General features: G+C 43.7%; 1 protein-coding gene and 1 non-coding gene across 8 annotated transcripts; both read right to left on the reverse strand.

Moving 5' to 3' along the window:
- Nucleotides 1–94365: 94365 nt before the first annotated feature.
- CDK5RAP2 (CDK5 regulatory subunit associated protein 2) lies at nt 94366–233665 on the reverse strand. Of its 7 annotated transcripts, none has more exons than XM_029062453.2 (39): nt 233285–233665; nt 209085–209149; nt 204917–204984; nt 197204–197314; nt 190846–190922; nt 188185–188308; nt 186981–187135; nt 181709–181871; nt 179853–179906; nt 179266–179385; nt 176719–176811; nt 172870–173088; nt 159371–159541; nt 157995–158159; nt 149815–149912; nt 147815–147945; nt 146447–146556; nt 145281–145403; nt 140810–140908; nt 136706–136899; nt 135314–135764; nt 132888–133128; nt 131410–131526; nt 128144–128729; nt 126400–126632; nt 122901–122949; nt 120840–120991; nt 119799–119924; nt 118840–118959; nt 115848–115964; nt 113499–113688; nt 113068–113189; nt 111995–112246; nt 109088–109168; nt 108685–108953; nt 106997–107140; nt 99320–99446; nt 95553–95599; nt 94366–94949 (listed from the first exon to the last, which is right to left on the reverse strand). In XM_029062453.2, exons 3-39 carry the CDS (start codon nt 204932–204934, stop codon nt 94893–94895), a joined length of 5706 nt encoding a protein of 1901 aa, XP_028918286.1. In that variant the 5' UTR covers nt 204935–204984; nt 209085–209149; nt 233285–233665; the 3' UTR covers nt 94366–94892. The 7 variants fall into 7 exon arrangements, with proteins under 7 accessions (XP_028918286.1, XP_028918282.1, XP_028918285.1 ...); XM_029062449.2 differs by lacking the exon at nt 233285–233665 and adding an exon at nt 218780–218927; XM_029062452.2 differs by lacking the exons at nt 119799–119924; nt 233285–233665 and adding an exon at nt 218780–218927.
- On the reverse strand, nt 175409–175546 carry LOC114811759. Its single transcript, XR_003759455.1, has one exon. It is a non-coding gene; the product is annotated as a small nucleolar RNA SNORA7 (small nucleolar RNA).
- Nucleotides 233666–243786: the final 10121 nt, after the last annotated feature.

The following is a 243786-nucleotide window of genomic DNA, read 5'->3' on the forward strand; positions in this document are numbered from 1 at the left end:
CCTTGGTCGGGTCTCCCCTTTCCCGGCTCAGCTCGGAGGCTGGCAATCCTCAGAGCGCAGGTTGCATCTGGCCTAGATGCCGGCTGTGCTTTCCTTGGGCAAAAAGATTCTGTGACCCAGAGTGTCACTGGGGCTGCCTCACATCTGTGCTCACAGACCTGGTTCTAACAGCTCCTTGGGGGCTATTAACATGTGGGGTCAGAAATATGTGAACTAACAAGAATTTACATAATAGTCTGTAATGTTGCTGCATCCCAAATCCCTTGTTTAACAGACTTCGGCCTCAGCACCTGCAGTACACAATGGAGGGGGTGAACTATGACAGAGGAAAAGGGTGACATTGACTTGTTCCAGTGCTAGTGAATTTATCATTGTAGTTTACATGGACATAGCTTCCAGAATTGTGTATTAAAAAAAAAAAAATGAATCCTTCTGAAAATATAGCCACCTCTGGGGTGAAATTTGGCCTTTCACTATTCATCTCAATCCTACCTAATAGTTTAGATCCCCAAATAGTCAATAGGGAATTCAATTGCCAAGGTAGAGAGGTGTAAATGTAGGCCCAATTGCTGACTATTCAAATGATGCTTCCAGGAAGCACAGGAAAGTAAAGGAACCTTTTTATTATGGTATTTGTGAAGTGCTTACTATGTGTGGAGCACTGTTGTAAGTGCTCGTGTTGGAACAAGTTAATTAATGTGGACACAGTTCATGTCCCGCCTGGGCCTCAATCCCCATTTTACAGTTGAGGAAACTGAGGCACCGAGAAGTGAAATGACTTGCCTAAAGACACACAGCAAGCAACTGGCAGAGCAATTGGCAGATCTGGGATTAGAAGCCAGGTCCTCTGACTCCCAGTCTCGTGCTCTTTCCACTAGGCAATGCTGCTTCTCAACTTACTCAAGGATGCACAGTGGGTCAGAGAGATTTAAACTTGGGTCCTAGAAGTTCTGGTTGATCCAGGCTCTAGGGTCTCCCTGAAAAAGCCTTCATTTCCCCTATCAGGCTAACCTTCTGGGTTGCCTGTGTGGTTGAATCTGTACACCTTAAGCACTTGATATTCACCCCAGCCTCAGAATTTATGTACAAATCTTTATTTTCTGCCATTTCCTCTATCTGTAATTTATTTCAATGTCTGCCTCTCCCTCTAGACTATAAGCTCTTGGTGGGCAAGGATCGTGTCTACCAATTATATCATATTGTATTCTCCCAAGAGCTTAGTTCGGTGTTTCTGCATCCAGTAACTGCTGATATAAATATCACTGATTGCTCAATTCCAGAGCCTCAGAGCACTGTAGCAGAGGTTCTGACTTAAAAATAAGGAAGCTTCATAGCAGCTTCTTATTAGCCCAATTCCTTGCCCTTCTCCCCTAGTGTCCAGAAGATGATCTGGAGACAAGGTCTGGGTGGAAATGGCACCTGACAAAAACTGTGGCATCTCAACCATCCCAGGGACAACTATCTATGTGTGCAGATGTCTCCTCTGCTCAGATAATGTCTAAGCTCACTGGAGTATAGGCTGCGTAAAAAGGGAAAAGTCAAGTTGATTTTTCTGCATCCTGTTCATGGAACCTAAGTACATGGTTTGAATCCTAATTTAACCAAGAAATTCTTGGATAAGTCTAATACTTTTCTCCTCCTGGGCCAAACGTAGACCCATATGCCATAACTTCAAAATAGGACACATCGAGCCGCAAGATGCTCAAAGTCAAAATTAGGCGCTGAAAGTTGCAAAGTCGAACTCTCGGCCCAGGTCCAGCTCACATTTCTACCTTGAAGGAGGGGGAGAAAGGCCTCTAGAGGCAGTGTGGTTTCGTGAAACGAGTCGGAAGAACAAAATTCTGATCCCAGCCTTGCCCCTGGCAGACTGGGGGATCTTGGCCAAGTCACTTAAATGCTCTGTGCCTTGGTTTTCTCCTCTTTGAAATAAGGATTGAGATAGTTTGTGAGGAACAGGGACTGGATCCAATCTGATTACCTTGTACCTTCCCCAGTGCTTAATACATAGTAAGCAATGAATAAATTTCATAATTAAGATTACTATTATTATTACTCCAGGGGACAGTCATATTGCTCAGTGGGTGTCAATGGAGTAGTGAAAGGAGCTCCCCTCCCTCCTTTCTTTCTACCTTCCCCCTCCAGGCCAGGAGAGTACTCAATCTTGGTCTTCAGGCAGACAAAAGACTATTATGTCAGCAGCGCATATTTGATCCCCCTGTGACTGAAAATCAATCAATGGTATTTATTAAGAACTTACTCTGTGCAGACCACTACACTCTTGGGAATGCAGTGTAACAGAGTTGGTAGACAAGTTCCCTGCTCAGAACGAGCTTACAGTTGAGAAGAAAATAGGTTTCAATTGCAGTGGGAAAAATTTAGGACAGAAGGAATTTTTAGGGAGGCACTAGTCCAGGCCCCCAAAAGGATTTGAAATTTTAAAAAATAAGCAGTAGTCATAGAATAGAATTGCCTAGAGGCAGACAAATGGGCTGCCTTGCTTCTTGAAATCCCTTTCCCAACCCCAAGGATAATAATAATAATAATGATGGTATTTGTTAAGCACTTACTATGAGCCAGGCACTGTACTAAACACTAGGGTGGATACAAGCAAATTGGGTTGGAGACAGTCCTTGTCCCACATGGGACTCACAGTCTCAATCCCCATTTTACAGATGAGGTAACTGAGGCATAAAGAAGTTAAATGATTTGCCCAAGGTCACACAGACTTATTTCCCACCCCCCCACCCCCCCGGTTGGAATGAAGAACCCTCACTCTTCTTCCCACTAGACCAGCGATTTAAAGATAATGCATCTGCCTTAAATCTTATTCTCCTGAGGGAGAGCAGATGGATTCTAAACCTTAGTGTTTTGTGTTTTTTTAACCGCACAGCAGTTTCCTGACTGAAAATTTAGGCCGCTAATGACTTTTGAAATCCATATTTTATCTGTGACAAACAAAATACCTAGTTTGTTTTTTACCTCATAGAGAAGCAAAGAGACAGTTCATGGGATGGGATTGAGATGAATTTAGAGGGTGCATCCTTTCAGGATACAATCATTTCTTCCAAATACCCTGAAATAATCAGAGTGATGGAAAAACTCTAAAGGAAGACTGACTTGGGGCTTGGACAAGTTTCCATGCTCAGGAACGATGGAACTTCCAAGGTGGGAAAAATAACAAACACCCCATTTCAATCTCTAAATGGATATAGGAGTTTAATTATAAGAATTTAATTTTCAGAACTAAGAGCTCCTTTTCTACAATTACAGTGCAGAAACTTTTAATTAACTTTGGAAAGTTTCTTTTGCTTTAAAATCTAATTAAAAATACTTGGGAAACTATTAACATAAAACAAAGTGCAGACAGGGAAAAATATGAAAAAGTGTTAATGTATGTGAGAGAGAAAGAGAGAGAGAGAGAGAAAGGACATCTATTGGGATTCAAAATCCTCTCTGCTTTACAACTGGGGAATAAACCACTTTTTCACCTCTTTTGAGGGCTGATAACTTGTACAAAGGACAGGTTTTTTTTCTCCAGCAGTAACAAAGCTCATGTCGTAGTGGTGTTCTCTGAGCACTGACTGTGCAAAGACTTTTGGGGTGTCTCTCCTTTCTCCAGAGATGAGCCTTCCTCTCACACTGCTAACCTCTCCTTAGGTCAGCTGCCCCAGAGAAAACCCAAAGATTTCCTCAGTAGCCTGTTGGGTATTAGTATTTTATCATGTGGAGAGGTCCAAGGAAGCAGTGGATTCATACAAACAAGCCCCACGCCCAGAAGAGAAGCAGTGTGGCTCAGTGGAGAGAGCACGGGCTTTGGAGTCAGAGGTCATGAGTTCGAATCCCAGCTCGGCCACTTGCCAGCTGTGTGACTGTGGGCGAGTCACTTCACTTCTCGGTGCCTCAGTTACCTCATCTGTAAAATGGGGATGAAGACTGTGAGCCCCACGTGGGACAACCTAATTCCCCTGTGTCTACCCCAGCGCTTAGAACAGTGCTCGGCACATAGTAAGCGCTTAACAAATACCGACATTATTAAGTCCTTAACCCCAACTCACTGTGAAATCCTGAAACAAGGAGGCCCCAGGAACAACAGCAATAATAATGATGCTCCAAGAGTGGGCACTGCTTTTATTTTCCAAGAGTTTTCAGAGCTAGAATAACATTTTACCCATTGAACAAACCCCTGTGAAATGATGAGGGGCTGGTATGAGCCCCATTTCACTGATGGGGAAACAGACTCAAAAGGCTGACAACTTGCCTTAGGTCCTACAAACAGTTCAACAGTGAAAGCAGACCTAGAACCCAGGTCTGCTGACTCCAGTGCCAGGCCTTTTCCCCTAGTTAACCCTGAGTCATTATAACTTGACTGTTTCCTCAGTGGAGACAAGCACAAGTTTCTAATCACATTTTAATTTTTACAAAGCTCTTTCACATCAGTTATCTCATTTTATCCTCAAAACAGCCCTATGAGGTAGGGAGAGGCAGGAATTAGTATCCCATTTTACTGAGGATCAGAGAGGTTATATTGCCCAAGTTCACACAGCAGGCCAGAAGCAGAGCTGGGGCCAGAAACCAGATCTCCTGACTCCTCTTGCTGTGCTCTTTCCACCATATCAGGCTGTGACAATCAATTACTTAAATGTACTCACTTCACCTGTCCTCAAGGATGGCCAAAGAGAGTGCTAAAGTTTCAGGTGTGTATAGCTCAGCAGGAGATGACCCTGACTTTGGCATATAAAACAGCCCTTTCCTGGCTCCAGAGAGTCCAACAGCAGTAGTAGTCATAATGACATTTAGAAAATGCTTACTGTTTGCAGAATACTCTACTGAACACTGGAAAATAAATGCAGCATACTCTACTGAACACTGGAAAAGAATAAACAGATGGGAGTTAGACATAGCTCCCTGGCCCTCAAGGGGCTCACAGCCTAAGAATATAAGTGTGGGGAGAAGGGAGTTGAGGCAGGCACCTAAGGAGGAATGAAATAATAAAACACAAAAAACTTAAAAGACAAGGACAAATGCAGAAAAAAAAATCAAGAGTGCCTCTTGCATCCTGGGAAATACAGTAATCCTGCCCCAGGAAATGAAGAGTTCCCTCAAATCTGTCACCTCATGTTTTTTTCTGTTCTAATGATTCTATAATTTCCTTTAGAAGGGTATTCCTTGTCTCAGATTTGTTAAGCACTTACTATGTGCCATGCACTACACTTAACATTGGTAAAGATACAATGTAATCACATCAGGCACAGTACCTGTCTCACATAGAGATCACTGTTTAAAGGAAAGGGAGAACAAGTATTAAATCCCCATTTTAGAGATGAGGAAATTGGAGCCCAAAGAAGTTGTTACTTGCCCAGATTTCATTGTTAACTGCTTTGGGACTGTTACGTTGTAAGCTCCTGGAAGGTAGAGAACAGGTCTGATTACTGTTGTTTTCTATCTAGTGTTTACTACAGTGCTTGGCACTTAGTAGGGGTTACATAAATGCCCCTGATAGATTGATTAGTCAATCCAGGGATAAAATAGCCAAGAAGCTCCAAGAAATCCCAAGGATGCTAGGGCAGTGACCTCAATGGATGGCAGGATGGGCAGCGGGAAAAAGAAAAGGATTCCAAGCCACAGAAGGGACCTCAAAAAGGCAAGGGACAGAAAGATCAATGGCTCAGAGAAAAGAAATGGTTGCATAGGAACAGAGAAAGTTTGTCATCCATCTCCACTGAGAACAGGACAAGAGGAACTGAGATAAAACTGAGGCATGAGGGATTTAGGTTAGCTCTACAGGGAAGATTAGGGAATCCTAAAATGGGTTACCACAGAAGGATGTGGAAAATCTTTTGGAGGGCTTTCAACCAAGGTTGTCTCATCTCACTGATTTAAAACCATCATCCTGCTGAGAGACAGGGGACTGGATTATATCTACTCTTAAGGACCTTTTCAGTCAGACAGGTCTAAGATTCTCTGATACTTTCCTCCTCATGACTACCACCTGAGGGGTCCCTGGGAAGAGGAGAGAACAGCTGGATTCCAGAATGGAGAAAGATGATTATAGCTGTGGGAAAGAGGCAGAGTAAGAGAGACCCTCAGGAGAGAGGAAAGACCCCCGGGATCCAAGTCGGCAAGTTTCAAGGCTTCCGTTGTCCTGTACAGGTGAGGGTTTGAGAGACAGTTCCGCCCCCCTCCATTACAAAAACATATTTCTGCATCTTTGGAGTTCAGGACAGTTTCCTTTGAAAAGAAATCAAGTTATTTAAATCGTAAAATACACCACCCCAACCCTTCCAAGGAAACATCAAACCCCAAATACATATGGATCCTTACTTGCCTGCTAGGGTGTTCTACATATAACCACAAAGCACAGTTCTTAAGCCCATATTTATTACTACAGAAAGCTAGTCTAAAAACAACACTGCAGGGCTGAACCCTGAGTTGCTGCATCTGACCAGGGAGGAAGAGAGGACACAGCCTTCTGCACAACTGCAATGTTACACTGACCTCCAGTGGAATTGGTAGAAAATAGTCCTCTCTCCCACCCTGGGGGCTCCATGGCTCTTTTTTTCCCCTTCCTCTTCAAAATCTGCAGTTTTTGTGGCTTTTCAAACGCTGCCAACCCTTCCCTGTCTCCCGGGGTGTCAGCCGTTACACCCAGGACCAGGGTTTTTTCTTTTCCAGACAGTCCATTTGTGGTCAGTCCTTGGAATGCTAATTCCCAAGGTCACATAGAGGTGAATGGGGCAGAAGCCCAGAGAATTAATCTCCACCTTCCAGAGGACTGGCTCCCTTCCAATCCCAGCCTCCTCTGTGTAGAAGTCAAGATCTCGGCAACCTGGACTCGAGATGGTCCTGAGATGAGCGATGCTAAGGATGAGAAGGGAGAAGCCATGTTTGCTATACTCCCTTTCTTTCTCAGAGGCAAGCAGAGAAGAGGGGAATCCTTGGCCCCTGGCATCTGGGAAAATGGGTTTGACTTAGTTTCAAGAAATCACTTGCCAGAATCCAATCTCTATTTCCTCCTCTTCCTTGAGACCTGCTTCAGGGTTCCCCAGAGAGTAATCCTGTGTCCTCCTGAGATAGGAGGGAAATATATCCAACCCGGCTAAGCACTGGAGATTGTAGAGGCTTGAAGATGGTAGAATTAGGAGAAAATTTACAAGAGAGAAACAGTATGGCCTAGTGGATAGAACATGAGCCAGGGAGTCAGAAGGGCCTGAGTTCTAATTCTGATACTGTCATTTGTCTGCTGTGTGTCCTTGGGCTAGTCATTTAACTTCTCTGTGCCTCAATTCCCTCATCTGTAAAATGGAAATTAAGACTGAGAGCCCAATGTGGGACAAGGACTCTGTCCAACCTGATCATCTTGTGTGTAGCCCAGTGCTTAGTACAGAGCTTAGTATAGTAAGCATACAATTAATAGCATAAAAAAGGAGAGCCCTAGTGGGAGAGGAAGAGAGAGGAAAAAGCCTTTAAAGCAGAGAGACTCCTCTGGCAGAACCAGAGGAATGAGGTGAGAAGGAAAACCAACTGGATACCACCCCAGTTCCATGGACAGGGAGACCCTCTATTTTTTGTTTTTTTACAGTATTAAGTGCTTTCTAGGTGCCAGGCACTGCACTAAATGCTGGGGTAGAAACAAATTAGGTTGGACACAGTCCATGTCCCACCTGGGGCTCTAATAGCTCTAATAAAATGGGTAATCCCCATTTTACAGATGAAGTAACTGAGGCAGAGAGGTGAAGTGACTTTCAAAGGTCACACTGCAGATAAGTGACGGAACCGGGACTAAAACCCAGGTCCTTCTGATCCCAGGCCTGAGTTCTATCCACAAGGCCATACTGCTTCTCATATTTTGAGCAGGGCTGGCTTTAATGTGAAAGCATCAATTTCTTCCCAATATCCACTTTACCAACACCATCAGTTTCTCTCCCCTGGACTCCAGTCCTCTGCAAGCACCTCCCTGCCCACCCAACTCCCCCCCAGGTATATCTGGGTCCCATCAGGAGCTCCATCCCAATCCCTGCCCCACCCTAGAATTTGCCCCATAGTCAAGGCCATGGAGAAAGAAATAAACCACTACAGGAAAGAGTTTTCAACTACCAAACATTTATGCAATGACACCTTGCATTTCTTCCAGTGATCTGGATATAGATCCTTAGCACTGGGAAGGTCTCTGATAAGTCTTCTTGTCCAACCTTCTGACTCCAGGCACACAAACTGTCTAGACCACCCAAAGTGCAAGACAGGTAAAACCAGCCTTAATTGTAAAGCTTTCTAGGGATGGAGAATCAATCATTCCAACTATCAATTATATTTATTGAGCACTTACTGTGTGCAGAGTACTGTACTAGGAGCTTGGGAGACTATAACACACAGAGTTGGTAGCAGCATGGTGTAGTGGATAGAGCATAAACCTGGGAGTCAGAAGGGCATGGGTTCTAATCCCAGCTCTGCCACTTGTCTTCTGTGTGACCTTGGGCAAGTTATTTAAGTTCTCTGTGCCTCAGTTCCCTCATCTGTAAATGGGCATTAAGATTGTGAGCCCTGTGTGGGACAGGGACTGTGTCCAATCTTGTTTCTACCCCAGCACTTAGAACACTATTTGTTGCATAGTAAGTGCTTAACAAATACCATAATTGTATTTAGACAGAGTCCTAGAGATTTATCAGGTCCTCTTGGCAAAGTACAATACCAGTGTCAACAAGATTTATTGATTTTATTACCCTCATCATCAGAAAGTGCTTCCTTTTGTCTTATAGAACTTTCTTTTGATGTCATTTAATCACCATCTCCTCCCCCTTGTCCTCTGTGAATAGGATCAGAAGCCTCAAAAAGCCCTTTATATGCTTGAAAGCAATTAAGTATCCCATTAGCTGTCTACTCTCCAGGACCTAAATCCTTAAACCTTTCCTTGTAGGCTCTGGTGTCTAGTCCTTAAAGCATTAATGGACCTTCTCCACACCCTTCTTAGCGGGCAAAAATGGATTAGAACCCAAGTCAGTGGGCCCAGCTCCCCACACTCCACCAGCTTCATGGTCTGGGCCTCAGTGAAAATGCCAGTGTATACCCCATCCACCTCCATTCTCTGGATGGGGAGGATGTATTTCCTGCCTTTTACTTTGACCAATTGGACATTAGCTCTCATGAACATATTGCTAGCTTCCAGCCCCTGCTATTTTATTCCTGGAATTAAAAAGGCAATAAGAATTTCATGTGAAATTTGCTAATATTAAAAATGTCAATAAGAGGAAGGAGAAAAACATGGTGACAGGGCAAGAATACACTGTGTGTGTGTGTGTGTGTCTGTGCGGGAAGGAGAGTGACAGGTCTGACAGGACTAGGGTCTGGGCAGAGCAGACAACTTTGGTTATTGCACTGCAGCCACTCCAGCTGCTATTCTCTAAGCCTTCTGACCCTGAGGCACTAACTATTTAAAATCCTACCAACCGTCAGCAGGATCCCTTTCCAACAAAAGACGCAGCCGGTGTCCTGCATGTCTTGGAAAAATGGCTAGCACTTGCCTATTGCTCACTAGAGCCACAAAAATAATAATCCTTTCTTGAATGTGTTCAGGGATTTCATTTTACAAAAAGGCATTCACATCCTCTGTCTCATTTTGGCAGCTGCCCCTCCAACCCACATGCTGAGGAGAGGTTAGTCAGGGAAGGCTTCCTGGAAGAAATCAAAAATACTGATTTTAGGTAGGGCTTTGAAGATGGAGAGTTTAGTGATCTATTTGATATGAAGGGGAAGGGAGTTCCAGGCAGAAGGAAGGTTGTGAGACTAGATTGTAAGCTTGTCCCTCTAGACTGTAAGCTCATTGTGGACAGGGAATACATCTGTTTATTGTTATATTGCACTCTGAACTGCAAGATCCTCTAGACTGTAAGCTCATCGTGGGCAGGGAATGTGTTTACTGTTGTAATGTATTCTCCCAAATGCTTAGTACAGTGCTCTGCACACAGTAAGCTCAATAAATACAATTGATTGAATGAATGAAGGAATGTGAGCAGAGGATCCACGGTGAAGCAGATGAAATTGAGGTACAGTGAGTAGCTTGGTGTCAAAGGAGTGAAGTGAACATTCTGGACTGTAGTGGGAGAAGAAGGAGGTTAGATGGGAAGGGGAGAGCTGATTGACTGCCTTAATGTTGATGTTAAGATGAAGACACCATCTCTGTTGTATTTTACCAACTCTGTTTCATTGTATTCTCTTAGTACTAGTACTTAGACTAGTGCTCCACACACAGTAAGCTCTCAATAAATACCATTGATTGTTGAGAATTTTTTTATGGTATTTATTAGGCAATTACTATGTGCCAGGCACCTTACTAAGTGCTGGGGTAGAAACACGATAATCAGGTTGGACACAGTCCCTGTCCCACATAGGGCTCAAAGTCTTATTCTGCATTTTACAGATGAAGTAACAGAGGGATAGAAAAGTGAAATGACTTGCCCAAGGTCAGGCACAACAGGCAAGTAGCAGAGCCAGGATTAAAACTCAGGTCCTCCGACTCCCAGGTCTGTGCTCTTTCCACTAGGCCAGGCTGTTTCCTTCCCTTCCCCAGAAGGCCTTTCTCTGTTCCCATTGCCACTGCCCTCCCCTCTTCAGATAGACCATTAGGGCTTGAAAGGAACCCCTGATGATTTAATCTACCCTCATGTCTTGGGGCAGTGCTAAAGAAAGGGAACTGATGTCCTGCTCTGAAAAGTAGTTCTGAGAAGCCTGACCCAGCCCCTGGCCCAGGTTAGCAATTGTTTCAAGGAGGGAGAAGACAAAATAAGAGTCATCAGCTGAACAGGAGCAGAATATTTGAGATTGAGCAGGTGGGAAAGTTTCCAAATAAGATCAATAGGTGCAGTTGTCAACTAGAGCCAGATAAACTTAAAGTGAACAAAGGGCTAGGGAAGGCTCTAGAAGAAGACTGACTTTGACAAGTTAATGCTTCCCACCCACCACCACCCCCAGCTTCCAAGATCCTAGTTCCGAACAACGAGTCTTGTGTATCTAGTTCAATAAATCAGAAATGGCATATCAAGAACTGTCAGGCATGTGGGTTCTTTGTTTTCACAGATGATATTGCTGACCCAGAAAACCTCACCATGTGGCCAAATATGGTTAAGTGGTTGATGGTCTTGAGTTCACATTTGCTCTTGACCTGATTTTGTTTAGAAATTGTGTATGTCAGGCAGTGTGTACTGATGATGATGGTGATATTGGTAATATTTAAGCACTTACTGGGTGCCAAGCACTGAACTAAGCACTAGAGTAGATAAAAGAAAATCAGGTCAGACATAGCCCCTGTCCCAAATGGGGCTCAAAGTCTAAGGGAAAAGGAGAACAGGTAGTGTATCCCCATTGTAGAGATGAGGAAACTGAAGCACTGAGAAGTTAAGCGACTTACCCAAGGTCACACAGCAGGCCAGTGGCAGAGCCAAGATTAGAACCTAGGTCCTCTGACTCTCAAACCCACACTCTTTCCATTAATCCAAGCTGCTGAGAACTGGGTATCAAATGCTTTAGATCAGGAACTCTAGCATTCTGTGTATTTAGGGTCATATCATAAACACTATTATAACAGTCAATAGAATACAAGGGACTGTACATTGAGTTTGGTAGAGTTCTGTGGAATCTAAACCAGATCTCAGGTGCTGCATTGGGTACTTAAAGTAGGTAATGTATATAGGTACTTTGGGTTTAGTTTAGTATATCTAGAACTGCTTAATATTGTTCACTGAGTGTGTTAGCCTGCTGAGTGCTGGCTATAGAACACTAAATTATTTAGAATTGTACTGTATATTGATAACTCTCTAATTTTGTATATTTGAATAGGAATAGTGATGCAAAGATTATGAATGGCTTTGCAGTATCAGCAGTGCAAGGATGGCAGTGTGGTCTAGTGGAAAGAACAAAGGACTGAGAGTCAGGAGACTTGGATTCTAGTAGTGAATTCTCCACATGCCTTCTGAGTGACCGGATGCTGACTGAGTGATAAAATCTATCTGGGCCTCATAGTCTTTGGCACATAGTACTTAATAAATATCATCATTATTATTATTCTCACAGTGTGTAATGGAGAGACCACAATGCATCCTTCTCTTCATTCACACCCTCCCACATGACTAACCTCCCACACAATTTATTCATTCAATTGTATTTATTGAGGGCTTACTGTGTGCACAGCACCATACTGAGAACTTCAAGAGTATGATACAACAGACACATTCCCTGACCACAATGAGCTCACAGTCTAGAGAAGTGCTTAAGTGCTTAATACAGTGCTGTGCACACAGTAAGTGGTCAGTAAATAGGATTGTTTGATTGACCTCCAGTAGCAAGTTTTATATGTAGATAGATAAGTAGACAGAGAGAGAGATGCTGACTCCTGCCTTTGAGGTTTGGAGGAAAGATTTCTCTAAAGATAGAAAGGTCTAGGGCAGGCCCTAAATCCTTAGAAAGGGCTACTTCCAGGAAAGGTGGAATTCAGGTAGGTGACAGAGGATCAGAAGCTTGGATAGAGGACTACAAAATTCAGACCAAAAGAAACTGAGAGTACAGCCAGCCGAGGGAAGATATCAGGAAGAAATTTCTTACTGCAGGGGTTAGGGTTGTCCCAGAACGACCACCTGAAGTTGTTTCTCGATCACCTTCCATGGGTGTCTCTGAAAATTAGATCATTTCCTGTTGGGATGGAGTCGATTCAACAGACTGCCTCCTTCATACACTCAATCAGCTCGCCCCATTCTACCTCACCTAAATGACCCCAGCCCGCACACTCTACCACACTCAACTCTTCTAGTGCCAGTTTACTCACTGTGCCCTGATCTCATCTATCTCACTGCCACCCACTTTCTCACATTCTCCCCCTAGCCTGGAACTCTCTTCCCCTCCTTATCCACCAGACCACCACTCTCTCCACCTTTAAAGGATTATTAAGCTCATATCTCCTTCAGGAGACGTCCCCTGATTAAGACCTCTTTTCCCCGGCTCGTTCTTTCTTCTTTGTCATCTATGCACTTGGATCTGTGACCTCTGGACATTTGATATTTGTCCCACCCCCAACTCCACAGCACCTGGATACATATCTTTGAATTATTTGATAAATCACCTATTCGTATTAATGTCTGTCTCCCTCTCTAGACTGTAAGCTTGTTATGGGCAGGGAGCGATTCTGCTAATTCTCTCTCTCTCACAAGCACTTAGTACAGTGCTCTGCACACAGTAAATGCTCAATAAATACCACTGATTAATTGATTGATTCAGGCCTACACAGACACAGGAAATTAGACTTGTTATTCCAGATGTGCCATTCACTCTATGGGTCACTCATATAGCCATTCTGTGCCTCAGTTTCTTTTTCTGGAAAGCAGGGACCTCTTTCATCAATACTTAATAATAATAATAATGGTACTTGTTAATCATTTACTATGTGCCAAGCACTGTTCTAAGCACAATTTTTGGGAGCTGTAAATTTGCTGGGCGCTGTACAGAATCCTGATGTGATGGTAAGTCACATTAATAATAATCATGGGAAAGTACTTTGAGAATATAAAATGCCAAAGAAATGGGACCTGCTACTAATCCAAAGGGATGCACGTTTTGTTTTAAAATATCAGCAATATCATGATAAATGTGTGCTGTTCTAGCCTCAGGATCGGTCTCACTGAATATATAATGATGCAAGGAGCTCTCCAGCATATGGTCTATCACAGCATAGTTCCTCACATTGCATTGCTAATGCTGGGATGAGTCATGGCAGCAGATGGTATCTCGCAGCGTCACTCCTCTCTCTAAACACACCATGGTGAGGTTGGGGCACTGAAGAGATGTGTGGGAAAAGTGAAACTTCTTGAAACAGCCAGGCTGTGAAATACCTGGATCAGAAGAACTCTTTCACATTTGAGTTCCTAGGGTCCTTCGTCCCTACACCTAGGTGGGTGTGTCCACAATGGAGCATGGAGATTTAGATCCTAAACTTCTGGAGGACAAGAGCTGAGTCTATGCTCTTTGACTGGATGGGGTTATGTGATGGTGAGAGCTCAGGAATATCTGCCAGATGGTAGTTTTGGCACTGGCTAAAGGAGGGGCCAGGAGACTCCATCATCATGTATCTCTTTGGGGCTGGTGGAAACCGGAGTAGACTATAGCTCACTGAGGGCTATGACCATATTCTCTTCCTCTGAATTTCCCCAAGGATCAAGTCTAGGTCCCCTGCACAAAGCGGCTACTCAGTCAGTACTATTGACTTTCTGGGGGGATAAGGCAGATCTATTACCAATCCCTGGAACATAGGGCCTGCTGGTCTCATTGGCTGTGGAGTCTCCAAGTATAGAGAGCTGTCTTACCAGCCAAAATATTTGCAGCAATCCCTAGTTGGGCAGGAAGGGTGGGAAGCACACTACTTGCAACTCCAAAAGAATTAAAAGGAGACCAGGGTCCAAGATTATACCGAGTCAGTGCCAAAGATGGAAGTCTCCATTAGACATCATTAGCAGTAGGAGGAAGAGGAGGAGTAGCTTCTATTGAGTGCTCAGTGGGAGAAATGCATTTTGTTAGTTGCTTAGGAAGAACAGAACAAGCTAGTGAAGCATTTTCTGCACACTAGGAGCTTAGAGTGCAATGGAGGAGGCAGGCAGAAGAGTATTTACAACCAAAGCAATCAGAGTAGAGAAGCAGCATGGTCTAATTGAAAGAGCACGGGCCTGAAAGTTAGAAGAGCTGGGTTCCAATCCCAGTTCTGCCATTTGTCTTCTGGGTGACCTTGGGCAAGTCATTTAATTTCTCTATCCATCAGTTTCCTCATCTGTAAAATGGGAATTCAATACCTGTTCTCCCTCTCTTGTAAACAGTGAAGCCTTTGAGGTACAGGGACTGTGACCAGTCAGACAAACTTGTATCTCACCCAGGGCTTACCACAGTACTTGGCACATAGTAAGAGCTTAAAAACATAATAATAATAAAAATAGTTGAATGTGCAACTGAATAAACATAGAGACACAAGTTTAGAAGATGAAGTGCATGAAGGCTAGAGGTGGCTAATGGGTTTATATGATTTGAAATGCTGGGAATTAATTGAGGAAGATGTGTTGAATGGGACAAACTTCCAGGAGGACGTTGGCTATGGGGAGGATGGTGATCTCTCAGATCTGGGGAGCAAGTTCCCAACTGCAGTAATAGGGTAAGCAAGGGTATGGAGGTGGGAGAGGGATGGGCTAGGGATAGTTAAAAGGTTCACTTAGTAAGAAATAAGATAGTGGATTGGGGAATAACAGGGTAAAGAGAGTGGGCATGTAAGATCAGGCTAGTTGGTGGAGAGCCCTGCAGCCAATAATGAGCAGTTTTTGCTTAATGTGGAAGAACACCGGGAGCCAGTGGAAGGTTTTGAGGATTTGGGGGATATGTGTTGAGTAATGCTTCAAGAATGTGAGCTGTGTAGCAGTATGTAGTATGTACTGGAGAGGGAAGAGGCTGGAAGCAGGGAGAGAAGATAGTAGACTGACACAATAAGTAGTTTAGCACCAATATGACCAGAACTTGTACCAGAATGGTAGATGAGTGGTGAAGAAGAGACTGGGATATGTTATGTAGAAAAAAGAGGCAAAATTTGTCAGTAGATTGAATGTGAGAGTTGAAAGTCTTCAGAGGCCTTTAGAACAATTGCAGGGTGGGAGGGAGGGGGGCAGGTGGGATAAAGCAGGGTGCAGGGGGCACTAGGAACATAACTAAGAAATACAGCCCAGCCAAAGGTTTAAGAGTATCCAGGGACATCACAGACCAGAACAATTGCCAGAATGGGAGTATCTGCTAAGATGTGAAAAGAAACTTGGGAATTTAGAGGATTGTCAAGTTTAATCATAAATACAAATGGTTTTTATTGAAAATAGTGAGCAAAAAGAATTAATTGAGTGCCTTTGGGAGCCAAAGCTCTGAATCTGGAGGGCTTGATCATAGTTGGAAATAGGTACAGAGAAAGGCAACTAATATGACCTGAGGGTGGAACAGCTTCCCTATGAAGCTAGCCAGAAAAGATTAGTAGTCTTCAGTCTAGAAAAACAAAGGCTGAAAGCAGATGGGATTAAAATTTGCAAAATCACCAAGGCAGACTGAGCAAGAAATTGTTGTCCATTAAGAGGAGAGGAAGGGCAGCTATTGACGGGGGTGGGACAAAAAACAAGAGGAAACATTTCTTCCCATTCGGGAGCTGTACAGAGATAATTCCTTAACACAAGATGCAGACCAAAAACGATCACAAGAATTTGGAGGAATACCTGGTCATGGTCTCCATAATAAGTTACTAAAGGGAAAGTTAGGGATAATAGTTGGTCCACCCTGAAACATTAGGATGGATGTAACTGGACTCCGAGGCCTTTGCCTCAGGAGATTGAAATTGGGACTGCTCATATCCAGCACTTGGAACAGTGTTTGGCACATAATAAGTGCTTAACAAGTATGATTATTATTATTATTAGCTGTGAACTACCAAACTAAAACCAAATTCAGCTATCTGCTACATAGGATGATCCAAGGAATATAAGGGATTAACATCTCCAGCCAGGACCTAAGGGAGAGATCTGTAAGGGCCCCAGTGACCATGTCCCAACCAACTTTCCAAACGAGACAGTGACCCAAGATAGGATTTAATCAATACCATAAATTGGACAGGATATCAACAGAAAATCCCCAAGTTTAGGTTTACAAAATATTGCATAAAACCACACAGGTTCAAAATTCCCAAGGCCAAATTGATGATCTGATTAAGAAAAAGAAGACCCTTAAGTGTTACAGCCATGTGGCTGCCTAGGAGCTTGCTTAGGGAAATGGCTGGGAACAAGGTTAAGTAGACTGTAAACTTACTGTAGGCAAGGAAGGTGCCCATTTTATTGTTATACTGTACTCTCCCAATGGCTTAGTACAGTGCTCTGCACACAGTAAGTTCTCAATAAATGTGATCAACTTACTAAAATAATGCCCAAATTACCTCAGCCTAGCTTTCCCTTTCCCCCAGGTATGGCTGAAAATCAGAGAAGTATGTTACCATGTCGAAATCTCTTCCTGCTGTATTTCAGAGGAGCTGCTAGTCTGGCACAGCACACCACAGAAAGCTCCAAACTACTGCCTGAATCTTCCTGTCTTCTACCTCAGGAGACCTTGGCAGTGGAGCTTTCCTACTATTGGCAGAGGAGCTAATCTTTGCCCAGAATGTTCCAATAAACTTCTGGGAAGAGTAGGGAATATCAACTTCTTTGCTTCTTGGATACTGTAGTTCCGTGCCTTTACTTTTTTTTTAAAAAAAAATTGTATTTGTTTAGGGTTTACTGTGTTTCAAGCATTGTCCTAAGCTCTGGGGTAGATATAAGGTAATCAGTTTGGGCACAGTCCATGTCTCACATGAAGCTCACAATCTTAATCCCCATTTTACAGATGAGGTAACTGAGATACAGAGAAGTTAAGTGACTTGCCCAAGGTCACACAGCAGACAAGTGGCAGAGGCAGGATTGTAACCCAGCTCCTTCTGACTCCCATGCGTGTGGTCCTTTCCCACAAGCATTCTGCCATTTTTAAAGCACACCATTCTGACCTTGCAATCTAACAAATGTCCAGGAGGACCACCATCACCTTATTCAAGTGGCTACTGTCAGATCTAAAGCACTGTATTAGATGGAACCATTGTCCTCACCCACTAATGCCCTTACTTATAGTCTTATGCTAAAGGATGGACACTACCCTCAAGGAACTTGCTCTTTTTTTAAAAAAAAGATGGTATTTGTTAAAGATTTACTTTGTGTCAAACACTCTTCTAAGTGTTGGGGTAGATACAAGTTTGTCAGGTTCGACATAGTCAATGCCCCACGTCACACTGTAGACAAGTGGAGGAGTAAGGATCAGACCCCAGGTCCTTCTGACTCCCAGTCCCATTCTGTATCCACTAGGCCATTCTGCTTCTCTGCCCTTAAGCAATACACTGATACTAAGTTGCTCCTTTTTGAATAGAGTTAACTCCCCCCTCTTTCCAGGGTTCTCAGAGAAAAATTTTTCAGTCACTTCAAATTCATCTGGATCTGCTACAGTTCAGCCTATCCTGCTCATCAACACTAGTCTTCCTCCCTCATTGACTCCCTTGCCCACAGCCCCGTTTGCTCACTCCTAAAGGTCCCAGTGCTCCACCATTAAAGCCTCTTGTCTTCCCCACCTACTTTACTGGCAAGAGATATTATCAGATGTGAACTTTCCCAAATCCATTTCAATACCTTCCACCTCCTCCCCAGCTGTTTCTAAAAGGGTTCCCCTCTGCTCTCAGATTCTACTCCCTCTGCCTGGTCCTCAGATCCACACCCTCTGACCACTTATCACTTCTTACTCACCATTTGTTCATTCCCCTCTGCCTTCAAACATGCTTATCCCTACTCATCCCTATCCCCATTCTTGTCAAGCCCCTCAGATGGATTGAATATTTTCATTCATTCACTCAGTAGTATTTATTGAGTGCTTACTATGTGTAGAACACTGTACTAAGCAATTGGAAGAGTACAATATAACAGTTGACAGACCTGTTTCCTGCCCATAATGAGCTTACATCTGCTGCCTTTACCTCTCCAGTAACCCTTCTTCACACACTCTAATCATCAGTTTGCCTCCTTCATTCCATTAAAACCACATTCTCCAGTTCACCAATGACCTTCTCATACCCTCCTCCTCATTCCATCCCATTCCTATCTCTATTGACACCATCCCCATTCTGTCGGAGAAGTCTACAACCTAGGGGTCATCATCTTTGACTTTATCTCGTAAAAAATCACATTTTCTTTCCCCTACTAGTGTAAATAACCTTGTATCCAGTCTTCCCCATTATACTGTGAATTCTTTTAGGGCAGGTATTGTGTCTTATCTCTGTTGCCCTCCACCAATTATTTAGTTTGATCAATAAATGGGATTTATTGAAAGAATTTGGTTATTGGTGATTAACTTCCCTTAATTCTGTTCAGATAGACCTCAAATGCTGAGCGGCTACCCTTTTTTGGCACATGTGATTGTCAATAAAATGAAAGAAAGCTATGAGTTGCTTGAACATTTCTGGCCAAAGCAAAAAGAGGACTCATTTCTGTTTAAATATAAGTAGGATCACCTTTGCTCTGAAAAATGATACAAATAAGCTCTGGGGAAAAATGAAAACAAATATTTTCCTCTGAGCTGATAAATTAGAGATCTAAATCAGCACTTATTTTTTGAAGGATATAAACCAGGAAGAATTATTTTACATGATTGATTTATGCCTTAGCCAAGGTCTTTATTTTCCTTCTTCTGATTTATGCTTTAGCCAAGGCCTTTACTTTCCTTTTTCTTCACCTCTTCCTTCTCCTCCTTCTCCTCCTCCTTCCAGTAGCCATTTGGCAGTTTCACTGCTTATCAGTATCTCAACAAGAGCATGAATGGGGAAAAGCAGAGAGTTCCAAACCAGCCACTAGGGCAGCTTGTTGGTGGCTCTGGTACATGATTAGTGAAAAAAGCCAAAGCTCTTGACTTAAAATGGATATTTTGAAATATCTGTGTGGTCCTAAACCATTATCCTCATCAATTCAGGGCCTATGTTTCCTTTATGGCTCTCTCTGCACTCTAGCATAGACAGGATCCTCTCATCAATTCTTGTGGGAGGAAAAGATGAGAAAATATTCGAGGATTTGGGCAGGCATTGGGCGGAGCTAGGATGCCAATTTGAGAGTCTTAGCACCAGGAGTTGGGTTTGGGGAGTTTTATCGGCCTCTGCAGAATTAAAGACCAGGGTTTTGACTGCCCCTGAGACTCTGCGAGTTGGCATTGGCACTGGACAGATTATTTTGTCTGCTTTGTGGAGCTGCTGTGTCCAGTTGATTGTGTTCCTAACAAAGTCTGCTATCAGCAAGTTTGAAGTTCATTGCTATCTCCGGGTGTCTTAGACTAATCACAATAATGAAGGCATTGAACGGGCCCTTCTCAGGTGGCATTTACCATTGTTTGCTGCAGATAACATAAAGCTTTCTGATTACAGTCAGCTTTTATCACTTCAGAGCAAATCTACTCTACTGAAATGTGCTAATAAAACCCAGGGAAGCAACAAAGTGGAAAAAAGTGTTCCTGCAATAAAGGAACATGAGGGAAATGCTCAGCGTTTGCTGCTGTTATCATTTTCAATTTATTAGGATCTAACCGTTTCTGTAATATGGAGCTATTGCTGGGGGTTAATTTAATTTTCGCTAATACAGGGTTCGGGTCAGTTTGCAGTGTCAATTTCAACTCGGTGCCTATTTCTAAGTTAAAATCAGAGGAATCGCCCCATGGCCCCATAACCATATGTTTTCCACAATCTGAGTTTGAATGCCCTGTGCTCCGCCAGTTCCTTCTCCAGGATTAGCTCCAGCCTCTTGGCTCCGGGGCTTCAATAAACACGCCCGGAACTGCAAAATCAAACCAGCTGCTCGAGGCAACCAAGAAGACACTTCATTCTATATAACACCCAGGGTGTTGGTCTCCCTCTTCCTGTGGCTCTGAGGAGTCACTGGCTCACCCAGTGGCCATGGGATGTGCTCTGCTCCTCCCAGAATCTCTAGCTGCCATAAAGACCCAGACTGTGTTATCTCTCGTTTATGAACTTGGAGGTTGTTAGGGAGGAAGTTTACAAATTAGGAAATGCAGTAAGCCAACATAAGATGGTAATAGGTCTTGAATACTGCAAGACTTCATAGGATCCCTCAAATCCACATGGGGAACTGAGAGGAACCTCAGACCCTCAGGTGGTAAGTGAAAGAGTTCAGCTAAAGTAATTGGGCCATAAGGAGTATGGGTGGAAGGACAAAAGATCATGGGCAATGCCATTACTGGGCTAGGCCGTAGTCCTTTCAGCCTGATAGTGACAATAAAAAGATTGATCAATTAATCATATTCATTGAGTGCATACTGTGTGCAGAGTACTACACCAAGTATTTAGGAGAGTACAGTATAACAATATAACAGAGTTGGGAGATGTGTTCTCTGTCACAATGAGCTTACAGTCTAGAGTGGGAGACAGACATTACTATAAATAAGTTACAGATATGTACATAAGTCCTATGGGGCTGAGGGGAGGGGTGAGTGAAATAAGCAAATTGAAGTACAGTGGTGATGAAGAAGGAGGTGGGAGAAGCGGAAATGAGGGCTCAGTCATGGTAGGCCTCTTGAAGTTCTTGAATAAATGAACTATCACTGTCTTCAATAAGGCTTTGAAGGTGGGAAGAGTAGTTGTTGTAGTTGTCTGTCAGATATGAACAAGAAGGGCATTCCAAGCAAGAGGCGTGATGTGGGTGAGAGATCAAGGTACAGTGTGTAGGTTGGCATTAGACGAGCAAAGTGCGGGGCTTGGTTGTAGTAGGAGAGCTGGTAAGGTAATAATAATATTTATTGTGTACTATGTGCCAAATACTCTATTAAGAGCTAGGGCAGATACAAGATAATCAAGGTGGATTCAACCCCTCATGAGATTCACAATCTCTGTCTGAGGGAGAACATGTATTGAATCTCCATTTTACAGATGAGGAGAGTGAGGCACAGAGAAGTGAAGTGACTTGCCTAGAGTCACACAAGAAGCAAGTGGCAGAGCCAGGGTTAGAAGCCTGGACCTCTGATTCCAAGGCCCATGCTAGGTCACACTGCTTCTCTGTTGCTTGGAGGAACTGAAAAACAGTTGACCTCCCCATCATCCATTTGATCGGTTACCAATGTGTCATCAAGCAGCCCTCAATTTCCCTCATCAACATCCCCAACTTTCCGTCCTATATCCCATTCTGGACAATAACCTCATTATGGGTAGGGAACATGTTTCCTAATTCTGTTGTATTGTACTCTCCCAAGTGCTAAGTACAGTTTTCTGTACATAGTAAATGCTAAATAAATACCATTAATTTTACTGATGGATTGGACTGCTTATCCATAAATCTATGCATAGGTCTCTTGGTTCAGCCTGCATAACTTCCTCTAGAGAATGTCTTCCTGGACCTTCTTCAGGGTCTTGGATTAGCTGTCCAGAGGAAAAGGAGCTGAGGCATCATGGCCAAGTAGAAAGAACACTGACCTGAAAGTCAGAGGAACCAGAATCCTTCCTGTACCATATGTCTGCTTTGTGACCTTAGGCAAGTTATTTCACTTTTCTGTGCCTCAGTTACCTCATCTGTAAGAGGGGAATTAAGACTGTGAGCCTCACATGGACATGGACTGTGTCCAGCCTGATTAGCTCATACGTACCCCAGCACTTAGTACGGTTCCTGGCATGTAGTAAGTAATGAACAAATATTAAGAAGAAGAAGAAATAGTGTTTCCCCTCCTATTTATACTGTGAGCCCCAGGAGGGACAAGGACCGTGCCTGACCTGATTAACCCATATTAACCCCAAGGCTTAAAGCAGGGCTTGATGCAAAGTAATCACTTAAATATAATAATAATAGTAACAGTAGTAATGATAATAATGGGAAGAAGCTGTTAGCAAGGCAGGCATTCTAGATAGCAGGAGAGGTGGGGTAAGAAGGAAATGGGAGCTTGAGCAGGGACGATGAGAGATGATTTGGGAATGAGGTGTGGGTAAGACTCCAATCTGGAAGTTTAGGAAAAGTAGATGGTGGTACACTTCTCAGGGTCACACCTGGAGAGTTTCCAGTACTCTACCAGTCTCAACTATGGGAGGGAGTGTCAAGCAAAGGCATATCTGTTGCATTCCTAGCTTGGGCAGTGGCTAGCAAGTGGAAGGCAATCTGCTACAAGTCAAAACTTACCTGTGCTGGGGAGCAGTGGCATGGGGGAGAGTCAAGGGCAGAGACTCATGTTTACTGCATGGAAGGAGGCAGTGGTAAGCCACTTCCATATTTTTAGCAGGAAAACCATATGGACACATTACTAGAACGATTACAGATGGAGGTGGGACGTTCTGGGAGAGATGAGTCCATGGAGTCGCTATGGGTCAGAGACAACTCGGCAGCATAAAACAACACAAGCTGGTGGTGCCCTACCTGGAGGTCTGTAAAGGATGAACCAAAGCTCTCTCAGCTCCTCTCCTTCCCCCGATGCCCTATCATACGCTCCCTTTCCCATGAGTCCTATGGCTAGCCTTGTAGTTCTCACTTTCCCGTTCCATGTTTGCCCAAAGCCACCATCACCCTTCCTTGAGGAGGGAGCTCCATTTGATCTTGGTGAGGGGAGCCTTTATTTAAAAAAAACCTAGACAGTTAGAAGCAGATTAAACCTCCAGGTAACCAAGTAGATCTCCCAGGTTCAGGTCTGCTCCCTCCCATCCTTACTGGAATATTTGCATGCGCCTGTCTCTGGGCACCCTCACTGACCAGTTCTCCCAGTGCTGTTGGAACCATTGAATTTTCAGTAGTGTAGATCCACTTGTCATCCTCACTAGACTGCAAGATCCTTGAAGGCAAGGATCACATCTACTTCTATGTGGCTTCCAAAGGCCTGCACAGTGCTGTGCCCCCAATTGGCACTGCTGAAGAGCAGTGTCTGTCATCAAAGTAAGAGAAGTTTGGAAGGTGTTGCACTCTCAGGCTCTTAGATTAAACATTTTGGCAGGATGGTGCATAGTTCAAAGCTTATTTAGGACCGACTAGAAGTTATTCTCATCATCATCAATGTTACACCTGGGGTTGTTTTAAGCCCTGAGGAGAAGTCACGTGACATAGTAGATAGAGCACAGGCCGGGGAATCAGAAGATCATGGGTTCTTATCCCTGCTCCCCCCCTTGTCTGCTGTATGACCTTGGGCAAGTCACCTCACTTCCCTGTGTCAGTTATCTCGTCTGTTAAATGAGGATTGAGACACTGAGCCCATATGGGACAGGGACTGTGTCCAACCCGACTTGCTTGAATCCATCCCATTTTTATATTATTATTCGGAGCACTGCTAAGAAAAGGAATAGCCGGACAAGATGCCATCATGGTGGAATGAGCCATCCCAGAATGCCTCCATCTTTGGACAACCCAGAAGGGATTACCCTCAATCTCCCCATTTCACATTCCTCTTTTGCAAAATAAAAAGCGGGCCTCACTGTTCAATATTGGTGAGAACAGTTATGCCTGCAGCCCCTCCCAGCTTTATTCACACATTCTTCCTTCTACCCCCAAAGCCCACTGATGGCTAATTTGGCAAGTGAAGTGTAAGGGGTTCCTTTTAACCATTGGGCATTAGTAAAGGATTTATATCTGAGCACAAGGTGCCTAGTTTTTATGCTTTCTTAAATACCAAAACATAATTACCAATGTCAATACATAATGTTTATTTCTTTCACAACCGACATTTTAATTTTACCATGGGGAAAAATGATATGCATAAAAATAATGACAAATATTAAAGTCACCAAAATAATGGAACAAAATCACTCTCCTAATCCTAAATTTAAATGCATTAGCGCTCCCTGCAACATTAAAGGTCTGATAAGCCAAATTAGGTTTCTTGTAAGCATAATTAATCTTCTTTTTCAATGAAGATATTACAAGGGAGTTAATTTGAATCCCAAAGGCATTTCTAAAATTGAATTATATAGATAAAGCAAATATTTGACCTTTTACAGATAATTACTATTAAAAAAATCAAAATGCAAATGGAGATCATGTACACCAGTCCCTGGGAATGGCACTGGGATAATGAAATTCTTTATAAATATTCAGCGAGTTAGGAGACAGGTATCCCCACACACGGGTGGCTCCAGGCTCTCATTTATAAGTTTGAAGCACTAAACTCCAGCAGTGGGTCCTGTGTTTATTAACAAATAATTGAATGGAATCAGGCAGAGTTGATTATCTCAAATTTGCAAATTATCTGGTATCATTCATAGGTCATTAAATTTAAAAGACTGCAAGCAATAGTTCAGTTTTTCTCTTTAAATGTTTTTTTTTTTTTTGCTATCATTAAATGATGTTAACATTTACTGATTTAAATTACCCACTGACATAGAGGTGCTTTTTCGTGCTTCTGGGTCATTCCATTCAAAGCTAGTTGGACTGGTATCCCAAGCTCTCACATGGCAGAGTATTAAGAAAATATGTAAGTTTCCAGCATGATGTAGTATTTAGTCAGTCAATCATATTTATTGAGCACTTAATGTGTGCAAAGCACTATCCCAAGCACTTGGGAGAGTACAATACAACAATATAAGAGACACATTCCCTGCCCACAGAGAGCTTACAATAGAGGGGGAGACAGGCATTAATATAAATAAATTATAGATATGTGTCTCAGTGCTGAGGGGCTGGAAGTGGGGAAGAATAAAGTCAGCAAGTCAGGGTTACGCAGAAGGGAATGGGAGAAGAGGAAAGAAGCACTTAGTTCTCTAGGAGGAGATGTTTTTTGAATAAGGCTTTGAAGGTGGGGAGTGTAATTGTCCATCAGATATGAGGAGGGAGGGCGTTCCAGGCCAGATGCAGGATGTGGGCCAGAGCATTATCTAACTTGGTCTTACAGATAGCCACTCACCCCAAATGAGCAACAGTTTTTCAAACAAGAGAAAAAAAGACCATGTTGATCTGTGACCAACATCATCTGGCAGATGAACACTCTCCCTACTATCAAAGCCTTATTGAAGACACATCTCCTCCAAGAGGCCTTCCCTACTAAGCCCTCCTTTCCTCTTCTCCCACTCCCTTCTGTTTCGTCCTTGCACTTGTATTGGCACCTTCTATTCACTTCTCTCCCAACGCCACAGCACTTATGTACCTATCCATAATTTATTTATATTAGTGTCTGTCTCCCCCTCAATACTGTAAGCTCCTTATGGACAGGGAATTCTGTTACTACCAACTCTGTTATATTGCATTCTCCCAAGTGCTTTAATACAGTGCTCTGCACACAGGTATTCAATAAACACCACTGATTGATTAATTAATATTTACTATCTGGGAGAAGTGTGGGCTAGTAAGTCTTTTTTTGGGTGTGAGTGGTTGGTCTTTACAGATATTTGAAGGCTGATAGAGAATTCAAGGAGAAGTCTCCTCAAGTGTTGAAGTGAAGCAGGGAATTAAGGGGGTCATCCAGAGAATCCAGGAAGTTTCTGCTTGAATATCTGGATTTAACTGCCCAGTGCTTGACACTCAGCAAGTGGGAATGTGTCTGTTGTTATATTCTCCCAAGTGCTTAGTTCAGTGCTCTGCACATGGGAAACACTCAATAAATATGATTGCCTGATTTGTAAATACCATAATTTTTGTAAGCATCTGCTTCACTTTTTGGCTTTGGAGACCTAGGGTCAAGAGGGATGGGGAGAGAGGCTTATATACTGAGAAGAATGAGTGATAGTCCCGCTTCCATGTCCTAGCCTGGTGGAGGACTTAGAATTCCTGTTCCCAGCTTTCAAGAAGTCACTAAAGGGACTTTTTATTGGAGGGTTGAAAGGCTGTGACAAAGTAGTCACTCCAGCCATAATAATGTTGGTATTTGTTAAGCGCTTACTATGTGCAGAGCACTGTTCTAAGCGCTGGAGTAGTCACAGGGGAATCAGGTTGTCCCACATGGGGCTCGCAGTCTTAATCCCCATTTTAAAGATGAGGTAACTGAGGCACAGAGAAATTAAGTGACTTGCCCACAGTCACACAGCTGACAAGTGGCAGAGCAGGGATTCGAACCCATGACCTCTCCTACTACTGCCTTGCAGTTGAAGAAGGGAAGAAGCAGCATGACCTAGTTGATAGAGCTTGGGCCTGGGAATAAGGAGGACTTGTGTTCTAATCCTGGCTCCACTACTTGTCCACTGTGTGACCTTGGGCAAGTCACTTCACTTCTCTGGGCATCAGTTACTTCATCTGAAAAATGGAGATCAAGACTGTGAGCCCCATGTGGGACAGGAACTGCATCCAACTCGATTAGCTTGTATCTTCCCCAGGGTCTGGCACAAAGTAAGTGTTTAACAAATACCATAAAAAACCCAATTCCACACAGAATGTTGGGTATGGTCCACAGTGGCCTAGAAAGGGACCCAGGTGGTGAGGAATTCTGTTCTCACCTCCGAAGCCACTTTTCCAGCTGGTTCTTTAGAGGTCACTGAGGCTCTCTCATTCATTCTTGTATTTTTCCCTGCTGAGCTGTGTGACCATGGGCATGTCACCCAACTCCTCTAGGCCTCAGTTTCCCCACCCACACATTGGGAAGAATAACATCTACTCCTCCCTACTCCATGGGCTGTGGTGAGGCCCACTAGGAGAACCGATGGGAAATCTGAATTCAATCACTTATTCAGTAACAGGCATTCTAAGATGACTAGGGTGTGATTCTTCATCTAATGAGTCTGGGTATGGATCTTTTGATGTTTTTTTTCCCCTACACTGTTTGTTGTGAGTTCTGACTAAGAACCATTAATATTGGATGTGCCACAGGGCTGGCTCCTGAAAGACTAGGAGCATTGCAATCAACCAATTCATCACTGGTATTTACTGAGCACTCACTGTGTGTGGAGCATGGTAGTAAGCACTTGGTAGAGTATAACACAATAGAGTTGGTAGGCTCCTGTGCACAAGGAATGTAAAGTCTAGAGGCAGAGACAGGCACTCAAATAAATGGCATATAGGGAAAATAGATAAATGCAGAAGTACCAGGGGGCTGGGTAGGGTGACTATTAAGTGCTTAAGGAGTATAGATTCAAGTGCATATGTTAACAGGGGAAATGAGGGCAAAGTCAAGGAAGGTCTTATGGAGGCGTTATGATTTTAGTAGGGCTTTGAAGGTGGGGAGAGAGGGAGGTCTGTCATCTATGAAGTGGGAGGGAGTTCCTGACCAGAGGAAGGATGTGAGCCAAGGGTCAGTGGCGAGACAGATAAGGTCAGAGTACAGGGTGTTGGTTGGTGTTAGAGAAATGAAGTGTGCAGATGGGGTTACAATAGGAGATCAGCAAGGTAAGATAGGTGGGGGGGGAAGTTAATTGAGTGCCTTAAAGTATCTTGCAAGCTTTGATTGGTTATGATATTTATAGAATGCAGGACTGGGAGTCAGAGGACCAGAGATCTAAAGATCTAATCCCGACTCTGCCACTTGCCTCCTCTATGACCTTGAGCAAAATTACCTAACTTCTCTGGACTGCAGCTCCCTTATCTGTACAATGAGGATTAAATACATGCTTCCCTTCTGCAAATTAATTATTCAGTAATATTTATTGAGTGCTTACTGTATTCAGAACACTGTACTAAGCACTTGGGAGAGTACAATATAACAGAACTAGAAGATATGTTCCCTGCTCACAATAAGCTTACATTCATTCATTCAATTATATTTACTGACCGCTTACTGTGTGCAGAGCACTGTACTAAGCACTTGGAAAGAACAATTCAGCAATAAAGAGAGACGATCACTCCCCCCACAGGGCTTAAAGTCTACTCTCATTGAAACAAGTAAATAGGCATCAATATCAATAAATATAATTATAGATACATACGTATTTACCTAAGTCCTCTGGGACAGGGAGGGGGGAGAGCAAAAGGGAGCAAGTCAAGGTGACATGGGAGAGGGAGCTGAAGAAAAGGGGGACTTAGTCTGGGAAGCCCTCTTGGAGGAGGTGAACCTTCAGTAGGGCTTTGAAGGTAGAGAAGACTGATTGTTTGGCAGATTTGAGGAGGGAGGGCATTCCAGGCCAGAGGTAGTATGTGAGCCAGGGGTCGATGGCAGGACAGGTGAGATCGAGGCACATTGAGAAGGTTCGCAACCAGAACCAGAGTGTTTAGGCTGGGTAGGAGAGAGAAGGTAGGTAAGATACGGGGCAAGGTGATGGAGAGCTTTGAAGCCAAAAGTGAGGCGTTTTTGTTTGATACAGAGGTTTACAGGCAACGACTGGAGATTTTTGAGGAGGGCCGTGACATGTCCTGAACGTATCTGTAGAAAGATAATCCTGGCAACAGAGGGTAGTATGGGCTTAAGTGGGGAGAAGCAGGAGGTTGGGAGAGCAGAAAGGAAGCTGATGCAGTAATCCAGTCAGGACAGGTTGAGTGACTGTACTAACATGGTAGCAGTTTGGATGGAGAGGAAAGGGCAGACCTTGGCGATGTTATGAAGTTAAGACCGGAAGGTTTCGGTGATGGATTGGCTATGTGGGATGAATGAGAGAGTGGAGTCAAGGATGACGCCAAGGTTGTGGGCTTGTGAGATGGTCTAGAGTTGGGGACAGACACTGATATAAATAAATTACTGATAAGTACAAAACTGGTAGACTGGGAGCTCCCAGTGGAACAGGGACTATGCAGGATCTAATTATCTTGTACCTACCCCTGCACTTATTACAGCGCTTGGCACATAGTACATGCTTAAAAATACGATCATTATTAATACTATTAGTGTTCTGGTCCATGGACAACTCAGTCAATTGTATTTATTGAGCACTTAATATGTGCAGAGCACTGTACTAAGCTTTTGGGAGAGTACAATATAACATAGACATGTTCCCTGCCCACAACGAGCTTAGAAACTAGAGGGGGAGTCTATAGTCCCCATCCATGTGCTGCCCAGCAGGGAAAGGGGCTTCCAGCACTCATCGTTCTGGGGGATGGTTTGTGCGGGCAGTGGGATCGGGGGTGGGGTGCGCAAAGGGGCTAGTCTGGGCACCTTTCTACTTCTCTATCTGCAGCTTGCCGCTATCTGCTCCTGCCCAGTCGCTGCTGTACCCTCCCATTATTCTCCCAAACACCCACACACAATCCTGAGATGTGGAGGTTTGTGGCAATGGTCTGGTTTATTAATTATAATCCCAAAAGGGCTGCAGCAGCACACAATGGCCAGGCTGATTAAAGGGTTTAAACAACGTCAGTAATGGAGCTTGGGGGATGCTCAAATGTTACTCAAGGTCAACGGAGCAGTGAGCAAATTTGGTTTATGGGGCTGAGGGAATTGCTGCAAACTATCAGGTTGGAAACTCCTGGAGTCTGAGACAAGCAGGTATTCAAACAGAAACACTTATTAACTTAATTAGATTGGGAAGGTTGGTGTTTTAACATAGAAAATGTTCTTCCCCACCCAAGATGTAAGAGCCAAGCACAATTCCCTCTAATAACACCTTGGGTTTCTGTATTCCTTCCTCCCAGAGAGCTCAGAACACTTCACACACATTATCTCATCCATCATCATCAACATCAATTAATATTTATTGAGCACCCACTGAGTGCAGAGCACGGAAGTGTTTGTCTAAGGAATGCTTTGCAGGCACGAGGAATGCCATGAGAGCATCTATTGGAAAAAGACCCAACACAGGTGCTGACGCACACAGAGAAGGATCAGTCCCCACTAACTTAGGAGGACAGGACCAACAAAGAGAAATAAGGAAGTTGAGGCCCAGAGAGGGGAGAGATATACCTTTTGGAGTCAGGGAACTGGACTAGATGATCTTTTAAAATCCTTCCAAATGAGTTTTTGTTGAGGTAAGCTGCCCTTCGTATTTGGGAAGTAGCAGGGTCTAGTGGAAAAAGAACAAACATGGGAATCTAGAGGACTCGGATTCTAATGCTGGTTCTGCCCCTTGCCTTCTGTTGTGTGACCCTGGGTGAGTCACATAACTTCTCTGGGCCTCAGTTTCCTCATCTGGAAAATGAGGATTCAATACCTGTTCTTTCTCCTACTTAGACTGTGAACTCCATGTGTGACAGGGACTGCATCTGATCTGCTTGTATTGTATCTACCAAATGCTTAGCACAGTGTTTGGCCCAGAGTAAGTGCTTAATGAATACCACAGTTGCTTATGTATTCTTCCTACCCATAAATTCTTCCTGTGGCTTGTCTCTTGTCCTCCTGCCGGTACCCCCATTGGAGAAGGGGAGGGGCTGAGAAAGCAGGTCAAACTCAATCAACCTGACCCCCCACCATTATTATTATGGTATTTCTGAAGCACTTAATATGTGCTAAGCACTATGGTGGATACAAGATGATCAGATCAGAATGTTGTGCCACATGGGGCTCATAGTCTAAGAGTTTAGGAGAGTGGGTATCTTCTCTCCATTTTACCACTGGGGAAACTGAGGCACAGATCATTTCAATGACTTGACCAGAGCTACAAGCAGGCCAGTGGCAGAGCTCAGACTAGCTGCCCAATCTCCTGACCCTCTTTCTTATTGTCCATGTTGCTGTGCTGTGTTTGTGATAAGCATCTCTGGAGCAATGCCTGGTACTGGAAACAGGTGGCACAAATGGTTAAAATGAGGCTGTGGGTTTCTCTGTGGATTTCCACTTTCAGGGTCCCTGATACCCCAGGTAACTATCCCTTGCTATAGGTGCCTGAGAGCTCTAGGTGACTGAAGGGAAGCAGCATGACCTAGTGAAAAAAGCATAGGCCTGGGAGTCAGAAGAACTTGAGTTCTAATAGCTATACCACTTGTCTGCTGAGTGACCTTGGGCCTGTGACTTAACTTTTCTGAGCCTCAGTTACTTCATCTGGAAAATGGGATTTAAGACTGCGAGCCCCATATGGGACAGGGACTATGTCCAATTTGATTAGATTGCATCTATTCCAGCACTTTGTACTGTGCGTGGCACATGGTGAGCCGATAAAAAAAAAAGCATAAAAAAGTTAGCATATTTTGTTTTTGTGGGAAGGGATCACAACTGCAAACTCTGTTTTATTTTTCCAGGTACCTAGTACAGAGCTCTGCTCACAGTAAGTGCTCAGTGAATATCACTGATTAATTGATTGCCCTTGGGAACAATCTTCCTGGTGGCAAGGGAGGAAAACACAGATGGGATAAAGTCTGGAATGTATTTGAAGCTTCTTGGGGAGAGACTTGCTAGAAACCCCCTGGATTTGGCAAATACCCCTTGCTGATTGTCAGTGCCCTGGTTTCAGTTCTTGCACTGAAGATGCCCTTCTGTGTAACTGCCATGTTTTCTAGCTTTTCTCTTGCTTGGACCCCTGTAGACCGGCCCCTGAGAGCATTAGGGCTGTGCCATGCTCCTGAAGGTGTTAGGGCCTGATTCATACATCCTACAAAGACTAGAAGTGCAATAAGGAACCCTGGTCTCCTGTCTGTCCATCCTTATCAGGGAAGGAGAGATAGTCCAGGCTGTTTAACCTCATTGGAATTTATACCTTCGAAAGGCAGCAGACTCAGCAACTATATGAGGGTGTCTGGGATCAGAAGAGCTGTGGAATCTTTGGACAGTGATCCTGAAACCAGGGGCTTGCACTAGTTGCCTTCCAGTTGTCTTTTAGGCTTTAAGAGGAGGTTTCTGTCTGAGATTTTTATTACTGCAAATGTGTGGCTAATAAGACCAATGCACCAGTGATAATCCTTTCCCCATAAAGTGGCATGTTTGTTCCTTGCCCACAGTGTCTGATGCTGTTTTCATTTTCCCTCTTGATGTCACCAGCTTCCTGAAGTCTCTGCCCCAAAATAAGTGCCCCCATTTCCCATCGCTTCTCCCTGGACTATTCTGTTCTCGGCTCTTACCTCCTAACTGTCCTCTCTAGACCACATCCTTTGAGGTTTTGCTTCATTGCATCTTTAATGGTTTTCTTCTGTCCATCCTGCAAATAGTTACTCTATTCAGGTCACCATGAGGCAATTGTCTGAGTACCGTGCTGCCATCCAGCAAGAATTCTCTATCTGTTACTGAATTGTACATTCCAAGTGCTTAGTACAGTACTCTGCACATAGCGCTCAATAAATACTACTGAATGAATGAATCCATTCTCCACCTCTACATCAAACAGAACCTCCTCTCCATTGACTTTAAAGCACTCAATTGCCTTGCTCTCTCCTACCTCACCTCACTACTCTCCTAGTACAACCCAGCCAGCATTGCTCCTCTAATGCTCCCTTCTCACTGTATCTCATTTTCCTCTATCTTGCTGCCAATCTTTTGCCCACATTCTGCCTCTGGCCTGGAACACCTTCCCTTCTTATATCTTACCATTAGTTTCCCCCACTTCAAAACCTTATTGAAAGCACATCTCCTCCAAGAGGTCTTCCTTGACTAGGCCTTCAATTGTTATTCAACTCCCTTCTTCATTGCCCTGACTTGTTCCTTTATTCATTCTCCCCAACAGCCCCACAGCACTTATTTACTTATGCAATTTATTTATATTAATGTCTCTCTCCCCCTCTAGATTGTAAGTTCATTGTGGGCAGGGACTGTGTCTTCTATATTGTTATATTGTACTCTCTTAAATGTTTAGTACAGTGATCTGCATACAGTTAGCACTCGATAAACACAACTGACTCCCTTGTCCCATCGTGAGAAGATGTGCTGGGAAGTGCAGGTGTCTAACAGTGTTCCAGGCACTCAATGTTTGAGATCCTGTCTTGCCAAATTATGTGAAGTATTGTGAATAGGTAGCTTTGGTGGAAATCTTCTAGAAGTCCAGTCAATCAAACAGTAGTGTTTATTATGTGCCTATTCATGGAGTTGCTTGGGCGAGTACTAGTAAACATAAAGCAGCAGGGCTTAGTGCAAAGAGCTGGACTTGGGAGTCAGAGGTCGTGGATTCTAATCCTGACTCTGCCACTTGTCAGCTATGTGACTTTGGGCAAGACACTTAACTTCTATGTCCCTCAGTTACCTCATCTGTTAAATGGGGATTAAGACTGTGAGCTCCACGTGGGACAATCTGATTGCCTTTATCTACCCCAAGGCTTAGAAGAGTGCATGGCACATAGTAGGCACTTAACAAATACCATCATTATTAGTAGAAATAATAATATGATTTTCTTCCTCAAGAAACATGGGACCTAGTCAGGCAGACAGGCTTTAAGTACATTCCAGATAGCAGTAAATAATAGAATATAGAAGGCACATATATCCATTGTGCACAATTAAGTGTACACAAGATGTGAAAGTGCTGGTGTAGTACAAGGTGAGATTATTAGAAATGAATCAGGAAAGGCCTCCTGAAGGAGATGTGATTTCAGGAAGACTTTAGAGTTGGGGAGAGTTAAGGACTGTTGCATATGAAGAGGAAGGAGTTCCAGGCAGGGGGAAGGATACGAGCAAGCCATGGAAGGTGTGAGAAATGTGAAAGAGGCTCAGTGAGGAAGTTAACTGGAAGGAACTGAAAAGCGTGAACTGAGGTATAGTGGGAGAAGGGGGTAGATAGAAGGGAAAGAGCTTGATGCAGAGAGAAATGGGAAACTTTTAGAGGAGAGACGAGACTTATGAATGGCTTTGTTTCAGAAAAATCACTTCAGTAACAGAAAGAAATAAGGACTGGAGAGGGGGAGAGACCTCTGTATTCTTCCAAGCACTTTGTACAGCAATTTGCATACAATAAGTACTCAGTGAATGCTGTCATGCAAACTCTTCCTCATACTCACCCTGCTATCTACTGTGCACCACCTGGACTTGTAGGCAGGGAACATGTCTACCAAATCCTTTATATTGTATTCTCCTGAGCACTTACCTCAGTGCTCTGCACATAGGAAGGACTCAGTAAATACTGATTGATTGACATCCTTCCTGGACTCTTGAGTTGCAGACACTTCAGAAATTGGGACATTTTCAAAGAGCGGCAGAGGGTGCAGTGAGAGAATGAGGCAGGTGGGCCAAGTGCCATTTTCCTGAGGAGTGCTAATCCTAAGGATTGAGAACTGGCATGCATTCCTCTGCAAAGCAACTAAGCATACATGTGTACATGTACACACACACAAATGTATGCACACCCATATCCTACCCCCATCATTTGGAAGTGCATCATCCTACTGCCAGATGCTAGTCCTCAAACCTCCCTCAGGGACCTGCTCCTTAAACAACTTTAGCAGCTGCATTTCACGTTCAGCTCCATGCCCTGAAATGTGATTCTATTATTTGACAGGCTCCCACGTTGGCTTTGCCTAGAAATTTTTCTTGAAAAGGAGAATGGTAATTTTCTAATATTAGATAGCAAACCCCTACCTCCCCACTCCCAAATATTCCCCATTCGTTGTAGAATTCAAACTGCACCGTCTGGTTCTCTGACTCCAAACAGGTACTGCCCCAGCTTCAAGTGCTTGCAGGGAGAGACATTGAAATGGCTAGAAACAGAGTCATTTTCTTTGTCATTATTACACTGGAGCTTTCTATCTCTCTGATTAGATTAGAATTGAATCTGGTGGAGAGAAATTGAATTTGTACATTTCCCTAATCATACAATCTTCCAACACTGAACCTTCTAGTACCAATTAGTCTGTCCTGATCTGTATGAACCTTCTGAGATGTCCCTATTGACAGGAACAAGAAATGAAAAGTTGTGACTGAAAGTAATCATCGATTGATAAACTGCAACCAGAATAAACATTCAGGGCTCTTTTGCTGTTGACTCCAAGTGTGGTACCTAGGGTCTTTGGAAGAGCTTTCTATCAAGGAGACGTGTTTAGCCTTATGAAAAGACCTCCAAGAGGTCTTCCCTGATTAAGCCCTCATTTTCTCTTCTCCAACTCCCTTTGGTGTCAGTCACTCTTGCACTTGGATTTGTACCTTTTATTCATGCCTCCCTCAATCCCACAGCACTTACGTATATATCTGTAATTTTTTTATATTAATGTCTGTAACTCTTTCTGGTCTATAAGCTCACTGTGGGCAGGGAATGTGTCTTCCAACTCCATTATATTGTCCTCTTCCAAGAGCTTAGTACAGTACTCTGCATACATTATGTGCTCAATAAACAGGACTGATTCATTATTGCCTCCCTGTGCATATTTCCCACCTTTCCATTGTCCTCTCTTCCTTCCACATACACACACACACACACATGACCATTCTGATCCCCCTCCCTCAGTAGTAGCAGCAGTGGCCAGTGAGAATAGTAATAATTATTATTATGATGATATTAAGTGCTTACGGTTTGCCAGGCACTGAACTAAGTGCTGGGGTGGATGCAAGCAAATCAGGTTAGACACCATCGCTGCCCCACGTGGGGCTCACAGTCTCAATCCCCATTTTACAGATGAAGTAAAAGGCACAGAGAAGTGAAGTCACTTACCAAAGGTCACACAGCAGACAAGTGGTGGATCTGGGATTAGAACCCACGTGTCAAAGGAGCAGGCGAGGGGAAAGGGGTCCACAGATTGAGGGAAATAAATCCAGGTCAATTATCTCCTGTTTATATCTCCCATCCACCTGTAGCATTACTAGACTTGTGGACCTACCTTACTATTAAACCACTCTTTATCTATTTTTCCGTTCTCTTGTTCTTGCTGTATGTTATTTTGTATCTGCCTCCCCCACTAAACTGTAAGTTCCTTGAGAGACAGTACAAAGACGTATAACACTATTGTACTCTGTCTAGTGCTTTGTGAAGAACTCTGCCCACAGAAGGTGCTCCGTAAATGCTACTGATTAATGGTTCAAGAGAGAACCTCTCTTTTGAGAGAGGACCTCTCTTGGCATAGCTAAAAGGGAAAATATCTGAGAGTTATGTTATTTAGCTATATAGGCTAGATGCCATTAGAAGGTAGAAACAGAAAATAGTAAGTTGGGTAATAATAATAATTGATATGCTTGTTAAGTAATTATTATGTGATGAGAACTGTACTTACCACTGGGGAAGATACAAGATAATCCGATCAGGCACAGTTCCTGTCCCACATGGGACTCACAGTCTGTTGAGGGAGAACAGGTATTTAGTCCCCATTTTACAGATGAGGAAACTGAGGCACAGAGAAGTTAAGGGACTTGCTTGGAAATCACATAACCAGCAGATTTGGTAGAGCTAGGACTAGAACCCACATCTCCTAACTAAGATCCTTGTGGGAAGGAATCATTTCTTCCAACTATATTCCATTGTACTCTCCCAAGGACTTAGTACAATCCTCTGCACACAGTTAGCACTCAATAAATACCACTGATTGATTGACTAGTTAATTGGTAGCTGAATTTCATAATTGTGGTACCAACCTGTTTGGATTATCTAATTACACAAACTGCCAAAAGCTATTTTCAGTTCCTGCTGGGGGAGCTTTGCCATTTTTTTTATGGTATTTGATATTTCATTCAATTGTATTGAGCACTTACTGTGTGCAGAGCACTGTACTAAGCACTTGGAAAGTACAATTCAGCAACAAATAGAGAGAATCCCTGCCCATAACGAGCTCACAGTCTAGATGGGGGGAGACAGGCATCAAATAAAGTAAACAGGCCTACTATGTGCCAGGCACTGTACAGAGTCTGTACTGTAGATACAAGGTAATCAGGCTGCAATGTTGGTATTTGTTAAGTGCTTACTATGTGCTAAACACTGTTCTAAGCACTGGGGTAGATACAAGGGAACTAGGTTGTCCCACATGGGGCTCACAGTCTTAATCCTCCTTTTTACAGATGAAGCAACCAGGCACAGAAAAGTGAAACGACAAGGCCAAGGTCACACAGCAGAGAAGTTGTGGTTAGAACCCAGATCATTCTGACTCCCAGACCTGTGCCATACTGCTTCAGGATTCTAGGCTCCTGGCTACCATTGCTACATTGCTACAGTGATACAAGCAATAAGAGAGATTTTCATCATACAAGTTCCTGGCACTTCATCTCCCCTGAGAACAAGGTAAGGGAGAAATGGGTTTAACCTGCAGCAGTAGTCCTCAAGAAAGAATGTGTGGGCAGTGAGAGTTATTAAATACAAAAATGAGAAATTTAGAAGGCCTATCAGAATAGTATAAACAGTGATAGAGAAGCTTGGCTGTGAGCTAGATGACCACTCAATATTTTGTCTGCCTACTCTAATAACTGGAAGGATCAATGTTGGTGAGCATCCAGCAAATAGAACGGAAACCAAGAATGATGAAGAGTGGTCATAGTGTCATCTTGCTAGGACAGGATATTGGGAATCTGGGCTTGGAACCCTAAGTCATTTCTTCTGTTGTACTCTCCCAAGCACTCAGTACAATCCTAGCACTTCGTGGCTCAGTGGAAAGAGCACAGGCTAAGGAGTCAGAGGTTATGGGTTTTAATTTTGACTCCACCATTTGTCAGCTGTGTGACTTTGGGCAACCACTTAACTTCTCTGTGCCTCAGTTACCTCATCTGTAAAATGGGGATGAAGATTGTGAGCCCCACGTGGGACAACCTAGTTCCCTTGTATCTACCCCAGCTTAGCACAGCTTAGAATAGTGCTTAGCACATAGTAAGCGCTTAACAAATACCAACATTATTAAGTATTAGATTCATTCATTCAATCGTATTTACTGAGTGCTTACTGCATGCAAATCATTATAGTAAGTGCTTGAGAGAGTACAGTCTCTACAGTCTAGACATAAGCACTGTTTGATGAACTGATTTACTTCCTTTTTCTGATCCCTTAGACACCACTTTCATGTGAAATAAGATCTTTTCCAGAAAATCTAATACCAACTCTTCAAAGTTTTGTTTTCACAAATCTTGTCTTGAGCTTCTGAAGAGGGGCAAAAATCAAGGTCCTTAAGCTGCCTCTGGATTTAATTTCAGGAAATTATTTTCTAGAATATCATTATAGTTTAACAAATACTGTAACTCAGCTTGAAGCTTGACTTTCAAGCCTGGACTTCAAATGGAATACAATGGGATTCCCCAGTAGGTATGGAGTTAGAAACAGGCAGTGATTGTTCCACATTTGAGGGCTAACAATGGAGCATTAATGGCAAGTGTGTATGGTGAAGGAAGAGTGTTTCTCCTCCACAAACAGAGTCGAATGCCTGCCATAGTGACATTGAATTAAGCCATTTTGACACGGGTGCTTTTACCTCCTTGTAGAGGAGAAACACCTTGTTCCTTTCGTGAGTGAAAAGTGGAGGCATTCAGACAGGTTTAGTGCCTCTCTGACGGCTTGGATGTGATGTGTTTATGTTGAGGCTGGTTGTTTCAGGGAAGCATCTATCAGGAGGCCCTGGCAAAAGGCAGAGATGCTGTCAGTCGCAATGCCTGAGAGATAAAGCACAGCCTGGTGAGGGAAAGAAGGAGAAAAAAAGAAGAGTGCTGGGATCAGGCCAACGTTATTCCTCTTCATTACCATGATCAACTCTAAATGAGATGGGTTATCTTCCAAGAATCTTGGTTTTCTTTTTTTCCCCCTTCTAAGAGATATCAAGGAGCAAGGACTTGGAGAACTAAAGCTTACTGAAACTGAAGAAGTTTCCAGGCTTTCTGTCTCCCCCTCTAGACTCAGCTCCTCGTGGGCAGGGAACATGACTAATAATAAGAATAATTATGGTATTTGTTAAACACTTACTACATGCCAAGCACTGTTCTAAGTGCTGGGGTAGATACAAGGTATTCAGGTTGTCCCATGAGGGGCTCACAGTCTTAATGCCCATTTTAAAGATGAGGTAACTGAAGCACAGAGAAGTTAAGTGGCTTGCCCAATGTCACACAGCAGATACATGGCAGAGCTGGGATTAGAAATCAAGACCTTCTGACTCCCAACTCTTTTACAGTGTACTCTCCCAAGAACTTAGGATACTCTCCCAAGAGTTTAGTACAGGACTCTGCACATGGTAAGTGCTAATAAATACCATTGATTGATTCTGCAACATCAATGGGATCGCCAAAGGTTGTGTGAGCACTTCTGAATAGTCTTCCTAAGAAAAATCCAGAGCTGAGAGACTTGCGGCAGTTCTGCGTCAGACCAGAGACCTGCTTAGGTAGGATTTAGCCCTTTCTAGGCAGGGGTAACCAAGCAGAGCTGCCCGCGAACCACCAGCTTCCTCCATCCACAGTTGCACTGATGCTTCACCTGACTGTAAGATAATGATTTTTTGTGTGTGCCTAGGGAAGGACAAAAGAAAGTATCTGCCTTCTCCTTTCCTCTCCTTCAGCATTGCCATACTTCCCATCTCTAAAGCCCATAGCTTGGGGCATTTTGCCCATTACCTGGGGCATTATTTTTGACTCCCCCCTCTCTTACAACAAGGACCAGGAACTTCTGGCTCATGAGCCACATGCAACTCTTCTTGGAATGTAATGCAGGAGCTGTGGATGGGAGGAGGGGCAGGAGCTGAGGGTTGGCTAGAAAGCTAACGAGCCCATGGCAGTGCTTTCTTCATTTGAATTTTGAAAATGCTTTCAGCTTGATGTTAATGGTGGCAGCCCCTCTCCTGGAGCAAAAGATCTAGATAGGGAAGAGGTGCAGAGGGCCAGAGGAGATTAGTGGTGCATTCAAGGAAGAGCCACGATCACAGGTGAGATTTCGGAAAGAAAGTGAACACCTAATAGTACCCAAGAGGTAAAGGAGAAGCAAAACCTGAAAGGATGATGATTGAATAGGCAGTAGTGACACTCTATAATGTGAGCTTGTGTGGGCAGGAAATGTGTCTGTTGTATCATACTCTCCCAAGCATTTAGTACAGTGCTTTGCACACAGTGAGCACTCAGTAAATACGATTGAATGAACGAATGCGGTTCTCCCTAGTTGCATCCACCTTATCTTTTTATTCAGATCTTCCTCCTTTCCCTATATATGACTTTATTCTGGTTTGAGGGAAATTCAAGGGTGCTTGATTGCTTTGGGGGGATTTGAAGCATTCCTCTGGCAAGACTGACATTCTAGGAGTTGAGGCACTCCCCATAACAGCCGGGATGAAAGGGAAATATGGGCAACAGCCGCCTTCATTGTTACTAGCCTAATTTTTTTTAAATGGCCTTTCTAAGGCGCTTACAATCTGTCAGGCTAGATTCAAACTAACCAGGTTGGACACAGTCCGTGTCCCACAAAGGTCTCACAGTCTTAATGCCCATTTACAGATGAAGTAACTGAGGCCCGGGAAAGTTAAGTGACTTGTCAAAGGTCACACAGCAGACAAGTGGCAGAGAAGGGATAAGAACCCAGGTCCTCTAACTCCAAACCTGTGCTCTTTCCACTAGGCCATGCTGCTTCTCTAGTTATCATCATCATCATCATCATCAACAACAGTGGAATATATCGATAATGAAGAAGACTACTGCTACTGCTCGCATCCTATTTCTAGTCCCATTACTCTTACTGTTAGCTCCTTCCTCCCTACCTCTCCCCACCCCCGGCAGCTCCACTGCAATTTGAAGCTCAAGAGGGCCTGGCTCCACCTGCCCCCATGGCCACCTACCCCACATCCTGATCTTCATCCTTATTAGGGTCCACACTAAGCTAATTTAGCATCATAAGACTTGAGCTGTATTTCTAAGTCAAGGCTTGGACTCACCCAGAGTAGAGAAGCAGCATGGCCTAGTGAATAGAGCATGGGCCTGGGAGTGAGAAGAACCTGGGTTCTAATCCCAGCTCCTCCCCTTGTCTGCTGTGTGACCTTAGGCAACTCAGTTTCTCTATGCCTCAGTTACCTCATCTGTAAAATGGGGATTAAGATTGTGAGGCTTTTGTGGGAGATGGATAGTGTCTCAACTGATTAGCTTGTATCTACCCCAGCACTTAATACAGTACCTGGCACATAATAGAGGGGAAACATACGATTTAAAAACAAATCAAATAGGGCTTGGGGCATTAGAAGAATCATGCTGAGTTTGCCCAGCATGACCTGTGATTAGAGGACATAAGTGTGCTGCTTCAGCCCACAGTACAAAAGGATCCGGAGATGGTGAATCCCACTATGTTATTGCCCTGAGTTAGAACCTTGGTTAACCATGCACACCAGGATTGGCGTGACCTCTCCACATCACTCTGGAAAAGACCTTGCTTAACTTGAGTGGAGCTTCTAAATTGAGCCACTTGACAGGAAGAAAGTGCTAAATTGGCTCCTGGCAGCCTGCCTGCTGTCTAGGATGAAAATCATTCCCAATCCACAGTTCCCTTGTTAGATTCCTTGATACACAAGAAACAGCATACACTAATGGAAAGAGCCAGGGCCTGAGATTCAAAAAACCTGGGTTCCAACCCTGGCTCTGCCACTTCCCTGTTGTGTGACTTTAAGCTAGTCACCTAACTGCTCTTTGCCTCAGTTTCCTCATCTGGGAAATGGGGATTCAATACCATTTTTTTCCCCTCTTCCTCAGACTGGGGCCTCATGTAGGACAGGGACTGTGTTGAATCTGATTACGTGGTACCTGCCCTAGTGCTCAGACATGCTCGGCACATAGTAAGCACTTAACAGATACCAACATTATTATTATTATTTTTAAAAAATACAACCATTATTATTACTGTTATTGTTATTATTATCATTATAACAGGTTCCTTTTCCAAACCTCTTCCCCAAACAGTCTTGTTAATACTGGGCTGTTGGGTCCACTGCTAAGTCAGAAATCATATCTTGTGTTTATTTGGCTACCCTATTTTATTTTATGGAACAAGTTAATTAAACGGTGACTTGTCTTTTTCTCTGAACATTAAATATTGACTGCAGATTCTCCAGCTATTGTCCCAGTGCTCAGATAGGGCATAACTTCACACCCTCATATTTTCTGTAAGACAGTAAATGAGGCTAAATAATGACTTCTGCATTGCTCCCTTAGCTGAGATGTACTCTACTCCATATCCATCACAGTCTAAGGCCAAAAGACGCCCACTTCCAGTTTGGGGCCCAGCATCTATGACAAACACCTATCTGCTCCTGGCCACCTTCAGTCTGCAACACACCTGACCAATCACAGCCCTCCATTAAAAGATCACTCTTGTTAATGAATAGACTTCCGGGAAGGCAATAATAGAAGCAAGTTGCCGTTCCTATAACTTAGCCAGAATTAATTGGTAATACATTAGGAATTTATTCTAAGAATTAATCTGTGAACAGCGGGAGTGCATGATATACTTGGCCGTCATGAGAGGGGTGTGCCAGTAAATTGTTTCAGAGGTAAATAATCTTGGGAAGGGGACAAGGATAGTGGGATCAGAGGTGAAACATGATCTTGTGGGGGAGGGGAAGCAAGAATAGTCTCTTCATTCTCTTTTTGGAAGGGGACATTTTCTCTTCTATTGAGAAGCAGCATGAAAAAATCAGGAATCAACTGTAAAGCCCTTTGTGAGCAGGGAATGTGTCTGTTATATTGTTATAGTGTACTCTCCAAAGTGTTTAGCACAGTACTCTACTCATAGTAAGGGCTCAATAAATACAACTGACTGACTCACTGAATCATCCAGTAAATTGGGGTATCACATTCAAGACTTTTATCTGGAAGTGATGTTTATCTGGAAAAGTAGAGCTTTCAATAGGCTCTAAGACCATTGACCTCCTAAACATTTCCATTGTAATGCTGGTATAATATGCATAATGGCCTGACCTGATCAGTCCATGTACCTGGCATACTGCTAAGTCAGAAGATCTGGGTTCTAACCCTGGTCTGGCACTAGTCTGTTTTGTGACCTTGGGCAAGTCACTTAACTTCTCTCTACCTCAATTCCCCCATCTGCAAAATGGGGATTCAATACCTGGGTTCCCTCTTACTTTGACTATGAGCTCCAAGAAGGACTTGATTATCTTGTATCTACTCCAAACCTTACTACACTGCTGGAAACATTACCATTTATCATAATCATTATTATTATTATCTTGAGCTATCTACCTAGTGATAGCTTCAGTGTCTGTTCCCATGATCAGAGATAAGGAACTCTAGTTCATTCATTCATTCATTCATTCATTCAATAGTATTTATTGAGCGCTTACTATGTGCAGAGCACTGTACTAAGCGCTTGGGATGAACAAGTCGGCAACAGATAGAGACAGTCCCTGCCGTTTGACGGGCTTACAGTCTAATCGGGGGAGACGGACAGACAAGAACAATGGCAATAAATAGAGTCAAGGGGAAGAACATCTCGTAAAAACAATGGCAACTAAATAGAATCAAGGCAATGTACAATTCATTAACAAAATAAATAGGGTAATGAAAATATATACAGTTGAGCGGACGAGTACAGTGCTGTGGGGATGGGAAGGGAGAGGTAGAGGAGCAGAGGGAAAAGGGGAAAAAGAGGGTTTAGCTGCGGAGAGGTAAAGGGGGGGTGGCAGAGGGAGTAGAGGGAGAAGAGCAGCTCAGTCTGGGAAGGCCTCTTGGAGGAGGTGATTTTTAAGTAGGGTTTTGAAGAGGGAAAGAGAATCAGTTTGGCGGAGGTGAGGAGGGAGGGCGTTCCAGGACCGTAGGAGGACGTGGCCCAGGGGTCGACGGCGGGATAGGCGAGACCGAGGGACGGTGAGGAGGTGGGCGGCAGAGGAGCGGAGCGTGCGGGGTGGGTGGTAGAAAGAGAGAAGGGAGGAGAGGTAGGAAGGGGCAAGGTGATGGAGAGCCTCGAAGCCTAGAGTGAGGAGTTTGTGTTTGGAGCGGAGGTCGATAGGCAACCACTGGAGTTGTTTAAGAAGGGGAGTGACATGCCCAGATCATTTCTGCAGGAAGATGAGCCGGGCAGCGGAGTGAAGAATAGACTGGAGCGGGGCGAGAGAGGAGGAAGGGAGGTCAGAGAGAAGGCCGACACAGTAGTCTAGCCGGGATATAACGAGAGCCTGTAACAGTAAGGTAGCCGTTTGGGTGGAGAGGAAAGGGCGGATCTTGGCGATATTGTAGAGGTGAAACCGGCAGGTCTTGGTAACGGATAGGATGTGTGGGGTGAACGAGAGAGACGAGTCAAGGATGACACCGAGATTGCGGGCCTGAGAGACGGGAAGGATGGTCGTGCCATCCACGGTGATAGAGAAGTCTGGGAGAGGACCGGGTTTGGGAGGGAAGATGAGGAGCTCAGTCTTGCTCATGTTGAGTTTTAGGTGGCGGGCCGACATCCAGGTGGAGACGTCCTGGAGGCACGAGGAGATGCGAGCCTGAAGGGAGGGGGAGAGGACAGGGGCGGAGATCTGCGTGTCATCTGTGTAGAGATGGTAGTCAAAGCCGTGAGAGCGAATGAGTTCACCGAGGTAGTGAGTGTAAATGGAGAACAGAAGAGGGCCAAGAACTGACCCTTGAGGAACTCCAACAGTTAGAGGATGGGAGGGGGAGGAGGCTCCAGCGAAGGAGACCGAGAATGACCGGCCAGAGAGGTAAGAGGAGAACCAGGAGAGGACAGAGTCTGTGAAGCCAAGGTGAGATAAGGTATGGAGGAGGAGGGGATGGTCGACAGTGTCAAAGGCAGCAGAGAGGTCAAGGAGGATTAGAATGGAGTAGGAGCCATTGGATTTGGCAAGAAGGAGGTCATGGGTGACCTTAGAGAGAGCAGTATCGGTAGAGTGGAGGGGACGGAAGCCAGATTGGAGGGGGTCTAGGAGAGAATGGGAGTTAAGGAATTCTAAGCATCGATTGTAGACGACTCGTTCTAGTATTTTGGAAAGGAAGGGTAGTAGGGAGATAGGGCGATAACTGGAGGGGGAAGTGGGGTCAAGAGCGGGGTTTTTTAGGATGGGGGAGACGTGGGCATGTTTGAAGGCAGAGGGGAAGGAGCCATTGGAGATTGAGTGGTTAAAAATAGAAGTTAAGGAAGGTAGGAGGGCAGGGGCGATGGTTTTAATAAGGTGAGAGGGAATGGGGTCCGAGGCGCAGGTGGAGGGGGTGGCACTTGCGAGGAGGGAGGAGATCTCCTCTGAGGATACTGCAGGGAAGGATGGGAAAGTAGGGGAAGGGGTTGGTGGGGGGGAGGGGAGAGGGGAAGGGGTGACTTTGGGGAGCTCAGACCTGATTTTGTTGATTTTCGTGAGGAAATAGGTGGCCAGATCATTGGGGGTGAGAGATGGGGGAGGGGGAGGAACAGGGGGCCTAAGGAGAGAGTTAAAGGTCCGGAACAATCGGCGGGGGTGACGGGCATGGGTGTCGATGAGGGAGGAGAAGAAGTTTTGCCTGGCGGAGGAGAGGGCAGAGTTAAGGCAGGAAAGGATAAATTTGAAGTGTGTGAGGTCGGCTTGGTGCTTGGACTTTCACCAGCAGCGCTCAGCAGCTCGAGCATAGGAGCATAGGAGGCGGACGGAGGAGGTGATCCAGGGCTGTGGGTTAGTGGAGCGAGAGTGGTGGAGGGAAAGGGGGGCGAGAGAGTCGAGATGAGTAGAGAGGGTGGAGTTGAGAGCGGAGACCTGATCATCGAGAGTAGGAAGAGAGGACAGGGCGGCAAGGTGAGGAGAGATGCTATCGGAAAGACGGATGGGATCGAGAGAGCGGAGGTCTCTGTGGGGCAGTAGCGAAGATTTGCAGGGGGAGGGAGTGTGAGAGATGAGGCAGGTGAGAAGGTTATGGTCAGAGAGAGGGATTTCAGAGTTGGTGAGGGAGGAGATAGTGCAGCAGTAGGAGATGATGGGATCGAGGGTGTGACCGAGTCGGTGAGTGGGCGCGGTATGGTGGAGGAGGAGGTCAGCAGAGTCGAGGAGGGATAGCAGGCGGGCAGCAGAGGAGTCATCGGGTACATCCATATGGATGTTGAAGTCTCCAAGGATCAGAGTGGGCAGAGAGAAGGAAGGTGAGAAAAGGGTCAAGGTGGTTGAAGAAGTCGGAGGTGGGACCGGGAGGGCGGTAGATGACAGCGACAAGTAACTGGAGGGGGTGGTAGAACCAGGAGTCCAGGATAGGCATATGCATTTTTCTTACACTTCTAATCAACACAAGAATGAATAATGACATATTTCTCACAGCAAGTACCACTCTATCAGGTAACGGGAGATACTGCTGGCTGGTTTTCCTTGGCCTGAGCTCTTAAAGTGCCTCCTCCTGATTGGTTCTTCAAAGCAGGAAGCCTAAAGTTCATTCTTTTTTTTTTGAATGGCATTTTTTTTCCTCTGAAACACTTGTGCAAAACAATCTACCATGTTAGTTACCAAAGGCTGGGAGAACTCTACAATTATCATCAAACTCATTTACAAAATTCAGAAGAAGGAAGCCCTGAGCACTTCTCACTCCTGACTCAGAAGAGACCAGGTGCATCATAAAACAAGGAGTATTTATGGGAAGCTCCCCTGCTCTCTTCCCCAAAATTCAGAGGCTGAACAAGGTGTTTGTCTCTGAACTCTGCATCTTAAACAAGAGACAAGATCAGAAATGAGAAAGACCTAGGCAATATAATACTTATCCAGAGGCTGCTACCTTCCTGGTTAATACAGAAATGTCCTTGATTGGGTGAGCCATTGATGGACCTGGCTTCTAATTCCAGCTCTGCTGCGCATGGCCTAGTGGCAAGAACATAGACTTGAAAGTCACAGGTCATGGGTTCGTTCTAATCCTGGCTCTGCCAGTTGTCAGCTGTGTGATCTTGGGCAAGTCACTTAACTTATTTGTGCCTCAGTTACCTCATCTGTAAAATGAGGATTGAGACTATGAGCCCCACAAGGGGCAGGGACTGTGTCCATTCTGATCAACTTTTTATCTACTGCAACACTTGGTATTCATTCATTCATTCAATAGTATTTATTTATTCATTCATTCATTCAATAGTATTTATTGAGCGCTTACTATGTGCAGAGCACTGTACTAAGCGCTTGGGATGAACAAGTCGGCAACAGATAGAGACAGTCCCTGCCGTTTGATGGGCTTACAGTCTAATCGGGGGAGATGGACAGACAAGAACAATGGCAATAAATAGAGTCAAGGGGAAGAACATCTTGTAAAAACAATGGCAACTAAATAGAATCAAGGCGATGTACAATTCATTAACAAAATAAATAGGGTAATGAAAATATATACAGTTGAGCGGACGAGTACAGTGCTGTGGGATGGGAAGGGAGAGGTGGAGCAGCAGAGGAAAAAGGGGAAAAAGAGGATTTAGCTGCGGAGAGGTAAAGGGGGGGTGGCAGAGGGAGTAGAGGGAGAAGAGCAGCTCAGTCTGGGAAGGCCTCTTGGAGGAGGTGAGTTTTAAGTAGGGTTTTGAAGAGGGAAAGAGAATCAGTTTGGCGGAGGTGAGGAGGGAGGGCGTTCCAGGACCGTGGGAGGACGTGGCCCGGGGGTCGACGGCGGGATGGGCGAGACCGAGGGACGGTGAGGAGGTGGGCGGCAGAGGAGTGGAGCGTGCGGGGTGGGTGGTAGAAAGAGAGAAGGGAGGAGAGGTAGGAAGGGGCAAGGTGATGGAGAGCCTTGAAGCCTAGAGTGAGGAGTTTTTGTTTGGAGCGGAGGTTGATAGGCAACCAATGGAGTTGTTTAAGAAGGGGAGTGACATGCCCAGATCGTTTCTGCAGGAAGATGAGCCGGGCAGCGGAGTGAAGAATAGACTGGAGCGGGGCGAGAGAGGAGGAAGGGAGGTCAGAGAGAAGGCCGACACAGTAGTCTAGCCGGGATATAACGAGAGCCCGTAACAGTAAGGTAGCCGTTTGGGTGGAGAGGAAAGGGCGGATCTTGGCGATATTGTAGAGGTGTAACCTGCAGGTCTTGGTAACAGATAGGATGTGTGGGGTGAATGAGAGAGACGAGTCAAGGATGACACCGAGATTGCGGGCCTGAGAGACGGGAAGGATGGAGCGCTTACTATGTGCAGAGCACTGTACTAAGCACTTGGAATGTACAAATTCGGCAATAGATAGAGACAATCCCAGCCCAATGACGGGCTTACAGTCTAATCGAGGGAGAGAAAAGGATAAAAACAAGACAAAATAATCACAAGACCTGCCAGTCTCACCTTTATAATATCGCCAAGATCCGCCCTTTCCTCTCCACCTAAACAACTTACTGGTACAGGCTTTCATAATATCCTGGCTGGATTATTGTGTCAGCCTTCTCTCTGATCTCCCTTCCTCCCGTCTCTCCCCGCTCCAGTCTATTCTTCATTCCGCTGCCCGGCTCATCTTCCTGCAGAAAAGCTCTGGGCATGTCACTCCCCTTCTTAAAAACCTCCAGTAGTTGCCTATCAACCTCCACATGAAACAAAAACTTCTCACTCTAGGCTTCAAGGCTCTCCATCACCTTGCCCCCTCCTACCTCTCCTTCCTCCTCTCTTTCTACTGCCCAGCCTGTACACTCCGCTCCTCTGCCGCCCACCTCCTCACCGTCCCCCGTTCTCGCCTATCCCGCTGTCGACCCCTGGGCCACATCCTCCCGCGGTCCTGGAATGCTCTCCCTCCTCACCTCCGCCAAACTAACTCTCTTCCCCTCTTCAAAACCCTACTGAGAGCTCACCTCCTCCAAGAGGCCATCCCAGGCTGAGCTTCCCCTTTTCCCTCTGCTCCCTCTGCTGTCTCTGCCCCCCCCTTCACCTCCCCTCAGCTAAGCCCCTTTGCCCCCCTTTTCCTCTGCTCCTCCCCCTCTCCCTTCCCCTCCCTCAGCACTGTGCTCGTCTGCTCATTTGTATATATTTTTATTACCCTATTTATTTTGTTAATGAGATGTACATCCCCTTGATTCTATTTATTGCTTTTGTTTTTGTCTATCTCCCCCGATTAGACTGTAAGCCCGTCAATGGGCAGGGATTGTCTCTATCTGTTGCTGAATTGTATATTCCAAATGCTTAGTACAGTGCTCTGCACATAGTAAGCGCTCAATAAGTACTATTGAATGAATGAATGAACGATAAATAGAATCAAGGGAATGTATACCTCATTAACAAAATAAATAAGGTAATCATATATACAAATGAGCACAGTGCTGAGGTGGGGGGGAAGGGAGAGGGGGAGGAGCAGAGGGAGAAAAGGGGCTTAGCTGAGAGAAGGTGAAGGGGGGAAAAGGGAGGTTCAGAGGGTGGAGGGGGAGCAGAGGGAAAAGAGGAAGCTCAGTCTGGGAAGGCCTCTTGGAGGAGGTGAGCTCTAAGTAGGGCTTTGAAGAGGAGAAGAGAGTTTGGCGGAGGTGAGGAGGGAGGGCATTCCAGGACAGTGGTAGGACGTGGACCAGAGGTCGATGGAGGGATAGGCGAGAATGGGGGATGGTGAGGTGAGTGGTAGAGGAGTGGAGCGTGCGGGTTGGGCAGTAGAAAGAGAGAAGGGAGGTGAGGTAGGAGGGAGCGAGGTGATGGAGAGCCTTGAAGCCCAGAGTGAGAAGTTTTTGTTTCGTGCAGAGGTTAATAGGCAACCACTGGAGGTTTTTAAGGAGGGCAGTGACATGCCCACAGCATTTCTGCAGGAAGATGATCTGGGCAGTGGAATGAAGAATAGACTGGAGTGGGGAGGGACAAGAGGAAGGGAGATCAGAAAGAAGGCCAACATGATAATCCAGCCAGGATATTATAAGAGCTCGTACCAGTATGATAGCCGTTTGGATGGAGAGGAAAGGGTGGATCTTGGGGATATTGTAAGGGTGAGACCGGCAGGTGTTGATGACGGATTGGATGAGTGGGGTGAACGAGAGGGATGAATCAAGGATGACACCAAGGTTGCAGGCTTGAGAGACGGGAAAGATGGTTGTACCGTACACAGTGACAGGGAAGTCAGGAAGAGGACAGAGTTTGGGAGGGAAGATAAGGAGTTCAGTTTTGGACATGTTGAGTTTTAGGTGGCGGGCAGACATCCAGGTGAAGACATCCTGGAGGCAGGAGGAGATATGAGCCTGAAGGGAGGAAGAGAGAACAGGGGAGGAGATGTAGATTTGGGTGTCATCTGCATAGAGATGATAGTTGAAGCCATGGGAGTGAATCATTTCACCAAGGAAGTGAGTGTAGATGTAGATGGAGTGTAGTACAGTTCCCGGCGCATAGATAGTGCTTAACAAATACCATTAAAAAGAAAAATACTACCTGCGTAAAATGAAGGTTTGTCTTACGGTCACATATTCAGTGTGGTATGCAACGATGCATGTAACATCTCCTTTAATCCATCTTCCAGGTGACATCGATCAGTGCTTTCTATTGAGCACTTATCAGCAGAGCACTGTACTCAGTGCTAAGGAAAATACAATAAAATAGAATTGGTATATTCAAGTCCTGCCCTCTAGAAGCTGACAGACATCTTTTCTCCTCCTTTCTTACCTATCTGGGGACACACCCCCTCTGGCAAGCTTCATCTAATCAGGAGTCCTGGGGATGACAGCAAGATAACAACCATCTATTAAATGCTCACAAGCATGTGCTGCCCTGCTAAATGTTGCCTTAAAATCAGTGTTCAAATGCAGCCCTTCCTTCCTGCCTTTAATCAGTCAGTGGTATTTACTAATCACTTACTGTGTGCAGAGCACTGTACTAAGCACTTGGGAGAGTGCAATATAACAGAGTTGGTAAACAGTTCCTTACCCACCAGGAGCTCACAGTCTACAGGGGGAGACAGACAAGAAAACAATTATGGGTATGGATATTGGTGCTGTGGGGCTGAGGGGGAGTGAATATCTTGTGCTTAAAGGATTCAGATCCAAGTGCATAAATGACACAGAAGGGAGAGGGAGTTGGGGAAATGAGGGCTTAGTCAGGGAAGATCTCTTGGAGGAGGTATGATTTTAATAAGCCTCTGAAGGTGTGAAGACTAGAGATCTGTCATATATGAACAGGGAGGAAGATCCAGACCGGAGAGAGGATGTTGGCAAGGGATCAGTGGTGAGATACCAGATTGAGATACGGTGAGTAGGTTGGCATTGGAGGAGTGAAACGTGCAGACAAGGTTGTGGTATGAAATCAGTGCGGTTAGATAGACGGGGACAAGCTGACTGAGTGATTTAAACCCAATGATAAGGAGTTTTTCTTTGTTGCGGAGGAGGTTGGGCAAGCACTGGAGGTTTTTGAAGAGTAGGGAAACCTGAACTGATTTTTTTTAGAAAAATGATCTGGGCAGTAGAGTGAAGTAAGGACCGGATTGGAGATAGACTGGAGGCAGGGAGGTCAGAGGGGAAGCTAATGCAATAATGCCCTCTAAACTGTATGCTTTCTGTGAGTAGGGAACATGTTTACTAATTCTGTTGTACTGCATTCTGCCAAGTACTTAGTACTGTACTCTGCACACAATATAATAATAATCACGGTGTTTGTTAAATACTTATGATGTGCCAGGCACTATACTAAGCGCTGCCGCTTTGGTTCCGAGATTCCGCTCAGCAGCCTCAAGATAATCAGGGCGAACACAGTTTCCATACTACATGGAGCTCATAGTCTAAATAGTAGGGTGCACAGGATTTGAACCCCCTTTTTATATATAAGGAAACTCATTCACAGGAAAGCTAAGTGACTTTCCCAAGAAACCACAAAATAGACAAGTGTCAGAGCCAGGATTAGAACCCAGGTCTCTTGATTCCCAGGCCCATGCATTTTCCACTAAGCATTTCATCTTGCTTTTAATAATAATAATTCTGGTATTTATTAAGTGCTTATTATGTATCAGACACCATACCAATTGCTGGAGTGGATATAAGCAAATCAGGTTGGACACAGTTCCTGTTCCACATGGGGCTCACAGTCTTAATCCTTATTTTACAGATGAGGGAATAGAGGCACTTAGAAGTGAAGTGATTTGCCCAAGATCACACAGGAGACAAGTGGTAGAGTAGGATTAGGACCCAGATCCTTCTGACTCCCAGATCCTTGCTCTACCCATTAGACCACACTGCTTTGGTCAGAATGGTCTTCATTAGCTTCATAGCCCCTTCAACCAAGGCCTGGATTTCCATGCAGACATTAGAGCAGGCAAGAACAAGCTTTGTCCAAACCATCAAACAATCGTATTTATTGACCGCTTACTGTGTGCAGAGCACTGTACTAAGTGCTTGAGAGAGTACAATACAACAGAGTTGGTAGACATATTCCCCACCCTCATCGAGCTCACAGTCCATCCCAGCTCCTTGGGCAGGGAACATGTCTGCCTACTCTGTTATACTGTATTCTCCCAAGTGCTTAGTACATCTTCTGTGCACAGTAAATGCTCAATAAATACGATATGATAAACAAAGTTCATGCAGAATGTAGCAGAACTATCCAGAAAGGTCACTGTTTAACTTTTTCCTTGAAAATTGGAGAGAAATCTCACAGCATCTCCCTTCTTCCCATCGAGAGGTTCTTCCTTGTCTTGAACAGAAGTCCCTTGAGCTTCTACAATCTCAAAATACTGAATCCCCCCTAGACTCTCCTATAAAGTGTAAGCTTGGATCAATAGGAGGCTGAACGGCCTGATATCACACTCAGCGTGGTAATTAAAATCCCTACCCACAGCTGTTTCATCTCCTCAATATTTGCCCATTATCAGCAGGGCAAGAACATCCCCCGTAACATTTTCAACTTGAATAATAAAACAGAGCAAAGCTGAGGCTTCAGTTCCGAGATCCCGCTCAGACAGCGGCCGCAAAAATCGCACCGCCTCTGAGTCGGCTGAGGCGAGGTTCCGGGGATCTGTGGGGAATTCATATGCATGCTATTCATTTTAACATACCGCTCGGAGTTTCCCATCTTTGACTCTAACAAGCAATTGTCATCTTAAAAAAACTGATGAGCTCTGTTGAAAATGCTCTGCAGCTCTCTGGGATTTGGGGTTTGGTTTGGGCCAATTAAAGTGAAAATATGTTGGAGCTACTCAGAGGAAAATCAACACTTGAATTAGTGAGAGTATGAAAAACATCACCTGGCAGGGAGGGAGAGAATGGCAGGCTTTTAACTTGCTGAAGCCGTGACCCCTCGAAGGTTTACCTTGTGGGTTAGAGAAGCAGTATGGTATAGTGGATAGAGCATGGGCCTGGGAGTCAGGAAGTCTTGGGTTCTAATCCCACTCCACCACTTTTCTGCCATGTGACCTTGGGCAAGTCACTTCACTTCTCTGTGTCTCCGTTCCCTCATCTGTAAAATGGAGATTGAGACGTTGAGCCCCACATGGAACAGGGAATGTGTTCAATTCGATTTGCTTGCATCTACCCCAGTGCTTAGTACAGTGTCTGGCACATAGTAAGTGCTTAACAAATACCATCATTATTATTATTGTTTGGGAGGGGAAGGCAGAGTAGACATCAGAAATCTCAAGCCTGACAAAGCAGATCTGGGATAAGGCTCATTCTGGGCAGGGGACTTGTCTACTAACTTTATTGTACTCTCCCAAGTTCATAAATTATGAATATGTTCACAAGTGCTGTGGGGCTGGGAGCAGGGATGAACAAAAGGAGCAAGTCAGGGAGATGCTGAAGGGCATGGAAGAAAAGGAAAAGAGGACTTAGGGAAGTCCTCTTGGAGGAGATGTGCCTACAGTGATACTTTGAAGAGGGGGAGAGTAATTGTCTGTTGGTTATGAAGAGGGAGGGCGTTCAGGTCCAGATGCAGGACTTGGGTGAGAGGTTGGTGGTGAGATAGACGAGATCAAGGTATAGTGAGTAGGTTAGCATTAGAGGAGCAAAGTGTGTGGGCTGGGTTGAAGTAGGGGAGTAGTGTGGTGAGGCAGGAGGGGACAACGTGATTAAAGCAATTTGGATTCAGCAGAAAACAGCTATGGCAGACACAGGCACTAGCCAAATGTCCAGCATTCACCACAGGCACCTCCTGCCAACTGGCCCTGCCAGATTCCCTGGCAGCTGCCTGTTTTCTCATATCCTTAGTTCAGAGGGTGTGCTAACAGGCAGGGAGTGTGGATGTTGTAACACAGCCCATCCCTACTAACAACATTGCTCCATTCCCAGCTCCATCTTTCATATTTCCAGGCCCAGCCACCCATGTGCTCTCCTCACTTCCTGGTTTGGTTCAGAATGCTTCTCTCAGTGGTCTCTATTTCCTGCCTCACCTCGCTTTGGGGCCTTTTGGTTCCATCTGTGGGAGAGTTTGAAACATAAATAAAACATAAGTCACTTCGGAGGAGGGGATTGGAGGGGCGTTGAAGGTCTCGGTGGCCTAAGAAAGGAACCCGGCATACAGTCTGTCTAATTTTTACACTAATTTACACCGGGGGAATAGGAAGTGTCGTAAAGCAGATGCTAATTTTGTTTATTTAACTTTTCTAGTCAGCGCAATGACCTTTCATCCTTGAGCTCAGCAAATTTTTGTCTAAGCTCTTTGCGGGAAATAGGACCATCAGCCTTATTCATGACAGCGGAAACCCGATTATGCCTGTGTTTAAACTCTCCCTCCCCCTTCCTGGAAGAATGAAGGCATTTCCGATTAGAGGGCTGAGGTGCATGCCTCTTATTTTCCCTTTTTAAAGTCTGTTTGTATTTCCACTGCCACAAAATCAAAACATTAAGGGTGAGTCATTATCAGCCTACCCATCCTGTGTCACTTCTTGGACTGGCAAAGCTCTTGGTTCCTGGAAGTGGATGAGAGAAGTATCTTAGTATTGGTCCACGACTAAAAGTTTCACCTCACTTCGCCGTTAGACAAAAGAAGTAATTCCCATGTTATCGAGGCAAGAGGGGAGGCAGGAATGGGTTGCTCTTAATCGCATCAGACAGACACTCCTTACCATCGGCTTTAAAACACTCGATCACCTTGCCCCATCCTACCTCATCTCTCTAATCTCTTACTACAACCCAGCCTGCATACTTTGCTCCTTTAATGTCAACCTACTCACTCTACCTCAATCTCATCTATCTCGCTGCCGAACCCTCGTCCATATCCTGCCTCTGACCTGGAATGCCCTCCCTTTTCTTCGTGGACAGGCAATTACTTTCCACAACATCAAAGTCTTATTGAAGGCACATCTGCTGCAAAAGGAAGAGACTGTAAACCTGTAAGCCCCTCTAGACTGTAAGCTTGTTGTGGGAAGGGAATGTGCCTGTTATATTGTCATGTTGAACTCTCCCAAGCTCTTAGTACAGTGCTCCGCACACTGTAAATAAATACAATTGATTGATTTCTGAGCTTGCTGTGGGCAGGGACTGAGTGCACCAATCCTGTTATATTGTATTTTCCCAAGCGCTTAGTATAATGCACTGCACATAGTAAGAACTCAATAAATATGATTGAAGGAGCAGTGGAGTCTTTCTGGTATGAGGATGAACTTTCCTTATGCTTGATTATAGAACAGGTAGCTCATGGGTTTGGAGAAGTGAATTCTTAAGGGAAGAGACTGTTTAGAAGCAGTAGCTAAATGAGAGGTTGCCTTTTGAATGTCGATATTTTATTCTGTTCATGTTCTAGTTGTCTTCTCTAATACAAAAGAAAGAAAGCAGCAACATACTGTGGCAAAATGGGAAGCAGCAAAGCCTAGTAGTTAGAGCACAGGCCTTCAGAGAACATGGATTCTAATTTGGACTTCACCACTTTTCTGCTGTGGGACCTCAGGCAAGTCACTTCACTTCTTTGTGCCTCAATCCCTTCATCCGCAAAATGGGGATTCGGTACCTGTTCTCCCTCCTACTTATAATGTGAGCCCCATGTCGAACCTGATTATCTTGTATCTAGTACAGTGCTTAGCACATCGTAAGTGCTTAACAGATACAAAAATTATTATTATTGTTATTATTAGAAAAAAAGAAACACCACAAAACCAAGGAGTTTGATCAGGGAACAAGTGACGGAGGTTGGGGTGAGGAAAAAGAGGATTTTTGAATTTCTTGATATTATCCTCATTGAAACCTTCAGAAGGAGAAGGTGCAGGTATATGGATGTTTTTCCTCCCAGCAAGGGTGGGCTGATTGGAGTTGGGTGGATGGAGAGGAGAGGGTTGGGGTGAAGAGATGATAATAATAATAATAATTGTATTTGTTAAGCACTTACTATGTGCCAAGCACTGTTCTAAGTGCTGGGGTAGATATAAGGTAATCAGATAGTCCCATGTGGGGCTCACAGTCTTAATCCCCATTTTCCAGATGAAGTAACTGAGACACCAAGAAGTTAAGTGACTTCCCAAGATCACACAGCAAACAAGTGGTGGAGCCAGGATTAGAATTCATGATCTCTGACTCCTAAGCCCATGCTCTTTTCACTAAGCCACATTGAGGGAGATAATAATGTTGGTATTTGTTAAGCGCTTACTATGTGCAGAGCACCATTCTAAGCGCTGGGGTAGATACAGGGTAATCGGGTTGTCCCACGTGAGGCTCACAGTCTTCATCCCCATTTTACAGATGAGGTAACTGAGGCACGGAGAAGTGAAGTGACTTGCCCACAGTCACACAGCTGCCAAGTGGCAGAGCCAGGATTCGAATCCATGACCTCTGGCTCCCATGCCCAAGCTCTTTCCACTGAGCCAGGCTGCTTCTCAGACATGACACTTCAAGATATTACACTTCAGGAATATGAGCCCCATGTGGGACAACCTGATTACCTTGTATCTACCCCAGCACTTAGAACAGTGCTTGGCACGTAGTAAGCACTTAACAAATACCAACATTATTATCTCTACTTGCCAAAAAATTAGGGATTTAACCTAAGGCCTCAACAAAAAGATTAGAGGCTTCTTGATGGAGATTGAGTCAAGAGGGAGAAAGAGAATGCCCCCTTGGCTTCTATTAGAGGTCAATCTGTCTTTTTTCCTAATCTGAGTTTTGGGGTGACTGGAAAGGGAGAATAGAGCCACCAGAAGTACTTTCAGGATGAGTGACAACCACACCTTTGAACCAGAAAGAGCCTGGATCTGGGTGGGAAGAGGCAGCTGTGATCTCACCACATTCTTAAGAGCCAGCAAGGTTATGAACCAAGTCAGCCAGTAGTTCTCAGCTCTGGTCCCAACCTCCCTCCTGTACATCTGCTACAGCAGGGATCATAACTGCTTATCAAAGGTGCTACTAATAACTATAGTCATATTAAATTCTCACCATTATTATTGTATTTGTTGAGCACTTACTAAGAGCTGGGGTGGATGCAATATGAGCAGATCAAAGTCCCTGTCCCACATGGGGCTCACATTCTAAGGTGTTAAGAAAACAATTAATCCCCATTTTACAGATGAGGAAACTGAGGTACAGAGAAGTGCCCAAGGACACACAGCAGGCAAGTGATATAGCCAGGATTACAATCCAGTTTCCCTAACTCCCAGGCTTGGGCTCTTCCCACTAGATCATGATGCTGACTTCCGGGGTGATTGCCTGGTGATCTAACCAGGCAATCACAATCAGATCACGTCAGATCTTTCTCCAACCTGCCCTGCTTACTGTTATTTTGCACTCTCCCAAGCTCTTAATACAGGGCTGTGCACAAAGTGAGTGCTCAAAAAAAAGATTGAGTGAAGTGAATGAACAAATGAAGGGAGGATGGTCTGGGCCTTAGTCCTCATCCTGAGTCCTCATAAACATCACTTCAGAATGTGCACCATTCATTCTTTCATTCATTCAATAGTATTTATTGAGCACTTACTATGTGCAGAGCACTGTACTAAGTGCTTGGAGTGTACAATTCAGCAACAGATAGAGACAATCCTTGACCAATAACGGGCTCACAGTCTAAACAGGAGAGACAGACAGCAAAGCAAAACGGAAAAAACCGAAACAGGTAGTCTAGCGCAGACATCATCAAGATAAATTGCACAGTGCTGAGGGGAGGGAAGGGGGAAGAGCAGAGGGCGGAAGAGGTAAGAATGGGGAGGGGAGGAGGAGCAGAGGGAAAGGGGGGCTCAGTTGGGAAGGCCTCCTGGAGGAGGTGAGCTCTCAGTAGGGCTTTGAAGAGGGGAAGAGAGTTAGTTTGGCAGATGTGTGGAGGGAGGGCATTCCAGGACAGCGGTAGGATGTGGGACCGGGATCGACTGTGGGACAGGTGTGAATGGGGGCCCATGAGGAGGCGAGCAACAGAGGAGCGGAGTGTACGGAGTGGGCAGTAGAAAGAGAGAAGGGAGGTGAGGTAGGAGGGGGCAAGGTGATAGAGAGCTTTGAAGCCAAGAGTGAGGAATTTTTGTTTCATGTAAAGGTGGATAGGCAACCACTGGAGGTTTTTGAGGAGGGGAGTGACATGTCCAGAGTGTTTCTGTAGGAAGATGATCCAGGCAGCGGAATGAAGAATAGACTGGAGTGGGGAGAGACAGGAGGAATGGAGTTCCGAGAGGAGGCTGACACAATAATCCAGTCGGGATATTATGAGAGCTTGTACCAGCACGGTAGCAGTTTGGATGGAGAGGAAAGGGCAGACCTTGGCGATAGTGTGCAGGTGAGACCGGCAGGTGTTGGTGATGGATTGGATTTGTGGGGTGAATGAGAGAGCGGAGTCAAGGATGACACCAAGGTTGCGGGCCTGTGAGACCTCCCAAATCCCAGCCTCCTGGCCTCCCAAATCTGGGTTGGGGCTGACCTTCATTCTCACAGGAGTTTCGGAGCTGGGATTCAAACCCAAGCCAAGCCATACTGACCCAGGGGAATCCAGCTTTAGCAGAGGAGTGATTTGTTCATACGGCATGTTAATGAAATCCTGGAGTAAAGAATTAATTACAGTCTGTCTAAATTAGAGCGGCCCCATCCTCTGAGATGCATCTTTTTATTCTAATTAATTTTAAAAATTACTTTTAGAGACATCAGTGAGGTTTCTAATTTATTTTGCTTTAATATTATTTCTCTGATAAGCAATTTAATTTTATATTGGGATCTGCTTAATCTCAAATTTGTCATCTGCGCTCTGTCCTCAGAGATGTGTTTACCACAGTTGGAAGCAGCCGATCATGACACTGGATGTTTGTCTTTTCTTCTTTCGTTTTAAGTACCTGAGGCTTCTCTTTCCAAGGCTGATTTCACAGAAATCTATAGGCGGGAAGCAGTTTTGATGTTTCCAAACTGTAGCTTAATTGTAAACAAATATTTTCAAAAGTGTTTTGATTGCTCTTTTAAAGGAAAGAGGGAAAAAAACCTGCATTTATAATTTAATCTTTTTACTAGTTTTTCCTTTTATGATTGTGTTTGCTTTCATTTTACATCTATTTATTTAGTTGGTTGTCAATTAGTATCTAGACTCCCTGTGACAAGCACATTAGCATTTGGGAAGATTTCAATTAAAATTCCCAGATCAATTGAGGACATATTAAAGCTACCACACTACTGATCATGCTGTCAATAGTATATTTTGGTTCTTTGATTCAAAGACTAACCTTCCTTTCTCCTTCCTTTCTTCTTTCTTTCATTTTTTTTTTTTTTACTTCTGGCTCTTACATTTTCTCCAAGAAGATGAAACTCCTTTAAAGTCTGGATTTTAGGAGATATACAAGAAAACACCATGTCAGAGTAACATTTCCTTTGGCTGGAACTTTGTGTGAACATTATTAAATGTAAAATAATCCATTATGACATCTCCCTCAGTGAAACTCAAAGCTCTTTCTAGCAGGGATCTCATTCCCCTTGACTGGTTTCTCACTGAATTGCAAATTGGTGGAACCTGGGAAAAGTTAAAAGGACCATATCTTAATCTCTCACAATTCTCTTGATTCACATAGAATTTTTCAGCTTCCCATTTTGGTTCTCATCCTCACCTGCTATAACTATTCCCCCTCCTCCTCCCAGCAATGTTACTTCTCCATCGTTGTTGCCTCCCATGCCCATTGCCCACACAAGCTGTTTCGGACTTTCAACTCCCTCTGCAAACCATGTGCCTCCCTCTCCCTTATCCTTAATGACCTTGCCATAATGACCATACTTCATCAGTAGAATTGAAACCATCAGGTGTCATCTTCCTAAAATCTCCCCACTCCTCTCTAGTCACTTCCCCCTTCTTCCCCCTCTTCGAATATCCCATCATTCCCAGTAGTATTTATCTCTTGAGAAGTTATCCGGCCTCCTCTTAAAATCTACTCTCTTCACTTCCACCTCTTACTCTTCCCTGTTGCATCTTCTTAAAATATTTGTCCCCGCCCTTCTTCCCTTCCTGACTATCATCATCAAGCTCTCATTTTCCATTGACTTCCCCCATGCTTTCAAACATGCTCATGTATCTCCTAGCTCCAAAAACCCTCCCTTGACCCCACAGCTCCCTCACATTACTGCCCCATCTCTCTCCTGCCATTTCTCTCCAAATTCCTCAATCGAGTTGTTTACACCCACTTCCTCCACTTCCTTTCCTTAACCCCCTCCAATATTGCTTCCAATCCACATCCTCCATGGAAACAGCCCATCTAAGATCACCAATGACCTCCGTCTTAGCAAATCCCACTGCCTCTCCTCCAACCTAATCCTCCTCGACCTTCTCCTTGAAACATTATTTAACTTTGGCTTCACTGACACGCCATCTTCTAGCTCTCCTTTTTTTTATGTTTGTTAATCACTTACTATGTGTCAAGCACTGTTCTAAGTGCTGGGCTAGATACAAGTTAATTGGGATAAATACACCCACATGGGGCTCACAGTCTAAGTAGAAGGAAGAACAGGTAATGATTCCCCATTTTGCAGTTAAGGGAATTGAGGTGTAGGGGAAGTTAAGTGACTTGCCCAAGGTCACATAGCACACAAGTGGTGGAGCCAAGAATAGAAGTCAGGTCCTCTGGCTCCACTAAGTCGTGCTGCTTCCTATCTCTTCCTATCTCTCTGACCTCTCCTTTAGTCTCTTTTGTCAGTTCCTCCTCTGCCTCGCACCCATAAGCCTGGGAATTTCTCAAGGCTCAGTTATGGGCCCCCTTCTTTTCTCCATCTACACCCACTCCCTTGGACAACTCATTCCCTCCCATGGCTTCAACTACCACCTCTACCAGATGATTTCCAAATCCTCCTCTCCAGCTCCAACCTCTCTTCTTCTCTGCAGTCTCCTATTTCCCCCTGCAATCAGAAAATTTCAATCATTTTTTGTCATATTTATTGAGCGCTTATTCTGTGTAGAGCACTGTACAAAGTGTATGGAAAGTACAGTTCAGCAATAGAGCCAATCCCTGCCCACACTGGGTACTTGGTTGTCTTCCTGATACCTCAAGCTTAACATGTCTATAATAGAACTGATCTTCCCATTCAAACCTTGTCCGCCCCAAGACTTTCCCATCACTGTAGACAACCCCCCATCCTCTCTGTCTCACTAGCCCATAACTTTAAGATTACCCTCCACTCATTTCTCACATTCAGGCTGTCAACAAGCGAATTGGTTCTACCTTCACAACTCTAGAATCCACCCCTTCCTCTCCATCTAGTCTTCTTCTAGACTGTAAGCCCAGTGTGGGCAGGGATTGTCTCTCTTTATTGCTGAATTGTACTCTCCAAGCACTTAGTAAAGTGCTCTGCACACTTTAAACTCTCCAAGTGCTTAATATAGTGCTCAAGCGCTTAGTACAGTGCTCTTCACATAGTAAGCACTCAACAAATACGATTGAATGAATGAATAAATATGATTGAGTGAATGAAAATTGTTATCACACTGATCCAAGCACTTGTCATTCCCTGTCTTGACTACTTCATCAGCTTCTTTGCTGACCTCCCTACCTCTTGTCTCTCCCCCTCCAGCCCATATTTCACAGTGCTGCTCAGATCTTTTTTCTAAAAAAATGCAGTCCACATCTCCCTCCTCAAAAACCTCCAGTGGTTGCCCATCCACCTCTGCAACAAACAGAAACTCCTTACTATCGGCTTTAAGGCACTCAATCAGCATTCCCCCTCCTATCTTACCTCTCTGATGTATTACAACCCAAGGTGTATGCTTTATTCTGCTAACACCAACCTACTTACTGTACTTTTATCTCATCTTTCTCACTTCCAATCCCTTGCTCATGTCCTCCCTCTGGCCTCAAATTTAATATCCAACAGACCTCTACTCTTTCTTTTTTCAAAGCATTACTTAAGTCACATCTCTTCCCAGAAGCCTTCCCTGATATGCCCTCATTCCCCTATTCACCATTCTTTTTCTGTCACCTATACATTTGGGTCAGTCCTCTCTGGGCATCTATCCTTATAATCTACCAGATCCCTTATCTGTATTTATTTTAATATTTGCCTCCTTCCTTAAACTATAAGCTCCTTGTAGGCAGAGATCATGTCTACCATCTCTTTTACACTGTATTCTATCAAGCACTTAGCACTGTGTTCTGCATCAAGTAAGCACCCAAAAACTACCACTGATTGATTGATTGACCAGTCACCATTTACACATCCTATCCCTTGTCTTACCCAAACCAAGGGCCCTTTCAACATGGAACACAAAGCAGGGGAGTGATTTGTCTAAGTCCAAGCTCACTGTGGAGCTGGTAACAAGCTTACCAACTCTGTTGTATTAGACTCTCCCAGGTGCTTAATACAGTGCTCTGCATAATAAGAGGCTCAATAAATATCATTGATTGATTGACAGATGATCACCTAAAGATTCAGTGAACCCAGTGTTTACTAGCAGTTTTGGCAGGTGGACAAAGGTAGGGTCAAAGGGTCTGTTTCCCAAGGTACAGTGACCTCTCAACGGATCTGGACTTTAGGTTTGTTGTATCCTTATTCTTATCATGGCAATTAAGAGCTCACTGTCTGCTAAGCACTGGAGTTGATACAAGAAATTTAGATCAGACATCAGCCTTGTCCCACAGGGAGAGCAGGAATCTCATCTCCATTTTACAGATGAGGAAACTGAGGCCAGAGACTGAGAGGGTTAAAATCACACAGCAGGCCACTGGCAGAGCGGGGGCCAGGATCCAGGTCTCCCTCCCAACGTCCAGTCCCATGTTCTTTCTACAAGGGCATGCTCTCTATCTGTAAAGGAAGGATGGGTGGGAGGGGGCATGATACCACCTACTTGAGCAGAATAAAATAATGATGCATTTATATGTGTCCATTCTTGGCAGAGTTGATAATATTTGCTCATCACATATCCTCCTCAAGGCTATGAGGAAATTTGGGTGAAGGTTATCTCTATTTTAGAAAAGGAGAAACTGAAGCACAGAGAGGTTGAGGCTTGTCCCAGGACCCCCAGCAAATGTAAGGGAGAAGCCAGGATGATAACCCAGATGGTCCCAGTCCATTGGTTTCCCATCAGGCTAGAATGCCCAATTTCTCCTTGTATAGCACCTTCCCACCAAGTAGTTCAATTAGTGTTGGCGAAGCATTTTAAAGTTATAAACAGTTACAAGAGTGTGAAGTAATATTAATAGGTTTATTGTACACAATTAATCACTGCTTCCTCAATCAGGCTGTGTGTTCCCAAACAGAGAAAATATACATAAAGGATGTTGAAGCCATTGACTTTTACAGACTCTTTAGAGATTAGCTTTCCAGGATGGGAACAGAGTGAAGTCATTTCAGTGTTCTAAATCTTTCCACGTGACGACGGTCGGGGTTGCCTTTTTTAAAGTATATTTAGTGTTTTTCCAATTCCCACCTTTATATGGTATGGATTTTGGGGATCTGAGGATCCCAGATGCTTAGCAGATGGTTAGCTTGAACAAATAATCAAAGAGGCAGCAGAATTCTGTGTTCATAAGCTCCTATTTATTTCAATCTGCTGTTTTGCCTCACAACAAGACTAATAAGCAATTACTCTAGCATCTCAAATGCTTATGCAGTGTAAGTGCATCTGTCAACCAGATTCAACATCATCAATAAAGACACCAGAGTTGTTCATAATTCAATGATATATGCTTTGAACATCTCTTTTGAATATCATTTAAAGACTGTGGTCTTATAATTCTGAGTTTATTTTGAATGTGTTTAGAAGACCCCGACTGGAGAGAGGGGAAATCTTCCCTGAAGCGTGGCCATGGGCTCCCCCAGAACTGAGCTGCCTACTTTGCCCCACCATTGCCAGCTTTGTATGGAAAAGGTCTGTTTGGATCTTCCCTATATATCAATCAGTCAATCCATCCATCATTTGTATAAATTGAGCACTTACTGTGTACAGAGTACTGTACTAAGTGCATGGGAGAGTACAATATATCACTATAATGGACACATTCTCTGCCCACAATGAGCTTATGGTCTAGAGGGGAAGATGGACATTAATATAAATATAAATGAATTATGGCTATGTACATAAGTGCTGTGGGGCTGAGGGAGGGGTGAATAAAAGGAGTAAATCCAAGTGCAAGGGTGATGCAAAAGGGAATGGGAGAAGGGGAAATGGAGGCTTAGTCAGGGAAGGCCTCTTGGAGGAGACTTGCCTTTAATAAGGCTTTGAAGGTGGGGAGAGTGATCATCTGTTGGATATGAAGAGGGAGAATGTTCCAAGCCAGAGGCAGGACATGGATGAGAGATCAGATATCTTGGAAAAGTTCTAAATTCCTCTAAGCTCAATACAATTTGGCACTGTTTCCTGAGGGCCTACTGAGTGCAGTGTGGCCTAGAGGAAAGAGCACAGGCCTGGGAGTCTGAAGACTTGGGTTCTAATTCCGGCTCTGCCACCTGTCTGCTGCGTGACCTTGGACAAATCACTTCCCTTCTCTGTGCTTCCATTTCCTTACCTGTAAAATGGGGATTCCCTGTTCTCCTTGCTACTTATACAGTGAGCCCCATGTGGGAAAAGGGTTGTGTTTGATTTGGTTATCTTGTATCTACCCCAGTGTTTAGAACAGTGCTTGATATACAGTAATCCCTTAATAAATCCCTTAATAAATATTATTTTCTTATTATTAATAATAGTGACTTTGGGCAAGTCACTGTGACTTTGGGCAAGTCACTTAACTTCTCTGTGCCTCAGTTACCACATCTGTAAAATGGGGTTGATGACTGTGAGCCCCACTTTGGACAACCTGATTACCTTGTATCTTCCCCAGTGCTTAGAACAGTGCTTTGCATATAGTAAGCACTTAACAAATGCCATTATTATTATTATTATTAGCATCATCATTATCACCATCATTATTCAAGAGTAAAAGACACTGATCCTGTCCTGGAAGATCTTAAAATTAATGGTCCATCTTTTTTCAGCTTTTCTGGTAAAAATCAGAAATTGCACTGTATGTACTAAGTAATGTCAGTTCAGGGACATTTGAAAGCCAACATGGACAAGGAAGGAAGTGAACAGCTTTTCCATTTACAGAGAGGTGGGGGCAAGAAGGCTGTTTTAAAATTCTGGGACACTGGAGGGTACCCCACCACCCTCAATCAATCAGCAGTACTTATTGAGCTCTTCCCATGTGAGGAGCACTCTACTAAGCACTACGTCCCTGGACCAGGGACAGTTTATCAGCAGATCAGGAACATAGGACACCAGCATGATGCAAGGTCAGTGGGGTGAAACGGTGGTAGTGAATCGGAGCAAATCCTCCCTCTTCAGAATGCTCCAGCCTTAGCAAGTGAGGGAAAGAGACCTGTCTTTGTACATGTGAAGAAACTGAGGCCCACAAGGCAGGCATTCATCCAACAAGCCCATAGCAAAGCCAGATGTAGAGCCATGATCTTCTGGGTTCATCACTCTCTCCCTGTACGGAGCTTGATTAACTCCTGTCAAAGGAGATACCTGGTGGGGGTATAAAGTCTAAGGAGGGAGGGAGAGGAGATTTCCAAAGAGGCTAGAGATGGTGAGTCCAGGAGGGAGCAGAGGGAATGATGGGAAAGAATCATCTGCAGCTTTGATTTAAGTTTCCGCCACTTCCCTTGGGGAAGCTATTTCACAGTCTGGTAGTTCTCACAGACTTTCCGTCTGCCACAGATCCTAAATATCTCTCTCGCCTTCAGCTTAACATCCACGGTAGATTGGGGAAAATGACAGGCCCCAGAGTTCCCTGGTCCAAAGTGGACTGTACAAAGTCAGGGTTTGGGAGGGTAATTCCTCTGGCAGCTTTTCCACACCCTCACTGAGCAACCCTTGCCATAGCCAGCTCTAAAGATTTCTGTAGGCAACTGCATCTTGCCTGTCAGTCAACCAGCTCTGTCAGCGCGCACACATGAAAAAAGAAGCTGTAGGCAGACCTACAAACAGGCCAACATTTAATAACCCTGCGAAATGCTTTCCAACTTCACTGAAATCTGGTCCACCAACTCATTTTGTTGAATTACCCCATTGTCCTTCTTCCCTTCCTTTTTTTTCCCCCAGTTCTTCCTCCTTGTGCTTACACTTTCTGCTTTCCTTTAATGTCAAGGCAACGCTCACACTGTGAACCTGGTTTCCTTCCGTGACTGTGCCATGAGCTTCCTCGTCATCATTATCATCATGATCATCATCACCAATAGTATTTATTGAGCACTTACTGTGTGCAGGACACTGTATTAAGTGCTTGAGAGAGTATGATATAACAGAGTTGGTAGACATGTTCCCTGCCTGCAACAAGTTTACATTCTAGAAAGGAAGACAGATAGCAATATAACCAATCAATTAATAAATGCCCTTTCCTGAGCACTTAGTGTGTGCAGAGCACTGTACTAAGCATTTGGGAGAGTACAATACAATGGAATTAGTAGACACATTCCATGCCCATGGCAAGCTTACAGTCTTCCAATTTTTTAGGAATATACTGAAGTGCTGGGAGACTGAGTGTGAGTCGAATATCAAATGCTCGAAGGGCTTAATTGAGGAGGCCTTTTGGACTAGTTGTGATATAAATATGGCTTTGAAGCTGAGGAGATTGATGATTTAGTATATATGGAGGGGGATGGAGTTCCAGGATAGGGTGAGGATATGGGAAAATGGCCTCCCCATTTCAGTCCATACTTCACTCTGCTGCCCAGATTATCTTTCTACAGTAATGTTCAGGGCATGTCACCCCTCCTTCAAAAATCTCCAATGGTTGCCTATCAACCTCCGTATCAAGCAAAAACTCCTCACTATTGGCTTCAAAGCTCTCCCATCACCTTCCTCCCTATTACCTCACCTCCCTTCTTTCCTTCTACATCCCAGACCGCACACTCCGCTCCTTTGGTGCTAACCTTCTCACTCTGCCTCAATCTTGCCTATCCCACTATTGACCCCTGGCCTGGAATGTCCTCCCTCCTCAAATCCACCAAACAATCACACTTCCCTCCTTCAAAGCCCTACTGAAGGCTCACCTCCTCCAAGAGGCCTTCCCAGACTAAGCCCCCCTTTTCCTCAGCTCCCCCTTCCCTCCCGGTTGCCCCGACTCACTCTCTTTGCTCTACCCCCCTTCCCCGCCCCACAGCATTTGTGTATATATGTACCTATCTACAATTCTATTTATATTGTTGCTTGTTTACTTGTTTTGATGTCTGTCTCCCCCCTTCAAGACAGTAAGCCTGATGTGGGCAGGGAGTGTCACTCTTATTGCTGTATTGTACTTTCCCAAGTGCTTAGTGCAGTGCTCTGCACACAGCAAGTACTTAATAAATACAATTGAATGAGTGAATCTCACCACCTACACCTAGCCCATATTCTGCCTCTGGCCTGGAATGCCCTACCTCCTCAAATCTGACAAACAATTACCCTCCCCCCAATTACAACCTTATTGAAGGCATATCTCCTCCATGAGGCCTTCCTAGACTAAACACCTCCTTTCCTCTTCTCCTACTCCCTTCTAACAATAATAATAATTATGGTATTTGTTAAGCACTCAACTATGTGCCAAGCACTTTACTAAGCACTGGGGTGGATACAAGCAGATCAGGTTGGACCCAGTCCCCATCCAAAATGGGGCTCGCAGTCTCAAGCCCCATTTTACAGATGAGATCACTGAAGCCCAGAGAAGTGATGTGACTTGTCCATTGTCACCTAGCAGAGAAGTGGCAGAGTTGGGATTAGAACCCATGACCTTCTGACTCCAAGGCCCATGCCCTATCCACTATGTCACGCTGACTGTCCTACATCATCCTAACTTGTTCCCTTGGTTCTTCCCCCCTCCCATGCCCACAGCACTTTTATACGTACCTGTAACATATTTATTTGTACTGATGTCTATCTCTCTCTGACTAGCATGTAAGCTCATTGTGGGAAGGGAACGAGTCTGTTTATTGTTGTATTGTAATCTCCCAAGCACTTGGTACAGTGCTCTGCACACAGTGAGCACTCAATAAATACGAATTAATGAATGAAGCCTGAGCTTCAGTCTTGGAGCTGCTGCTGCTGCTCAGAGAGAAGGAAAAGGGAGGAAGGGGAGGTTCTAAGTTGAAGGATCCTGTATTGGCTGTCCCCAGGGCTCTGACCTGGGGGTTGTGGGTTGGGATCTCAAGGCTCGGAAAGACCCAGTTTTCCCTTCCTCCCCAAAATTCAAACACCAGTCAACTTAATTTAGGCAGTAAGCAGAGGTACCATTTTAATCAAGTACTACTGAGTGCTAACTGTATGCAGAATACTGTACTACTTACTTGGACGAGTACAATAGAGTAGGTAGACATGATTCCTGCCCTTGAGGAGTTTACAGTTTAGTGGAATTTGCAGTCTAGAAGTTTAAGAAACAGATCTGGAAACAGATTAGGGAAGCAGTGTGGACTAGTGGCAAGAGCACAGGCCTGGGAGTCAGAAGACCTGGATTCTAATCCTGGCTCTGCCACTCAACTGCTGTGTGATCTCGGGTAGGTCATTTTACTTCTTTGTAACTACCTGATCTCTAACATGGGGATTAAGATTGTGAGCCCCATGTGGGACAGGGACTGTGTCCTACCTGATTATCTTGTTTCTATTTCGGGACTTAGTACAGTGCCTGGAACTTAGTAAGCACTTAATAAATACTGTGGGAAAAAAAAGATCTGGGATTTTAGAAACCAAAATTCTGAGCTCAAGGGAAAGGCTTACAAACATCTGTCCCAACCAAAATCTAATCTGACTTGGTGTTTACTCAGTCAGCCACTCTCTGGTGGCACAATCACACAGCACTTGGGAAGTGGTAGGAGAGAAGAAAGAAACAGTATAGCCTAGTGGATGGAGCACTGGCCTGGAAGTCAGAAAGTCCTGAGTTTTAATTCTAATTCTTCCACTTGTCAGCTGTGGAACCTTGGGTGGGTCACTTAACTTCCCTGTACCTCAGTTTCCTCATCTGTAAAAGAGGGATTAAGATTGTGAGCCCCACGTGGGACATGGACTGTGTCCAACCTGATTAACTTTTATCTACCCCAGTGCTTAGTACAGTGCCTGGCATATGTCAGTCTAGTGATGCTACATTGGGCAACCAACAAGGGGCATTGACTATAATCCTGACAGTGTATTTATTCAATGTATTCATTCATTCATATTTATTGAGTGCTTACTGGGTGCAGAGCACTGTACTAAGCACTTGGTAGAGGACATATAGCATAAAACAGATACATTCCCTACCCACAACTCATTCATTCATTCAATAGTATTTATTGAGCGCTTACTATGTGCAGAGCACTGTACTAAGCGCTTGGAATGAACAAGTCGGCAACAGATAGAGACAGTCCCTGCCGCTTGACGGGCTTACATTCTAATTGGGGGAGACGGACAGACAAGAACAATGGCAATAAGTAAAGTCAAGGAGAAGAACATCTCGTAAAAACAATGGCAACTAAATAGAATCAAGGCGATGAACATTTCATTAACAAAATAAATAGGGTAATGGAAATATATACAGTTGAGCGGACGAGTACAGTGCTGAGGGGATGGGAAGGGAGAGGGGGAGGAGCAGAGGGAAAGGGGGAAAAGAGGGTTTAGCTGCGGAGAGGTGAAGGGGGGGGGTGGTAGAGGGAGTAGAGGGAGAAGAGGAGCTCAGTCTGGGAAGGCCTCTTGGAGGAGGTGAGTTTTAAGTAGGGTTTTGAAGAGGGGAAGAAAATCAGTTTGGCGGAGGTGAGGAGGGAGGGCGTTCCAGGACCGCGGGAGGACGTGGCCCAGGGGTCAACGGCGGGATGGGCGAGACCGAGGGACGGTGAGGAGGTGGGCAGCAGAGGAGCGGAGCGTGCGGGGTGGGCGGTAGAAAGAGAGAAAGAAGGAGAGGTAGGAAGGGGCGAGGTGATATAGAGCCTTGAAGCCTAGAGTGAGGAGTTTTTGTTTGGAGCGGAGGTTGATAGGCAACCACTGGAGTTGCTTAAGAAGGGGAGTGACATGCCCAGATCGTTTCTGCAGGAAGATGAGCCGGGCAGCGGAGTGAAGAATAGACTGGAGCGGGGCGAGAGAGGAGGAAGAGAGGTCAGAGAGAAGGCTGACACAGTAGTCTAGCCGGGGTATAACGAGAGCCCATAGCAGTAAAGTAGCCGTTTGGGTGGAGAGGAAAGGGCGGATCTTGGCGATATTGTAAAGGTGAAACCGGCAGGTCTCGGTAACGGATAGGATGTGTGGGGTGAACGAGAGAGACGAGTCAAGGATGACACCGAGATTGCGGGCCCGAGAGACGGGAAGGATGGTCGTGTCATCCACGGTGATAGAGAAGTCTGGGAGAGGACCGGGTTTGGGAGGGAAGATGAGGAGCTCAGTCTTGCTCATGTTGAGTTTTAGGTGGCCGGCCGACATCCAGGTGGAGACGTCCTGGAGGCAGGAGGAGATGCGAGCCTGAAGGGAGGGGGAGAGGACAGGAGCGGAGATGTAGATCTGCGTGTCATCTGCGTAGAGATGGTAGTCAAAGCTGTGAAAGCGAATGAGTTCACCGAGGGAGTGAGTGTAAATGGAGAACAGAAGAGGGCCAAGAACTGACCCTTGAGGAACTCCAACAGTTAAAGGATGGGAGGGGGAGAAGGCGCCAGCGAAGGAGACCGAGAATGACCGGCCAGAGAGGTAAGAGGAGAACCGGGAGAGGACGGAGTCCATGAAGCCAAGGTGAGATAAGGTATGGAGGAGGAGGGGATGGTCGACAGTGTCAAAGGCAGCAGAGAGGTCAAGGAGGATTAGAATGGAGTAGGAGCCACTGGATTTGGCAAGAAGGAGGTCATAGGTGACCTTAGAGAGAGCAGTCTCGGTAGAGTGGAGGGGACGGAAGCCAGATTGGAGGGGGTCCAGGAGAGAATGGGAGTTAAGGAATTCTAAGCATCGATTGTAGACAACTCGTTCTAGGATTTTGGAAAGGAAGGGTAGTAGGGAGATAGGGCGATAACTGGAGGGGGAAGTGGGGTCAAGAGCGGGTTTTACAGTTTTACAGTTTTTACAGTTTTGGCTCACCAAGATTTTGGGAAGCCAGGAGTGAAGGAGGTGAGGAGGGTATATGTCTTTGACATCTTTTAATTTTTGCCCCTAAATTCTGCCCATGCCATAGAAGAGGAACTTCCTCCAGGTCTGTGCATCATCCAGGGGATTCACAGGAGGGATGAGTTTCTCTTCAGACTGAACCATTCCATCCCCCGGCCTTCAGAAAATCCACCCCCAAAACCTTCCCCAGTCAAAGCCCAAAAGCCTGCCTCCAGCTACGTCCTCTGACCTGCCTATCTCCTGCACCTACCTTCCCTCCCACACTTTGACAAAAAGCAAGCCCTCGAAACAACCCTGGAAACGTGTTGAAAGAGAAAATAATCATCCATGACAAAATATATTAAAATGCTTTGTCTTTATCAGGCCTAGCCACCTGGGTCTTCTGACCTGCTGAGTTCAATAACAATAGAAGATTGAAGTGGAGCTGGGTATATAACTGGAAAAAAATTTCAGTACTCACTCTTCTGTTTATGTGCTGTCTCCTTTTTCTCTCTCTCCCTCTTTACCCCCTTTCTCCCCTTCTCTTCCTTCATCTTTCCCCCTCCCTCCTCCACTTTTTATTTCCCTCTCTCTCATTGCTTCTTTCCTTCTCTCTTTTCCTCTTTCCCTCTCTCTACCTCTTTCCTTTTTCCTTCCCCCTCACCCATATCTGTTTTTCCCCTCTCTCCCTTTCTTGTATTCTCCCTTTCTCCCTTCTACTTTTTGGTTTTTCCTCTCTCCAGTGCAATATATACGAACATCAGGAGGGTAAATTTCCCCATTGAGAAATAACTGCCACTTGGGCGTCACTTATCTGTTTCATCTTCCATGTGGGTGATCACTGGAAAGAATTGGAACTGCAATCCATTAGTCCAAAATCTATTGATTTTGACAAGCTTAAACGTCCAACCCACATCTCATTGCATTGGGGGCAGGTATAGGTAGGCCAGTGCCTGTTGACATTCTGCCATGGGTGCAGAAGCACCTAGGTGTAATGCAGGGTGGACAGGCTCGGCAGGAATCTTGCGTAATTGTTGGCTAACATGGGCAATGAAAATCGTAGCGGCTCCCTGAACACCAATGTCCATACCAGTCTACTATTGGCACTGTGCTGCACTCTGTAAGTAAGATTTTAAGGAAAATTCTTGTGTGCCCTTCATAGTGTGCTGAATGCTTTCCCCCCAACTTGCTCATTGCACTCACCATCCCCACGGGAGTGCGACTGGCAGGAACGAGAGGGTGGGAGTGGTGACTGGGCAGATCGTCAGCCCTCCAATCAATTCCTTTGCTCCCTTTCTAGGTCCTAGAGTCTTTGTGGCTGCGCCAAGGCTTGTCCAACATTTCACAGCAAGAGGGAGATTCCAACATTTTGCTCCTTCAGAGCCAGGGCTGAAGTCCAGGTGGGGCTGTAGGAGCAAGGGTCAGGGACTTGAGACTCATATGGATCCGATCTGTGTATCATCTTGCCATTAGGGAGAACTTCAAGTAGTAGGGATCAAGAGAGGTGTAAATGGCAACCCCCTCCTCCTCCAAGATGGGTTATAGTATCTCCCCTGGAGACCCGTGAGGAAGGTTTGAGAGCTGACTTGTTCGAAGCAGGGGGAAGGATGAGATGACTCCCTCTTTATTCTAAACCTTGAATTCTAAGTAGAAATAAGAATGATAATAATTGTGGTATTTGCTGCGGGCGTTCTATGTGCCATATCCCAAACGAGAGTAGATTCAAGATAATTAGGCTAGACACGGTCCCTGTCTGTCATATGTGGGGTTTACAGGTATTCATGTCCCATTTATTGAAAAAGAAACTGAGGCACAGGGAAGCTGAATGATTACTTAACTTTACACAGCAGATAAGTGGCAGAACCAGGATTAGAACCCAGGTCCTCTGACTCCTCGAGCAGTGCTTTTTCCATTAGGTCATCCTGTGTGAGTGCGGTGCCAAGTGAGTGATTGTGAGTAAGTCCCCCAGATTCTGGGGGAGGCTATAGACTCTTGGGCCTTTCCCAGGTGTGAGGGGAGCTGGGAGCCAGCTAAACTGTCCCCTTTTCTGAACAATAATGTCATGATTACACTGCCTAAATAGCAGCCAAGCGCCGACCCTGCTGCCGCTTGTCTTAGGTGCAGATTTATGATGACATTAAATCAAGCTTGAGCTGAAGAATAAGAAATAATTTGCCTTCCACTCCTGCATGCATTTCATCATCTAAATGCTGTCCTTTTCATCCTTTCCATCGGGTGGTTTTCTCATGTAGCCTTCTCTTACTTGTCCTCTCTTTCCCCTTTTGTCCTTCAGACGCCTACTCGTCTGTTTTCTTCCCCTGCTGCTGCTCTAAAGCTGCTGCTCCACCCACTTTTTCAATCTGCCACCGTTCAGTTAGGTTTTGGCTCTGAGAAGCAGCATGACTTAGTGGAAATGCCATGGGCCTGGGAGTCAGGGGACCTGGTTCTCTTCCACTTGCTTGCCATGTGACCTTGGAAAAGTCACTTCACTTTTTCTGGTTCTCAGTTTCCTCATCTGTAAAATGGGGATTCAATTCCTCTTCTCCCTCCTACTTAGACTGAGAGCTCCATGTAGGACAGAGACTGTGTATGATCTGATTTACTAGATCTACTCCAGTACTTAGCACAGCACTTGTTGCAAAGACGGTGCTTAACAAATACCACATTTGTGATTATTGGAGACCAGCCACAGTGGTGCTGAGTGTCAGGGATCAGGCCTGACCTGGCCCAACACATGCATCTTGGCTGCCTGCCCCATTTGCCCACCATTCCAAGAGCAGCTTCCAACTCGTGGGCAACCTCCAGCTCAAGTATAACCTACAGCTTGTGGGCAGACTCTAGCTCAAGGGCAAATCCTGGCTCTTGAGCAGCCTCCAGCTCATGGGTAGACTCTGGCTTGTGGGTAGACTCTGGTTCGTGGGCAGACTCTGGTTCGTGGGCAGAACCCGCACATGGGCAGACTCCAACTCATGGGCAGACTGGCTTGTGAGCAGATTCGAGTTCATAGGTAGACTCTGGCTCATGAGCAGAAGTTACTCGTTAAGTGTGGGGCCTTGATGTAACCAGACCCAACAGCAGCCTGTGATGCTGAGCAGAGAATCTATGGCTCTGAAGAGCTCCATCCTCCTGGCTCAGATGCCAAGGTTGCTCCCATCTGCCCTTAGGCCCAGGACTCTGGAGACGATAGGGGACAGAGATTATTTCCAACCTGATTAGCTTGTATATACTCCAGTGCTTAGTACAGTGTCTGGCACCTAGTAAGCACTTAACACATACCATAATAACAAACAGGATGAAGCTGGAGGGATGGGACAGCATTGTGGCCAGGGTCCACACTGGGACCTGCCCAGGGACCTGTTCTGGGGCCATGTGGGAATCTCCTGACAGAGAGTAGACTGGGAGGTGAGTTGCCATCAGCATGTTGTGGCATGATGCCTCTCCCATTCTGGAAGGATCTTTGGTTCAGGCAGTACCAGAGCTCCTGTGGAGGAGAGAGGGGTGTTTCCAGCCTGATCTGGAAGACTTCCTTGGCCTCCCAAGAAGAGGTCTCAGCCTCCCTTCCCCTACTCCAGCAATCAGCCAGGCTCATCCGGGAGCCAGAGTGGTGACAGCAGACTTTCCCACAACCCGGAGGAGTGAATCCCACCTCAGCTCCAGCCCAGCGGTACTGTGGATTTGGGAGACCCTGCCTGGCAGCGCCACATATGGAAACAGTCACAGTCAGCAGAACTGAGGAAAAGATGAGAGGAGAGGCAACATAGCCTAGAGGATAGAGCATGGGCCTGGGAGGCAGGAGGTCATGGGTTCTAATCCCACTCCACTACTTGTCTGCTGTGTGACCTTGGGTAAGTCACTTCACTTCTCTGTGCCTCCGTTACCTCATATGTACAATGGGAATTAAGACTGTGAGCTCCACATGGGACAAGGACTGTGTCCAGCCTGATTAGCTTGTATCCACCCCAGAACCTATTACAGTGCCTGACACATAGTAAGCACTTAACGAATAGCATAAGAAAAGAAAACTGATCTCCGGTAGATATTCCAGACACTTCCCTCGTGGTGGGAGGATGTTCGCTTGGGTGATCTGTCAATCAATCACATTTACTGATTGCTACTCTGTGCACAGTACTTTACTAAGTCCTTGAGAGAATGCAATAATGTTAGCAGATATGAGCCCCCCACTCAAGGACCTTTTTAACTAGCTAGGGTTGAAGGGGGAGTGGAGAAGGTTGGAGAGACACCAACATTGAAGTGAATTATGGAGTAGAGGAAGCAACATTCATTCATTCAATCATATTTATTGAGCACTTACTGTGTGCAAAGCACTATACTAAGCACTTGGAAGAGTACAGTATAACAACAAACAGACACATTTCTGCCCAAAATGAGCTCACAGTCTAAGGGGGTAGACAATATAAATAAATTAATTACAGATATATACATATGTACTGTGGGGTGGGAGGGAGGATAAATGAAGGAGCAAGTAAGCGGTGCATAGGGAGTGGGAGAAGAGCTGAGGAGGGCTCAGTCAGGGAAGACTTCTTGGAGGAGATGTGCCTTTAATAAGGATAGAATGAAAAATGAAAAATGAAAAAAAACCAATAGAATGTAAATATAAGTTGGGGTGGGGGGTTGGTATTTATGCTCAGGTGATGCAGAATGTCAGGGGGAGGGGCATAAAATGGGGAGCAGAGAGATTAATGCAGGAAGGTCTCCAAGAGGAGATGGGATTTCAATGGGGCCTTGAAGAATTTCTACCTGATATGGAGGAGGAGGAAGTTCCAGGCAAGAGTGAGGGTGAGAGAGATCAGAATGAAGCACAATAGATAGGAAGACCTTGCAGGAGTGAAGGGGAGGTAATGCTGGAATGTAGTGGGAGAAAAGTGAGGATAAGTATATACACAGCTATATATCCTTATATATATTTCTTTGTCCTTCATATTTGAAGAAAATCTGTCTATGAGGGTGTGTATAGCTGAAAAGGCCAGTGTGAGTCCCACAGTCCCTGCTACATTGGCATGCAGAGGTTTGCCCCTTATGTTGGTTAGCATTTACAGTGCCTGGTGTTATTTTCACTTTTTTCATAGTATATGTTAAGCACTTACTATATGTCAAGCACTGTTCTAAGTCCTGGGGTAGATACAAGTTAATCAGGATGGATATAATTCCCCCCCCCCATGAGGCTCACAGTTTAAGTAGGAGTGAGAACACATATTGAATACCCATTTTGCAGATGAAGAAAATGAGGAACAGGGAAGTTAAGTGACTTGACCAAGGTCACACAAAAAGCATTTGGCAGAGTCAGGATTAGAGCATAGGTCCTCTGACTCCCAGGTTTGTGGTCATTCCTTCAGACCACACCATTTCTGCCTCTCTGTCTCTTGTTTCTTATAAAATTTTTGCTTACATAGAGCCAAGCCCTTCTTGATATCTGTTGTGCCATGCAGATCTGTCCTCAGAAATTGACTTCCAGTTTTCAGCTCAGATTCGGTATTGCCTGAAGCTTTCCTTTATCATGTCCTTAAAACATTTCCTCTGTCCTTCTTTCTGTAAATTTCCCAATTTGACCTCTCCAGTCAGCAGTTCTTTAGGTACCCTGCTGTTGCACATTCTCTTCACATATCCTGCCCACTGTTGTTGTGTTATGGTGAGCACAACTTTGATGCTAGGAGATTGAACAATGTTCTAGAAACTCATTGTCTGTGATCTTATCCTGTCAACTGATATTGAGTCTGGCCCATTACTGACACTGATGGACTTGTTCAAGGGGCCACATGTGGCCCCTGAGTGGGGTCCAGGACATAGAGTAGTAGAGAAGCAGTGTGGTCTACTGCATAGCGCATGGGACTGGAAGTCAGAAGGACCTGGGTTCTAATCCCAGCTCCACTACTTATCTGCTGTGTGACCTTGGGCAAATTACTTCACTTCTCTGTGCCTCAGTTACTTCATCTGTCAAATGGGAATTAAGACTGTGAGTCCACGTGAGACAGGAACTATGTCCAACCCAATTTGATTGTATCCACCCCGGTGCTTAATACAAAATTCCACAATCATCATTATTATCATCATCATTTGATCTATCTATCATATTTATTGAGCACTTACTGTGTGCCGAGCACTGAACTAAGCACTTGGGAGAGTACAATATAACAATATAACGGATACATTCACTGACCACAGTGAGCTTACAGTAGAGGGGGAGGCAGACATTACTGTAAATAAATAAATCATGACTATGAACATAAGTGTGTGGAGCTGGGAGGTGGGGTGGTGAAAAAAGGGAGCAAGTCAGGGTGATACGGAAGGGAGTGGGAAAAAAGGAAATGAGGGCTAAATCCCAAAAGGCCTCTTGGAGGAGATATGCCTTCAATAAGGCTTTGAAGTGGGGGGGGGGGGTTAGTTGTTGGATATCAAGAAGGAGGGCATTCCAGGCCTGAGGCAGGATTAGACAAGAGGTCTGTGCAAAATAGAAGAGATCAAGGTTCAGCGAGTAGGTTGGCATTAGAGGAATGAAGTGTGCAAGTTGGGTTGTAGAAGGAGAGCATCTAGGTGAGGTAGGAGGGGCAAGGTGATTGAGCACTTTAAAGTCAATGATAGGGAGTTTCTTTTTGATATGGAGGTGGATGTACAACCACTGGAGTTTCTTGTGGCATGGGGAAACCTGGCCTGTTTTCGTAGAAAAATGATCTGGACAGTAGGGTTGAAGTATGGACTGGAGTGGGGAGAAACAGGAAGCAGGGAGGTCATTAAGGAGGCTGATACAGTTAGGGGGTGGGAGGCAGAGGAGGAGCCCATGAAAGAGACAGAATGAGTGGCCAGAGAGATGAGGAGAACCAAGAGAACACAATGTCAGTAAAGCCAAGGTAGGATAATGTTTCCAGGAGAAGGGAGTGGTCAACAATGTCCAAGCCAGCTGAGAGGTTGAAGAGGACCTCCTCTGCCTCCTACCCCATAACTTGGGCATCTCTCAAGATTAGGTTCTGAGTCCCCTTCTAGTCTCCATCTATACCCACTCCCTTGGAGAACTCATTCACTCACATGGCTTCAACTACCACCCTTATGCAGATGATTCCCAAATCTACATCTCCAACCCAGATCTCTCTCTCTCTCTCTGTCTCTGTGCAGTCTCTCATTTCTTCCTGCCTTCAAGACAGCTCGACTTGGATGTGCTGCCATCACCTCAAACTTAACCTGTCCAAAACAGAACTCTCTATATTTTCATCCAAATCCTGTCCTCCCTCTGACTTCCCCATCACTGTTGACAGCACCAACATCCTTCCTGTCTCACAAAACTGTAACCTTGGCATTATCCTTGACTCATCTCTGTCATTCAATACCCATATTCAATCTTTTACTAAGTCCCATCAGTTCAACCTTCACAACATCTCTAAAATCGGTCCTTTCCTCTCCATCCAAACTGCTAACATGTTAAATCCAAGCACTTATTCTAGCCTCCCTTTGATTACTATATCAGCTTCGTTGCTGACCTTTCTGCCTCCTGTCTCTCCTCTCTCCAGTCCATACTTCAGTCTGAGTCCAGGATCATTTTTCTACAAAACATTCAGTCTCCAAATCCTCACTCCTCAAGAACTTCTAGTTTGTTACCCATCCACCAAAACATCAAAAAGAAACTTCTGAAAGCACTCCATCACCTTGCCTCCTCTTACCTCACCTCACTGCTCTCCTACTACCACCCAGCCTGCATACTTCACTCCTCTAATGCTAACCTTCTCACTGTACCTCGATTTCATCTATCTTGCCAACCTTTCGTCCACCTTCTGCCTCTGGCCTCTTACGCCCTCCCTCTTTATATTTGACAGACAATTATTCTCCCCTTCTTCAAAGGCTTATTGAAGGCACATCTCCTCCAAGAGGCCTTCTCTGACTAAGCCTTCCTTATCTCTTTTCACACTCACTTCTTTCCCCCTAATTTAATCCCTTTATTCCTCACCCCCACCCCCAGCCCCACAGCACCTATGTACATATCCGTAATTTATTTATTTATATTAATGTCTATCTCCTCACCTAGACTATAAGCTTATTGTGGGCAGGGAATGTGTCTGTTAAATTATTGTGTTGTACTCTCCCAAGTGCTTAGTACAGTGCTCTGCATACAGTAAACGTTCAATAAATACAATTGATTGATTGCATGACTTCCCAGTTGTAGTCTGATCCATTACCTCAATTTTCTTCAGACTTATTGTCAACCTGCCACGCCTAGCCATTTCACTGAAGTGGTTTATGACTGCAACTCATTGAAATAGTTTGCAATCATTTACTTGTGTGCCTCTAGGGCACAATCATATGCATACAGTAATTGTTGAAGGTCTGTTTCTAAGATGCTCAAATACTATTGAGTTGAAAGAATTTTTCAGAGGTTTAGAAGCACATTTTAGTACCGCATCCAGGTCTCCTGATGTATGATCAGCTGTGTGACTTTGGGAAAGTCACTTGACTTCTCTGTGCCTCAGTTACCTCATCTGTAAAATGGGGATTAAGACTGTGAGCCCCACGTGGGACAACCTGATTATCTTGTATCTACCCCTGCACTTAGAACACATAGTTCTAAGCACATAGTAAGAACTTAACAATTGCCATCATCATTATTATTATTATCCTCCAGCCTGGCTGCTTAGAAAAAGTTGAACGGGTCCCAGCCCACCCCACATTCCCTGCTTTCCCTGCTTTCCTCCAGTGACAGTGGGGAATGGCTCAGGCCCAGCCAGCCTCAGTGATGCCATGAAGCAGCCTCAGAATCCTGATGAACTTTTCAGGGCAGCCAGATTTGCCTAGGAATTTCTAGAACCCAGACCTAATGATAGTTACAAACGTGATGGGAAAGTTTCTGAAAGCTGGGCAGAGATCCTGGGGATGCTCCCTGTGCTTCTTCTACATGTGACAAGCAGCAAAGATCGTGTCTGCCATGCCGTGCTTATGTCTGAAGCCACATTGTGATTCTGGTAGCATTCAGAAGATGATATGCTTCAGTAGCTGATTCAGGAGCATTTTGGCTAGTATCTTGCCCTCAGTAGAGACATTTCTGTAATTACTGAATCAGTCAACCGTATTTTTTATGGCATTTGTTAAGCGCTTGCTATGTGCCAGGCACTGTACTTTCCTAATACAAGTTACAAATAGACACAAGTTAAACCATTTGGACACAGTCCATATCCCATATGGGGCTCAGAGTCTTAATCCCTATTTTACAGATGAGGTAACTGAAGCACAGAGAAGTGAAATGACTTGCCCAAGGTCACAAAGCAGGCAAATGGCAGAGCTTAGATTCTAATCCAGGTCCTTCTGATTTCCAGGCCCATGCTCTATCCACTAGGCCATGCTGCTTTTCTAAATATTATCAAGTTATTGAGTATTACTATGTGCAGAGCACTGTACTAAGTGCTTGGTGCACTCTAATCTTTTGCCTTTCTTCTTGAAGATGATGATGATGGTGGTATCTTTAAGAGCCTGCGTATTTCCTCAGTATTCTTTGTGGGCAGGGAATGTGTCTGTTATATTGTTGTGTTGCACTCTTCTAAGCACTTATGAACATGCTCTGCCATAGTAAGTGCTCAATAAATATGATTGACTCATGCTGAAGAGTACATGCAAGTGCTTAAGCAGAGTGTCTCCTCCAAGTTTGGAGATCTCGGTAGATAGGCCTTCCAGTCCAGGTGCTTTTCCATTTTACATGTCTTCTATGGTGACATCTCCAATATTTTGTGGGTTTGGGTTTTTTTGCAAAGGGTACTTATAAAGCGCTTACTATGTACCAAGCACTGTTCTAAGCTAAAGAGGTTGGACACAGTCTTTGTCCCATATAGGGCTCACACTCTCAGTAGGAGGGAATATAATTTAATCCTCAGTTTACAGATGGGGTAACCGGGGCACAGAGAAGTTAAATGACTTACCCATGGTCACAACAGATACCTGGCAGAGTCGGGATTAGAACCCAGGTCCTCTGACAAATATGTCTTTCCAATAGCCCCATGTCTTTGCACACTGGAGGTTTTGTTTGTTTTGTAGAACCTTAAATTCAGTAGAGGAAGGTGTGTTGAGGAGGATGTTGAAATATACTTGCTATCTCTTTAATATTCCCTCCTTGTTATGATGAAACTGGAGCCATCTTCACTTTTTGGAAAGACTGTGATGGCATACACAGGGCCATAAAGTGTCTTTAGGGTTCTGTACAAGCATGGGGTTTGGTAAGATTATGTGAGATGAGCAGAGGGAGCGGGGAGCTGATTGCTTTGGAGCTTTTTCTTGTTGTGGAATTGAGTGGGCAACCATTGGAAGACTTTTAGGAGTGGGGATTGGAGTGCAGAACAATGTTTATGTTTATGGCTAATGATTTGGGCAGCACAGTGAAATATGGCCAGAAGAAAGGAGAGGTGGGAAACAGGGAGGTCTGTGAGGAGGTCTGATGTCGTAGTTGAGTCTAGAAATGGCAATTGTTGGGTCCAGCATAGCGGTCATTTGGATGAAGAAGAAAAGGTGGTTTCTGGAGATATTTCTGAAGTAAAAGTATTTCTTAAGTGCTCTCTCTCTCTCTCTCTCTCTCTTCCTCTCCCCATATACCTCCCTCCCACTCTCATTCCAGCCCAGCACAGCTTCTGATTTAAAGCGTTATCATGGGCAAGTCACTTAGCCTCTCTGGACTACCTTCCTGCCTGTAAGATGGGGAACTGAATTCTCACTGCTCCTACCTGTTAGGGATGCAACTGAGATGTGGTGAATAGTGCTGAGCTTCCAGGAGGAAAAGCCTTCTCTCAAATTCATTGATAATAATGACATTTGTTCATCTGTACTGCTTGTAATCAAATTGGTCACTGTTCCTGTTCTACTCAGGGCTCACAGTCTAAAAGGGAGAGAGAACAGGTATTTTATCCCCACCTTCTGACGAGGAAACAGAGGCCCAGAGAGAGGAAGTGATGTGCTCAAGGTCACACAGCAGGCCAATGGCAGAGCTGGGATCAGAATTCCAGTCCCATGTAAGCACATTGTGGGCAGGGATTGTCTCTTTTTATTGCTCCAAGCACATAGTACAGTGCTCCAAACACAGTAAGTGCTCAAAAAGTACAATTGAATGAATGAATGAATGAATGCCTCACAAGTTCAAAGTGAAAGTCTTCTGGAATTGAAGAAGGGGAATGGATGTGGGATATGGTAAGCAGTATGGTCTAGTGAATAAATTATGGGCCTGGGTTCTTACCCCAGGTCGATTGCTTGTCTGCTTTGTGACCGTGGGAGAGTCATTTCACTGTGCCTCAGTTACCTCATCTGTAAAATGGGGATTGAGACCGCGACCCCCAGGTGAGACATGGACTGTGTCCAACCTATTTAGCTTATATCAACCCCAGCACTTAGAACACTGCTAGGCCCAAAATAAGTGCTTAATAAATAGTATGAGAAAAAAAGAGGAGCAAGGGCAAGGATGCCCGGGCTGGTAGAGCCCTATTCCCCCCGTTGGGCAATTTCAGCCCAGGAAAGGAATGGGGAATTGATGTGAGGCTCTGAACAGATACCTGCTCCTCTGAGCTTCTTCCGGATTGGAGTCAGTCAGGGTAACTTAGCCTGGTGTTTTGTTCAATCAACCAATCAGTCCCTCAGTGATATTTATTGAACACTGACTGGGAGCAGAAGCACTTAAGTTCTTGGGAGAATACAATACAGTAGAGTTGGTAGACATAATTCTTGCCCTCAAGTAGCCTACAATCTATCCCAACCCAAACTAGTTTCCCATTGGCTTTGTTGGGGAAACTTGACCCTGGCTGTGGTCCGACGAAAGGGTTGGCTAGGAAACAGCACAATCACCCCTTCCCCCCAGCCTGAGCCGAGCCCACGGGACCAGAGCCTGGGTTCAGCCTAAACCTAACATTATCTAACCTTGACTTCCCTGACCCCATCTTCTCCGAGTTCTACTCCTACCTCTCTTTCCGGTCATTTTCAACTCTTTCACAGGCTCCTCCTCTGCCTCTAACCCCCTAAACTGTGGAAGTCCCTCAGGGCTCAGTTCTGGGTCCCCTCCTATTCTCCATCTAAAATCAGTCCCTTGGAGAACTCATTCGCTCCCATGACTTCAACTACCATCTCTATGCACATGATTCCCAAATATACATCTCCAGCCCTGATCTCTCTCCTTCTCTGCAGTCTCAGGACATCTTTACCTGGATGCTTTGCCTGCCTTTCAAACTTAACATGTCCAGAACAGAACTCCTCATATTCCCTGCCAAATTCTGTCCCCTCCATGACTTTCCCATTACAGTAGACAGCATTGCCATCCTTCCTGTCTCACAAGCCAATAACCTAGGCATTAACCTCAACTCATCTCTCTCATTCAACCCACATATTCAGTCTATTACCAAATCCTGTTGATTCTGCCTTCACAGCGTTGCTAAAATCTGCTCTTTCCTCTCCATCTAAATTGTTACTGTGCTGATCCAGCTCTGCCACTTGTCTGCTGGGTGACCTTGGGCAAGTCAATTGAGAAGCAGTGTGGATTAGTGGCAAGAGCATGGGCTTGGGCGTTAAAGGTCTTGGGTTCTAATTCCAGCTCTGCCACTTATCAGCTGTGTGACTTTGGGCCAGTCACTTAACTTTTCTGTGTCTCAGTGAGCCCCACGTGGGACAACCTGATTACCTCGTATCTACCCCAGTGCTTAGAAGAGTAAGCACTTAACAAATACCATTATTATTATTATTATTATTATTAATCCTATACTGTCTTGATTATTGCATCAGCCATCTTCCTGGCCTCCTGTCTCTCCCCAGTCCAGTCCATACTTTGCTAACTGGATCACTTGTCTAAAAAAACATTCAGTCCATGTTTCCCCACTCCTCAAGAACTTCTAGAGGTTGCCCATCCACCTCCACATCAGTCAGAAACTTCTTACCATTGTTTTTAAAGCACTCACCTTGGCCCCTCCTATTTTACCTTGCTGATTTCCTACTGCAGCAGCTTACTTTGCTCCTCTAACCCCAACTACTCACTGAATCTTGATCTCAACTATCTAACCGTCTACCCCTTGCCCATGTCCTACCTTTGCCTGCAACTCCTTCCCCCTTCGAAATCCAATAGACCTTCATTCTCTACATCTTCAAAGTCTTATTACCCTACTCCTTATCTCTTCTGCAATGCCCATGCACTTGGATTTGTACCCTTCATTCATTCGTTCGTATTTATTAAGCGCTTACTGTGTGCAGAGCACTGTACTAAACACTTGGGAAAGTAAAATGCAACAATAGACAGTGACAATCCCTGCCCACAGTGAGCTCACAGTCTAGAGCAGGAGAGGCAGACCTCAATACAAATAAATAAATTACAGATATATACATAAGTGCTTCGGGGCTCGTGGGCTAGGAAGGGGGAAGGGTGAAAGGAGCAAAGCAGGGTGATGCAGAAGGGCATGGGAAATGAGAAAAAATGGGGCTTAGTCTGGTAAGGCCTCTCAGCCCAACAGCACTTACGTTATTATTATTAAGTACTGTCGAGTCATTTCTGAGTCATAGCAACTCCATGGATATACTTTCTCCTGTCGTCTGCCAAAATCTGCAACCTTTCTAATGGTTCTTCTGTTATCGCTGTTATGGTCTTTATCCATCTAGCTGCTGGTCTGCCTCTTCCATATTTTCCCTGGACTTTTCCTAGCATTAATGTCTACTCAGGATTAGTCCTTCTGAATATGTGTCCAAAATATGCTAATCTGTCAAATCATTTGGCCTTCCAAGGACCACTTTGCTTTAATTTGTTCCAAAATCCATTTGTTTGCTTTTCAAGCAGTCCGTGGTATTTACAAAAGCTTTCTCCAACACCACATTTCAAAAGAATCGATGTTTTTTCTATCCTGTTTTTTCACTGTTCAGCTTTCAGATCCATACATTGTCACTGGAAATACCATAGAGTTGACAATTTATGTTTTCGTGGCAATTGTTTTATCAGCACATTTCATGACTTTTTCCAGGCTCTTCACAGCAAATCTTCCTAACAATAATCTTCAGCATATTTCTTGGCTACTAGTTCCTTTATTATTGATTATCGATTCCAGGAGAGAAAAATTGTCAACTATTTCAGTCTTCTCTCCGTCAGGAGCGAGCACTTATGTACATATCCGTAATTTATTTTATTGCCTTTTTCCCCTTCTAGCTCTTTGTGGGCAAGGAACATGTCTACCAACCCTGTCTTTTTTACTCTTCCAAGCGCTTAGTATAGTGCTGTGTTCACAATTAACACTCAATAAGTACTATTGATTGAACTTGGGCAGAACCAACTGGGACCACCATTCTTTTGGGGGCACGGGGTGAGCAAAAACAAAGGTAGAGCTCTCCTGAAGCTCAGGGGCACATATACAAGGCTGCCCCTGGAGGACTCTGGGACTTACTATCCTGGCAAACGACACAAGTTCATGCCTGCAAGTTTCTCTGTGTGTCACAGGGACCAGACATTTCCCCCTATACAAGGAGAAGGGAGGCCAGGCCAGGCAGTGGGGGGCTTTGTCAGCCCTGGTTGTCTGGGGGAAAAGTCTCAGGAGCTCAGAATAAGCTCCCTGACTCCAGGGGAACATGTGGTATGGAAAACTATCCGGCCTCCTAGCTTTTGTCTTGTTTGGTGGTACTAGAGACTCCTTGTGGCCCCGTCTCCCACCCTTCTGTGGGATCCCCATCTCTGCCCCACACTTGTTGCCATTTCTGAAGCCTGGAGAGAAGGAGAAAAGGAAAAATTAATTCCAATCTTTGGGCAACAGAACACTAAATGAGGTGAGATAGTGTGGGCTTCGTCAGCTTTGCAAAGATAGGTGGTTTCTCACCAGCTTTGTGGCGGCTGTGAAAATCCCCAGGGACTGGTAGGATAGATTGTGCCCCTTCATCGTGTCCATCATTCCTATTCCTGGGGTGTTATGGGCACCTTCACTTCAGAATGAGGCCTCTGAGGGTTCTGGACCCTGGGGTAACTCTCCAACCCACTCCATACTTCAGTTTCTCCATGCCTCAGATTCATAGTCAAGTGTTCACGGGCCTTGGCCTAGAGTTGGTGATTCTTGAAGTGAGGTCTTCAGCTGAGGGGACTGGAACTGTGAAGTGGTCTTGGATGGGCTATTGAGGGTGCTTAGATTTTGGTATCTCCACTGAGCACTCCCTCTGTAAATAGTGCTTTTCACTGGCTGGAGCTGCCTTGCCATTTTCATTAACTGTGCAGAGCTTTCTGCCAGTTGGGCTGAGCTGAGGCATTTCTGTCCCAAATATTGGATTCTTAATGCCCGTGTTGAGATGCCTCAGATCATCCCCGTGGGACTGGTATTATCTGCTTCCTTAAATCCCCCTGCCAGGGGCTTTTGGTGAATTAATTATCCTGTGTTTTGGGAAGAAAAACAGCCATTTGACTGCTAAGCTAAAACAAACACAAGCACCTTAACAACTTGAAATTATTTCAATGTCAAGCTAAGTGTGAGGAGGAATGTGCATGATTGTTTCTAAAATGTCTTCTCTCTGTAAGGAGAATTAAGCTCTCTCCTTAGGAAAGGAAGGGAACGAGATGGGAGTTGGAAATCCAGCCTCATCTGCGTCTTTGTAAGTCACTTTAACCAAAGGGTGGGGGAGTTGGGGGGGGGGGGTAGGGGGAAAGGAACCGTTTTTCCAGAATTCGCTAACTGGTGGCTCGTTTTATTAGTGGGCTTGTTGGTGCCTATGTTTTGAAGGTGCGGTGTTACAATTGAGTCACATGAAATGGCATTAATAAGAAAATCGGATTTTTCAACCAAAAATGTGTAATTAAGCACAAGTTTTAGTGCCTTTTAATGATTATATGATTAAAGCGTTTCAAATAGGAATTTGTATGTTGAGTGAATTAGTAACGGCCTTGTAGTTTTATTAACACTGTAGTTGAAAAGTCAATGGAAAGTGTCGACAAAAGCAGCATTGTGTTGCCATCTAGAGGTAATTCTGGGGCAAGGCTTCGTGTTTGGGGGCTTGGGGCAGCAGACCCTGAACGTGAGGGGGTGGCTCGGTGTATCTCCTTTACTTAGAGCTTTCTTGTTACCAGCGCTAATGGGAAACTATTGCTGCCCATCTCCCTCTACCCCCAACAGCCGGGGGTGAAATTCCCTAGAGTCTAGGCCGGGTGGCTCCTAAAGTCAGGAGTGATGAGCTCTGGAGGTGTTCTGCTTCATCCCCTGGTTTTCGGACCATCACAGCTCCCCCCACTTCAGGCAGAGGGGCATCCTCCCAACCTGGCCAAGTGTCTGATGGACAATCAATCATATTTATTTAATGAACGTTTACTGTGGGTAGAGCACTGTACTAAGCGCTAGGGAGAGTACAGTATGGGAAGCAGCGTGGCTCAGTGGAAGGAGCCTGGGCTTCGGAGTCAGAGGTCATTAGAACAGTGCTCTGCACATAGTAAGCGCTTAACAAATACCAACATTATTATTACAGTGTAACAATAAAACAGACTCAACCCTGCCCACCATCAATCGCCTTTATTGAGCGCTTACTTTGAGCAGAGCACTGTATATTTGGCAGGCACATTCCCTGCCCACAACAAGTTTACAATCTAGAGGGGGAGACAGGCATCAATATCAATAAGTAACTTAAATAAATTTGAAGAGCTGTAGCTGACGGAGGAGGGGTGTTCTGGAAGAGATGTGTCCACGGTGTCGCTATGGGTCAGAGACGACTCGACAGCATAAGACAAGAGTCTAGGCTTTCTGAATCTCCCTCTTGGAACCCACTGCTGGGTTTTCCAAAGCATAGGGGCACTGGACCTCAGGCTCACTCCCAATTCCAAGGTTGGAGTTAGGCGGAGACGGGGAAATCCAGCCTGTAGTTTGGCAGTATAGAAGGCCAGGTGCCTCTGAGAAGACACACCGAGCTTGCTACCCCAGGGAAAGGGAAGAAAAGAGGTTGCTGATCTGTCCTCATAGGCTGCAGACACCTAAGAGAAAGTGTTTTTCAGCTCCAACAGTCAGAGGTGGGAGGAGGTGATGGTAGATGTGAGGGAGCCAGCTTAATTCTCCGACAGGCAGACAGACCCATTCCCTCAAGTCAGCTCGTCCTCTAGACTATAAGCTTGTTGTGGGCAGGGAATGTGTCCGTTCATTGTTCTGGTGTGCTCTCCCAAGTGCTTAGTACAGTGCTCTGCACACAGCAAGTGTTCAACAAATACGATTGACTGTCATTTGCTTTCTGCCTCACAGATGTGCGTGCGGCTGCAACTGCAGCTCGGATGCAAATAAAATGACCTCCCTCTGGAGGGTGACGGCAGAGGCATGGGGTCCTGCCGCCCACCCCGAACCCCCACTGCTTTGGCCGGCTCTCTACTGGTGGTCCCCGAGAGCCGGCAGCCGGGGGTACCGGCTGATTCTTGATCCCCACAACAGCAGCACCAGGCGCTCACCCAAGAGATGAGAGGCTGGCCCTGCCGCTGTGGAAAAGCAAACATCTTAGCCATCAGAGAAGGGAAGGGATCTGCCCATCACAGGAGGCCTTAAAAGGGGAAGCCACCTACAGAGATGTAATTTTGTTTGGTTACTTATAGTCTGGTCTTGTGCTGCTTAGGCGAAGGGATGAATAATTTTGATAATTGAATTTTTTAGTTTGATTTAAAATATGGCCAAGATTGAAGAAGCAATTTAGCAGTCAAGGATTCCCCGGGGCATATTTCACTACCGCCACAATGCTTAGAACTTATTAACCAGATTACTCTTCCTCAAATCCATAAACCCATTCAGAGTGCTTTTTCTGTCCTAGTCCCCGTACACTGGCGCACACGCCTGTATCGATCATTGCGACGTTAGCTCCGTAGCCGCCGGGCTTTCCTTTCTATGGCCGAGAGAGGCATCTTGGTGGGAAAGGTCAGGATAAGCCATCCCTTTGACATTTAAAGCGGAAATGGGGAGAAATGTCTCTAAAAGACAGACCTGTGCCCATAGGGAAGGAATATACTGTATAGCAAGCCCTTTGCAAAACCAAACTGGAAGAAGTCTTCTATTTTTGCTGGAGGGCGAGACTGTCTCTTTGCTTGTTGGATTTTTCATCTTACTGAGGTTCTATGGCTTTGATCCATTAGGTCAGAATGATATTCTTGCATACAAAGTTAGAGGGCTTCTTTCTGCAGAGCCTGCACCATTTAGTGTGTAACAATAATAATAATAATGATAATAATTGTGGTATTTGTTAAAGCAGTTACTATGTGCCAGGCACTGTACTAAGAGCTGGGGTAGATCCAAGCTAATCAGGTTGGACACAGTTCACATGGGGCTCACAGTCTTAATCCCTATTTTACAGTTAAGGCAATTGAGGCACAGAGATGTTAAGTGCTTTGCCCAAGGTCACACAGCAGATGTGGTGGAGTAAGGATTAGAACCCAGGTCCTTCTGACTCCCAGTCCCATGCTCTATCCACTAGGTCATGCTGCTTAATGAAACCTTGTGTGCTGCTTGTTGGTTTGCAGTGTACTATGAAAGAGGCAACATTGGCCTAATTTGACTGGAATAGCCAGAGACAAGGTGGGGGATGCACATAAGCCATATATTATAAATGATTATTATGATAGTTTGTCAATTAATTTATTGAGTGCTTACCATGGGCAGAGCACTGTAAGATGTAAGCTCGTTGTGAGCAGGGAATGGATCTACCAACTAGGTTATATTGTCCTTTCCCAAGTGCTAAGTATACTCAGTCAGTCAATCACATTTATTGAGCGCTTACTGTGTGTAGAGCACTGTACTTGGGAGAGTAAAATATAACAGACACATTCCTTGCCCCAAAGAGCTTACAGTCTAAAGTAAGCATAGCGTATGTGTTCAATAAATACTGTTAATGATGATGACCTCCACTCAAAGCTGGTGGGAAGTCAGAGGCCTGGGAGAATGCTGCCTGCTCTGCTTGATGTGAATGGGCAAGAACAATAGGATATGTATTCTCACCAACAGGGCACGTGGTGTGTAGAATTGTGAGCTTTAGGACATTTACCCATTGACACACTTCCTCCCGGCAGAGGAGTCAGTGGGGCCAACTTATCATATTTATTGAGAGCTTACTGTGTGCAGAGCACTGTACTAAGAGCTTGGCACTGTACTGTTTCCCTTGGTTAGAGGGGCAAGTCAGAGGGTAAAAGGAGAGGGTGGTAAGAGGGCCCATGGGCTACATCTCTTATTTCTAGAGTGCTCTCTTCACAGTAGGCCCTCACTGAAATCATTTACCCGCCCTGCTGGCTCACCCTCTGCCTCTGAGCATGCCCAGGAGGTCAATCAATCGGTAGTATTTATTGATCATTTACTGTGTGTCGAGCACTGAATTAAGTGCTTGGGAGACTGCAATATAATAGCTATGGTAGACAAATTCCCTGCCCACAGCGGGAGTACCATTAGAAGGGGAGACAGACATTAAAATGAATTAGATGGATATGTGGCTAAGTGCTGTGGGTTTAGGGAGGGGTGAATATCAAAGTACTTAAAGGGTTCAGATCCAAGCAAAAAGACAATGCAGAAGGGAGGTCTTAGTTGGAGAAGACCACTTGAGAAATCTGTGATTTTAGTAGAGCTTTGTAGATATGGAGAGTGGCAATCTGTTGCACATGAATTCGGGGGAGGGGGTTCCAAGCTAGAAGGAGAACAAGAGCAGAGTTAGCGGTGAGAAAGGGTCATGGTATAATGAGGTTGGTGTTAATAATAATAATGGAATTTGTCAAGCGCTTACTATGTACCAGGCACTGTACTAAGCGATGGGGTGGATACAAGCAAATCGAGTTGGACATAGTCCCTGTCTCATGTGGGGCTCATAGTCTCTGTCCCCATTTTATAGATGAGGGAACCGAGGCTCAGAGAAGTGAAGTGACTTTCCCAAGGTCACACAGCAGACAAGTGGTGGAGCTGGGATTAGAACGCATGACTTTGTGACTCCCAGGCCCATGCTTTATCCACTATGTCATGCCGCTTCTGGTGTTTAGAAGAGCAAAGCATGTGGGTTGGGGTAGTAGGAGATCAGTGAGGTAGGTTAAGAGCAGGAAAGCTGACTGAGGTAACAATCATAATAATACTCATAATAGTGGTATTTGTTATGCACTTACTCTGTGTGGAGCACTATTCTAAGCACTGGGGTAGATACAAGGTAATTAGGTCAGACATGGTCCCCACCCCACATTGGGCTCACAATCTAAATGGAAAAGAGAACAGGTATCGAATCCCCATTTAACAGATGAGGAAACTGAGTGACGCCTAAATTCACAGAACAAGTGACGGAGCCAGAATTAGAACCCAGGCTCTTTCCACTAGGCCACAGTGCATCTCATTCTCGCTGGACTGGGGGAGTGGGTCACCCAGAATTGGCCTGGGTCCCCCCACCAACTCTTGGGTCAGTTATGCACATGTTGCCACAGTCATTGGCCCAGTCCCACAGCCCAGTGAGGACAGAGGGAACCCCAGAGATCCCAGGGCTGGGACAGAGATCATGTCCTACAAGCACGCTGTTAGACACGGGGCCACCATCTTAGTTCTCTCTTCTGATCCACTTCCTCCTCTGAGGGGCAGGGAGAGCTAGCTCAGTGGTCTATTCTGCCCAAAACTGCTTTGGGGAAGAAAGCTAATGGCATTGTCTCCATGACCCTCACCCAGTGACAAACACTTCATTCAGACCCAAGAGGTTGGCACTTTTTTCCCCATATTTGTCAGACACTTACTGTGTGCCGGGCACTGCACTAAGCGCTATGGTAGATACAATCTAATCAGGTTGGACATAGTCCCTGTCCCATATGGGGCTCACAGACTTAATCCCCATTTTACAGATGAGGTAACTAAGACACAGAGAAGTTAAGTGACTTGGTCGAGGTCAAACTTCTGTCACACGTGGCAGAAGGAGTGTGGCCTAGCGATAGAGTACGGGCCTAGAAGTCAGAAGGTCCTGGGTTCTCATCCCAGATCTGCCACTTGTCTGCTGTGTGACCTTGGACAGGTCACTTCACTTCTCTGTGCCTCAGTTACCTCATCTGTAAAATGGGGATCAAGACTGTGAGCCCCATGTGGGACAGGGACTGTCTCCAACCTGATTAGCTTTCTTCTAGGCCACTGCTGCTCCCACTTTATAGATAGCAGCTTTATAGCACAAGCTCTGAGCAACGTGCTTGCTGACACAGCTTATGGTTCAAAACCAAAGGCAGGGAGTCTGGCTAATGATTACTGAAACATAAATTGGCAGAACATCTCCAGAAAGTAAAGGCAATTGAAAAAATTGCAGATGGTGCACTTAAACGTTGTAGAAAGACCATGAGGCACAGGCATTCTATATATAGGCATACAGCTGTTGGTTTCAGGTGTTCCAACTCAAAAACACACCATGATTAATTGTGAAAGTTGAAATTTATAACATTTTTGATTATATCTTTTGAGTGTCTATAATTCAGCTGCTTAGTAAAATTAACTTGACATTTATAAGATTCTGCGAGGACAATATAGCTTTTTTTCAAGTTCCCAACTTCTTATTTGCAAGTTTTGAGATTTCAGTCTTAAATCAAAACTCTCAGGCTGCTCTACTCCTCTACTTCCTACCAAATAGGAACCAAGGTTTTGGTTAAGGTTGGATTTACATTAAGACCAATGAGTAATGTTAATATAAATTACTTAGAAATGTGTTTAAACTCTCTGTAGATAGCGTATCATCCTGTGGTTTTTTGCACTTGTTATCAGAGCAAGTGGTTAGTATTTCTGTATCTCCGAATTCTTTACTTTGCTACAAGTTCCTTGAGAGCCACCATCATGTCTATTAACTCTTTTGTCCTCTCACAAGCGCTTAGTTCAGTGCTCTGCACAGAGTAAGTGCTGGGAACTATTTATTCAACCAATCAACCAATGGTATTTATTGAGGGCTTACTGTATGCAGAGCACTTGCTAAATGCTTTGGAGAGTGCATTAGTGTAAAGGGATGTGAATTTAAATTAACAATGGGTTGTTTTGAGCAAATAATACTTATTTGAGTGACCACCCAGGCCTCATGTGGGAGTTTGTTTAAATCCTGTCCAGTTGTACTCCCCCAACCACTTAGTACAGTGCTCTACACACAGTAAACCCTCAATAAATACCAGTGATTCATTCCAGTTTACATTAGGAAATGACCCTGCAGGCCTGATTTTCACCAAAATCCAAACTAGTTCAATCCTACTCAGGGGTGGAACACTCACAAGTGCTGTATTCCCCTGACAAGAACTTTAAAAATGGCATTCCTGGGTCAGCCCAACAGTCTATCCAGCCTGGAATCCTGACTGGCCAAGGAATAGTTGGGGCAACCCTGTGACAGGCCACCTAACTTTTCCATCTTGAACCACTCACCCAATGCATTTATCCAAGTCTTTCTTGATTCTGATTGAGCAACTTCCAAGAGCTGTTCAGGTTTCCCTCTGAATTTTGGCGGGTGCTTTGACTTGAACAGTTGAGTGGTATTAGAAGTTCTGTTGGGAATCTTCTGCTGAGATCCAGTGACCGCAGAGGAGGGTTGGCTGAGTTTCCTCTTAGAAACATCTCCCTTTCTGCAGAATTGCTGAGGCAAGAGCTGATAGTTGAAGCAGCGGCTGGTATTAGACCCACTGCATCAACCCATCATTGCTTGGCCCTTTCTGCCCTATGACTTTCCGGAAATTCAAAGGTCCAAGCAGGATTTTTCTGTCCTCTGGTTCAAAGCCCTAGGCTTTCACTCTAGCGAAGGAGCCCAAGCCAGATACATTGTTCTCCTGTCCTTTTCCTTTCAGACTCTAAACCGTAAGCTCCTGGGACAGGGAATGTGTCTACCAACTCCACTGTACTCTACGCTCCCAGGGGCTTAGGACAGTGCTCTCTGCACAGTAAGTGCTCAATAAATGCCATTGATTGGACAGACTTTCTTGAAAGTGCTATGGGGTTTCCCAGCAGAGAAAAGGTGGAAATGGGCTTGTCCAAGTGTTGCAAATCCCTCTTGGCCTGAACAACCCCAATACTTTTTTTTCCCTAGGCTTTGAAGTTAAAATCAAATACTCAAATGCACAGGTTTAAATAAAGGTAAAATTTAATTAGCGTCTTCAGTCCAGGTAGTAGAAAGTTTGCTCAGCAAATCCAAAAGCTTATCTCAAATTCTCTTCAGGGCCACTTAATTCTAAATCTCCTTCCATCCTAAAAGCCAACATTGCTATATTGACACTTAATATATTTCAGAAAAAAAAAGCCACTTACGAGTTTGAGCTTTTGTGCTGTGGTTCTCTGGAATTCCAAATAATGAAATGGGATATGCACAAAGAGCTCCTCAAGTGAAGTCTTTCTAAACCACTTTGCTCAACTAGTACCATAGGGTGAGTTTCTAATCCTGTTTACAAAACACATCCACACTTATCTGTACAGCAAGAAGTGTTAAAAATTATTTTTTCACTGATTTAAATGAGATGGCTTCACCTGGGCATGAATTAGGGAAAGCCTTTCAATCAATAAATAGGAAACACAAGTAGAGCAAAAAACACAAGTAGTGCAGAAAAGATGCCAGCAGGGAGGCCATGCCCTTTATTAGCTGAAGTTTTTTCTCAGAATCCAGGTTGGCTGGTAACAAGCGGTCCGGAGTGAGTCATCCCTGGCTTCAGCTAAAAAGAAAAAAGAGGTTTTTTAAGCCCAAAGTGACTGAGAAAAACAAATAGATCACTTGCCTCTGAAAAACCCAAATTGGAAAATGGCCTCTCCCACATACTGCCATTGAGCAGTCTTACTGCAGCTCAAGGGGTTCCTATCTCTTCTAAACTGAAAATGGTCTCTACAGGCCCCTTCTCCTGTACTCACTGCCAGCTTCCCTACTGGAATGAGACTGGTGGGGAGGGTCCAATTCTGAAACCAAGCACCAACTGGGAGCAATGAATGCTGGATAAAGGAACAGTTCCCAGCCCGGGACTAGAGGAGAAGAAGCTTCAGCTGTGTTTGGCTGCTTCTGATGGATAAGCCAGGGAGACGCTTCCTGAATCTTACTCACATGCTGCTCTGGGGTGGGAAAAGATGGTGGCAACTGAATGGGGTTGCCATGAATAGCTGCAGGGGAATGGGGGAAAGAAGGAGAGGAGACTTCCATCTTGGAAAGAGGGAGAGTACCTGCCCCAAATTCTCTAGGAGCAGCATTTTAAAGACAAGATCCCAGTTCAGCTTTCCTACACATTGGATTCTAAGACTCTTTTGAATGCAAGTATGTGCTCTCTTACCTCAAGGTTTCCTCTGGCCTTCCTTAAGACTTCATGAGTTAAAACCACTGGAAAAAGAAAGAGCAGGTTAGGTTAGCAGGTTAGATGCGTGTCTGGTACTATCTATGAGAAGCATAGCTCTTGTAAATCTGAAAATACTGTAAGGTAGCTGGTGCGATTGGCCCTTTCAATGAACATTTTGCAGGATGAGGAAAGCACCTTAATGATGTCCAGCAGACTGCCCAGTGTGTTTGACCTGGGATTGGGAAGAAGACCACTCACCACTCACTCACCGACACAGAGCAAAGCCACCGTGGACGGGTCAGGTAAGAAGAGGAGCTACTTCTCCATTTGTTACTCACTAATGGGAAGCAGCATGTCCTGGTGGAAAGAGCATGGATCTGGGAGTCAGATGACCTATGTTCTAATCCTGGCTCTGTCACAGATCTGCTGAGTGACTTTGGGGAAGTCATTTCACTTCTCTGTGCCTTAGTTACCTCACTTGTAAATTGGGGATTAAAACTGTGAGCCCCATATGGGACTTGAACTGTGTCCAACCTGATTAACTTCTCTCTACCCCAGCACTTAGTACAGTGCCTGGCACATATTAAGCACTTAAATACCATAAAACCAAACAAAAAACAACAAAAAAACCCAGCTTCCAGATGAGTCGGTACATGCAGCAGAAGCTGTAGTCTTTAGTCCTCCCTACTTCTGCTGAAGGCGTCGTTGTCCACCAGGTGGAGGGAGGGGGAAGGTAGAATGGGAACTGCAGGCCTGCTCTCCCTCTTCTTGGATTACCACAGCCATTTGTCTCTTCCCATTGGAATGGGCTCACTTGGATGGCAACCCCCGTCTGTTGCTATTTGCTGACATTGTTTAGTTCATCCTAACCTTCATTCCTTACATAAGGAATAAACCCCATGATGGAAACCCTGAGTCACCAAATGCTAGAGGGAACAGAAAGAAAAAAGGAAGTTGGTTATTGTTTTTTGTTAATTCCAATTTCCCCAGTGTGTTTGCACTTGCTATGTGAGGGGACGTAAATGCAGTCAAAATGGCCTTGAGAAGTCCAAGCCCTTCGGTCACATGCACAGGCAGGGCATACAGATGTGAGTTTCATAGTTCACCCTCTGCACACCTGTGCTTTTTGAAGGCATCATGGTAAACCCCACTCAGGTACCCTCAGGCATCCTGAGCTACACAGGACAGAGAGTAGGATACTGGTGAAGAAAAGCTCCAGGGTGGGGGCTGCAGTTCCTTAGCAGGGTGGAGATAGGGAAGGAAGTTTCTGTCTTCCCCGGGGGCTTTACTGGTGGGTGAGAAGTGACTGCTGCTTCCAGTCACCACAGTTGGGAAATGTAAGGCCCAGAGAGCGATAGGGGGAGTATAAAGGCTTCCTGGTTCTCCTCCTCGGGATTTTGGACTGGTGAGACGTCCCAATAGCCCTTTGGTACCCACGGCGCTAGGAGCCAGGAAGAGCCAGAGATAACCCAAAAGGGGTATTTTGGCCCTAGATTTTCACCTCCTCTCTATCATCAAACCTCCCCAAGAACTGTTAATGAGTAGCAAAATTGACCACTCCAAGTTTCATTTCCTCTCTGTGTGGAGGTGAAAGGGGACAGTGAAACAGGGGGTGGCAAAAAAGAGGGAAAGCTTAAAAGCTGGAGAGTCCACCAATTAGAAAATCTGTCCTGAAACCTCATCAAAGGTGGCCTGGGCTCTTACTTTGCTCCAGCCGAAGAAAATGCCTCCGTGGCAGTGAAAGAAGAGAGGGAGATCATTAACGGCCTTTCTCTTGGCCCAAAATTTCACAGGCACCCTGGGCTTCATAGTGGAAAGAAGAATCGTGCAGGGGGATGATCAATGACTTAATATGGTAGTTTTTCCTTCTTTCCACTCAGATTTAATGATCAGCACAAATGATACAATTTAGCAGCTTCCTGTGCTTCAGTGATCTTGCTACAAGCCCGGTCAGGAAGTTTAAAACTGGTTCTAAAACTGCTTGGTAAGATCTGGGAAAATGAATCCCCCAATCACTGAAAATGGCCACAAATCTCCACCCTCCTTGCTGTATTAACAAAGACCAAAGTTAGTTTGAACCTCAAAATGAAATCCACCTCAAATGGCTTAATGAGTACATGAGATGGCTAAAGTTTTGGAAGCGGACATTTCTACGAAACACCAGAAGCCTGTGAGGGTTGAGAGGCATGGGCATTTTACCCCTAGGCAAGGTAAAATTCAAATGCAATAATTTCACATTTACAAAGCACTCTGACCATCATGCCCAGAGTTTAATAATGAGGTAAGCCATTGGGACATGTTCTAACAAGGGCAAACCAATAATGATGGAAACTTTCCATATGCCAACTCACCTCCTTGATATAAAATAGGATAAGGGACAGGTAAAGATCTGAGCCACCCAGATTCTATAAGGGAGGAAAATCTGACTTACATTTTTAATGGAAGAGTAATATATTGTTCTTTGTATTTACATATACTCCAGTATCTCCTGAAACTCAGCTCTCTTAAGGGCACTCTATGGCCTTAGGCAGTGGATCAAACATTTGCCCATTTGGATGGGCCACCTTCTGACTACGACTTCTAGCCTAAGGGAGAGGAATGGAGATGAGACAATGGGACAGGTGAGCAAGCGTGATTTTTTATTATTACCAGATGCCTTTTGAGTCGTTTCCGATTCAGGCAACTCTATGGATATATTTTCTCCAGTACATCCTATCTTCGCCCGTAATCCACAACCTTGCTAAGGGATTTTCTGTTATCATTGTTATGGTTTCTATCCATCTAGCTCCTGGTCTGATTTTTTTACTGGTAAGTAAAACTCAACATGTTACCTCAAATTGGGCAGTATAAGTGACTTGCTCTGAAATCCCTAGAAGGTGGTATTAGGATTCATTCTTAATCTTCCCTGGGTGCAAAGGGACCAAGCAATCTCCCCATTTTACAGATTGGGAAAACTAAGAGAGATAAGACTAGGTTCAAACAAATCATTCTGTAAATTCAGGTTCCAGACCCCTGATTGGGGCTTGGATTACCAAACGGCTCTGAAACCAAGACAGATTTAATTTAAACCCTTGAAAATCAAATGCTACAGAAATGAAAAAAAGAATCCACCCCTCTGAGACCTGTTTCCTGGTTCTGAATGTCATCCCCACTGGTGGCAGAACCAGAAGATGCACTGAAGCTTAAATTACCTTTGTCTCACTGCTCCAAAACACAGGAAATAAACCTAAATTCCCATTGAAGCAGGTGACCAGTGGGGACATATTCTCACTTCTTCTTGCCCAGACTGAGTTTCTTTCTCATGGGCCACCAAAGGCTAAGGAAACTGTTTAGATACCTTCCTTGGCGGGAGCAGTGTGAGTAAGCTCTGTGCTGCATGAAAATGCTCGGGGAGTAATCAGGGAAGGATGAGGCTTCTGAATGGGAAACTGCAGCAACACCATTTTCACGGGAGGGGATGTACAGCGTCAAAAATCCCCTCAGGACAGAGGCAATGACGTAGGTAAACGGAGTAACTCAGGAGTCTATTCTGCTGACAACAGGAATTAACTTAAACCCTGCTGGAGGAGAGCCTAATCTTTACAAATGCTGTGAACTAAAAGGAATGTTCAAAATGAATGATTAAGAGCCTCTAAAGCAACTTCGGCTGGAGTAAAAGGATTAGGTCCAGAAAAACTAAAAGCAGCAAACTCCAATTGAGGAGCCTGACACAGGTTTGGGAACAGAGAATCCTGGGGGCATTCAGAAAGGTAATGTTTACTAACACTGATCGAAGATGACTTTCTCCTGATGTTTCCTCAGCTGCAGATTTTTGACGGTGCAGTGAAGCTTCTTCTCTTGCTCAGACATTTTCTTACGCAGCCTGATGACTTCAGCTTTCATTTCTTCACCCTAAAATGGAAATGTGTTGGTATGTAAATGGTTTAAAATGTATTATCTTTTTATTAGTGTTAACTTATACATTCCCTACTCCTAACACTACACATTCACATCCCTCTGATCTACATTTACCTATGGTTAAAAGTCCCTTTTTATACTATTTTAATGTTTCCTGTTGGTCTACTAATTAATAATTATTATTATTATATTTGCTAAGCACTTACCATGTGCAGAGCACTGTACTAACTACTTGGGAGATTACAAGAGAGTTGGTAAGCACATTCCCAGCCCTTAAGAAGCTTAAGGTCTAGAAGGGCAGTCAGACATTAATATAAACTATGGATACAGAAATAAGTCCCATGGGTGGGTTGAATACCAAGTACCCAAAGGGTTCAGATGCAAGTGCATAGATAATGCCCGAGACAGGGAGTCGGGGAAAGAGGGCTTAACTGGAGAAGATGTGACCTTATAGTATTTATTGATCACATACTGTATGTACAGCACTGTACTAAGTACTTGGGACAATACATAGAGTTAGTAGAAGTGATCCTTGTCCTCAAGGATCTGACAATCTAAGAGAGAAGACAGACCCTGAACAACTTAGAGGAAAAAGGAGAATTGATTATGTGTATCAACCAGTGCTTAAGTTTATATGTGCACAAATGCTAAAGCAGTAGGTGAAGGGATATGCCTTGGGGAGAAGAGAAATTAAATGGGGAAGGTTTCTGAAAGAGATGTGATTTCACAACGTCTTTGAAGACTGGGGTGAGGGGAGAGAGTTTCATGATGGGATCGTGAGACGGCATAGTGAGGTTACCTTGAGCGGAATGAAGATTATGGGCTGTGGTGTAGTGGGAAAAGAGAGTAGATAAATAGGGGCAAGAAAGCTGATTAAGGGCCTTAAAGGCAATGGTCAGGATTTTTTTCTTGGTGTGGAGAAGGGGTAATGATTGAAAGGTTTTGTCGAGAGGGGAGATGTGGGCAGAATGTCATTTTAGAAAGATGATCCAGGCAGCAGAGTAAATTATGGAATGGAGAGGGAAGAGATTGAAGCTGGGGCTGCCAGTGAGGCCAAGACATGACAAGTCCCTGGACCAGCATGGGGGCAGTTTGAACTGAGGGGAAGTGACCAATCCTGGAAATTCTGTGAAGGAAAAATTACCAGGATTTCATTGTGGGCAGTCAATCAAGTGTATTTATTGAGTGCTTACTGTGTGCAGAGCACTATACTAAGCATTTGGGAGAGTACAATATAATAGACACATTCACTGCTCACAACAAGCTCACAGTCTAGAGCTATGAGTCTACCAATTCTGTTATATTGTATTCTCCCAAGGATTTAGTACAATGCTTTGCACACAGTAAATACAGCTGATTGATTTAGTGACTGAATATGCGGGTTGAAAGAGAAGTAGTCAAGGATAGTGTCAGTCAAATCAATTGTATTTGAGTGCTTACTCTGTGCATAGCACTGTATTAAGCTCTTAGCATTGTACTATGTGCCAAAGTAGTGGACGTCAGAGATGGGGTGGATGGCGGTATTGCCAATTATGATGGGAAACTAGATGTGGGAGGAAGATGCCATTAGTTTTAGAAATAGTGAACTTAGATTTCTGGTATGACAGTTGAGATATTGTGGAAATACAAGATTGCAGAGGCAGTGAGCAGTCGGGACTAGCAAGGTGGATTTGGAGTCATCCAGGCAGCAGATAACCTGGGCAATTTTTTTTCTAGTGGTATCTGTTATGCATTTACTATGTGCCAGGCCCATACTATGTGCCAGGTACTAAGCACTGGGATAGATACAAAATAATTGGGTTAGACATAGTACTTGTCCTTCACAGTCTTAATCCCCATTTTAGAACTGAGGAACAGAGAAATGAAGTAAATTGCCCAACATCACACAGCAGGCAAGTGGAGGAGACAGGATTAGAGAACCCAGGTCCTTCTGACTCCCAGGCCTATGCTCTATCCACTACACCACACTGCTGCCCAATGAAAGCTAATTAAGTGGAGTGAGTCTAAGGGAGTTTTAAAGCCACTGTTTTCCTAATCAGAAGGCAGCCCAAGATGGTTAAAGATGGTTAAATGCAACAATCTCTGTGAGCCCAAGGTTACATTAACAATAATAATAATAATAATAATGTTGGTATTTGTTAAGTGCTTACTATGTGCAAAGCACCATTCTAAGCACTGGGGAGGATACAAGGTGATCAGGTTGTCCCACGTTGGGTACACAGTCTTAATCCCCATTTTACAGATGAGGTAACTGAGGCCCAGAGAAGTTGTGACTTGCCCAAAGTCACACAGCTAACAAGCGGCGGAGCCGGGATTTGAACCCATGATCTCTGACTCCCCAACCCGTGCTCTTTCCACTGAGCCACGCTGCTTCTCTTGTATTCTCTTGTTTTCTTATCTTAAAACAGCACGCTGTTTCAATACATTTGAAACAATGGTTACAATTCTGGAGGTGGGCAAGGCTGTGTGGTAGAATGGGCTAAAGTAAAAGAAATCAAAATTATCAATGCCTGATATTTGCCAGGGCACATAACTCTTCCCTGTAATCATAGATTTGCATTTTGTATCAAGCAGATAAAGGCTTAGGAGGGAAAGGGGCTCGGTGTATTACCTGAGTCTCCCAAATGCTTAGTACAATGCTCTGCATACAGTAAGTGTTCAATAAATACCACTTACTGAATAACTGTTAGTGGTAAGCACAGGCCAGGGCTTTGTCAGACTATTGAGCCTTTGATTATTTGAAATTATTACCTGATTTTCTTGTATCTAGCCCAGTGCTTAGTACAAGTCTCAGCAAGTGCTTAACAAATACCATAAATATTATTACTATCGAGAGGTGAGAAACAGAGGTGGAGAGGATGAAAGTAATTAAAGTGTTGAAAAGGAAACTGTAGAGAGAGGTTTAAGAATAGAGATTGACAGAGAGAGATAGCGATAGCTTTAACCCAGCATCACAAGATGCCATCAGAAACATGAAACAGCCTTTAAAAAGTTGCAGCAAGAGAAATTCAGATTCCATAAAACTGGCCAGAAATTCATTCCCTTTCAGACTTTGGAAATGGGGGAGACTTGTGCGGTTGCAGTTGCACCTCTGCCAGAGAACTTCAGGAAGAGGAGAGACACTCCTCTGGGAATCAAAGTAATGTAGTTCTCTTTGAAAAAGTCATGTTTGTGGAACTTAAGTCTGCATACCTTCAACTTGAAATCTGTTATCGTTATTAGCCTAATTTTACAAACGTGCAGCCAGTCCCAGCAAGGCATTTTTCAAAAACCACCGGATTGGATTCAGTTCTTGGCAGAAGCAGGCCGGGTGGGCAATCTCTGGGCTTATTTCCATCCTCGTGGTTCTGGGACTCTTTTAGAAACGGCCTGCATGGTTTCTATTTAAAGTCACACTTCCTGAGTTTTTGAAAACACTATAAAGCCTTAAAAAAAAATGGGTTGGATTTTTGCTTCTTCAGAGTCCAAAATCTCCAAGTTGATCGCCTTAGGCACTGGACAGTCAGAAAAAACCAGAAGGGATCTCATGATGTTCTACAGCTTACATTGGTGGCTGCCTTACTTTTACACCAAGTGTCCTGAGGAACTGACAAGCCCTTCGGATAGAAATGGAGGTGAAATTGCTTAAATTTTGAGGTGAACCTGGGGCTCACATGCTCCTATTCACTTTCTGGTAGTTGTCTGGCTGGCCCTTGGGGTCTAGGGGCATTATCTGACCGTTAGAGGAAAAAAGATTTACATGTAATCTTAAGGATTTTTCATGGTACTTATGAAGCATTTACTATTTGCTGGGCACAGGATTAAGTACTGGAGTAGATACAAGGTAATCAATGTTGGTATTTGTTAAGCGCTTACTATGTGCCGAGCACTGTTCTAAGCGCTGGGGTAGACACAGGGGAATCAGGTTGTCCCACGTGGGGCTCACAGTCTTAATCCCCATTTTACAGATGAGGTAACTGAGGCACCGAGAAGTTAAGTGACTTGCCCAAAGTCACACAGTTGACAAGTGGCAGAGCCGGGGTTCGAACCCATGAACTCTGACTCCAAAGCCCGTGCTCTTTCCAGTGAGCCACGCTGCTGGACACAGTCCATATAACAATAATAATAATAATAATGTTGGTATTTGTTAAGTGCTTACTATGTGCCGAGCACTGTTCTAAGCGCTGGGGTAGATACAGGGTAATCAGATTGTCCCACATGAGGCTCACAGTTAATCCCCATTTTACAGATGGGGTAACTGAGGCACAGAGAAGTGAAGTGACTTGCCCATAGTCACACAGCAGACAAGGGGCAGAGCTGGCATTAGAACCTAGGTCCTCTGACCTCCCAGTCCCATCTCTATTCACTAGGCCACGCTGCTTCTCAGTTCTGAGAAGTATATTCCTCATCTTGGAGAATCTGAAACCAACAGAGAAACAGGACTAAAGCACAATATCATTCTTGACTTGGAATGTACTGACTCACTCGAAGTTTCCTTTGCTAGATTTTATAAGAGCTGAAGGAGAGATTTAAATGGTTGTTGGCTAGCTCTAATGTCATTAAAATGTCATGTAAAATTTCTCGCTGTCTATACTGGTTTGGGAGAAGACCTTGTAACTACATTCATTCACTCAGTAGTCTTTAGTGAATACAAGGAGGAATTATCATTACCATTTCAGGCGTGAGTTCTCCAATGTCACCTCCAAACTCCCTCATCTTTCCCACCCATCTCTCATGATCTCCCATCTGCTTTCAAAATTTACTCTTTCTACCTATGTTCCTGACCCTCTCCCTTCCCCTAACCACCATATTTATCTGCTCTCTAACAAGCTTAACTCTCCCCTTCACTTAAAATGTCTCCTTTGGATCCTCCAGCTCCCATGCCCTGCCCAAACTCCTCGAACAAGTTGTCTATACCTGGTGCCTATACTTTCTCTCCCCAACCTGCTACAATCTAATTAGGGTTAGCCTTCCCTGGATCCTCCAGCTATCCCACCATTTCTGTGCTCCCATGCCTGCCCAAACTTCCTGAACAGTCTGCATACAGTTGGTGCCTTTACTTCTTCTACTCAACCCACTACAATCTGGTTTCTGCCCCTCTTACTTCACTATGTCCATGATTTCACTGATGACCTCCTCCTTGCCAAATCCAACTGGTACAACTCTATCCTAATCATCCTTCACCTCTTGGCCGCCTTTGACACTGGACCACCCCTCTCTCCTGGAAAAGCTATCTAAACTTGGTTTCAGCAACACAATTTCTTCCGCTAGCTCCACTTCTGCCTCTCATCCCCTATGTTCTGCATCCCTAGAGCACTTCTGTACAGATATTACATACTCTACTACTTCCTTCTCTTTGCATTTTAAGTGCCTGTCTTCCTTCTAGATTGCCAGCTCCTTGAGGGCAGGGATCTGCCTATCCTTCTCACTTTAAACTCACTCACTCTTATGGTTTCAGGCACTACGTCTATGCAGATGATTCCCAACCATCTCTCACTAGCCTTGACCTCCTGTTTCCAGGCATCTTTGCATGGCACAGCAGAGCATGGGCCTGGGAGTCAGATGGTCATGGGTTCTAATCCCAGCTCTGCCACTTGTCTGTTCTGTGACCTTGGGCAAGTCGCTTTACTTCTCTATGTCTCTGTTACTTCATCTGTAAAATGGGGATTGAGATTTTGAGCCCCACATGGGACAGATCTCTGCCCAACCCAATTTGCTTGTATCTACCCCAGTGCGTAGTACAGTGCCTGGCCCATAGTAAGCACTAACATATACCATAATAATAATTAAAACTGAACTCCTAATCTTCCCTCCATATCCATTCCTGAATCACTCACATTCAGTAGATCACTATATCCTGCGCTTAGAGCAGTGCTCTGCACAGAGTAGGGTTCAATATATACCACTGGCTGACTGGGAAACAAACTATATAATATATATATGTTCAGAGGGAGCAGCAAGGAAAATAGAGTTGGTGGTAATAGAGTATGGAAAAATGGAATAAATGGGTACATGCAAAAATACTGCAGCATGTTAACTGTGTTCTTGAAAAACCTTGTTTTAGAGGAAAATTGTACTACAGTAACGGTTGACTTGAATGAAATTAACAGGTAGGTGGTTGTAAGATTTCACTATGACTGATATTTTTCTATTCCAATTCCTATGTCATGTCTAGCTCTAGCAGAAGGCTACACATCCTTGCCACTCTTTGGTATTTTTATGTATTAAGTACTGTAAAACTTTCAAAACACAGTCCTGTAGGGTACACTGCCACAAGGCAGAGGCTGGCAAGCATCAAAACATCACTGCTTTGACTTGCACCTTGCACACAACCATTTCTTCCTATACTGCATTTGCTTGTGCCAATTTATAGATTGCATTATACCCAATTGTGTTTTGGGAACAATGTTCCCTAATTCTTCCTTTGTGTTCTATCCAAATTGTGCAAGGAAAACACAAATTATAGCAGAAATGAATTCTAAGTAAGTATCTCAGACAAGGGAGAATACAACTTCCTTCTCCCAAGACCACTTTAAATAATCCCTTCCAAGAAACCTGCCCTGATTAACAGAGCTGAAAATCCAAACCTCCTCCTAGTTAAGATTTTTTTTGTTCTGATTGGGTGAGTAGAACATTCTCAGACACTTTCCAAACAGCTTCTTAAGATGACTGGGCCTATGTCTTCTAACAGTGCCTAGCTGTCTCTGGTCAACATTAACTAATAATGGAGAGGGAAAGTGTTCCAACAGTAATGTTCACATGGCAGCTGAGTTACTCAGATGAATTCATCTACATGATGCCTGAGTTGACACTGAACTTCTGCTTAAGTCTATTCTCCCAAACAGTGCTCTGCACACAGTGACTGCTCAAAAAAACACCATTGATTGATTAATTCTTACCATGGAGACTTCAGAATTTATGACATGAGACAAGGCTGGAACAGAGTTGCTTGCCCTTTGATTCTTGCAGACACAGGAATCCCAAAAATATGAATTCTAAAATGTGTGGATGTTTTATTTGTTTTGTGACCCAGGGTAAAAGAGGCTATGGCATTCATCATGTGAATGCGTGGGCCACTTTTGGCCATTGGAAATGGCAAGCTCATGGAGAGCAAAGAGTTGGTCTGTGGCTTCCTGTAGCACCTAGCACAGTGAAAATGAAGGCTTATAATATAAATACTGTTTGGAAAAATCAGCTTTTAGGGCCCATCCTCAGGTCTTGGCATTATTTGGTTTGTCCCTAAAGGCAGACAGAACTGACCAATGGGGGTTTGGGTGGCTGTACATGTTTAATTTGTAAACTCTATTTTATTTCTAATTCAGGCCAGTGCATGCACATTTTCCTGGCCCTGCCTGTGGGATAGCATCTCCCTCTGCCAGCAGCAGTGGGAATTTTGCCTTATCTGCTTTGCACACACAATCAATGGAGAAATGCTGACTGAAGACTCTGGAACTTGTACAGAGGATTCGATCCCCCTAGTGTGTTTCACAGGTGACCAACTTGTGTCTGGAAAGATGCTTTCCTTTTAAAAATTAATGTCTTTGTCGCTGCATGAAATAGTATACCTGATTAGAGGGAAGAGTACAGTGGCCGTTTATGGGAAGTGAAACCCTCCAGAGAAGCTTCAATAAACGAGCTGCCTCTTCTAATATCTGCTGTGCTGTGTTAACGCTGGCAGAAAAGCTATTCAGCGATGCCTGGTCTGGAACCTACATAGGAGGATTAGAAACATGTTATATTTCGTCCGCAAAAGATTATGAAAATGTAAGCTTTAATTAGTGGTATAAATCCTCATGCTATGATATTCAGGCTTAATATGATGAACAAGGGTATGGCGCCAGGAGAAGCTAACCTAATTTACTGGTATCTAAGACTGTTAAATTATACATTATAAAATAATTTGGAGGGATTTAAATCTAATCAATAACGGTGATTGATAATCGGTTGCATTTACTGTATTTTCTAGGACACGTGGAAAATGCTTGGCAAGTTTTTGCCTTCCTTATTTGCATTTCATGCCTTGGTCATTTGAAAGTCAAATGACTCCAGACATCAATTTAAGCAATATAGATGTTTCTTCCTTTAGCAGACCCTTTTAAACTGTTCTATTTAATGCTAAAATGACTATCAGGGCACCCTATAAAACATTTTCCCAGGCTGACAGATGAAAAAACAAACTGGAGAAACTGTATAAATGTGAAAATGAGGGAGGAGGCACAAAATCCCCGGGGGGGGGGAATGAAATGCAGAAATGATGGAGTAAGGACACCACCTCTGTTCACCCCACAACACTCACACACCCCCCCCCTTCCCCTCCCACCTGGTTTGAATGTTTGTTTAGCATTATCATCTAAAAGAAGCCTCCTGTCATTCAAAAATATCCAATTTGCTAAGTAGTTTGAAACTTTGGAGATGTAAGGCTTGACGGTAGTCAGCAAATTGGGCACCTTGTTGCTTTTATCTTTACACCAACAAAACAAGGCATACCTTGCCAGATGATTAATTCTAAAGATGCTATCGGGATCTTAAATGGGTTATGGGAAAATTCAAGCTACTTCGGAGAGCTTCTTTAGCTGGCAGCCAAGTCAGATTTGGGAGTGAAAGCATATGAATCGGGCTGGGACGCTGGTTTTCATAATGTATTATCTATCCCATGTTCAAAATCTGCCACAGTGTCTTCTACCAGCCAGCTTCAGCCTGAGTGGGATTGAAACCTGAGGATGAAGAGTTCTCATCTCCCCCGTTGCCCAACCTCCTCTTGCTAAACAGACTGGCTAAAATTTGTCTTTCTCTATCAGAACCTCCTCTGCTCCCCTAGAAGAGCATGAAGGTTTGGAATGGGTTCTAACTGACCCAGGGCCATGCCACTAACTAGAGGACACGTCATTGTAAACAAAGGGCAGCTGTCTCCAATGCAAGCTGTAGGCCTGAGTGTGTGCAGAGCAAACCGAACCTACTTCTTTGAAAAACAGGTAAAGTTAAAGCTGCCCAACTGTAATGACGATGTCTGGAACAGTCTAGAAGGAGAGGGCTTCCTAACTTCACTAATCCAGGATTAAAATAACAGCGCTGGCAGGAAAAAAAACAAACATTAGAAGTATCTATTTCTTAGAAACATACATCCACGAAGAATGAGAACTTACCTCCAATACCAGCTGCTACCGTGTCTGATGCAGCGGTACCCAATTTGTAAATATTTAATCCTAACCCAATGACCAGGTGACTAATTTTCCTCTGGTGTCAGCCTGTTTACCTTGAATCCAGTTTCTTGGTTTTTCAGGCCAGTGATGCCCAGAAGATGAGTTTCCATTTCAGATAACTGCTTCTGCCCTTCGGAGATCTGCTTGCGCAAAGCATTATAATCCTCAATCAATCCAAGTATATGGCGTCCGTTCTTGTTTGCCCACATGCGGTGGCCAGGGACCAGGCGTGGCGGGGTGCACAGGGAGCTGGAAGCGGATCCACTGCTACAGCACGAAGAGCTGTCTAAATCCTCCACTGAGGCCAGAGGCGTCTCTGAAGCTGGAAAACAGGAAGTAGGAGTCTTACTTCTTAAAGGTCACACTTTCCCTCTATTTACCCGACAGTTTCATCTCAGAGAGCAGATATGGGTTAGAGAATACACTTATTGAATGGATTCTTGTCTGCGCGGGTACCTGATTTTGGTGGGGTTGGCAGGCCAGGATTCAGCATCTCACACTTACTATTGCCTTCTTCAAGGGAGAGCTCATTTCCAGCTGGTGGGAAGGGAGAGAGAGAGACCACATTTGAGGCATACGTGTTCAAAAACTTGAAAAAGAGGTCTGGTGGAGGGGAGAAACTAACTTGACTAAAATTAAGTTACCTCTCCCAGCTAAGACTTCAACATTTCAGGCGGCTAAACCATTAAGAAAGGTGCTTGCTTTGGAAGGAACACAAAAAGCAGCTGCAGAGAAAGCACAGGCAGCCAGTGGCCTTTAAATTTGAACTTTTAAAAATGAGACACTTTAACATCTATTTTGTAGTTTTATATTTAAGGGGAAATCATTGCTGGCTGACAACGCTATTTTTCTAGGCGGCAGCTGCCCCAATTTTGCATTGTTGATTTGGAGGCAGTTGGTGAAGAAATCACTACAACTAACCACTCTCCTGGCCGGGTTTCTTTCTAGTCCTTATTCCCCCTGAGGAGCCGTGAGGCTGACTGGTCATTTTTGGTTCTCCTGCTAATTCTTCCCCACTGTCCCCCTCTTCCCCACTCCTTGCTCCAACCCACTAAAAGTCTCTGCACCACAGACCCCCTCCCTAGGTACCATTCGAGGGCCACCGTGTCCACAGAGAGCCTCTGTTCGACCAATTGCTGAAAAGTGGGACCCCTGGAGTTGGACACCCTTGACCACCGACTGTAAGATGGCTATTTGATGGTAATTTTAAACCTAAAGATTTTTTTTCAAGTTCAATTTTAACTCTTGGCCAGCTCACACACAATATGCAACTGTATTTGAGGGGGTGGTTTGTTTTTCCAGCAAGAACTGTCACTAAATCCTAGACTACTGTACCGGTGGAAGCTTGAAAGAGAGAGAAAAGTTTCAGTTCTGCAGCAGTGCTGGAGTTGGTAGCACCACACACCCTGCTTAATCCGGCTCGGAGAGGAGGGAAGCACAACATGGGGTAAGAATTACAATCTTCAGGGGAAGACACACACTAGGTGAGAGCCGACTGGTTCTCTACTAAGGCACCTGTGGCTAATGAAGTAGCTAAACAAATAGGTGGGCTTTTAAAGCACAAAAGTGTACACAGCAGGAAGATAAAAGTAGAGAAGGCCAGGCACCTGCGATCAACCGCAAGGGGAATTAGAGCGTGAGGAGCCCTGCTTTTATCCATTTTGGATCTACATGTCAAACAAAATGATAAAGTGACACATAAATCTAAAGTTTGCGATGGTTATTGAGAAATCCAAAAAGCTGTGTGCATTTCATACCCAGGGAATGAACAGTTTACTAAACTTCCCTCAAACTCGATTGGGTACAACATTACTGTCTGACAGTGATGCAAATAAAGATGAAATATGCCTCAAGGATATATGTATAGAGAGAAATGGATTACCCAGTGCATTTGCTGATTGTTCTAGAGAAATGCAAATGCTACTGTAGCAAATGTTGCCCTTGATGTACCAATGTTGGAATAAATAGCCCCTGGTTAACCAAATGAATGTAGGAAAGCTAATCTAAATTGAATCAGGAGCCCCACATTTTTGTCCCTTGAGAGAAGTTGGAGACTATACTTAAGTCCATATCTGTAATTTATTTTAATGTCTGTCTCTCCCTCCATGCTGTAAGTTTGTGGGCAGGGAACCTGCCTTCCAACTCTTGATGTATTGTACATTCCTGAGCACTTACTACAGTACTCTGCACAAAGAGAGCACTCAATAAATCCCACTGACTATGAAGCCCCATAGTGTAAGTTTGACTTGGAAACCAGGTAGCTAGGAAGAGCTGGCTCAAGATCATTAGTAGGAGAAGTTGAGTCTCCCTCAAGCAGCTCCACCTTCCTGAACTTCAGGGAAAGGAGAGAAGCCTTTCTAGACAGTAATCTTTGTGTTGGACTCACACTTTGATAAGAAGTAACTCTTCATTCCATCAAATCTTATACTTAATTGAATGCAATTTCACCATTCAATCCATCAATGGTATTTATTGAGTGCTTACTATGTGCAGAGCACTGAACTAAGCACTTGGCAGAGTACAATACAACAAATTAGCACATAAATCCCCTGCCCATAACGAGCTTCATTCAGCCTTCCGCTAATCCAGGTTGTATAGGAGTTGGAAAGACCATTGGGTTTACCAAGCAAATTGAGAGAGAAAGAGCCATTTAACTTTACCCCAAATGAAGATCCAGAGCTAGGCCCCAGGGCCCTGTCAATCAATCACTTGTATTTATTGAGCACTTACTATGTGCAGACCACTGGATTGAGCACTTGGGAGAGTACAATATAACAGAGTTGGTACCTGTTCCCTGCCCATGACAGCTTTCCAGACCAGAGTCTGGAACGATAATTATTGCAATATTATTGATAATAATAAAAATAATAGTGGTACTTTAAGTGCTTACTATGTGCCAAGCACTGTTCTAAGTGCTAGGGATGATACTAGTTAATCAAGTTGGACACAATCCTTGTCCCACATGAGGCTCACACATCTTCATTTTACAGCCGAGGTAACTGAGGCACAGAGAAGTTACATGACTTGCCCAAGGTCACAGCAGACATGTGGCAGAGCCAAGATTAGAACTCAGGTCCTTCTGACTCCCAGGGCCGTGCTCTATCTACTAAGATACATTGCTACCTCTACCCAGTTACCCAGGCTTGGCCTGCTGACATCTAGGGTTAGGACCTGAAAAGGGTCAAGGTTGCACAGGCCTAGCAGCACCACCCCATTCTCCAACCCCATAATAGGGCTTTCTACTCCCCCTATCTTGGGTTATTTCTGTATCCGGCAGAGCTTTCCTGCACCTGCTCACACTCGCAAGCACATACTTCAAAGCTAGAATTAGGGAGAGGGATTATTAGGAAGTAAATGCAGTACCATTATTTCCTCTACAATGCTGCCATTCTTGTTTCGAAAGGTGGTTGATGTTCAAAGTCTGCACCGATCCCTCTAATTCTCTCTCTCCTTTGGAAAGCTGCTCCTCTAATTTTCTTCGTAAGGCATTGTTGGTTTCTATGCTTCTTTCAAGTTGCACCCGCAAGCTTTGTATCTCTGTCAGAAGTTCGGCTAAGTCAAGCAGATTATTTTGATCTTTTCTGCATTCTTCAGCTGCAGCTGCTTGCCTAGGATCTGTGGCATTTTAAAAAGAACCCCCTTTTAACAGCTCTGACAATTAAAACGTTACCCATCAAAAACACCACTGAATGTTTATTAAACAAATAACTTTTATATTTCCCTCCATTAAGACTAGGCTACAAAGAATTTAAAATAAGGGTTTAACTAAAAAACAAAAACACTGGCAGATTTAATTGTGGCTTCTTCTCAAGTTGAATTAGAGCTGGAAATTAATTTTCACTTCCAACCATAAAAGCTAGCAAATTGCATAGAAAAATCAAAAATTATATCTAGTAGTAATAAAGTCTCTCTGGTATAGAATTTAAAAAGGGGTTGTTTTTAGGGATGTGCACTCCATTTCAAGGCATAAATAGAGGGGAGGTCAAGGAACTGTTAACTTTGGGAATTGTGCAATCACCCATCTCTAGAAAAAACTACCAGTAAGAAAGCAGGTCTGGGGACAATTATTCAACAAACTCCAGACTGAATTTTAGGGATTTGGGACTTTGTGGCACTGGAAAATGTGCCCTTAGCTCATGCACATGAAGCCTCTGCCCAGAAGGGGCAAGTGGGGAGGAGAAAAATTTGAAAAGGGAATAATTTTAAAAACTAAAAAAGTGTCTTTGTGCCATATTAAGAGAAAGAAAGAAATCCTTAGGGTTTGGCTACTGTGCGGCTCATGTCAAAGGGTGCTGATGCTGTTCTCCTGCTCTAAGGTCTCTCATCTTTCTACTGATTAGTTGAGGCCGAGTTTAATTTAAGATCTGATGAGATCGCAGCTCAAGATGCTGTGGCTGGATGAATCAAAAGAACAGACATGATTGCATATTTTCTACCTATCGGTCTTCTGCTCGCTTCATCCAACTTTTCATACACCTTGAGTTCAACTCTTAGCGACTGCAGTAATTTGTCATTCGCGGATAGTTGCTGTTGCTTTACATTCATTTCCGTCTGCAACCTGCAAAATCCCATCGTGGTGGAAGTTAAAGGTTAAATTTGGTTTATTCAAACAATTGGAGTGTAAAATACACACAAATCTATTTAAATTTCACAGGACAGACTCTGCCCTTAGACACAGGTCTGAAACTCCCCCACTGGCTTGGGCGGGGGCTACATTCATGTATAACCAAGGGCAGGGTCTGGCCTCTTCGGAATTAAACAGCTTTCCTGAATGTTAACAAGGCTGGCAAAAAACATGCATACAAAGCTGACTTATTTACCCCTCAGATATCGGAAATGAAAGTTTAAACAGAGCCACAATCAATACCTGTTTAATTCGTTACGATTGCTGTAAATCTCATGAGTCAGAAGCCTGTTGTCTTTCTCCTTCTCGCTGACTTGTTTCTGCAACCTTTCATTTTCTTTCTTCACACATTCGTAATCCCTGTGAAGGTGCTCAATGATCACATCCTTCTTGGACAGAGATTCTCGTAATTTTTCATTTTCCTTTTGTTTATCTGCAAACAGAAGCAATGCTGTTTGTAATGGGAACCATTTGTTCTAAAACTGTCTTACCCAAATACAGCTCTTCAAATTAAGTACTGGGAGAGTAAAAATAGAAAAAAGATTTAATCTGGCTTTTATGATTTTAGTATTCCAATTATCTTGTGCATTTTGGGCAGATAGATCTGTCAGAATCCAGAATACAGATTAAACTTCACCGGAATGAATTGGTCTTTTTAATTCTCTATTAAATAATGAGCCGTGCAAATCTAGTTTCTTTGCCTTCTCAAAGCAAATGATGGGGAGAAACAAAGAAGGCACGAAATCTGTGATAAAGCTGAGTTAATGGGAACGGGTCTGGTATGTGGGGTTTTGAAAGGCTGTCTCCTCCCCTCATCCATGTTTATACTGGGGAATGTCACACATGCCTTTTGCTGAGGCTTCTAGTCTCAGCTCTGTGGGACCCTCATCTCTGAGCAGGCACTGGCTAAAAAAAAATGGAAATGTACAGTAAAAGCTAAATATTTACAGTAGGATTAGTGTGGCCTAGTGGAAAGAGCATGAGCCTGAGAGTCAGAGGACCTGGGTTCTAATCCTATTTCTGCCACCTAACTGCTGTGTGACTTTGGGCAAGTCAACTTCTCTGGGCCTCAGTTACCTCATCTGTAAAATAGGGATTCTTTTTTTTTAATAGTATTTGTTAAGTTCTTACTATGTGTCGAGCACTGTACTAAATGCTGGGGTAGATACAAGCTAATCAGTATGGACACAGTCCATACCCCACATGGGGCTCACAGTTTTAACTTCCTTTTACAGATGAAGTCATTGAGGCAACAGAGAAGTTACATGACAGGCCCAAGGTCATACACAGCAGACGAATGGCGGAGCTGGAATTAGAACCCAGGTCCTGCCAACTCCCTGACTGTGCTCTATCCATTAGGCACACTGACTCACAATTCAATACCTGCTTCCCCCTCCCACTTAGATTGTGAGCCCTGTGTGGAAAAGGGGCTGTATCTGACCTGATTATCTTGTCTCTACCCCACGCTTGGAGTAGTGTTTGACACGAAGTAAGCACTTAACAAATGCCACAGTTATTATGAAAGCTCCCTACCTGGACTTCCTCGATTCCCATTTTGAGAGGGCCTTTACCCTTCCTGGGGCCAATCCTTCCAACAAGAAAAATAAACTGCTACTGGTTGGATGGGCAGGAGCTCTTTCAGACCTGGAGAGAATTCCTCGGCCTCTAGCAAATTCCCATCTCTAGTTAATTGGCCCTCTGAAATCTACACTGACTAGGTTCACTGCTATTATTATTATAGACTTTCAGCATAACAATCCACCCACTCCAAAGGTAGGGCAATATAACACTATTTCCTCAAGTTTAGCTCACTGAATAATAATAATAATAATTGTGGTACTTACTGGTTCACAGTTCAAGATACTCCTTGTCCCACATGGGGCTCACAATCTAAGAGAGAGAATAGGTATTTCATCCCCATTTTTAAAGATGAGAAAACTGAATCCCAGAGAAGTAAAGTGACTTGCCCGAGATCACAGGCTGGGAAGCAGCATGGCCTAGTGGAAATATCTCAGACCTGGGAGTAAGAAGGATCTGGGTTCTAATCCAGGCCCACGTGGGACACAGACTGTGTCCTACTTGATAAGCTTGGATCTATCTCCATGCTTAGTACAGTTGCCTGACACACAGTAAGCATTTAATAAATGCCATTAAAAAAAAATTCTGGGTTTGTACTGGATCTTTGCCAGCACCTTGGGCTGATTTAATGATTGCCCCAATAGGGGTGAGACTAGACAGACATGAAACGTAATGTCAAGGTGAGGCAACAAACTCTAACCTATTAATGTTAACAAGACTAAAATCTTCCAGCTTTGGGAAAACCCCAGTGGTCTGGGGTACCACTGTTTCAAAGACATATCCTCCCCTGTGGAATATATCTATCTAGGGGCTCAGCCTTAATTTAGCTAAGAGTGGGTGGCTCAAAGGATCAGGAAGCAAATGCAGTTTAGGAAGATATATAGAGGCAAGTTTTCTAACAAAATACTTGCTAGCACACTTGCACTTTCTGACTTCAAATAAACAACCTAGAGAGTTTGAGACTTTCTGATCTGAGATTTCAAACTGCTCCTTTAAAACGAAACTTCATTTTACCTCGAGATCCTTTTGCAAGCATTACATTGAGAGCTTGGTTCTGCTTCCTCAGGAAATGAATTTCAGAAGTCAGGGAATTATGTTGCTCAGAGCCATGGATAAAAATGTTTGCAGATCCTATAAATATATACATAACTGTGATTTATGAATCATCTCTAGGTCAGTAAAGATTAAACTTTCTAGACAAGAACAATTTGAACAATGCAGGAAAACATGTTATGAAAGATATTTATCCTCTATGTTCTTTGAAGGTTATCATCACTGCAGAGTGAAGAGCAAGTCAGGTAAACCTCAACCAAACTAATGATACAAGCTCTACCATTTTTTTGTGCTGACACTGCTGAGTTGTCTATGGTAGCTAGGAAGGTTTAAGTGGCTATATATCCATCCACGCAGCTACAATCTTGCTGGACAAACTCCAGCCAATTATTGGGGCACTTGGACTACTACTGATTGGATATACTGCTCCCTAGATTATCACTTACTAAACTCCAGTCAAGCTTGCTTGCGATGGTCTGCACATAGACCACGTGAACCTCGGTACTGGCTGAATCACATACATTAAGTTAGGTTTGGCCAGCTTCCTATTTGAGTGAATACATTGCTAAACAGCATCTTCTACCTGGGCCTGATGCAATGTCAGTCTGACCTGGATGTTTGTTTCAGTTTCCAAAGTGCCCTAAGTTTCCTATGGGTTAGAGCACAAGACAGTGGTGTGGCTGTCAATGTCAGGAGCTTCACTGGATCTCTAATTAGTATGAAAATAGTTTACCGTAAAATCACCTGTCAGGGACAAGAACCACTGTGTTTTCAGAACAATGCTTCTTCATAGCTAAGTGTTCAGTTAGATACCTCCTCTCTAAATTCCCATCCTTCCCATCCTACATGAAGCAGCCCTTTTCAATCCCACACTGGACACCATCTGGGCTAATCTGCCAAGTATTTTCAGCCTGGCCCAAATAATCAATAGTATTTTTTGAGCATTTACTATGTGCAGATAAATGTACTAAGCGCTTGGGAGAATACAACAGAATTAGCAGACAGGTTCCCTGACCGAAATGAGTTTAACACCTACATATTAAGAGCCTAGAGCAATATATGTGAATTAACTGAAATTTCAGAATCTAAGATGATGCCAAGGTGCTAGGCTTGGAGTTTTCTTCCTTTCCCCCCACCCCACCCATGAAATATACTGCCTGCCCTCCAGGTAAAGAGGCAGTGGCTGAGGGCTTTTGACTATAGAATTACTTGACTAATTCAGTCAGTATGCCTTTCAGAGGCAGAACCTAGTCTCAAATATAAAAGGATGAATTTCTAGCGACATCTAATCCTGAAGGCAAGTATCAAAGATGAGTCATTAATTTAAATTAAAAATGCACTGACACATTTCTAGTGCATTATACTCTTGATGGATGTGTTATTTTTAAACCCACATTAGTGGTTTCTTTGGTGTGAAAGGTGTATGTGGACAAAGGACTGTCTTTAGATGTGCGCACTATGGAGAGGACTGTCAATTGGGCCTCAGTCTTCTCAGGCTCACTCACACTCTGATAAAATCTCCCCATCAGTCGAGTCTTTCTTGAATACAAAAGATAGTCTGCATCAAGTAAGCTAGACAAACTCACATTCATAAACTCTGTCACCACCATTTTAGGTCTAGCTGGGGAGGAGTATCCTACAGCCATATTTTAAGCTCACTGGTAAGCATGCAAATGCTCTCACTAAAAGAGGAATCACTGGGTAACACAAAGAAAACAAAAAATTCCAGTGAGAATCCAAGGAAGCTGAAACACTCATCTCCAGGGAACCTCTGCCTACTATACCAAAAAGCTTCATACAATTCAATCTGACCCATAGTTACTCCTGTATAACTGACAGTCAGGGAATTTTCATAAACATCAAATGCCTCTTTGGTTCAACCCTTCTCCCAAACTTAATCACTAATAGTGATAAATCAACTGAAGGAAAAGGAACATAAGTAATGAAAGACTATACCAACAAGTATTTACTACTCCACCTTTACAAAGCTAGAACTGATCTTCAACAATGCCCTCTGTAGAACCTGCAACCCATTGAACATTGATTCCCGATGTGGAAATATCACATTTACTTCTTACTCTTTCCTGCACAGCCAAACTCTACAAAGAGAACAGAATGTGTTTGCACCAGTGTAAATACTTCATGAATGCCTTCTGCAAACCTTCCCGGCAAGGTACATTATTCTCAAAAGGAACTATCTATTCAGTTGAAGCTTGGGGCCATTTAATAGAAAGGACAAAAAAAACATAATTGGTGCGTAAGAGATGATGTAAAGCATAATGAATCTAATTTTGGTAAGACTGAAAATGAAGGAGGGGATCATACATGTACTTATTTTTTAGGATCGATATGACTAATGACACAAATTAATCACCCAAAGGGGAAAATGTAGAAAGGAAAAACAGAACTTTGCACAAAGAGGGAGAGTATATGCTGGAAATGTACGGTTCTTTAAACAGCTCTTGTTAAAGGCAGCTTGGGTGAAGATCTTTATCTTCACTGAAAATTTTGAAAAGAAGTTTATTGAGATCACTCTTCCCACCCTAAATGTATATTCCCAATTTGTACTGGGAGCCAGAATCAGCCGTAAAATATGCATCTGATCAAGTAGCAATCAATGGTACTTATTGAGCACTGGGTGTAGAGCACCTTGATAGCTTGAGAGAGTATAAAACAATAGAATTAGCAACATGTGGGCAGGGAACATATCTGCTAATATATTGCAAACCTCCATCTACTAAGGTGAAGATGACTAGAGAATGGCTTAGTTTGTTTGTTTTTTTTTCAACAGAATCCATCTGGTTCAGTGGAGCTTCGCACACCAAAACTGAGGGCCAGCTACCTCTAAACTTCCTGATTTCAAGCAACTTTGTCCAATGACTGAAACAAACAGGGAAGAGAAATTCCAAATACTACATATGGTGGGACATCTTCATTGACCATCCTCTCTTACCTGTCTCCAGCTCAGTCCCTTGCCGTTCAAGCTGCTTCCGTAGTCTATCATTTGTTTTAATGGATTCTTCTAAACGTTTTCGCAAAGTTCGAATTTCTTGCAGATGCTCCATTAATAAGTCTAAAAGCAGGAGAGACATTTTTTATTTAAAGACTGAGTCCCCAAACAAATTGAATAATTTACGGATTGGCATCAAGTGCTAAAAGAACTTGAAAATCCAAACAATATCCCTATAATTTTAGACAACCACTGGCATTCAGACTGTTTTTGTCCGACATGTCGAGTGCTTAGTTTGACGTATTTACATTGACTCACTTCTCTAATGGTAGTCTTTATTCTGGTGCATTCTACTTCCAAGGTACTTAACAGCATATGGAAAATTATATCGACACATTTTTAATGCAAATTTTAACAGTTTTTTCCTTCTCCCCACATATCAAATATTAATTCTAATTCTTCCTTATAGCAAGAGAAGAGTATATATTTAAAGCTGCAAGTGCTAGATATCACTTGATTATAGAGGGTTCCTATTGATCTAGTAATTTTCAAAGGCAGGAAGCAAATGTTTTTGCTCTACAAGTGTCATTTTAGAGTGACTTTTCAAAGCATGGGGATCCAGAAGCACAGCTAATGTATTTAATATATCAATTAGGATACATTTAGAATGTCCTCCTAATGTTTGTTTTAAAGCATTGTACTAATATTACGACCCAGTTTTAATTCCTCCAAAATTACTTTCATTTAAGAGCAGCACAATGCTACACATTTTTCCTAATTAAATAGTGATTTTGCTACACTTCTGAATGTTCATGCAATGACTTAATTCCCAGACCTTCAACCCATCTTCCTCTTAAGAATTCTATCATTAAGGAGTAGTTTGGCTATAAATAGAAAGGTGAGGTTTGCACGACGTATAAGAACCTCTGCCTGCAATCAAAGGACAGCTCTTAGTACCGTACCTTTGTTTTCTTGCTTTGCTGCTCTACAATTTTCTTTCCATTTGCTCTGCAGTTCAGCCTGAGTCGGGAACTTATCGGCATTCATCACTGTTACCCTATTTGCCAATTTATCCTTGTCATACATCACTGGTTTTGGGGGTGATAGATTTTTAGTAGATGTTATGTGCAATTTCAGATGTTAACCTGACTCTTCCCCTAGGAGTTGTCATCATCACTTGCTTTAGCTTAGGGGAAAGATCCTAGTTGAATTAGACACCACTTATTAATTATGCATCCTTAAAAAGACTCAAAGAAATCCTACACCAGCCATTATAAGGTGAGGAAAAAACTACCTTGCTTTAATAATCTTCTGACAAATGTGAACCTTCCCTTCATAACTTGCTTCTGTAATCATCTATAAACAGAAATGCTGATGGTGTAATTTAAAACGAAGATGCAACATTGATGCCATTTACATATAATCATCAGCTTGGAAATACGGTTTGGAAAACTGTCAATAGTAAACATACATTTTATTTGGACACATCAGTGGCAAAAGCATTTTAATCATTCTGACTGAAATAAATGTTTTAGGGGCTGCTAAGCCAGCAGGAAATGGTTTCCCCCGGATAGTGAACATAGAATAAATTTTGACATCCACTTGGCAGGTGAGGACAAGGCAAACTAAAGGATTTATTTGTAGTTAAAAGATGTTCCAGAACAAAGGAGTGGGAAGAGGCCTCCATGTTCCCACAGTGAGCACCTAACAGACGAGAAAGCAAGTTACAATGTGGGTAATTTCCACCAGTGCTTCAAGAGAGAAAAACAAATCTGGCATGACCTAGGTATTTGGGAAAATAAGTGGATTGGGTTCTCCATAGGCCTCAACTGAACCTCCAGCAGGTTAGCAGAATGGTTTCTGGTCCTCCAGAAATTGGGGAGAGCACCTCCTGCCTGGTTAAACATGGTTTCCAGAATCTTGCTCTTTCATCTTAACTAGGGGCACTGATTTTTAAGAATTCATTTCGGCCATTAGCATGACTTTCACCAGAACAAAGTTACCTTGAGAAAAATTGCTGGCCAGAACTGAAATCTTTTCCAACTCCACACCACCTGGCTTGCGTTCTGGTGATCCAACAGACGACTTTTCTGATACCTCACAATCTGAGGGCATTGGTGACTGATCTGGGCACAGTGAGTCAGTTTTCTTGGTTCTTGTTGGTTAAAAATGTACCCCCCCCCAAAAAAAGCATTAGAAAATCAAGAATTCTTCTTATAAATATACAGATTGGTAGAGAAAAATTAGGAAAATTACAATACAGTTATTTCCCCAAAGTCACAATCAAAAAAATTATAGGCAGCATTCTACATTGGAATGATAGGTAATTCATTTTTAAAATGCCATACAATATTGTTAGTTTCCCCCCCGCCAAAAAAAAGAATATATCACACTTTACATTTGCGTTGGAATCTGGACAGCATTCAATATCTGAAACATAGCCAAGCTGTAAGGTTGTTCTGAAAACTGTATCGTTACTATCAATTCATCTTTCAGTATTGATGAACATTTCAGGAAAAAAAGCCTCAAGAGAACTGAGTCACACTCATGGATATGACGCTTACAAGTTCTTTAGAGAAAATGTGCTTTCCAAACCATAATCCTCCACAGGCAGCATGATCAAATAGGAATAAAGGAGTCTTTTTTTAAGGAATTTGTTATTGCTATTATTATTACTACTAATAATAATGCTATTTGTTAAATTCTTACTATATGCCAGGCACTGTACAAAGCACTGGGGTAGATATAAGCTGATCACAATCCCTGTCCCACATGGGGCTCACAGTCTTAATCCCCATTTTGCAGAAGAGGGAAATGAAGCACAGAGAAGTGAAGTGACAACAGATATGTAGCAGAGCCAGGATTAGAACCCAAGTCCTTCTGACTCCATGCCCGTGCTCTATACACTAGGCCACGGTACCTCTATTTAAAATGCTAGAGGACCTAATCAAGGTTAGTTCACATTTAAACAGAGAGAAAAAGGCTGGAAGGCTCAAAGTATAAAATATCTAATTTTGCTAGTTCCAAAAGGGCAGGGCAGAAGAAATTTCAAAACACAGAAATGAAACTGGAATAGATGTGATAAATTATGTAGTAATCAAAGACACAACCTCCTCACAAAAACACCAAGGAAATAATATGGGAATACAGAATTTTTAAAAAAAGTCATTACTTTAAATCTGCCAAATGGGCAATCTGAATAAATGCATAATTGGTCATCAATTACCCATCATATTCTTGCTGGGCGATGCCAGCAGTGATGGGAGGCCCCAGATTCCATTACTGAAGATTCTGTTTTACCCTTAACCTCTCTGTTAGAAAAGCAGCATGGCCTAAGGGAAAAAGCATGGGCCTGGGAGTCAGAGGACCTGGGTTCTACTCACAGTTCTGCCAATTGCCTGCAGGGTGATCTTAGGCAAATCACTTAACTTCTCTGTTCTTCAGTTTCCTCAACTGTAAAATGGGGACTAAATCCCTGTTCTCCCTCCTTCATAGACTGTGAGTCCCATGCAGGACAGGGACTGTGTCCAACCTGATTAACTTGCATCTATTCTAATGTTTAAAACAATTTTTAATCAGTCAATGGTATTTACTCAGCACTTGTTCAGTGCAGAGCCCTGCTTGGAAAGCAGACACATTCCATATAGTAAACACTTAACAAATATTATTAAAAATAGAGTTCTCAAACTTCTACTTATAAGTTTCTGCTTTGTCTAATGTGAAGAAAGGATTTTATCAACCAATAGTATTTATTATTTATAATAATAATTGTGGTATTTGTGAAGCACTAACAGTGTGCCAAGCACTTTACTAAGCACTGGAGGAGATACAAGCAAATCAGGTTGGACACAGTCCCTGTCCCACGTGGGGCTCACAGTCTCAATCCCCACTTTACAGATGCGGTAACTGAGGCATAGAGAAGTAAAGTGACACTATGTGTAGAGTACTGTACTAAGTGCTTACACAATAATTGATAGTGGTGGCCCTCAGAGAGGTGGAGGACCTTGAAAAACTGGGAGTCAATCTTTTTCTAGCAATGAAATTCCTAAGGAAACATTCCTTACCCCTGTGTTAATTCACTTTGTTTGTTGACTCGAGCGCCAGATGATTCTCCTGAAAAATAAACATGTCATTTAGGAAAGAAAAATGCTTTACCCTCAAAAGCATACTGGTTCCCTAATTGACTCCTATGCATATATTTTAGGGTGAGCTAAACTGTTAAAAGATCTAGGACTTTATTCAGAGTGCCCTTGTTTAAGAGGAGTTGCTGGAAAGAGTTACCAAGAATACAAAATAAATACTAAGGGAGACCTGAGTCTCCCAAATTCATGCTTTCCTTATAGGGGCTGATGACATTACTAAACCTATAAAGCAGAAAGAAATATAGCTGTAGGATCGGTTTGAGAGTTTATGATACCACTGGCTTCAACCTGAGAGGCAGAAAATCTAAATTCAGAATATGGTTGATAAATGATTTGGGTTCCTTTAACATTTCCTGCATTTGTTTGTCATTTTTAATTCAACACATCTGACTTGATCTCAATGACTTACCAGCTTTTCATTTTAAATACTGCTGAACTCCTGCAAAAACTGCAGACTGCCAAATTCATTCAAAACATAGGTGAGTAAGACTAATTCTATCATAGCCACATTCACACAGTTTTTATACAGTGAATCCTAACAAAACATCATTGTCCAGGAAAATTTGCCATCTCAGGTCTTCTTCCTATGCTAGAGCGTGTTTTGCATCACATATAATAGACTGTGTCTGATCCGATTATCACGTACCTAAACCAGTATACAGTTCTTGGCACAGAGTAAGCACCTAAACACCATTATTAATAGGGACTGCCAAACTAGAACCTATGATGCTGGTCAAAACGATTGGGCCTGGCCCTTGTGTCTTAACTGGGTTCCTCTCCTTTACCCTCCACAGGCCCCAAATCACCTCATTCTGCCCTTGGAAGAAAACAGCAGAATGCTTCTCTCCAACATCCTAATCTGAGAGGAGAGAGGTTATGAAGGAGCATCAAAAAGGGGAAGTTTGGAGAAGAAACTAAGAACATCAGTAGTGCCATTACTAGGCCAAATCTATAGTCCACCTAGTGCAATACCGGGTCTCCCCCATCGGTGACAGGATGCTCAGAGGATTGCATGATTGTATACCCTCCTTGATATCTAGCCACAGTTGGAGACAGACCCTGCAACTTCCCTGACCATTCCCTTTTTTGTCCCTTTCTGTTCTCATGGTATCTGTTAAGTACAATCAGGTAGGACACAGTCCATGTTCCATATGGGGCTCACAGTCATAATCCCCATTTTACAGATGAGGCAACTGAGGCACAGAGAAGTTCAGTGATTTGCTCAAGGTTGCACAGCAGACAAGTGACAAAGCTGGGATTAGAACCCAGGTCCTTCTGACTCTCAGGCCTGTGTTCTGTCTGCTAGGCCATGCTGCTTCTCATTATGGACTACTCGTCCATTAATACGTCGAAACTTCCTTGAAAAAGACATGAGTTGAAAGAGGTGCCCTTCCTCCTAAATGGTGACTAAAAGACTCTCCCTGTACACAGTAAATACAACTCTTTGAGAAACAACAATTCGACTCCTCACTCCATCCTGAGAAGAAGATGGGGGGAGAGGATGTTTTCTGAGGAAGGAGTGAGAAGAGGAAAACTGAGCAGAGCCAATTGGCACCCACTAAGTGCTCAGTAAGTGTCATAATTATTACTATTTTTATAGATACTAATTTGCTCTCATTGGTTCTGCCTCTCTATTCCTCTGCCCTGATGGTAAACCACGGCAAAGTCAAAAGGAGATAAAGAAAAATAATTCTATCAACACCAAGGCACATACAGGAAGGTGGCATGAGGAGAAAAATCTCATCATTTGATTGGCTTATTGTTTAAAATGGCATTCAGTTTAAACCTGGAATCCTCGTGAATAGAACTAGAGACACAAAGCCCCTCAGAAGCATGCAATTGGTTTAATTTGGTTATTATTCACTCTTGGCTAGTTCAGAAGTCACAACCAGAATTTCTCCCAGAAGCAAATGTATTTGCCCCAGAACAGGTTCACCTCCCACAGTTTCTGATATAAGACTATTTGAAGAGCCTATAGTAAGTTGGCGGGAAGTCTTTCCTATTCAGCTTTCCTAAGATCACCCGTCTTCCTGAAAACAAAATGACAAACTGCTCCTTGGTGTTTACAAAAGTAAATTCCACAACCCTTACATTGAAATCCTGGTGGAAACTGCTTGTAACAGGAGGCTGGGACCCATCAGTCGGACTGCCTGGAAGGATCACAATGCAGACCCATCAAGGATTTGCTCGAGCGCTCAGGCTTTTGCTGTTCGGCCATTCGGCCTCCGATATCTGTTTCTAAAAGCTCCTCTTGAATGATGAATATCTATTCCCCTAGCTTCCTTTGGAGTGAATTGCATTTTCCGCTTTTGTAAAATAAAACAAAATTCCACATTTACCCTTTGTGCTATACCAACAGGGCTTGCATCTCTAAAAGCCTCTGTCAGCTAAGGAACAGGACCTCCACAGACTCGGCTTGGGGAAGATGCAGGTCCAGGACACTGAGTGCACAAAGGAAGTGAAGCAGAAATGCAAAGAGGTGGGAGGAGGGGAAGATAGTGTGGTAGGCCCAGAAGCCAGACAACTGGCTGGGCCACAGGCACTTTCTCCTCAGACTCACACGGCTCCAATGAGAGACAGAAGAGAATCCCCCGAGGCATCTTCAAAACAGAACTTAGAACAACCACCCCTGAGGGCAGAGTTACTTTACTTCTAAAACAAAAACAGCTTCACTTTTAAACCCCTCTCTGACCAAACGGGTATTTGGAGCCAAGCCTTGGTGAGGACTGCTGCTCTGTGAAAGAATGTAATGCCCTCCACTAGAGGCAGACATCTTTCAAAACATGAGATGGATTCATGGTTTGGTTGTGCTGCACTTGAAAGTCCCAGTTGGCAAGAACCTTCACCAAGAGCCAGGAAATATTATTTTTTCCTCACTTTTCTGTGGAGAAAATGGAATCCAAAGGATTTGGTGTCCTTGTGGCAGCTAGGAAATGAACGTTGACCTGATCACCTGAATATCTATCACCTCAACAGGAGTTACCATGGAAAGGTCCAGGAAAAGTCCCTCGCACACCCTCCACACTGTCCTGGCTCCAGACTAAGCAGCCCTGCCTTAAAGGAACACTCAAACCTGTGAGCCCTGCCGGAACTGAAGTAGCAATTGGGGCTGCTTGTCTTGAGGTTCTGTGGAACAACAGAACGGCCCAACAGACAAAGCCATAGCGAGTGGCTGCTGGGGGACGAATGTACTTCGAACAGTCAAATGCAGTCTGCCATAAAACAGATGTGGCCTGCCCTGCTGGTTGAAAAACTACATTCTGAGTCCCGTTGTGAGCTACAGCCGGGCAGAAAAGAGGGAAGAAGCAATCGTCAATACATCCTTCCCATTTCCCAAAGAATGAGTCCCTGCTCCTCAGAAAATCCTGAATGAAATTTTCATTCATTTTATATGGAAAACAATGTAAATATTGCCACTTACCATTAAGAAACATCTTTTCCAATTTCTCGAACAGTTGAACACTTCGATTCAGCTGCTCCCGGATGCCGTCGGCAACACGGTAATCGACATCGCTGGCCTGCAGCAGCTCCTCTAAAGCTTTAATCAGGGCGGTCATATGTTGGCGGCAACTGACACAGATGCTGAGGCTGTCTTTAATCTGCTGGCGCTGAGAAGAGAGCTCCCTGGCTTGTGACTGAACTAATGAATCGTATCTGATAAAGGGAAGCGAGGAGAAAGAAAAAACCTTGTTTCATCTGAAAAAGGAATTTGGGGGCCTAAACACCAATTGGAACCAGGACAAAGTCCACGTCTTAAGGTCCTGAAAAGCTGGGTCCAGATGTTTACATACATAAACACGCCAAACCCATGTTGGGCTTAGACAAAGTGGCTTTTCGCCATCCCAAAATACAGGCACCACCCCTCCTATTCTGTAGTCTAATTCACTCTGGAAAGCAAGAATAGCAGCTCCTAAAGGGAATGGCTCTCCTGAACAAGAGTCCCAAGGCCTGCCACCCTGAAGGTCAGGGTGTATGCCAAGATATTAGAGTGAGATGGATGGAAACTAGCAAATTTAAAACAGCAGCACCCTAACCCCCTATGAAGGTGGTGATACATAGTAGACTGCCATGTTGAAATATACCATCGGTTTGAGCCACTGTGGCATATTCATTCAATAGTATTTACTGAGCGCTTACTGTGAGTACTGTATAACAATAAACAAACACATTCCCTGCCCTGGATGAATTTACAGTCTAGAGGATGAGTTAACAACAGACTCCTTCATTGCACAAACTGTTACAAATGCCCAGGAATGCTCTATATACCATCCTTCATGTCAAGTCATCAATGGCAGAGAAATTCACCTGTAGGTGGAAGTGTGACTGAAAAAGCCAATGTGGGATCTCCCAGGCCCAAAAAATTACAAATAGCGTTGCCATAGGCATCTACACAACCTGAATCACTTTCCCATTTGAACAGCACCATGGCCTCAGAAACAATGTAAATGTATCTGAAGACAAGAAAGATGGAGAGACTTAAAATTTATCTGATATCACAACCACAAAGTTCTGCATGATGGTACATGATGCTCTTATTGATATCTTGCTTTTGTTTGGGTCGTCAGATAAACTTCACTTGCACCTCTGACAACAGCTGAGTGAAATGGATGCCTCATAAGAGTGACAAAAAAAGGTTATGATCTCAAATTCATTCAATTGTATTTACTGAGCACTTACTGTGTGCAAAGCACTGTTTTAAGTGCTTTGGAAAGTACACTATAACAAAAAAGAGTCACATTCCCTGCCCACAATGAGCTTACAGTTTAGAGGGATGAATCCCCTTTTTCTTCATTTACTACATACAGCAAGATCAATAGATCCGTACCCACGAAACATATGCTCATGCCCTGAAAAATCTCATCTCTAGGCAAAATGATACTTTTCTATGATGACCCTGAAGGCTAAAGATACAGAAACCTTCGACACTCTGCCCTTGCCTGCCACTTGAGATTCACTGAAATGCTCAAGCAGATAACTGAGACTGGAGTAAACAAACTGCTTTCCAAAGGAGATGCAATTCTCTGTGAGTCAGGCATATACCCTTTGTCACCAAAATGGGACTTTCAAGAGCTGCAAAACTTCAACAGCCCCCAATAAAAGTGGAAGGAATACTAGTCATTGCTTATTCTGACTCCAAGAGGCTAAACAGAGGAAGCAGTTCTCACCTTGAAGGGGACATCTCTCGAAGTTTGGTCTGCAGGGAACACAGTTCACCCAGCAAGGTCATCTTTGCCGCTTGCTCTTTTTCCAGCTCGGTTTCTCGGTCCTCTAGTTGTTGCTTCAGGTTTTCTACTATTCTTTCACCAGACACCTCTGAAGCAGGTGGATTCGGGATTTCTGCCCACTTTTCATAAGGAAGCTGATGGAACCTAGGAGACATCTTCATTTCTTTGTCCTCAGTGCGGTCCCTTGGTGTGTCTTGCCCTTCTGGGGCCTCTTCGGTCCCTCCCAAAACGGTGTCAATGGCCTCCCGGCACTGAGACTGCTTAGCAACTTGCAACTGAAACACAACCTTCTGGTACTTTTCAAGTTCACTCTTCAACCCCTTAATTCTCTCCTGCAAATAGTCCAGGTCATCCAAGTTTTCAACATCCTCAGGGATGGCTGTACCATTTAAACTTCCTTTGGGGGAAAAGAAACTCTTGGAACTTGTGTAAGACACAGATGAAGCTTCGTCTGGAAAGTCCTCTGGGCGGCAGTCTTTGCTTGGTGGCATGATGTCCGACTCATTATCCTGATGAGGTTCGGATTCTGAAAAGCAAAAGCTTCCAGGTGAGTAGTGCTTGCACTAACCCTTAGGGTAGGGCTAAATCTACACATCCCAAATTGATGAGGATCCAATTCTTCAAAACTTCCACAGAGAAGCAGCATGGTCTAGAGGAAAGATCGCAGGTCTAGAAGGCAGGAGACCTGGGTTTTAATCCCAGCTCTGTCACTTGCCTGTTGTGCGACCTTGGGCAGGTCATTTAACTTCTCTGGGCCTCAGTTTCCTCATCTGCAAAATAGGGATTCAATGCCTGTTCTCCCTCCTAGACTTTGAGCCTCATGTGGGACCTGATCATCTTGTATCTATCCCAAAAGTAACAACAGTGGTTGGCATACTAAGCTTTTAACAAATACCACAATTATTATTAAGGAGCTTCCGTTTTAGCATCCCATTCTGATGTCAAACAACCCTTGCTCTGGAAATTCTTCCTTTTATCCTAAATCTCTCAGGTTACACCTAAGCCCATTTCCCATCTTTCTGTTCTCACTCATGAAAGTTTCAGCTGGGTTATAGTACATAATAAGTGCTTTCTATGTGCCAAGCACAATGCTAAGCACTGAGGTAAACAAGCAATAATCAAATTAGATTGGGTCTGTTTCAGGACTTCCTGAATCCCCAATGATAGAGTTCTACTGATTGTCGTCACACATTTCCAAGTCTTTAGCTCTTCATCAAACATCTCCTATAATCTTAACCCTCAACCTTCCGCAAAGCTAATAAATTTAAATTAAAGCAGCATGGTCAACTGGATAGAGCACAGGCCTGGTAGTCAGAGGACTGGCATTCTAATCCTGGCTCTGTCACTTGTCTGCTGTGTGACCTTGGGCAAGTTGCTGAACTTCTCTGTGCCTGCCTCAGTTACTTCATCTGTGAAATGGGGATTAAGACTGTGAGCCCCATGGGATACTGGGGCCAACCCAATTACCTCATATCTACCCCAGAGTTTAGTACAGTGCCTGGCACATAGTAAGTGCTTAAATACAATTTAAAAAAAGTTCCTAGGCCAGTAGGAAACATAGATATTGTGCTCAAATGGTCTATGGCACAGGCCCTTATCTACTTAACCTTTCCTGAAATACTACGTAATTGCAGTCTCCAAGTGTTACTGGACAAAAATAGAACATTCTCACCAGCTTTATGGGATGACTATTTAGGGCTAAGCAACAATGAAAACAGCCATAGTGATCCTAAACCCACACTATGAAATGGGACTAGTAGTAAAGAAGATCTTTACTGACTGCCCACTGGATGCAATGCATTGTACTAAGGACTTGGGAAAGCCCAACAGAACTTGGGCAGTGATGAGAAGCAGCATGGCCTAGTGGCTAGAGCATGGGTCTGGGAGTCGGAAGGACATGGCTTCTAATCCCAGCTCCATCTCTTGTCTGCTGGGTGACCTCAAGCAAATCATGTCACTGCTCTGAGTCTCAGTTCCCTCATCTGCAAAATGGGTATTAAGTCTGTGAGCCCCACGTAGTAGTAATAATAATAATAATTATGGTATTTGTTAAGCACTTACTATGTACCAAGCACTATTCTAAGCATTGGGGTAGATACACAGTAATCAGGTTGTCCCTCATGGGACTATAAGTCTTAATCTCATTTTACAGATGAAGTAACTGAGGCACAGAGAAGTTAAGTGACTTGCCCAAAGTCACACAGCTGACAAGTGGCGGAGCCGGGATTAGAACCCATGACCTCTGACTCCCAAGCCTGTGCTCTTTCCGCTAAGCCATGCTGCTTCCCTACATAGGGACTGGGTCCAACCTGATGATCTTGCATTTCCCCCAGTGCTTAGTATAGTGCCTGGCACATAGTAAATGTTTAAGAAATACCATTTAAAAAAAGTATGAGATACATTTCCAGCCTACAAGGAGCTTACAATGTAATAGGGGACAGACAGCAAAATATTTACAAATGGGATCATACTAAATAAACTGACTGTACAATCCAGCATTCCTTTATAAATACGTGACAAGGGAGGATATGAATAAATGTCAGTGAAATGAATAAACCCAAACACATTGTAAAGATTTGAGTGTCTGGTCTCTACTGTACATGCCACCGTCTATATAGAAAACACCAACCCACCCAATACATTAAGCACAAACTTAGTATTCTATATGCGAGTAAGTAAAAACCATTAAACCATCTTGAAAATGTCAATAAAGGGACTAGGGCCACATACTATATGCTATCAATATCGTTTATATTCTTAGGAATGCTTCCCTCCTATTTCAACCAAGTCAGTGCCTTCCAATAATGCAGATAAGAGGTCTGTTTTCATTCTTTGGCTTCCTTCTCGCAGTCCATAACTCTACAGAAGCACATAATAATGAACATATTTAATTTACCGAATTGATCGGAGGCACTAAGTAAGTTTTCAGCATAGGAAAGAAGGCACACAACTCATTATATTTATAGGGAGCCAGGTTCACAAATCTTGATGTCCCACCTGAAAATGCACTTGTTTTATAGACTAACTTGGGATTCTTGGGGGCAATTACTTCTTACTAATTGAAGTAAAGCCTAGTTATGAGCTGTAAATAATGGCTGAAAAGGAGAATTATCCTCAAAAGTCTCAGCTTTGTTTATAGTGTTGTTTTGTTGCTAGGTGATTGGAGGCACCTGCTGCCTCATTAACATTCCCTGCCAGGCGACTACCTTGTCTATTTTTCGGATCCTTATCCAGTTCGCTTTCGTCCTTGCCACAGGTATCACCTCCAGGCCCCTTCAACTCCAGCTGGCCCTCCTGGCAGTCTGGCTTCAACCATGGCCCAGCTAGAGGGAGCCACAAAAATGAAAAAAAAAATTACATATTTACATATATAAGTAAATAAAGCCACAAACCTGACACTTACCCAAGCACCGGGAAAGAACACAAGATACCATGGGGAAAATGTAAACACTGGGGATGATGTGAGATGCAATTTATGAGACAAAATTAATCTACACAACTACCATGTCAAAACAGAAGAAGCATAAGTATATAGTGGCTTGTCTGAAATGGCTGAAGTGTCCATTTTAAAATAACCAGATAAGAGTGAGCGAAAAGCTTTGGCTAGATTTGAGAGTGGCAGCTGCTTTATCCTAGGAGAGAAATCTTCCTTGTGGATTCCCAGAAGCATGAAGCCTCACAACCCAAGTTTGCTTTGAGATATTACAAGACGTGGAAGAGTATCCCTGGAGTCACAGAGGGTCACGTCGGGGCAACCTAGTGCTAGGTAACTCCAACCCCAGGGCATCCCCACTTTACCATCCTGATCACTCTAGGATTCCAGTCTGTGCTGGCCAGCCTGGCGGCCCTGACTGAGTTCAGGCACGGCCTGTGTCACCTGTGGCCTAGTGGCTACACCACGGGCCTGGGAGTCAGAAGGACCAGGATTCTAATCTCATTTCCATTACTTGTCTGCTGTGTGACCTTGGGTGACTCACTTCAATTCCCTGTGCCTCAGTTAACTCCTCTGTAAAATGGGGATTAAGACTGTAAGCCCATGTGGGACAAGAGACTGTGTCCAAACTGATTAAACTGTATCTACTCAACCACACAGAGAAGCAGCGTGGCTCAGTGGAAAGAGCACGGGCTTTGGAGTCAGAGGTCATGAATTCAAATCCCAGCTCTGCCACTTGTCAGCTGTGTGACTGTGGGCAAGTCACTTAACTTCTCTGTGCCTCAGTTACCTCATCTGTAAAATGGGGATTAAGACTGCGAGCCCCACGTGGGACATCCTGATTCCCCTGTGTCTACCCCAGCGCTTAGAACAGTGCTCGGCACATAGTAAGCGCTTAACAAATACCAACATTAACCACACAGTACAGTACCTGGTACATGGTAAGTGCTTAACGAATACAATTATTATTATTACCTCAAACCTACCCAAAGCTGGCAAGCCCCGGACCAGAGAGCCCCAGATCAGAAGGGTCTTCTGGCTCAGGCCCACAGGAGGGTACTTGCCCAGGTGACATATCACCTTACAAATGCCCGCAAATGAACAGTAGCTTAATCCCTTGAACAGTGTGCCCCATTTAGAAGTGAACTTTCTCCAATTCTCAGAAACAAGACTGATATTTCTAATGGTACGAACAATTTATTTGCCTAGTTTGCCAAGTAGGTTCTGAATTGTTTTTTGATTTTCTTTTACCATTTAAAAGAAGTCTGTCCTGCACTGGATGCTCTTGTAGTTTTTCAATCATAGCTTCAGTGGCAGATAACTCTGGGCGAAGTTGTTTGTTTCGGGTTTTATATTCCTTCAGATCTCCATGCGGCTCACCTATCTGGTTCGGCAGATAAGGCGCTGTCTCCTGGGTAGCGGAGGTTAAGTTTACACTTCCTAATGATCTAGATGGTTTTAATGGAATGGGTAAACGGGATTTCTTATCGCTCTGAAAAATACACATAATAATTTTTATATTGGCTTCCTTCGATAGCTTGGAAAATAGAATCAAAAGATCTGAGGCACTAGGAGAAAAAAAAAATCAGCCCCCTCCCCGCCTCTCAGTTTTCATAATTATCCACCAGTAAATGTTTTCCTAGACTCAGGTTATAAAGCAACAAAAAGTAGCTTTACAGGTGTAATGCCAAAGGCTATTTAATTTTGGAAAACTGTCATTGGCTGCCTATTTGCCTTAAAACAGTACATAGATCAACCTCAACAAATATTATGGAGCCAAAAATGAACGGTAAACAATGGCTATTGAAACAACTTTGTCTACCCATTAACTGCTTTGCCGAAGGTGCTATAAATAATAATTACAGCTAAGGGAGTACCCTTTCTGACAGCTTCCCATTTCAATCCCTCGGGCTATGACCTTTTCACTCCGGAAGAGATGGAGCAGAGCTCATACACCCATAAACCCGGTCAAGACAGTGCAGAGTAGGTGCTGTTGTTCCCATAAACCCAGTCAATCAACCAATAGTACTTCCTGAGCATTGACTGTGTGCAGAGCATGGTACTAAGTGCTTAGGACAGTACCATATAATAGAGTTGATAGAAACAATCATGGCACTCTAGGAGCTTACAGTCTAGTGGGAGAGAGAGATGTTATAAATTATAGATAGGGGAAGCTATAGAGTATAAAGATATGGATCTAAGCGCTGTGGATATGAGGGTGGGGTGAGTATCAAAGTGCTTAGGGGCTACGGATCACCCCTCGGTCTTGCTCCTTTTCTGAGTACAGAGGAACGTGACACTTCTCCCTCCCCAGTGGATCAGAAGCAGCATGGCTTGGTGGAAAGAGCATGGGGCTGGGAGTCAGAAGGTCAAGGGTTCTAATCCCAGCTCTGCCACTTGTCTGCTGTGTGACTTTGGACAAGTCACCTTACTTCTCTATGCCTCAGTTACCTCATCTGTAAAGTGGAGATTAACACTGTGAGGCCCACATGGGACAATCTCATTACCTTGTATGTCCCCCAATGCTTAGAACAGTACTTGGCACATAGTAAGCACTTAAATACCATCATTATTATTATTATCAGAGGAAATTTACATTCCTAATCAGGGCTCCTGACCCAGACTTCAAAGAGTTTTGTCGCTAAGACCAGGCCGTTTTCACTCATGAAAGTAATGATTTGGAGGTCAGAAAATAAACTTAATTCTCCATTCTGATGTACAGGGACATTGATAAATTTGAATTTTCAAGCACAAAAAAACCCAAAAACTAGAAAGCAGACATCCTTATGGCACCCACTCGAGGGTAGAGATTTCTCTGAGGGATTTCCTGCTTTTTAGTCTTTTATAGACCATTGAAAACCATGCACATGATAACGATGGTAACTGTTAAGCACTTAACTATGTGTCAAGCACTGTTCCAAGGTGCTGGGGTGGACAAGCTGGACACAGTCCCTGTCCCACATTGGACTGACAGACTAAGGAGGTAATGATTCAAGCATTCCTGAGGTTGCCACATTTTTAAGGACTAAAACATCAGGAGTTTATTCATTCATTCATTCAATAGTATTTACTGAGCACTTACTACGTACAGAGCACTGTACTAAGGGAGTGGCAGTGTTCCAATAAAGGTGTTGGGAAAAACAGAGTGGCCAAGTGGAAAAAGCACAAGCCTGAAAGTTAGAGGACATGGGTTCTAACCCTGACTCCGCCACTTGCCTGCAGTGTGATCCTGGGCAAGTCACTTAACTTCTCTGCACATCAAATGGGAATTAAGACTGTGAGCCCTACCTGGGTCATGGACTGTGTCCAACCTGATTTGTTGTATCTACCCCAGCACTTAGTAAGGTGCCTGGCAGATATGTGCTTAACAAATGCCATTTGAAAAAACAAAGAAAAAAAAGAAAAGGTGCCTTGTTGACTAAAATCAACCCAGAGAATTGAACACAGTGCTCCAAATTTCAGGGTGCGGTTCACTACTTGGGGTTAACACTACATTCAGTTTTAAATGCAGCTTGGTAGCAGTCTTCAAAAGAAAAGAAAAATCTTAACTGGGTGAGGAAAGGGGCATGCTTACCAAAAACAGAGGGTCGGTTAAAAAAAACCAGCCCCTTTTTAAGAATATTTTATCCACAGGACGAATATACGAACACCACACACAGACAAATCTATTGACTTACTTTTTGTGCTGTGGTTGAAAGAGTGCTCTTCTGGTGCTCTGACACCCTAGATATAGCTTCTTGGTCAAGCTCTGCATTTGATTCAGAACATTTTCTGGCTTCTTCTGAAATATCTCCTTTTCCTCCATATCCCAATCCATGACCCCCAAGGTCCACGGTTTGTACAGCAGCATCTTTCAGGCCGATCTTCAACAGCCTCATTTCCTCATTCATGGATGCCACAGCACCTAAATAAAATCCTCCCTTTCCATCCAAAGTTGACTGCAGTTCTACAGGTTCCTTTAGGAATGTACCAACCTGCTTAAGATGCCCAATTTCAGCTCTTAGTTGAACAACTGACTCCTTGAGATTCTTCTCATTCTTATCTTCTGAATCTTCTCCCGAAACTTTCTGTTCGCTCACAGCCCGAGGACCCAAGAGCAGTTCACGTAACGCTTTCATAAGTTCTGGTCTGTTTGACCCCCAAGGGAAGAAAAATTGTGAGCTCACTACTTAACAGCATATTTTATGACAAACCTGTCCAAAACTCAACCTATTTCAAAGGTTTCCCAAGAAATAAAACTGTAAAATTAAGGGATCATAATAAAGTTAAAAACAGTAAAACTCAGCAATATAGCTCCTACTTTCAATATGGAACTATTTGGTCTATAAAACTCATATTAATTTTTCTGAAATATTGAAAGAATATTTCTGGAATCATAAAGAAAGGTTGCTAAACTGTATTCTCTTTCCTCTCTCCAGGGCTTAAAACTGAATTAAAATAATATTTAATATTATCCAATTCTAGAGTTATGGCTCTGGTTTGTTATAATCACAGTAGACTTGGGAGATTTTCTCAACCTTCACTTCCTCATCTGGAAAATTAACCCCAAACTATTCACTTTTAACACATACAGATTGCTTCCTGCTTAACAGCTACAATCACAACAAAAAAACCCACCCATTTTTATCGGTTATATTTCCTCTCAGAAAAGAGATAATCCCTACCAGCACTCCTAATGGGAAGGGATTTACAGTTAAATCTCTGTGATACCCACCACTGAGTCATGGCTACTGCCTATTAAAAGATGTTTCAGAAACTGCTAGAGATTTTAGTATCATTGATTCATCTCTCTCAAAGTGAGACGTCTCTCAGTGGGAAACTCAAAAGCAATACTTTGAGAGAAACTTTTTTCCTTATATAGGATTTTCTTGAGGTTTTTTTTAATCCTTACTACTAATAGTATGCAGCCTAATTACTTAATTGCACGATATATTGAAATGGCTCTGAAGGAGCCGTGCCAATCTCTCAGGCAAATTAGACAGTGCTATTATCGAAATTCACTTCACCAAAATTACTTTTTCTCCCTCTTAGAAATACTGTCAAATGTGATCTGCAGTTTGCTTGCATACCTGGATTCAAGTACTGGGTTTTCATTTTCACTTAAGAGAGATGAGCATAGGTTCATCGGCTCGCCTTCATGTGGGCTCTGCTCCTTTTGGATAACTGGTTTTCCAGCTACTTCCTGCACAACACGAGCACTCTTTTGATTATGATTCTTTTCATTTCTGTTGTTGCAAATTCCATCAAAGTAGTCCACTGTAGCCTGGAAAGGAAAATTATTTCACAGAAATGGAGCCAAGTGGGCATGAAACAAAGAGATGTGGGTTCTAGGCCCTCGCTGTACAATCCCTACGATCCCCACCCTTCCCTGGGTCTTAATTTGTTCATTTGCAGAATGGACCTACAGTATCTGCCCAATAATGCAGAGAAAAATCAATCTCTACACATTTCAGACTCTTCAGAAGAAAGAGGCTCCACAAATCCATGGTATCACTGTACTTAGACTTCCATTACTTTTTGTAATATATCCTAGCTTACCAGATTTATAAAGTGTGCCCCACTCATTATTTAATAATATAAAGAATAATTAGCATCACATTGCTTTGCTTAATTTGGAAGGTGGTTCATTTATAATTTGTTGAAGATGTTGTTTATGAAGCTACCTTCCTGGACTACTTATCATATACTCTGGTCTAGTTAAGGACTGCATCAGACACACCATAACTTGAGTCGAAAATGAACATTCCTGTTAGGAAATTGGAAAATTTCCCATACTAGTCTATAAATAATTGTTCTCCTACTTCATTACTTCTGGTAAAAAACTTACAGATGAATCCATGCAGGGACGTAAAGACACAAAGTTATTAATAGTTCTGAAATTATGCACAAGCTCCATTACATTCACAGAATGACTACAGAGCAGCATGGCCCAACGGATAGAGCACAAGCCCAGGTGTCAGAAGGACCTGCATTCTAATCTCATCTCTGCCACTTGTCTGCTGGGTGGCCTTGAGCAAGTCACTTCACTGTGCCTCAGTTACCTCATCTGTAAAGTGGGGATTAAGACTGTGAGACCTATATTGGGACTTGGACTGTGTTCAACCTGTCTTGCCTCTATCCCAGCACTTAGAATAGTGACTGTCACATAGTAAGCACTTAATAAATACCATAAAAAAGATGGATTTTTCTTTATTATGTATCATTTGCTTCAATGTAGATCAATCAATCAAACATATTTATTGAGGGCTTACTGTGTGTAGAGCACTACACTAAGCCCTTGGGAGAGTACAATATAACAGACATTCCCTGCCCACAGTGAGCTTACAGTCTAGAGGAAGAGGCACATTAATATAAATAAATTACAGATATGTACAGAGGTGCTGTGCAGCTGAGGGGGAATAATGAATAAAGGGAGTAAATCAGGGTGACACAGAAGGGAGTGGGAAAAAAGAAAATGAGGGCTTAGTCAGGGAAGGTCTTGGTCTACTGGAGGAGATGTGCTTTCAATAAGGCTTTGAAGGTGGGGAGGTTGACTGTGATATACAAATAGGGAGAGCATTTCAGGCTAGAGGCAGGATGTGGAGGAGAGGTTGGCAGCGAAATAGATCGAGGTACGGTGAGTAAGTTGGCATTAGAGGAGTGAAGTGTGCAGGCTGGTTTGTAGTGGGAGAGCAGCAAGGTGAGGTAGGAAGGGCAAGGTGATTGAGTGCTTTAAAGCCGAGGGTAAAGAGTTTCTGTTTGATCTCAAATCTACCTAAAAAGGTATCTTCAAACCAGTAAGAATCTTTGGGATGTGGCTTTGAAGGGACTCCAAAATGTTAATGGACTAGTCCTTTCATTCTTTTAATGATAAAATGTCTCCATTTGCACAAAACCTAAAACGTCACAGTTGAGGAATCTGGGGGAGCAGGGAAAAGGTAGGAAAAAATATCTCATGTTGATAAAAAGTGTACACAATAAGTCAGAAGGTAAATAATGCAGCCTAGGAAACTGACACAATGTTGGAGTGAAAAATGTAGAGCTCTCCACTGGCTGACAAACAGTTGGAACTCCCAACAGTGTTGGAGGTACTGCATTCAGTGCCACAGGTCCTTGCAGTCTGTAGCATGGAGTGGAGACTGATGTCCCTGTAATGCCACCAGTACACACTCCTCCTCTGTGCCCAGAAACCTCAGCTAAAAGCCAAGGAACAAGCAGGAGAGGGAGGACTTGAAAAAATGGATTTCATCAGTGCTGGGAGATATTTATGATATTTAGAGAGCACTTACTGACTGAATCCAGCTATCCAGCTGGCCTGCCCTTCCCACCACCTGCCCCTATGAGGCCAAGGGGCTTGCCAAAGCCACCATGTACTCCCCGGAGTGGCCCTATCACCTCGCTGAGGGAAGGGCGTCGTGTGGAATGGACTTGGGCTCTGGCTGCCCTGAGCCAGGGGCTACATCCTTCTGTCCTGTGGGCAGGAGAGTTGACTGGGACCTGGGAATTGGAGTTGGGGCTTCCAAGTGAGGCACCTCTGTGTCGCCTCCTCTGCCCTTAGCCCGGAGTGGCTGTTGGGGGCCCCACAGGATGGTAACCACCAATTGAAGTCTTCTCCAACCAAACCTCATTTCCCCCTAATCCCTCTCCCTGCTGTATCACTGAAGCACCTAGATGTTTACCCTTCAGAGCGCTCGATATTCACTGTGCCTTCGGCTCCATAGCCCGAACTTATTTTAATGTCCATGTCCCTCCTCTGGACAGTGAGCTTCTTGTGGACAGGAAACAAGTCTACCATCTCCGCAGTATTGTACTCAATAATTCCATTCATTGATTGACTGACTGTCTGCAGACCACTATACTAAACAAACAGGAGAGTACAATATAAAAGAGTACTATTCTGAGCACTGCTGCTGGAGGGCCAGGGCTGCGGTCCAGAGAACAGTCAGGTATTTTAAATCTGCCTCTCCAGTCTGAGCCTGAGCCTAGCTGGTTTGTATATAAACAATAAGCACCCCCTTTCCTCTTCTCCCACTCCCTTCTGCATCGTCGCCTGACTTGCTCCTTTTGTTCTTTCCCCCTCCCAGCCCCACAACACTTATGCACACATCTCTAATTTATTTACATTAATGTCAGTCTCCCCCACCCAAGACCGTAAGTTCATTATGGGCAGAGAATGTGTCTACTGTTGTACTGTACTCTCCTAAGCACTCAGTACAATGCTCTGCACACAGTAAGCACTCAATAAATATGAATGAATTGAACTGAAAGAATGAATATCAGTGGCCTCCAAGCACTGGGAATTTTTCTCTTGTCCTCTGGGCTGCCTTTACAGCCCTTAATCAATCGATTGATGACATTTTTTATGGTATTTGTTAAATGCTTACTCTGTGCCAGGTACTGCACTACGCACTGGGGTAGATACTAGCTAATCAGGTTGGACACAGTCCCTGTCCCACACGGGGCTCAGTCTTAATCTCAATTTTACAGATGAGGTAACTGAGGCACGGAGAAGTTAAGTGACTTGCCCATGGTCACAAAACAGACAAGTCATGGATCCTGGATTAGAACCCAGATCCTTCTCACCCACAGCCCCATTCTCTATCCACTACGTTATGCTGCTTCTTTGTCCAAAGCACTGTTCTGAGCACTTGAGAGAATACAACATAACCAATTTGATAGACACAATCCCTGCCCACAAGGAATTTACAGTCTCCAGTGGGAAGGGCAGGACTGAAAAAAACACCCCTCTGTCCTATCTATGATTCCCCAAGCCCTGAGCTTGGAGGTCTGCACACAAGGCACAGTTTAGTAATCTGCACACAGTAAACCCTCAGTAAATACCAGTGATTGACTGAGAACAACTTCAGGGCAAGCAGAACCTCGGGATAGGGAAGGATTTTTTTAAATGCCAATGCATAACAAAGCACAAAAAATGTAGGAGTTAGGGGAAAGATGGCTTCAATTCATAGTTTAGGGCCTTTGTACCATAATTTATTAATTATACAGTAATTTATTAAAATTATTACTGATTTTAGACCATGTTTTGGTCTTGCTAGTTTAGCTTAATTTTGGTTCATTTTAAATGTTCACTGACTTGCAATCGATATGTATGTTTGTGAGTGTGTGTGGGTGTATGAACATACAGACACATGTTTTTCATTCAAAGTCACCTTGAGAAAGTCATATGCTCCTACCTCAGTCCTCCTCCCCAAATGCTGCTCCCTCAGGAAATCATTCTTCTCCTCATCACCTTCTGCTGCTGTAATGGCCTCATCTTCTTTATTGTCCAGACACTATATAGAGTTAAGAGGGTGGGAAAAAGTAACTCAAAAAAAATGTGGGGCAGAAATAGGCATCTTTTATTATCATTATTATTATTACGGCATTTATTAAGCACTTACTATGTGCCAAACACTGTTCTAAGCACTGGGGTAGATATAAGGTAATCAGGTTGTCCCACAGGGGCCTCACAGTTTTAAACACCGTTTTAGAGATGAGGTAACAGACACAGAGAAGTTAAGTGGCTTGCCCAAGGTCACGCAGCAGACAAGTGGCAGAGCTGGGATTAGAACCTGTGTTCTCTGACTCCCAAGCCCATGCTCCTTCCACTTCGCCATGCTACTTCTTTGAAAATGAAGACGAGAAATGAAGCGAGATATGTCTACATGTATACACACACACACACACACACACACAAACATGTACATACATATCGATCACCAGTCAATGAATATATAAAATGAACCAAAATTAAGCTTAACTCTCATGGTCTAAAATCAGAAATAATTTATTCCTGAACAAAGGCCCTAAACTATGAAATGAAGCCTAAACTATGAAATGAAGCCACCTAACCCCAAACTCCTTCTACAACTTTTGTGTTTTTTTTATAAATCGGATGCTTTCCCCTTCACTGAATGCATGCTAACTGAATCAACCAATTCACTGATGGCATTTACTAAGCTTACTTTATGCAGAGCTTATATTAAAGTGCTTGGGAGAGTACAATATAATAGAAGTGGTAGAAACAATCCCTCCCTTCCAGAAGCTTACAATTTAGTGGGGAAGATGGATATTAAAATCAATTCCAGTTAGGGGAAGCACCAGAATATAGGAATATGTGCGTAAGTGTTTGTGGACTGGGGTGCTACAGGGATAGAGACAGACCCAAGTGCACAGATGGTGCAGAAGGAACAGTAGGGTGAAGAGATGAGAGGGCTTTGGAGTCAGGGCTCATGAGTTCGAATCCCAGCTCTGCTACTTGTCAGCTGTGTGACTGTGGGCAAGTCACTTAACTTCTCTGTGCCTCAGTTCCCTCATCTGTAAAATGGGGATTAAGACTGTGAGCCCCGCGTGGGACAACCTGATTCCCCTGTGTTTACCCCAGCGCTTAGAACAGTGCTCTGCACATAGTAAGCGCTTAAGAAATACCAACATTATTATTAAGTTAGAGAAGGCTGCTGAGAGAAGATATGATTTTAGTAGGACTTCGAAGCTTGGGAGAGTGGTACTCTGTCAGATAAGGAAGAAGTTCGAGGCAGAAGGGAGAACCGTGAGCAAGGGGTCGATGGTGAAAGAGACCGAAGAACATCAAATAGGCTGCTGTTAGAAGAGTGAAGTATGTGGGCTAGAGTTGGTGGGAGATGAGAGGTCAGGTAGGTGGAAGAGAGGTGACCAAGTGACGCAAAGACGATAGTGAGAAGTTTTTGTTTAATGTGGAGGTGGATGAACAACCACTGGAGATTTTTGAAGAGTGGAGAGGTTTAAGAAGGAATTTTTAGAAAAGTGAAAAGAACAACAGAGTGAAGTGTAGACTGGAAGAAGGAAAAGCCGGAGACAGGGAAGGCAACGAGGAGGCTGATGTTGTTGAGGTGGGGAAACTGAGAGACATCTCATTTTGAGAGAGATGAATCAGTGATACTAAAATCTCTAGCAGTTTCTGAAACATCTTTTAATAGGCAATAGCCATGACTCAGTGGTGGGTATCACAGAGATTTAACTGTAAATCCCTTCCCATTACGAATGCTGGTAGGGATTCTCTCTTTTCTGGAGGAAATATGACCGATAAAATGATTTTTTTTGTATGTGGACTGGAGTGCAGTGGGATAGGAGAGGTCAGGTGGGTGGAAGAGAGGTGACCAAGTGCGTAATGATGATGGTGAGGAGTTTTTGTTTAATGTGAAGATGGATGAGCAATCACTGGAGATTTTTGAAGAGTGAGAAGATTTGAACATAGGAATTTTTACAAAAATGATATGGGCAGCAGAGTGTATAGACTGGAAGAAGGAGAGGCTGGAGAAAGGGAAGCCAATGAGGAGGCTGATGCAGTTGAGGTGGGGAAACTGAGTAAAATTCCAGTCGAGGAAATTGAAAACATAAAGCAAAAGGAAATCTGAGGGATGCTCAATATGGGAGTCACTTCTATTTCTTAAACCAAGAAGGGCAAGGCATTTCTTTGACCACCTCCCTCCCTTGTTATTTGACAGGGTTTTAATCCTTAATAAATATTTCCTGATGCCTAAGGAATGCTTGGAAGCAGTGTCAATGGACTCGATATCGGTACTAGAAAAATAGCTTAATTTATGGAGCTTTTGCCTCAACTTTACAACAGTTTGTTAAAGGGATTTTTAAAAAGGACTGGGAAAATCTTTTGATGTCCTTCAGCAATTCATCTGTGGATTAACCCAACTTCGTTCACAAACTATTACGGTGATCTAATGAACACTAAACTACTGTAAGAGCTATACAGAAAATCAACCATAATATCACTCTATTATGTATTTAAGTGATTACCATGTGCCAGGCTCTTTACTTAGCACCAGGGTAGATACAAGCTCATAGGTTGGACACAGTCCATGTCCCACATGGAGCTCAAATTATTAATCCCCATTTTACAGATGTAATAACAAAGGCACAAAGAAGTTAAAAATCATATGATCCACTAATCTTTGGCCATAAATAAAAAGAATTGAACATGCAGTATCGAGAGGCTTGCTGGGATGAGAGATCGACTGTGCTCCAAAGCATAATGTAGCTCTAACCAGTAGAGTCACACAAATTTCTATTTTACTTCGATTGTCTCTGCTAGGCTGCTTTTACATGGCTTCCACCTGGCACCCACCTAAAAACAAGTCTTCCCATTAACTGCCAGCAACATTTCCCTCTCTATCACCCCCACCACAGTGACACAGGCCAAATCCCTGGAATTCCTTTTAATGGGTCACCCTTTCCAAGATGTTGTTGCAATTTTTAAAAACAAATTTTATGTGACACTATTAACAACAGGGCTATGACTATCCAATGTAGTTCCCTTCAGCAAATAACCCCAAATTTGAATGTTAGGATTGAGAGTTCAGAGGAAGACGAGAAAGTGCTGTAAAGGAAATAATGTACCATTCCACTATGTTTTTAAAAGGGCAAAAGACCAAATCAAAACCCACCACTTATGGCTTAAATGAACTCTATGGTGAATAAGATGCTTATTTAAAATATTTCCTAGTTTTCCCTAAATGAATTACTGAAGTGCTTGGCTTTTCAAACTGCCTGGAGCCCCGAGGACTGAAACGCTCCCTCCCTCAAAGACAGCAGATGGCCAAAGAGTAGTGGAAACCACCTTTTATCTTCTTCCATTTTGGAGCCAAGATCTGCTTAGGGATACCAGATCTTGGATTCAAAGTCTACATTTATCTAGTTTCCAGCCTGGGCTTTTTCAAGGCCAAAAAAAAAAAACAAACAAACCAAAAAACAGATTATCAGAAGCATCTGAGGGGACCAGAGAAGAAACTGCCCTATGTCCCCTGACGCACTTCTTACGAAGGACGTATCTCATCATCTGCGACACTGCTCGCTAATAAACTCCTGGGAGAGCTTTTACTTTCACTGGTCTTCTTTTAAGGGTTGGGTCAGGTTAGGGATTAATGGGAGGAAATGATGGTCTTCAGCACTGCCTTGCCTCCTGGGTCTTCAAATCATTCATCACGAACCAGTGGAGAGAAACCAAAGAAAAACAAAGTCACTGGCAATAGCACTGAACCCAACTATTACTAATGAAGATGAGCCATGGAGCCATGGAGGTGTGTCCTAGTCATCCATTCACTATCTGGAAGTGAAAGAAAAGTGCTCATGCCACGAAGGTCAGAGTGAACCACTGATGAACCTCATGCAGTTATGGGCTGGGGGAACCCTTGGCTCGAGGGGGCCATGAAAGATGCAGTATGGTGCTAACAACAAAATGGAAATCGACCAATGCCTTAAAGCTGCATCTACACTAACTTAGCCTGGCTATTTTGCCAGTTCTCCAGCTACCTTGGCAGGGCCTCCACCAGCCCCCTGGATATTCCCTTTACACACTGTTCAACTGGAAATGGATCCAATAGCCTCCTGACGTCTCACATGGATCTGTATCCAGGTCGAAAATAGTGCTGTGCTTTATTCTAATCGCTGTGGTTTGAGGGTATCAGATAAGCTAGCTCAACTCTGGCGAATCAATAGCAAAGTATCTCCACTCGAAAGGCGAAAATGCTACTGCAATAGAACTATTCCATTTAAATGCTTCTGCCCCAATCCCTAGTGTAGCTGCAGCTTTAGCGTTATGGAAACCAAAGTTCAAAAAACACTTGTCATCTTCAACTCACATATGCTTTTAAGCGTAAAGATTATTCTTCTTACCTGGTTCTGGCTGACAGATGTTTCTGTTTCCTGAGGAGTCAATCTAGAGAGCTCCAAAAGGGACTTCTTCAGATTTTGGTTATCTGCATGCAGGTCCTTCACTAGGAGCACAAGTTCAATGACCTAAGTAGCAAAGGGAAGGAAAAAGACAAGAGATACAGACTTCCCCTTTACAGGCAGAAGAGTCTTTATTCAAGTCCTCAGTGTTGGAAGAACCAACCGTTTGAGCACAGTCACTAAAAAACACTTTGCCCTAGTGATGGCTTTTTCACCTCGTTATTACAGAAACTGTCATGATAATTCTGCAATTCTCTGGTTTATTTGGTCTCATCTTTACCCTCTAAATGGTAAATGAAACTTCTCCCAAAGGAAAAGGTTCTGAAATCTCCCCAGAGAATGAGTCGTATCTTTCATGACCTTTCCACTCCATATTAGCATTAAGCAGAGAAGGTTGAACCAACCAAAGGACAGTAGAAACAAGATTCCCTGTATAAGCTAATGACCCACCTTTCCTAATGCTCAGGGCTCTCCAGGAGCAATCACTAGACTCAACTGTAAAGTCAGTGCAGTATGTCTCCATTCCTGGAAGCGGACTGGAATGCAGGGGCTTTTCTCTGCTCTACCTGGCAGGAGAGATTGGCCTTAAATGAGACTCTTCCCCTTGAAAATACTCTTATTTTGAGAAGAAGGTGAAATAAATCTGGAATATGAATTCAGATGCAGCTTGCAAGGTCAAAAAACAGGAAATAAAAAAGATGGCCAGTACTAGGCTAACCACAAAAGAAAGGTAAGTAAGCAACAGAGGTGCCATTTTACCCCATTTACCAGATGGTGAAACAATGTCCTAATCCAATTTCTGGAGGAAGTCAGTTTTAGAATTAGAAAGCTCTGACTCCTTCCCTAACTTGCAATTGTGGGTCTCAAAGTCCTTTAACAAGAAGAATGAATCCCACCAAGCTTCTCCACTGTTAGGTAGTTCAACACTAACGTCAACCATCAAGGGCTTGTACTGTAGCAAGATTCTAGTCTCTCCTCAGTCAATGGGAAACCTGAGGCTCCTTGGACATTAGGCCCAGCTTCAGACCAGGTTTTTTAGAGGCTATTTCTAAAAGCTACAAGTCAACAGCTTGGCCAAAAACCCAGCAAATAAGAAAACAGGTAAATACCCTCTTTTTAAGTTCTTCGAGAGATAAATGTTCTGTTTGAAAACGATCATGCTCTCCAAGGCAAATACTAAGATATGATGTCTGGTCACCACAAAATGAAAATGTTTCTTCTGTCAAAGAAAGAAAACCAGTGTCAGAAATATTACTCCACATGAGAACTCAAAATCCAAAACATCTGAAAATGCAAAAATAAATCTAGACTTTTCTTGAGTGTCGGCTACCAAAGGGAAGTTTCCTAGAGTTAAATATGGTGCACGTTAACTTTGAGAAATTTTCCATTTCCTTTGAGCCTGACATCTTGATATGACATTCTTATTGGGATTTTTCAGTGACTCATTCTGAATTATAATTTGCATATTAAGTGTTATGTTTAGAAATAATTTGTTCATGAAAAGTAAGGCTGAATCGTTTTGTCGGTTTGTCCAGGGGTAAAAAGAAAATGAACTCCAAAGGCCAAGAGTGGAAATCCAGGTAAATCAAGCTCCTTGAATGTCAAGTTTTCAGCCAATAACAGTGAAAGTCTCTCTGAGTAAATGAACTGGAATATGTGCCCAAACCTCTCCCATGTGTTTCAGCCTCAATTTATTTCTCACACAGATGCCATTTAACTACTCACAGATGGCCAGCCCCATTGTGAGAGTAGGTGGCTAAAGATGGGGATAGTTGAAACATAATTCAAGTGCTTAGTACAGTGCTCCGCACACAGTAAATGCTCAATAAATATGATTGAATGAATGAATAATTCTCCTCAGGGTCGACTCTTAGCCTGCTTTCCCATATGAAGAAGACCCTAAAATGCCCTGACCCTAGAAATTAAAAAAGCCAGAAGATGTCTCTATTCTTTTTTTGAAAGGTCTGGAAGACCAATCTCACTAATTCTTCTTCTCCTGTTGCTCTAAGTGTCTGTCATGGTCCCCAGAGCCTATCAGTTTCCCTAGCATATTGGTTGTTTATCAAAGCATATTGAAGAAATTAGATTCCTCAGCCAGGGAAGTGATCCTTTGGCCGTGAGATTATATAAAACCAGAGATCCTTGACTTATGCAGAAAACAGTAAATTCTGTAGATATGAACGGTAGGCGGTTTGAAATCATCACTGCAGCAGAATCACCACAGAATTACTAAAATTTGCTGCAGGGGAAAAAAAAAAAGCTATCCCTCTATCTATACACCTTGTATACTGACATCAGGCAGAATCAAGTTCCAAATCAACAACCAATGAGGGTACAAGAAATGTGTACATTAATCAAATCTGCCTAGATATTTGCCTGACTGAGTTTCACAGTTTATTGAAAGCAGTATCCCCACTGTGAGAGGGGAGTACAGAGGGGAGGACCCTACTTCTCCCCATATATTTAGGACATCGTACCTTCTCTCCTTCCAATTTCCCTAATTTGTTCTTCCAAAACCTTCCGTAAATTCCGATAAGCCAGGACATCATCTTCCAGTTGTTTTCTCAGGGCAAAAATATTGCTTAGCTCAGCTTGCAGGCTGTTAATACTTTCCAAAAGCAAGACACCAGAAATTTAAAAAAAAAAAGTCATTATGTTACCTACTTATACTGACCCAGGATGGAAAATAAGAAGCAGAGTGAGAGAAAGAGAGAGAGAGTGAGAGAAAGAGAGAGAGAGAGAGAGAGAGAGAACATAACCTTCTTTTTAAACATTGGAAATCATTTTCTTCCTTTGTGCCTTAGCACCTTATCTGGCAGCAAAGCTTCTCTAAAGAATGCATTCCTCAGAAGCAATTGCTGCTCTTCCTTCAGACGCTTCTCTCATCTCGATCTGCAGAGTTACACACATAAATCAACATATATCGAGATGAAAATAAACCATTATGTCTAATCTTCTCTGCTTCCTGCTTTGAGAACTGTTCATTGTAAGGTAGTCTTGCCTGGAAGGGAAGAGGCTTCAATTGCAACTTTTCCCTGGTTCCATTTCAAGACAATCATAATGATCAATTTAGAAGCTGATAGAAAATCGTACAATCGTGTCACAGCACAGAACTCGCACAGTTGTAGTTGTACTGCAAAGAAATTTACCCAAAAGGTTGTTTTAGCTAAACTCCTGCTATTAAGGACTTCTTGGTTCTCTTTACCTCTTTATGACACGGTGAAAAGTGGGCTGCTTTTAGTGCACCTGGCACTCCTGTGCCTATCGATGATAATCTTCCCTCAAAGACCTCTTCAAAATGCAAAGGGTTATTAAAGATTTAACCAAGAACCACCAACACCCAGAAAAAGGCTAAGCAAAGACTCCCAGTCTCTTTCCCTCTGCAGGCAGTGTCACTTTCCAAGCAAATGCACTGAGCTGATGATTTGGGGGAAGGAGTCATCAAGCTCTGGAAGTGTAGCGTTTTCCTGAAGTGGTCTTCAATTTTTCTGGTAAAAGGCCTCTACTGGAAAATTGTCTTTCTTTTCTTTAGGGCCAGTTTTCTGGGAATGATGATTGCAAGACCTTGTCCCCACCACAACCACCTCTTTTACAAAGCTCAGGTTAGTGGTATGAAAAGCTGAAGTGGGGACTACCTTTTGAACTGGCAGAATGTTTGGGGTTCAAGAACCAGGTATGGCTTGTGTTTATCAACAACAAAATACACATGCTTCATTGAGACAGATGCATTGGCTGAATATTAAGTTCCTTTTCTCTGTCTAGTGGCTAGTTATCACCATAAAAGTTTTCATTTATGGTCTAAGAAATAACCCCAATAAGTACCCTCAAACACCCCTTTTCTTTCCATTAAACAGCAGCTAGAGTTAGAAGAGATAGAAGCAAGTACAACAGCTATCACAGTCTCCTATAGAATCACTTGGATATCAGACTCCAATCTAGTTCACCTTTGGAGATGCTGTAAGATTAAAACTCAATTCTCACAAAACCCCAAAGCATTCAGTATCTCTCAAATCACCCCAGTGTCAAAATGCATACAGGAAGGATAAAGTTAATAAATGGCCATGTACTTAGACACAAACATTAATTTCTGTTTATCTGAATATCTGTATTCCCCCTAAATTAAAGATTTTAAAATTGTACTAGTAACGTAATTAAGATATGAATAACAATGACATAAAACACAACTGAGGAAGGAAAAATAGCTCCTAAGGCAAGGGGGAATAACCCTTCATTTCTCTTTAACTGAAAATGGCAGCAAAACTTTCTTTTCAAAATACAGGGATTCTCAGTGAAACCCAAGTAAATCAGATTTCTAAATGAAGGAGTAATTGCAGAAGCATGTCCATCATTGTCTCGTGTCATTCCTCCAAGAAAGCTGGCATGGATTTGCTTTCATTATCGATGCAGGATACATTCCCTGTATTCTTTAAGTAATACTTTTGTGACTGAGATTTTGCAAAGGAGAAATAACACATACCTGTCTGAGTCTTTCAGAGCTTTCACTAGGCTGGAATAAATGTGTTTTTCTTTTCTTAAAGCATGAATCAGCTCTTCATACTCAGATTCCTTATTTTCCTGGGAACAGAAAGAAACAGTGGATATTGGGAGAGAATGTCTAAAAGAATGGGTGTCAGGTGTATTTGTATATGAACCCAAGCAAACACTAAAGAATGTGTCTATTTAAAACGTATCTATTGAGGGGATCAAATATGGCTTTCTTTGACTTTACGAGACAGTCAGAGACCACCACCTGCAGGAGTGGAGAGGAATGAATGGCCATCACTAAACGTGGGCTTGAAACTGGAAAGCTATTCATCCGACATATAAACAGCTGTTATTATAGAAGACTAATAGTTCTGTTATTTGCCTGTCATGAAACATTCACCTGCCTGAGCAGTTCATCATTTTTACAACAGAACAAAACGTGCTTTTGTTCATCCCCCTCACTCTCTAAGATGTGGAAATTAACAACCTAACAGAAATGACATGGCAAGCAAGTGATTTTTTTTTTTTCGGGGGGGGGCGGGGTGGGGGGGGGGGGTGTCATGCTGAAATTTTAGGTTGCTCAAGAAAAACGCCCTGAAAATATTCCTCCTAGTTAGGGTACAAATGATTATGTCTTCCAAAAACAGTACACTGTTTTAGGAAATGCTGCTCCAGTTAGAGTTTAGAAGCTGATTATATAATTAAATAAGGGCACATTCTCTGCCAATTGTGAGTTCAGAATGCCAGAGTAGCATATCAGTCACGAAAAGTGAGTTGCCCTATTAGAAATGTCATAGTCTTATGTAAATCATATTGAATAGGATTTATTTCCCGATTGACATTCAGAGCTCATAAGCCCTAGGTCACTAACTCAATGTTATAACTCAACCGCATCACTGGATCCCAAACAAAGTTAAGTAGGTCCTGATTCTGCCTTTCAGGCGTCTAAATCTTGGGCACCATGAAGATACACATGCTAACAAAGAGGGCAAATAAACAGAAAAGCTCACTGTAGGAAGAAAACATATCTACCAATGCTGTTGTATTGTACCCTCCCAAGCGCTTCCTACAGTGCCCTGTATACAGTATGCACTCTCTAGATACCATGGATTGACTGATAAGCGAATACGCCCTTACCTTATATACTAACTCTACAAAGTCATTTTCTCTGTTACCCCAAATGCAAAACGGGAATTAAAAATCCTGACCTCCTACACTAGTCCCTGATGCTATGAAAGTTACATATATACACAGTCACAGTCTTAATCCCCATTTTACAGATGAGTTAACTGAGGCACATAGAAGTTAAAGTGATTTGCCCAAAGTCACACAGCTGACAAGTGGCGGAGCAGGGATTGGAACCCACGACCTCTGATTCCCAAGCCCGTACTCAACACATATACATATAGACATATAAAAGTACATGCACATATATACACACACACATATACATATATGGGTATACACATATATACACTTATACACACACACACATTTTAAATCTGAATATATTTAGAGCTCTTCTGCCAGAGATACTGAGACTGGTCATTCCATTCCACTTTTTATCTCAATATATATGAATGTGTCTGTTTATTCAATTGTGTCTATCAGTTATCTCTATTCTCTTATTCTTTTGCTATGTTCTTTAATCCATATTTTTCTCATTAGATTGTAAGCTTGATGGCAAGAATTGTGTCTTTTATATCTTTCCCAAGTTCCCCAAGGATGTACTTCAATACTGCACATAGCTGGAGCTCAATAAATACTACTGATAGTAAAGACTTAGCTCTCTGCTCAAATAGCAGGAAAGATATCTGGGAGCCGATCAGACCACGAAAATTGCTTTGGCTCCACCCATGTTAGTTCCCTATTCTCACCCCCCTTAATCCACCTCCATCCTCTCCCACCCTTTCCCTAGGCTAATAACACACCAAGATTTGGGGGCAAAAATCACCTCTCCTATCTTTCAGACCACACCTCTCACCATCTTCAAAGCCCATTTGAAATCACATCTCCTTCAACATCTTGGTTCTGCCACTTGTTTGCTGTGTGATCTTGGGCAAGTCACTTAACTTCTCTGTGCTTCAGTTACCTCATTGCAAAATGGGGATTAAGACTGAAAGGACGGACTGTGTCCAACCTGATTAGTTTGTATCTGCCCCAGCACTTAGAACAATGTTTTGGCACACAGAAAGCATTTAAATAATACCATTAAAAAAAAAGAGAAAGAAACCCCTCAGTTCATATCACACCAACTAACACTTCAGCATTTCTGCACTATTTCCTTGTGTACTTATAACCACCCATACTACTTCTGACATACCAACTTCAATCAGTCAATGGTATTTGATTTAAGGACTCAATAAATGCCCTTGATTGAAATTTCAATTCCCGCCTATTTTTCAGCACAAACTCATAAACATATCCATTTCTCACTCACATCTGTAAATTATTTCAGTGTCTGTCTCTCCTGCTAGATAAAATCCTTGTGGGCAGGGAAAATGCCTACTAGCTCTATTATATTCTTAAATCTTTAATTAAACAAGAGTATTTATTAAACACTTTCTCTGTCCAGGGCAAGGTACTAAACCCTTGAGATAGTACAATAGTGACATGTGGATCACATGTATCACATGAAAAATGTGAGCAGCAGCATGGCCTAGTGGAAAGAGCACAGGCCTGGGAGTCAGAGGACCTGGGTTCTAATCCCAGCTCTGTTACGTGCCTGCTGGGGGACCCTGGGCAATCATTTCACTTCTCTTTGCCTCAGTTTCCTCATCTGTAAAATGGGGATTCAATACATGTTCTCCTTCCTACTAAGACTGTGAGCCCTGTGTGGGACAGGGTCTGTTTCTGTGTCATTCCCAGCACTTAGAACAGTGCTTGATGCAAAGTAAGTGTCTAACCAATACCACAATTATTACTATTACATGCATTTGGGTATTCACAGTTGACCTAAGTAGCAGACGCCTGATACAGTGCCATGTTTGTTAGAATTTTAAGATGTGTTGTGTGTTACACTGACACAGGATGCAGTCAAAACTCCTGCTGGCCCAGTGGTCTCAGGGAGAGGAAGCCGTGGGTACCAGATACAAGGGTACCAGATACAAAGTGAGGCACAATATTTCATGTACACTGATGAAGAAAGGAGACCAATCAATCAATGCCATTTATTGTATGCAGAGCACTGCACTAAGCACTTGGAAGAGTACACTTTCAAAGCATTATTCAGGTCGCATCTCCTTCAAGAGGCCTTCCCTGATTAAGCTCGATTTTCCCTGGCCCCCCCTCCCTTCTGTGTCTTCTACACTTGGATCTGTGATCTTTGGTCATTTGATATTAGCCCCACCCTCAACCCCACTGTATTTAGGTACATATCTTTAAATTATATATTATAAATTATTTATCTCAATGTCTGTCTCCCCCACTAGACTGTAAGCTTTTTGTGGGTGGGGAATGTTTCTATCTCATGTTATACTGTATTCTCAATACATACCACTGATGATGACAATACAGTTTAACAGTTGGTAGACAACGTTCCCCACTCACAAGGAACTTACAGTCTAGAAGGTCTGAGACACAACTCCACTGGCCACCTGGGGTCCTGATGCCTTGACGTCAACTTGAACAATTTGATGTACTTTAGGCGTTTGTGGGAGGCGGCGGGATGGTTGTAGGAAGGTATGTGTGTGTGCCAGTACTATCTTTTATGTTTTATGAGTCAGTGGTGGTACCGCTTGTCTGCCTGAGTCACAAATTGTGAGCTCCTAGAAGGCAGGAGTTTGGATCTGCTTGTTTGTTTGGGGCAGCAGCAAGGTGAAGAGGTTGGAGTCTCTCGGGAAGGTAGCCTTGGGGGTCACTAAAGACTATGAGGTGATCCAATTGAGACAGATGCCAAACCCGGCTCTGTGGGGGCCATTTTAGAAAACCATTTGGGAGGCTGTGTTGGACCTTGCAGGGCAGTACAAGCTAAATCTTGTCTGGCTATGCTTCTCTTTTCCTCCAGGAGGTTCCTCCCCAAGTCACTCTCTCAGTACTCCACACAAAGAGGATGCTCATTAGCTAATGACCCCCTTGAGCCTGGGGCAGGACAGTGGATTTCCCCTCTTCATCCCTGCCCGTGCACTTCCCACCCTGAAATGATTTCCTTAGCAAGATCTTCAGAAGAGCTAAGGAGTCCTCTGAGATTTCTCAGTCCTAGGAAGCACCTCTGCTTCTGCCACCGAGAACAACCTGCCGACCCAGAGTCGCCTCCACCACCAGCCTGAGCTGCGGGCACCCTTGGCACTGTCCCTGACACACCTCTGAGGCAGCCGCTGCTGCAGCCTGCTGGCCCAGACCTGGGACCTTGGGGCCCGGGCCATCTCTGCTCCCAGAGGACCCCCTTTTCTAGGCCTCAGTTTGTGCTCCCAACGAGGTCTTGGCAGCCGAAACTCCACAAGGCAGAAACCCTGCTTTAGGCTGACACATCCAAATCCCGCTGGGCCCCAAATCCCTGATAATCCTCCACTTTCTAAGCATCCTTAATCCTGTTTCCACTGTCCCTTCTCCCTCAACCTCCCCACCGTCCCTCTCTGCCCAAATTTTAACTCTTTCTCTACTTTCCCCTCCCCACCGTCCCTCCCTGCCCAAATTTTAACTCTTTCTCTACTTTCCCCACTAAAAGCAGTTGGCTCTGGTGAAACTAGAGTTCTCTCCTTTTCTTGGAAGTTGGGAGGGAGTTGGGGGAGGTGAAGGTTGGAGGAAGGCAGAAGAGGATGGGGAGGGGAGGGAAGGGGAGGAGGGAAAGCACAGAGATGAGGAAGTTGAAAAGAAGTAGAGAAACCCTGTTAAAGTTTATGACAAGGAAGCAAAGCAAGCAGACATAGCCTTTTACTGATCTCCTCAGAGCCACTTCTGAAACCAACAGAAAGTGATGGTCTGGGGATGTTTAACTGAAGTCATGATCTTGATGGTGGGGCAGAGGCTAATTCAATGACAGGGATAATAATAATAATGTTGGTATTTGTTAAGCGCTTACTATGTGCCGAGCACTGTTCTAAGCACTGGGGTAGACACAGGGGAATCAGGATGTCCCACGTGGGGCTCACACTCTTAATCCCCATTTTACAGATGAGGTAACTGAAGCACAGAGAAGTTAAGTGACTTGCCTACAGTCACACAGCTGACAAGTGGCAGAGCTGGGAACTCATGACCTCTGACTCCAAAGCCCGGGCTCTTTCCACTGAGCCACGCTGCTCCTCAAGGACGGCTGGTGGTCCTGCCTAGGCAAGTTTGGTCACCCAGATGGTACAATGATCCCAGCCCAGGGTGGTTCTGTCCCTTCATCCTGAACTAGGCCACATCTCAATGATGGCACCATGCCCCTTTCCCATCTGAGCACTACCCATCACACAGAAGGGTCTAGGGATCACCACCGTCCTGAATTTGAGCACGTGGGAGAGGAGAAATAAGACTTGAAGGGTCAGCCTTGCCTCCGCTGCAGAAGGCGACATGAAACCTTGTAATAATAATAATAATAATATTGGTATTTGTTAAGCGCTTACTATGTGCAGAGCACTATTCTAAGTGCTGGGGTAGATACAGGGTAATCAGGTTGTCCCACGTGAGGCTCACAGTTAATCCCTATTTTACAGATGAGGTAACTGAGGCACAGAGAAGTTAAGTGACTTGCCCACAGTCATACAGCTGACAAGTGGCAGAGCCAGGATTCGAACCCATGATCTCTGACTCCCAGGCGCGGGCTCTTTCCACTGAGCCACGCTGCTTCTCTAAAAGCAGTCCAATCTCTGGGGCTGATTCATGGTGACTTCACTCCTGGCCCCTTCTTGACTCAGAATCAGTGATATCAGTCTAGGCTGTTACCCTCCTGGCCAATGATGCCTCCCAATATTTGTTATCCATAGGAACGGCCTGCCCCTTGCCCCTGACTTCTAGGGTGGATTCTTCGCAAAGAGCTGCAAGTCCTGCAAGTCCCAGGGAAGTTCACCAATCAATGGTAATTGTTGAGCACTTGTTTGCAGAGCACTATGCTAAGCACTCAGTCAGTCGAGCATGAGAGAAACTTGAATGGCACCAGGGCAGACACGCACCTTTTTTCTACTCAGCGCTTATGTACATATCTTTACATTATATATTTTAAAGTATTTGTATTAATGTCCGTCTCCCCCTCTAGACTGTAAGCTTGTTATGGGTAGAGAAAATGCCTGCCAACTCTGTTGTAGTTTAGTTTTAGAGAAGCAGCGTGGTTCAGTGGAAAGAGCCTGGGCTTGGGAGTCAGAGGTCATGGGTTCGAATCCCCGCTCTGCCACTTGTCAGCTGTGTGACTGTGAGCAAGTCACTTAACTTCTCTGTGCCTCAGTTACCTCATTTGTAAAATGGGGATTAACAGTGAGCCTCACATGGGACAACCTGTTTACCCTGTATCTCCCCCAGAGCTTAGAACAGTGCTCTGCACATAGTAAGCACTTAACAAACGCCAACATTATTATTACTTTCCCAAGCGCTAGTACAGTGCTCTGCATACAGTAAGCATTCAATAAATACCACTAATGATGATGATGCCCCTTTGAAATACACTCGCTTATGATATCATAACCTGTGGAACCATTTCTTACCCTACATACAACAAGTCAAGGTGTTTGGACAACAGTAATCAAAGATAGATTTTCATCAGAAGCCTCACCTCAAACCTCAATAAATGAACAACACAGCCCAGCTGTTCACGTGTCACTAACAGGAATTTCAAAAACTAGAATGAGTCAGTGCAATGGGCTGACCACAATTTTCAGAGACAGTATAGGAATAAAGGGAAATGTCAACTGGGTCAATTCCCAGGAGTCAAGGCAATTTGGGAATGAAGCACAAGCCATGTTACTGTCAATGCAGTCCTGCAACAGCCGCCTCAATTCCCAATCTTCAGATAAATCAGCTGCAATTCTATGAACCACATCAATAACATCACTACACTGACTATAATTCTTTCACTGCAGAAAATTAAATATCACAATTTTGCATACAGCGTGTTATTGAATTTTCTCATCACCAAGAATTAACTCTAACAGTTCTACAGGAATTTCAGTGAAGGCAAACAATAAAACAACAAAGTGACCCAAATTCTGGGAGGATTGTGAGTTGCACCACGTTTCCCAGATGCAGAATCAGGAAGAGTTGGAAGTTTATTACCCTTAGAAACTACATTGACTCCTTCTTTTAAGCGCTTACTTTGTTAAGCGCTTTCTTTGGGCCAGGGATTGTATTAAGCACTGGGGTAGATATGAGCTAATCAGGTTGGACAGTCCATGTTCCACAAGGGGCTGACAAGCTTAATCCCTACTTTAAAGATAAGGTAACTGAGGCCCAGAAAAGTTAAGTGACTTGCCCAAGGTCACTCTGCTGGTAAGTGGAGGAGCCAGGATTAGAACCCAGGCCCTACTGACTCACAGGTGCGTGCTCTACCCACTAGTCCACGCTGCCTCAAACCCTGAAAACTAAACTGTATCAAGGGTGGTGGCATAATGATTGAGTTCAGAACTGAAAGTTTTAGGTTCCACGCATACGCTGTGAATGCCAATCACATGAAATGACATTAAATATAACGTACATGGGATCGATTCATGAACTAACTCATTATGAGCAAGCAGAGAGTTTAGCATTCTGAACACATGCCAAAGTGAGACCAGCATAATCCAAAAGTGAACTGCTGACCTTATTCTACAACTTTCTCTTGGTGATATTTGCCCCCATATATTGATCAGCCACCATCTCAGTGAGGAATTGAAAAACTTATTGGAAGAACCTGCTAAGGAACATTTAGGATTACGCATATCTTGGAACTTGCGCCTCAGGCAAATAGGCAATATCTGAATTCTTTAAAGCAGCAGCTTTTGCTAAATAACAGCCTGGGTTTAAAGTTATTAATCAATACAGAGGATAGAAAAATCACTTTGTTGGCATTTGGGAGGCTTAATTAACAGTATGAATGCATTCAAACACTTCCTTGAATCAAAGTGCCTGTGAAATAAATATTCTTTGCATAAGAACATCAATCAATGGTACTTTGTGCAGAGCACTGTCCTAAGCACTTGGGAGAGTACAACAGTTAGCTGACACATTCCCTGCCCGCAGTGAGCTGATAATCAAGGCCAAAGGTAAAACTGTTGCCCAGCTCACCTCTGAATGTGGGTCTTTGGCTGCTGACTGTTGAGAAGTACATTTTTCTGTTATTAAGCCTTCATTCCTCAACTCAAGATCCTCTTTAGCTTTCAGAAGATGGTTCAGCCTGTTCAAAAGCTGCTGATGTTCGGCATCTTTTTCTTTCACCATGCCATCGAGTCTCTTAAAAAAAAACAGAGTGCAGTGATAATCAGTCACTCAGTCAATTGGATTTATTGAACACTTACTGTGTGCAGAGCATTGTAGTAAGCACTTGGGAGAGCACAATATAACAACAAACACATTCCCTGCCCACAACAAGCTTACAGTCTTGGGGCAAGGGATTTGGAGGGGGGTAGACATTAATATAAATAAATAAATTACAGATATGTACATAAGTTCTGTGGGGCTTGGTAAATATGAAAGTATTTACCAAACAACACCTGACAAATGTCTTTGGCAGAACAACTTTTGTATGTGAATAAGAAATGAGAAGCAATATGGCCTAGTGGAAAGAACACGGGCCTGGGAATCAGAGGGACTTGGATTCTAAACCTGGCGCTGTCACTTGTCTGCTGTGTGACCTTGGATAAGTCACTTAAGTTCTCTGTGCCTTAGTTACCTCATCTGTAAAATGAGAATGAGACTGTGAGCTCCATGTGGGGCTGGGACTGCGTCGAACCTCATTTGCTGTATCTACCCAAGTGCTCAGAACAATGCTTGAAACATAGCAAGCGCTTATTATATATAATCACATCATTATTATTATTATTATTATTATTATTATTTTAATACCACACAACTTTTCTGAACAACTCCCTTCTGCCAAACTCTAGATACTGCAGTGTGATCATTAAGCCGGACAGAGGTCACAGCAGTGATGGTCATTGTAAATCTTCCTTACACAGTACAGTTCTACCAGTGTGGTTGCACCATTTCTCAGAATCCCATTCCAAGTCAGAGCTGCCTTCAAATAAGATTCTGATCTCTGATTTACTCTCGGAATGGTACAAATCCAAATCTCTCTCCAGGGAGACTTCTACTTTGGATCTGACTCTAAAAGATCTTTTTTCAATATTACAACATTTTTGAATTCTGTGGAGAGGAGTTTTGCTTTGACAGGGCATATCTAAGGTTGCATGTACCCCCTTTAAGGTTTTCACAACAGGAAACCTTGCTCACCCCAAGCACTCTTCTGTGCCTCCCACAATCGCTACTCAGTGAAACAGACCTTAAAAAGAAGAAGGTATGCAAATGGATTCTGGAAACACTCTCTAGCTCTTTGACTGCGGGAAATTACAACGCATACGTATTCCCAAAAAAAGTATTTTTACCACAAATCATGCAAAACCCAGTGACTAAATAAAGTACAAAAGAAAAGCAAATAATAGTACCTGAAGTAATATATCTTTTTGACTGACACTGTCTGTTAGGTGTTTGATAGCTAGTTCTTGGCTGTGCAATTTCTGATTACTTTCACTCAGAAGAATATTGTAATGATGCTCCACCGCTTTCTCTTTCTCAATCATTTCACCATGCAATTTTTCGACTTGATTTCTAAGGTCCTACCAAAAAAAAAAAAGAAGAAATGGGATTAGCGTCACTAAAATTTCTAAATGACAATCTGTCATTAGTTTAACTTTTCAGAATTTTAAAAGACTCCTCTCATTGAGTGGTCTAAATCATCTATTTAGCAAATGTGGTCCTTTTCACGATCAAGTACACTTTGGTAAGATAATTTTTTTAGCCAAAAATGTATTTTTAACCGAAACAAATATATTAGCTAGAACAACCCAATATAATAATAACAATAATTGTGATATTTGTTTAAGCCCTTAATATGTGCCAGCACTGTACTAAGCAATGGGGCAGATATAAGACCCATGGAGCTCATAGACTAAGTAGGAGGGAGAAGAGGTATTGAATCCCCAATTTGCAAGCTGAGGGAACTGAGACATAGAGAAGTTAAGTGCCTTGCCCCAAATCACTCAGCAGGTACATGGCAGAGACAGGATTAGAACCCAGATCCTCTGACTCAGAGGTACAGGTTCTTTCCCCTAGGCCATGCAGTTTCTCTAAAATCAGCAGGACAGTTAAGCAAACAGGCTTAAGGTTGTGAGAGCCACACGTCATTCCAATGCCTCTTCGGAAACCCTATCATCTGCACAGCTAGATGCGTGGCAGGGAGCATTTCAGGTTTTTCCCACCATTTCTGCCTCTACCCAAATGCAGTCAGAATCAGCCAATGTATTGAACTGCCTCCAGTCAAAGTCTCCATTTTATTCTATTATACTTTCCTATGTTCTTAGTCCAATGTTCTACACATGGTAAGTGAGCCTACATAGGGTTCAGAGTCTCAGTAGGAGGGAGAACAGGTACTTACTCCCCACTCTGCAGATGAGGGAACTGAGGCACAGAGTAGTTCAGTGACTTGGCCAAGGTCACACAGCAGTTACATGGCAAAGCTGGGATTAGAACCCAGGTCCTCTGACTCCCAGGCCCAAGTTCTTTCCTCCAGGTCATGCAGCTTTAGGCCGCGCTTTATTAAACACTCACTAAAGTCCACTGATTAATTCCACCGCTCTAGGTACGGTGTATTGCACATAAAGGATGCTCAGGAAGTGCCACTGATTATGGCAATGATAGTTATCAAGGGTCTCTATCTGATCAGGGACCATCTCCATTTACAGAGCTCAGAGACCAACCCCCAACTGGCCAGAAATTAGCTCCTTCTCAACATGATATATGAGTGGTAGACACACTATGTGTAGGCCACCTTCTTCTCCAGAATCAGGAGGAATTCAATCAGTCATATTTAGTGCTTGGGAGAGTACAATACGACAGAGTTGGTAGATGCATTCCCTGCCCACAATGAGCTTACAGTCTAGAGAGTCTGGAGGCTTGAGGAGAAGGGATATGCAGGCTCCCATCTTACCCAAGTGTTGGCTCTCTAGGAGATCCTTGAGCAATCAGGAGATACACATAATCAATCAATCTCACACTGAAAATTCTCCACCTACCCCAGTTTCACCTAACATTCTAAAAGCTGACCATGCTGAAGCCCCTCAACAGGAATTTGAGAGTGACGCTGCTCTTGTTCACGACATTAAGATTGGGAAACCTATTCGACCTTCTGCTCTGCACAGCTAATTAGCTACACTGATTTAATATGAATTCTGCTCTGGAATTAAAGGGTTTCAACAGAAATTTTCCTAGGTGAATGCATTCCCTATGAACCCTGACCTCTCTCTTTCCCTGGCAATAAGCTATTGCTATTTATCCATCAATGGTATGTATTGAGTGTTTACTTTGTGCTCACTGTACTAAGCACTTGAGAGAGTACAATGCAACAGAATTAGCTCTCTGCCCAAAAGAGCCAACAATATAGAGTAATATGTAGTATGTAATGGTATTAACTGAACACCCATAGGGTTCAGGGTACTGTACTGACAGGGAAAGTACAATAGAAGCATAAGCAACATTCTCTCTCCATAAGGTACTTCACAAATCTTTCACAAATGGTTCCTTAAAAATGCTCTCTGTGATGGGTCAGTGTCACCATCTCCATCTTTGCAGCAAACAACACAAGGATAAGCATCTTCTCCAGGTTTCCCAGCAGAACAACATCCTGCATCCTTAGGTCTTAAGTCTCCAGTCTAATGCTCAGACCATTGGACCAGATGGCTACTAAGTTCCCCTTTTATTTTTCCAAAGAACAGATCCATATAAACCAAAGATCAACCACTATCACCACCAACCATCTGGCTGCCTTGCTAAATCCATTTGCCCCTTGGTCTGGAAATAGAGCTAGTTTTCCAAGTTACCTAATTATTTCCCCGCTAGATGGGCATACTGTTCCATTTATGTACATATCCAAATTTATTTATATTAATGTCTTTCTCACCCTCTAGACTGCACGCTTGTTGCGGGCAGAGAAAGTGTCTGTTACATTGTTGTGTCGTACTCTTCAAAGAGCCTAGTAGAGTGCCCTGTAGACATAAGCACTCAATAAATACAACTGATTGATTGATCAAGTAAAAACACTTTCTGCTCAACTTGGCTGATCCAGGTTTCAATCAATCAATCAAGGGCATTTATTGAGCACTGTACGAGGCACTGTAGACATGATCCCTGCCCACTAGTAGTTTCATGTCCCAGTCCCCTGGGCCACTAGATAAAACAACATCCTTCTCTCCAGCCCAACAAAGCCTACTTAGAAAGATGTTCATCACATCAAGGGCTCCAACAGCTTTTCAAGAAACTTTATTAATGAATCTATACTATTTATTGAGCACTTCCTATGAGCAGAGCACTGTACTAAGCGCTTGGGAGCATACAATACAATGGAGTTGGTAAACACGCTCCCTTCCCATTCCCTAATTGTTGAATTTAATAATGTTGGTATTTGTTAAGCGCTTACTATGTGCAGAGCACTGTTCTAAGCGCTGGGGTAGACACAGGGGAAGCAGGTTGTCCCACGTGGGGCTCACAGTCTTTAATCCCCATTTTACAGATGAGGGAACTGAGGCACAGAGAAGTTAAGTGACTTGCCCACAGTCACACAGCTGACGAGTGGCAGAGCTGGGATTCGAACTCATGAGCCCTGACTCCAAAGCCCGTGCTCTTTCCACTGTGCCACGCTGCTTCCCAAACCTTTGTTTGAACAGAGAGAACTTGATAGCACACTGCAACCTTTTACTATCCAGACTTCATGTTAAGAAAGGCAACAAGAAGAAATCACTCTTTCCCATGGATTAAAATCAAGAGCACCTCATAAACAACTGAACTCTGGATGCATAACTTTCCTGGTTATTAATTAGACTGAACACACCTACACTAAGAAGCTGGCAATTCTGAAAATTCCTTAATGACCGAAGTCACAAAATCTCAAACTCACTTCATTACAACCAAAAATTACATTAGAGGAGGAACTGCTTTAACTGAAAATCAAAATACAGAACATTTCTTCATAAAAAACTACTTTTAACAAAACCATTAGATAGCCAAGTTTAATCTTGGTCAATCAATCAATCAATCAGTGGTATCTATTGAGCACTATGTGCAGAGCAATGTAGTAAGCACTGGGAGAGTACAATACAAAGAGTGAACCCCAGCAACCTATATAATTTACAGTATTTTTTAAAAAGTGTCAGAAGTGTCAAAAAGTGACCTGTCAAAGAACAGTTTCTAAAACTTTCTTCTATTTTGTCATAGGTGGTTTGACTGCAGATTGATTTGAAAAAGATGATAAGATTTAAACACTAAAGGTTCAAATCTCATCCTTGACAGTGACCCTTAGCAGACTGTGGGAGGGAGAGGGTGATCAGTTTATCTAGAAAATAGGGACTTTTCTAATGCCTTTATTTGTATTTCTACAGAAAACCTTAAGAATGCAATATATTTTATTATGTAATGTACTTAGCTCCTTATATCTGCAGTAAAATTGGACCGCCAGCTTTGTAAAAGCATCCCATTTTTACCTTTCAATTAAATAAAAAGCTTACCTATGTTAAATTGAATATTTTCTGTTCATGATATCAAATTATAAATTCTGAAATAATTTTCTCAATTCTTTACTTTATGCAAACTTACAATTAGACCCTTTTTCACATGAATAGTTCAACTTCTATTGTGTGGGCATTCAATTCCAATTTGTTTCCTTCTCTTTTTAAATTTCAGTTTAACTACCTGGTTTAGAGAACCTCTTATCCATTTTGGTCTTACAATGCTATAATATGTTGTTACAGCTTTCTCATTAACCACCACAGCGTTTACAGAGCACTGATTTCCAGAGGACTGCAAATCCAACGTTTCCCTCGCTAGCTATCAGTCCAAGAAAAACATTTTCAGGCTCAGATGAAGGGAGCTACAGCTCCACTGAATTTAAATCTGTCAGGCTGAAAACACATGCTTTTGGATCTGCATCTCCTGGGCACTGGATATTCACCCCACCTGCAGCCCCATAGCACTTATGTGCATATCCATAATCTATTTATTTACATTAATATCTGTCACCCCCTCTAGACTGTAAGCTCCTTGTGGGCAGGGAACACACCTACCGACTCCGTTACAGTGTACTCTACCAAATGCTCAGTAGAGTGCTCTGCCTATGGTAAGCGCTCAATAAATACCATTAACTGATGGACTGGATCCCAATATCCAGCCAAATGTTTTCCTTTCTTTTTGGGGTGGTTTTTTTTGCTTGTGCTTTCTGTAATGTTGTGTCAACTTCTCTTGTGCCTGGGCCTGCCCTCTTGTAGAAGGCAGGGGTAATAATAATAATAATAATGGTATTTGTTAAGCGCTTACTATGTGCCAAGCACTGTTCTAAGAATTGGGATAGATACAAAGTAATCAAGTGGTCCCACGTGGGGCTCAGTCTTTATCCCCATTTTACAGATAAGGCACAGATGAGGCACAGAGAAGTTAAGCCGTTTGCCCAAGGTCACACAGGAGACAAGTGGCAGAGCCGGGATTAGAACTCGTATCCTCTGACTCCCAAGCCCGTGCTCTTTCTACTAAGCCATGCTGCTTCTTGTAGGGTAGGGTAGGGTTTGGCACCAAGAAGAATTATTAAAACTGTTATTTTTGAGCTTGAGCCCTTCCCTACAAATCTCTCCGGGCGCAGGGCACCACAAAGTCGAGAGAAGTCAGAGCGAGCTTAATGGAAAGACATTTGAGTGGGTGTGTATGCAGCGAGAGATGCCTCAGAAAAGGAGGAAGGCTGCCATGGAAACATTCACACTATACTCCCTTCCCTTCCGCTTCCCTATTGCACAGGTGGAGTTATAATAAGCAACTCGTGTAAGAGAAAGGCACGCACCCTTCAGCCCTCACTTGGATAGAGGAAACAGAACTTCAAATTGCTAACCTGAGTCAATTCTAAATAGTGTCCAGGAGGTTGACTGGTAGATTATTTTTTCAAGATTCTTGCTTTTCTAATAAAGGTCCCACATCCCTGCTAAGAGGAAACATTCTTGGAAACGAGAAATTTTGTAGACCGCGCTGGAGCCTTACAGAGTGGGTGAAGGGGAGGGGACTACCTGTAGCCATAGTAAGCATCGCTTTCCTTGCATCCTCATTTAAATCAATAAGACGTGAATGTCTGTAAAATGAGTCATATTGAAAAGACAGGATATGCCAGCTTTCATCTCAAGCAATTTCCCACAATTAGTGGATATTAAACTTGAAAATCCATTTACGACTAACTGGGGTAGTAAATAGCAAAATAAAATAGAGCAATCTGGCAAGGAAAAAAAGTCTGAGAAGCTCGATTGAAGTCCATAAAATCACACAAAATAGTTGGTTATCAAATCTTTTAGTACCAGAATTAGGGAACAACGCAGGTTTGAAGTTCTGGAAAAACAACAGGAAATCTATCTTAACCCAGGCAATGGGTTAAGAAGGTTCTGATCTACAACAGAGAGGTGCAAGTAGATAATACCAATGGGGAAGTGTTTGGATCAATTGAGAAGTGCGCTAAGGGCTATAAAGGGGAAATGTTTAAAGATATCACAAGGCTCAAAGAATGTTCTGATAGATTCCTAGATGACAGGTCCCAACTGAGGAACAGTTGGGAAAATTAGGGCAGCCATCACACTATTCCTCCAAGTATCCTGTGGTATCAGTCAGAGATGGAATATCAATCAATCAATGGCACTTATTGAGTGCTTATTCTGAGCAGATTACTGTACTAAGAGCTGGGAGAATACAATGCAGTCTGGGGCGGTTTTTTAATGGTATTTGTTAAGTGCTTACTATATGTCAGGCACTGTTCTAAGCATTGGAGTGGCTACGAGATAATCAGGTTGGACACAGTCCCTGTCCTACATAGGGCTCATAATCTTAATCCCCATTATACAGATGAGGTAGGTAATTTGAGGCACAGAGAAGTCAAGTGACATGCTCTAAATTCAACACCTGACAAGTGGCAGAGCTGGGATTAGAACCCAGGTCCTCTGGTTCCCAGACCCCTGCTCTTTCCACTGGGCCATGGTGCTTCTCTACCTGAAGCTCTATGAGCTCGTTGGCCCGACCTGAAAAAAACATTTCTTATGAATTTATGACAGATTAAAATTCCTCCACTTGCTGGAAATTTTATTCTCAGGCTAATAAATTCTGGATGAATTATGGCCCCAAAGGGGAGATTTGGTTTATTAATCTAAACCACAGCCAGAATAGAAGCTGCTAAACAATACAGAATTAAAGAGAGAATATTTAATCTTCAAGTTTGATATTTACAAAAGAAATGAGAATCTGTGCTCTAGGTTTTTTTTTCCCCCCAACATCAAATTTGTTCATTTTATTTCTGAGCAGCTGCAGGATAAGAAGTACGTCATCAAATCTGAATCTTACCAGGATTCACTGACAGAAAGTAGGTTAATCTTCTCAGGCCTTGTTGAGAGACTATTCCTTTAAATGTATGCAAAGAATTTCACCCAATAATTTGAATAAGGAACTGAAGAAAAACTCACTGATATTATTAGATTATCTGTGGTATTAACCCCCTTTACTACAGCAGCCTGGTCTAGTGGATGGAGCAAGAGCCTGGGAGTCAAAAGGACCTGGGTTCTAGTCCTGGCTTTGCCACTTGTCTGCCGTGGGACCTTCGCTTCACTTCTCTGGGCCTAAATTCCCTCATCTGTAAAATGGGGATTAAGACTGCGAGCCCCATGTGGCACAAGGACTGTGTCCATCCTGATTAGCTTGTACCTACCCCAGAGCTTAGAACAGTGCCTGGCACATATTAAGTGCTCAAATACCATAAAAAGGAAAAAATAACACTAAAGTCCAAGGAGGAACAGTGACTTGTATGAAAATATTCAGTGTCTACATAATATAACCTGGAGAAATGTCTTCCTTTTTCTGCTTAAAAAAAAGAAGAAGAATGTACCAAGTCAGATTGGGCCTGGCTGAAGGAGAATTAATCAATGGTATTTACTGAGTGCTTACTGTGTGCTGAGCACTGTACCAAGCATTTGGGAAAGTACAATATACCAGAGTTTGTAGACCCATTCCCTGCTCACAGAGAGCTTCCAGTCCAAAGAAAGCAAGACAGAGGGGGAAATCATTAGTGCCCAGGGGGTGAGGGAGAGAGAAGGGCTGAGTTGGTCACCATAGATCAGAGCTGGGGCAGCCTCAGGGGCAGCCACAACTTGTTTGCCCGGAGCAGGGCCCCAGGTAAGTATGGAGTTGGCCAGCAGCATGGCGCATAAGCAACATGATATAGTGGATACAGCACAAGCCTGGGAGTCAGAAGGTCATTGGTTCTAATCCTGATTCCTCCATTTGTCTGCTGTGTGAGTCTGGGCAGGTCTCTTCACTTCTCTGTGCTTCAGTTACCTCAGCTGTAAAATGGGGATTGATACTGTGAGGCGCATGAGGGACAGGTACTGTGCCCAACCTGATTTGCTTGTTATCAACCCCAGTGCTTAGTACAGGGCCTGGCACAAAGTAAGTGCTTAACAAATACCATAATTATTATTATTATCAGCAGCATCAGGGGCAGGATGATTTCTCTTCTACCCCCTCAAGGGTTGGGGAGGATCAGACCCTTCTGGCACCCCAGGGACCCTGAAAATACACTTATATCTACAGCTGAATTACCATCCCACCTATTTTCAAGGCCCATGAGATGTTTTGAAATCAATAAGAAAAAAGGTGGCATTGATTAGCTTAGTTCAAAGATCAATCAGCTTGCAAAGAAGCAGACAAGCCATTTTAAGGACACAGGTTCATGATTCTCCTACGGAGGAAATGCACTGCTCTGTTGACTTGACCAGTGAACAGATTAACCATAGCAACCTTCATTTACTATTCTATTGGGTCAATTAAAGTACAATACGATGGCTTGTTAGTTGGTGTCCTAGGTGAGAACTTAATATACTTTAATTAAAAAAAGAAACCCAGACCAAAAACTAGAGACTGGGATAAGACCTTTAAAAGCGAGAACATCCAGGACACCTAACAAACCATAAATTCCTATGAAACTACTGAAAATATATTCTACTCAAATGACATTCCATGCTATACCTTGAATATCAACCAATCAGTACATCAATTGTGTTTACTGAACATTTAACTGTGTGCAGAGCAGTGTACTAAGCGCCTGGGAGAGTACAAAACAACAGGAGTTGGTAGGCACATTCCCTGCCCACATGAGTTTACAGTCTAGAAGACTAGAGTCTACAGCCACCAACGCTAGCCCTAATATTTTCCCTAGTTTGTTTCTAAATATACATTCATCAGCTTGAAGTTGAAAAATTGGACAGAAGACCCTCAAATCCATCTAACCTAAAATTAAAACCGCTCTTGTCAAGAACACTAAATTTCCCAGTTGGGCGAGGGCACACTTTATATCACACAACTGGTTTTTGGTTAGGGAATTCTGTCTTCTAAAGTGAAATGCTCCACTATCAAAGAACATGGTTACAATGCAAGCTGAAGAGGAATCCCATAATGGATGAGGACGTTAAGACAGCCAAGGGAATAGTGGCTGAACTTAGTACTTCTCTGTAGTGGAGTATATGTTATTTAAAAGGAGAAGATAAATAGTACGACTGGGTCCCGCAAGGAACTAGAATACTGAGGGCTGTAACTAAAGATAAGGTATTGGAGAAATCAGATTGTCCCCCCCGATCTCGGTGGAATTGATATGAATTGTCCTTGCTCTCCTGGTCGAAGCATCTGATCAAGGAAGCAAGTGTAAGTCTCTGAGGGGGGCTGAGGTTGTGTGATTTGAGGCTGCTCGTCCTTTCCATCCAGAGAATGTTGTGACATTTAAATAACGAGCTCGAAATAGGCCTGAAAAATGGTGATTAGAAAGAACCGGCAAGTTGGCTTGTGGTGATGGCGCGCCCTCTGGTGGCCTACATAGATATTACTACAGGACTTGTCTCAGAATTATTTGCACCAGGCAACCTTTCAAGGGGCAAGTTGGCTCCACCTTTTGAGGCCCTTGGCCAAAGAAGGTCTGCCGAAGATACCAAGAAGACATCCTGCGACAGAGCTTCACTCCCCTAGGAATTCTCAAGCTTAGTACTGAGGCGGCCTCACCCCATAACTTTAGGTAACTTTAATGATAATAATGTTGGTAGTTGTTAACGCTTACTATGTGCAGAGCACTATTCTAAGCGCTGGGGCAGATACAGGGTAATCAGGTTCTCCCACGTGAGGCTCACAGTTAATCCCCATTTGACAAATGAGGGAACTGAGGCACGGAGAAGTGAAGTGACTTGCCCAAAGTCACACAGCTGACAAGTGGCAGTGCTGGGATTAGAACCCATGACCTCTGACTCCCAAGCCCGGGCTCTTTCCACTGAGCCACGCTGCTTCTCTAATAATAATTTTGGTATTTGTTGAGTACCTATGTGCCAAGCACTGCTCTAAGTGCTGGGTAGATACAAGGTCATCAGGATGTCCCACATGAGGCTCACAGTCTTCATCCCCATTTTACAGATGAGGGAACTGAGGCACAGAGAAGTTAAGTGACTTGCCCAAAGTCACACAGCTGACAAGTGGTGGAGTCGGGATTAGAACCCACAACCTCTGACTCCCAAGCCCAGGCTGTTTCCACTAAGCCATGCTGCTTCCCTAGACCGAAGGCTCACTGTGAGCGGGGAATATAACTGGACTTTCTCAAGCGCTAATACAGTGCTCTGCACAGAGTAAGGGCTCAATAAGTACGACAATGAATGAATGCTATATTGCACTCTGCCACAGTAAACACTCAATACGTGTCATTAATTAATTAAAGCAAATAAGAACCAATGGAGTTTCCTGATTACTTCCTAGGTTTGGGAAGGATGGCATCATGGAGAGCAACACAGAAAGACTCTAACAGTTATTTCAAGTTGAAATTAAAAATTGTCTTTAGCCAGTACAGACACTGTCACTGAAAGGTCTTCCCGCTATTTAATCCAGAAACTGCAGTAGCAACTGGTGAGTAGGTGGCTCCAGTTAAAGTGCCTAGTTTAGTGAAAGAAGTGGAAGATGTGCAACTCTAAAGACCTGGGTTTTGCAGTCTCTTTTCAGAATGGTGTGTGAAGCAAAAACTGTGCCTGAACACTAAGGCAACACCCCCCAACAGCACTTATGTACAAGTCTGTAATTTATTTATGTCTGTCTCCTCCTCTAGGACTGAAAGCTTGTTGTGGGCAGGGAATGAGTCTGTTATATTGTTACACTATACTCTCCCAGGTGCTTAATACACTGCTCTGTTCGCAGTAAGCGCCCCCTCCCTGCCCCCCAGTACTTATGTATACATCCATCATTTCATAATAATTATGGCATTTGTTAAGCGCTTACTATGTGCCAAGCACTGTTCTAAGCACTGGAGTAGATACAAGGAAATCAGGTTGTCCCATGTGGGGCTCCCAGTCTTAATCCCCATTTTACAGATGAGGTAACTGAGGCCCAGAGAAGTTAAATGACTTGCCCAAAATCCCACAGCTGACAAATGGCGGAGCGCGATTAGAACCCATGACCTCTGACTCCAATGCCTGGGCTCTTATGTCTGTCTCCCCGACTCTAGATTGCAAGCTAATTGTGGGCAGGGAGTGTGTGTTTATTGTTATATTATACTCACCCAAGTGCTTAATACAGTGTTCTGCACACAGTAAGTGCTCAATAAATAAGGCAGAATGAATACAATTGATGTACACTTAATACCCCTGAACTCCAAAAGACTGAAATTCCAAGATTCATCCTTCGTAACTTGATTTTAGTGCAAAATTCAAGAAAACCTATGCTATCCCGGGCACTGCAAGAATCACAAGTGACAGGAATTTCAAGCAAGACGTAAATGCTGATCTACACCGCTAGAACCTCTGAGCCAAAAGAAAGGAGACAAAAAAGTACCTTAATTATACCTCCTGCCAAGTTACCATATGTTACCACGCCAGATATGTGGGCTGGAAATCACTAAGCATATCTGGACGCCCTGAAATCTTCATTAAGGCTCTAAGACTGCTTCACAATGGCATAGCTGGGCGAGGCAGAGCCAGAGGTGCCCAGTCCGAGCCGGTGCCCAATGCCAGTTGAGTAAAGCGGAGCTGTGCGGTGATTCCGGCCCTTTCAACTTGTTCTATGCAGCCATGCTGCAGGATACACCAGGAAACCTGGATGCAAATGCTAGAATATACTTTGTCACCTCTCGGAAACTCTTCCAAACCAATGGAAAAGAGAAGCAGCGTGGCCTAGTGGATAAAGCCTGGGCCTAGGAGTCAGAAGTACCTGGTAATCCCAGCTCCCCCACTTATCTATGTGGCCTTTGTTAAGTCACTTCACTTCTCTGTGACTCAGTTCCCTCATCTGTAAAATGGGAATTAAGACTGTGAGCCCCATGTGAGACAGGGACTGTGACCAAACCGATTACCTTGTATCTACCCCAAGTAGATACAAGTACAGTGCCTGGCAAATAGTAAGCACTTAAGAAATACCATTAAAAAAAAGACTCAGACCATCATCCAAAGTCCTAAGCACAGTCATTCAACGATTACTGCATGCAGATGACTATGCCTTAGAGAGGCAGTCACACCCAAGAGGACATGTAGCTTAAACCGATCTACCAAATCAACGCAGGAGGCATGGGCTGATATAATCCAAAGAAACTGAGGCAATGTATATGCCTGCACTGGGGAAGCCACACAAACTGAAAACGTACACTGGCAACATGGAGAAAAATGCTGTCACAGAATTCTGTTACCTATGCAGCGCACTAGCTAACACAAAGAAGTGAAACTTGAATCAAGAAGACTGGAACAAACTTTGGGAAACTACCAAAATGTACTGACAGCATAGCATCTGACTCCAAACGAAAAGTAAAGGTTAACAGTGCTGTCGTGTTGTTCAACCCAACACTCCAACCGTGAGACTCGGACCCCAACACAAGACATCTGGTTCCTTAAGCAGTTCCGTCAGCGTCATCTCCGGGCCAGACTCATTTCAAAAGGCAAGGCAAGTTCAAGGACAGCCAAGATCTGGAAGGTATCTGGCCTCCCAGCCTCGAAGCTCTGCTCACCTTAACCAAAGCTATGGGGGTGGGACACGTGAAGAGAGTGAGCAACTACAGGACGCCCAGACACCAGCTGTAGGGAAAGATGAAATTGGGAAACGGAAAGCAAGGACGGCAGAAGAAACGTTGAAAGGACATGGTAAAACACAGCTTCAGACAATGCTGCATCCCAACCAAAAGCTGAGAGTAAGTTGCTGAGGCCAGACCAACAGAGCATCCTGTTATCAAGAAAGGAGTGTCTCTTTTCAAGCAAAAGCTTCCAAAGGAAACCAGAGGCAGGGAGAGAGAAGAGAAAAAAGTGTCAGGCACTGCAAAAATTAGGCATAACAAAATAAACAGGGGGTAGTCATTTTGTGAGCACAATGGGTCTGGGACAGTAGGCTTTTTCACCACAAACACGTGTCCGTGTGTGTACGTGTGGGTGCTACCAAATGAGAAGACACACCTCGATGTCTACCAGGAGCTAGCATTTTAAAATGCAGCCTACTAAGTAAGGACTATTCTAATATATTTGTTATCTATATAGGATTTTTTAATAGTGCACATGGGTGCTACATGAAGGCACTGTGATATTACTCAAACAGAGGGCTGTAAAACTGTCGTCTGTGCAATCACTAAAATTTAACTGCCCAAACCAGGAGGTTTGACAGAGCAGTTTTTGGTCTATGTTACACCAGTTTTCTGTCTTTATTCTCCCTCCTGAGGATAGATGTGCAGAGTATTAAAATTGCCAGGAGAGAAGTCTCTGATTCTGAAACCAGTTGAAAATTTAAGAATCAGAGGCTTCTGAAGCCAGTTGAAAATTTAAGAGAAGCCACCAGGCCCTTGCAGCAACTACTTCATAACCAGTAGAAAAAGCAGATAAAAAGTGATAATAACATTAATGGTTTTGTCTCCTCTGCTCTTCTGCAGTTGTGCCTCATCCAGTTCCTTCTCCATTTTCTCTCTTTCCTGTCGCAAGTCATTCAGTTCCTGATCAAGCCATTTTATCCTCCTGACCAGCTTACGGTTCTCGGTATCTTTCGTCAGGTTGTCTGATTGTAGCTCTGCTAAAACAGTTTCTTTTTCCATCAAAGCAATCTGATAATCTTCAGCCCCCTAAAAGAGAGAGAGACACATTAGGACTTATAAGCAAACTCAGAGAAGAGCAGTGTGGCCTTGTGGATAGAGCACAGGCCTGAGAGTCAGAAGGACCTGAACTCTAACCTCGGCTCTGCCACTTGCCTGCCGCGTGACCCTGGCAGTCACTTAACTTTTCTGGGCCTCATTTACCTCATCTGTAAAATGGGGATTACAACCATGAGTCCCATGTGGACAGGGACTCTGTCCAACCTTATTTGCTTGTATCCCCCCAGCATTTAGTACATTGCCTGGCACGCAGTGCTTAACAAATACCACAATTAATATTATTATCATTATTATTATTGTCTGCTGTGTGACCTCGGACAAGTCACTTCACTTCTCTGGGCCTCAGTTACTTGATCTGTAAAATGGGGATTATGACTGTGAATCCCATGTGGGACATGGACTGTGTCTAATCAGATTAGCTTCAAACCAGATTAACCTGTATCTACCCCAGCACTTAGAACAGTGCCTGCACATAGTAAACACTTACCAATACCACATTAAAAAAAAAAAAGCTGAGAAGCCCTCCATCCCCTTACCATTTAGCAACAGATTTAAAAAAGCAAAAGAGAGTTTGGGAACCTAAAAGGAATATTTCAAAGCCTGTCTGAGGACTGAGATGGCTGAGAGCTGAGATTAGAGAGTGTCAGTGAGGCCATTTTACTTCTGCCTCTAACAGAAGTCCAAAGGTTCACACGCAAATTGGCTCAGGAGAAAGTTGTCAGCAACAGAACAGTTTCAGCCAAAAGGACAGAGCACTAGACTACAATAGCAGCTTTCTCAGACTGACACTTGAGACCGCTCCCAGAGATGGGTCACAGTGAAAACCGACTGGCAAGCCAGCCCCAACAGGGGGACAGACCTCAGACTGCATTTCTATTGTGCTGCTGTTTTTCAATGGAACAAGATCGACTTACCATACGTATAAGCTGGAAGTCGCTAAAGGGAGTTCTGCTGCTTCGGGGGCATAAAAAGATCTCAATAACTGGCCCATTTTGGAACATTTTTATTTGGGGTGAGCTCCTGAACAGCAAGGTCTTGCAGTGACGTGGGGATCCCAGACACTGATGCAATGGCAATCAGAGCTCAGCTGTGATTGTGCGGGTACCTGATCCGGATAACTGATTAAGAAAATGCCTGAGTATCTTTTCTGGAGAGCTTAGGCCTGGAGCAAGCTCCAAGGCTGCCACAGAAAAAGATACAAAGATGTCCTGCAGGCCAAACTCAAGCCACGCTGTGGGCAGGGAATGTGCTTGTTTGTTATTGTATTGTGCTCTCCCAAGCACTTAGTATAGTGCTTTGCATACAGTAAGCGCTAAATGAACGAGACTGGCTCTTGGGTATTTGAGGCACAAGGCAGGCCCTCCTGGCCTCGGCCATGATATTCTGCTCTTTGGGCTTTGATAGGAGGCACTGTTCATTCATTCATTCATTCAATAGTATTTATTGAGCGCTTGCTATGTGCAGAGCACTGTACTAAGCGCTTGGGATGAACAAGTCGGCAACAGATAGAGACAGTCCCTGCCGTTTGACGGGCTTACAGTCTAATCGGGGGAGACGGACAGACAAGAACAATGGCACTAAACAGCGTCAAGGGGAAGAACATCTCGTAAAAACAATGGCAACTAAATAGAATCAAGGCGATGTACAATTCACTGTCACAACCAAGGAGAAATGCGGTAGGCAGAACAGTGCTCTGCACATAGTAAGCGCTTAACAAATACCAACATTAAAAGGCAGCTTTAAGGACCGCACAACTATCACTGATAACCTGCAAGTGCACAGGGTGGATAGGCCATCCACCTCACACTTAGGCCTCTACACACACACGTTCACCACACAACACACCAAAATTGACAGGACTATCGGTTTTCAGCAGGACCTTTCACTGTCATACAGAAGTGAGGAATTTACCATCTCTAAATTCAAACTTTTCTAGGGCATGGTAGCCATTTTCTTAGAATTTAAGAACAGTCAAAGGACCACATCCTTAGCACTGTCTCAAGGGCATCCTTATAATCATAGTAAAATACTTCCCTCCCTTCTTGAAGTCTCCATTTTTTTTGTTTGTTTGTTTTATGTTGTCAAGTCATTTCCGACCCAAAGTAACTCCATGGACACATCTCACCCAGAATGCCCCTCCTCCATCTGCAATCATTCTGGAAGTGTATCCAAAGAGTTTCCTGATAAAAATACGGAAGTTGTTTACCGTTGTCTCCTTCTGCGCAGTAAACTTGAGTCTCTGCCCTCGATTCTCTACCATGCCGCTGCTGCCCAGCATAGAAGAGTTTTGACTTGTAGCAGGTTGTCTTCCATTTGCTAGCCACTGCCCAAGCTAGGAATGGAATGGATATGCCTCTATTTGAGTCTCCCTCCCATAGCTGAGTCTGGTAGAGTCCCGGAAACTCTCCAGGTGCAATCCTGAAAGGGTAGAAGTTCCCATAGGCTATCCCAATGGAGATAGAGAGAGAGAGAGACAGAGAGAGAGGGAGGACGGGAGAGAGTGTGTGTGTACGTGTGGGTATGTGTACGTGTGTGTTGGGGAGGTGGTGGCAGGGGAGCAAGAACCTGGTTCTTATCCTGGCTCCGCCACTTCTCTGCTGCGTGACCATGGAGAACTCACTTAACTCACTTACCGTCTCTGTAAAATGGTGATTACGACTGAGTCCCATGTGGCATACAGACCAGGAAGGCTGGTCACCAGGGTTGGCCCACCTATTTTAGGCTGAGCACCCCAAAGAAGGGAGGCTGGGAGGTGAAGAGAGGGCACTTAGGCAAGAGGGAAAGGATGGGAGAGGAAGGGGGAAGGTAGAGGAGGAGCTGCAGCTATTAGGGATAAAGGTAAGAAGAACAAGTCTCTACCCCTTTCCTCCCATGCCCCCACCATCATCCTCCATTCCTTCTCTCTGCCTCACCCCCATCCCATCAGTGACCAAGCAAGGTTGCCCTGCCCAGAACAGCCCTCCAGGTCCACGGTCCAGGCTTCGGCTTGGTTCTGCCAGCAGCAGCTGTGCAGGAAAAGGGAGGGAGCTTTCCAGGGACTTTCCAGGAGCTGCAAGAATAGCAGTAGCTCCAGGAAAGGGAGGTAGGAGTAGGGGGGTAGGGAGCAAAATCTTGCCTTCCAGGCCTAAGGCTGAAGCAGATGGCAACAGTCCCCACCCAAACCACCCAATGCAACATCCACTTTTTTTCTCTCCTCCATATGATCCCCCAGCAAGAAAAAAAACTGCAACACTAATGAAAAACTTCCATTAAAGCTAATTTGCCACATTGCCCCTATACTTCAATCAGTCACATTTACTAAGTGCATACTGTATGCAGAGCAGTGTACTAAGAGCTTGGGAGACAATAACAATATAACAGAGTTGGTACTTGTTAATGTTTCCAACCACGAAAAAAAATGAATCATTCTGATTATGAACCTAGCAATGTCTTAAATAGATTTAATGTCTACTTGAAATATATCTTTACCCTGTCTGGGTGGGAGAGATTACTTGGCAAATTGTTCTGGTAAACAAATATACATTCATTACTAATTATTCATAACAGGTACTCACTGAACAGGAGACAGTTTTTGCTGGGGTTTTTTTTTCCCCAATTTACCTTGAATTTCAGGAGCTGTGCTCTGTGGGCAGCTTCTCTTTGTTTAGCTAAGGAAGAAATCAGGTCTTCGATTTCAGATGAAAGTTCTTCAGTCTTTTGGAAAAATAAAAAGGCACTGTGAGAACATAATTACTTTCTTGCCCCCAAAATCTTCTCATACTGAATAATCCCTTGGGATTGTATTTAGTGGGAGTATAAGTAATCCGGTTTGGCACATTTTCATAAAAGTACCACAAATCTGAAAATTACTCAGGTGCTGGGACTACGCTTTCTCTCAGAGTCCATCATTTCTTTTTCTACACCAAACATCAAGGGTCTCAGAGGTAGGGAAAACCAGAAGACACCCTTAAAACCAGAAGACACATGCAATAACGATGAAAAAGATAGCTAATTTCCAAGGACAAGGACAAAAATCAAACATCATTATCTCAAATTCAAAGGATAAGCAATCAATTAATCACATTTACTGAATGCTTACTGTGTGCAGAGCACTGTAGTAAGCGCTTGGGAGAATACAATATATCAGCTGGAAGACCCATTCCCTGCCCACAACGAGCTCTCAGTCTAGAGAGGAAGACATTGATATAAATAAATTATGGGTATGGACCTAAGTGCTGTGGGGCTGAGGGAAGGGGGAATATAGGGAGCAAATCAGAATGACGCAGACAGGAGTGGTATAAGAGGAAATGAGGGCTTAGGCAAGGAAGGCCTCTTGGAGGAGATGTGCCTTCAATAATGTTTTGAAGGTGGAGAGAGTAATTGTCTGTTGGAAATGAAGAGGGAGGGTGTTCCAGGCCAGAGGGAGGACATGGGTGAGCGGTTGGAAACGAGACAGATGAGCTCCATGTACAGTGAGTAGGTTGGCATTAGAGGAGTGAAGTGTCTGGGTTGTGTTGTAATAGCAGAGCAGGGAGGTAAGGTAGGAGGGGGTAAAGAGATTGAGTGCTTTAAAATCAATGGGAAGGAGTTTCTGTTTGGTGCAGAGGTGAATTGGCAACCACTGGAGGTTCCTGAGAAGTGGGGAGACATGGACAGACTGTTTTTTTACAAAAATGATCTTGTCAGCAGATTAAAGTATGGACTGAAGTGGGGAGAGGCAGAAGGCAGGGAGGGCAACAAGGAGGCCAAGGTGGATTATAATAAGCACTTGAATTATTGTAGTAGTAGTTTGGATGGAGAGGAAAGGGCGCATTTGAGCAATTTTGTGAAGGTTGAACCGACAGGACTTAGTGATAGATTGAATATGTAGGTTGAATGAGAGAGAAGAGTCAAGGTTATGGGCTCGTGAGACAGGAAGGATGGTGGCACTGTCTACAGTGATGGGAAAATCATAGGGAGGACAGGGCTGGGTAGGAAGCTAAGGAGTTCTGTTTGGGACATATTAAGTTTGAGGTGTCATATAGGAGGAGAACTATGAGACAACAGTGTCAGTGAAGCCAAAGTTGGATAATGTTTCCAGGAGATCCTATGGTCATGGAATGACTGATGTGGGATCTTCTGCCATGAAAGGCAGACAAGTCTTGGTCCAGTCATAAAGACCAAGTACCTGGGTGAAGGAATTGATTCTGGTGCTCTCGGGTTTGCACCAAACCACTAGCCTTCCATCATCTGGACCAATCATGCTCCCATTGCAGCAATGGGTGACCAAGGATGCCAGGTGGATGCAAGAATTCAATGTTCAAAATACATCCGCGGCCCAAGTTGCTACCTGCAGCCCAATGTCGCTGCTCTGACAGAGAGGCCTAAACCACCTGGGGGTTTAATGAGGTTGACAGCTTCAACCTCCATGCCCTAACTCGACTTCATCTACATCAACAGGGAATCTATTCTCTTATCTAATGAGGCCTGTCACCGTTCACTTTTCCACATACTCGGCTCCTCTAATGCTAACTTTTTCACAGTACCTCGATCTCATCTCTCTCGCTGCCAAGCCCCCGCTCATGTCCTCCCTCTGGTGTGGAACATCTTTCCTCCTCAAATCCAACAGACAATGACTCTCCCCTTACTGAAGGCACATCTCCTCCAAGAGACCTTCCCAGTCTCAGCCCCCCTTTCCTCTTCTCCCATTCCCTTCTGCTGTACCATGACTTGCTCCCTCTATTCATCACCCCCGTCCCAGTCCCACAGGATTTATGTAAAAATATGCTATTTATTCATTTACAATGTCTGTCTCCCCCTCTAGACTGTAAGCTCGTTGGGAATAGGGAATGTGTCTGTTTACTGTTATACTGTACTCTCTCAAGTGCTTAGAACAGTGCTTTGTGCACAGTAAGTAATCAATACATACGACTGAATTAATGAATCCACCGACAATGCTGATGGAAGGACTCACTATCAGGCCTCTACCTCAAAAATTTCAACCATGTCAGTCAGTCCATCAGTCAATAGTATTTACTGGGGACTTACTGTGGGCAGAGCACTGTACTAAGTGTTTGGATGTGATTCGCTCTGCGTACTGCTCCGGAAAATTAGAGCTAGGGTGAAGCCGTATGAATTCACATTCATCAGCCTAGATAAATTCAAAGTAAAGAAGTATCACAAACATACCTCTTTTTCTTTTGCTTTTAGTGCTATGGTTAGACCTTGAATCGTTTTATCCCTTTTCAACCCATTTTTCTTTTCGAGAGCAATTTCACATTCTTTCTCTTGCAGATCCTCTTGAAGCGACTAAATTAGATTATAAGAAAGATTCACTAAGTTGACAAGTTCTACCCAAAATGCACTGTAAATATATATCTTTAAGAACACACTCAAATGCAGTTTTCCTATCTTATTCGTGTCAAGCTATGATTAATGTTTCCAAGGAAAGCGGAACGTAAGGAGGCAGCTCCAAGTTACCGCATTACTGCTGGCGGTGAAAGGAACATGGGGAAGGAAAAGAACAGCTGAAAAGGCAACTATCCCCAGGAGAAGACCTCAAATACCTCTTTGAATTTGAATACATTCACATGAGAGCACTCTCTGGTGAATACCAAGGTTATTTGAGGAAAATGTGAACTATTAACTTTATCCCTTAATGTCTGCAAAGAATTTAACTGGATCAAGTTTGAACAACGGTATTTTTACTCAGAGAATAAAAGTACAGAGAATGGTGCTATAAATCTCATATTAATTAAATTATGATTTAAACATACCTGCATTCTCTTTTCAAAGCAATTTCTCTCATTTCTAAATTCCATTTTAACAGCCTAAGAGAACACAATAATTGTTAATTCCAAAAGAAAATGCACTGAAAACATTTCCCCCATAAGCACTCACATTAAGCATTATCAATTAGGATGAGAGCTTCATTTACTTAATTTACAACTCTTCATTTGGATCTCATTAAAACAAAAGTCCCTCCAAATCAAGTTTGGGATGCTAAAAATAATACAGGAAAGCAGTGAGTTGTCACCAGGAACAAAGCTTGACAGGAAATGATCGATGAGTATTAGTTACACAACCCTAAAGGCAGTAGATGAAAGGGAACTGGAATCGGGATGAGGAGAGATGGAGAATGGAAAGAGAGAAGATGGAGAGGAGAAAGGACAGTCCAGAAAAGGAACTTCAAAATAGCTAACCTAGGGTGATATTCAGTTCATTTACAGTCCTACAGCAAATCTAGACTTAACTCATCATTGGCAGGGAATGTGTCTACCAATGCTGTTACAATGTAATAGTGTACTCTCCCAAATGCTTAGTATAGTGCTCTGCAACATACAATAGGCACTCAATAAGTAAAAATGGGGATTAAAAAATGTGAGCCCCATGTGGGACAATCTGATTACCCTGTATTTACCCCAGCGCTTAGAACCGTGCTCTGCACATAGTAAGCGCTTAACAAATACCATTATTATTATTATATGATTGATCTGAATAAGCAATTTACCATTTTGGTCGGGTTAAAGGTATTATTCCAGCCACAGAACTCCACACAGGGAGAGAGTAACCTTAAAATGTCTCTGTTCCACATTTCAAACTGCATCAAAAAGACTTAAATAGGTGATAGCCAATGGACTCCTCCAAAACTCCAAAATCAATCAATCAATGGAATTTAGAAAAGCAATATGGCCTAGTGGACAGAGCATGGATTTGGGACTCAAAAGGACCCAGGTTCTAATCCCAGTTCTGCCACTGTCTGTGGTGTAAACTGGGAAAATTCACCTAACTTCTCTGTGTCTCAGTTACTTCATCTGTAAAATGGAGATTGAGACCATGAGCCCCATGTGGATCAGGGACTGTGTCCAACCAGATTAGCTTGCATCTGCCGCAGAGCTTAGTACAGTGTCAGGCACATAGTAAAGCACTTAACAAATACCATAAATAAATATACATATATACATATATTTACTGAGCATTTACTATGAGCAGAGAACTGAAGTAAATGCTTGAGAGAGCACATCCAACAGAATTAACACATTCCCTGACCAAAACGAGCTTACAAAATGACTGTTTTTATTAAACACTTTTCTAGTGCTTTTTTGGGATGCTTGAAAATAATTGAAACTTGATCCTACTAATAATAGGGATGAGATGGATAATGGACCAAATATACATTCTATGAGCAAATGATGCAACCTAAGGTAAAATTACTAATTTAAAAAGCTCTTTTTAATACACTGACTTCCAAAAGCATCCCATAGCTTCCCATGGGTTTTAATTCACTTATTTACTGTGTGACCTTGGGCAAGTCACTTCACTTCTCTATACCTCAGTTACCTCATCTCTATTCATTCAATACTCATTCAGTAGTAGTTATTGAGCGCTTACTATGTGCAGAGCACTGTACTAAGCACTTGGAATGTACAAATCGGCAAGAGATACACAATGGGGAATTATGATTGTGAGCCCTCTGTGGGACAGGGATTGTGTCCAACCTGATTTGCATATAACTACCCCAGAGCTTAACAAATACTATAATTATTATTATTACTATTATTACAGCACAGTGGCAAAACCCATCCAAGAACCCATTCCCAGATTCAGTTCTCTTGGCAACCCATCACCTCACCTCTAGCTCACAATCCTTCTCTTGCTTCAGAGCAGCAGTAAGTTCTCGGACTTTTTCAGATGACAAACTCCCATCAGGAGATTCCATTTGAGACTTTTCCTCTTGGAGATGCTGAATTAAAGCTTCTTTATTCTTCAAAGATAGTGTCAGCTCTTCTATCAGTCTAAAAAGCACAGGATTGAAAAAATTAATCTGAAAATATTCACTGAGCCTTCTGTGGCAACAAAAGCAAAAAATGCTGCTGTATCTCTTCAAAAAATGAAATGCCAATAAATCCACATAAATGGAATCTAGTGATGATGACGATGGTATTTATGAACCATTCATTCATTCATTCAATAGTATTTACTGAGCGCTTACTATGTGCAGAGCACTGTACTAAGCGCTTGGGATGAACAAGTCGGCAACAGAGACAGTCCCTGCCGTTTGACGGGCTTACAGTCTAATCGGGGGAGACGGACAGACAAGAATAATGGCACTAAACAGCGTCAAGGGGAAGAACATCTCGTAAAAACAATGGCAACTAAATAGAATCAAGGCGATGTACAATTCATTAACAAAATAAATAGGGTAACGAAAATATATACAGAACCACTTATTATGGGTCAAACACAGTGCTAAGCGCTAGGGTAGATACAAGCTAATCAGGATGGGCATAGTCCCTGTCCCCTATGGGGCTCTTAGTCTTTGTCTCCATTTTACAGATGAAGTAACAGACACAGAGAAGTTAAGTGACTTGCCCAAGGCCACACAGCAGCAGACAAGTGGCGGAGCAGGGATTAGAACCCAGGTCCTTCTGACTTCTAGGACCATGCTCTAGCCAGTAGGCTACGCTGCTTCCATGTGGTTTTCATTCTGAAGTATTCAGGATGACACAAACTATTCCCAGCAACCACAGAAAGATGGAAGCACAAAATCCTCCTTAAGACATGTTGACATAACATCAAACTGGAAGGACAGCTTGGGGCTTAATTCTTCAGCATTTGGTCCCAATCTTGAACTCTGTCGGGTGCAAAATGACAGTGATGGCATTTAAGCTGGCAGCTAACTCTACCATCAGGGTCCCCAATAAAACAAACCTTAACGCTTTCGTTTTCTCCCTTGGGATGCCCGAGACCATTTAACTCTCTGGAGCCAAGATCTTGTTCAGTACTGTTTGATCAACTTTAGAGGCCACCTGCAAATTTACTGCACTTTATAGATGATAGCAGAACACAAGCTGATCCTACCCAATTGTAGCAGGCTAAAGTTCATCCTTAAATGGCTCCAGATGGCACATTAGGGCCTTTAAGCCCATGGTAATAGTTTGATTGAAAAGCCTAACCATTTTTTCTGAACTGCAATAAAATCAACCTGCTAAGCAATTCAATAGATGCCCGATACACAAGGTTCACTGCCGATAAGCAAGTGAGTCATTCTGAACCCCATCAAATGGAAGGAAATTAGCAATTATTCAAAGGACGATCAACCGGTCAATTAATGGTATTTACTGAGGGCTTACGGCGTGCAGAGCACTGGTACCACTAACCCACAACTTTGGATCACCTCCACGGTACGCTTCCTTCAATCCTGTGCTCGAGCTGTGGAGCTCTGTTGGTGGAATTCCAGGTATCTGTCTGACCTTGTCCACTTTAAATTCATTCTTACCTGCTTCAATTTGGCCCTCTCCCCTGCCCAATAATACTTCTTCCTAATTCACTCCCATATCCATTGCTCCCACCAGCTGTTTCAGACATCAACACCCTCCTTAAATCTCTTGCCCCTCCGTCCCCACTATCTCTTTACCCTAATGACCTGGCCACACAATTCATCAAAAGAATTGAAACCAAAAGGCATGATCCCCCTAAATTCTCCCCTGCTCCTCTCCAATCCCTCCTCCTCCTCCACCCTCTTTTGACTCTCCTTATACTTCTTGCAGTATCTCGAGAAAAGATCTCTTGCCTCCTCTCAAAATCTACCCCCTCCACCTGTGCTTCTGACCCCATCCCTTCACACTTTATTAAAATTCGCCCCCTCCCTTTTTCCCTCTTTGACAGCTATCTTCAACCATTCACTTCATTCAGTCGTATTTATTGAGCAGAATACTGTAGAAAGTGCTGGGGAGAGTACCATAAACAGACACTTTCCCTGCCCACAACAAACTTACAGTCTAGAGGGGGAGACACACATTAATATGAATAAATAAATTACACTTTCTAAAGACATCCACCCCACTGCTTTTCAAATATGCTTACATACCCCATACCCTAAAGAATTCAACTCCCTTGAACCCACTGCTCCCTCCTGTTATTGTCCCATTTCCCTCCTTCCATTTTTCTCCAAATTTCTTGAGAGTTATTTACCCCCCACCCCCCACCCCATGGTCTCCACTTCCTCTACTTCAATTCTCTCCTTGGTACTGTCCATTTGGTTTCCACCCCTTCACTCCATAGAAACAGCCCTAAGGTAACCATTGACTTTCTTCTCAGTGAATCTGACAGCCTCTTCTCTCTCCTAATCATCCTAGACATCTCAGCTGCCTTCGACATTGTAGAACACCTCCTCCTTTAAACATCATCCAAGTTCAGTTTCGCTGACACTGTCCTCTCTTAGTTCTACTCTTACTCCTCTGACCACTCCTTCTCAGTCTCTTTTGTAGGCTCCTCCATTGCTTCCTACCCCTTGTTAGTGGGGGTTCCGCAAGACTCAGTATTGGGTCTCTTTCTATTCTCCATCGACACCCACTCCTTTGGAGAACTCATTAGCTCCTATGGCTCCAACTACCATCTCTATGTGGATTATTCCAAAACCTACATTTCCAGCTCCAACCTCTCTCCTTCTCTGCAGTCTCACATTTCCTCCTGCTGAGACCTCCAACGTAACATGTCCGAAACAGAACTCCTTATCTACCCAACCAAACCCTGCACTCCCCCTGACTTTCCTATTGCTATAGACAATACCACTATCCTCCCTAACACACAAGCCCATAAACTTGGTGTTGTCCTCAACTCATCTCTCATTCAACTCGTAATATTCAATCTGTCACCAAATCCTGTCAGTTCTACCTTCACAACATTGCTATAATCCACCCTTTACTTTCCATCCAAATGGCAATCATGCTGATTCAAGTATTTATCCTATTCCTCCTTGATAATTGCACCTTCCTCCTTGCTGACCTTCCTGCCTCCTGTCTCTCCCCTCTTCAGTCTATACTTCACTCTGCTGGATCATTTTTCTCAAAAAAGTTCAGTCCATGTCTCCCCACTCCTCAAGAACCTCCAAGGATTACCCACCTACCTCCGCAGCAAACAGAAATTCCTTACCATTGTCTTTAAAGCACTCAATCAGCTTGCCTCGCCCTACCAACCAATCAGTTATATTTACTGAGGCCTTACTGTGTGCTAAGCATTGTACTAACCACTTGGGAAAGTACAAATACAAAGTACAACTACGTCGGTAGGCATGTTCCCTGCCCACAAATCTACAGTCCTACCTCACCTCAATGATCTCTTATTACAGCCAGCCTCCACACTTCACTCCTCTATCACCACTTACTCATTGGGCCCTGATCTCATCTATCTGGACACCGGCGCCTTTCCCACATCCTACCCATAGCCTGAAACTCCCACTACATATACACCAGACCACCACTCTCCACACCTTCAAAACCTTATTAAGGTTACACCTCATCCAAGAGGCATTCTCCAATTAAATCCTCCCTTTCCTCTGCTCCCTTTCCCTTCTGTGTCATCTATGAACTTGGATCTGGGTCCTTTGGGCATTTGATATTTGCCCCACCCTCAAACCCAAAGCACAAATATGTACATATTTGTAAATTATATAATGTAAGTCATTTATTTATATTAATGTGTCCTTCTAGACTGCAAATTCATTGCACTGCACTGTCCCAAGTGCTTAGTACAGTGCTCTGCACATAGCAAGTGCTCAGTAAATACCAGTGATGATGATGCAATACAACAGAGATGGCAGACATGCTTCCTGCCCATAAGGAGCTCACAGTCTAGAGGATAATCCAGTTGGTGGTTAACCTAAGTGCTTGCTACTTCTCTCCCTACTGATGCCCAGATCTGAGGCATTCCTTGGGTAGTTATCTACTCCCCCAGATGGTGGGAAAGGAAAAAGAAAGAAGGGGAAGAAATAAGAAATCAGTCCATTTTAGAAGCTCTAGCAAAAGGTTTAGTGAGAGGAGGTTGAGACCAATGTTCAAAATGAAAATTCTGGATTATATCTGATTTCTTTTATCCAGGCTATTACTATATTCCATTTCCTTGGATAACAGAGTTGGATTAGGTTCTGGTTTAAGTACTGTGTCAAGAAAAAACAGATTATCCTTGGAAAAGAAATTTCTCCGAGATAAAGGTGTTCTTTAGCACACTGAAACTGCATTCAGAAAGCAAGAGGAGAATAAAAATGCTGCCTTTAAGGGCAGTCACAGGAACAGATGGCCTTCTTCAACTTTAAGCCATCCATAGTTATTCGTCTTGCTTCTCAGGCCCCTCCACTTATTAACTCGAATATGAGAAGATTTTCAAAGAATGGTGGTAAGGCAGGCCTGATCACCACACAAGGAGCCTAGTGAAAATGAATGCATGTGTTGTCTAACTTCTGGAGCCCTCCTGGGAGGTTTGTATGGGTCTGTGGAGAAACTGTCTCTCTAGGAAAGGCAAATGCTTAGAGATTTTAATCTGATGATACAGAGGGCATCAAAGAAGGGTGGGAGAGAAGACAGTGAAAAATGGGAGAAGAGCTACGAGAAATGTGTGCGCGTGTAGGGAGGGCGCTGATTTGGATTTCAAAGGTCAAGAGAATTGTCATAAGCAAAAGATTTTTGAAAACTACTTTTAAAGTCTGGGCGTTAACCAGAGAAGCAGTGGAGTTTAGTTGTTTTTTTTTTTCATTTTTAAATTGCATTACACTAACAGACTGCATGATGAGAAGCAATGTGCTTCACTGGCCCTCGAACAAGAAACTAGCTTCTGAGTTTTAATTCCAGCGTTTGCTACCAATTGACCCTGGATTCCTGGGTAAGGAATTTAACCTCTCTGAACATTTGTGAAGCCAAGGTAATATTGTCATCCTCTTCACAAGCACAGAATGAAAAAAGAAAAAAAAATGACTACAGGGCAGTTTCCTCCTAAAATACTCTATGGAAAACAAAAAGAATGCCAAGTTCTTCAAGTTTCTGTTTAATAGGGATTGCTACTGATTTACTGTAATAAATTTTTAAAATGAAATTATGAGAATCATTTTTTGAACGATATAAAGGTCAGACCTGTCTTTTTCTTCCAGGGCTGGGACTACATCCAGATCTCTCTGATGAGGATTTTTCGCAAATGAAAGCTTCTCTTCTAAATTCATTCTCAGAACCTTCTCTTTCTCTGCAATCTCAAATGCCTTTTCCACTTCAGCTTGGGCAGCTTTAACGTCCTAGAGTAAAATTAAATGCATATGATGCAATTTTTCAATACAATTGGGAACATTTTGAAAGGAAATTGGATTAAAATATAAATATTTATGACTTCCTCTAGCACATTTCCCCTCTCAGAATTGTCCTGTACATGGTAAGAATTGGTAATAAATACATTTCCCAGCCATATTTTCCTATAACTCTTGTATCTAGAAGTGTAATAAACATTTTCGAACAAAAAGACTCAATTAACTCTCCAAAAGACCTTTCTTTTGCCTAGGAAAAAAATACCCATCGATATTTACAGCTTCAATGAGCACATGAAAGGTGTTGCCCATAACCCACAAAACCATCAAAAATCCACAAATTCATTTCTTTCCCTCCTCACCTCTAAATGCATTAGGTAATGACAATGGAATTTTAAGCAATGCTATATTTTTGCAGTGATTTAGATAATGATAAATTGTACACAGTCCCAGAGGCCTTAGGGAAACTAGTAGAAAAATTGCCCAAATTGCCCTGAAGAAAAAAATTAAAGATTGGGTCTTTAATAGGAAAAAAAAATCATGTGTTAATCAAAATAACTTGAAAGTGACTTTAACACTGCCTGCCTCTAACAGAAGTCTGCAAGGAATGCCGTTCATAACCAAGAGAGACACATGGAGATCAGTAAAAGTGCTGGGGTTCTTAACTACAGTGCATCACTCGCTTTTTTCCCCAAAAGGAACTTCATATCATAAACCCTGAATCATGGATGCCTGACCAAATTGTACTAAGAAGTTTACTTCTGGCTATGAATGAAATTAATTTGAATCCTCAAAATTCCCAAATTGATTATACATGCTTCGATGATGTTATTTGGAATTTTTTTTTCCTCACCACTTACTGAGGAAAAAAATTGCCCTTGGCTGCATAGACCAAGTCAAATGAGGGCCAGGAACGAGTTATTAACCCAGAGGAGACCCAACCTGAAACAAAGGAAAATACAGAAATCTATAGACAATACTGCAAACAGCACAACAGCGGGCATTAGTGAAGCTTGATTACTCTGTGAGGTTTTTACACTTGCCTCTTCTAAAAGACGTATTCTTCCTGTCAGGAGGTCTTCTACCTGCTGTAACTTTTTCCGAGCCTCTTCTTTCACACACTGAATTTCTGAGCCGCCACTTTCAGTCAAGCTCTCCACTGCTTTACTGCAAAGGGACAGTAAAGGCATCGAACATTAAGAGGCAATACTATAATTATGATCATAACACTTATGAACTACAGAATATCTAATGAGTCACAAAATGCCTTTCACAAATATCAAGGGGCTTCAGAACAGCACAGAGTTAATAAAAAATAGCAAAAATGAGGATAATTGGGCCAAAAGCAAAGAAAATTAATCTGGAGAGATTAAGGGAGTGTTTAACACTACATTTTGTGCCAACTGATACCTAGAAAATATTAGTACAGCACAATGCACAATAATCCATCTGAGTACTATCTAGAATGGAAAGAACGAAGACTTCTGATTACAAGTAAATACTGAGTTTCAATTAGTAGGTTTTACAGCTATGAGTCACACTATACATAAAACGTCAAATTTTTTTGTTTCTATACCAGTAGGAATAAGCTCTCGGTTCTATGAATTAGGTCTAAAATCTATGCCCCTGTGACATGAAGCTACCTATCCTGTTGTTTCTCTAATGAGAAAATGATGATCTTGAATATGAATAAGTGAGAAGCACGTTCCCTTGACATTTCTTATCTGATCAAAAAAAGTGGTCTCAAGTCTTTGGCAAAGTTACACTCCCTGGAAAGAAAATTAACCAAAGGAAGCACTCCAACCAAAACCTAATAAATAAGACTTAATATCAGAATCCTCCTCTCTGCCAGACCTACGAACTCTTAGAGGGTAAGCTTATTTAGAGCAGGGACTGCATCTTTTACTTCTTTTGTAAACCCCATATGGAACCTGATGATCTTATATCTACTCCAGACCCTGGTACAGTTCTTGGCACATAGTAAGTGCTTAACAAATACCAGACTTAAAATTATTATCATTATTTTGTACATTCCCCAAGGACCTGACACAATGCTCTTGCACACTCTGACACTCAATAAATACTATTTATACTAATACTGCCTTCCATGTCCTCATTGCTGAAAGCATTCAGAACACTGCTCAATAAATACCAATGATTAACTGAATTTTCTTGGCCTCTTCTGTAAAGACTGCCCTTCACTTGCTCTTTCCATCCTGAACATTTTTCATCAACTCTTTCCAAGCTAATTTAAGGCTTCTTTAAGGCCCAAACTTCTGGGAGTCAGAAGGTCATGGGTTCTACTCCCAGCTCTGCCACTTGTCCACTGTGTGACCTGGGGCAAGTCACTTCACTTCTCTGGCTTCAGTTACCTCATTTGGAAAATGGGGATTAAGATTGTGAGCCCCATGTAGGACAGGAACTGTGTCTAACCTGATTAGGTCGCATCTACCCCAGTGCTTAGACATTCCTTGACACCTAGTAAGTGCTTAACAAATACCATCATTATTATTAATCCTCACTTCCATGATTCTAGGACCAAGCTGCTCTCAATCATTCAATGGCACTTTTTTGTGGTGGTTGTTTATTTTCCTGGTATTTATAAAGGGCTTACTATGTGCTGAGCACTGTTCTAAGCACTGGGGTAGATACAAGCTAATCAGGTTGGACACAGTTCCTGTCCCACCTGGGGCTCACAGTTATTAATCCCCATTTTACAAATGAGGTAACTGAGGCACAGAGAAGTAAAATGACTTGTTCACGGTCACATAGCAGTCTAGTGGAGGAACACAGTTTCTGCTACATTTTAAGAGTTTACAGATTACGAGTGACAGAGCAGAAAACGAAGGCTTCAATTGTACTACGTCATTCATATTCATGCTTCTTAATGCCAAGAGATGAAGCAGTCAACATTACAGATGATATCGGGTTAATTAGTTCAAGTCGTGCTTGTTTCAGAGGAGAGTAGTGTCATGGGCCCCACTCTAACACAACAACTGACCAGGTTCGAAATCACCTACTTGAGGGGAGACATGGAGTTAATCAATCAGACGATCAATGGTAGTTATTGAGCATGTACTGCATGCAGAGCCCTGGACTAAGCAATTGGAAGAGTACAATACAATAAAGTTGGTAGACATGTTCCCTGCCCACAAGAAGCTTACAGTCTAGTAGGGGGTGGGGGGGAGAAATGCTTACAGAGTCAACCACAAGACCCAAAACAAATACAATTTGGAAGCGTGTACTCTGGTCAAAGCTCATCACTGGAAATTCTCTATGTTCTCTAGTCTTTCCTAGTGTTATGGCCTAGGTCCAATTTGAGTAATTGTATTTTCCTAGTCCAAATCGCTGATAGCCTCAGTTAGACCTGATAGTCTTTACTTTGCATTCTCTTCTGGGTGGCGCTACGCTCTACTGGTTGCCATATTTTCCTCTAGAGGAGGCTACACTGCAAAGGTAAATTAAGTTTTTTTTCCTCTCTCTCTCTTCTTCTCTCCCTGGCTTTTTGCTCGCTCTTCCTCTCACACTCCAAGGGTCTCCTGCTACATAAATGATATTACAAAAACGTAAGCGTTCATTCTGCAGTCTGGCCAAGCCTCTACTGTCTAAGCCCCAGAAAAGACAAAGATGCTCGGATTTTCAGGGTGGGGGTTGTCAAGCTTTTTTTGTTTGTTTTTAAAAAAATCTCAGAAAGCGACACTTACGAGGCTTTGATGAGGAGATGCTCCCTCTTCTGTAACTCACGTTTCAGGCTTTCCAGCTCCACCTTTAGCTCAATGTTCTTCATGGCAAGATTAGAAAAGAAAAGATACAATGTAGAAACACAATAAGGTGCACAAAATTCAATTGCAGAGAAATGCCTCAAGTATGTATTGACTATGCATTGTCTGTAATAGGCAGCTGGTAGATGCAAAACCTAATTAGCCTCAGGGTAGACTGGAAAGGGAATTTATTAAAGATTCTGGTTTCCTCTAAAGAAAGACCTGCATTGCTCAAGTCTCAAAATAATCATGTAAATTTCACAAGCTTCTAAAACTAAAGCATTCAAATACCACCATATAAATAAATGTCACACAAGTGAGGTTGATTTAAAAATTGCTTGCCCTTTGCCAATTAAATTAAAGGCAATCCTGCGGTTTGTTTTTACCATTCCAAAGCAATTACTTCTGGTTGTTTACAATCCCGCATACAGTTGTCACAGCCACGGGAACATGTTTTAAAAAAAACACTTGGATAAATAGGGGACCCTGGTTTCTTGGCCTGTCAATCTTAAAAATCACATATATAACAAACACACTCAACCCAAAGAAAAAGTAGCACAATGTGATTGGTCTATATGGACTAGCCGGAGCCTTTCTAGCCATTTTTCTCTCTGTACTGTGAATGACCCGGCTATCAGAAGATTGTGGTAACAACCTGAAGGGGAAGAGAAATGAAGGGTCCTTTGGGAGAGTACATAAAGGAGAGTAAAATGAACTGTCAGCCTAATCTCCAATCCCTTTCCCTGAAAGGTTCTGAAGTCACTGCCCTAGTTTCTGGATGAGCCCTAGGTGGTGATCAGCTCATGGAACATAATCACTCTCTTGACACCTGGTCAGCAAGAAGACAACTTGAGTAATCAATCAATCAATCACTAGCATTTATTGAGCACTTACTTTGTCTAGGTCATTTGGGAGAGTACAAGAGAGTAATCAGCCAATGATGTTTATTGAGCACTTACTGTGTGCACAGCATAGTACTAAATCCTTGGGAAAGTAGAATGCAACAGAGTTGATGGACACAATCCCTGCCCAGAAGGAGTTAAGGGTCTTTGGAGCAAGACAGATGTTAAAATCAACTATAGATAGGGGAAATAGCAGAGTGTAAGGATACATACCTAGGTGCTGAGGATGGGATGGATAACAAGTGTTTGAGGGTTGCAGATTTGAGTGTGTAAATGGAATGGGGAAACAATGACTTAGGGAAGGCCTCTTGGAGGAGATGTGATTTTGAAGGTGGGGAGAGTGGTGGTCTGTTGGATATGAATGGGAAGGGAGTTACAGACCAGGGGCGGAAGTGGGTAAGAGGTCAGCAGCTGGATAGATGAGATCAAAGCCCAGAGAGTAGATTGGCATTAGAAGAGTAAAGTGTGGGGTTGGTTTCTAATATGAGATCAGCGAGGTAAAATAGAGGGAAAGAGCTGATTGAGTGCCTTTAAACCAATGGTTTGGGATTCTTGTTTGCTATGGAGGTAGAGAGGGAAGAAATGGAATGAACGGGTTTTTTTATAAAAATGATCCAGACTGCAGAGTGAAATATAGGCTGGAAAGGGGATTGACAGGAGGCAGGGAGGGCAGTGAAGTGGCTGATGCAGTAATCAAGGCAGATAGGATAAGTTCTTGGCTCAGCATGATACCTGTTGGATAGAGAGTCAAGGAATTCTAGAGGTATCATGAAGGTATGTCCAACCTAGTTAACTTGTATCTATCCCAAAGCTTAGACCTGTGTTTGACAGATATGGGCATGGAACATGTCTCCTAATTCTGCTGTATTGTGCCTTGGTACATTGTTCTGCACATAGTAAGTGCTCAATAAATACAATTAACAAATACCATTTAAAAAGGCATAACCAATAGGATTTGGTAACAGATTGAATATGCAGGCTGAATGAGAGAGATGAGACAAGGATCATCTACAGGTGTGAGAGACGGGGAGGATGGTGATGTTCAAGAAAATGGAAAGTGTCGGGGAGGACACGGTTTGGGTGGGAAGGTGAGGAGTTCTGTTTGGGACATGTTAAATTTGTGGTGCTAGGTCAGAGATGAAGGCAGGACTCTGGCAGAGTCTTCAGTTTATGTCTCCACTCTCCCTTGTTAGACTGAAAACTCTTTGATGGCAGGGAGCATGTTTTTCCCTTTTTTGTGCCTGTCCTCCAAGTGTTTAACCCAGTGCTCTGCCTACAGCAGGTATTTAATGAATACTGTTGAAGCTGGAACTGATACACATTTTTGAATTCTATGGATTTCCTTAAAACATTGAGGCCAATTCTCTCAGTGCCTGAGCTTATTAGGATTTTAGGTACATTTGAGGGGCATTACCATGGCATAGCGGATTCAGCACAGGCCTGGGAGTCAGAAGGTCATGGGTTTTAATCCCACGTCAGCCACTCGTCTTCTGTGTGACTTTGGGCAACTCACTTCACTTCTCTGGGCCTTCTCTGTGGGCAGGGAATGTCACCATTTATTGTTGCATTGTAGTTTCCCAAGCGCTTAGTACAGTGCTCTGCACACAGTAAGCACTAAATAAATATGCTTGAAGGAATGAATGAATCATTCAGCCCACATATTCAGCCCATCATCAGAGCTGTCGGATCTACCTTGGCAACTGGAGCAACACTCTGTCTTTCCCTCTCCATCCAAACTGTTACCCTGCTGATCCTGCATCAGCCTCCCCACTCCACTCCATTCTTCAATCTGACTGGATCAACTTTATTAAAAAATGTTTATTTCATGTCTCTCCCCACCCCTCAAAAGTCTCCAATGGCTGCCCAGTCAGCTCCACATAAAACAGAACACTTTATGTCTGAAGTCTGATGTTTTGATGCCCGACTCCCCACTTCTAGACTGTAGAAGAGATTGTGGGCAGGGATTGTCGTTTTCTGAATTGTACTTTCCAAGTGCTTAGTACAGTGCTCTGCACACATTAAGCACTCAATAAATACAACTGAATGAACAGAAACCCCTTATGTTTGGCTTTAAGGCACTTAATCAGTTCTCCTCATCCTCATCTGACCATGTTAATCTCCCACTACAACCCAATCCAACACTTAGCTCCTACTCACTGTACCTTGTTCTCATCAGTCTTGCCACCTACCCATTCCTACATCCTCCCTTAGGCCTGAAACTTCCTCCCCCTTCATATCTGACAGACCACCATCAAAGCACTACCTAATCCTATCCCCCCAAAGAGACCTTCCTTGTTAACTCTTCATTTCCCCATTTAATTTCCTCTCCCTTCCATGTCCTCTATGCACTTACTCCTTAAGCATTTTGACACTCATTTTACTCCCACCCCATGGCACTTTCAGCTCTTAGAACAGTGCTCGCCACATAGTATGTGCTGAACAAATACCATTAGTATTATTATTATTGAGAGCTCACCTCCTCCCAGCGGCCTTCCCAGACTGAGCCCTCCCTTTCCCTCCTCCCCTCCCCATCCCCCTACTCCCTCCGCTCTACTCCCTTCCCCTCCCCACAGCACTTGTGTATATTTGTATATATTATGTATGTATTGTATGTATTACTCTAATTTATTAATGATGTGCATATATTTATGATTCTATTTATCTTGATGGCACTGATGCCTACCTACTCGTTTTGTTTTGTTGTCTGTCTCCCCCTTTTAGACTGTGAGCCTATCATTGGGCAGGGATTGTCTCTATCTGTTGCTGAATTATACATTCCAAGCGCTTAATACAGTGCTCTGCACACAATAAGCGCTCAATAAATACAATTGAATGAATTAATTCTGAATAAAAGAGAAGCATTGTATCTTAGTGGCAAGAGCACAGGCTGTGTGACCTTGGGCAAACCACTTAAATTCTCTGTGCCTCATTTACTTCATGTGGAAAATGGGGATTAAGACTATGAGCCCCACGTGGGACAATCTGAATACCTTGTATCTACACCAGCATTTAGAACAGTGCTTGGCACATAGTAAGTGCTTAACAAATACCATAATTTTTTTAAATTATTATTTATACCCTTATCCTCTAGACTATGAGCTCATTGTGGGCAGGGAATGTGTCTGTTTGTTATATTGTACTGTTCTAAGTGCTTAGTACAGTGCTTTGCACACAGTAAGCACTCAATATGATTGAATGAGTGAATACTCTGCTGCTTCCCTATCTATAATTAATTTTAATGTCGGTCTCCCCCATTTGACTGTCAACTCCTGGAGGGCAGGGATTCAGTTTTACCAACTCTACCGTACTGTACCCCCTCAAGGAGTGTGGCCTGGTGATGGAGCACGGGTTTGGGAGTCAGAAGAACCTGTTTTAATCCTAGCTCTGCCACTTGTCTGCTGTGTGACCTTGGGCAAGTCACTTCCCTTCTCTATGCCTCTGTTCCCTCATCTGTAAAATGGGGATTAAGACTGTGAGTCCCACATGGGACAGGGACTATGTCCCAACCTGATTCACTTGTATCCACTCCAGCACTTGGTACAGTGCCTGGCACATAGTAAAACTTAAATACCACAATTATCATTATTATTTCTGTAGTATTCTGCACACAATAAGCCCTTAATAAATACCACTGATTGATAAATTAATTATATCAGAAATGGGCAACTGTGGCTGGAGCCGCTCTTTGACTTTTGAGGCTTGCCAAGGTCTATGGGCCAAATGCACCCTTCCGACCACTGTTGGATGAAGAACTGGGAGGGGCTGGGGAAGTCAGAAGGAGGAAGGGAGGGAGGTAAAAAGGAGTGGGGCAAAGAGGCTCCAACTGCACAAGGGCAAGCACCATCACCTGCTGCCCCTCCTACCTTCCTCCAAACCAGTGGGACTATAAAACTATTCACTATGCTCAAGATCACATCCAGGACGATGCTGCGAGCAGGGAAGCAGTGAGGTCTAGTGGATAGAGTACGGGCCAGGCAGTCAGAAGGTTCTGGGTTCTAATCCTGTTCCGCTTGCCTGCTGTGTGACCTTGGGAAAGTCACTTCACTTCTCTGCTTTTCAGTTACCTCATTTGTAAAATGGAGGCTGAGACTGGGAGCCCTGTGTGAGACAGGGACTGTACCAAACCCAATTATCTCATATCTACCAAGTGCTTAGTACAGTGCCTGGCATATGGTAAGCACTTAAAAAATACCATAATTATGATTATTATTGTATTTATTACTATCCTCTAGACTGGAAGCTCTGTCTGCCAAATTCATTGTACTGTACCCTCCCAAGCGCTCAGTATAGTGGTCTGCACATAGTGCTCAATAAACAGGACTGATGACGATAATGATGATGATGATTTGCAGCTGGCTCAGATAGCCATAAATCACTCTGTGGGGCCCACATTACATCGCCTTGAAGTCGGATTGGGCCCGTCCCCGTCCTAAATTACTTCCAAGCAGCCTGAGGATTTCTTATTCTTCCAAAATCCTCTAATTTTCTTCCAAGAAATAAACTTGGGCCCTGTTGAAATTGGCCTCTACTGAGGCCCAGCAACATTCTAATCTGCAAAGGCACCGCACCCAGTGCCCCCGATCCCATTGTGAAACGGCACTGAAAAGGCAGAGATGTTTTTTGTTCTTCAAGAAGTTTAAGCCTGCTGCAACTTTTCTCCTCAGTATTCATCAACTTATTTCCCCTTTTTCAAAAGTTTTTACAGATCTTCACTTCTGAAAAGAGAATGAGGAATAATCCCCAGGCCCAAAACGAATCTGATTGAAGAACAGGACAATACTCCCAAACAGTGTTTGGTATTCATTTTTGCAGATTCCGAATTGAAAATGTGCTCTTGGGCAGAGGCCTCTGGGTCAAACTTCAGACAAGAGCAAATTTTTATGACAGATTGAAGCACATGAGGAACAAAGAAGAGTTACATAATGGAAAAACTGACACAGAACTCCTCAAAAAGATGTAAGAAATAATTACCCAGAGAGAGATAATTTAGGCAGAGATTGTGGATCCAAAGACATTTCTGTGATTTATCCCTCTACTAATTTGTTTTATTTTACACTGTACTAAAAAGGAACTCTGTTAATTAAAATTAATCTCTAACACTTCTATTTAATATTAAGGGCCATTCTAATCTCTATAACAGCACATAATCAATTGAAATAATATAAAAGTAGCTGCACTGATTTGTGCTATTTCAGAGCCAAATATTAATCAAAGCCAGCATTTTTCTGGCTGAAATAATTCTGAGGAAAGATACAATAATGATCAACTGTGATATAAGCTTGTTGTGGGCAGGGAGCATGTCTACCAACTCTGTTATAGTGTACTCTCCCAAGCGCTTAGTTCAGTGCACAGTACACACTCAATAAACGCCATTGATTGATTGATTTTTAAATACCCACAATTTTATAGATGTCTTCAGTGGGACCATCAAACTTCTGCTGCATCCGTTCTTCAAGGAAATAAATACGGAGCTTGAGGTTGAAGTTTTCTTTCTTCAGGTCGGTGATTTGCTGGAACAGAAGAATATGTGCTTTCTTAGGTGGGAAATAAGAGGGGTATTTAACAACTCCTGTTTAGCACCAACAGGTATCGAGAGCATCCCTGCAATATCCAATATCCAACTGCTTAAAGGGTATTTGGTGAATTCAGAACAAAGTTACACTTGTTCTATGTGGTTCCTGTTCATTTGGACACACACATACATATACACAAATCCACACAGAGCCATCTTTCGTTTTCATGGAACGATCTTTTATGGTAAGATCATCTCCAAGCTTGCAGCTGTGGACCAAACCCTCTGGCTGGCACTTGAGTGACAAATGGCATCTGTGTCTGCATTTTCCTAAGGAGATTTCCACCTCTCAACTCCAAAGCTTCTCCTTTTGAAAGCAGATTTCTAATTTGAACACACTTGGAAAAGCTGAAAATATCACTGTTTAATCTTCCAAACACCGATGACAAAAACTGTCAGTCATAGGATCTGCTTTTCCCTCTCCTTTCGGTTTTGGCTGGACAAAAAACATTCAGCTTTTTGATGTCACCACGTCTTTAACACTTCAGCACAGGAAGGAAAGGCATGAAAGTCACCCATTCCCCAGCCAGTTTCACACGGTTCCTTGGAAACTCCCTTCTCACCCACCACCCCTAGCAGAAGCCTAGAGACACATTGGCAAGTCTTTTTTTTTTTAATGGTATTTGATAAGTGCTTACTATTTGCCAGGTACTGTACTAAGCGCTGGGGTAAATGCAAGTTGATCAGCTTATACACAGTCCACATCCCACATGGGGCTCACAGTCTTAACCTCCATTTTACAGATGAGTTACCTGAGGCCCAGAGAGGTAAAGTGACTTGCCCAAGGTCACAAAGCAGAAAAGTGACAGCAGAGCTGGGATTAAAACACAGATCTTTCTGAGTCCCAAACCCATGCTCTATCCACTCGGCCACACTGCTTCTCATTCTCTGCTCAAAAAAGCTTTCCTTACTTTTGAGAAATGGCAGTGTCACCACTTGGCTAAAATAAATCATTAATCACTTGACTGATTGAATAATTTTAAAATCTCTCTGCAAAAGGAATCGGGCAGAGACAGAAACACACTCATGGCCCAAACGCATATCGCTTCCGGCATCTGGCTGGGGAACACAAGGATCCTGAGCCGATGACCTCACTGCTTACAACTTTAATGAACAGATCCCCATTATCTCCTCCAGTTTAGAATGGGAATGGACAGAATGAATCGGAGCAGCAGAGAGAAGACATTACAGAGGCTGTGGCCCAAATCCTCAGGTAACCGATGAATGCTTGGAAGGAAAAGGAGATCACATGGAAGATCAAACCTAATCCAGCAACAGAGAACTAAGCCACCAATAGAAGAAGTGTGGCTAAGTGGATAGAGCATGGGCCTGGCAGTAAGAAGGACCTCGATTCTAATCCCAGCTCTGCCACTTGACTGCTGTGGGACCTTGGGTAAATCACTTCACTTCTCTAGGCCTCCGTTACCTCATCTGCAAAATGGGGATTAGCGTTGGGAGCCCCATGTGGACATGGAATGTGTCCAACTTGATGGCTTGGATCTACCCCAGTGCTTAGTACAGTGCCTGGCACACAGTAAGCGCTTAACAGAAATCATAAAAAAAACACAAAACAATGAAGCGATAAAAGTAAGGGAAATTAGGCTTTTTTAAACTGAAGTTGTTTGATCTCTGGAGCATTACTCACACAGTGAAAATACCACTTGACTTCATAGTAAATCTAAGATGGTGATGTTTGGTCCGTTTCCTCATAAAAGTAAGGGAAACTTACTTTCTTGAAACTGAAGTTGCTTGATTCCTGAGGCATAACTCACATAGTGACAAACACCATTTGACTACACAGAAAATCTACAATGGAAATGCTTAGTCTTTTTCCTCAACAAGCTCGTATCTGTAGGCACACCTCTATGCCACAGGGCTTTTGATGCCTGTCATAATACTGAGGCTGATCTGTTTACAGTTCTGTTAGAAAGACAAAAAGTTCCAAAGACTGAGATCCTGTCCAGTTCCTTACAAATACTTCACTCACAAATGGAGTACTACTTGTTTATGTCTCCTCTAGATTGTAAGCTCATCCTCTGGACCGTAAATTCACTGTAGACAGGGAATGAATATGTTATATTGTTTATAATGCAGTCTCCCAAGAGCTTAGTACAGTGTTCTACACATGGTAAGCGCTCAATAAATATGACTTACTGTCGATGATTTTCTTCCTGAACACTGCTCTATTGCTTCCTGTTCCATTTCAAAGTTTTCAGAGCATTTTACAATCAAAGTTGGATGTTGGGAAGAGGCAGAGAACCTTTTCTATACCAAGCATATTTCTAAACTAGGCTCTGGGCCCTATAACACTTTTGGCTTAAATTTCTGCCTAACAAGAACAGCACACTGCCAAAGTGATGGCTTCATTAAATAAACCGTATTTTCAACTTTTGAAAAAAGTCAAAGCATTCAAATAAAAGTATTCCCCTACCAGATGCTAGCTGAAAAAAGACACCCTGGTCTGTTCCTTAGCTACCACTAAAATATTTATGTATGTTTGGCCTAGAATGCCCCTTTGTGTACTGTGTTAAAAGTCTTAGCAGCATTTAAAAAGACTATTTGGCCTATTTTTGAAGTTATGGAAGTAAAAGGTTCCCACAGTGTGCACCTCCTGTTGAAGGAAAGATTGGAACTGATAAGTGAAATATGAGATACACAAGAGAAAATGTAAATGTGTTTCAGGTCATTCTGAAGAGCCAGGCAAGCAAAATGACCACGGAGAGGGAACTGGAAATACTGACACCAGCTTTTTCATATTAACTGACAGCCTCGCTCTTAACCTCCAAGGATTCCTTTCAAGTAAAATAAAAAGACCAAACAAGTCTGAATTATAAAAGATGTGGAGTAAGCGGATCGAAATGAGCCAACACATAGCCTGCTACAGTAACTTTGGGAACCCAACTCGGAAAGGAGAGGCAAAGTCAGAGTAGAAGTTCTCCGAGCAAGCTAACTTGGGCCACGTCACCGTCCTTGGATCATCTGGGCTATTTTTAAATGCCAGACGGCTTCTGAAAGAGGAAACCCTGAAAGAGTATACCGGGTAATTACATGCAACGTTTAGAGGCAAAGACATTCCATCTACGTGACATTTCTAAAAGTTGGTCAATCTCCTTGAACCACATTCACAAACACGGACAATCAGGCATGTGCCTTGGTCCCATTAAACCAAAACAAATGAACATTAGGATAACTCTAGCTGATCCCACCAAAGGTCTTACCTACAGAACCTTACATTCAGCCACTTCCCCAGTATGTAATTGATTTTAATGACTGTGTCCCACACTAAACTTTAAGGTCTTTGAGGTTGGGGATAGTTTACCAACTCTGTTGCACTGTACTCTACCAAGTGCTTAGTACGATGCTCTGCAAATATTATTGATGGACTGTCTGATTCACAGTCTCATGGCCTAGGAAAAACCCAATGCCAATCACTAAAGCCAACCTGATCAGTGGGAATGGGAGTTTCAAGGGTCAGGAATAGTGCCCATATTACCACAACACCTAGTCCAGAATAGAGCGGGGTTAAAACAGGGCTGGGAATGGTGTGACACAAAAGTCAAAATATAAATATCATCACTGCCCTTGACACTATCTGAACCAACTTTATCAGCAGCTCGTTAAGTGCTATTAATTTGTGTGGAAGCAATATAAAGAGCTCTTCAAAGAAAAAATGAGATAGATTCTTCTGTTGATATTGTTAGACAAATCTGGATCCTGGGACTTTAAGCTCCTCATGGGCAGAGATCATGTCTTCCAATTCTAGTGGCCTGGACTCTCCCAGGTGTTTTTAGTACAGTGCTCAGTGAAAAGGAAGCACTTAATAAATATTACTGATTGAGAACTTAGATAACTTGAGTTGAATTGTAAACACCAAATCAATTATTTGTATTCATTCCGTACCAAACATTTTGTGTGTGGCCCTCAACTGCCTACCAGAACTCATTAAGGAGCCACTCAGGGCAAATAATTGTCCTAACTCTGGACTACAAATTTGCTTAGTGTGAAAAACTCACAGAGAGCCCTTTTGGAAAGATCTTGGGATTGGGGATTCAGGAAATGTGGGTTTTAATCCCAGCTCTGCCTCTAATTTGTTGTGTGACCATGGGCAAGCCACTTAAACTTAACCTCAATTTCCCCTTCTGTAAAATGCTCTCACTACATGTTAGACTGGATGGCAGAGACTGTGTCTGATCTCATTCTCTTGCCTCTATCCCAGACTTAGTAAATCTCACTTTAAAAAAAAAAAAAAACACCTGTCTTTCAGAACTATTGTGATAAATCTGTAAAATGGTTTTGATATCCTAGGTAAATTGAAGGTCTTTTTCCAAACAAGAGGAAATCAATATCATTCCACATACCAGCATGAAGTCTCTCTTTCAAAGACACTGGTATGAACCTGATTGCCTTTTTCTATAAAACACAGGGCAAATGTAATGTGCTCAAATAAAAGTTATCACTTCCCTATTGATCGGTCAATCAACCATCAGTATTCACTGGGAACCTTATTTTGTGCAGAGCACTTTACTCTGCCCTTAGGTGAAGTTTGTTAGAAGACACAATCCCACCCCTTGGGTTTCCAATCTATCATCAGTAATTTTGATTGAGTGTTTAATGTTTGCAGAGAACTGTACTAAGCATTTGGGACAGCAGAATATAACAGAGTTGGTAGACATGCTCCCTGCCCACAAGGAGCTTACAGTCTAAAGGGGGAAGACAGAGAAGCAGTGTGGCTCAGTGGAAAGAGCACGGGCTTGGGAGTCAGAGGTCATGGGTTCTAATCCCGACTCCGCCACTTGTCAGCTATGTGACTTTGGGCAAGTCACTTCACTTCTCTGTGCCTCAGTTACCTCATCTGTAAACTGGGGATTATGATTGTGAGCCCCACGTGGGACAACCTGACTACCTTGTATCCCCCCAGCGCTTAGAACAGTGCTTGGCACATAGTAAGTGCTTAACAAATGCTATCATTATTACATACAAGAAAACAAATTACAGATATGTAGATAAATGTTGTGGAGCTGAGGGTGGGATGAATCAAGGATAGAAATCCTTGATAGACGAGATCAAGGTAGAGTGAGTAGGTTGATGTTAGAGGAACAAAGTGAGCATGTTGGGTTGTAGTTGGCAATCAACAAGGTAAGATAAGAGAAAGTGGTGTGATTGAGTGCATTAAAGCCAATAGCAAGGAGTTTCTGTTTGACATGGGAGGCGGATGGGCAACCACTGGAGGGTCCTGAGGAGTGGGAAAATATAGATTGACTGTTTTCCAGAAAAATGATCTGGGCAGCAGAGTGAAGAATGGACTGGAGTGGAGAGAGACAGGAGGCAGCAAAGTCAGCAAGAAGGCTGATGCAGTAATGAAGGTGGGACAAGAAAAGTGCTTGAATCAACATGGTAGCAGTTTGGAAGAAGGAAGGGCCAGTTGCAGCAGTTTAAAGGTAGAACAGACAGGATTTGATGTCAGAGTGAATATGGGGCTTGAATGAAAGAGATGAGTTGATTATGTTAGGGTAATGGGCTTGAGAGACAGGGAGGATCGTGTTGGTGTCTATAGCGATTGGAAAGCCAGGGGGAAAGTCACTGTACTAAGTGCTAGGGTGGATATAAGCAAATCAGGTTGGACAAAGTCCCTGTCCCACATGGGGCTCCCATTCTCAATCCCCATTTTACAAATGAGGTAACAGGCACAGAGAAGTGAAGTTACTTGCCCAAGGTCACACAGCAGACAAGTGGCAGAGCCAGAATTAGAACTCATGACCTTCTGACTCCAGGCCTGTGTTCTATCCTCTACGCTGTGCGGTTGTCACAGCAACTTTTTATTATGAATGAGTGAAACTCCAGACTTAAATCTAAAACCCTGCTGAACTCTCTTTTAGTTTTCCAAAGGAAATTCAAATTATCTCTGGATGGAGATCAGACAAACGATGGTCCAGTCCAGAAGAAAACTTTGAGTGGCTGAACGGGAACCATCTAAAACAGAGCAGCTATTTCAATCTCAACTATGGGGTTTAAAAATAATATAATAAAAAATATGAATGCCATAAACCCTAACAGCAGCCCAAGGACCACCTTTATAACGAAAAAACATAAATCCTAAAAGATATTGGCAAAGCAAGCTCTACCTGCCTACATGTACTGCCTTGTTCTGGAAAGTTTAGGGCTTTTTAGGGCCATTTTGACAGATGAGAACTTTAGAGCCAATATGAAAAATAAAGATGAAATGAGGAAAAGCACTTTAATTATTGACAATATATAGTCAAATCCTACCCATTTGAGGTCCCCAAACCCTGACAACACAGAGATAGTTACACAGTTCAAACTCCAATTGCTCATAGCTCAGGAATTACTCAATTCCATTACAGATCTGACAAGTAATTTCTTCAACTGGTCACTGGTGGTTTGCAGATAACTATTAGAGGTAATGACTACCTAAATTAAATCCAAAAACAGGGCAACTCTGTTCCATAAAGACAACCATGGATAAAGAAATATAATTGCAAAATGCTACTCCATTCGTTTCTGCTACCCTCTTTGATAAATATCTACTGCATCGTCTATAACTATGGATTTCATTAAGTTACGCATGTAGATGGGACTAATTCTTCCAGACATGAATGGAAGAGTGTATAGCAGGTAACTTGTTAATGAAAATGAGAACTGAAATCGGGAAAATAGCTCAATTTTACTGCTCCCAACAAAAGCCCCCTTCCTTATCAAGTGAGAAAACACTTAAAATGCCAACTCAGAATCCCTGGATATTTGATTTCTTGCTGTCACACTTCTCCCTCCCTCTTTTCTCTCTATTTTTTTCTTTTTTTCTTTATTTTTTATCGTACTTGTTAAATGTTTACTCTGGGCCAAACACTGTACTAATTGCTGAGGTACATACTAGCTTACCAGGTTGGACTCAGTCCCTGTCCCACATTTTAATCCCCACTTTCCAGAGGAGGTAACTGAGGCACAGATAAGTAGCAGACAAGTTGTGGAGCCAAAATTGGCACTGACTTCCAGGCCTGTGGGCCTTCCACTAGACCACTCTCCTTCCCAATGTGACTGCCCAATGACTGTCAAGATTCCAGGCTCAACACCCTTAATATGATAATCCCATCACCCTCAGGACACTGCTACTCAGCTTAGACACAGCAGAGCAACAACTGAAGTTAAGAATCAGAAGCGCAAAGAGAGGGCCAGTAGTGTACATGATTCAAGCATTTAGTACAGTAGTGTTTTGCATACAGTAAGTGCTCAATAAATATGATTGAATGAATGATTCTGTACCTAAGGAATGACATGTCTTTGAGCTTGAAGATATTGCCACCGTCCCAACAGTGACAGCTTGGTAGCTTGACAAAAACTCTTTGCCAAGGATGCCAAAGAGGCATAGCATCAAACCCACGCACCACCTGCAAAGCTTAGTTTCCAATCCTAGCATTATTTATCTTGAACGACTCTAAGGCAGCACAGTCTTGACAGTGGTTTGCAGGAGATAAAGACTTTGACTGCTTAAGTACGGAGGAATAACAGAAGCAGTTCCACTTACGTTCTCATAGTCCCTCATGTTTCGAGCTCTGGTGGGAGACCCTGCTTCTTCTGAAGAGATGGGGAGCCCTAAAGATGGAAAAATGCACATGTGAAGAGGATATGCAGTCCATGCTTCCCACTCCATAAAAACCTCCAGTGGTGGCCCATCCATCTCCGCGACAAAGAGAAATTCCTAACCATTGGGTTTAAGACACTCCATCACCTTGCCTCCTCCTACCTTACTCCCTGATTTCCTACTGCAACTCAGCCCACATCAACTCTTCTAACATCAGCCTTCTCACTGTACCTCAATCTCATCCATCTTGCCGCCACACCCTCAGCCCCATCCTGCCTCTGGCCCTCTCTTTTCATATATGACAATTACTCTCTCCAATTTCAGTCTTTTTTAAAGCACATTTCCTAAAAGAGTAAGCTCGATGTTAGCAAGGAATGTGCCTGTTACATTGCTTTTTAGTACTCTCCCAAGCGTTTAGTACAGTGCTGTGCACACAGTAAGTGCTCAAGAAATACAATTGATTGAAGAGGCCTTCTCCAACTAAAGCATCATTTCCCCTTCTCACACTCCCTTCTGCATTGCCCTTGCACTTGGTTTTTCACCCTTTATTCACTCCTCCCTTAGCTAAAAAGCACTTACGAACATATCTATGCTACTGAGATGCCTGTCTAGTTGTTTTGTTTTGTTGTCTGTCTCCCCACTTCTACACTGTGAGCCCATTGTTGGGCAGGGATTGTCTCTATCTGTTGCCAAATTGTACTTTCCAAGCACTTAGTACAGTGCTCTGCACACAGTAAGTGCTCCATAAATAAGATTGAATGAATGAATATCCACAATTTATATATTCATTTATATTGATGTCTGTCTCTACCCTCTAGACTGTAAGCTTATTGTGGGCAGGGAATGTCTACCAACTGTGATATGTCTACCAATTGTGATACTGTGCTTTCCCAAGTGCTTAGTACAGTGCTCTGTACTCAGTAAGCACTAATAAATACCACTGATAGATTGATCGACATTGATGCAGATTGCAGAAGATACCTATTGGGTTCAAGAAAACAGATTAAATCTGAGTTGGACAGGATGATTTTTTTTAGCTACAATTTACTAATTTAATTCTAACTAAAAGCACTACACTTTCTATTACTGTTTTGTGCTTTAAGAATTAGAAGAATGAGCCCAAGCGTGTTGACAAAACATAAAACAAAGCCACACATAAAACATTTCACCTCTCTTGTGTATAGAAAGATATAGGAATGTAACAGCACTTCTCTTTCACATTTTTACTGCTGGTGGGATAGTCTTTGAATGTTGTGCCAGCGTTAGTAACAATTTTTAAAGCTTGGTCTAGATTTAACAATGTTTAGAAAAATCAACTGAGGTGTGGATGTGTGTTCTATTTTAACAATTATACTACCTGTGCCACAGACCCTATTCGTTCACACTTTAAAAAAAATTTGCCCCCACTTTTCTTCCCTAAGCATCATCTGCTCACTCTCTGATAGTTCCCTATCCTCTAGCTTCAAAAACACTCATGGATCCCCTAGTTTACATAAAAACCTTCTCTTGTCCCCAAAACACCATCCAGTTTGACATTCTATCTCCCTCGTATCATCTCTGTCCAGATTCCTAGAAATTTGCTGCCTCCACTTCCTCTCCTCTGATTCTCTCCCTCTGCAATGGCTTCTACTCCCTCCACTGAAACTGCCCTCTCTAAAATCACCACTGACTTCCTCCTCACCAAATCTTAATGGACTCTACTCTACCTTAATCCTCCTTGAACTCTCATCTGTCTTTGTCACTGTGGAACCATGTCCTTCTCCTGGAAACACTATCTAACTTAGGCTTCTCTAACTCTGTCCTCTCCTGATCCTCCTCCTGCCTCTCTGGTTGTGTCTGGTTGGTCTCTTTTGTGGTTTCTTTCTCTGATTTTCCACTCCTAACTGTGGCGGTCCCTCAAGGCTCAGTTCTGAAATCCCTTCTACTCTCAATCTACACAAACTCTGTCTGGGGAGCTCATTCACTCTCACAACCTCAACTACCAGCTCTACATGAATGACTCTCACACCCCCAACCTCTCTTCTGCAATCTCACTTCTCCTCCTGACTCCAAGTCATCTTTACAAGTTCAAGCGCAACAAGTCCAAAACTGAAGTCATCTTCCCTGCCATATCCACTCCTCCTCCTTTTGACTTTTCCCATCACTGCTGATGACATTCCATCACCATCCTCCCCATTTCTGCCCTGGTGTCATCTTTGACTCCTCTCTCTTCCAATCCCCCTTTTCAGTCAGGTCACTAAATCCTGATGCTTTATTCTTCACAGCATTTCCAAAATCTGTCCTTCCCTCTCAACCCAAACCCCCAACCCATTACTGCTGATGACATTCCATCACCATCCTCCCCATTTCTGCCCTGGTGTCATCTTTGACTCCTCTCTCTTTCAATCCCCCTATTCAGTCAGGTCACCAAATCCTGATGCTTTTTTCTTCACACAGCATTTCCAAAATCTGTCCTTCCCCCTCAACCCAAACCCGCAAGCTTCCAGGCCATGTACTTATCATCCCTGATTCAACTACTGCATGAGCCTCCTCACAGATCTCCCAGCCTCCAGTTTCTTCCCTCTCTAGTCCATAATGCCCTCCGCTGCCTGGGTCACTTTTTTAAAATATGTCATTTGGGGCATGTTATCCCTCTCCTCTCAAACTGTAAACCCATTCTGGGCAAGGGAACCTAACAACTCTGTTATACTGTACTCTCCTAAGCACTTAGTACAGTGCTCAATAAATAAAATTGATCGATTGATTGAAACTCCCAAAGGTTGCCTGCCCATTCCTCTCCACCTATCTTTGGTCGTAAGGCACTCACTCAGCTCTCTCCCCAACTACTTATTCTTCACTCCTCTCCCACTACACTCCAGATGGCACACTTCAGTCCTCTCAAGCCAATCTATTCCTTATTGACTAATTTCCCAATTCCCAACTGTCTCTGGCTCATTGGCTCCAGATTCCATTGTCTGAGACTTACCAGCTCACCCAGATCCCAACATCCCCCAGTCTCCAGCTCTGCAGTGATTGTGGTCCAGAGTCAGCTGTCCTTTGTTCTGCTCCCACCAAATTCTGCTTCCATCTGGAGTGACTTGGGATTGTTACATCACTCAACCATCACTCGATTCTCAAACCACCTTATTCCCCCTTCAATCCTCGCTCAGTGATGGCACATCCTTCAAAGCCCTCTTGTCACAGACCACCCCTCCGACTCAGGGCATTGTAAGGAAATCCTTTCTGTGGAAGGATCTAGTAACACTTATGCTTTTGTTTTGAGCCTCCATTTGATATATTTAATTCCAAATCTTTGAGAGAAAACTAGAAGGCAAGGTGCTTCAACGAACATCAAGTCAGATGATTATTTGCTTTTTCTTAACTGGGTGAACAGTGATTCCCTTTTCATTTCCAAAGCAATTCCATTCAATCGTATTTACTGAGCCTTTACTGTGTGCAAAGCACTATACTAAGCACTTGGGAGAGTGCAGTGCTCTGCACACAGTAAGCGCTCAATAAATACAATTAAATGAACTTGTTGAGTGCTATGTGCCAAGCACAGTTCTAAATGCTGGGGCAGATACAGTATAATCAGGTTGGACATAGTCTCTGTTAGAGTGGGGCCCACAGTCAATCCCCATTTTACAGATGAGGTAACTGAAGCACAGGGAACCAAAGTGACATGCCCAAGGTCATACAGCAGATAAGTGGCAGATCAGGGATTAGAGCCCATGTCCTCTGACTCTCCAGACTGCGCTCTTGCCACTAGGCCACCACAGGCAGCAAAGCAAGCATGCTAAAGCTGCACAAAAACTTTGTGCTGCAGTCACGTGAAGTTGGGAGAATAGTTCTATGCTGGGGGTCATTTCCAGGAGGACTGTAAGTGGCCCCAGCACCTGCCAGCTGCAATCTTTCACAGTGAGATAGGTTCACTGTCTCCCACTACAGATGATTTGGCAGTTAAACAAATACCATTTTTGCTAAATGACCAACAACTCTTTAGCATGTTTCACTTTAACTTAATTTCCTGACCTAATGAGCACCTCCATTTCCTATCTAATAGCCATCCTGAACATTATCAACTGGCACACTTAGTTTTTCTTAAGGAACAGGGTATATTTGCCATTCTTACCGCTGCTTCCGGGGCAGACATGAACCTCGTCATCTGGTCTTTCTGGCAAATTTGGAATGAGGATACTAAAAGATGAAACACAATAAAACAAAAGATTAAGAACCAGACTTTCATAGAAAAAATTATCAAAATAAACCAACAAAAGAAATCTACAACAAACCCCACTTGACAGCAAACCAAGGGCAGGCATTTCTACCTGTGTCACACACAGGGAAAGAACTATAAATTCAGGAACTTTTCTTTTTATGGCATTTGTTAAGTACTTACTATGTGCCAGACACTGTACTAAACTCTGGGGTAGATATAAGATACTCAGGATGGACATAGTCCCTGTCCCACATAGGGCTCACAGTCTTAATCCCCATTTTACAGATGACGGAACTGAGGCCCACAGAAGTGAAATGACTTCGCAAGGGCACACAGCAGACAAATGGTGGAGCCAGGAGTAGAACCCAGGTCCTCCTGACTCCATGGCCCGGGTGGTATCCACTAGGCCATGCTGTTTCTCAAGGATGTCCAGCAAAAGAAGTAGAAAGAATGTGTATTTCCCCAGGAAAGAAACTGTGATGGTATTTTTAAGACCCTTCCTAAAAACAAAATGGTATATTTCTTTTCATTGCTGCAAATCTCTTCAGTTTACTATGTCTAGGAACCCTGGGGCAGATTGGCATCACCCTCATTTTATAGGTAAGAAAGCGGTTTCAGAAAAACGAAATCATTTGCTTGAGATGGCCATTCAGAAGAAAGTTGGACCCCAGAGCAGATTTATAGACCTTGCACCTGGGTATGGAGCTTATCAACTGTCACCATTCCCTGTAAATCTTTCCAAAACCATGTTGGTCCTTCTGGTTCTGTTTAACTCCCAAAACTATCCCCGCCTGGTTGGATAGTGTAAGGAACAGCTCAGTGACAACATGAAGTTCTGTGTGGCCATCGAAAAAGTTTTTGGTTATATTCAAGGTTCCTGGGAGTAGGCTGGTACACAACTACTTTAATTCCTACTCCTCCTGCTGTCTCCCTTCCCCAGCCCAGATTTCCCTGATCTATTACAGCTGTATAGCCTCAAAAAAAATCTGCAGTGATGAAGTCTGAAATACAGGTAGGTTGAATTTTTTTACTTTATTTTATGGTATTTATTAAGCACTTACTATGTGCCAAGCACTGTACTAAGCACTGGGGTAAATACAAGGAAATCAGTTTGGATACAGTTTCCTGTAAGGAATTATTTAAGGAATCCTCTTTCCCCATCTAGTCTTTGTACATTGGCTTTTAATTGATTTTAGAGAATAGGTCTCTTCACTACAACTGAGGAGAAGAATGTGAAATTAAGCCCATCGAAAACTCCATGAAGTGTTTTGAAATGGCTTTGTATGTTTCACAGGAAGTACATTTAAACTACTTTCATTTTGCCAGGTTAAATACATTGCTCTCTGGTCCAGGACTCACTTCAAAAGCCTTCTGGAAAGCACTTCTCCTGCTGCTTCTCTTTGGTTTTTCTCTCCCTAAAGATGCTTGGGAATGAACTGAATTCTGACTCCACTCTGCCATTACCTCAAGGAATCATTTTAACTGAGGGTGTTTCCGGGTCAACAGCTTCATCTACGAAAAAACAACTTGCACAAATTTGCATAGACACTGAGACCTAGATATGTGACTGCTTTGTGGTAAAGCGGAGAAAGCAAGAGACCAGGAGTCAAAGGACCCGGGTTCTAAACCCTGCTCTGCCATTGGGACAATTCACTTCACTTCTCTGGGCCTCAGTTGCCTCATCTGTAAAATGGGGATTTAGATTGTGATCCCCATGTGGGACATGGACTGTGTACAGTTAACCACTCATATTTACTGAGCACTTACTGTGTGTGCACCCTTGTACTAAGCACTTGGGAGAGTACAATATAACAGTATATTAGAGTTTGTAGACACATTCCCTGCCCACACTGAGCTTGCAGGGAAGGGCACTTAGAGAGTGCTTAACAAATACAATTTTTAAAGAAGCTGCTGTCAGCTGGTCTAAGACAAAGAATTCAGCCTTTATTAATTTCCGGGGAACAACATCAACATAAGAAATACTGCATCTGGCACTAAAATTGTGAGAAGAAATCACCATTTAGTGCAGAAGTTCCTGGCCTTTTTCTGTCATTGATTGATCAGTAAAGTTTTGCCATCAAACTTTCACGAAACACTTTCAAAGTTTTGTTTTGTCTTCCTACATGGTATTTGTTAAGCACTTACTTTGTGCTGAGCACTGTACTAAGCACTAAGGTAGATACAAGCTAATCAAGTTGGACGCAGTCCATATCCCACTGGAGACTCCTACTTTTCATCCCCATTTACAGATGACAGAACTGAGGCACAGAGATGCCAAGTGACTTGCCCAAGGTTACACAACAGACAAGTGGAGAAGTCAGGATTAAAATGAATTCCCTCACTCTCCAGATGACATGTAATACCTATAGGCCCCAATCTTTTCCCCCCTCTCCCATCATATCTGCCAACTTCTGTTCCTTCCTGTTCAGAACATCCCCTCCCACCCTATTCCCTAGTCGGACTTCCCCTATGTGCCGAACAGTGTTCTATGCACTGGGGTAGATACAAATTCATCAGATTGGACACAGTCCCTGTCTCACGTGGGGCTCACACTCTTAATCACCATTTTCCAGATGAGGTAACTGAGGCCCAGGGAAGTAAAGTGACTTGCCCGAAGTTACAGAGCAGACAAGTGGTGGAGCTGGGATTAGAACCCAGGTGTTTCTGACTCCCAGGCCAGTGCTCTACCGACTAAGCCATGCTGCTTCTCATTGATCGATCTCATCTTCTGGCTCCAAGCACACAAGCCCATGCATGATCCTCCTGCCAAGGACCCCAAGACCACACTTTAGATAAACATTGGTCTGATCACCTGGAAATCCTCTAGCTCTCAGAAATCCTGCCTAGTCTCACTGGGCAGAGATCAACCTATCCGACTGAGATTGAGGAGATGCTGCTGCTCCATCCCAGCTGGGACCTATTCTGTGTTCTCAACCTGTCACTTTCCATCACTTTGACCAAGGAGGTCTGAATTGGAGAAATGGTGTCTTTTGAGGCCGACGGCTAAAATGGATCAAAAACCAATTCAAAGGTTTGGAGCCGAAATTCTTGGCTCTAGTCACCATCGATGGTATTGATTGAGCCCTTACTAGGTGCAGCGCACTGTAGTAAGCATTTGTGAGACTACAGTACAGAGTTGGCAGGCTCGTTCCCTGCCCACAACAAGCAGCGTGGCCTAGGGGAAAGAACAAGGGCCTGGAAGTCAGAAGACCTGGGTTCTAATCTGGATCTGCTACTTAACTGCTGTATAACCATGGGCAAGTCACTTCATTTCTCTAGGCCTCAGTTACCTCATCTGTCAAATGGGGATTAAGACTATGAGCCCCATGTTGGACATGGACTGTGTCTAGCTTGTATCTACCCCAGCACTTAGTAAAGTGCCTGACACATAGTAAGGGCTTAACAAATACCACAAAAAAAAACTAGAGATGTCGCCATAGCAGTTAGAGCCATGAAAAACGGAAAAGTAACTGAACCACGTGGCCTCTCTCCTGAGATCTTCAAAGTTAGAAAAGCAGCATGGCTTAGTGGAGAGAATACAAGCTTGGGAGTCAGAGGTCATGGGCTCCAATCCCAGCTCTGCCACTTGTCAGCGGTGTGATGATTTTGGGCAGGTCACTTCACTTCTCTATGGCTCAGTTACCTCATCTGTAAAATGGATATTAAGACTGTGAGCCCAAGTGGAACAACCTGATTACCTTATATCTACCCCAGCACTTAGAACAATGCTTGGCACATAGTAAGTGCTTAACAAATATCATCATCATTATTAGTAGTAGTATTACTACAGGGGACACCCAGTTTAAGCACTTGCCCAAACGCTTCACCCTATAGACCACTGAGGAAATACCAGAGGATCTCCAAGATACCAACAACCTCATCACCACCTTCAAGAAAAAAGATGAAAAGATCCAACTGTGGCTATTCTTGGGGTGTCTAATTACTTTCCACTGCCAGCAAGATCCAAGCCAGAAAGCTCCTGGATTGGCTACTAAATAACATCCACTGACTGGATGCTCCCAGAGTTCCACAGTGGCTCCATCAGCATGAGTTCAGTGGACAATATCTTTGCTGCTTGTCAGATGTAGAATCAAACAAGGCCATTTATTGAGTGCTTACTATGTGCAGAGCACTGTACTATGTGCTTGGGTGAGTACAATACCACTGAATTAGCAGATCTGTTCCCCACCCATAATATGCTCACAGCTTACAACACAGGCATACAACACAAGGAACAGTCCCAGGATCTCTGCCCAACTTTCAGGAACTTTTTCCATCATGTTATCATCGATGGGTCTGGGTTCTAGAAATTCCTAGGTAGATGTGGCTGCCCTGAAAAGTTAATCAGGATCCTGAAACTGCTTCATGGCATTACCGAGGCTGGCTGGGCCCGAGCCACGCCCACTGTCGATGGAGGAAAGCAGGGAATGTGGGGTGGGGTGGGGTGGGTCCTATTCAATTTGTTCTAGGCAGTCAGGTTTGGAGGATACAGCAGGAGACCAGGATGCAGGTGTCTGGAATACTCTTCCATTCCTCTGGAAAACTCTTCTAACTCAACAGATCTGGTGCATCATTCAAAGTCCTAAAAACAGTCATTCCATGACTTACTGCATGCAGAAAACTGAACCCTATTAGGTTCACACCCAGCAGTGTGACAGACCCCAGGTCTGGGACTCAAGAAAAATCTGGGTTCTAATCCCAACTCTGCCACATAACTGCTCTGGGACCTTGGGCAAATCACTTCACTTCATGCACACCTCAGTCCCCTCATCTGTAAAATGGGGATGAAGACTGTGAACCTCACATGGGACAGGGGCTGTCCCCAACCTGATTAGCTTGTATCTACCCCAGCACTTAGTACGGTGCCTGGCCCATAGTAAGAGCTTAACAAACATCATAAAATAAAACGAGTGTAAACTACTTCACTGAACAATCCAGAAGTTATGGACTGACAATAAGCCTTCAGAAAACTGAGAAAATGGGGAAATTATGCACACAACCAAAATTTCATATTGGCAACACACATACAGTTAAAAGCTATCACAGACTTGTTTCCTAGCACATGGACCAAGGAGGTAACAACAACGGAAAAAATACCATCCTGAAGCCCAGCACATGCTTTGGGAAACATCAATCCGCTGACAGTACTGAGGTATCAGGCTCCAGACCAAACTTAAGGTCTACAGACACTTAGGTCCTGACCCCTACACCCACCACAGAACATCTCTAAATTGTAGGCTCACTGAAGGCAGGAAACGTGTCCACCAACTCCATGGTAATGTACTCTCACGTAGTCCAGAAAGTGCTCAGCAAATATCAATAACTGATACTCTGGTACTCTGCCTTCCCCAGTAGTCTGAAGCTCCTTTTTTCCCATGGTATGTGTGAAGCACACTGCTCTAGGCACTGAGTAGATACAAGCTATTTAGGTTGGACACCGTCCCAGTCTCAAATGAGGCTCACAGTCTTAATCCTCATTTTACACATGAGGTAATTGACCCGTAGAGAAGTGATTTGCCCAAGGTCCCACAGTAGACAAGTGGAGGAGCCAAGACTAGAACCCAGGTCCTTCTGACTCCCAGGTGTGTGCTCTACCCACTAGGACATGCTGTTTCTCTACTCCTCTATACTCCTTGGTTGTCTGCTTACTCTATCGTACTCTCCCAGGTGCTTAGTACAGAGCTCTGCACCCAGACTGTGTTAAAAAAAAAATACCACTGAATGGTTGATAGCTGAAGTACTGTCCAATCTTATCTACAGCTGGGACACCGGGACTCCACATAGGTGTCTTTCCCTGCTCTGTGAGCATCTCCATCAGCATCATTTACGGGGCTCAGTCAATATCAAATTGCAAGACCAAGCTCAAGACAACTAAGTTTAGGAACAGAGCCTCCGAGCACTGAAACTCTGCTCTCCTTAACACAGCTATCTGGGTGTCACCTGAGAACATGTAACAGCAGGGTATTCAAAAAGCTGCTGTAAAATAAGCTGAAATTGGGAAACTGAAAGCCAGGGGAATGGAGAAAGCACTTTGAAGACAAGGTACAAAAAAGTCTCAAACAATGTTTGCCTCCCCCAGCTGAAAAGTGGGAATCTGTTGCTGAGGGCAGACCAGTAAGGGAATGGCTTTTTTCAAGGAAAACCTTTCTAAAGATTGAGTGAGGAGAAGATAGGAGGGAAACAACCCCAGGCACTGTGGACATTAAACATGGCAACACAAGAAGAGACAATCTTTTCGTATGCACAATGGGGTCCATGTTGGTCTTCTCAGCTTGTCTTCTTTGCATAAAGGACACTCTATGTACTCAGTGTAGACAGCAATGTACTAAGCACTTAAGGAAGTACGAGGGAGTTAGTAGGCCCAATCCTTGCCTGCTCAAGGACCCTATAATCTAGCAGGAGAAACCAACACTACAATAAATTACAGATAGGAGGAAGATGAAAAATGAAAAAGATTTGTATGTGAGTTTGGGCTTTAGTAATAAGGCATGTAAGACACATATAAGCTCACTAGAGGAGGTTGCAACTACTTGGGTGAGGCAGAAGTGCTGGAGTAAGAGCTTGGGGAATATAACCTGAGGAGAAGAGAAATTAACTGGGGAAGGACTCCTGGAGGAGATGTGATTGCAGTAAGATGAGTCAGACTTGTTTGGCTCTGTCTTCAGCAGGAACCAAGCCGGATCTGAAAAATTTTCTCTCTAACAGTGTTTAGTACCGTGCTTGGCACATAGTAAGTGCTTAACAAATACCATTATTATTATTATTCTCAAATCTATTTTGTATTGATTTTTTTTCATCGTCCCTATTGTGTCATTTGACAAATGAGATCCCACCTTACTTTTACACTGTGAGCTCCTGGAGGGCCAGGGACCTTGTGGAACTTTTACTTGTGTGTCCTTTCTCAGTGCTTAGTACAGTGCTTTCCACACAGCAAGTACTTAAATACTAATACTATTACTGTGATCTGACAGGGTTTAAGGAGGAGGCACTTCCAGGCAGGGGAGAAAGCATGAGCAACAGTAAGCTCATTTGAAAAAAGTGAAAACTGGGGTGAAATGGAAGAGAATAGATAAGAAGGGTGATCCGCTTGCCTATCGGTAATTTAAAGTCTGTCTTCCCAACTAGACTGTGTGCTCTTTGAGGACGAGGGTCATGTCTACCAACTCTATTATACCATCCTCTCCCAAGCACTTAGTAGAGTACTCTGCACACATTAATCACATTACCACTGATGGACAATTCTTCCCCTTGTCTCTATTTATTGCCATTGTTCTTGTCTGTCTCCCCTGATTAGACTGTAAGCCCGTCACACGGCAGGGACTGTCTCTATCTGTTGCCGACTTGTACATTCCAAGCGATTAGAACAGTGCTCTGTACATAGTAAGTGCTTAATAAATACTATTGAATGAATGAATTTTGAATTATAGAGGCTGTGGGATGCAGTGGAAAGAGTTTGGCTCTGACAATTGTAGGATGCTGCTTCCAGTCCTGGCTCTGCCCCTTGCCTACGTCATGACTTTGAACCAGTCACTTGACCTTTTCATGCCTCAGTTACCCCATCTTGAACATGGGCATAGTGTATTAGAGAAACGTAGCCTAGTGGAAAGAGCACGGGTCTGGAAGGTTCTAATTCCAGCTCGGCCACATAGCTGTGTGTCCTTGAGCAAGTCATATAACTTCTCTGTGCCTTAGTTATCTCATCTGTAAAATGGGGACGAAGACTGCAAGTGCCCCCTCTAGACTGAAAACTCATTGTGGGCAGGGGATGTGTCTGTTTATTGTTGTATTGCACTCTCCCAAGTGCTTAGTATAGTGCTCTGCACACAGTAAGCACTCAATAAATATGACTGAATCAATGTGGGACAAGGACCGTGTCCAATCTGATTATCTTGTATCTACCCCAGAGCTTAGATCATTATTTTGCACATAGTAATATGCCTTCCCCTACCTCAAAGGGATGGTATTAGGATTAAAGTGACCATACTCTCCCATTCGCACTAAGTGCTCACTAAACACCATCTGCATTTCCAGAGCAGTGAAAGGGGATCAGGAATCAACTTGGCAACACCTTCTGGGACCACACAGCTTTTAAAAACCTTTTGGAGTGTGTTCTTATGGCACCCTTATTGGATAGAGCATGGGCCTGGGAGTCAGAAGAACCCGAGTTCTAATCCCATCTCTCGCACTTGTCTGCTGTCTGACCTTAGGCTAGTCACTTCACTTCTCTGGACCTCAGTTCCCTCTGTAAAATGGGGCTGAACACACTGAGCCCCACGTGGGACAGGGATTGTGACCAACCTGTATCTACCACAGCGCTAAGTACCGTGCTTGGCATTTAGTAAGTTTTTGACCACTACTATTATTATGATGATGTCGCTTGTTCTATGATGAATGCGAGATGTACTTTCATCAGTTCCCAGCCAAAAACACACTGACATTTTTCACCGGGAGTGGACCGAGGTACACATATTAGTCCCACTCATACAGTAAGTATACAATGGGTTTACTCTGTGTCATTTTTAATAAAAATAGAGTGGAGGTCAGCAGAGGGTGGGGGGTGGCTGGAAATATCTCCCGCCATCGTAGAGTCCCTACTCCTAGGAGACACTCTGTCTTCACTGTTCAGTCTTTCATAGTGGTAGGGCGGTTTGGTAGCACCAGGCCTGAATACTGAATGTTTTCCGAGACCTTAGAGCTTCTTTAGAGCAGAGACCTCCCCTCCTCCTCACTGCTGCCCCCAACCAGGGCTCCCTGTGGAGGGGCTTTACCAGCCCTTGGTGGAGGGAGCCAAGCAGGCACTGGGCAGGCAGGTGGGCAGCCGTCAGGGATGATAGGTGGGGCAGAGAGGTGGGCAAGGGGCGGGGATCGGGGCAGATAGGTGAGCAGAGATCTGGGTTCAGGGCGGGAGTTGGGAGGGGATCTGGGAGGGAGTTGGGAGCAGGAATGGGGCAGACAGGTGGGCAGGGGGCTGGGCAGGCAGGTAGGCAGGGATGGAGGCAGATAGCAATGCAGGGGATAGGGATCTGGGAGGAGAGCTGGGAGAAGGGTTGGGGGAGACTGGGGAGGAGTAGGGGCAGATGGGGACAGGGATCTGGGCGGGAGTCGGGGGCAGAGCGGGCAGGGGATGGGGATCTGGGAGAGAGGTGGGAGCAGGGATGGGGCAGACAGGGGGCAGCGGTGGGGGCAGACAGAGGGGCAGGGGGCTGGGATCTGGGCGGGAATGGGGCAGACGGGGGCAGGGGGTTGGGATCTGGGTGGGAGTGGGGCAGACAGGGGGGCAGGGTTTGGGATCTGGGAGGAGAGTTGGCAGCAGGGATAGTGCAGACGGGGGGCAGAGGTGGGGGCAGACAGAGGGCCAGGGGGCTGGGATCTGGGCGGGAATGGGACAGACGGGGGCAGGGGGTTGGGATCTGGGTGGGAGTGGGGCAGACGGGGGGCAGGGGGTTGGGATCTGGGAGGAGAGTTGGGAGCAGGGATGGGGCAGACGGCAGGGGTCGGGGGTGGGGCCCGGCGGCGCCTGTCCCTCTGTCGGTGGGTCGGTCCTTCCTTCTCTCCCTCCCTCCCTCCCTCCCTCCGTCCCTCTCCCGAGCGGCGGCCGGCGGCTCTACCTGCTGCGGCCGAGCCCCACGGGCAGGCTGGGATCCTCTCCGGCCAGCGAGTCCATATGGGCCGCGGCCGGGCTGGGAACAAGGACCGGCCCGATCCCGCCGCTCCGCTGGAATTCAAACCGCAGCCGCCGCCACCGCCATTTTCTCTTTTTTTTTTTCTCCGCCCCGCCCCCCCAAGCTGCGCGATGACGTCAGAGGGCGGGGCCCGGGCGTCTCCATAGTAACCCAGGGCCGCTCCACGTCGGCGGCCCCGCCATCTTAACTGAGGGCAACGCCCGGCCTAGGCCCCACCTGAGCCTCTCCCCCTCCCCGAGCCAATGTTTATTCACTGACACATGACACAATCATAGCAATAATGATAATGTTGGTATTTGTTAAGCGCTTACTAGGTGCAGAGCACTCTTCTAAGCGCTGGGGGAGATACACAGAAGCAGCGTGGCTCAGTGGGAAGAGCATGGGCTTTGGAGTCAGAGGTCATGAGTTCGAATCCCGGCTCTGCCACTTGTCAACTGTGTGACTGTGGGCAAGTCACTTCACTTCTCGGTGCCTCAGTTCCCTCATCTGTAAAATGGGGACTGAGACTGTGACCCCCATGTGGGACAACCTGATTCCCCGGTGTCTACCCCAGCGCTTAGAACAGTGCTCTGCACCTAGTAAGCGCTTAACAAATACCAACATTATTATTACAAGGTAATTAGGTTGTCCTATGTGGGGCTCACAGTCTTCATCCCCATTTTACAGATGAGGGAACTGAGGCACAGAGAAGTGAAGTGACTTGCCCACAGTCAGCAACTCAACCGGGACACATGATAGAATAATAACGATAATAATAATGTTGGTATTCGTTAAGCGCTTACTATGTGCAGAGCACTGTTCTAAGCATTGAGAAGCAGCGTGGCTCAGTGGAAAGAGCCTGGGCTTTGGAGTCAGAGGTCATGAGTTCGAATCCCAGCTCTGCCACCTGTCAGCTGTGTGACTTTGGGCAAGTCACTTAACTTCTCTGTGCCTCAGTTACCTCATCTGTAAAATGAGGATGAAGACTGTGAGCCCCACATGGGACAACCTGATTCCCCTGTGTCTACCCCAGCACTTAGAACAGTGCTCTGCACATAGTAAGCGCTTAACAAATACCAACATTATTATTATTATTATTATATAGGGTAATTAGGTTGTCCCACGTGGGGCTCACAGTCTTCATCCCCATTTTACAGATGAGGGAACTGAGGCACAGAGAAGTGAAGTGACTTGCCCACAGTCAGCAACTCAACCGGGACACATGACAGAATAAGAGCAATAATAATAATGTTGGTATTTGTTAAGCGCTTACTAGGTGCAGAGCACTCTAAGCGCCGGGGTAGATACAGGGTAATTAGGTTGTCCCACGTGGGGCTCACAGTCTTCATCCCCATTTTATCATCATCATGGCATTTGTTAAGCGCTTATTCTGTGCCAGGCACAGGGGGGGATGCAGGGTAAACACACTGTTCCACTTGAGGCTCACAGTCATCTCCATTTTATCATCATCATGGCACTTAAGTGCTTACTCTGTGCCAAGCACTGTTCCAAGCACTGTTCCAAGCACTGTTCCAAGCACTGGGGTTGGGGAAGATACAGGGTAATCAGGTTGTCCCACGTGGGGCTCACAGTCTTCATCCCCATTTTACAGATGAGGTAACTGAGGCACAGAGAAGTTAAGTGACTTGCCCACAGTCACACAGCAACTCAACCGGGAAACATGACAGAATAATAGCAGTAATAATAATGTTGGTGTTTGTTAAGTGCTTACTAGGTGATGAGCACTGTTCCAAGCATTGGGGTACATACAGGGTCATCAGGTTGTTCCAGTTGAGGCTCAGAGTCTTAATCCCCATTTTATCATCATCATCATCATCATCATGGCATTTGTTAAGCACTTGTTCATTCAACAGTATTTATTGAGTGCTTACTTTGTGAAGAGCACTGTACTAAGCGCTTGGAATGTACAATTTGGCAATAGATAGACATAATCCCTACCCAATGACGGGTTCACAGTTTAAATGGGGGTGACAGACGGACAAAAACAAGACAACATAATCACAATAAATAGAATCAAGGGGATGTACACCTCATTAACAAAATTAATCAGGTTATAAAAATATATACAAATGAGCACAGTGCTGAGGTGAGGGGAAGGGAGGGGGGAGGAGCAAAGGGAAAGGGGCAGAGGGGGAGCAGAGAGGGAGCAGAGGGAAAAGGGGAAGCTCAGTCTGGGAAGGCCTCTTGGAGGAGGTGAGTTCTCAGTAGGGCTTTGAAGAGGGGAAGAGATTTAGTTTGGCAGAGGTGAGAAGGGAGGCCATTCCAGGACAGTGATAGGACAAGGACCAGAAGTCGACAGTAGGATAGGCGAGAACGGGGGACAGTGAGGAGGTGAGCGGCAGAGGAGCGAAGCGTGCAGGGTGGGCAGTAGAAAGAGAGAAGGGAGGTGAGGTAGGACAGGGCAAGGTGATGGAGAGCCTCGAAGCCCAGAATGAGGAGTTTTTGTTTCGTGCCGAGGTCGATGGGCAACCACTGGAGGTTTTTAAGGAGGGGAGTGACATGCCCAGAGCATTTCTGCAGGAAGAAGAGCCGGGCAGCGGAATGAAGAATAGACTGGAGCGGGGAGAGAAAGGAGGAAGGGCGATCGGAGAGAAGACTCACAATAATGCAGCTGGGATATTATGAGAGCAGCCGGGATATTAAGAGAGCCTGGGACGAGCACTGTTCCAAGCGCTGGGGTAGATACAGGGAAGTCAGGTTGTCCCACTTGAGGCTCACAGTCTTAATCCCCATTTTATCATCATCATCATGGCATTTGTTAAGCACTTACTATGTGCCAAACACTGTTCTAAACTCTGGGGGTGATATAAGGTAATCAAGCTGTCCCACATGGGGCTCACATTCTTGATCCCCATTTAATAGAGAAGCAGCGTAGCTCAGTGGAAAGAGCACGGGCTTGGGAGTCAGAGGTCAAGGGTTCGAATCCCCACTCTGCCCCTTGTCAGCTGGGTGACTGTGGGCAAGTCACTTAACTTCTCTGTGCCTCAGTTACCTCATCTGGAAAAGGGGGATTAACCGTGAGCCTCACGTGGGACAACCTGATTACCTTGTATCTACCCCAACGCTTAGAACAGTGCTCTGCACATAGTAAGCACTTAAATACCATTATTAACAGATGAGGGAAATGAGCTACCGAGAAGTCAAGTGACTTGCCCAAATTCACACAACTGACATGTGGCAGAGCCGGGATTAGAACCCATGACCTCTGACTCCTAAACCCATGCTCTTTCCACTGAGCCCTGCTGGTAGACACATTCCCTGCCTACAACATGCTCACATTTATTGAGTGCTTATTATGTGCAGAGCACTGTACTAAGTGCCTGGGAGATCACAGGCTTGGGAGTCAGAGGTCATGGGTTCTAATCCCGCCTCTGCCACTTGTCAGCTGTGTGACTTTGGGCAAGTCACTTCACTGTGCCTCAGTTATCTCATCTGTAGAGAAGCAGCGTGGTACAGTGGAAAGAGCACGGGCTTGGGAGTCAGAGTTCATGGGTTCAAATCCTGGCTCTGCCACTTGCCAGCTGTGTGACTTTGGGCAAGTCACTTAACTTCTCTGTGCCTCAGTTACCTTATCTGTAAAATGGGGATTAAAACTGTGAGCCCCACGTGGGACAACCTGATTACCTTGTATCCCCCAGCGCTTAGAACAGTGCTTTGCACATAGTAAGCGCTTAACAAATACCACCATTTAAAATGGGGATTAAGACTGTGAGCCCCATTTGGGGACAACCTGATTACCCCAGTGCTTAGAACAGTGCTTGGCACATAGTAAGCACTTAAATGCCATCATTATTATACTATTACATTATTACCCCTGGTCCACGTCCTACCACTGACCTGGAATGCCCTCCCTCCTCATACCACCAAACTAACTCTCTTCCCCTTTTCAAAACCCTACTGAGAGGCACCTCCTCCAAGAGGCCTTCCCAGACTGAGCCCTCCCTTTCCCTCTGCTCCTCCTCCCCTCCCATTCCCCTTTCTCCCACCCTCTGCTCTTCCCCTTCCCCTCCCCACAGCACTGTGCATATTTGTATATATTTATTACTCTTTTTTGTTAATGGTCTGTATATATCTATGATTCTATTTATCTTGACGATATTGATGCCAGACTACTTATTTTGTTGTCTGTCTCCCCAGTTCAGACTGTGAGCCCGTTGTCGGGCAGGGATTGTCTCTATCTGTTGCCGAATTGTACATTCCAAGAGCTTAGTACAGATAGTAAGCACTCAATACGATTGAATGAATAAACAGACACAATACTGCCCGCAATGAGCTTGCAGTCTAAGGGCCAGAGCCCAGTTGTGCAGCCCACATGTGTTTGCTGATTAGGATTGACTCCTCCCTATCCACTCATTCCCCCCAAAGTGATGTCCTGGGTTCCAATCCTGACTCTGTCACTTGTTGTGGGCAGGGAATGTGTCTATTGTTATACTGTAGTCCTTCAAGTGCTACGTACAGTGTTTTGCACACAGAAAGCCCTCAGGGCAACCGAATGAACTTGTCTGCTAGGGACCTTGGCCAAATCACTTCTCTGTGCCCTCGTTACCCCACTGGTAAAACAGGGATTAAAACAGTGAGCCCTTGTGGGACACAGACTGTGTCCAAACTGAGTAGCTTATATTCATTCAATCATATTTATTGAGCACTTACTGTGTGCAGAGCACTGTACTAAGCTCTTGGAAAGTACAATTCAGCAATAAAGACAATCTCTGCCCACAATGGGCTTACAGTCTAACCAGTGCTTAGTACAATACCCGGCACATACTAAGCACTTAAATACCCTAGACTGTAAGGTCATCATGGGCAGGGAACATGTCTACCACCTCTGTTTTACCGTACTCTCCCAAACACTTGGTATGGTGCTCTGCATACAGTAAGTATGAATTAATGAATACAATTGATTTTAAAAAAAAACACATAAAAAGTCAGCAATGAAACCTCATAGCAACAGACCATAAACCCTTGAGAAGAGGATCCCAAATATCCACATAGTTTAGATGATACAAGAACAGGTTCTAAGTAACAATTATTTTCCTAATAATCGTGAAGTTGAATGCTATTTGCCAAACACTTGGGTAGTTGTACAACAATCAGATTAGATACAGCCCTTGTCCCACACTTGGCCCACAGTTTAAGGGGATCAGGTATTTAATCCACATTTTATGCATGAGGAAACTGAGGCACAAAAGTTAAAGTGACTTGCTCTAGATGATATCACAAGCAAGCAGAGGAGCATTTAAGTGCTCCATAAATATGATTGATTTGTTATTCTGACTCCAGCACCCAAGTTCTGTCCACTACGCTAGAGTCATGGATATGCCAAGGTCGATGCTGGGAGAACTGGACCTGCTACAGCAGTCAGTGCCAAATGGCAGGACAAGATAACCAGCAATGAGTTTCCTAGAACTCAACCAGCTCAATCAATGGTATTTATTGAGTACTTCCTGTGTGCAGAGCACTGTGCTCAGCGCTTAGAAAAGTATAATGTACCAGAGTTAATAGACCTGTTCCCTACCCACCAAGAGTTTACAGTCTAAAAGGACTACATTGCGGCATTGTTAGCAGTAATATAACTTCCCAGAACAGTATATGTGCAGAGAATGGGTGGCAGGATAGCCAAAAAGCTGCTCTTTGGAAAACTGGAAGGGGTCACAGTCAGGTAGAATGGGCACTTGTCAAGTTTTATACCAGACTGTCTGCTTCCAGCTGTTCTGTCCCCTTCCTGGCACAGACATGGCACCAGTTGCCTTTACGTTCATTCATTCTCTCAATCGTATTTACTGTGCGCTTACTGTGTGCAAAGCACTGTAATCTAAGCACTTGGAAAGTACAGTATAATACAGATTAAGTACAGTAGAACAGACTCGCTTTTAGACTGTGAGCCCATTGGTGGGAGGGATTATCTCTGTTGCCGAATTGTACATTCTAAACTCTTAGTACAGTGCTCTGCACACAGTAAATGCTCAATATAATTGAATAAACCAATTCCCTACCCACAGTGAGTTTACAGCCTAGAGGGGGAGATGGACAATGTAAATAAGAGATGTGTACCTAAGTTACCGATATGTCCATAATGTTTGCTTTGTCTACTATACTTATTTACACTTCCCAGCCCTCCTCATCTCCTGCTGCTGTGTTCCACAGCTCAGAAGCGGTGTCTGTTTTCCCAAGGATCTGGATAGGGAACAGAACGGCTCAGGAGCAAAGAAAGTGGGGAAAAATAAAGGATCAAAATCCTCTAGGTTTGGTTGGGCTCAGACACGCTTCTACAGACTATTCATGCCTGGCCTAGGGACCCAGTTGTCCTTTGCCCAACTAGACAGAACGCAGCCATTATGCATGTGGGAATGTGGCATCCAAGAGCTGCCAGTGGTCACTCTTCATGCAAGCCAGGAAGGCAGAACAAAAGATTTAGAGAGATCAGGAAAGTTTTGAGCAGTGTAACATAGCAGTGGACTATGTTACAGATCTCTGCAGCCGACAGTACAATTCAGCGGACAACAGTCAATTGTATTTATTAAGCATTTACTATCTACAGAGTACTGTACTAAGCGCTAGGGACAGACAAGGGACACATTCCCTGCCCAGAATGAGCTTACAGTCTAGAGACAAGCTTACAGGAGTTAGGCTGTTTGAGGAGGTACAAAAGTGGAGACGGACCCCATATGCGAGAAATGTAATAAGATAAAGAACTCCTATTTTTGAATGCCCACAAGAAGCTTATCATCTAGGGGGGAGGCAGACATTAATATAAATTACAGTTACATACATAAGTGCTTGTGGAGCTGGGGGGAGTGAATGAAGGGAGCAAATCAGAGAAAAGCGGAAGGGAGTGGGAGAAGAGGAAATTAAGCCTTAGTCTGGGAAGGTCTCTTGGAGGGGATGTGCCTTCACTAAGGCTTTGAAGCCCGGGGGTAGGAGGGGCAGAGAGCCTAGACATGAGAAGGCTCGCCCCCATCCCTAGCACCATCTTTGAAAACTAAGAATATACATCTATGTAGATACACATCCACAACAAAAATACACACTGAAAGAGACCTAAAGGTTTTCAAAGTGAACACATTACCACACTTTTCCAGCTTTTATCCTACCTCATTACTTAAAAGGGCCCTCTAACTTCCAAGGGAAACAGAGTATTTTATCTAATTACAGATTGAGATAAGCAAATGAAATACAGTAAGTTATATTGTGGGATGCAGAGTACACTACTAAACTCATAGCCACTTTTGGATAGCAAAAATAATAATAAAACTATGCTCCCCTTTCAGAAATGAATTATTCATTTAGTATCTACTCCAGCATTTAGAACAGTGCATAGTACTTAAAAATAATAATGCTGGTATTTAAGCACTTACTATTTGCAGAGCACTGTTCTAAGCGCTGGGGTAGATACAAGGTTATCACGTCCCACGTGAGGCTCACAGTCTTAGTCTCCATTTTACAGATGAGGTAACTGAGGCATAGAGAAGTTAAGTGACTTGCCCACGGTCACACAGTTGACAAGTGGCAGAGCTGGGATTCGAACCCATGACCTCTGACTCCCAAGCCTGTGCTCTTTCCGCTGCTTCTCTACTTAGTTGCTGCTTAACAAGTACCTGATTTTATCATTATTATATTTGTTAACATGTCTGCCAATTCTGTTGTATTGGACTCTCTCAAGCACTTTACAGTGCTCTGCACATAGTAAATGCTCCATAAATACGATTGATTTGTTAAACTTTTACTATGTGTCAAGCACTGTTCTAAGCACTGCAGTAGATACACATTAATCAAGTTGTATAGAGTCCCTGTCCCACATGGGGCTCAGGGTTTAAGTATGAGGAGGGAGAACAGGTATTTAATCCCCATTCTACATGGGGAAACAAACATAGAGAAATCAAGTGAGTTGCCCAATGTCACACAGCAAGCAATTGGCAGAGTGGGAATAGAACCCAGGTCCTCTAACTCCCAGGCTTGTGCTTTTTCCATTAGGCCGCGCTGCTTATTTGGAGAAGCTTTGGAGAAGCAGTGTGGCTCAGTGGAAAGAGCCGGGGCTTGGGAGTCAGAGGTCATGGATTCGAATCCCCACTCTGCCACTTGTCAGCTGGGTGAATGTGGGCAAGTCACTTCACTTCTCTGGGGCTCAGTTCCCTCATCTGTAAAATGGGGATGAAGACTGTGAGCCTCACATGGGACAACCTGATTACACTTTATCTACCCCAGCGCTTAGAACAGTGCTCTGCACATAGTAAGCGCTTAACAAATACCAACATTATTATGTTAGAATGACGATTTTAGTTTCTACTGGGAGGTTCTGATGATTCTTTTCACAGATATAAACGGGCTCCATGCCCATATCATCCAAAACTCAGCAAACAGAATAGAATTAAAGGGTGGAAAAAAAGAAAGCAAGAAGCTTCCTAAATTGGTTCACCCTTCCCACCGAGTTGCCAAGGGGTACGGAGAGCTGGTGACTTGCCAAAATAATTTACTTAATTATATGTTGCTTTGTTGGCCTGCCCTGCACAGGCGTCGGTGTAAATGTTTTGTCCTCAAATCGTACGTGAAATTTTCATCAATGCAGACGCGCAGAGTGTATTATACAGCCGGTAATAGGCCACTGATGCAATCGAGTGGATATTTGAGGAGTGCCATTGCCCTCTGCTGGAACAGATTCTCAACTGACATCCTTCTTGACACTACTTTTTATTTCTCGATTCTCGAATTGGTTCAGTAAAGGTTAGAGTGGTTCTTTTCCTCTTATTGCAAAATAAATAAATAAATAAATACAAAGAACATCTGCAACAAAAACACACAACGTGGTCCTCTGCATTAGATAGACTGGAGCTAGAAAAAAAAATCAAGGCATACGCAGAAAGGGAGAGAAACAGGGTCTCCCAGTGGAAAGAGAAAGGGCCTGGGTGTCAGAGGACCTGGGTTTTTTTGTTTGTATTTTAAAATTGTATTTTTTAAGGGCTCACTATGTGCCAGGCACTGTGCTAAGCATTGGGGTAGATACAAGCTAATCAGGTTAGACAGTCCATGACCCACATGGGGTTCGCAGTCTTAATCCTCTGACTCCCAGGCCCATGCTCTTTCCACTAGGTCACGCTGCTCCAAGGGTTGTAATACTGCTTCCACCACGTGCCTGTCCTGTGGCCATGGGAAATCACTTCACTGTGCCTCAGTTTCTTCATCCATAAAATGGTGATGAAAACTGAGCCCCATGTGGAAGATGGACTGTGTCCAACCTGTTCAGCTTGTACCTATTCCAGCACTTAGAGCACTGAATTGGGCTTGAGGTGGCACAACTCACCGTGCGACCTTGTGCAAGTCACTGACCTTTCTGTGAGTCTATAAGATGGGGATAATGATTCGGACGCCCTCCTCAATTCAGAGGGCTCATAGAAAGGTGAACAAGTTCAAAAGTAAAAGAGATTATCATTTGGGGGGGATGATTTGGATGCGGTCCTGCCCTATGATTTCTATGGTGTTTGAGTGTTAGAGATCAGATTTTGCTTTTATCAATTCTTTGAGGTCAGAGACCATTTGATTTCGGTCTATTGTAAGTACCCACATATCAAGTCAGAGGGCACATTTAACTCCTTTCATTCATTCATTCAATAGTATTTATTGAGCGCTTACTATGTGCAGAGCACTGTACTAAGCGCTTGGGATGAACAAGTCGGCAACAGATAGAGACAGTCCCTGCCGTTTGACAGGCTTACAGTCTAATCGGGGGAGACGGACAGACGAGAACAATGGCAATAAACAGCGTCAAGGGGAAGAACATCTCGTAAAAACAATGGCAACTAAATAGAATCGAGGCTATGTACAATTCATTAACAAAATAAATAGGGTAACGAAAATATATACAGTTGAGTGGATGAGTACAGTGCTGTGGGGATGGGAAGGGAGAGGTGGAGGAGCAGAGGGAAAAGGGGAAAATGAGGCTTTAGCTGCGGAGAGGTAAAGGGGGGATGGCAGAGGGAGTAGAGGGGGAAGAGGAGCTCAGTCTGGGAACGCCTCTTGGAGGAGGTGATTTTTAAGTAGGGTTTTGAAGAGGGAAAGAGAATCAGTTTGGCAGAGGTGAGGAGGGAGGGCGTTCCAGGACCGCGGGAGGACGTGACCCAGGGGTCGACGGCGGGATAGGCGAGACCGAGGGACGGTGAGGAGGAGGGCGGCAGCTCCTTGAGCAGCTCCATCCATTTCATTTACCGGCAATATTCAACATCAAATGGTAAGGCAGGATCACAAAAATGAAGTCCTCAAAGTGAATCATATTTATGAATCTTAGGTATTGAGCGCTTACTGTGTGCAGAACATTGTATTAAGCTCTCGGGAGAGAACAGTAGTGTCGGTAGACACCCTGCCTAATATGAGATCACAGTCTAGAGGAGACAGATATTAAAGCTCATTATGGTCAGGGAACAGGGAAAGTGTCTGCTAATTCTGTTGTATTATACTCCTAGAGAAGCAGTGTGGCTTAGTGGCAAGAGCACGGGCTTGAGAGTCAGAGGTCATGAGTTCTAATACCAGTTCTGACACTTGTCAGCTATGTAACCTTGGGCAAGTCACTTAACTTCTCTGTGCCTCAGTTCCCTCATCTGTAAAATGGGGATTAAGACTGCGTGGGATGCGATAACCTATCTACCCCAGTGCTTAGAACAGTGCTTGGCACAGAGTAAACACTTCGCAAATACCATCATTATGATTATTACTCTTTCAAGTGCTTAATACAGTGCTCTGCACATACTGAGTGCTCAATGATTAATATAATTTATAATATATTTATTGGCACTTATGTGCAGAGCACTGTAGTAATAACTTGGGAGATTATAAGAGATTTGGTACACAAGTTCCCCCGCTCACCACGAGCTGTCTCAGATCAGTGGAGCACAGCTGTGTTGGAACATGTAAGAAGAATGTGCAGCACTGAGATTGTTACTGGAAACAGCTGCTCCATGGTTAGGTGAAATTGGAAAACCCAAAGCAAGGAGAATACGGTAGAGCAAAGCCACTGATTGTGCTAAATCCCAGCTGGAAAGTGAAGTGCCAGTGAGACAAGTATAGCGCATTACAACCAAGAAAAGAGTTGCTCTTTTCAAGGAGAAGCTTAGGAAGAATCATGCAACAAGGAGACAAAAGGATAAACAGCTCTGGGCATTGCAAACAACCAATGTGACAGCATAATAAAGGACAGTCTTTGTGTGTGCTCAGTGTGGTTGGAATTGTGGTTCCCATAATGGTCTTTTCAGCCACACAGCATAGGTGAACTACACCATCCCATTCATCTTCTTAGAGCAGGAAGGGTAGATAGAATAGAGTAGAAAAGGAGAGTAACCTAGTGGAAAGAGCTCTCAAAGAACCTGAGTTCTAATTCCAGCTCTGTTACTTCTCTGCTGTGACCTCGGTCAAGTCACTTAACTTCTTTGTTCCTCAGTTTCCTCATTGGTAAAATGGGGATTAAGACTGTGAGCCCTAAGTGGGAAAGGGACTGTGTCTATCCTTATTAGCTAGTATCTATCCCAGGGCTTAGTACAGTTCTTGGCATGTGGTAAGTGCTTAACAAATACCTTGAAAAAAGTTAGATAAATAATAGCTTGTTATGAGCAGGGAACCAGTCTGCTAATTCTGTTATACTGTACTCTCCCAAATGCTTAGTACAGTGCTCTGCACGTAAGTGCTCAAATACACGTGAGAGAAATGGATAGTAGAACCATACTCTGCATACAGTAGGAGCCTAGAACAGAGCTCCATGCACAGTAGGTACTCAGAAGCGAGGACTGCACTGACCAGGAGCCCAGCAAATGCTATTGAGGACGTTAATGATTAGGCTTAAATAAATCACACCAGGACTTCTCCCTGGCATTGGGCTTTCATCAAGGCAGTCGTGACCTTCATGATCTGTGCTTTTAAACCCACTGGACTCAGAAAAAGACTTTTGGGGGCTCCAGTGAACTGCTTTGGCCTGTTGCCCCATTACTCAAGCAATGGGAATCATATTTATTGAGCATTTACTGTGTGCAGCATGCTAAGCGGTTGGGAGAGTACAAGATAATAGAGTTAGCAGACGTTCCCTGCCCTCATTGAGCTTTTACGGAAGATTTGGTTTCTCAGATGGCTTCGGCACAGTCACACCAATATGGAAAACCTAAAATAGAATCATTAGGACCAAAACATTTGAATCTGGAGACTTTGCAGCTGTTCTCTCTCGCTCTGTCATTCCAGTGTCCCAACATGCTGAGGTTTAGGGTAAAGTCACATTTACCAGCTATCGGTGACATGAGCAACAGTCTCCACGCCTTTGGGGGGCCGAGTGACAGAGTCTTGTAAATCCTTGCTCCCAAGTCCATTAGAATTGCTGATGGACCACAGAAAGTGGCACAAGACTAAATGTTTTAAATTGGTCTTTGGCTCCCAGAGCTGCAGCGTTCTAGAAATTTTCAAACACTTAGAGAAAAGGCTCAGAAAGAGCCCTTTTGAAGATTCTCTATGTCCCCACACAAAGACAGGATTTGGGAGTTCCCTGCCTCCAAATAGGGCCCCCGATAACCCACCTTTAAGATGTGGATAGAGAATTGTCTTCTCTACGGCACCCAGAGTTACAAGATACTCTTAACTGCCTCTACTTTTTTCTATTTTGTCTAGGCATCCCAAGACTTAAGGGGACAGGAATTGTCTGTGATTTATTAAATTACCTCATCCTAATAAGAAGGCTGTTGCTTCTAAGAATGGTCTGTGAAAAGCCAAACTGTGACTATCTTTGCAGCCCTCTGAGGGTCTTGTTGGTCTGTGTGGGAAATATAGTCCTACAGGCTTGGAATCGAATACCATAGCAGGAAGCAACATCTACAGGGGTTTTGCACACCACAAAACAGTCCTCTTTACTATTCCCCTTGACCCTGGAAATGAGGAAACACAATTCTCCTCCTTTTATGCTATCATTTTAGGCCCAACCTTGGACCCCTCTTATCCCTCTCCTCCTGCCAATTATGAAGCAGAGCAACCTAGTGGATAGACCACAGGACTGGGAGTCAGAAAGACCTGGGATCTAATCCCAGTTCTTCTATGTGACCTTGGGGAAGTCACTTAACTTTTTTGTGCCTCAGTTAACTCATCTGCAAATTGGGGATTAAGACTGGGAGCCCCATGTGGGGCATGGCCTGTGTCCAACCTGATTAGCTTGTATCTATCCTGCACATAATACAGTGCTTAAATACCATAAAAACAACTACTCAACATCTCTGGGCCTCAGTTTGCTCACCTGTAAAATGGGAACCTTTTATTCTACCTACTTATGAGTTTCTTATTTGAAAGGGACTTTGTCCAACCTGCTTATCTTGTATCTACCCCAGTGGTTAGTACAGGATTTGGCACAGATGGAGAGTTTAACACATACCACAATTATTAATCACTTGAATAAACTGTCTCTAGGACATGTTTCTATTCTGTTTAAATAGCCAACTCCCTGTGGGGCAGCATTTAAGAAATTCAGTTAATTGCTCCCTTACCCCCTGCCTCAAGATAAGCTACTACCCCATTTTCTGGGAGTTTGGTCCCTCAGGAAAAAAAATCCTTCTTGGAATTCCAATATGGCAATTCTGTTCTCCCAGAAGTGTGCTCAGCTTAGGGCAGGGCTAGTGCCATATGGATGTTTGTGAAATCCTCCTCACCTAGAAGTCTCACGGACAATTATCACATATCACTTTCCTCCTTAAAATTCCCTATCCTCCAGGCTCCTCCCTATAGGATTTATGTCTATATCTTATACAGTCTATTTCCTCATTTCTGTACTTTTTGTATCCATCTCCCTCACTAGACTATTAGGGTCCTTGAAGGCAGGGATCATTTATATTACTTTCTATTGTACTCTCTTCAGTATCCCAATCTTGTCTGTCTCATCACCAACCCTTTCCCTCATCCTCCCCCTAGCCTAGAACTCCTTTCCCCAGCATACATGCCAGACCACCACTCTACCTTCAAAGCAGCATTAAGCTCCCATCTTCCCCAAAAGAGCCCTCTTTCTTCCCACAGCTCTCTCTCCCTTCTGTATCATCTTCACACTTCACTCAATGACCTTTGAACATTTGATATTTGTCCCATCCTCAACCTCTCAGCATTTATGTTCATATCATTAAGTTATTATTATTTAACATGTTAATGCCTGTCTCCCCCTCTAGATCACAAACTAGTTACTGACAGGGAGCATGTTTGTTAAAACTACTGTATTGTACTCTCCCAGGTACAGTGATCTGTGCATAGCACTCAAATACAGTTGATTGCTTAAAACAGTTCTCTGAATACAATAGCTCCTCAACAAACACTACTGATCAATTGACTCTGAGCCCCATATGGAAGGGGACTGAATCCAAGAAGATTGTGCAGTAACAACCCCAGTTCTTGGTACATAATAAGCACCTAAAAACAGCACAGTTATTATTGACTCACCTTTCAATTTCCTGCTGGTTTCAAGCTCCAAGGCATCAGAAAGCAGAAGTCAAGTGGTTCTGAAGACCAAATGGAGATGAAGTAGAGGAGTGGGTAGAAGAAAGAGAAGCTGCAGCATAATCAGCTTGTATCTATCCCCAAACTTATAGTGTCTGGCTCATAATAAATGCTGAACAAATGTCATAAAAAACAAAAAGTTCAATGCCACCCCAGCAGGAAGTGACTTTTCAGCTTCACTGGGAGCCTGTCAGCATCCCCTGGCAGACTGAATGCAGTGGCTACATGGACTCTTCTCAGGCTAGATCTTCATGTATTCTCCCTTCTCAGTTCTCAATGTCTCATTTCCCAAAAAAGGAAGCCCAAATCAACTCCTTGAAGGCAGGGATGGTGACTCCCGATTAAATTGTACTCTCTCAACTGCTTAGTCCCGTGCCCTGCTCAATATATATCACTGATGGATTGAAAGAAATCACCTTTCACACAGCTCCTCACTATCTTAGCTATTTGTAGTTCCCCACTACCCCAGAGGGAGATTTCTGGACAAAGGCCTGTGATTGGTCAATCGTCCCAGCTCCTTGGCAACAGCTGTGAAGAAAACAATGTGCACCAGTTCCCACTTACCAAATCAGCCCAACCTCCTCTGCTGATTCACCATCATCAGCACCTGATGGTTGACCAATCTCTTGGGAAAGCTTGCAGATGGGCCTTGGCTCTGAGATTCTGACAAATATGACCAACCCCAACTCCAGAATTCAAAGCCAAGGTCTGGCTGCAGTGTTCCTCTGCTAATTAATCAGTCAATCATATTTATTGAGCACTTACTCTGTGCAGAACACTGTACTAAGTGCTTGGGAGAGTACTATATAACAATATGAGAGTTGGTAGATACATTCTCTGCCCAAAATGAACTTAGAGTCTAGAGGGATGAGCAAACCCCCTGGCTGGGCAAAACAGGGGGGAGAGGGTGTTTATTAAGTAGCCAGGAGGCAGGTGAGTTACTGGAGGTGAATTTGAATCCAAAAAGCTCTAGGCAAGTGAACCAGACTCTAAACTTTTGGCAGCCCAGAATCACCGAGACCTGGAGAGTCTTTGGGGATATATATTCTCCTTGGGATGCAGTGAATAGCTCCTAGAGGCTCCTGAGCTGTTACGGGAGGTGGGGGGGGTGGGGCTGTGGGAGTTCAGAGTGAGGACCACAGACACCCGATATCTCTCTCTTCATCTCTTTATCGTCCTTTAGCTTCTGTCTCCCTCTAGAACGTAAAGTCATCATGGGCAGGGAATGTGTCTGTTTACTTTTGTACTCTCCCAAGCACTTAGTGCAGTGCTCTGCACTCAGTAAATACGATTGATTGACTGACTGGCTTCTACCCTCTATCCTAATAAACCTTTCCCGTCATACCTCGGATAACCCTCCCTCCTACATTTAACCCCAGTAGGCAAAAGCAAGTCCTATTGTTGATCTCTGGAGGTGTGAAGTTTGGGGTCTGAAAGAGTATATCACCCAGGCTTCTTTTTATCTCTTTCTCACACACACTCTGCTACATGCACATGCACACACACAATGGAGAAAGCTACTAATAATGTTGGTATTTGTTATGCGCTTACTCTGTGCAGAGCACTGTTCTAAGCGCTGGGGTAGATACAGGGTGATCGGGTTGTCCCACGTGAGGTTCACAGTTAATCCCCATTTTACAGATGAGGTAACTGAGGCACAGAGAAGTTAAGTGACTTGCCCAGAGTCACACAGATACCAAGTGGCAGAGCCGGGATTCAAACCCATGAACTCTGACTCCCAAGCCCGGGCTTTTTCCACTGAGCCACACTGCTTCTACATACAGCACATGCAAACACTCACACAACATATACACGTGATGGAAAAAGCTATTGCCCAAAATATTTCCACTTGCACTTGGATTTGATCCCTTTTTTCATCCTTTCCTCAGCCCCACAGTACTTATGTACATATCCATTTTTTTTAGTTATATTAATGTCTGCCTCCTCCTCTGGACTGTAAGCTCACTGTGAACAGGAAATGTGTATACCAACTCTGTTACATTGTAATCTCCCAATCGCTTAGTACAGTATTCTGGACACAGTAAATGCTCAATAAATATGATTGATTGAAAATACAGTTGATTGATTCCATTTCCTCCTGCAAGGCAGCACATCAAACACAAGATGGGGCCTTCCCTACCCACTCAAGAGTACTGATTTTTCTTCTGGAGTGCAAGTGCAAATGTGGAGTGGAGATAATTTAATAATAATAGTGATAATATCGATCATAATAATATTATATGTTAAGCCCTTACTTTATGCCAAGTACTGAACTAAGTGTTAGGTAGATGAAAGTAATAGTCTGGTCAGGCAGTCTCAGTCTCACATGGGACTCATAGGGGAGAACAGGTATTGAATCCATCATTTTCCAGATGAGGAAACTGGGGAGTGGAGAAGTTAAATGACTTGCCCAAAGTTTCACAGCAGATCCCCTAATTCTGTGCCCATGTTCTTTCCACTAGGTGTTGAGGAGGTGGAGAAAAGAGTGAGTGAAGAAGTGAGGGAACGGAAAATAGAAGAGGAGAGAGAGAAAGAGAAAAGGGTATGAGAAGCAGCATGGCCTAGTGTTTAGAGCACGGTACTGAGAGTCAGAAGGATTTAGGTTCTAATTCTGGCTCTAGCTCTGGCTCTTGTCTGCTGGGAGAACTTGGTCAAGCCATCTCACTTCCCTTGGCCTCAGTTACTTCACTTATAAAGGGGGAATGAAGACTGTGAGCCCCAAGTGGGACAGGGACTCTGTCCAACCTGATTATCTTGTTTCTACCCCAGGGCTTAGTATAGTGCCTGGTGTGTAGTAAACGCTTAACAAATACCATAAAACAAAACAAAAGCAGGTACTTAATTTTTTCTGTGCCCCAGGCACAGGTTCACTTTTGCTGTCTTCTGCTGTTTTCATCGTCTCCCCCGATTAGACTGTAAGCCCGTCAAACGGCAGGGACTGTCTCTATCTGTTGCCGACTTGTTCATCCCAAGCGCTTAGTACAGTGCTCTGCACATAGTAAGCGCTCAATAAATACTATTGAATGAATGAATCAGACAAGCAGTAGCAACTACTACCTGATTGACTTGTACCTCTCCCAGTGTTTATAGCAGTGATTGATACATAGTAAGCACTTAATAAATACCATGATAATAATAATGATTATAATGAACTACAGCAGAGGTCCAGGAATGGCCTGCTGAGCTGGGGCCGCTGCTGCTAACCACTTGGGCTGTTCGTGACAACTCTGAGCTTCAAAGTGGCATGGGCACTGCATGGGACAACCCCGCGGTGGGTGGTGGGTAACTCCAGGCATCCAACCCCCACCTCATCCCCAGAGCTTCCCTGGGAGGCCATGGGGAACTCAGCCAAAGGCTCTTTCCCACTGGGCTCAGGGCCCAGGAGTGAGAGGAGCCTCTAACCTGGCTTTGGTTTTTGCCTGAGAAGCCACAGTCGGCCAGCAGGGCGTGAGAAGCGACCCCAGTAATAATATTATTATCACTGAGATATTTGCTAAGCGCTTATTATGTGCCAGGCACTGCACTAAGCGCTAGAGTGTACACAAGCAAATCAGATTGGACACAGGCCCTGCCCCACATAGGGTTCACAGTCTTCTACTCCATTTTACAGATGAGGGAACTGAGGCCCAGAGAAGTGAAGTGACTTCCCAAGGTTACATTGCAAACAAGTGACTGAGTCAGGATTAGAATCCAGGTCCTTCTGACTCCCAGGCTAGTGGTCTATCCATTAGTCCTCACTGATTTCCTAACACCTAGGTCCCCACATGGACTCCTTCCAGCTCCTGGGGGTGTGGCCAAGCAGAATGATCTTGCAGTCAATTAGCCAGTGCCACTGGCCCTGACCCAGTCCCCACAGTTCTCCAGTTCCGCACCATCCCTCTGGCGATGAATGTTGCCCGGGGCTTCTATCTGCTTGGCTTAAATTACCCCGAAGTTATTATCTCTATTAAGGGAGGTCTTAATAGGCAGTTGTTTTTGCCTTTATCCTTGTCTAACAGAAATCTCATCGCTTAAAACTGTTTGGCAAAAAAAGCTTTATTTATCTCTGACTGGGCAGTGTAATTTCCCTACCATGGTGATTAAGGAGAACAGCCCATTTGGAAAATATGCTAGGGAAATTACAAAGCCAAAAGGCTCACATCTCTGGAGCTCTTGGGGGAGGGGGTGTGAGGGGGTTCTGAAGGGGCTCGAAGGGGTGTGAAACAATAGGGTGTAGGGATTCCCAGAGCAGTGTGGTTTGTGCTGACCAATCCACACCCTGGCTCACACAGCCAAGAGCTCAATCTAGAAATGATCCAGATTGATATTACTCTGGCAGAAGACAGATTGGTAGATACTTTCTACAGCTCATTCAAAGTAGGCCCGCCAACAGCTGATACAGCTCTGCTCCAAGATACATCAGGCAGCCTATCTGACGATGAGAGCAAGTGTGCACTAAATGCACCAGCTGTCCCCATGTTTCCCAGTTTCAGAACAAAAATGCATTTGACGGAAGTGCGACATCCCTAGCCTGAAGTATAGTGATGATGTTATGGAATATAGTTTACATTTTCATTCTATTTCTAATTTTTTATGGTATTTGTTAAATGCTTACTAAGTGCCAGGCACTGTAATAATAATAATATTGATGGTATTTGTTAAGCGCTTACTATATGCCAAGCACTATTCTAAGCACAGGGGTAGATACAAGGTAATATCAAACGCTGGGACAGGTACAGTTTTCTAGAATGCAAGCTCACTATGGGCAGGGAATGTGTCTTTATTATTGTATTGTGCTCTCCCAAGCTCTTAGTACAGTGTTCTGCACCCAGTAAGCTCTCAATAAATACGATTGATTGAATGAATGATTGAATGAATGAATACAAGATAATCAGGTTGGACACTGTCCCTGTCCCACATAGTGCTAACAGTCTTAATCCCCATTTGATAGATGAGGTAACTGAGGCATAGAGAAGTGAAGCAAATTGCCCAAGGTCACACAGCAGACAAGTGGTGGAGCTGGAATTAGAATCCAGGTCCTTCAGACTCCCAGGCCTATGCTCTATCCACTAGGCCATGTTGCATTTCGTTGTTCACTGCCCCAACTTCAAAGCCCTATTAAAATCACATGAGAAGAGGAAGCATGAACTCATGGAAAAAGCCTGGGCCTGGGAGTCAGAAGAGCTGGGTTCTAATCCCAGCTCCTCCACTTACCTTCTGTGTGACCTTGGGCAAGTTACTGAACTTCTCTGTGCCTCAGTTGTCTCATCTGCAAAATGGGGATTCATTACCTGTTCTCCCTCCTACTTAGACTTTTAGCTACATGTGGGACCTGACTATCTTCTATCTATCCCAGCACTTAGTACAGTGCTTGGCACATAGTTAGCACTTAACAAACACCACAACTATTACTATTTCATCTCCTCCAGGAAGCTTTCCCTGACTAATCTCTCATCTTCCCATTCTATTCTTCCTTCTTTCTACATCCCTCATGCACTTGAATCTATACCTTATAGGGACTGAGGCATTCAACCTCCCTCCCACAGCACTTTTGTATATATTTTATCATTTTTCTCTCCCGCTAAAGGGTAGGATCCTTGAGGGCAGGCATTGTGTCTACTTACTCCCCCAAGCAGTTAGTACAGTGCTCTGCACACAGTAAGCACTCAATAAATATCACTTATTGATTGATTGGCTTCTATTGGCATACTGATTTATTCCAGTCCCCAACATAGTGAGTCTGACTGCAGAAACTAGGTGACAGATTATAAACTCCTTACAGGTATGGAATCTGTCTTTTTCCTCTTTCGCATTCTCCCAAGTGCTGAGTACAGAGCTCTGCACGAAGGTGCTCAACAACCATTAATTGATTGACAGTCCAAAAAAGGCAACCTGGTCTAGTGGAAAGAATAAAGTCAGAAGCCAGGAGACCTGATTTAAATTCTGCTGCTGGGTGATTTTGAACAACTCACAACCTCCCTGAGCCTCAGTTTCTCATCTGTAAACTGAGGCAATAATAGCTCTCTCCCTCTTCCTCTAAATACAACAGAAGCAAGACGTAAAATCACTGCCCTTGAAAACCTTAAAATCTCCTGGGTTAGACTTACAAAAATTCAAATGATTTACCAATAGCATATTGGAGACAGTAACAAGTAACACTTCTCTTCCCCATAGAAGCATCCTGAGAGCAAAATGAGATCATGGATGTAGATCTGTTTGGAAATAAAATCACTAAGTAAAATCCAAATAATCAATCAATCGATGCATAAATAAATCAACAGTATTTACTGAGCACTCACTGTCTGCAGAGCACTGTACTAAGCTCTTGGGAGAGTGCAATACCACAGTGTTGTTAGATACATTCCCTGCCCCAAAGGAGTTTACAGTCTAGGATAGGGAGACAGACATTAAAATAAATTACAACTGTATACACAAAGTGCTATGGGGCTGAGGATGGGGTAAACAGCAGGTGCTTAAATGGTACAAATCAAAATGCATAGACAATGCAGAGAGAGAGGGAGTAGAGGAAATGAGGACTTAGTCTGGAAAGGCCTCTTGAAGGAGATGTGGTTTCAACAAGGTTTTGAAGGTGGGAAGAAGAATGGTCTGTCATATATGAAGGGGGAGGGAATTCCAGGCCAGAGAGAAGCAGTGTGGACTAGTGGAAAGAGCACAGACCTGGGAGTCAGAGGTCCTGGGTTGCAATTCTGCCTCTGCACATGTCTGCTGTGTGACCTTGGGTGAGTCATTTAAATTCACAGTGCCTCAGTTCCCCTATCTGTAAAATGGGGATTAAATTCTACTCCCTCCTATTAGACTATGAGCTCCATGTGGGATAGGGATTGTGTTCAATCTGAATAATTTGTATCTACTCCTGTGCTTAGAATAGTGCTTGGTACACAGAAGGTGCTTCGCAAGTACCATTAGAGGAGGAATGGGGGCAAGGGGCCTCAGACAAGATCGAGGTACAGTGAGTATTATATCATGATTATAGTATTATTATGGTTCTGTATTAGAGTCATACTTAAACTGAACTCTTTAATCCCTTTCCAGTTTTCCCTGCAAACCTTCAGATTAGATTTTTAATTGGGTCAACTAGTATTCTGAGCACAACGATGTTAAATAAGCATGTTTATTTATTGTATCATCTAGAACACTGGCGACTCTGTCAAGCGATGTTCTGATCATTGACATCTTTGTCTCCAGATAGAAGATAATGACTCAAAATAACAGCTGACTTGGCATCGACCCAGGAAGCCAGGAAGATTTTTGTTCCTACAGCATAAGCCATATACATCGTACTTGTGCTAGTACAGTGTATGCGTGTCTCCCCACAAATGTATACATTGTATGCGGAGGTAGGACATTCTTCCGCCCTCAAACAGAAATTTTCTACTCTTAACCTAAGTTTTGTTTAGAGGAGAGATCAAGAGAGAATATTAGTTAAGTGGTTTGACTTATAAGGAAGAAAAAAGTCATTCTGAAGATTTAAGAAAACTCAAAGCAGAAAGTTAGGTCCAAAACATTCCCTTTAATGCCCAAATGGACTAGGATAATGCCTGCGAGTAACAAATTTTTACCTGGATATTTCTGGGACACTGACCAGAGGTCAGTGTATGCAGTGTACAATATACCCAGTAAAAGAACTCGCTGGGTTTTACCATAAACACAAGCAACCCACTTTTCTGTTTAAACTGCATCCGTGACTCTTTTCAAAATATAAATATCCACCAACTTCTAATAATGTTTCCCAATCGTTGTCTTAATTTCACTGTGACATCTTCCAAAGGATTGGCCTGCAAATTTAAATGAGATTCCTCAGATGGGACTGATATACAAACCAGAATATGCCTACACAGTTATATGGCTGGAATGTGTTCTTTCTACTTGAGACAAATCTCTAGTTTTGTAAGGAAAATAATAATAATTATGGCACTTGTTAAGCACTTACTATGTGCCAGGCATTGTTCTAAGAGCTAGGGTAGATATAAGATAATCGGGTTGGACCCAATCCCTGTCCCTCATAGGGCTCACAGGCTTTATCCTCATTTTACAGATGAGGGAACTGAGGTACACAGAAATGAAGCGACTTGCGCAAGGTCACACAGTAGATGTGGCAGGGCCAGGATTAGAACCCACCTCCCAGGCCTGTGATCTAGCCACCAGGCCATGAGTTTTTTCTTTGTAATTGGGAGGGTGTGACCTCGCTGTGGGCAGGGAATGTGTCTACCAACTCTTCTCCTGTACTCTCCTAAGTACTCAGTACAGTGCTCTGCACAGTTAGTGTGCAATAAATACAATTAGTTATGAAGTTGATTTGGTGTTTGAATCAGCACAATCCCTCTCTGGGGTGGCGGACCCTCAGAAGGACAACAGGTATCTGAGGACATGTTCCTACCCTCCAGAGAGAGACAGCCTGAATTAATACCTTTAGCTGGACAGACAAGTCACTTATCTTCTCTGGGCCTCAGTTCCCTCATCTATAAAATGGGGAAGAAGACTGTGAACCCCATGTGGGACAGGGATTGTGTCCAAACTGATTAACTTGCATCTACCCCAGAACCTAGATGGTGTCTGACACATAGTAAGAGCTTAACAGATACAATAAAAAAAGTGCAAATGGTGCTCTATCGGTCCCCAGTGTGCCTATATTGTGGAACAGCAAAAACTGACTATTTCTCTGTGCTTCAGTTTGTCCATTTGCACGATGGGAATTAAATACCCCTTCTCCCTCCTACTTAAATAGCGAGTCCGATGAGAGGCAGGGCCTGTGTCCACCTGATTATCTTGTATCTACCCCAGTGTTTAATAAAGTGCTTGGCACATAAGTGCTTAAAAAATACCAACACAATTGTTATCATTCATTATTACTATAAGCCTTCCTTTGCTGTGATGCCTGAATCATGTTGCAGCAGAACAGTCTGCCCTGACTTTTGTAGCGATGTAGAAGGGTGTCCCAGACTTCGTTACTGCAGAACTGTCCAAATCATGCCCTTAGATGTGGGCCCACCTGTACCACGTGGATCTGAACACAATACCGATAACGCGGGATACACGATGATACAAACTGCAAAGAGGCTGAATGATCTTCTGAAATCCTAAGACTAACTCTAGTTTTAGGATTTAGCTCAAAGAAGCAAAAGATTGTGGTTTGAAATAGGCTTCTTTTTATGGTATTTGTTAAGCGCTTACTATGTGTCAAGTACTGTTCTAAGCACTGAGGTAGATATGAGTTCATCAGGTTGGACACAGGGACTCGAAGGAAGAGGGAGGAGGATTTAATCCCCATTTTAGAATTGAGGAAACTGAGGCACAGAGAAGTTGAGTACTTGCCCAAGGTCACCCAACATGCCATTGGCAGAGCTGGCATTAGAACCCAGCTCCTCTGATTCCCAGATCTGCGCTGTTTCCACTAGGCCATGCTGCTCAGGTTTTGCCTATTCAATGCTTTATTCTCTCTGTTGTTTCCTAATTCTTTAACTTTAGTTCTTAGACAGGTATCCTATTCTGTCTGAAAAACAAATGTGTGTGAACTCTGTTGGGTATTCATTCTCTCACACACAAGCAAGGCAGGGATGTAAAACAGCCACAGGGGTTGGGATAGACCAACTGTTTCTAATGCCTGCTTTGGGATCAGGTTTCAAGGTGCTGGATGGTGGCAGCACTTTAGATGATAAAATATGTAATTTCTCAAGGAAATACTTTCATGCAGTGTTCACCTAAATGGATAAAAGCCCTTCTTTCTAATTGATTCCTACCATAGAAAACGCATGAATACCCTCTGCTCCTCAGGAAGTGGAAGTTTTCTCTGTAGAGTTGCTACAGCAGTCCTAATTGATAATACCTACGAGAAGGGTGAAGGGACACACCTACTATCATTCAATCATATTTATTGAGTGCTTATTGTGTGCAAAGCATCATACTAAGGGCTTGGGAGAGTACATTATAACAGAGTTGTTGGACACTTTCTCTGACCACAAGAGTAGTCAGGGGTGTGTGTGTCTGTGTGTGACTGTCATCTGTCATCCATCCCTCCTGGAGGAGCCAAATGAGAGGTGGGGTGTAGCAACAAATCATAAAGTGGGAAGACACAAAGTGGTTTTCCCCCTGACCACAGAAGAAAAAGGCACAGTCTGGCCCCATCCTCTCCTCTCCTCCCCTCTGTCTCCCCTTGCCTGCCTGGGCTCTGTAAGGTCAAATGTATCTGTAATAAAATGTATACATTCAAGGAGACTCAGGAGTGATGAAGAGCCACTGGCAGTTGCCCCTGCCCCACAGGTGGGTTATAATTTGGGGATACAAGCTGTGTATTCAAAGCAGCAGGGATGCCACCAGATTTTAACTTAAAGATTGACAACCTAGCACCCTCACTCCTATCTCCTGCTTTTTGTTTCTCTACCCTAAGGTTTTCAAGGCCAGAAAAGGGAATATTTGGGTTGAAAAAGAGAATTCTACTTCATTGGACA

This window comes from Ornithorhynchus anatinus, chromosome 4 (genome assembly GCF_004115215.2).
Source record: "Ornithorhynchus anatinus isolate Pmale09 chromosome 4, mOrnAna1.pri.v4, whole genome shotgun sequence".
NCBI lineage: Eukaryota > Metazoa > Chordata > Mammalia > Monotremata > Ornithorhynchidae > Ornithorhynchus > Ornithorhynchus anatinus.

What these genes read in the sequence shown, in the direction of transcription:
- CDK5RAP2 (XM_029062449.2), bottom strand. Translation starts at nt 218,835, where the DNA reads ATGGACTCGCTGGCCGGAGAGGATCCCAGCCTGCCCGTGGGGCTCGGC. An exon ending in CACAGCTCCTGAAATTCAAG is followed by an intron (nt 173,089 to 176,718) that starts GTAAATTGGGGA and finishes TCTCTCTTTTAG; the next exon opens with GGGGCTGAAGATTATCAGAT. An exon ending in GAGGAGACAAAACCATTAAT is followed by an intron (nt 159,542 to 172,869) that starts GTTATTATCACT and finishes TTTTTTTGGTAG; the next exon opens with GACCTTAGAAATCAAGTCGA.